Source organism: Myotis nattereri (assembly GCF_964212035.1).
Source record: "Myotis nattereri genome assembly, chromosome: 5".
Taxonomy (NCBI): Eukaryota; Metazoa; Chordata; class Mammalia; order Chiroptera; family Vespertilionidae; genus Myotis; species Myotis nattereri.
The window spans coordinates 54,315,467-54,603,824 of NC_138080.1; the positions used below are offsets into that span (position 1 = coordinate 54,315,467).

The window sequence follows — 288,358 nt, forward strand, 5'->3', positions numbered from 1 at the left end:
TGCGGCTCTGTGTGTGACAGGGGGCGGGGCCACAACCTCCCTATCCGCCCTGCTCTGTTCCTGACAGGGGAAGGCATCCCAACCCCCTGATCAGCCCTGCTCTGTGCCTGATTGGGGGGAGCTCCCCAACCCCCTGATTGCCCTGCGGCTCTGTGTGTGATAGGCTGCAGTGCCCCAACCCCCTGATCGGCCCTGCTCTGTGTGTGACAGGGTGCAGCGCCTCACCCCCCCCACCACCACGGGCCCTGCTCTGTGTGTGATGGGGTAGAGCCATAACCTCCCCATCGGCCCTGCCCTGAGTGTGACAAGGTGCGGTGCCCCAACCCCCTGATCCGCCCTGCTCTGTGTGTGACAGGGGGTGGTGCCCCAACCCCCTGATCCGCCCTGCTCTGTGTGTGACAGGGGGCGGTGCCCCAACTCCCCTATCGGCCCTACTTTGTGTGTGACAGGGGGCGGTGCCCCAACTCCCCTATTGGCCCTACTCTGTGAGTGACAGGGGGGAGCTCCCCAACCCCCTGATGGGCCCTGCTCTGTGCATGACAGGGTATGGAGCCCCAACCCCCCTGATGGGCCCTGCTCTGTGAGTTACAGGGGGCAGCGCCCCAACCCCGATTGGCCCTGCTCTGTCCGTGACAGGGGGTGGTGCTGCAACCTGCCCATTGACCCTGCCTTGAGTGTGACAGGGGGCGGGGCCCCAACCTCCCAATTGGCCCTACCCTGAGCGTGACAGAGGATGGCATCACAACCTCCCGATCCGCCCTGCTCTGTGCATGACAGGGGCCGTGCCCCAACTCCCCAATCAGCCCTGCTCTGAGCCTGACCAGGGGCTGCACCTAGGGATTGGGCCTGCCCTCTGCCACCTGGGAGCAGGCCTAAGCCAGCAGGTCGTTATCTCCCGAGGGGTCCCAGACTGCGAGAGGGCCCAGGCCGGGCTAAGGGACCCCTCCCTACCCCCCGAGTGCACAAATTTTTGTGCACCGGGCCTCTAGTAGTATAATAAATATCCACATAGCTATTACTCACGATTAATAAAAATGATTGGGTTGCCACATGAGCTCCTGAATTTTTAAAATATTTAAATTATACAACACTACAGTCAAACATTACAGATAGAATACCCAGGCCCATTGCCTTTCTGTTCTCCTCATAGGCAATCATTTTCATAATTTTGCTGTGTGCTCTTCCATTCCATATTTTATATGCTTTAATAAATACATTTGTATCCATAAAAATATATTGTTTTGTGTGCTTCTAAATTACATTAATGGATGCATACTATCGTATGTCGTTTTTTGCAGCCTGCTTTTTCTTCTTTTTTTATATTATTAATTTTTATTATGCTATCCTTTTTTTGAAAATGCCTTTATTGTTGAAAGTATTACAGATGTCCCATCCCCACCCCCCCATAGACCTTCTCCACCCCGCTCCCGCTCCCACCCCCAGACTTTACCGCACTACTGTCTGTGTCCAGGGGTTATGCATATATGCATATAAGTTCTTTGGTTAATCTCTTCATGACACCCCACCTTGGAAATAACGTCCGTCTGTTGCATGCTTCAGTGTCTTTGGACTGTCAGTTTATTTTGTTCATCAGATTCCACATGCAAGTGAGATCATGTGATACTTGTCTTTCTCTGACTGGCTTATTTCACTTAGCATAATACTTTCCAGGTTCCTCCATGCTCTCTTAAAGGGTAAGAGATCCTTTTTCTAAAAGCTGCATAGTATACCATGGTGTAAGTGTGTCACAGCTTTTTATCCACTCATCTACTGATGAGCACTCAGGTGTTTCCAGATCTTAACTATTGTAAATAATGCTGCTATGAACATAGGGGTGTATATAATCTTTCTGATTGGTGTTTCAGGCTTCTTAGGATATATTCCTAGAAGTGGGATCACTGGGTCAAATGGCAGATCCATATTTAATTTTTTGAGGAAACTCCATACTGGTTTCCATAGTGGTTGTATGTCTTCATTCCCACTAGCAGTGTACTAGGGTTCCTTTTTCTCCACATCCTCGCCAGCACTTGTTATTTGTTGATTTATTGATAATAGCCATCCTGGGTGGTGTGAGGTGATACTTCACTGTTGTTTTAATTTGCATCTCTATGTTAAATTAGTGGCATTGAGCATTTTTTCATGTGTCTGTTGGCCATTTGTATGTGCTCTTTGGAGAAGTGTCTATTCAGGTCCTCTGCCCAATTTTTAAAAATGTATTTTTATTGATTTCAGTGAGGAAAGGAGAGGGAGAGAGAAATAAAAACATCAATGATGAGACAAAACCATTGATCAGCTGCCTCCTTCACACCCTCTATTGGGGATCAATCCCAAACCCAGGCATATGTATGCCCTGACTGGGAATTGAACCATTACCTCCTGGTTCATGGGTCGATGCTCAACTACTGAGCCACAATGGCCAGGCTATAAACTATATTTTTAACATTGGTTCATGTTACTAGCTCATTCTCCCTAACCAGTGATTCTCAACAGGAGGCAATTTTGCCTCCCTAGGGACGCTTGCCAGTATCTAGAGATATTTTTACTTGTCATAATGGGAAAAGAAGAATATGTACTGCTGGCATCAAGTGGGCAGAGGCCAGGCATGCCCCACCATGCACAGGACAACCCTCCAAAAAAAAAATTACCTAGTCTAAAAGCCCCGTGCCATGGTTAGGAAACCCTGATTTAAACTAATGATTCTCAAAGTGTGGTCCCTAACCAGCAGCATCAGTGTCAGCATCACCTGAGAATCTATTGGAATGCAAATTCTAGGGCTATGCATCTCGCCCAATGAATCAGAAACTTGGGGTGTGGAGCTCAGCAATATGTGGTTTAACAAACCCTCCAGATAATTCTGATGCACACTAAAGTGAGAACTACTGATCTACCAACTATTGAATAGTATTCAATTAAATGCAAACATCCCAATTAATTTATCCTAGAAACCACTTCACATTTATTATGAAAACAATGTTCTTTGTATAGGATGCCTCTTTGTCTTCCTATATTATACCATTAAACATACCCTGTAACAAACTCAAACTGATAGTTTCATAGTAATAAACATCTATCTAATGCTTACCATGTGCTTAGCATTATTCTAAATAATGTTTTTCATCTCTTAATTACTTATAACAACCCCAGGAAGTAGGTGCCAATATTATCCAATTTCACAGCTGAGAAGCCAAGTAGTTCAGTAATTTGCTCAAAGTCACACAACTAAGTGTCTAGCTGAGCCAGGCTTTGAACCTAGGCCGTCTAGGACTAGAAATTGTTTCCTTAACATTGCATATACTCCCAGAAACATAGGTCATGTCATTTTGGCTTAATGTTCAGAACTTAGCACATCCAAACATCTAACAAAAGAGGGTGTGAAAGTCAGAAATAAAAAAAAAAAGGTGCAGTGAATATGGAGCCAATCTGCATATGGCATGCTTCCACCAAGCACAGAACCCACATTTTATCTAAAATACTTCAAAGCACTGCTCCAGCCATATATACCAGCATTTATATTTGTAACACTAAAATGTGAGCCTCCATAATGAATTTGGAGGAATAATCTGGCTTCCCAACACTTTTTTTCGGTTAAAAACAGGATTTTTTAGGTTAAACAGGACTAAAAAATACTGTAGATGCTACAATCTTAATGGTATTTTTTAAACCCCAAAAGAAAATACCTTAATGGTGATCTTTAAACATTTACGGTGGTTTTAATTCTTCTTGAGAGTCACATTCTATTTTGATGTGGTATGAAAAGTTTGCTGACTTCCATCCTAAAATATTTAGGATGCCACTAGCTGCAGACACATCAGAAGGGGAAGCTATTGGCCTTTTGGGTGGGACAATTCTTCATTAGGTAGAATTTGCCTGCACATTGAAAGAAGTATAAACATCCCTGCTCCCCACCAATTACCAGGAGTGCTATCACTCATGGGACAACCAAAAATGCTCTTTCACATTTCTGAACATCCCCTAATGCCTTGATACTCAAATGTGGCCCTTGGGCCAGCAGCATCGCTGTCACCTGTTAGAAATGAGAAAGATAAGGCCTAGCCCAAACCCGGAGAATCAGAAACTGCCTTTTAACAAGCTCTTAGGTGATTTGTAAACACACTAAAGTCTGAGAAGCAGGGTGTGACCATCCGTGGAGAACCATTTCCCTAGAGAAACTCTGCCTATGCCCATCAGGAGGCATGCACAAAAATGCTCAGACTAAAGATGCTAACCATTTCACAAGGCAGTTCTACTTCTGATGGAAAATCAGTAACTTAGAGCATTTCTGAAAAATGAAGCCGGCACTCCATGGGATGCAGAGTCAAATGTTCGGTGAGCACAAGTCCACCAAAATTGTTTGCACCATTCAAAGCAACCTTGCCTATAGTCAGTAACCTGGGTATATATAAAGCAATGCCCTGCTTTTTTGTTTAAACACGTTTGTGTTGGATTTCAGTTACATGCAATGAAAGAGCCCTAGGAAGACACAGTCAGGCCAGACTGTGAAGAGTCTTAGAGGCCAGGCTGAAGATCATGACCAGGTATTCGCAACTAGGGGTCTCTGACTCGGTGGCTGAAGTGCCAAGAGGTTGGTCCTTCCCCTTTTGGGCCAACATGGAACCTGAGATGGCCAGAGACCCCAGCTGGTCAACAGTGGCTCAGAACAATGTGGCTCATTTATCCTGGTGCGCTAGTGATCATTTATAAGTGTGCCTTGATGAAAAAAACCCGGAAATGATTATTGTTGGCAATGGGAAACCACTGGCAGTCAGTTTGTTTTATTTTAAATTGTGGTAAAATACACATAACCTAAAATTTACCATCTTAACCATTTTTAAGTGCACAGCTCAGTAATATCAAGTACATTCACATCATTGTGCAACTAATCACCAGAACTTTTTTCACCTTGCAAAATTAAACTCTGTTAGTTAAATGACACCCCCCCTCCCCACTCCTTTTTCTCCCCTCCCACCACCCCTGGCAATTTCTATTCTACTTTTTGTCTCTATGAATTTAACTACTCTGGAACCTTACAAAAGTAGAATCATAGAATATTTGTCTTTTTGTGACAGGTTTATTTCACTTAGCACAATTTCTTCCAGGTTCACCCATGTTGTAGCATGTGTCAGAGCTTTTAGGAGTGTTTTTTTTAAAGGACAGGATTAAGGTTTCCCTCCTATAAAATAATTTCACCAGGCAGCATCCTCATGGTTACAGCAGGACGTGTTTGTGTAGAAGTAGATTGGGATGAACTCTGTGCCCGATGTGATACATTTCCCGTCGCAGAAATATACCTGGTTTATTTCCATTGAACCCAGGAGTCTCCAAATTGATACAATAGTAAGCAATCATTTTTTCTTAGAAGAAACTTCAGTCTTGCAGTTCTATTCAAGTCAAGTAGAAATTTCCTGATGGTTTTCATGAAAGAGCATGAAAAAAAAACTGCTTAACCAGAAAGCTGTCAGGTGTCCAATTTATCCTGCTCACTGGTTTCTGTATTTGATAGGACATGGTAACTGTCGGAATCAAAACTGGATGACTCAAAACACAGAACAAAGTTTGATTCAGAATCTATTTGGTTGATTTTTGTTTATTACTATTTGTAACCTTACCCTTTAAAAATATGCATTGCATTATTTTCCACCCATTAAAGGGCTAGTTTTATTCTCTTTTCATCATTAAGAGAATAGAATTTTCTCAATTAAGGATTCACAGTTAATTCACTTATCTCTAGAGCCATAGATACAGTTACCTGGGAGTGCTAATGAGGTGGTCTTAAAAGAGATTGTTGCTCATTTTTTTCTTTATTTTTAATTTATTAATTTTTAGAGAGTGAGAAAGAGAGAAACATTGCTTTGTTGTTCCACTTATTTATGCATTCATTCTTGTCACATGTGCCCTGTGTGGGGATCAAACCCACAACCTCAGTGTATCTGGACAACACTCTAACCAGGGTATTGTTTTTTGTTTTGTTTTGGTTTGTTTTTTGGCTGATTGGCTGGTTGGTTATTGCTCTGTCAAAAAGTGATAAAGTGGCAAGATAAGGGAAGGCATTTCTCTGTCTGGAGAGGGAATTCTTCCCATAGACTTCATCTTTATCTACAAGCTCTCCTATGTTTATTTTTCTTCCCATTCATAAAATACATTTAAAAATATCTAGCCCAGCCAGTGTGGCTCAGTGGTTGAGTATTGACCTATGAACCAGGTCACAGTTCAATTCCTGGTCAGGGCACATGCTGGGTTGAAGGTTCAATCCCCAGTGGGGGGTGTGCAGGAGGCAGCCAATTGATGATCCTCTCTCATCATTGATGTTTCTATCTCTCTGTCCCTCTGCCTTCCTCTCTGAAATCAATAAAAAAAATTTTTAAAAATATATCTACCATGGATTTAAAAAAAGTATTAAGAAAGAGTTTGCTAAACTCTTTACTAAGCAATTACCATTTATTTTTATAAAAAAAAGAATAGAGTTCAGAGCTCCAAAAGCACTTACTATAATTCCTGCCATCATTTTTGGAAACATAATTATTTTATCGTTTATAAAATAATTGAACTTGATAGATTTCAGTGTGCATTAGAGCATAGTCAATTCAAACCATGCTATGAGCTACAGTTTTACATTTGCAACTTTGAATAGGTATTTTAAATTCGGTCCTTAATATTTATTATTATAATTTTTGCTACCCTTCCTTTTATTTAAATATTTCCTAAAGTTCTGGAACTTGTAAAAGCAATATATTAAGAAAAAGCCATCCTCAATATAAACTTTTAAAATACTCCTGTCCAGGATCAGTATGTGTAATGGCTCATCATTAAGCTAGAAATTTTAATTTATTAAATTTAATTGGTAAAGTAACAAAATTAAGCATTTTATGACAATATTTTCCAAAGTTTCATTATTCAGTTGCTTCTAAACCTTTTGTGGAAAGAAAAAAAAAAGAGTGCAATGTAAGCATATATCTATACTAATAAAAGGGTAATATGCTAATTAGGGAGGACATCTTCCAGATATCCTTCTGGACATCCTTCCAGACAAAGCCACAGTAGCTGCAAAGGTCAAGGGCCGGCAGCTGTGGCAGCTGTGAGGGCCGGTCCAGCGCCGTGGTCCCTTTTGCAAAGGCCACGGGAGAAGGCACCACAAGAGAAGGCAGAAGGGAGAAGGCAGAATGTGGCAGTTGGGCAATTAGAGGGATCAGGCCAGGAGGGAGAGCAGTTAGGGAAATCAGGCTGGCAGGGGAGAGCAGTTAGGGTAATCAGGCTGGCAGGGGAGAGCAGTTAGGGAAATCAGGCTGGCAGGGGAGAGCAGTTAGGGGCATCAGGCAGGCAGGCAAGTGAGCAGATAGGAGCCAGTGGTCCCAGATTGCGAGAGGGATCCCATATTGGAGAGGGTACAAGCTGGGCTGAGGGGACCCCCCCCATGCATGAATTTCATGCACCGGGACTCTAGTATATATATCTGTGTGTGTGTAATATACACACACACACACACATAAATATATAAAGATTTTATACAGCATGGAAAACATAACAATAATACCTAAAACTATATAAAGCTTTAAGTTTATGGTGTTTTCACAGAGTAAATAATGAGGACTTATTGGGGTTTCTCAAAATAATTTCAAAACATTTCTTGCTGAATTCATTGCTTTTCAAAGATATGTAGCATCTGCCAAATTTAGATTACGAATGTTTGGACTATCAAAAGAAAAAACTTTGCTATGAAGATATAAAAACTCTAGAGGGCCTTCTGTTTCCACAAAAGATGGAGTAACAGTGGCCAGATTTATTCTGCCTGAAACACACTCCACATCTCCTAAAAAAGACAAAGACAAAATTTAACACAGTTTTCAAGGCAATAGACATCAGGCAATAAAGGAGAATGATCCCTAGAAGATGGGAAACAAGCAAGGGGAGCCCTATGATTGCTGCTTGGCAGAGGTTCCAGGCTGCAGTGCAGGGAGGGGGACCAGGCATCGCCCAGTGGACTCTCTGAGTTGGGATGGAGCTGACAGTCCAAGGAGACCAAGGCGGTTGGTGTTCACAGGACAGAGGACCAGAGAAGAAAGAGCTGCACAGAGAGACAACCCTGAAGATGCACAGCAGAGTGTTGATTAGTGCATGTGTGCGAGGAAACCACCTGAGTCAGAGAAAAGTATTATTTGAAAGGCACAAACTACCAAAGCTCACTCAAGAAGAATTGGATAACTTAAGTAGTCCTATATATCTACTAACAAAATTGACTATGTAGTTAAGAACCTTCCCCAAAAGAAAACTCCAGGCCCAGATAGCTTTACTGATAAGTGCTACCAAACATTTAAGAAAGAAATAACGTCAATTATAAACAAGAAGAAAAATCAATAGTAATTCTACCATCAAGAAACTATCACTGATAACTGCCAAGGTTTTATTCCGTGCAAATATATATTATATAAACACCTTAATAAAATTAGGATCTCACTATATATTATTTGGATTTTTTCTTACATTTTCTAATTATCATTTTTCCTACCTTTTAATAGTTGCATTCTATTTCTTTGTATGAACATACCACAAGTCGTTTAGGCAACTCCCCATCATTGGACATTTTGGTTATTCCCAATTTTTTTTTTTTTTTTTTTACAAGGTAAACCCAGTTTACTGGGATATGGGGACAAGTAAGCAAGTCCCATAGGGACCTTCTATTTGCAAACATTTTTGTGCTCCACACACTATTTATGATAGTGTTCTCTTGTTGTTTTGTTTTGTTTTCAGCGGTGGGGAGGGCGACGGATGGAGGAGGGAGGAAGCATGGAGGGGTAGAAGTAGAAACCGTGTGCTCCACCTAGTTCAAGGAGAACCCAAGTAGGGAGGCATTCCCTGTAACCCCGCCCTTGTCCATTCATCTCCCACTGTCCGCTGAGCTGCACTGCACCCCTGTGGCCAAACAGCGGCACTGCAGCACAGGAGCACCAGATCGCTTTGGGGAAAGCCATTTGTATTCATTTCTGGACTAAATTTTGCAATCCAATTTAAAACTGTACCCCCCCCCGACCCCCCCCCCCAACACCAACTCACAAATAGAACATGCGCAAGCTCAATTTGATATAATGTGTGGGACTTAGGTCTGTAATAGCCCTGAGCACTTGAATCAAAATAAACTTAGCACTTACATCTCCTGTTCTTTTCTCTAGTTTCACCTGGTCACTGCCCTTAGGCACTGTCCTCTAGCCATAATGAACTACTTGCAAGTCCCCAGATGGGCCAGGCTTCTTTTTGCTTGCCGGATTTCACACAGGCCAAGCAAACTCCACACCGCCTCTCTCTGTCTGACTTCTAAATCTCAGTTCAGAGTTGGACTCATTTTAATTTCCTAAGACGGGAAGATTGTGGATCTGTGCTAGGAGCTCCCCCAGCTCCAAACAGTAATTCCTGTAAACTCACCTCTCTCCCTTACTGGACCGCAGGGTCCTGGTTATACACATGACTCCTCGTTTTGTCCACCACTTTTCTTGACTTGGAGAGAGCAAGTCTCAAACAGAATGTAGGAATCTAGTATGTTCAAAAAAGGAAAGCACGTGGACATGGATAGGATAGTATATTCTCTCAATTAAGTTCCTCTGTACTCGATTCTGCCAATATTTATGGGATGACTACTCGGTCCTCTAGTCTTCACTAATAGCATGGGAGGGAGGAAGGGAGGGGAGAAAAGCTCTGAGATGAGGAACTGGTATCTCCAGCTATTAACTATGCACAATTTACTATTCCTGCATAGACAAAGCTTGAGGTGTTGAGGTCCAATATCTGGACCTCACTTGGGAAGTTCGGCTCAGGCACGCATATTTTTTTTTAAGTATTTTTGGCCACATCCATGATTCCAATGTATAACTAAGGTTGTGAAAAATTGCCCCAAAGTAACTGTATAATTTGGGAAACTCCTGAGTCCAAAGTCTTAAACAGTGAGGCATATGGTGGGAATTTCAGGGTTGGTGGTGGGACACTATTTGAGGACAGTAGTAATTTAAGAGGTCTGCTGCTCTTGCCTGCCCAGGAGCCATTCTTCTTTTTTCTTCTAGAAGCACCTTGTTTTCCTTTGGAAAATCACCCCTTCCTTACTCTAAGTCCTTGCATTCGAGGTAGGGCTGGTTTGCTCCCCCACTGCACTCACACACTCCCAACACACACACACACACACACATGCAGGCATACACACACATGCAGGCATACACACAAGTGCAAGTGGTACATGCACACACACGGGAGGTACATGCACACACAGCCCATCCATGCTCTGAATCTGCTCTTTTCTGGCATAAATTGCACTTGGATCCAGTCACATCTGAACCTTTAGACTGAACTTCTACCCGTAGACTTTCATTATTGAACCAGTAAATACCCTGCCACATTATTTTTCCCTAAATGAGATTGAGGTGGGTTTTGTCATTTGCAACCACAAACTTTCTAACACAGAAGCTTATGAGACTTTTAAATAAGTAGCAATATACTCATGTCTACTTATAGAAAGGGGATACATTAATTGATAGGTCCTGATATGTTGAGATTTTTTTTTCCTGTTCTATGATAAGATATACTTTATTGTTCTTAGCAGAGATTAAGTTTATTAAACATGAAAAGCCCATTTATTTGGTCTAGGTTTTTAAAAGCTGCCCACACATGTAAAATGGAAATAATGAGACTTATTTCACAGAACTGTTGAAGGTAAAATGCAATAACAGGTGTGAAATCATCTTATGCTGTACAAAATGCTGGGTGTTATTACCATGGGTATCATCATCATGACCATCTTTCATTTTCTGTCAGCAGAGTTCCTGGATAGTTATTTACTGTTAGTAGTATTGATGGCTGTACAAATGCAAATGGTGATTGAACAGGTAAATGATGTAAACAGGAAATGTGACTCCTTTGAGGCAACAATCATCCCAGGATGTTGTGAAGGATCAGTTGAAATAATGTATTCAAAGGTGCTTTGAAAACAAAAGTGCTGTGTGGTTATAGGTACTGTTACCTCAGCCCTGCAGGTCACTGAATCTTTGATGTTGTTCATTTGCATATATATTTTATTTCAGACCTTATTAATATCTGATACTTTTCATTTAATTTTAAAACAGAAAGCCCACAGGCTGTTTCATAGAGTGCAATCTTATACAATGAAGGGCTTTATCTTGGGGTTTTTTTCTCTCCCGCCTCTGTGGCATTTAACCACCGTGACAACCCACTCCTTCAAATTCTTTCCTCCCTTAGATTCAGTGACATTACATTTTTCAACTTCTTTTTGACCTTTTCAACTAATTTTGGTCTCCTCTCTCTTTCCCTCCCAGCTCCTAACTCTGTGGGGATGCCCCTAAGGCTCTGATATCTCTATATCATTCATGTTCGTTCTCTCTCTCCTCTCTCTCTCTCTCTCTCTCTCTCTCCCTCTTCCTCCCTTCCTCTCGCACCCCTTCCCCCCTTAGTTCCTGCCCTGGAGAATTCACCCATTCTCAATTGTGTTGCATCAGCCCATAATTCCATCCTTCTACTATTTATTTCAACATGTACGTCCTGCCACTATCTCACTTTCAATATCTTTAAAAATTTCGTAATCTCCGCAATTCCAATTGGCTGCCTTTCAAGTGCACCAATTCAGTTGCTGACATAGCCATTGTTCCCACGTGTCTGCCCTCATTACCGCTTCCCTCTCTTTGAAGGCCTTTTTCCAGGCTCCAAGTACCTCAGTGCCTTTCAGACTCACACTTCCTCCGCTCTCCCAAGCCCACCACACCAGCCCAGCCCTCATCATCCCCCTGCTCATCCTCATAGCTAGTCTCTTCAGCTCTAGACTCTCCCTGTACTGTCTGTCCTGTGGGCTGCAGCTAAATCCATTTCCTAAAATGTCCCTTTGTGAGCTCATCTGGGTGCCCCCAGTACTTGGCACAGTTATGACTCTTGATTGACTGTCATTCCCTTGCTCAGGGGAATTGTTTCAGTGCATGCGTGTGTGTGTGTGTGTGTGTGTGTGTGTGAGAGAGAGAGAGAGAGAGAGAGAGAGAGGTATTTCAGACTTCTTGCTTGACTAATGCTTTATAGTATGAATTATTCATCCCATCTTAATTCCAACTACTTCACATTTACTCAAGCCAATCTGGTTTTTCCTTTTATAAACTTACATCGCACTGATAATTAAGACCAAGCTATTTAACAATCATTAACTCTCCACTATCAATATAATTTGTCTCCCTAACTAGATTATGATATCCTGAGAGCCCGAAACTCTATTAACTGGCCGCTAAAGAACAGTCACTTGATCCATTCCCTACCAACACATCCTTTACCACAAATATTGCCTCCAAATCCACTAACATTTTTAAAGCCTGAGAGTTCCCTTTATACATTCATATTTGCCTTTTTGTGTATGGATCCATAACATATATTTACATATCTCATAGCACCTAACACTATGCTGAGTACCAGTGGTCCCTCATCAAATCTTCGTGGGTTAATTCACACAGGACTGAGCAGCATTACTTGTTTCACCCCTTGACCTGGAAGCCCAACACAAAATGGCATCTTGCTGGCCTGACATCAAATTTCTTTCTATGGAGATGTAAGAACTTAATATGTCACAGAGCGAATCTTTTGATACTCAAATAATAGGGCCCTGAATATTTATTTCAGCTTTTAAAAAAAAATGAGAAGGGAAAGCAATAATAATAGCAGTTGCTAACATGGCTGAATAATACTAGTAAAATAAAAAAATTTTAAAAACCCATGGGACTTAATGAAAGGCTGCTCTGAACGGCTGCAATACCAAAAGAGAAAAAGAAAAAAAGAAGTGATGATACAGACCAAGGGACTTTTACCATTCGAGTCTTCTGACAGCTCCGATTTTTTTTTCTTTCTTATTTCGCCCCCACAACAGGAGCGACTAAGCGATCACCTGGTAGCCCGACAGCATTAATAGACCCCTTTTCAATCCCTAACTCAAAGCAAGGGAGTCATTCTGAGTACTTGGTAGAATCTAACACATTGTGTCGATGCAGGAAGGAGCCTCAGAAATTGAGTCTTTAAGGCTGAATAATTCTGCATGCATTTGAATAATTAAAACTTATGTACCCCCTCCCCCAGCCATCCTTTTATTCCTAGCACACTGCAGACATTAATGACATGAAGCAATAGTGCACTCGCACACTCTTTGAAACAATTGCGCTAATTGTGAACGTGCCAACTCCTAACAAAAATGCTAGTGTGCGTTACTGTGCAGTTGTGCCCAGTTCTACGAAGAGATAGCAACACTTTTGTCTCCAGTAGCCAAGACTCACAGATGGGTCACTCGGCTGAGGCAGAACTGGGCTATGCCCTTGGCAGATAGATTGGAAAGTTGGCTGACTTGTTAGGGACCTGACATCCTGAGCATCTCCAGCCTCCACAGACAGACTCTTCCCACACACGGCTCCCCATTCCCTCTCCCCACCAGGCCACCAGCATTTTCCTAGAAAAAGTTCTTTTTCACTGTAAACCTCACCTTTGTTCTGGTTCTTTGATGAATGTACATTTGCATGCCATATATATAAAGATCTCTGTAAATTATTATATACTATACATCAATAGTTTTATTAGATATAATGAGAATATATTTTCCCTACCAGAAGTTTGTACTGTATACCCAGAAGTTATATATATATATATATATATATATATATATATATATAGAGAGAGAGAGAGAGAGAGAGAGAGAGAGAGAGAGAGAGAGAAGGGATTCTCAAACTCAGTGCTCTTAACATCATTTTGGATTGGATAATTCTTTGCTGTGAGGGACTGTACTGTCATGACAGCCAAAACCATCTCCAAACATTGCCAAATGTTCCCTGGAGGAGAAAATTGTCCCTGGTAGAGAAGCACTGGCATAGAGTAATGTTGAGTGAATTATTTGAATTCACTTGATGGGCTGTACATACACAGGCACAATCTATTACAAAGTACAACCTCATAAAAATCCATTAGAATTGAAATATTTCCAACCGTGAGTCATTTTTATTATAAAAAATATAAAATACACCATAATTAAAGTATTCAAAAATGGAATGGACCCTTGAAATTTGTTGCAATTTGTCTTTCTTAATCAAGTATATTTGACATACTAGGCTTTTGTTCAAAACATCTGAATAAGGAAGGGAAATATTTCCATAGGTTGCCCACCTCTCCTACTTTGCCCTACCAGAAGTTTGTACGGTATACCCTGATCCTGCTCTAAGTGCTTAAAAACATTTTAAGTGGCTCATGCAGCATAGTATCTTGTACATAATTATTAGTTTTTAATAACTTTTAATAGTTACTCTTCTTATTTAATTCTCACCAAAGCCAGGAGAGAAATTATCTAAAATCCCAGAGTGATTGCTTTATCTAATAGATCCATCATCAGGTATTCTTCAGTGACAATTTCTGTTTATTTTTTCCCTTTAAATAGGCCATACTTTCCTGTTTCTTTATATGCCTTGTGATTTTTTGTTGTTGAAAACTGGACATTTGAATCTAACAATGTGCTAACGGTGGAAATCAGATTCTCCTCCTTCCCCAGGGTTTACTGGCGGGGGGGGGGGGGGTGTTGTTGTTTTCTGTTTGTTTGTTTTTATTGTTGTAGGCTATCTCTGTGCTGAGGATCAGTCTGGAGTGTAAACTTAAAGTCTTCTCAGGTATTTACTGAGCCTATACCTTTCCCTGGGCATGTGTACTGGCTTTCCAATTTCCCTCATATAAGCAGTTGCTTTTGAATGTCTTAGCCTTTTTTTTTCTTTCCAATTTTTAAAAATATATTTTTATTGACTTCAGAGAAGAAGGGAGAGGGAGAGAGAGATAGAAATGCCAATGATGAGAGAGAATCGTTGATCCGCCTCTTCCTGCACGCCCCCCACTGGGGACCAAGCCTGCAACCCGGGCATGTGCCCTTGACCGGCATCGAACCTTGGACTCTTCTGTCCTTAGGCTGATGCTGTATCCACTGAGCCAAACCAGCTAGGGCTGTCTTAGGCTTTAATGTCTGGCTCCTAAAAGGGGAAAAGAGAAAAGTTAAGGAGGAAGGGCGGCAGTCTTTTCCCTAGCAGTCACTTCGGCTGGAAGGAGAGGGACTTGCCTGTTGTCTGCCCCTCTGAGGTCAGAAGCAGCACCAGTGATCAGAGCCCAGGTCCCTGGTATTTGGAGGAGGGGTTCCTCTTCTCCCACCCAAGCTGTGTAAAAGCTGCTCCAAGAGCACATGCCAGCTGCCTGTCAGGGTACTGAGGTGGGGGAGTGGATGCTGAGAGCTGAAATTGACCGCAATGTACCATGCAGGCCACCCCCTGAAAGTTGCAAGCCTTCAATAGACTTCTGAGTTCCAAAATAGCTCCATCAGACAGATTCCACCAGCCAATAGTCTAGGTGGGAGGACAGGTTCCTGGTGCTTCCTACTCTGCCATCTTCCCAGAATCCTCTGTTGGTGCTGGCTTGTTTTGTTTTGTTTTCTACCCCAGGATCCAGCCCATAGCACAGCCTGTGTGTTTCTGTGTCAGCGGAGGTCTGTGTTAGAACGCTAAGCAATGATAATGATAGTACCTGGTGCAATGAAAGGGCAGCGCGTGAAGAACAAGTTACCACGTAAAACCCTCAGAAACGATCTCAGCATCTGACACTTAATTATAGAGTAAAAAAAAATCAAAACCTCAGGGAGGCCTGTCAAAAAGATTTACCTCGCCTTTTATCCAGGGCTGGGCTGACAGTTCTCTGTGCTCGGGTAATTAGCCCTACCCTAGCATACAGCAAGTCCCCACACGCTCCCCGGCTCCTCAGGGAATAAGGCGCAATGCCTTCGCCTGATGAATACCCTGCACAGTCTCACCCAACCTCTGCTCACGCCTTCGTCTTTGGCCTCACGCCTCTGTTAGCTGATGTGCTTCAGCTATAAGGAGTGATTCTCAGCTTCCCCTGTAGGCTTTGTATGGTCCAATCTCTGCTTCCTTGCTGATGTCATGCCAGCGGGCAGGGCCGCTTACCCTCGGAGGCCAAATCAGAAGCATCTCTGTCAGCACAGCCTGAAGGGACTTACTGATACTTGAACTAGGGCTCTCTGGTGGTGCCACCCTCTGCCTTGTGCGGGCCTCCTCTCCTCCGCACTGTGTCCTCCCCTAGACCAGGGACTGCAGCTTTATATTATCCACACTACCTGGAAGGGTACAGGAAACTTTTTGTTGAACAAAATGAATACCAGTAAACAAAGGAATGTTCCTTGGTCCTCAAGGCTCTCCATTGCGTAGTCTAACTCTATTAACACATTTTCTTTCCTTTTAAAACTATTTTTATTGATATTTAGAGAGAGAGGAAGGGAGAGGAATAGAGAGAAACATTGATGAGAGAGAAACGTCACAGATCAGCTGCCTCCTGCAAGCCACCTACTGGGGATCGAGCCCACAACCTAGGCATGTGCCCGGACTGGGAATGGAACAGGTGACCTCTTTGTTCCTGGGTCGATGCTCAACCACTGAGCCAAATCGGTTGGGCATCTATTAACCCATTTTCTCCTGGCTCTTTCCAAACATGCTTCATGCAGCTCATTCTTTACCCCACCCCCCACCCCCAATTACAGTTTACATTCAATATTGGTTTGTATTAGTTTCAGGTGTACAGTACAGTGGTTAGACAACCATATACTTCACACAGGATCCCTCCTCCCCACGTTTCCAGTATCCACCTGGCACCTTACGTAGTTATCACAGTATTACTGACTATATCCCCTATGCAGCATGCAGGTCATTCTGGCCATTGTCCCTTAGGTACATGGTTGACTTGATGACTTTGCTCATATTAACTCTCCAATATACCCTTTCATGTATCCTTTCAATCATTTATTCACTCAGTCACTCACTCGCTCACTCATTTACTGACAGAGCACCTGTGCAGTGCCAGCCACTGTGCAGAGGCACTGAGAGCACAGGAATGTCCAGGCCTGCCTCCTAGTCTTCCAGATGGTAGGGGAGACAGATGTGTAACTAAGCATTACAAATGCTGCGTGGTACAGTTGGTCCGTAAGAGAGGTATGCACACAATAAATATGGGGACCAAGGGGGGAGTAGCTAACTTTACCTGGAAGGTGGAGACTGTGTTCAGGGAAACTTCACCGAGGAGATGTGCCTTCAAAACCAAGTACCATGAAGAAGGTTGTTGCTAAGGGTGGTGGGCAGCCCTGTGGATGACCCTTCCAGGCCTCTGTGAGGTCCTCTCCCATCTGGGAACTCCTCTGCAGCCTGATTTGGGGTCCTCCTCAGAATGGATTAGAAATCCGAGGCCCACTCACACTTACTTTTTGGGTCCTAACTTGCAACCCAGCCCAACAAACTCTTTACTTAGATAAGGGAAATCTTCCATTCTGCTCTAAATAAATCACACACGTGGCCTGCGAGGTGTTTGGTCTCTTTCAAGTACCTCTGTCCAGTGTTGTCTGAGTTGCCTTCATTTTATTAGTCTAATGCTCAGAGTTCAAGGGGTGACTCCCTGGCACACCTTCATTAACTGCTTCCTGTGAAAGGCCCTTCCTTCTGCACCAGCCTCTAACGCCCGAGGGAGGGGTCTGTTCTTTCCCTCTGTGCTTCCCCCACAGCATCAGCTGTGCTAGGCCCTGGGTGAGGGGCCCATGTCTGCTGGAAAATGACTCTCTTCTCTCCTTAAGGCAGATCCCACTTCCTTCTCCAGCTCCTTATCCACTGCTCCCCATCCTCCCACTCTCCCAGTGAGCTGCCCTCTGGCCCCAAGGAGCACAAACTCCACTACCTAGGAAATGCAAATGCTGTCTGGAGCATGTAGAGCCTTCCCCTGGGGGAGGATATTTGAATGAATGTAGAGCAGGATTAGATAGAGATTAGAACTAGTTGACCTTCAGCCTTTCTTCCCTCACTAAGATTTTATGATTCTGTTCTAAGGTACTGCTTAGAAGGTTCAAAATGCTTGTTTGCCACAGTTACTTGTTCCCTGCTTTTTTTCCAGGTGCTTTTATTATAGGGGGTAGGGGAAGATTTTCAACATAAGCCATACCTTTACACTGAGATTAGGAAATTATTGGTTGATAAAGCATGTGTATTGTGTTAGTCATTAGTAAAGTCACAAAGTAATCTCTGAAATAGCACAGTAATAAGTCACAGAAAACCAAGTTCAAGGCTATTTAGAGGAAGTAGTGTGTGTCACAATGAGTAACCTCTGAGTACTTGCAAAAATAAGATGTTATTGTGACTATCATTATTACTTACTAGAGGCCTGATGCATGAAATTCATGCATGGGGGATGGGGGTTCCCTCAGTTCAGCCTGCATCCTCTCCAATGGGGGGACCCCTTGGGGGATGTCAGACTGCCTTGTCCCACAGGGATCAGGCCTAAACCGGCAGTAGGACATCCCTCTCACTATCTGGGACCACTGACTCCTAACTGCTCACCTGCCTGTTCACCCCTAACCCCTCTGCCTGCCTGCCAGATTGCCCCTAACCACCTCTGCCTGCCTGCCTGATCACCCCTAACTGCTCCCCTGCTGGCCTAACTGCCCCCAACTGCACCCCTGCCAGCCTGGTCACCCCCAACTGCCCTCTCCTGCCAGTCTGATAGCCCTTAACTGCCTCTGCCTCGGCCCCCACTACCATGGCTTTGTCGGGAAGGAAGTCAGACGTCTGGAAGATGGCCGTCGACCCGGTCTAATTAGCACATTACCCTTTTATTAGTATAGCTAGTTGACCTAAATGTGAGATTTTTCCAGAGTCAGTGTATAAGATACAGAATTCCAGAGGTCTTTCAGTGGGAGCCTGCCAGGTCTCTCCCTATTCCACTAGTGCCCAACCCTGCCATGGAAGCAGGTGCTTTGTGCTGCTACGTGTGCAGTTCATCTCCTAGAAATATAAAAACAAGGTGGATGGACTAGGGGTATCAACATATCCCGGGAACACACCCCCACATGCATGTGATTTGTGTAAATGTGTCTGTTTGGCTTCAAGAGATTTTGTAAAATAGAATACAGAGATGTGGAACAGGAGTATGAAGTCTGAGTAGGAGGAGGATTGAAAAGAGAATGACAGATGCTCGAATTATTTTCTTTGTTCTGGGAGAATTTTTGCCATGCTTATAAATTTGTTCTGTTAAGACAACTGCACACGGGATAACAGTAGATTGAGTTACTAAATGTGAAGTACCAAGGCCACTGCGGTACATAGTAGGCACTCAATAAATGTCATACCTCCTTCCTCGCCTCCTTCTCTCATCACAATCATTGAAGCTTATTGCCAAACTTTAAAGACAAGATCTCAAATAAATTGCTTCCAGGAACAGAGACATAACCAGGGGCACATAAGGTTCTGTTAAGACAACTGCACATCCATCCTTCAGTCAGTGCCTGCGGCACCTGATCTTTGCTATGCACTATTCAGAATGAATGGTTTTCAAGGCAAATTGGCCCTGACACCACATATAGTCTTGGAATTAGGTATTAGGCCAATTAACCTACAGAAACTCAGAAACGCAGCCAGGGTGGGAGAATGGATGACATCAGATATGATCCAAGGCTTCTAGATGTAGTTTCAAATCAGGATCAGTTATAAAGCTGCCCAAGTAACCCCAGCATAGAGCAACCCCCATAAAATAAAATTCTGACTTCAGGACAAAGAAAGGGGCCTTTTCTTTTTAAAGCATCACCTTAGAGCATCGGTCATCACAATGGGAACATAAATCATAGTTCACCTTCAGCACTTACCAAAGTAAGCACTCAATATTTATGAGACAAATGAACCTCAGCGTTTTAGAATGTTTGACAGTTGGTTCCAGGTAGAAATGATGGATTGAACAAATGCATCTATTTGACTTCCTCCAGAACCACTAAAAATCATGAAAATGGGAGAGAGGGACAAGAAGCAATAGCCACAGAAGTTTAGACAGCAGTGATAAAAGACTTGGCGGAGCTGAGACAACCACGTGTTAAGGGAGCGGCATTGCAAAATCCCCTGGATAAGGAGTGAAGATGTAATAGGGCTCTGAAAAAAGGAACTGGTTGGAGGTTGGAGCTACCTGAGAAGTCATACTACTTCTATACTTATCCCCAAATCTTTTCCACTGGGTGATTCCCCCACCTCCCCTAACAGAAGTGGAAGTTTATCCACTTCTTATCCATAGCTGAAGAGAGAAAACGGGGATTAATTAATGTGGGCATACTAAATGCTCAGATCCTCTCCCAATTCTGAGTATGCTGGGAACCAATGTTTATCCTCTAGACAGAAGATTTGGCTTCAAGTGGAAAGAGTCTGTGTTGCAGAAAAGCAATCTCAAATGTGTGAGCAGTCTGAGAAAGCATTCATCTTTTCTGCTTCCATTTCATGTTCCATGTCATCTTCACTTGCCTGACAAAATCCCCAATTCCAAATCTTCACCCGCTGCCAGCATCTAGACCCTATTCAGAAAAACAAACCATCTGAGTTACAGCAGCAATGCTGCACAGAGTGAAGGGCATGATGAGAGAGAGAGCTGAGTCCAAAATACTGGTCTACTCAATCTTTCTCCTGGCCATCCTGCTGCTTAAAATCCTTCCATGGGTCCCTCTCCCCCCATCAATGGATCCCTTAGCCTGACATACAAAGGCTCTTTATTAATTCACCTCTCCCTACCTTGCCATCTTCACCTACGGCCCAACAGCCTTTTTCCTCTTGTCTGTAGCAATATTTAACTACTTGTAATTTCCTGAATACCGTGTCTACAACTATTGTGATCATGCCCGGAAGACTTTTCTTACGTACTCTCTCTTCTTTGCCTGGTTAATGCTTGCTTATTTTTAGACTCAGTTCAGGCATCATTTCCTCCAGTTCGACTTCCGTGCCCTAGCTACCTCTTCTCCCCAAACCAGCTTAGAGGTGCCTGTGCATGTCCCATTGTATTGGAAATCCCCTCCTGATCTCTCTGAGTCTTTCATTCGATTTAAAACCCTTAAAGACAGGGGCAAGGCCTTCCATCTATGCAACTCCAGTACTTAGCACTGTGCTTTGTACGGAGTAGGCATTCAATAGATATTTGCTAAATGTACTTCATATAAAGTCTATTATATATAGAAAAATACTATGTTCACATGATTATTTTTATTTTAAAAATAATTAATAAACTTAGTTTTTTTTAAGAGCAGTTTTAGGTTTATAGGAAAATGGAGCAGAAAGTACAGAGTTCCCATATACCCCCTCACTCGCCACCATCCAGTTTTTCCTATAATTAACAGCTTGCATTAACGTGGCATGTTTGATACAATTGATAAGCTAATATTGATACTTTTTTTTAAGCTAAAGTTCATAGTTTACATTAGGGTTTTGACAAATGTATAACATTGTACATTCTCTAGGCTTTGACAAATAGTTACAATTATATCATACACAATAATTTCAGTACCCTAAAAATCCATTGTATTTCATCTATTCGTCCTCTCGCCCTCCCTCAAACTTCTTGAAACCAGCGATGTTTCTACTGTCTCCAAAATTTTGCCTTTTCCCGAATATCATAGAGCTAGAATCCTATGGCATGCAGCCTTTTCAGACTGGCGTCTTTCACTCAGCAATATGCATTTAAGTTTCTTTCCTGCTTTTGTGACAGCTGGTTATTTTTAATCTTCAAAATAACTCTCCAAGGTGTTATTTTTAGTAGGTGAACACCTGAGACATTGAATGGGAAGGTCACAGTGCAAAGACAGCTGAAATAGCAACAATGCCATACTACCAAGCCATTAAATAAACAATCATTGGTCCCCTACTCTGTGTCAGGCATGGTGCTTGCTTGATTCCAGGAGCAATAAAAAAATAATTGCTTAGTCCTTGAAGACTAACAATTTAGTGTATGCAACAGGTATGTTAAAAAACAACAACAACACATCATGCCATGGCCAATGTAGCTCAGTTGGTTGGGTGTTGTCCCGTGCAGTGAAAGGTTGCTAGTTCAGTTCCTGGTCAGGGTACATGCGCGGGTTGTGGGCTCAATCTCTGTAGGGTGAGTGCAGGAGGCAGCTGATCAATGTTTCTCTCTCACATTGACATTTCTCTCTCTTCCTTCTCCCTTCCTCTCTCTCTCTCTCTAAAATAAATAAATAAATAAATAAATAAATAAATAAATAAATAAGATCTCAAAAAAGAAAATTAAATAGCCAAAACCGGTTTGGCTCAGTGGATAGAGCATCGGCCTGCGGACTAAAAGGTCCCAGGTTTGATTCCGGTCAAGGGCATGTACCTCGGTTGTGGGCACATCCCCAGTAGGAGGTGTGCAGGAGGCATCTGATCGATGTTTCTCTCTCATCGATGTTTCTAACTCTCTTTCTCTCTCCTTTCCTTTCTGTAAAAAATCAATAAAATATATTTAAAAAAAGAAAATTAAATAATAAATAAATAGAACACATCATTTCACAAAATGGAAAGGGCTAACAGGGTAAGTATCCTGTTGATATAAGAATTAATTCAGACAGTGGAAGCACTTGGCACAATAATGCCACATATCGACTTCTCATTAAATGCTAACTTATTATTTTCACTTAGTCCTTACAACAGCCCTAATCTGTTAGATATTGCTATCTCTTACTTTTCTGATCAATAAACAGTTCAGAACAGTTCATTATTTGCTCAAAAATCACAGAATAGAGAAGTGAACGTGGGTTTGCCTAAAGCCCATGTTATCTCTACATTTTGCTGTCTCATTGGTCCTGGCAGAGGTAATATCATGTCCAAGGTAGAGACATTAAAGAGAAGAGTGTTTTGGGGACAGTGACAAGTTGAGTGTGACTGGAGCACAGAGGGTTGGGGAGGGGAGTAGTGAGCAATGGAGGCTGGTCACAGCCAGGCTCGAAGGGCCTCCAATTACTGATGTTTATAAAATGTTAGTCCACTAATTTTCTCGTGATATTTAGCCCTAAGAACTGCTGAAGCTGAGCATTCCCTTTGGAGTGCACAAAATAAGCTCTGTGTAAGACATTTTTGGTCTTGCTAAGGTCAATGTGGTGGGTTTGTTGCTGAGGAAGAGTTCTGACAATTGCTATGGAGATGCTAGACAAGCAAAGATAAGCAAGAATGTTTGTCTTCCGAAAGTAAAATTAGAGGGAAACACAGTAAATCAAGATTTCATAATAGCAAGTTATGCAAATAAACACCAACTTGAAGAGAAACTTCAGGGAATGAAATTCAAACTGACTAAGTCCAAGTCTTTATAGAAAACCCATTGCTTTCTCCCCTAGATCAGTGGTCGGCAAACTGCGGCTCGCGAGCCACCTGCGGCTCTTTGGCCCCTTGAGTGTGGCTCTTCCACAAAATACCACGTGCGGGCGCGCACGTACAGTGCGATTGAAACTTCGTGGCCCATGTGCAGAAGTCGGTATTTTGTGGAAGAGCCGGTATTTTGTATCAAAGGGTTAAAGTTAGGCATCTTTATTACCATATTTCAAGAGGGTTAGGCTTGTCAGAGCATAGAGCAGTGCTTTTCAAAGTTTATGCATGTGAATTACCTGAGGATCTTATTAAAATGCAGATTCTGATTCAGTGGGTCAGGATGAAGCTGATATTCTGTATTTAATCAAGTGCGAGTAATGCTGATGCCATTAGTCCATGGACCACACTCAGTAGCCAGGGCATAGATTACTAGGATGAAAGATTGTAAATGGCATGCATAATGGGGAAGGGAGGGGGACCAGGCAATTCTTCCTAAGGAAAGTGGAGTGTCTAATTGAGCCAGGAAGGTGTCGCGACTGCCTGCTGGTGGAGCAAGGCCGATGGTGCTCCCGAGTAAGCACTGGTACTGGTATTTCAGAGGGTCAGCTCAGGGCCCATTCCAAGGGTCAGGGTTCAGTGGCCAGCTGGTGGTCCTGTAAAGCAGCTCTTCCATGCAGGGAACAGGAATGATAAGGCTGGGAAGGAGGTCCAAAGGAAAGCCTTGCCTGGTGAAAGATCACTCCCAGCAAAGTCAGTCCCAGCATTCCTAGGATTATATATATATATGGTGCCACAAACCAAAGCACTGTCTGAAGTTAGGAGAGAGGTCTGGAGCAGACCCTTCCAGAGCCTTCAGGACTGCGATCCTCCTAACACAGCGATCTTGGGCTTCTCGCTTCCGGAGCTATGAGACAACAAATTGCTGTTGTTTAAGCCACAATAGCAATTGTTGTGATCGCTCCAACAAACTGATATATTAACTCATTTTAACCTTCACAACTCCTTTGTGAGATAGTTATTATTATTACCCCTGTTTTACAGATGCAGATACTCAGGCACACTGCAGTTAAGAAAACCAGAGAGAAAGGTGAAAAGGATATAGAAAAACTGGAAGAAAAGAAGGACAGAGGGAAAGGAGAAATTTTTGTAAAGATGTGGACAGGAAAAAAAGAGAAAGAAATAGTGGCAAAGGAAAGGGATTAAAACTTGACCTGGCCAGCCTTGGCCAGTTTTTCTCAGTGGTTAGAGCATCAGACCGAAGGGTCTCAAGTTTGAGTCCCGCTTGGTTGCAGGTTTGATCCCTGGCCTGGTTAGAGCTTAAACGGGTAGCAACCAATTGATGTGTTTCTCTCACATCAATGTTTCTCTCTCTCTTCCTCTCTCTCCCTTCCTCCCCCCCTCCCTCCCACTTTCTCTAAAAAGATCAATGGCTAAAATATCCTCAGGTGAGGATTAAAAAAAAATTTTTTTTGACCTGCCCAAAGAACAATAGAGGCTTTAGGTCCCAGTATATAAACCACTAAAATTTTTCTTTTTCAGATGTGTCAAGAGTTAAAATAAAAATGTTCTTCTGTCAGAAAATGAACTCTCGTTTTTGACACTTTCCTATATTTTATTATATTGTGAACCTGAAGCTACAGCTCCTGAGAGCCCTGGTCTTGGTTTTGCAATATAGGTTCCATTTTTATTTGAACAGAGGGACTAATAATAATCACTTGTTCCATGAATGTGACATTGAGAGATTTGGATTTGTTTTTGATGGATGAAATAGTGCTTATTTTTAAAAAGCTTTTATATACTATTCTTCTTACTCCTAGTTTTTTTTCTTTTCTTTTCTTTTCTTTTCTTTTTTCCTGCTGAAGGAAGACAGCTGAGGTGCAAAGTTGGAGGCAATACTCTGTGAAAATGGGGCTCAATCCTCCAGAATGCAGTATATACTAGTACATTATATTTGAGAACTTCCTTTTTATGGTGCTAGGTCTCCATTCAGGAGAATAGGTGGATCTGGAAACAAGGGGGTGGAAGCAGGAGTGGCCCACCAACCATCGCTCCCAGTGACCTACTGAGTTAGGCTTCCTGGGCTCCACAGGGTTAGAGGTTCTGGTTGTCAGCAGGAGCATGCTCTCACCAGACACAGCAACGGCCCAACTGAGTTACAAACGATGGCCGCCACCTGCACACTTTGAGTTCTTTGTGGCCAGGGACCTGCAGGTGAGAAGGCATGGATAATTAACTCTGATCAGCAACGGCCGGTAAGGCTGATTTTATAGAATGGGAATGGGGGAGGCATATGTGTGGAAGTCAGATGACCCATTCAGGTGCTTTTTGGTTCTTGGTTCTCCTTTGAGCAATTGTATCTGTGAACAGACAAGTGAAGAAGCCCAGCCTGAGAAGGAGATGATTACTAGGCACCTCAATAATGAAAGTTTGGGCCATATGACCAGGTAAGCCACCAAGACCAGCAGAGGTGGTAGCTGAAGGCAAGAGGGATTTAGATTGGGTAGTGGAGAAGGGAGGCTAGGCGTCCTAGTGGAGGCTCTGAGACCAACTGCAGTGGTGGAGGTTAACCTGAGCTACCCCCTTGAAATGTATGGAGAAGTGGTTTTGCATAGTGCAAGGATTGGACTATGGTTAACACAGAGATGTGCCACACCCTTCAAGAAAGCTCTTGGTGCTCAGGTACAAAGAATACAGTAAGCAGATAGCCTATAGTCGGTATCTCCCTAGGTGTCTGCCGCAGCTTTCAAGCAGCCTGGAAACAATACAGTAAGAAAATTAATATTCTCATGCCTTAAACTTATGACTAAGGAAAATAATGATTCAGGGTGATGCCAAAATCCTCACTGTTAATGTGAGACGAATTTTTAAGCGGGTAAAGGTTGCCCCTAGGGTGATCCACCTACTTTGCAGGAAAAAAAGAAAATTAATATTCTTGGATAGAATTTAAGAGCCAAAACAAAAATTCATCAGGTTGGATTTTAATGGCATTATAGTTTATTGCTATTTCAGGAATTTCTCTTTTAATACAAAGAAAATAAATTCCTTTGTTTAATACAAAGCAAAAAAAAAAAAAAAAAAAAAAAAAAAAAAAAAAAGCCTAGCCATTTAGACCAGCCGGCATAGCTCATTGGTTGAGCATTGACCATTGAACCTGGAGGTCATGGTTTGCCCCGTCAGGGCATATGCCCAGGTTTCGGGCTCTATCCCCATGATTCTCTCTCATCATTCATGTTTCTATCTCTCTCTCCCTCTCCCTTCCTCTCTGAAATCAATAAAAATATATATTTTTTAAAAAGCCTAGCCATTCATATTACTGGACTGGCACAGGCTTTGTCAGGTCTGCATAGTGGTATGAACAATTTCTTTTGACCAATACTTCTATCTCTCCTGTTCCTTTCACAGCTGTTCCTCTCTAATAAATGTTTCAGTGACATAACCAGAGATCTCAAGCCAGCACATGCTGTGTAACAAACAACCACAGAACTTCAGTGACATAAAACTGCTTATGAGTTTTCAGGCCAGTTGGACAGCAGTTTGGTTCTTAGGTCACTTATGTGTCTGTGGTCAGCTCTTCGTCAGATAAGCAGCTCTACTGATCTCTACTGGGTTCTTCACCTGTTTGAGGGTTGACTGGCCTCGACTTGGACAACTGGTCTTTCCTTCACATACTGTCTCGTTCTCTCACCTTGGTTCATTCACATGGTAGTAGAAGGCTTCCAAGAGAACAAGCAGGGCCTCTTGTGGTCTAGCCTTGGAATTCACACGCTGTCAGTTCTGCCATACTCTATTTATTGGTCAAAGCAAATCTCTAAGCCAGTCCAAGTTCATGGTGTAGGAAACAACCTCTTGTTAGAGGAGATGCAAAGTCACATTATAAAGCGTATAGGCAGATGAAGAGATAATGGGGACATTTTTGCAAGCCATCTACCACAGGGAGACCTCCCTAGAGGGAAGTGCAAGAAGCAAACAGAAACTGTGCTATAAAGTCTACAACAGTTTTTTGCTTAATGAAATTAATGAAAATTTAAAAGCATACAGAAAATATGGAGAATAAGATAATAATCACTAAGAATGAAATATCCTACTTTAATAGATCTTAAAATTCTGTCATATTTGGTTCATTTAGTATAAGAAAGAAAACTCTGAAGATACTGTACTTTTTTTTTAATCCTTACCTGAGGATATTTTTCCACTGATTTTTCGAGAGAGAGGATGGGAGAAGGGGGAGGGGAGAGAGAGAGAGAGAGAGAAAGAGAGAGGGAGAGAGAGAGTAACATCAATGTGAGAGACACACATCAATTGGTTGCCTCCTGCATGTGCTCTGACCAGGGCTAGGGATTGAGTCTGCCACCAAGGTACATGCCCTTGACCAGAAATTGAACCGGAGACCCTTCGGTCCATGGGCTGATGCTCTAACCACTGAGCAACTGGCTAGGGTGAAGATACTGTACTTTTAAAATCCACTGTATATTCTTGTCCATCCTTACTATTTCTTGTTTAAGGTCTTCAGTTGTAAATTTTAAATTCCAGATAGTAATTTTTATTTAAGTTAACTAACTTGAGGCTCAGGCCTTCTGGTGATTCAGCAGAAAAAACATGAAAGTATATTCATTCAGTCATTAAACAAATTGTGGCTTCTATTTGCCAAGCCCTGTACTAAATATGTATTTGAATAGTATATTCTTATTTTTCATGTGTTCTATTTGCACCTATTTTGTTTCAAGTTATACATCCAAAGTGAGAAGTATTCCTTTGTCATTGGGTTGTTTTTCAGTATTTCTTAGAATTTTTTTTTTTCTTAATACCTTCAACCTTTGAAGGAGAGTCTTGTTCTACTCTTAGTCTGTAAGTTTGCATTCCAAGTTTAACACTTTCCTTCTGTGGGTTTGGCTCCTGTTGTGTCACCAGGATGGGTAAGATGCTTGGCATGTTTATTTGGTTGCTAGTCGGCCACACCTTTGATTTTCTTTCATATGATTAAATTGTCATTGCTTGTAATCCCTATCTGGTTTCTCTACTTAAATATGATGACTTCAGAGTGCAGTCCTCTCCTTAATCTTTGTTTTCTTGCTTCATAGTGAGTAGGTTATACTTCTCTCCCCACTAAATAACAGCTCTATTGACATATAATTTACATACCATAAAATTCATCCTTCAGTACATTCAGAGTTGTACAACTCTGATTTTATAGTGTTTATCACCTCAAAAAGAAATCCTGGAAAAAAAAAAAGAAATCCTGTACCTATTAGCTATAGCTCCCCATTATCCTCTGCACCAAGCAACCCCTAAACTACTTTCTGTCTTTATGGATTAACCTATTCTGGACGTTTCATAGAAATAGAATCACACTTCAGCATAGTCTTTTGTCTCTGGCTTCTTTAACTTAGCCAGATAATGTTCTCAAGGTTCACCTATGTTGTAGCACATGTCAGTGCTTCATTCCTTTTTATGGCTAAATAATATTCCACTGTATGGATATGCCACTATTTGTTTATCCATTCAACAATTGATTGTGTCCACTTTTTGGCTATGATGAATGTCACTGTGAGCATTCACATACAAGTTTTTGTGTGGACATATTTTCATTTCTCTTGGGTATATACCTCTGAGTAGAATTGCTACATTATATGGTAAACTTATATTTAACTTTTTGAGAACTGCCAACTATTTTCCAAAGTGGCTGCACTGTTTTACCTTCCCACCAGTCATGTATGAAGACTGAAATTTCTCCATTTTATTTTATCCATCTATTTAGTGTGAAGTGGTATCTCACTGGGGTTTAGATTTACATTTCCCTAATGATATTGAAGATCTTTTCATGTTCTATTGGCCTTTGTATATCTTCTTTAGAGAATGTCCATTTTTAAATTGGGCTAATTAAAAAATTGTTTAGTTGTACATATAACTCTTTATATATTCTATATACCTTATCAAATATATGATTTCAAGTATTTTTTCATATTCTGAGGGCTGTCTTTTTACTTTCTTAATGATGTCCTTTGAGGCATACATTTATAATTTTTGGCGAGTTCCAATTTATTTCTTCTTTTGTCACTTACACATTTTGATGTCACCCTAGGAAACTATTGCCTAACCCAAGGTCACAGAGATTTAATGTTTTCTTTGAAGAGCTTTATAGTTCTAGCCCTTACATTTAAATCTATGATCCTTTTTTTTAGTGTTTCTTTATTTTCTTTTTAAAAATGTTTCATGTGGTATAAAGTAGAGGTTCTAATTCATTATTTTGCTTGTGAATATCCATTTGTAAAGATAGTTCCTTCTCCACTGCATTATCTTGGCACCCTTATCTAAGGTTATATCTTTATTATAGAATTTACCAAATTTTGTAGTAAACTGGATAGATCTTCCTCCATCACTGGAGGATTGGAAACATATTTGTTCACTTAAAATGAGAAAACCTATGTGAAAAGCACCGACCATAGGACCCCAGGGGAAATAATTCATTTCTTCTTTTGAGCCCTCCCCTTGTTACAGGATTCCAGGAGTAGGGAAACTGAGACAGGAAAGTTAAAACAAGGCCAAACAGTGAGGGCAATCGACAGCCAGCTTGAAACTAATATTATCTTCCCCAGCCAAGGACACTTAAGAGCAAATAGTTAAAAACCTCCCTAATGAGAATGCAGTGAGGGAGAGGGAAAGGGGAAAGGGGAAAAGGGCCGCTTTCTCCCTAAAGCAGAGAAGCCAGCAGTCTCGAGGTCTGGCAAGATAAAGTTGCCAAGCGCTTCTCATGAATTCTGAGGAGGCCAAAACAAAGAAAAAATGGGCACCCTGAGAATGGATCTGTAGTAAAATATTCAGCAAAGGAATTTTGAAACTTATAGACCCCCACCCAACTAGCTCTTCAGATTAGCTGAGAACCTGTCTGCACTTCATAAGCCAGATGTACAGTATAGTTGTTTGCTTGCTTTGCTTTTTCAATAAAGGTACATGCTTTAATTGCTTTAATAAATTGGCTTTTCACAACACAGTCAAGGTCTCTCTTAAAAATTCATTTATTTAAGAAGAAAAGGATTAAGGTTGGGAACAGTTCCTCTCCCACTGACTCAGGACTGTTGGGTAATGGTAACACTTCTCTGGTGTTGGTGAGAGATGCCTCTAGCACCCCCACAGCACTTAGTGTGGCATTTGTCACACAGTGGTGACCATAAGTGTTTGCTGAATGTACAGTGGGCTTGAGCATGCACCCCAAAATAACGGTGTGGGTCCCTAAAGCTCTGATTGTGTGGGAGAATCAGAACACTGGAACCCTTTTCAAGCTAAGAATCTGAAAAATAGTAGACTGACCCCAACCGCTTTGTGACGCGCTACTGCTGTAGGGACCTCAGAATGATTCATTTTCCTTGAAGGTTAAGTAACAAATATGCTTTCACTTAATAGTGAACCCACACACTTAAAATAACCCTAAAGGTCTAGAACCTTCCCCCCCCCCCTATTTTAATTTCACGTTCTCCAGATGTCTACTCATTTAACTGCTTATCAGTTAATAAAGTTTTCACTTGTGGATTTGACCTCAATTCCACAAAATCGATTGTGGCTCTTATCTGCCTAAAAGCAGAAAGATTTTTCTTAGGCCGCAACCACCACTAATGAAAAGGCAAAGAAACACCACTCAGGTATGGCAGGCAATTCTATTTTCAGTGACCCCCTTTCCCTCTCTTTTCCTCTCTTACATGTTGAACAATTGGAAGCTCTCACAGTCTCTCAGAAATAGAGCAAGAGGCTGAAAATAAAGGCCTGTTCTGCCCCCCGGCCACTTTCATACGGGTTCATGTCTGGGCAGTGTTCCTGTCTGCTACTTGGGTATCTTCCCAGAATCTGCCTCTCTGTGTGTGCAAGTGCTGAGCCTAAGATGTGTGCTATTGAGAATAGGTACACAACAACTTTCTTGCAATGTCCTTAAGCATGAAAAAGCTTTCACAGGGGTAGATCTCACCGCTAAGTGCTTCAAATTCCAGTTTCTGACTCCAGAGCCAGTGCTCCTGCCACTTCTCCAAATGGCCTCTCTACACATAATCAGGTTCAGGGCTCTGAAGTACATTTTCTTGTAGGGATTGTAACCATTTTTTTAGAATACATTTTTTAATTTAAAATATTTGAAATATAGACTTCATAGTTTAGAACAGTTTTAGGTTCACAGCAAAACTGAGCTGAAAAGTCCGAGATTTCCCATAAAACCCCTGCCCCACACATGCACAGTCTCACCCATTATCCACATTCCCCACAGAGTGGTCCATTCTACAATCGAGGAACCTATATCAACACCCAAAGTTTTCAGTTAACATTGGGGTTTATTTACTCTTGGCCTTGTACATTCTATGGGTTTGGACAAATGTATAATAATGTGCACCCACCATTATACTATCATACAGGGTAGACTCACTGCCCTAAAAGTCCTCTGTGCTCTGGCGAGGCTCGATTTTTAAGGGCGAAAAGAGAGGGAAAGAAAAAAAAAATTACGCAGTCTCAGCCAATCTCTCAGCTAGTTTGTTCCCAAGTTCTGCGGCTCCCAGCTGTCCCATCTCTCCTAGTCCCGCTAGGGGCAGGTTCCTCCTCCTCCTTTTGTTTAAGTGTCAAGCAAATGGGTTTCCTGTTGACACCGGAATACTGTGAAAGGTCAGGAAGAGGCCAGGCCACCTCCCCCCACCCCTGTTTACTGATTCTGTACGCGTTTGTTTGGGTCCAGCAAGCAGGTGGTTCCAGCGTGTGTGGCTGTGGGGCGTCCTCAGTGGCGGGTGACCCCTCCCCGAGGAGGCGAGGCCCAGCCCGAACCCGCCCCGGTCCCTGGCTCCAAGTCCGAGGGGCGGAGAAGGGAAAGAGGAAGGGGGAAGAGAGTGGGAGAGCGAGCGCTGGGAGAAAGAGGCCGGGTGCGCTGCTGGAAGGAGGCGGGGAACCGGGATCGCGCGGCTGCCCCGCCGCTGCCCCGCCAGCTGCAGGTGGAGTCCGCGGAGGCAGCCGATTCCGCAGCCCCGGGCGCTGCCACTTCTTCCCCGGGGCCTTCCTCCAGGCCCCGAGGGAGCGGGCGCGGGGGCCCTCGGGGCTCGTCCATCGTCCCGCAGCTGCGCCGGGCGCCTCGCCTCGCCCATGGCTGAGGGCCGGCGGTGGGAGGACGAGGAGGAAGAGCTGGGGCGCCGCGCCCGCGGCCGGGCGCTCTCGGGCCACTCGGCTGCAGGTGAGGGGCGAGGGGAGCACGAGGCGGGGGTGGGGGGTGGGGAAGGGACCCAAGGGGCTGGCGAGGGGGGCGGGAGGGAGCAGGACCGAGGGCTGGACACCCTGGGGCCGCTCAGGTCCTGCCCTAGAAGGCGGCGGCTCCCTCACCGGCTCACCCGCCAGGAGGGGACCCGCACCTCTTGGAGATGAGCGAGGGAGAATGGCTTTTCCATCCTCATCCTCACTTTCGGGGCGGAGCCCGAGGAAAACCACACGGGTCTCTCTCTACCTGCTAGGGCCCAGGAGCCCAAACTACAAATTTTCCATGCGCACACTAAACCCAGGAGCTGGTGCCTGGGACCTGGTGGCCCAGGTGATGACTTAACCCCGGATGAGTCAGAGACCCGTGGGGGACGCCCCCTCCGGACAGTTTTGCCTGGGCTGCCGCCACCGGGTCGACCCGCGCGCTAGTTGTCTAGTCTGGTTTCAGTGTCTCTGAACTTCGGACCAGCGACTCTCCTCCCTGCCCCCAGCTCCTTCGGAGCGCACCGGTTTTGTGCAGGGCTGGCCTTAGAGTTATTTTGTGAGTGCTGCAGAATATAGCATTCCAAAAGGCGACCCATTTGGACTGAGAATCATTTCTGGGCCTAAAATTACTTCTTTTGGGTGCACAAGGGCGGCACGGGTCAATAGTTTGCCGCAGAAGTGTAAGAGTGACTAAGTACAGATCCACACCCCTTCTCTCTTCCCCGGAAGCTCTTCCATCAGACATAATAGAGAGGGAATTCTTTGGCCTTTGGTTCCAACTGGATAAGCCAGTTATCTAAAAAGAGAGAACATACCTAGGGAATTGACTACAAAAGGGAGCTAAACAAGTGAGAAAGGTGGAGATGAAAACATTCACTAAAGCCTCTTTCGCAAGTCGTGGAGAAATTAAGAGAAGTTATGGGTCTGTGAGGGAACAAACAGGCAGGTAGAAAATAGAATGAAAAGAAAGAATTTGAGTGTAGTATGAGGAAATGGTCAACTTCAAACCCTTGGAAACTTAAAAATAATTCCGTATGCCCCTTACTAGGACTTTTTAAAAATCAAAATAACCAATTGACACCCTCCGTTTGGAAAATGGTAGTTTTGTTCAGTATAAATCCAGACCTCATGAAATAATGGAAAATAAGTAAATATTTCTTGCAGGCATACAATTAAAACATTTACAAAGGTGTACTTCCATTGAACAGTGCGGGCTCCCTTGGAGTCCTATTCAGCAAAAAGCTTCACGCTAAGGAGGGACTGTCCTGTGAAGAGCTGTTGATACTGGAGGTCAGACTATAATCCAGGTGTAGGCTTATCATTCAGTCGCCATATGTGTACTTATCCCAAGGCTAGTGGAAGTGGCGTTTTTGTAACTTGTTTTTACCAGTTCCTTAATTTCCCAAGGCTGACAGAGGCCTTTCTGAGTTCTGTGATAGTATTTTGCTGAGACATGACACGGTATACTTTTTCACTCAAATTGTTGTTTGTAGTTTTTCACCATTTAAGGGTGAAGGGAGGAGATATTAAGGAGTGGGGAGAAGGTTCAGCTTACTGGTCTTCTTTCGTTGGGGAGACATAATTTAATAGATTACGTTTCTTTACAAGCTGTGCTGCTCCATCCCCGCACTAGTTGCTATGTTTTTCAGACACCATCGCATTCCTTACCAAGCTTGGGCATTTGTTCCTCACGTCTGGGCTGCAAGTTCTCTCTCCACGTGAGAGTATGAACTGACCCAGAGGCTTAAAGATCCCTTTCCAGTCTTGGACTTTCCCTATTCTCATCACTCCCTTCTCCTCCCACCACTTTACATTCTAAAGATTTTCTTTTTTCTTTGATCTCATGTAGCTTTACACCATAAATTTGGTGTTTAGGGGCTTGAAGGAGTCTGAACTCCTTCTCTCCCTGCTAGCTTTAGGTGTGGTGGTGGAAGTGTATTTGTTTATTTTTGCAGTGTACATTCAGAATAACATATAAAACTTACAAATTATAAAAGATAGGGATACCTCAGAGATATTGCAGGTTTGGTTCCACCACCGCAATAAAGCGAGTCTTATCTTTTTGCTGGTGGAGGGTCTTCCCTTCCCTTCAATGCAACATCTGTGAAGCACAATAAAGTAAATGAAACTCAATAAAACAGTGTGCCTGTAAAACCCTTGTAACCTGTGTTCAAGTCAAGAAAGAATATTGCGAGCAATCTAGAAGTAGACTCTGATCCCTGTCACTCAACTTTTTTGACTTTTGTGATAATTATTCCCTTGTTCTTCTGTACTGTTTTACCTTATATGCATATGCATAACATATGTATCCCTATATAATATTATTTCATTTTATCCATTTTCCAAGTTCGTGAGTGGAATCATCCTGTACCTATTCTTTAGTGTCATGCTTTTTTCACTCAATATTAAGTTTGTAATATTTACCCATTTTATTACATGCAGCTGTAGTTTATTTTCATTATATAAACATGTTTTAATATTGTTGAAGTTCTTTACACAGGAATCTCACCTTTTTTTTTTTTTTAATTGTATGTATTGTACTAGTAAATATTTCCCACTCTGTGGCTTATTCCTGAAATTTTCTTTATGGTCTCTTTGATGTAGAAATTCTTAATTTTAATGTAGGTGTATTTATGAATCTTTCTCTTTAGAGTGTTCCTCCTCTCTGCACTCTCCCTTTATAATGCTTTCCCTACCCCTGGGTCATGAAGATATTCTCCTATATCTCTTGTATTGTCTCCTACAAGTTTTGTAACTTTCTTTGGAGAGAGGCAATGGGGCTTTCATCAGACTGTCAACTGGATCTGAGAACCTCTGACTGATCTACAGGGCAGGGAATATAAAGTTCTAGATCCTCTCCTAATCACCTGGAAGAGTGGTAGGCATTTAATAGAGTTTAATAAAAACTAAATAAATGTAGTCTTTCTATATGTTGATGTCTTAATGTATAAACTCTGGAAGGACTGATGTAACTTCTCTGATGTGTCTTGAGTAAAATAACTAATATTGTCAGTATAAGGGCACAGAATAAAATTTGTTGTGTTTACCATGAACCAGGTGCTTCTTACATGTTCTACCCTGTTAGGTAGGTATTATTTTTTCCCCATTTTATAATTGAAAAGACTGAGGCTCAGAAATATGTTTAAGCAACATCCCCAAGGTCCCTCAGCTAGTAAATGGCAGGATGAGAACTTGAATCCAGGTCTTTCCAACCTAAAAGTTCATGTTTTTCCAAACTATCCCGCTGGCTGTTAATAATAGTCCATTGATAGTAATGCTTCACACATTTATACATGCATGTTCCTTGTTATATATTTAGAAATACTTAGCATCTGTGTGTTTTTTCCTGCTTGGGAAGGACTTTCGTAGCCTCATTTAACTTGATTCTTAAAGACACTGAGAGGAAAGAGGATAGATTTTATTATTTATTCCCGTGTTAGAGGTGAGTAAATTGAGACTCAGAAATGTTGAATACTTAATCTAAAATATCACAGTTAGGTATAACTGCACCTAAGTTACCTCTATTGTGAGTTTCAAGTCATAAACTATAGTTTCTTGGAGTTGCTTTATATAACCTATGGCTCAGAGAATTTGTGGCTCTAATAAGTTAGTTTTGAAAACTATATTAATCCTTCTGGGTTATCATCTTACCATTTTTACTATTAGAATTTCAAAGTTGTCCAATTTATTTTGACAAAATTATTATAAGTCCCATGGAAATTATAGATATACTAGAGGCCTGGTGCACGAATTTGTGTATGGGTGGGGTCCGGCTGCCTGCCCTGATGGGGATTGATTGGGGCCAGGCCAGTGGGGGCATGGGGGACGTGGGAGGTTGGCTGCCGGCCCCGCCCCTGATCAGGGTGGGGGGGCCGATCGGGGACATGGCCAGCTGGGGGAAGGGGCTATGGGAGGTGGGGGGAGCTGATTGGGGCCCCGATAGGCTGGTTGGCCACCGCAGTGTGCATCATAGCGACCAGTCGTTTTGGTCGTTCTGGTCACTTGGCTTTTATATATATATATATAGATTTACACATTGTTTTACACATTAAAAATCCTGAATTCACTGAGTTCTTTTATCCCCATCAATATAATATATGCAAAATGTATTTTCTACATACAAGGAATACAAAGAGATATATAAAACAGGGAATTAGGGAAGGTAAGACTAATACACTTTAAAGAAGGTAAATAAGTATAAAAAGTAGTCCATGGTGACTATCAACTGGAGTTTAGCATAAGAGAACCAGATTGTCTTGGTTCTTTTCTTGGATCACCTCTTACTATCTTCTCTGCTTCCATTCATTATTTGTAAAACAATCCTATATAATAAAGAGGTAATGTGCAAATTGACCATCACAGCCTCGCACAAAATAGCCACCACAAGATGGCCAGCAGGGGAGGGCAGTTGTGGGCAATCAGGCCAGCAGGGGAGGGCAGTTAGGGGCGACCATGCTGACAGGGGAGGGCAGTTGGGGGGGACTGGGCCAGCAGGGGAGGGCAGTTAGTAGTGATCGAGCCGGCAGGGGAGGGCAGTTGGGGCAATCAGGCCAGCAGGGAAGCAGTTAGGCATCGATCAGGCAGGCAGGTGAGCGGTTGGGAGCCAGCAGTCCTGTATTGTGAGAGGGCCTAAACCGGCAGTCAGACATCCCCTGAGGGGTCCCAGATTGGAGAGGGTGCAGGCTGGGCTGAGGGACACCCCCCCCCCCCCAGTGCACGAATTTTGTGCAGCGGGCCTCTAGGTTTTATATTAATAAAACCTGTTATGAAGGGTTTATAGATTAAATGAGTTAGTATATGTATTACCCTTAGGACACGATTAAGCACACAGTAAATACCTATAAAGTTACTAGAGGCCTGATGCACGAAATTTGTGCAAGAGTAGACCTTCGCAGCCGCTGGGGCTGCCTGGATCTGTCCCTCACAGCCATGGGCCAAGCGGCTGCCTTCATCCTGTGGCTGCAGCCCTGGCTTCATCCGGAAGGAAGTCCAGAAGGATGTCCAGTCTAATTAGCATATTACGCTTAATTATTATTATAGATTAGCACTTATTTATGTTGTTAGCTTAAGGATAAAAGGCCAAAGTTGAGAGGCAATAGTATTTATTTGAGGTCTCCCCAAAGTAGCTATTTGTGAAGCACTGATTCAGGCAAAAACCCAAATAGTGTTTTGATTATGAAGTGAAGGCAAGGGATTTTATGAGAAAGGGAAGGGGGGATAATTACATGACTAGAAGGAAGGAATTTCTATAGATGTAAATAAATGAAGTTATTCTTTAGCTATACATGGTGTTAATTCTAAAGAATGTCTTTAATTTTTAGTTTGGTAGTCAGAATGTCTGCTTTCCTGTTAGCTTTGCAAGCACTTTTTTGGGACACAATATTGCTTTGGCCCAGTCTAAAGGTTCTTTTGCCCAGATTAAACATTCCAAAGGTTTGAGGAGTAAGACGTGCAAGGCAGTTCCTCTGGAAAGGCAGCTCCAACTCCGTTTTGAAGTGGCTCCGTTTACATAATTTTTCACATGTATATCATCTATGACTAAAACTCATTCACACTAAAGTTTCAGCAGGTACAAAAAGGACTGATATAAATTATTTTCCAAATTTGGAACTAGAAAGGAAGTTGGAACAGGAGAAGAATCTGGAAAAGCTCTAGACTAGGATAATCAAATAATCATGAGTTAATATGAATTATGTACTGGGTGCCAGGTAGTATTCTAATTTTTACATGTATTTTTTCTCATTTAGTCTCCACACTAAATGTGATCATTTCCTTCATTTTACAGATGAGGAACATGAGACCTGGAGGGGGTAAATAATCTGGGGTCACACAGCTAACAAGTGACACAATAGGATTCTGTGGCAGAGACTCCTAGCTGCCTACCTAGTATTCATTCCCTTCGTCTTCCTGAGTCAATGGAATCCTGTATTGCTGACTATAGCAGTTTGCCAACCTACAAAACTACTTCTGCCAGCCTGCTAAGGAGATACAAGTAAAAATTATTGGGTGGGATTTCTAGGAAAGCTCTTTAAAGAGGACTCAACTGCACAGAATATCCTTTTACCTTTATCATATTCCTTCCCCCTTCTACCAGAGACAAGGATGTGTAACTCACAGCAGCCATTATGGGCCGTGAGCTTATCTTGAGGATGGAATCCATGCACGGAGAATAATGGAGCAGAAAAGTAGATGGAATCTCAGTTCCCAACAATACAGTCATCATCTGAGATTCTGATCGCATGCCTCCTCCTTTATCTGAGAAAAACAAACAAAAAAACCCTCTTGTCTTGTTTAAACCACTGTTACCGTAGGTCTCTAGAACTAGTCCCTGAATACATGACAAAATTATCTTAACTGATACAAATTCTAACTTGATCATCTTGTTTCTCTCTCCTTACCACAAGGCTGTAATTCATTTTGTTAACATGAGGTTCCCTTAGGATACCTAGATTCTTATTGTTCTTTTGTATTTTATTATAATACTAGAGGCCTGATGCACGAAAATTCAAAAATTTGTGAAAGAGTAGGCCTTCCTTCCCCTGGCTGCCTGCACCAGCTTCCCTCAGGCACCCAGGACCCGGGCTTTGCCCAGAAGGACGTCTGGTCTAATTAGCATACTACCCTTTAATTATTATAGATGACCTTGGACAAACCACTCAGAGCCCCCTCCCTTTATTTGCATCTTTTGAATAGGAATTATTCTCTAACTACTCCTACAGTTTCATTATGGGGAACATGCTTGTAAACCTCAAGGTATCATAGGTGATGTACTGAAAAGGAACCCTATAGAATCTGAAAACAGTTTCTGTTTTTGTGATTTTGCCTAGTGCCAGGTTTGGATACTTCTCAGGGAATGAATAAATAGAAGCTGTGAAGGAAGGTGATTTTGTCCCTGCTCTGATGCATAAGAGCAGAGTAACAACTGCAGTTGCTGATGAGCCCTATAATGCATGCCAGGGCTGCTGCTTAGGATTCAGAGTTCTTTTTTTTTTTTTGCAATATGGCTGCCTCCATTGTACCGGAGCACTGTTTCCTGAAGATACATTAATCAAGGAATCGCTTTACTGGAGGATAGCTAAATGCTTTTTCTCTGAGAGGTGGCCAAGAACAAGGGGCACAGAAAAAAGTGTTGGCACAGCATATCGATAATTAGTTTTTCTGGCGATAAATATCGCCATTTCCAATAGTCATGTGTTCACACAAAAAAGGGCAGCCCCCCACCCCCCTAGCATGAGGCCACTCACGTAAATGATCCCTTCTTGTCTTATCCCAACACCCCGTGTTTATTTCCTCACAAGAACTCCCCCTCAACATACTAGTACATACTGCTAAAGCTATCTGGAGATTAAAAGGTAGATTTGTGTTAGCTCAGGTATAACTCAGTGGAGGGTGTGGTTTGTACGTGGAATTCAGTTGGAATAAGGAGTGGTATTGCAAGTTTTATACTGCGACTTGCATTTGAATATTACTCTTAATTAGATGAGGGTAAAATTGGCAGACTCCATGCATATGTGAAATGCCTAATATCACAAACATTTGATCTCCTGTGCTGTTCTAGTTCTGTTTCTTTTTCATAGAACATTTCAACTTTATAAGATGGTTTGGAATTGCTCACGTTTCTGTAGCAACGGAACCTCTAAACAGTACTTTTTAAACTGTAATAGGCCTACAAGTCACGTGGAGCTCCTAGAAATGCAGGTCCCGATTGAGTAGGTTTGGAGTGGAGCCTGAGGTTCTGCATTTCTAACAAGCTGCAGGTGATGCCGCTACGGCTGGTTCCCGGACCACACTTTCAGTAATAAGACCCTCAGTGCCAGGGTTCTGAATGCTGGCTTGGCGCTGAATCAACTAGGGAGCTTTGAAAAAGACATGCTCATAACCACCCCCACCCCTCAGATTTCCCAATTAGTTACCTCTGGAATAGTTGCTGGGAGCTAGATTTTTGAAGTTCTATGTGAGGTGACACTCAGCTTAGGCTCCCATTAAAAAAATGTGATGTTAAGTGGTTTCGGTGTGATTTCTTGTAATTTAAACTGTTATGTTCTTCCATCCTAAGCTGTGATGATTTTTAGTCAAACAATAAATAAACGAATCCACCATGCATTTTACAATGAATTTCATTCAATCCCTCCATTATTTTGTGTGGAAGAGAAGGCTCCACGTAAAGAATGGTTTAAGGCGCTCTCCTGGAAGTCCCTGGAAAGCAAATGTCTGAGGTCATAGAGGCCTATCCTGCTAACTTCAGCTGATGGGGGCTGATCGTAAGGATGCGTACGTAAGCCTGCACACACAGAAAGTGACTTCAGAAGACAGCTGGAAATAGAGTAGCCCGAGGAAAGTGGCCGCAAATAGTCCAGAGAACATCCCTTGGACTCAGTGTGCCTCTGTCTGCTCCCGTGGCTTGTGAGTTACTGAGTAATTGGCTCTGTTTTGTTTTCCTCACAGTGAGTCTCCCCAAGAACGAGCTCTAAGTAGGATGGCCAGGCACCATCTGGCACAGAGTGGCCCTTAAGGGCAGGGTTCTCATGCCAGTTTACCTCGGAGGCCAATGACAAATAGAGGCACTGGTGGTCCGCGAGGTCCGAAGGGTTGGCGACCGCTGAAATAGACATTGTTACCTTTCCATAGCCACCCAGGCTGGCTCCTTCTCCTGGGCACCCGCCTGGCCGCCGCATTCCAGCATGGAGACTCGCCAGGCGCTGAGGGACCCGGCCTGGGGGCTGTTGGAGATTTCCTAGAATGGAGAGGGAAACATTGGCAGATGCCATGCATGACCCAGCACTGACTTTCACTGAGTTCTGCGAGGGGAGGCACTTACTTTGTTCATTGTTATAGCCCAGCGACTTTTAAACTTTTTCATCTCGAGGGACACGTAAACTAATTACTAAAATTACGCAGCACACCAAAAAATACAATTTTTGCCGATCTGACAAAAGAAAAGGTATCATTTTGATTCCTTCACCCCGGGCGGCTATTGTTGTGTTGGCTCTTGTCATTTTTTTTTTATTTGACAAATAGTTAGGTATTGAATGTTTTAAAAAATCTTTCAGCACACTGGTTGGAAAATCTTTGTTATAGCCCCATGACTCAGAACAGTGGTACTTATGTTCAATATATATTTATCAAATAGAATAGAACTAAAAAAATATATTAAAAAAACTATTTACTGTAACTTTTTTTTAAAGTTTTAGTACATTTTATTCTAACCCAAGTCCTTGGTACACAATGATGGAGAGCGAATTCCTGTTGTGCCCATAGCTTACCCTGTTGAGAAGAGACAATACTCCTTGACGTGCAAGAACTGCACATATTCCTGCTTCCCTTTTAGTTGTAAGAGCTGGATGCGTTTGCCCCTTGGTGCCCTCAGTACGGCTGGCGCCAGGCTTTGGGTGGAGGGGCAGCAAGTGGATGCCAAGTGCAGTGCTCGCAGCCCTTCCCGACACCGCCCTGCAGGGTCTGCTCGGCCGCCCCGGTGAAGCAGCGCCGCAGGGCCTCGAACCCCTGGGCGTAGGCTCTCACCCTGGCGGCCCGGCGCCCACACCGCGCCTGCGCACAAGCGTCCCACCGCTGTCTGTTGTTCTCTGCGTGAGCTCCCTTCGGCCCGGGCGTCGCCATCTTGGGTCCCAGTGGCATCTGATGATCAAGTTCAAACGCCGCCTTGGTGATTGGGCCCAGAAAGGGAGGCTGATGTTCAGATGAGCAGAGGGACCCTGGGAAGGAAGGCGTTGCCATTCAGTTGCCCCCCTCTGAGGGATGGGGGATGGATGGTAAAGGATCTTTCTGAGGAAGGATTGCCCGTCTGGTAAGCCCGGCTCGGTTCCCCGACGGGAAGAGAAGGAAGGCTGTCATTGGACAGTCTCTCGGGGAGGGGCGGTGACGCCCCACACGTGGCTGGAGCCTCGGAGCACGTTTGTGGTTGGTGTTAAATAGAATGCCGAGCACGTGTGCAGCACTGACGCCTGTCGACCCCCCTCGAGCGCAAGGGTTTTCGCAGACCTAGTGCCGCGCGGGTTCCCAGTGACTATTTAACGAAGGTAATGAAGAATTAGGGGTTTGACTTAAAGGTTCTTTCATTTTTTAATCTTTTTTTAGTTGACGTTTTTTAGAGGGAGGAAGGGAGAGAGAGAAACATTGATGTGAGAGAGAGACATCTATTGGTTGCCTCTTACACACACATACACACACACACACACACACACAGCGAACCTGTAACCTAGGTGTGTGCCTCGACCTGGATGTATAGGATGCTCCAGCCAATTGAGCTACTGGACCCGGGGCTGCTGTTGTAGGGTTTTTTATTTAAAGTACCAACTATTTAGCATGCCTAAAAAACACTTGATTTATCCCTTCGCTGGTGTGGTTCAGTGGCTGAGCCTTGACCGATGAACCAGGAGGTCCCAGTGGGTTGGATCCCCAGTGAGGGGCATGCAGGAGGCAGCCCATCCATGATTCCCTCTCCCTTCCTTCCTCTGAAATCAATAAAAATTTTTGTTTTATTTTATCAACTACTTATATTTATTAACCACTTATTTAGTGCTTAAGATATGCCAGGAACTTAGTAATTCTTCTAACAAAGAAAGGCCGTTTCTGTTAAGATGAGGAAAATGGGACAAAGGGAAGTGCTGGGGTTCGGACCCCTGCAGGGGTTTTTTTCCCCCCTCCTTTCATTTTTACGTTTACATATGTAAGTTTACATAAAGTAAAACTGACTTCTGTTTGGTATATAGTTCTATGAGGTTTTTTTTTTTTTAATGATGAGTAATTGCCAATGTAACATTATATTAGTTTCAGGTGTGTGTAAAACAATGATTCAATGTTTATATATTGTGAAAGGATCACCACAAAAATAAATCTACTTAACACCTATCACCATACATAGTCGCAAAAATATTTTTTCTTGTGATGAGAACTTTTAAGATGTAGTCTCTTAGTAACTTTCAAATATGCAATACGGTATTAACTATAGTTTTATGAGCTTTAATACCTTCTTAGATTCATGTGACCTCCACCATAGTCTGGGTGAAGAACAGGAAATTTCCTTGTAGTTAAACCTTCCTCAAACTCTTAACCCCTGGCAATCACTAATCTGTCCTCTGTCTCATAGTTTTGCATTTTCCAGAACTTGATGTAAAACCTGCAGTGTATGAGAGTTGCAGTTGATCCCCGTCCTCACCAGCACTTGGTACACCAGGTTTTTCTTATTTGTTTTGTTTTAGCCATTCTGATAAATGCGTGGTGATTTTTTCATTGTGCCTTTCCTTAATGGATAATGATGAGGAGCATCTTTTCATGTGGTTAATCTTTGGCAAAAAATGTTCAAATCTTAGCATATTTTCATATTGTGCAATTTTTAAGAGTTGTTTATATATTCTGCATTCAAATTCTTTATTGGATATGACATTTGAAAATATTTCTTTTGGGTTACACCCCCCACCCCCTTCTATTAACAGTTTCTTTGAACATATTTTAAATAGTAGATATAAAGTCTTTGTCTAGTAAGTGCAATGTCTGGGCTTCCACAGGAACCTTTTGTATTACTTTTTTTTTCTTTGTGGGGCCAGACTTCCTTGTTTGTTGTATACCTTGTAGTTTTATGTTGAAAATTGGACATTTTGAATATTATAGTATAGCCAATCAGATTCATCTTCCTCTCCAAGATTTGTTATTGCTGCTTATTATGGTTGTTGTATGTTTAGTGACTTTTCTGAACTAATTTTGTAAAGTATGTAATCTTTGTGATGTATAGCACTGAAGTCTCAGTTTCATTAGCTTAGTGGTCTTCTAGGGATTGGACAGTTTTCCTTAAGTGCCTAGAACAACAACCAAAAATATCTTAGTATTTACAGATGGGCTCTGTGTATTGCTGCACAACTTCCCTTAGCCTTCTCTTCCTCCTTGAGCAGAACCTGAAGGTGAGCCAGAGATGGGAGCTCAGGGCCTTCTCAGATCTTTTCTAAGCAGGTACCCATCCTTGGAATGCACGTGGTCTTTTAGATTCCCAGGAATACATGGGAGCTTTTCAAAGCCCTCATTCTCCAAAGCCTCTCATTCTCTCCCAACTTCTTTGGTGTCTTCATGCAGCACCAAACTATTTTTCGCTTGTAAATGTTTTCAACAAACTCCTTCCAGCTAGCCACTTTTTAGCACTTGGAGAGTTCTGAATGAGGCAAGGTAAAGTCATTTTTTGTGCCAGTCTTCCAGGGCACCACCAGACAGGTAAGCACAAATTATTACAATTCTTTGCCTTGTGAATGAGGTCCTTCTGCCCCCTTTGGTACTGTCACTGGGACCAGAAAGGCAGACTGAGCTGGAGAATAGGGAAATGCCACAAAGCTCACTGCTCTAACCAAAATCCAGCTAGTTTTTCTTAAGTGTTTCACTGTTATGAAGTGCATCAAGTAGTTTCTGCAAGCTTTTGGTTAGTTTCCAGATTTCCAAAAAAGTTGATTCTGCCAGTTTTTTATTGCTTTTATGGAGGAAAAACTTTTGAAGTTCCTTACTTTGCTATTTTCACTCACTCAAAACTGAGAGAACAGGCCCAAGTTTTCCTAGTAAAATACCAAGAGAAGAAATAGATATTCATTTTTGAAGTGTTTGTACATTCTACAATAGTATTATCAAGGTATTTCAGGAGCCCCACTCATACGGTTATAGTGCATGGGCAGCTTGCTTTTCTCATTTGCAGGCCACAGACAACCCCTAACCTCTCTGTTGCTTTTAAAAACATGATTTCGCAGGGATATCTGGCCAGGGGAACTCCTCTCCCTCTTTGTTCTTAAGAGTGGCTCAGATAAATATCACATGCTCTCACTCATTTGTGGATTATAATGAACAACATAAACCGATGAACAAAAACAGATGTAGAGACAGAGAAGCATCGATCAGATGCTCAAAACTCAGAGGGAAAGCAGGGGAGGGTGGGAGTGAGAGGGAAAGATCAACCAAAGGACTTGTATGCATGCATATAGGCATAAGTGATGGATGTGGACATCAGGGGGTGAGGGTGAGGGCAGGATTGGGGGGAATGAGGGGACATTGGGGGGATAAGGACACATTTGTAGTATCTTATTCAATAAAGGGGGAAAAAAGAGTGGCTCAGAGAAAGGATTTTTATTAACTGCTCTGATGTAAATCAGTCATGTGTTAACACTCTGGGCAATGGAATTGAGCAGAGCATGGAATGTGTCACTTTATATACTTCTGTATTGTTTAAGTGTCCTCCAAATGAGTATTACTTTGGAAATTAGAAATAAAAAAATAAATTTAAAGTACTATGAGAAACAATTGCCTGCTGCTGGTCTAGTGTATTTGTTGCTCATGTTATGGTGTTTTTTAAAAACCTGTTTTGCCATAAGACAGTGGTTCTCAACCTTGGCTGCACATTAGAATCACCTGGGAATCTTTTTAAAATCCTGAATTCTGGGCCTCATCCTCCGGAAATTCTGTTTCTTTGTTATGGGGTGGGTCCACAACATTAGTAACAAAGAAACAGAAATTCCGGGGGATGAGGCCCAGAAATCAGGATTTTAAAAAGATTTCCAGGTGATTCTAATGTGCAGCCAAGGTTGAGAACCACTGCCTTAAGATAAGTTATTGCAGTGATCATAGCAAATGCTGTCCTATTGATAAAACAAATGATTGATTGTGTTCCAGGAAATGATAATAGGAAGAAAGTATAGAATAGTTTCCTCTGAAGATCATTTTCAAACACTGTCTAACTTATCATTTGTTTACCTGTTTGGTTTTATGATACTCACTTGTTTTTATAAGAGCCATAATCTTTTGAAAAGCAAATCCTCATTTATAATCAAACTGTGAAAAGCTGTTTAGCATAATCAAAAGCCACCTTACCATTCTCTGATCCTCTTTATTTTTTTCTTATGTATTTCATCTCTATACTGTGACCCAACAGAACCTATTCTAGAGGACTACCCTCATTAGAATACCTGTATTCTAATGCTCAACCTGCCACTAGCCAGCTGTGTGAGCTGGATTTAATCTCTCTGGGTCTCAGAATCCTCAATGACAATATGAAGGATTTAGACCAAGGGTTTAGAAACTATACACCTGTGCGCCGAATCTGGCTCACTGCCTGTTTTTGTAAATAAAGTTTTATTAGAACACAGACATGCTAATTCATTTACATGTTTCCTATGGCTGCTTTTATGCTATATCTGTGTGGTTGGCAAGCCTAACATATTTACCATGTAGCCCTTAACAGAAAGTTTCCTTTCAGGTTCAGAATTCTTTGTTTTAGTTTTGGTGTACTTGGGCCAACTTTTTAATTTTTCCATCAGATTGCTTCTTAGCAGATAGCCAGAAATTTTGATTAGAAAAGGAGAAACACACACAAAAAAATTGTTATTTGTTAGGCACCAGTATACCTCCTATTTTGTTATTAATGCTGTGTTAACAAACAACCTCTGGAGCTCAATATCTTATAACAGTTATACTCAACTGGTGAGTCCACAGCTCAGCCTCACTTATCTTCTCCATTTTGGGATCCTGGCTGAAGGAGCCTATTGTCAGCCTACGATGATCACTGGCACCAAAGCAACATCAACAGGAATTCCCAGTTTGGGGTTTCGTGAAGAGGAAACTTTATTCGGTACAAAACAGTTCAATTATGATATAGCATGGCTCTGGAAACAGCTCAGCTGTGAGACAACCCTGGGCCTGGCCTCTTAGCCTCTCTGGCTAGACAGCTCTGCTGTGCTGTTGGATGGATGCCTTTGCTCTTCTTGCTGGTCTGCTTTGCACTGCACTGGTCTGCTCTGCTCTGGGAATCACAGTCTTCAGCCATTTAGTGGAAAGGGAAAGTGCACTCTCAGAGCCAGAGAGGAGTTGAGGGGAGCTGGCTTATATGAACACAAGTACCCACTCCTGGTCCCTGATTGGTGTGTCCTTATGCAGATGAGGGCACTGTCATGATTGGTTGGAATAGAGCCACACTGGTTGGTCAGATCAGATGGGGAAAGGCTCAGTCCTATTGGTTGAAATAGGATTCCAGGAACTTCTTTATAAGGGCTGGTTCAGGTGGCAGAAACAGCGCGTGCATGCAGTTCCTTATCTGCAAGTAGTTAGGTGCAGGCTTCTCCCCGAACTGCCTTTTGTGTAAAGGGCCTCTGTATAGAAATGGCTACTAGGTCTTGTTTTTGTTTTTGTTTAATTTGAGCCAAGTTAGCCACCAGGAGTCCTTCTTAGTTACTTAGGTGTCTTCTTAGGGTTCATACTATCTGGGAATAAGAGCAATGAACAAATCGTGTGCCAGCTTTTAAGACTAATGCTTTTACTCATATGTGTTTGGTCACCTTTATGTTAGTGATGCAGGGAACTGTAATCCTTTTGCAGGATGTCCTGCAAGTCACCTGGCACCTCAAGTGGGTGGATAGTCCTTCCATGGGGAGGGCAATGAATCATTGGTACAACAACATCTAATACAACATCCTTAAAAGGTTCACTAGTGTGAGAAGACTGAAACTAATTGTGTGTGTGTGTGTTTTAAATTTATTTATTTATTTTAGAGAGAGAGAGGGAAACATTGATTTGCTGTCCTACTTATTTAAGCATTCATTGGTTAGTTTTTTATTGTAACCCAACCGGGGATCAAACCTGCAACCTTGATATATTGTGATGTCACTCTAACCAACTGAGCTACCTGACCAGGGCCTGATGTGTATTATTTTTCACAAACTCTATGCAACTAATAACTAACTAGAATTTGGTCCATTGAGCTTTTGGAATATATTCTAATTCTCTCAATTTGCTTATTTAATAAATGTACAATGTAAGATTGAAATGTGTCTGTTTGGATTTCTTTTTCATAGACTCTTGATGTCTTTAATTTACATGTCTTATCCCTCAGCTATCTTCTCCAAGGTTCCATACCTCACTGAATGACACACCTTAAGTTGCCTAAGCCAGAAACCTGGGTGAAATTCTCAACTTTCTCCCTCACCATGAATACTTACATCTAATTAGTCAGTTACCATATTCTATTGAATCTGTCTCTTTTGTGGCTCTTGAATTGATTCTCTTCTCTCCATCCTCATTGCTACCTGGTCCAGGTGTCTCTCACCATTTGCAATAGCCTTGTAACTAGCCTTTCTAACTCCTGAATTGTTTCTCTGTAATTTATTCTCTGCACAACCACCAAAGTGATTTTTCTAAAATGCAAATTGACAAAATGATTTTTCTAAAATGCAAACTGATTGTGTTATTCCCCTGCATTCAAACTTAAGCTCAAATTCAACATGGCCTTTCACCTTTTTTTCTTCTGGGAATAGCCAAGTCTGTCCTGTTATGCTTAATTTACTTTCATAGTTGTAAAAACAATATCTTCTAGAAAGATTTTTTTCTAGAGCATATTTTTTGAACTCACACAGTATTTGATAGATGTTTTTCACTTGTAGAGACTCCATCACCTGATGAAAAAAATTATGCACAGCTGACTGTACAGTGTTGACCATGGTCCAACAATAGGATGCTTCCATCTTGCTGTTCAGTGGATTGTTCCTTCTTAGAAAGGCTTGGCTGTGCTCATTTTGGAACTAGTTTATTGGGCCTCTAAGTGAGCTAACTTATTTTTCATTATATATCAACTCAATAGCATCTGGACAAAAAGAATATGAAACAAATGTATTTTTTAAAAAAACTATCTCCTTTAATGTTAGCTCTGTGTATCAGAAATAAAAATAGCTTTATTGAACTGAGCCCGGGAGGGGGTGGGGGGTTGAGGTTACTTCAAAAACCCAAATTCTTGCCTTTGAAAATGCTCTAGTAATTTTAAAGGCCAAATGTTTTCATTATTTAAAATTCATTGACACAAACTTTCTTTGATCAACCAACTGCTGTCTTTCTTTTTTGTGTAGGCTAGTTACATGGAATTTTTAATAAAATGAATCAAAGGTCTCTCAGCTCTAAAGCTTTGCAGTTGTAACGACAGCTTTGTGTTATTACAAGCTAATTTTAAAAAGCAAGCTCCATTTAAAATGGCAAGTATAAAAAAACTGTACATCTGTATAAACATTTAAAAAGGAATCGGAGGCATATTGACACATTCTTAAGCATGAGGGTGTATAGGTATGTGTGATGAGCATGCAGTTACATGGGCATTTGAACTTTCTGTGTTAGATATTTCTGTAACATTTTGATTTTTTTAATAAGCAGAATTGGGGAAAAATTTAAAGATTTTTTTAAAATGGAAAATTACTTGGTTTCCTCCTCCTTAGGGAGGGAGAAATCTTCTTATCAGGGTTAGAACAGACTGCTTTGTGATTACGTATAATATTCTGGAGGTTCTATGAATATAGAGATTCATGAACATCTTGAAATTACATAACAAATGTGTATGTGCATGAGTGCTTTTTTGGGATGTTGGGTTTGTGGGGATGAGGATTTATACTTCAAACAGATTCTTCTGCTTTTATTTCTCTACTAGAGGCCCGGTGCACGAAATTTGTGCATGGGTAGGATCCCTAGGCCTGGCTGGTGATCAGGGCTGATCTGTGGGGTGACTGGCTGGGCGATCGGGGGACCCCTGGTCACACCCGCCTTGGCTGGCTTGGAGCTGCCCGCTCACCGGCCCCGCCCCCTGCTGCTACCGCTGGTCAAGGTCTGCAGGCTGGGGGCAGCTCCTGCATTGAGCATCTGCCCCTGGTGGTCAGTGCGCGTCATAGCGACTGGTTGTTCCACCAGTCGTTCTGCCATTCGTTTTAGATAGATAGATAGATAGATAGATAGATAGATAGATATAGATAAGCTCTAGACTGTCTATTCAGCACCTCTACTTGGATATCTAATAGGCATCTCAAATTTAACATGTATGTATTAGTTTCCTGTTGCTGCTGTAACAAATTACTCTAAATCTAGTGGCTTTAAACAACAAGAATTTATTTTCCTACAGTTCTGGAGGTCAAAAGTCTGAAATCAGTTTCACTGGACTAAAATCAAGATGTTTGTAGGGCTGCATTCCATCCCTAGGCTCTCGGAGAGAATCACATCTTGGCCGTTTTTTTAACTTCTAGAGGCCAGCTATACTTGGCTTATGGCTCCTTGCTTCATCCTCAAAGCCAGCAGCATAGTGTCTTTCCTCCTCTCTTATTTCTGCTCCCATCCTTATGTCTTCTGCGTAGTCTCATAAGCATCTCAGTTTCCTGCATTCCTCTTACAAGAATATTTGGAATTATACTAAACATATCCAGATTATTCAGTATAATCTCCCCATCTCAAGATATTAACTTAATCATATGTGCAAAGATTCTTTTACTAGGTAAAGTAACATATTCACAGGTTCTGGGGATTATGACATGGATATCTTTGGGGCCAGTATTCAGCCTACCACTGGATTTGATAGCCCAACAGCTGTTTCTCCTCCAGCCTTCCTCATTTCACTTAGTAATATGACCAATCTCAGACCAGTAACCTGGGAGTCATTCTTGATTTCTCTTTTTAAATTCTTATCTTAACCATCCTTCTAATCCCAATTACCACCCTCACTTCCACTATCCACATCCAATCCATCAAGTCAGTACAAATCCAATCAAACTGTAATTTCAGTTCTGCTGTTTCTAGAATCTACCACTGTATCTGAACCCTATCAACTGTACCTAGAATCTGTCCTCAGTAATTTCCACTAAAATCAGAGTGACTTTAGCATTTTGGATCCTTAGGCCCTCATCCTATCCTAGTCTTTCACTCTTGGGTATTCATAGCTAATTTATGGTACAGGCAATGTGGTCTAGGTATCATAGAGTGGCACCAAGTGCCTCACAATTACACCCCAATCACTTTATTCTAACTGCATGGGAATGGGAAGTGAAGATTTACATGGTAGAAGATGCTATGAAGAGAATTTGGGTTGACTGAGAATAATTATCCTGAAAAGCAATTAGAATTTCCCATTAAAGATTTCAGTTGTCTTTATTCTTATGACAGTGAACATTTTCTCTCAATTATTAAAAGTGGGGAATAAAATTGATGTAATCCCTGGTTGTACTGAATGACTCACTCTTCTTCCCCTTCCTGAAGAAGGAATATGTTTAACAAAATTCTCAGGCAGTTGATTTCTAGAATGCAAATGAACAATACATAGTCAGATTTGGTGGGGAGAATACTATCATTTCAGAATGAAGTCAAACATATGAAAAGACAAAATACCCACTGTTGAAATAATATCAAAATATAACTTTCCACATTTTATTCTACATCCTTTTTTAGTAATGTTCTGTCATTTGGGGGGTGTCTTTACAATTTAGTGAAATAAAGGGGGAAATGGGTGATCACTTGAAATAATTTATTTTATATATGACTAGAAGATCTAGAAATAACTATATAACTTCCCTCCACCTTTAGGGGGGGAAATTGATGATTGGTTTTCAGCAGCCTTAGTATATACAGCTTTTATGTTAAATGTGACCTTAGCAAATCCCACCTTAATTAAAATTCCTCAAGGTGTGAAAATGAAAATTGGAGCATGTTAAATCAGATATTCCAAGGAAAAAAAAATATTCTGCAAATTAAAATTAACTTTTAAGGCAGAAATGCTGTTGAGCCCCCTTCCAAATAGAGTGTAAAGATACTTCTATTTATTTCCTCCTCATTTAGTCAGTTTGTAGTGTCATTGACTAAATTCATTACCAGTAATATGCTACCAGGTGCTGTAGCACTGGAAAGCTTATTGGGTTAAGCTTTACATTTTGTGTTGTAGCAATTGAAACAGAAAAATGTATGTACTTAGTTTGAGCTTTCTAACAAAGATAATCACATGAATTATTTAGAAGCTCTTTAGAGAGCCCTAAATCCATCATTTGTTTTTTAAGCTGGAAAAACACTTACCTGTTCATTTTTTTAAAAAACAGCTTTATTGAGATATAATTTACATACTATAGTTCACCCATTCCCTGTTAATTTTAAAAACCATTTCCTAGGGTTCTTTTCGATGTGTTTTTCAGATATTTACTACCTCCTTTTCCAATCAATGGAAAGAAATAAATGGATTGAGGTATATAAGAGAAGGGTATTCCAGGTACAGGGAACAGATAAAATAAGGCCTTAAGGTGGAAATACTCGGTAAGATGAAGGAATGGGAAGAATATTGGTCTGGGTATGAGGAAAAAACAAATAGGAAGTAAGGTAGGTGTCTTAATGATGAATTATAAAGTAGATGGAAGGAAGAGTGGGCTTCTGTCTTTCTTCACATCCATTAATGGGGCCTTATTCTAAGGGATCAGGAAGAGAAGACAAGAAATAGCAAACAGTTCCATAGAATCAAACCTTCCTTACTGATGTTCAGGGTACCATAGCCCTCTAGTGTCTTCCTCATTAGCACATTGGTATGAGAATATTTTCCCCTGATTCTCATTCTCAGCCTGTCTAACTCTGTTATCATCAACTACCCTCACCACCATTCTAGCCCCGTTCCAACCCTCCCCCCGCCCCCCCATGGCCTCTGCATAATCCCAAGAGCATGGTATGGATTTTCTATTCTATTCTTTCATCATTCCTCTGCTCTCATCCCTCCAGTGCCTTCTCATAAGAATGAAATTCAGAGTTCTTACTGAGGCCTAGCAGGCTCTGCATCACCTGCTAGTTCCTTCTTTGAGGGGCTTGGCTCCCTGTCTGGTCTCAGTTCCTATCCCTCTCCCGCTGTGCTCACAATGTTCCAACATTGACTTCTCTGTTCTTCCTTATACACACTAAGCAAACTTCCACCTCAGAACCTTTGTACTTGCTGTTCTCCCTATCTGGAGTGTTCTTCCCGAGGGTGTGTGTTTGTTTTTGCTTCCCTCTTTCATGCAGGCCTCTTTGAAATGTCACCTCCTTGGAGAAACTTCTTTGACCACTTAATCTAAAGTGGGATCTCCCACCCTGATACTCTGTATTTGCTTCCTCTGTTTTATTTTTCTTTATAAGATTTTCCTGTATGTGACATTATAATAAACACTTTGCATTTGGTTATATTGTTCCTCCCTCACTGGAATGTAAACTCCTTGAAGGCAAGCTTGATGTTTTTTGTGTACTTGCAGTATCCTTAGTGCCTGGAATGGTGCCTGGATCATTGTGGGCAGTTAATACTGTTGAAGGCATGCTGATCTTCAGACTTCCCGAGAGAAGGGATCTGTTGGGCTGTCAAGTATTGAGTACATCTGTTGTTGGCTAACTGCCTCACCACCCTCTGAGCAGCTGTTAAGTCAGATGCTCATTCTGATACATCCAACCAGTAGTAGCCAGGACAGTGATGTCACATGGTCCTCTTCTTTCAATATCCCCTTCTCCCCACTTAAATGGGCTCGTCCCTTGAAAATTTTTGAATTTCAACTCTAGGTTCATGAGAAAAATTTTGCTACCTGCCATGCTGTGGAACATTTGCTTCCTACGGTCTAAGGGAATGATAGGCAGAAATATTTGGCTTTCTTGACCTTCTTTATGTCCTGTTGTTGTGTCCTCCTGACTCAAACATTTGTTGGTCTCTGGATCTTCATTTTAGTCTGTCCTCTCTCCTCAGCCCTCATTTCTTTCTCTTGTTCTTTTCTCTCTTTGCCATTTTGCTTTGCCCCCTATGTCATTCTAGAGCAGTGATGTCAGAGGTGACACGCGAACTCATTTTTTTGGTTGATTTTTCTTTGTTAAATGGCATTTAAGTATATAAAATAAATATCAAAAATATAAATCTTTGTTTTACTATGGTTGCAAATATCAAAAGATTTCTGTATGTGACACGGCACCAGAGTTAAGTTAGGGTTTTTCAAAATGCTGACATGCCGAGCTCAAAAGGTTCGCCATCACTGTTCTAGAGCTTGCTTAGCATCAATTCTTGCTTCTGAGAAACCTTTCCATTTACTTGCTTTGTGTACTCCTTTCTCATATTTGTTATGGTTGGAGAGAACAGGCTGAAACACTCATTTTTTTCATTTAACTAATATTTGAAAACCTACTGTGTAAGACACTGTGCCAGGTTCTGGGCCACCTCCAGTAAATAAAACCCCCAGGTTCTCAGTTGGGGAGACAAAGAGGTTTGAGTGTTATTCATTAATTCACTCATTCATTTAGCAAATATTTATTAAGACTGGGATATAGTGATTGGCAAAAACAAATTTCTTTCTCTCACGGACCATGCACAGATTTTGGTAAGACAGACATACATTAAGTAAAAGATTATACAAACAAATGTTAAATTAAAGCTATGTTGAGTCCTGTGAAGGAGGACTCTATAATGCCATGAGAATATATATTAGGGGGATTTGTTCTGGTCAAGAGAGCTGGGACAGCCTCCTTGAGGAAGTGAAGGGTGAACTGAGATCTGAAGGTACAATAAGAACTAAGTAGGCAAAGGCAGCAGGAAAGAGAGAATAGCAGATGCAAAAGTCCAGCGCTGCCCTGGCTGCTTTGACTCAGTGGACAGAGCATCGGCCTGCAGACTGAAGGGTCCCAGGTTTGATTCTGATCAAGGGCACATGCCCAGGTTGTGGGCTGGATCCCCAGTAGGGGGCATGCAGGAGGCAGCCTGTCAATGATTCTCTCTCATCATTGATGTTTCTAGCTCTTTCCCTCTCCTTCCTCTCTGAAATCAATAAAAATATTTTTTTTTTAAAAAAAAGTCCAGTGCTGAGAAGGATCTTGGAGTATTTGAGAAAGTGAAAGCATATAGAACAGGATGGAATGATGCTGAATGAGGCTGAAGAGGCAGTCTGGGATCAAATGCTACATGGTCTGGTGGGTCTTGTTAAGGAGCAGTGCCATGGATGCAATTCAAGTGCTGTAAGCAGGGGAAAGGGGGAGAAAAGTATAAAAACATACCTTTATTTTAAAAACATTAGTCTGAATACTGTGAAGAATAAGTGGAGTTAAGCATAGGTATAAGTGAGGGAAAGGAGGTGTGACTTCCAGTTAGGAGGCTATTGCAGCAGACCACATGAGAGGTGAGGGTAGGCGTTAGAAAGGATTTTATGTTTCCAAACCTACCCTCACTTCTTATTAAATGTATTTATTTATCCCAAAAATTATTTTTGAAAATTAACTTATACAGATGTGATAAAACTTAAGTTCATTCAAATGAGAAATGGATGATTTAAATAAAAAGGGGTACACATGGAATTATACCAGATAATCTAGGATAAAAATGATGACTGAGCTTAAGTTTAAAACTTAGCTCTGAGCTCCTGGAAGCCTAGGCAGAGAAGGACATAGTATAAGTCATGTGATTGTTTAACAAAAGAAGCATGCTGGTTAAGTAAGGAATGTAATACTTTTCTTATAAACATTTAAACTACTTTACTATACAATTGATATTAACCTGGATCAGTCCAGATTATTGAAACCCAAGACTTGAGCTCTTATAATCATGGCGTTAATCCATTTTTGGCAGTATGTTACATTGGTATTTCAAAGAGTAAAAATTTCTAAAAATTCCAGAGCTGAACCACATAAATGTATTTCTTACTAGACCCCTTGCTACAGAGGGGAAACATAAGACAGTAGAGGAGATAAGAAATGTTAGACCTACTAAGAAGCCCATAATGCAGCCCATGGGCAGGAAGTACAGTGGGGCCTTGACTTACGAGTGTCCCGACTAACGAGTTTTTCGAGATACGAGCTGTCTCTCGGCCGATTTTTTGCTTTGAGTTGCGAGCTAAAATTCGGGTTATGAGCCAGCTTCAGATACCCCACCGCTAGTTGGCACAGCGAACGTCACAGTGAACGCCACAGTGAACGCCATAACATCAGCCCAGCATCACGTGTCTCACTCGTTCACTTCAATGATTTGACATACAAGTAATTTGAGTTACGAGCTCCATCATGGAACGAATTAAACTCATAAGTTAAGGCTCCACTGTAAAACCGTAATTTACTTCCTTGAGGACCTTCCTTTTTGCCTTCACAGATACTTTTTTTTCTTGCCTGCTTCTCCAGTAGCCATTTAATTTGTTTCCATAAATACTTATTCATAGAAGGCATCCTTCTTACCTTGCAAGATGCATAGCCAGGGACAAAGAATGCCATGCACAGAAGTGGCAACCTTATTTCTCAGCTGTTCACATTTGAACCACTAAACCATACTTCAGAATCAAGAACTTCAAAAACAGAATTATTTCTAATCATTTTAATGAAGTTACCCAGAGTTCCCAGTGAGTGTTCTGTGCATTCTCTGTGCTGGGACTTACTCTCCATGCTTTCTCTTCCTAGCCCTGTACTTGGTCAGTGGCTTTAGCTTTACTGTGTACTCTCCTGGTAAGATGTTAGGCCCAAAGGCACAGTAGGGTACCAGGAGAGCCAAAGAGAACAGCAAAATAGGGAACAATAAGTCAGATAAATCCAGATTGTTGGCCCCCAAACCTCAGCTCTTGAGATAGTGGCTTTAATCCATTTTTGATAGTAGATCACATTGGTGTAGACTCCAGGAAGAGATTTAGCACATCCTAATCCCCAGCTTACCAGCCCTATCAGGGTCCATACACCATCAATATGGCATGACAGAGGCCCTCCAGAATCACCCTAAGGAAGAGATAAAGGTCATGAGCATAATGAAAAAGACCTGAATAGGAATGTGGTCACAAGAGGTAGAGAGTTCCTTAGAATGGGGCAGTGGAGGCTGTGGAGTTACAGAACTCTAGAGGGCGCTGGACGTCCCACAGCATTAGGTGGGAGATCACAGAAATTCTAGAATTATAGAATTTGAAATTGGCAGAGATCTTAGCTAAATATATCAGTAGTTTCAAAATATTCATTTGTGGTAAGAAAGAGAAATTCATGTGATGAGTTTTTTCACTAAAGTTATTTAATTTACTGTACTTTCCTTATTATGTCCTTAGTTTCTTAGGTTCTTATTGCCTTTTTTAGTGTCAGTCCTTTCTTTTACAAAACGATAGTGATAAATAAATAGTTGGTAATATGTCTTTAATCTTGCTTTTCCTTTTGGTAACAGCCTTATTGTTATAATTCACAACCATACAATTCACCCATTTAAAGTATACAAGTCAGTGGTTTTTAGTATATTTACAGTGTTGCTCAACCATCACCATGGCACATTTTAGAATATTTTCATCATCTCCAGAAGAAACCCCATACCCATCAGCAGTCATCCTCTTTTCCTCCCACTCCTCCCAGCCTTAGACCAACACCAGTAATCTACTTTTTGCCTTATGAATTTGCACATTCTGGACATTTTGTATAAATGGAGTAATATAATATGTGACCTTTTGTGTCTGGTTTCTTTCATTAGGCATATTCTTTTTAAGGTTCATCTATGTTGTAGCATGTATTGGTACTTCATTCCTTTTAATGGCTGAATAATATCCCATTATATGGATATACCACATTTTGTTTATCTAGTCATCAGTTGGTAGACATTTGAGTTGTTTCATTTTTTGGCTATTATGAATAATGCTATTATGAACATTTATTTATAATTTTTTATATAGACATGTTTTTATTTCTCTTGTGTGTATACCTAGGAGTGGAATTCCTAGGTCATGTGGTAACTCTATATTTAACCTTTTGAGGAACTACTAGACAACTTTCCAAAACAGTTGAACCATTTTACATTCCCACTAGGTGTATGAAGGTCCAATTTTTCCAGATTCTTAATCAACTCCTGTCATTATCTATCTTTTTTAAAAATATATATTTTTATTGATTTCAGAGAGGAAGGATGAGGGAGAGAGAGATAGAAACATCCATGATGAGAGAGAATCATGGATCGGCTGCCTCCTGCAAGTCCCCCACTGGGGGTCGAGCCCACAACCCGGGCATGTGCCCTTGACTGGAATCAAACCTGGGACCTTTCAGTTCGCAGGCCTACGCTCTATCCACTGAGCCAAACCGGCGAGGGCATCATAATCTATCTGGATTGTAGCCATCCGAGTGAATGTGAAGCCATGTCTCATTGTTTGATTTGCATAATGAATATACAGATAGAAAATCTTGGTAGAGATATAGAAAAGTGTAGTGTGTGTATGTGTGTGTGCTCACCTGTGCATATAAGGGGGGAGGGGAGGTTAAATGGTCATTTCAGAACTGAAAAATAAAATATCTGAAAAATTTCACTAGATGAACTTAACAGGAAAATATAGGTGACAGGGGAAAAAGACAAAGATCTTGAATACGGATTAATTTAAAAGTATCTAAAGAACTGAAAAAGAGAAAAATAAAATGAACAGGTTCAGGGACCTGTGTGAAAATATAAAAAGGTGAAATTTATAAATTTGTGGTTTTAATCAGAAGAGGAAAAAAGAGAAATGAAGTAAAATAATGTTGGAAGAAATCATCAATGATTTCAAGTTTTGATAAAAAAATAAAAACAAGATTAAAAGAAAAACAAAACTCAACAAATGCCAAACAGGATAAATACAACAAAAACTACATAGCACATCACAATCAAACTTCTGACAATCAAATATGAGGGAAAATTGAAAGCAACCAGAGCAAAACGTGTCACACTCAGTAGAGGAAGACACAACTGATGGCTAATTTTTCATCAGACAATTATGATTAGGAGACAAAGGAATAACATCTTTTAAATGTAGAATGAAATAGTATTACTTGAAAAAATAAAAAAGTTGGCAATTCTGTATCAACCTCTTAATATATTTAGAAAAATTGACAAGTTTGTAAAAACCCAGTGACCAGTGGTTAGAGATGCTCTAAATGAACAGTTGAAAAGATTAAATTCCTAGATAAAGGTTAAGTGATTTGTCCAGACTAACACAAGAATTATTGTCAGAACTCTTATCTCCTGAGTCCTAATCCACTGTTGTTTACAGATAGAAATACCTAGATCCACATTAAGACCTGGGAAGTATTATGGTAAGCAAAATAAGCCTGTAAGAGAAAGACAAGTATCACATGATCTCACTCATATGTGGAATCTGGTGAACAGAATAAACTGGTGAACAAAATAGATCCAGAGACATATAAATAAGGAACAGACTGAATTTCAGAAGGAAGGTAGGGGTGTGTGGGAAGAAATTAACCAAAGAACTTATATGCATAACCCATGGACACAGACAATAGTGTGGTGAAGGCTGGGGCAGGGGATGAGAGTGGGCTAGATTGGGACAATAAAGGACAGGGGATATCTGTAATACTTTCAACAATAAAGATAAATTAAGAAAAAAAAAAGACTTTATACAAAAAATTTCAGGAGTAAACCCTAACCTTGCAGCTGTCCTTTTTATGAATATCACCAGCACAAATCATGTCTTCCTTGATGATTGCCTCTAATTCTGGTACTATGACGATGAGTGCGTTGTAGAGATAGTCACAAGTTTGGCGGTCAATGACGGGTATTTCTGCTTCCTGGAGGGTGGAAGTGTAATTACCTGTAGAGAGATAGACAGGAATTAAAGGAAAAGCAATTTGAAAAGGTGCAGGGGCACTATTCAGTCATGATGTACAAAATTTCTGAATGGGAATCCAAAAGCAGAATATAATCACTTTCCAATCATATTTGCTAGTGGAAGAATTTTTTGGAACACTTAATCTAAAACAACAGATAATTCAAAATTATTTCTGTTTGTTTGAGGTTTATCTAATGTGCCAATGTGAGGTATTCTTGACATTCCAAATAAAGAGAAATTCAGATACATTTTAATTAAGGAAGGATGTGAATATTCTAAAACTTTTACCTTTCCCACTTTTCTGCTCCCAGATCATTTCCTGTCTTGTCATTACCCCATTCTGGGAGATAGTTGACACTACACTTTAAAAACAAATTAAAAAAACACTACACTCTGTCCGAACTTTAAATCAAGTTTTTTAAACCTGTTTCAGAGAGGTAATTTTGTGTTTTAGTATCTGCTCTTGCATACTCTAGGCAGGATATGAGTAATTAGAGATAAAAATGTCAAAAATTACATTTTATTTGAAGACTTATAAATAATATGAATTGGTTGATCTGGTTTTGTTGAAAAATATTTACCTTGGTAAAAATGCATCTAGAATCTGAGTGTTCTGGAATGGGTATAAGAGGGTGACATATAAAACAACCCCTTTCTCTACTCATGCTCACCTTCATTTTCCTTAACTTGTCCCCATCCAGTCACCCAGCAAGAGCCAGGAATTGTCAACTGCTTTGTGGTATTGGGCAGGCAGATGGGCAGGATAAAAGAAGTGAAGGTGACTCTAGAGGCCAGTTTCAATAAAGCAATGTCTGCAGTTGTATTTTGGGATTGGGGATGGAAAATTATTTTGAACACATGATGTTTCACACCGTTATTTGAATAGTCTATTTTAATCGATCCCAGCCACACAGAATATATGAAAGGAATCCAGGTCCTAAGGGGAAGAGAAAGAGGAAAATAAAAGTGAGGCATGCATATGTGTTACAGCTGGGTCAGAACAAGCTGCCTAGGTGTAGCAAGCAGTAACACTCCTTAAGAAAGAAGGGTAACAGACTCAGAATTAACCAGGCTGCTTCCAACTTGACTAAAGTTGGTTTGTCTGCTTTTCTTCCTCCCTCCCTCCCTGATTGCTCTTTTTTGTTGTTGTCTAATGTTTCTGTGGTCTCCTCTTATATGCTTATGGCCAGCATTTTGTCCTGCATTTTCTCTCTGGTTCTCTTGTTCACCTCTCCCATTCTCCATGGTTTCAGCCATCACCATTGGTTTCAGCCAATGCTTAATAGTCATTGGCCTTTTTTATTGCCAGTTTTTATTTCTGAGTACTAGACCTTTATTTCTAATAACAATGAAAGCAAAGTATTATCACCTGTTATATATATTTATATATATGTGTATATATATATATATAATTTGAAATGTCAAATAATTTGATAACATGTACTAAATAAATACAAAAGTTCTCTGCCCTACTGCCCACAATTAACCCTTACCCAAAGACAATCACTTTCAACTCTTAGATATTTTCCTTAGTATTTTTAAGAAGCCCTATTTATTGCTATTAATTTTTTTAATAGAATACTGTATTTCTATTATGAAAGGTGAGAATTGAGCCAACAATCACTGCCAACCTCCCACTTTCTTTTCACCAGCTTCCTAACCAAGTATTATGATTTTGTGTTAGATCCATATTTAATGTGTATATTTTTGTGACTTTGTAAACATTATTCACTACTGGACCATATTGGATCCTGTGAATACATTTCTTATAAATTTTTTGCACTTGTCCTAGAGTTAATAATGTAGTCTTACTTCTGTGTCTTCTTAGTTTTCTAATTACCTATCATTACTTCATCATTCATTCCCCAAACTCTCTGCCTGAAATGTATATTTCTCAGTATATTAATATCAATACTTTCTTCTCCTCCTCCTCCTCCTTCTCCTTCTCCTTTTTTTTTTTTTTTTTTTAAGCCCTTTGCCCTCTTGCTCCAGTCTTGGTACTTTTCCTTATCATTTTCCTGGGATTTTCTTCTATGTTGTATCATCTTTTCTCTGGATCCCATGTTTTCCTGTCTCCCCTCTACCCCCTTTATTTTGGTGAAGCACTTTTTTTCTTTGGCTTCCTGATAAAATGTGCATGAAAGGTAATATTTTTGCTGTTTTGTATATTTGAAAATGTATTGTTTCTGTCCCACACTTGATTGATGGTTTGCATATGAGTAGAATTCTAGATTGGAAATCATTTTCTCCCAGTATTTTTAAGTTATTTCTTTATTTTCTTTGACCCTGCAGTGTTGTTGAAAAGTCATGTTGTTTTAATTTCTGTATATATTAGTTATCTATTGTCAAATACAAGTTACTACAAAGCTTAGAGCAGTGGTTCTCAACCTTCCTAATGCCGCGACCCTTTAATACAGTTCCTCATGTTGTGGTGACCCCCAATTTCATTGTTACAAATTGAACATAATTAAAGCATAGTGATTAATCACAAAAACAATATGTAATGATATATGTGTTTTCCAATGGTCTTAGGCAACCCCTGTGAAAGGGTCGTTTGACCCCAAAAGGGGTCGCGACCCACAGGTTGAGAACCGCTGGCCAAGAGGCTTAAAACATACATTTATCTCATAGTTTCTGTAGGCCAAGAATCAGGTGTGACTTAGCTGGGTGCCTCTGACTCAGAGTCTTTCATGAGACTGTGATTAGGTGGGCTGTAGTCAACCTCAAAGTTTAACTCAAGGAGGATGTTTCCAAACTCACTTATGTTGGCAGGCTTGGAGTCTTCACTAGCTATTGGGTAGTAATGCTAGTTTTACATGGAACACTCCCTAGGGGCTACTTTCCATATGGCACCTTACTTCGCTCAAAGCTCAGATAGTGTTTATGACCCCCAAGCTTAAGACAAAATCCCCTGACTGGTGGTTAGCAAGTAATTTGGCAAAAAGTAAGAAACGTTTCTCTCCCTAGTCGGTTTGGCTCAGCAGAAAGAGCATCGGCCTGTAGACCAAAGGGTCGCAGGTTTGATTCTGCTCAAGGGCACATGCCCTATGCCTCAGTTGCTGGCTCTCTTCCCGGCCCGACTGGGGTACAACCAATCAATGTATCTCTCTCACATCGATGTTTTTCTCTCTGTGTCTATCCCCCTTCCTTCTGTTCACTCTAAAAATCAATGGAAAAATATCGTCAGGTGAGGATTAACAACCAAAAAGAAGCTTCTAATACAGTGTCTATTTTCATTATTTCTTTTACTACCTCTTTGTCCTGTCCCTAGTCCAAGGTACCTAGGGTTTCCTTCTTCTTACTCATCTTGCCACTTTCATTTGTCTATTGGTTCATTCAAGAAATAATTCAAATATTTACTGAGACTCTATCTGTGCTAGCCATTAGCCTAGAACTCACTTTTGTAGGCAGTGTGCAGCTGTCAGTATCCATCTGTCACTGATGAGGGAACCTCCACAGATGTGAGTCTGGCCGTAGTGCAGGCTGACCTGCCAAGGCCAGTGCCCCTCAACAGTATCCTGGCCACCCACAATACGGCCTGAGTATACAGGTCGTCCACACACTAGAGAAAGGGGAGAGAGGAAATGTGGTCTGGGTGTCCCATTGTCCCCATTTTCTCATCATCTTCCAAATCCACCCCTAGACCCTGTATTCTCGTAGGCTCCATATGCCATCCTAATCCAGTTCCAAACCCAGCAATTTTGGGCCCAAACGGAGACCACTCACCTGACTGCAGATCGTTCTTTTTGGAAGAAGAGCATGGCCAAGACCCTAAGACAGGCACACACCGTATCATTAATATATGATAACACAGTGTCTAAAATTCACTGAACAGAGGCTTTCCACATACTAAAGTCCTCAGGTTGGTGTTAAAGGCAAAAATTTTATGTATGTACCCATTAGTGGGAAATCCTGATAATTTTTACACACCTACCTTCCTTCATACATGGGACGTAATTTAATTTTTACTTGGTGATTCAAGGCTGTCATCAGGAATATTAAGATGTTAGGTTGTACATACAGTGATGCTTTCAGATGTTTTTGAGGTTTATAAGCTGTTTTCTTTTGTCCTGTTTAACTAAATTGGCATTTTTCAGTATTTGTATATCTTTCTTTTTTTTTTACCTGTTATCTTTTGGCTACTCTCAGCCTACCCTGCTTTTAAATCACTGTGGGCCAAAAAAATAAACGAACAGGCTTATGCTGAAATCACTGAACAGCATTTACACTTCCAGTTCCCTAGTCTTGAAATGTTCTTTTCCTAGATCCTCTTAGCTAAATCACTCATCTCCTTCAAATCTTTGTTCAAGTGAGTCCCTCTTAATGAAACCTACCTTGACTCCCCTATTTAAAATTACATCATGCCTCCAGTCCCTGTACTCCTGATGCCCCTTCCTCTCATAGCATTTATTACTTTCTAAAGTGCTATGTAATTTACATATTCCATATGTGCATTGTTTATAAGCCCCATGAGGGCAGGGATCTCTGTTTTGTTTACTAGTATATCTAAGATACTTAGAAAGATGCCTGGCATATAGTATCCTCTCAGGACTTTCTCAGGGCACACTATTATAAGTAAGATCCCATTGGGTGACATGTCATCTTATTCTACACCATAACTTCTTGAGCCAAAAAAAACCTCTCCTTCTCTCCTTCCCAGCCCACCTGAAGCTCACCCAGCACAAGGAACAGCAGGAAGACACTGCCAGCAGGGCCCATGTCTCTGTCCTCAGAATCAGCACTCCCTGCTTCCTGGACTCAGGCTTCCAGGCAGAGCCCAGCTGGGGAGCAGCCAGAGGAAGGGGCAGGATCAGCTTCTCCTAGATGGGTTCCTCTGCTTCACCCCTTCGGTCTTCACCCAGAGCCAGGCACTGAAGGGACCAGATTTTAGAAGTGCAGCAGCAGGAAGGACCCAGGGTGGGGAGCTGGGGCTTGAGGTGTTCCTTGCTGTGTAGGGAGAGCACGGTACCTGCTGGGTGGGGGAGAGTGGTTGCAGTAGCTACCTGCCCCTGTAAGTTGGAAGCCACTGGAAAGAACAGGACCCCTTTCTCTAGCAACAAAATGGAAGATGGACAGAATTCTTCAAAAGAAAGACGTGGTAAAAAGGAAATTAACCCTGTACCTGGCTAATTTTTCCTAATTTTTTTTCCACTCTGATACCGTATTAGCCTTAAAATATACTACAAGTCAAATTTTATGGAAAATAAACTTTAAGTAGAGATTTATGTGCAAAAAGTTTATTTGGGAGTGATCTCAGAATCACCACCTCAAGGGGAGATGGAGGCAGGATTGGACAGAGGGAGAGTTTAACTCTAGGCATTTTCAAAAAAGGCCTCAGCTCATCCCACAAGTTTCTTTGAGGTGGCCCTTCAAAGATGTCCTGAACTGAAACAAGAAGTCTGGGCTCTGGGACTTCTGCATGATTGAATGCAGGCTGCCTCCAAGGAGGGGGCATTACCTTGGGTGAAGTGGCTCTGTTGGCATTTCTTAGAATCTTTGCTGTGAACTGTCAGCAGCCAACACTCCTGGTTGCTAGGAGAATGAATGCTTCAGTTCTGAAAGAGGATGTAGGTGGTGCAGCACAGGGTGGATTATAGAATTCATCTTTGTGCCTTTTCTGTACCAATTGTTTGTAGGGTACTAGGTCTGTGGAGGCAAATTCATTGAAGTCTTAAAGCATCTTATTGTTCTCTTGTAGCTTAAAATACTGGGAGGTTTGAAAGATACACATGAATAATTAAAAAATAATAGAATCACGAAAAATGTAGTCGTTTTGGTAAGGTTTGTTCAGTTACAAGCAATTGGGGATCGAACCCGAAACCTTTTGATGTATGGGATGACACTCTATCAACTAAGCAAACCAGCCAGGGCTTCTCCATACATTTTTTAATGGTTCTTCTTTTATGCAACCTATTTGTGTGTGTGTGGCTTATATATTCATTCTGGTTATGTTTCTATCACTCACTGTGCTTTTTATTGTATACTAGAGACCCAGAGGAGGTGCCCCGAGGGCCGCCATGGGAGTCAGGCCAGACCGGCACCATGGGCAGCCGGGACCTGTGCCTGACTTCTGCCCCAGGACCCCCCCCGACCCCCTTGCCTGTGTCCACTCCAGGCCACCGGAGCTGCAGCACCGGCTTGGGCAGGCCCCCATCTCTGTCTCTGTCTCCGCTCCAGGCCTCACCTGTCCAGTCGGTTACAGTGTCCTGGCCTAATTTGCATATTACCTCTTTATATATTAAGATAACAATTCTCTTAGTACTTTTCACCTACTTTTTTTTCTGAAATTAATATTGCAACCTGTGATTTTTGACCTGTTCATTTAATTGAAGGAAAAGGTTTATTCCTATTACAATCTATGTGGGTATTCCAATTAACTTACAGCATTCAGGTCATTTTAACTATTTAGTCACATTTGCAAAGACATCAAAGCTCTGTTGATTTATCAAAGGAACAAAAATTTGACCAGGTACTCTTTTCACTCTGAGAGTCTGTGGTTGTCCTATATCTTTGGACTTTTATATTTCTAGACAAGTCTGAAGTCACTGATCAATATTCTTTACATATTAGTTGGATTGTTCATATAATCTCTTGTTTAACATTTTATAAAATATATTTTTGGTTTTGGTTCCAATTTAGTTAGAAATAAACTTTATTGGAAGTAACTAAGACACCAGTTTCTTGCTCAGAAGTGGTAAGAAGTGGCAGACTCTGGTTGCATTTTGAAGATAGAGCCAATAGGACTTGCTGAAGGGTTGGTTGAAGGTATGAAAGAGTGACTTTAAAGACTTTTTTTAAATTACTAATATAGTTTTGTTGACTTCAGAAAGGGAAGGGAGAGGTAGATAGATAGAAACATTAATGATGAGAGAGAATCATTGATCAACTGCCTCCTGTATGCCCCACACTGGGGATCAAGCCTGCAACCCAGGCATGTGCCCTCACCGAGAATTGAACTGTAACATCCTGGTTCATAGGTTGACGATCAACCACTGAGCCCTGGAAGTGTGGAATTATCATTTACTGAGATGGAGCACACTGTAGGAGGAGCAGGTTTGGGGCGGGGGATAGATTAGAAATTCATTTATAGCCATATTAAGCTTAAGATGCTTGATAGATGTCCTATTGGAGATGTCCAGTAGGCAGTTGAATATATGAATCTGGAATCAGGAGATTGCCATAAACCGAAGGGCTAGGTTAGGGTGTCACCAGCATGTCATAGTATTTAAAGCCATGAGATCAGGTCACCTAGGGCATGAATATAAACAAAGCCCACTGTGAGTTTTAAGGATTGACCACACCAAAGCTGAAATGAGATTAATAGGAATCAGTAAGAGACTAAGAGGACAGCAGTGAGGTAAGCAGAGAACTGATAGGAATATTCTGGAAGCCAAGTAGAGGAAGTGTCTCGAGGAGGAAGTGCTCGGCTGCCAAATGCTGGAGAAAATGAACTGACCGTCAGATTTACAGTAGCATCACGGAATGGATTCAAGAGTAAGAAGGGAGTAATTGGAGACAGCAAATATAGGCAGTTTTTAAAAGTAGTTTTGCTGTTAAGGGAAGTTGAGAAATAGCTGGCAGAAAAGCCTGGGTGGTGCAGGGTGTTTTGGTTTTTTTCTAGTTTTGTTTTAAGATGGGAGAAATTACATCCTGTTTGCGTGCTAATGGATTACCCAGTGAAGAGGGAGAAGCTGATGATGCAGAAGAGAAAGCTGGAGAATTGCTGCAGTGGTGTCCTTGAATAGACAGGAGGGAACTGAACCTAACTCATTGGTTGAGGGGTGAGGATGCTTAGAATGGAGCACAGACAGGTCTTTCATACAACAGGAGCAAAAGCAAGTATGTGGACTTAGTTGCCATTTGGTAGGAGGTGTGGTGGTAGAAGTTCTCTGCTGGTTGTTTCCATTTCCTCACAGGAATAGGAATCATCTGCCGAAAGTAGGAATGGGAAGGGAAGTGTTGAGGACTTGAGAGTGAACTAGTGATGTATGAGTGTGGGAGATGAATGGACCAGCGACATGACAGTGTGACTGCTGTGCCGCAGAAAGTATCCACTAGCATTTAAAGTGAAATTGGCACTGAAGTGTGTTCACAGGCAGTGTTCCCAAGCAGCACAGGTGGAGGCGTAGAGAGGGCAGAGGGTTGGCTATAACCAGGCTGAGGTGTTCTGAAGTGGGTATGATGAAGTGGGTGGGGGCAGGGCTGGACAGTAACGGAAGTCATCGAAATAAAGGGACAGACCTGATTTTCTGTTGCCGGAAATGTTTCTAAATTTTTTTTTAGTAATAGGTTTTCAGATCTTTAAATTGTGACCTTTTTTGGAAGGAGAGACCTGTAATAGTACATATTTAAAATGTAATAGTACAGATTTAGTACTACTTTTTAATTTTCTCATACTTATTCTATATAGGATATTTCGATTTCCCTCCAGTTAAAAGTCACATTTATTATTGATGGCTTGATAACTTTCTAATACTTTTTAAGAGAAATACTTGGGGAAACAAGTCTCAGGTATGAAAATAGAAGAGCTAAATAAAATTCCTTTTCTTTTATTTAATTAAGAAAATAGGTCTCGCCCGGCCATGGTGGCTCAGTGGTTGAGTGTCGACCTATGAACCAGGAGGTCACCGTTTGATTCCTGGTCAGGGCACATGCCCAGGTTGTGGACTCGATCCCTGATCCTGCAGGAGGCAGCCAATCAGTTATTCTCTCTCATCATTGACGTTTCTGTCTCTTTCACCCTCTCCCTTCCTCTCTAAATCAATAAAATTATATTTTTTAAAAAGAAAATTGTTCTAAATTTTGTGGACATAATGAGTATGTACACTGAGTGGCTAGATTATTATGACCAGCCAGATTATTATGGCCCATCAGTACTTCGTTGGGCTACATTTTGCCTTCAATACTGCGGCAGTTCTTCTTGGCATTGACTCCACGAGATGTTGAAAGGTGATGCAAGGAATCTGACACCATGCCTGATGAATAGCACTGTCCAGTTCTGTGAGATTTGATGGTTGTGGAACCAGCTGCCTGATGGCTCTTTTACCTTTGTCCTACAAATGCTCAATTGAATTGAGATCTGGTGATTGTGGGGGCCACCTAAGCAAGGTAAAGTCTCCCTCATGTTCTTGAAACCGCTCCTGCACAATACAAGCACCGTGGCATGGCGCATTGTCTTGTTGGAAGAAGCCATCTCCATTGGGATACGCCATCAACATGATAAGATGAACTTGATCAACAACGATACTGAGATATGTTGTGCTATTCAGATGTTTATAATGTTCTGGCCCTCTAGCAACTTCAGCGAGAAATTATAGCTAATTTACCTACAAACGTCAGGTGGTCATAATAATCTGGTCGCTCAGTGTATCTAGGACAAAGGATATGTACAGACTCTGAATATATGTGTGAATATATATGTGTTTTGGATTCCTTTATTGTGCATTCATACTTGTCAGACCAAGATTTACATACCCTTTAGTGCTTTATAGTCAGACTTTCATGTAACTATGCATCTGTTTAAAACTCAAAACAATCTTGTAATATGCACTTAGATGTTTCTGAGACTCACTTTATGTCTTAGAGAAGATGATAGAAAAGTAACAGATGGCCAACAAGGATATTAAGCTGACAAGGAAGCAACTTAATTTTGTAGCTTTTAGTTCCTGAATGAAAAATTTATGTCAGTATAAATTCACTTTAAGAATATCTTGGGAGTATGTTTCCACTTAAGTCTTTTGTTTGCATTTTGTCTTGCTTTGTTTTTACAAGGGGACTGCCAGGCAGGGAGGAGGGAGGAAAGGAAGAAAGAGGAATTTGGATCCATGTTTATAGTTCCAAAACCAATGCTCTTTCCATTTTTCCAAGCCTGTTTTCTGTTGACCTTTATCATTGGAAGAAATTTTCAGTGCTCAAAGTCATTTTTCCTAATCTTAGATCTAATTATGCTACTGACTGGATTATGCATGTTTGAACATGTAAAACTATTTTCTTGTTAAATTAGATTTAATCTTATACTTAATGTTCCCTATTGTATGGGGAGAACTTTGAAGCAAGGATAAGAAATGAAATGACACTAATACTTCCTAATTAGAGAAATTTCTATTCAATGCTAACTAAATATACATTGGCTGAACTTCTAGTCAGCTGGTCTTAATTTTCAGCATTAAATTCCTGAATATTATGAGTAAAACAACTTTGTGCAATTCAGAAAAAGCTAGACTTTTTCCAAACTTGAATTGGAAAAGTTTCAAAACAGGAATTAAGAAAAAGGAAGTCAATAAAAAATAAAAATAAAAAAAATAAAAAAAAAGAAAAGAAAGAAAGAAAAAGGAAGTATTTTAAAATTATTTCATAGTAAGAGAATATGGTTAACATGAAGTAAAGAAAAATCGCTATTTCTGTTATGTCTGGAGGCAGGGTGGTTATTGGGATCATATTTTAGCATTTGCTTCTTATTGCTTGCTTCCAATGGGGCTATTAAGAGTACAGGCTTATGGAAGTCTCAGTACTAAACATAGGGAAATGAGAACAATCATATTGTTTGTTTTTTCCATAAATACCAGGTAGTGTTAATGAATTATAAGAAAATTATACCACTTGTGCATAACATAACATTAATTTCTGAAAAGTAAATCCTTTTAATATAATATAATTTCTCTTCATATGCATGTTATAGGGTGGTGATAGTGTTCTAAAATCATGGTGATGGTGACTGCAGAACTCTGTAAATTTACTAAAAATCGTTGAATTGTATACTTCAAACAGGTAAATTTTATGGCATGTAAATTATCTCAATCAAACTGCTTAATTTTAAAAAAAATGAAATGGAAAATATGTGACTATAGGTGATCTCAGAAGACAGAAAATTTTAAAGAACATTTATTATTGATGAAATAGACAATGTTGTTAAAGAGCTACCCTCCCTTTAGTTTATAAAGATATTCTACCACCACTTTGAGAAACAAATTATTCCAATGTTATCTTAAACTATTTCAGAGCATAGAAAATGAAGAAAAGTTTCCAAATTCATTTTTTAAAAAAATATATTTTTATTGATTTGAGAGAGAGAGATAGAAACATCACTGATGAGAGAGAATCATTGATTGTCGAGCCCACAACCCAGGCATGTGCCCTTGACCGGAATCGAACTGGGACCATTCAGTCTGCAGGCTGACGCTTTATCCACTGAGCCAAACCAGCTAGGGCCCAAATTCATTTTTGTGAAGGAAAAATAACATTGATATTGAAACAAGGAAAATATATTTCTCCTAAAAGAAAACCAGAGGTTAATTTGGCTTGTGAATATTGAAACAACAATCCTTGAAAGAAAAATTATAAAATAGAATCCATTATCACATTTGAAAAGTGACATACAAAACAGCAACTTAGTATAGTGCTGAATAGTTTGGTCTCTGGAGCTGGACTGGTTTAAAATCCTAGTACCATCACCTCCTAGCTCCGTGACCTTAGCGAAGTAATTGAATTTGTTCCTTTTCTCCCCAGTAAAATGGAACCAGTAAATAAGAGAACTTAGCGCATTGGGTTCTTGTGAAGGCCCAGTGAGTAAAGCAATAAATGTTGAATATGATAACTACACAATTCATTAAAAAGTATTATGTCATTCCAGCTGGTGTGGCTCAGTGGTTGAGCATCTACCTGTGAAACAGTAGGTCATGGTTTGATTCCTGGTCAGGGCACATACCCAGGTTTTGCGGGCTCAGTCCCCAGTGTGGGGCATGCAGGAGACAGCTGATCAATGATTCTCTCTCATCATTGATGTTTCTATCTCTCTATCCTTCTCCTTTCCTCTCTGAAATCAATAAAAATATATATATTTTGAAGTTGTGTCAAAATTTGTCATTCCTCTATTGTTGACCATTTGCATTTGTTATTATAAAAGAGTGCAATAAATATCTTTATATGACTTAATTTTTGCCAATAGATCACATAATATGAACGCCTAAAATAGTTAAGAACTTCATGTTGTTTATACATCCTTACCAGGGACAGGAATTGCCTTACTTACCCCCATATTTGTTTTGAGGATCTATGACATCAGCTTATACAGTTTGACTGCTACATCTTAATGATATTTATGGAGGGAAATAGGAAGTAAGAGACGTTTATTTTTCTCTTTTATAATATAAAGCCTTTTAGTTTTATTTCCTAAACTTTTTACTTGAACATCCCAGAGTACTCTTCACTTAGATATTAAATGATTTTTCTTTGTATTTTCTTAATTTATTTTTAAATTGATTTTAGAGAGAGAAGAAGGGAGAGAGAGAAACATCAGTTTGAGAGAGAAATATTCATTAGCTGCCTCCAGTACACACCCTGGCTGAGAATAATACTGAGGACCTTGGGTGCACAGGATGACACTCAACCAATTGACCCACACCAGCCAGGGCTTAAATGATTTTTCTCATAAATATCTGGACACAGATTAATCAGGAAGTGTACAATTTTTTAATATGTTCTGTTGATTTTTATTTTTATTTTTTTATAGAGAGGAAGGGACAGGGAGAAAGAGAGAGACATCATGTGAGAGAGAAACAATAATTGGTTGCCTCCCATACCCACCCTACTGGTGCCTGAATCTGCAACCTAGGTATTTGACCTGATTAGGGATTCGAACCTGCAAACTTTTGGTGTATGGGTGATGCTCCAACCAACTGAGCCACCTAGCAAGGACAGGAAGTATACAAATTCTTGATTACAGCTTTATTTCCTCTTACTTTGATAGCATCATAAAAATTAAGAAGAGATAACCAGGGCGAGGTCTTTCCTCTTTACTATGCTGTTTGTTTCTGGGGAAGTGGAAGTTTGGAGATATTCTATCATCTCTAACTCTTTTTATAGTTTGTGTACTAGTCAGAATTACTCCCCTGGAATTGTCAATGTGTCTGTCACCTGGAATTATTATTGGGAAATTCCTCTGCTTTGTTTTCCCTCTTGATTCCTACAGCTTAGTTAGCTGTACTATCAATGCCAAATCTGTGTTCAGCTTCTTATCTATACCTGGGAGACTTTCTTAACAGCTTTTTTCAAAATATAATTTTATCTTTTTTATTTCCCACGTATCATATTTAGAGATTGAGAATCTAATAACCTCCTTTGATATTGAAGCCCTCATACCAGAGGTTTTATGTCTTAGAATATTGTCATTAATTTCCCAATCAACTGTCACCCAAGGGTATAAAGAACCATATAAAGTCATATAAAACCTATCCTTCTAAATACTCCTTTCCTCTTTACAAGCAAAACTCTGACTTGTTAATAGAAGTGTGATGTCTTTACTATCTTTTACTGTTTATTTTAAAAGATACATCAGGAATGTACTGTTGTGAAAAGCCATCTGGAAGATGGAATCGCAGTCAGACCAAGCTGCTTCCAGTCCCAGATCAGCTCCCGTCCCTGATCAACCCTTTGCAGGTCTTGTGACCCTGGACAAGACCCGTCTGAGAACTTTAATTTCCACCTTTTAGAATGGGCATAATTGAGTTCTCCCTCCCGGGAGGGCATCCACACCTTTCTTCCCTCTCAGGCATGCAGCTCTTAAACTATAAGGGCCCCCACGAGACTTGCAACCAGGGTAGCAAGGGGCTGAGACAGCTCTTCCCAGGCTAGCCCTCTGAACCTGTCTCTAAGGCCCCCTTTCTGACTTTTCAGTGGACCAAAAGCAGCCCCACCTGGGCTGTTTTCCTGTTGCTTCTTCTAAGCCAGTGATAGCGAACCTTTTGAGCTCGGCATGCCAGCATTTTGAAAAACCCTAACTTAACTCTGGTGCTGTGTCACATATAGAAATTTTTTGATATTTGCTTCAAAAATGAGTTCGCGTGTCATAGGTTCGCCATCACTGTAACTAAGCCCTTTATTGTTTCACTATCCATAGCTTTAATAAACATATGCTCAAAATTGTTATGCCCAGATTTCAAGATCCCCAATAGACCACCAGGGAGCCAGCGAGTCCGATGCAAAAGCAGAGAGTCTTTTATTTGAACTGGTTCGGCTCCCCGACCACACTCACCAAACCAACAGTAAGCCAAGTGGCAGAGAGAGGGCTAGCCCGGTGGGAAGGAGTTTTATAGGGGGGTGGAGTAAGGGGAGGAAAGGTGACCGTGGGCCCTGCCGATTGGCCAGGCGCAAGTCAGGTCCCGCCACACAGGATGTGGTCATATCCATGGCGCGCACCTCCCTTGACCGTCACTGGCTAGTTCAAAGAAATCCTGGGCGTGGCTAGCAGAGGCCTGGGCTTCCGGGAAGAAGCCCTGCCGAGCACATGGCTGCTAGGGTAAGATGGAGGGCGTAGCCCTCGCCCTTTCAAAAATAAAAATAAAATGGGAGTAATTGCAGGGCTATGAGGATTGGAGTTGATGCACTTGGCACATAGAATGGAAAGCAGCAATCACAGCTCTGATTATTATCATTACTTTTCACTTCGGCCAGGTTGACCAGGCCAGTATGTGAAATTTATAAATATTTTGCTTAAGGAACCAGAGGTCATGCTGGCTAGTGTTTCCAAGTGGTTAGAACACCAGCCCAGGCACTGAATGGTCATGAGTTTAATTCCCCATCAAGGGCATCTACATGGGTTTCAGGTTCCACCTCTGGCCCTGATCAGGGCATGTGCAGGAAGCAACCAACCAATGTGTCTCTCTCACACAGATGTTTCTTTCTCTCTCTTCCTCTCCTTCCCTCCCTTTTATTCTCTAAAAATCAATGGAAAAAAATGTCCTTGGATGAGGAATAACAACAAAAAAGAACCGGAGGTTCATTTCTAGAATGTTATTAATTGTAAATCTGAACTTTTAAAATTGAGTGTCATACCAAATTATATCAATTGAAAGTATATTTATCTCGGTTTCAATTCATGTAGTCTTATACTTACATAAATATTAAAATGAAAACCTCAGCCATTCACTTGTTTAGTCAGGACTATTATTATTCACAATTTTTTAAGTAAAATCTTTATTAGATATAATTCGTATATCATACAGTTCTCCCATTTAAAGCATAAAATTCAATGGTTTTTTTGTATATTCAGAGTTGTGCAAATGAAGCAGGAATTTTGGGGGAACGTAGGCAGGCTTAGGGATTTTTTAGAATTGGGGTCTATGGAAAAGCAAGGGGCTGCAGACTGGGAGAAGTTATATTTCCATAACACATGGAAGCCAGATGCAGTTACATTTCCTTAAGGAAGCAGCAACAGTTATATTTACTAAGACAAGGGAACTGGAAGTAGCCAAGAAAGGTCTGTATTTACAAAATAAAGAGAAGGAAGCCCTTCATTCAGAAGGAGAAGAAGAAAGCCCAAAGGGAATAGGAAAACAATATTGAAGTGCGGGGTGGGGGGGCGGGGGGACCTCACATGCATGTGAGGTTCAACCTTGGAGCCCAGGAGTTTTGTAGTAACCAGTCTAAGGGCATAGTGACCCATCAGAGGGGATATCAAGGCACCAGGATCTGCAGCCTATATAAGTCTTATGGAAAGGGAACCCAGTGGGGCCTTTTCCCCCTCCCTATTCTGTGGGACTCTTCCCTCTCCCCACATGGGAGTCTGTACTTGTTCTTCAATAAATCTCCACCTTTGCTCTACCACTTTATGTCCGTGGATTCATTCTTTGATTCCGACGGACAAAGAATCCGGGTTCCAGTCCAAAAATTCGGTATGACAAACCATTGCCACAATTTCGGAACATTCTTATCACCCCAAGAAGAAACCCTTAACCTTTTACCTTCACCCCTCAACCACCTCCAGCCCCAGGCAATCACAAGTCTACTTTCTCTCTTTCTATAGATTTACATATTCTGGACATTCTACGTAAGATGAGATCATTCAATATGTGGTCTCCTTGTAACTGCCTTCTTTTACTTACATAATATTGTCAAAGTTCATCCATTTAAAGCATGTATCAGTACTTCACTTTTTTTTATTGCTGAGTAACATTCCATTGTATGACTATACCACATTTTGTCATCCATTAATCAGTTGATGATTTGGGGGTTGTTTCTACTTTTGGGCTGTTATGAACATTTGTGTACAGTTTTTGTGTGGATATATGTTTTTATTTCTCTTGGGTATACACCTGGGAGAAGAATTTCCAGGTTATATGGTGGCTTTTTATATTTAACCTTTTGAGGAACTGTTTTTTGAAGTGGTTGCCTCTTTTATATGGACAGTCATATATTTTACATGCCCACCAGCAGTGTATGAGTGTTCCATTTTCTCTACTTCCCTTCCCACACTTGTTGTTTTCTGCCTTTTTTATTATGGCCTTACTAGTAAGTGTCAAATGATATTTCATTGTGGATTTTAGCAGCTTCTTAAAGTTGAATATATAAAAATCATATCCCTTATGCTTTGGTAATAGCTGGTCAGTGGTAAGAGTGTTTGAGAAGTTAAGCCTCCTATTGCAGAATCTTCTACTTATTGAATGCCTAGTGATGAACAGAGCTTTCATAGACTTTTCCCCTATTTCCACGATCTCTATTTCATTGTCCCCTGATTTTTCAGTTTTCTGTTCCAGCAGTTCACTTGGGCTTATCGTGTGGCTGTCAGCAACCCGTCTCTACAGATATTATAACACAGTGGGAAGATCCATAATACCTTTTCTTTTTGTCTTTCCTTTGCCCTTCCTTCTCCTGGAGAGAGATTTTCCTAACAGATTTTTAGAGTTTGTTTTCAAAAATAAATCTCCTTCTGGACATTTATGTACTAAGTTCTCAGGGTAGATTATTTCCCATTCATATTTTTTCACCTGCCATTTCTTTGAGTATCTTGTTCCCTTTATTATCTCTATTTCTTCTCTTGAAATGCTAATTTTATGAAGGATGTGGGCCTCCTGTGTCTGATCTCCCCTACTCTTTTAATTTTTATATTTTCCATCTCTTTGTGTCCTCTAAAATTCTGTCAACTTATCTTTCACATTACAAGTTCAATTTTCATCTGTGTTTATATCTGCTTAATCTTTTATATGGACAATCATATATTTAATTTCCAAGAACTGTTTCTGTTCTCAAGTTTCTCCTTTTTCATAGCAGACTCTTCTTTTATGGGTATAACATGCTTTTTCATCTGTGAGGATACCAATTAGAATAAAATATTCTTTTCTATTTCCTAAATTCTCTTTTTCTATGATCCAGAATTGATCATACATTTTGGTCTTTCTCTTTTACACTATCATTTTTCTTAAATCTTTGTTTATCATTGGTTGTAGGTACATGTTTATGATTAAAAGACTGATATAAGTTGTGGTTTTTTTCCTCCAAAAAATGCTTTTCTCTGAATGAAATAATGAACTGTGTCAGTGGGTATATTAATGGGACATACCAACAGGTGGGCTTTCCTGTAAGGGAGGAGAAGGCAAGCTCACACTCACAAAATTACCAAAATAAGAAAGTTGTCATCCTAGGGGTTAGATGTACCTGAAAAGGGAGTGTTTTGCTGTACCTGTCATTCCTCTCTGTCTCCCAACAATTTCTGGGTCTGAAGTTACCTTAAATTTTAAACTACCCTAAACTCAGCTTTTTGTCCCCTGAAGACCAAAGTACCACGCTGGGAGTTTTCTCAACTTTATATTGATAGTAATGTTCTGCCTTTAGCTCATAAAGGAAGCCTTGACTGGTTCTGAGGTGTAATTAGTTGTGGAGTGGGCTGGGCAGTGCTGAGTAGCTGAACCTGGTCATCTGAATGCAGCTTTTTAATTGCCTGCCTTCTGTGGTTGCCCAAAGGCACACTTTTTATTTTTTAACTAACAAGGAGCTTTCTGGGGAGTGTAATGTTTAACTTCTAATATCTTGGACCCTGATCTCTAATTTTCAGGATGTCTGATCTATTGATGACTTTCATTCTTGAGTTTATTATTTTTTGCGAAGGTGGTGGTGGTGGTGTTTTTATTTTTATTTTTAATGTTGTTATGGTGCCATGCAGATTTTTATTGTCATTTCACTTTTAGAGGAAGGCAAATTTGATGTAACTTCTTATTGGACCATCTTGAATGAGTCTGTGATTTTTCACTTGCCTCAAACTTAATATGTCCTCATCATAATATATTCCTACCCATTCTTTCATCCTGCTTCCTCATCTTGCTTTGTACTTGACCCCAGTTAATGATAGCCTGTATCACCATGTACCATATCATCATTCCTGCTTCCTCCCTCAACACATATTGTGTTGTAATGTACCCCGTGAATCACAGAAGGATGCCTCAAGAAGTCGAATTAAAGAGTCGCATTTATTGCAATCCGGGACTATGAGGAGCCATTCCCAAATCTCATAGCAGCCATTTGGTCACAGTTCCAGAATTATATAGGCAAAAAATCACACAGGTATTGATTACATCTCAGGGTTTGGAATGAGGCACCTGGCTCGCAAAAAAAGCAGATTACAGAAGCAGAATTAAGCATGTTAATTACAGTTTCAGGTCTCGGGGTCACTGAATTGACAGAAATACATTATCTAGAGCCCTTGGGTAACCTGGGTTAAACTTAGACATGTTATCTAAAATAAAGTTTTGGGTCTCCGGATCATGCATTATCTAGAGGCCTCGGGTCTACCCACCACTGAGTTGTCAGGGCAATTTAGAGTAATTGTGCTGTTCTGGTCTCGGAACCACTAAGTCAGCTGGAACGCACCACCTGTGGCCACTAAAACAATTTAGGGTAAATGTGCTGTCCTGTTTCCAGGTTCAGAAGAATGTGCTCTCTAAGACCAGTATGATAACAATCAATGGGATAGTCATTCAATCGAATGGGATGATTTATACAATTCAGAAAATCAAAAATCCTGTCCATTGTTAAACAAAGCAAATAGGTACCATACTTGAATTGTCCATGCCTAATCTTGTCTATTTCCATTCGACCCTCTCCATTTCCTGTTACTCTTTTTTGGGGAGCCAGGCTTTTTGTCCTGGTATATATTGCTGTTAGTGCTCTCTGCATTCATTCGGCATCCCTCCACCCCAGTCCTTCCCACAGGTTACCCTTTCTCCATTATCTACAGAATAGTACAGATGCTAAGGTCTCATATAACGTTCATGAACTGCCCCAAGTAATCCTGAGTTAACTTCGTAATAAATCAATATATTTTCCTTATACCCTGAGTTCTACCTACAGCTGAGTTATTCAATACTTTTCCTCAATTTCATGCACCTTCACTCTTTTGTATATTATATGGTTCTCCTAAACTTAGATGCCCTTCATCCCATATCTACTTCTCAAATTAGTCAACCTAAAAATATGCTCAAATCAAATGTTCTGTATTCTGGGAAGCCTTTGAAAATTTCTTATTTTATTGTTTATTGAATGTAGATTTTGTTGTATTCCAACTGTATTCTTCAACCTCATATCCCCCAGGACAATCAACATTATCATTTCCCTTTTTACTCTGGGCCAGAGTTGGGTAAGGTCTAAGAGATCCAAGCCTGAGCAAACTCTGAGGGTGACCAATATTGGTGTCACTCACCTGTATCTGCAGGTGTTTCATCTATAGCTGGGTGGAAAGAAAGCACACAACACCTTACTTTGGTTTCTGATAAAGTAGAATAGGTCCTATATTTCATCTCTGTATTGCTGAAAGTATCCCCTGACCAAAGGTTGCTCAGACATGTTTTTTAATTGCCTGTGGTACATCTCTTAATCCTTGAATGATATAAACATATATTTCTACATGTGTTCATGAGTCTGGGTGTGGAGTAGTATGAAAATCTTAGATAATAATGACAGGCAGACCCAAGATAGTAGAAAGTCTGGTTTACATAAATAACACATAAGTTACCCCAGAGCCAATTTCTAGTATGTAGCAAATGTATCTTATAGTTCTTCCTTTTCATCACCCAGTGTTTGTGTATTTTAACTATCATCATTAAGAGTGGACTTTGTATTGCAATAAAAGATGGATCATTATATTTGAAAAGAAAATCTGCAACACCCATATTGGTGTCCTATCCTATATAATAAAAGGGTAATATGCAAATTGACCCTAACAGCAGAAGGACTGGGAATGACTGGTCACTATGACACACACTGACCACCAGGGGGCAGACGCTCAATGCAGGAGCTGCCCCCTGGTGGTCAGTGAGCTCCCACAGGGGGAGCTCTGCTCAGCCACAAGCCAGGCTGATGCCTGCCAGCACAGTGGTGGTGGCGGGAGCTTCTCCCGCCTCCTCAGCAGCGCTAAGGATGTCCAACTGCAGCTTAGGCCTGCTCCCTGCTGGCAAGTGGATATCCCCCAAGGGCTCCCTGGCTGCCAGAGGGATGTCTGACTGCCAGCATAGGCCTGATCCCCCGGGGAGTGGACCTAAGCCAGCAGGTGGACATCCCCCAAGGCGTCCCAGACTGCAAGAGGGCACAGGCCGGGCTGAGGGACCCCCCTGAGTGCACAAATTTTTGTGTACCGGGCCTCTAGTCCTAATATATAAAAACCCAGGGTCCATAATGTCCAAAACGACTGAAGGCTTCACCAACCAGAAGTCAATCCTGCAGTTAGTGCTGGGTTGCTGTGGCGACCCAGCACTGACTGCCACCGTTGCGGGCACGGTGACCCAGCACTGACTGCCAAGGGGGCTGTGGATCGGGCCCGGAGAGAGAAGCAGGGTCTGATCCATAGCCTCCACGGCAGCTGTTGATCAGACCTTGCCCCTCTCTTTCTCTCTGGTCCTCCACAGGGGCTGCTGATCAGCCCCACCTCCCTGATCAGGCCCAGAGATAGGCCCGGAGATGCTGACTGGTATAGAAACCGACCAATCAGAACCAAATCTAGGTGAAGTGAGAGGAGCCAGTGGCTGCCTAGGAGGCAGAGCTTTTGACGCTGACTGGCATAGAAACCGACCAATCAGAACCTAATCTGGGTGAACTGTGAAGGCAGAACCTAAGGTGGGGGCTGAGGAGGGGTTTTAAGGGCAACAGCTGTTTGGTGTAAGGTGTAAGAAAGTGGTTCAATTTTTTTATATATATATATATTTTTTTAATAATTTTTTATTGATTAAGATATTACATATGTGTACCCTCTACCCCCCCTCTCCCCGCTCACCCCCTCACCCCCCCGTTGTCCGTGTCCATTGGTTAGGCCTATTTGCTTGCATATAAGTCCTTTGGTTGATCTTTCCCCCTTGCCCCCACCCTCCCCTACCTTCCCTACAAGGCCCGACAGTCCAATCAATGCCTCTCCGTCTCTGGATCAGTCCTTGTTCATCAGTTTATGTTGTTCATTATATTCCACAAATAAGTGAGATCTTGTGGTATTTATCGGCTCTCCAGTTCCATCCATGCTGTGGCAAATGGTAAGAGCTCCTTTTTCTTCTTCCTCTTCTTAAAGAATACCTTGCAGCATTTCATATAATGCTGGTTTGGTGGTGATGAACTCCTTTAGCTTTTTCTTATCCGTGAAGCTCTTTATCTGACCTTCCATTCTGAATGATAGCTTTGCTGGATAAAGTAATCTTGGTTGCAGGTTCTTGCTATTCATCTCTTTGAATATTTCTTGCCACTCTCTTCTGGCCTGCATGGTTTCTGTTGAGAAATCAGCTGACAGTCGGATGGGTACTCCCTTGTAGGTAACTGACTGTCTTTCTCTTGCTGCTTTTAAGATTCTCTCTTTATCTTTTGCTCTTGGCATTTTAATTATGATGTGTCTTGGTGTGGTCCTCTTTGGATTCCTTTTGTTTGGGGTTCTCTGCGCTTCCTGGACTTGTAAGTCCATTTCTTTCACCAGGTGGGGGAAGTTTTCTGTCATTATTTCTTCAAAAAGGTTTTCAATATCTTGCCCTCTCTCTCCTTCTGGTACCCCTATAATTCTGATGTTGGTACGCTTGAAGTTGTCCCAGAGGTTCCTTACACTATCTTCATATTTTTTGAATCTCTTTTCTTTTTTCTTTTTCGGTTGGGTATTTTTTGTTTCTTTGCATTTCAAATCTTTGACTTGATTCTTGGGATCCTCTTGTCTGCTGTTGGATCTCTGTAAAGTATTCTTTATTTCAGTCAGTGTATGCATAATTTCTAATTGGTCCTTTTTCATGACCTCCATGGTGTCACCATACTCCTGGAGGGATTCATTAAATTTATCGGCGGTTTCCATAAAATTCTTGACAAACCTTATAAACGTGGCCTTGAACTCTATATCCAGTCGTCTGGCCTCCTCCGTTTCTGACAATTGTGACCTGTTTCTCTGTCTCCGCATTTTGGCTGCTTCCCTGTGTTGATAGAGTGTCCCTGCGCGCCAGGTGTCCTGTAGGGCCCAGTGGCTCAGCCTCCCCAGTTACCTGGGGTGGACACTCTTGGTGCCTCGGTTGTTGTAGGATCACTGGGAGGAATTGACCTCCAGGCCAATTGGCTGTGGGAAGCAGCTGTGTCTGAAGTGGGAGAATGGACCCCCTCTGACCACTGGGTACAGTGGCTCCTGGATCTAAGGAGGTGCTAATTCAGCCCCTGCCTGAGGCCACACAGCAGGAACTACGAAGAGGCTCAGCTGTGAAGCAATGCAAGCCGCTGCGGGGCCTTGGGCCTTCTCTTGGAAGTTCCGGGTCTGGCTGGCCCGGCTGCAGTTAGGTAATTATCAGGTTGCAAAGTTCTGGGGCATTCACATGCAAAAGCCTCTGCCGCAGCCCGGGTGGGGCGTGGTCTCAGGGAGTCAAAGGGCGTAGAAAGAAGCAATGGCTGATTCTCCGCGCCCGGAGTCGCGCGTCTCAGTGTCCCGGTAATGGCTGCAAGCACCTCTGAGGGAAAGCGGCCCTCAAGTTCGCCCGCTGCCGCCTGAGAGAGCCGCCTCTCCCCGTATGAGTCCTAAGTCCCCAGAGACTTCCCAGAACCGGAGATCAGAGCAGTCGGGAGCTTGTGATTCAAAAAGACAGCCGCGTCCTCAGGTGCCACCCCCTTTCCGCGCGCGCGAGCCGCTGCCATACCTCTGCACTCAGCCTCCGCAGCTCCTCTGGCTCTCAGCGTGCTTTTCTTTTCTTCTAGTTGTAGAAATTACACTCAGCCAGCCTTCCTGTTGTTTTGGACGATGTTTGCTCCGTCCTTTGGGCTAATTTTCAATTGTTGTGTGGGGCGACTGTTTCCCGGTGTTTATCTATGCCGCCATCTTAGTTTCTCCAATTTTTTAATGACTGGTTTGGCAGTATAGTGAATATGACTGGCTATCAATCTAGATATAGGAATTATGTATTTTTGTCTGCCAAGAGCATCTCCTCCTGCTGAAAAAGGCTTTTCCTCCCCATTTAAGCAAGCCTATCCTATATAATCTATCTATACTAATAAAAGGATAATATGCTAATTAGATGGGGTCAACTGGCCATCTTCCAGACATCTGACTTCCTTCCGAACAAAGCCATGGGTGGTGGGGGCAAGGCAGAGGCAGTTAGGGGTGATCAGGCCGGCAGGAGAGGGCAGTTGGGGGCAACCAGGCTGGCAGGGGGAGGGCAGTTGGGGGCAAGATCAGGCCAGCAGGGGAGGGCAGTTAGCAATCTGGCAGGCAGAGGCAGTTAGGAGCATGATCAGGTCGGCAGGGGAGGGAAGTTGGGGGCAAGATCAGTTCAGCAGGGGAAGGCAGTTAGGGGTGATTAGGCAGGTAAGCAGAGGCAGGTAGGGGCGATCAGGCAGGCAGGTGAGCAGTTAGGAGCCAGCAGTCCCAGATTGCGAGAGGGATATCTGGCTGCTGGTTTAGGCCTGATCCCTGTGAGATCGGGCCTAAACCAGCAGTCAGACATCCCCCATGGGGTCCCTGATTAGAGAGGGTGCAGGCTGGGCTGAGGAACCCCCCCCCCCCCACCCCCAGCATGAATTTCGTGCACCAGGCCACTAGTCTATTTATATAAAAGCCTAAGGGACCAAAAAACTGGTTGACTGGTCACTATGACGCGCACTGACCACCAGGGGGCAGAGGCTTAATGCAGGAGCTGCCCCCTGGTGGTCAGTGCACTCCCACAGCCAACCTCCCACGGTCCCTCCACTCGGCTGGCCAGCCCCGATGGCTCCAATAGCCGGCCAGGCCAAGGGACCCCACCCATGCATGAAATTGTGTACCAGGCCTCTAGTAAAAATATAATAATTCTTTCAGTTCACTTTATTCTTTTTTAAAAAAATTCACTCTGGCTCTGGCCAGTGTGGCTCAGTTGTTTGGAGCATCATCCCATACACCAAAAGGTCATGGGTTCAAGTCCCAGTCAGGGTACATACCCAGTTGCAGGTTTAATCCCTAGTCTGGTGAGTGTGCAGGAGGCAACCAACCAATGTTTCTCCTTACATCAGTGTTTCTCTCTCATCAATAAAATAACCAAATAATCCAATTAAAAATGGGCAGAAGATCTGAATATATATTTCTCCAAAGAAGACATACAGATGTCCAACAGACATATAAAAAAGATGCTCAACATCACTGATCATCAGAGAAATGCAAATTAAAACCACAATGAGATAATACCTCATACCTGGAAGAATGGCTATCATCAATAAATCAATAAACAACAAGTGTTGGTGAGGCTGTGAAGAAAAGGAAACCCTCATGTACTATTGGTGGGAATGCAACTTTTTGCAGCCACTATGGAAAACAGTATGGAGGTTCCTCAAAAAATTAAAAATGGAACTACTTTATGACCTAGCAATTCCACTTTCAGGAATATATCTGAAGAAATCCAAAACACTAATTTGAAAAGATATATGCACCCCTGTGGTCATTGTAACAATATTCAAGCTATGAAAGCAGCCTAAGTGCCATCAATAGATAAAGAAAGTGTGATACATAAATATGATGGAGTATTACTCAGCTATGAAATCTTATCATTTGCAACAGCATGGATGGACCTAGAGGATATTATGCTAAGTGGGATAAGTCAGACAAAGACAAATACCATATAATTTCACTTATATGTGGAATCTAAAGAACAAAATGAACAAACAACAAACAGAGACTCCTAGATATAGTGAACAAACTGAGGGTTACCAGATAGGGGAGTGAGGTTGGTGAAAAGGGTAAAAGAAGAAAGGAGTTACAAAATAATCACGGGGATATAAAGCACAGTATAGGAAATATGGTCAATAATACTGTAATAATTATGTATGGTGCTAGGTGGGTTAGAAGTATCAAGGGGATCACTTCATAAATTATATAATTGTCTAACCACTATGCTGTACACCTGAAAAAAAAATTATTAAATTTTATTCTGAGGGTACAGAAATTAATAACAAACAATATTGCAATAAAATTTAAACTTGCCTCACAATCTGTTAATTTTATATGAATTGGTTCTATCATCATATACCTGTATTCACACTCTGTCAAGCTTAGAAATTTAGTGTTAGCAGCCTAAGATTATCGATAGTACTAGGTAGTGAATTGGAGCTGTTCTCCCAGCTCAGCTATTTTGTCATGAGACACCCAAGTCAAAATCATCTATATTCTTAGGAATTTATAAGAGGGTGTTTAATATGCTTTTGTGGAGCTAAAGAAAACCACAGAGACATTCGGAAAGAATGTGAGGCCCTGAATTCATTCTCTAAACAACATACCATCTAATACTGAAATATAAGTGTGTCTTGTGATGAGTAGAATTCCTATACACTTACCCTGTAGTTCATCAAACGAGAGAGACCTCCAGACTTCTGATGTAGTGGAAAGAACAGGGACTTTGGGATTCCTCACATCCAGGATTGAAAATATATGCTCCCTTTTTATTTAACTAACTTCTCTGAGGCTTTGCTTTCTTATAATAAAATGGAAAAGACTTGCATCATGGGACTTCTGTGAAGATTAAATGGGAATGTATTAAGAATGCCTCTAATGTAGTAAACACTCATGAATAATAGCTGTCATGATTGTTCTGCTGATAGCCAAGTCTTGAATTCATCTCGGCTGTTTTCTGTCACCTGGGAACCACATAAGTGACTTCTTTGTGTAACTTCCTCTACTTCTTTGTGATAACTGTCTCTCCATCCCCCAAACCGTACATTTTATATTACATGAATATAAAGTTTTTACTAATTCTTCAACTCTGAAGTAGGACTTCAAAATGCTTTCACTCCAAGTTGAAATTATTTGAGGCCTTACATGGTAATGCCCAGTCTCTTTCTCTATGAATTATTGATAACTGCTCCCCATCCTGCCGTCCCAAAAGAAACACAAACAATACAAGGGCTTTTTAGCTCAGCTGATTTCTAATTTGCAGAGGTGTTGGAGAGGATCCACACCGGTATATTACTCAGTGATAGATACTTACATTATACCTGCTGTGTGTAAGGTACTCTGCCAGGCATTACAAGATATATAAAGGCCCTGTCTTGAAAAACCTGTAATAGTCGAAGCAACAAGACATACATAAAAAGAATTACAGTGTGAGGCAAAATGTGATGTGTGCCAACAGGTACTAGGCACTGTGTGTGTGAGGCATGGAGGGGGGCGGGGAGTGACCATTATTTCTCCCTGTGAAAAATCAAGTAAGGCTTCAGTGCAGAAATGGCAATGGCTCTCATGTCCCTTCTCACTCAAAGATCCTGTGTATCTTTATAACTGTGAAAATCAGAACGGAGCATTTACTTTATAGAGATTCTACACAGTTGAAAAATAGAATGAGACAGTTGGCATTCTTGTGTTCAGTAGTGCATGTGTTTTTTAAAAATATATGTTTTTTATTGATTTCAGAGAGGAAGAAAGAGAGAGAGAGAAACATCAATGATGAGAGAGAATCATTGATTGGTTGCCTTCTGCACGCCCCCTACTGGGGATCGAGCCTGCAACCCGGGCATGTGCCCTTGACTGGAATCGAACTTGGGATCCTTGTTTGTAGTCCGACCCTCTACCCACTGAGCCAAACCAGCTAGGACTTCAGTAGTGTTTTTAAGGTAGTTGTGTGGATGGAAGTTTGTAAATAAAGTGAAGAGGAAGAAGATGGGCGGACTTGAATTTGCCAGAAGCACTGTGTTGTTGTCCAGAGAATATGTTCTCTATCCCTAGGTAAGGTGATGCAGCAAGGGCTGGAGGTGGCTTTACCTTTTCTTAATTAAAAGAAAAAATTTTTTATCACTCTAGATTAGAGATCAAGACTGTCCCAGTGTGGATAAAAATCTCAGTTTGGAGACTCAGATTAGAAAAATCCTCATCCATATAAAAATGGTTTGCAGAGCCTTATATCAGATTGACATGCCTGGTATTAGAATAATGTGGCTTTCCCTTTGTTTCCTGCTTCTCCGCAGATGACAGAGTCTTGGTTACAGTGGTTTCTGATATTTGCTCATTTTGCAGAGCCAGATGTACAAAGTAAAACTTTATTTATATCTGTGAATTAATCAGAAATAAAGAGGAGACAATAAGAATGGGCATTTTGCTCTTTAAGGAAAAAAAAAATTTCTTTACCCTAACAGCTGAAAACGCAACCAGTGGTTAAATGTTATCTATCCTTTGGCACCAGAAATAACTATTTAAATCTTTGTTTTCTGGATTCTTATGAAAGAAATTCATAAGAATATGAATTTCTAAAATATGGAGGCTGATTTCAGTATTTTCATTCATCCTACTCGGAAAAGTCATTTTATTTAGACTTCTTGAATCTCAAAAAATGACTCCCAGGGCTTAGTATGCACAGGATGAATAGGGATGAGGAAAGAATTCAAGGAATGGGCTTCAAGGAGTGGGAGAGACCCACTCCTTGGCACAGTTTTTCATCCTGAAGGAACTGCCTCTGTCTGCCTTTTAGTTCTCTTTCTCCCGTCTGCTGCTTATTTTTAGTGCTTATTTATCACTTTTGTCAGAAGCTGCATTGGGAAAAGTTTTCTTTGTAACTTTTGGTATAAAAAGGCTGGAAAGGGAAAGAGGCTGGAGCCATTGGATAAGGGAAGTTTGGGAAGTTATTTATGAGTACATTCCTGTCTTGACCAGTGATAAACAAGAAAAAAAATCTTACAGAAGTAAAAACTCCATATTGGACAAAGGACAATTAATCTTTTAGATAATTCTACTCACAGTATTATGAACTCTACATATATTCTGTATCACTGATATTATCCTAATAATAGAAAACATTTGTTGAATACTTATCATAGTCAGCAACCTTACTACCCCTTCAGGTGCATTTCTTCTCTTAATCATCACCTTCATTCAACTTGAGATGGGTACTATTATCCCTTTTTACAGATATAAATACTGGGGCTTACAGAGGTTAAATGTCTTACTAAGGTCATTCAGGTAATAAATAGTGAAGCAAGAACTCAAAAGAAGCCTGTCTGACTTAGAGTTCTTGCTCTTAACATCCATCTAAGTTGTCATACTGAAATACTTACGAATTTCCCATTATGGGTCTGACCCAGTAGTAGATACCTGGAGACACTAAGTGCTTGCCTTCTTTGTGAAACCTTGTAATTCTGAAATACACAAATTAACTCAAACAACCCAAATTCAAAGATAAGTAATAGGATTAAAGAAAGGACACGTTTAATATAATCTTAAAAGATCAGGGTTTGACCTGATTGGATTGGAAGGGAGATTCTTTTGACCTTAATTCCTACTTCTGATTGTGTTTGGATCTTGTGCCTGGCCCTGCACCAGGAGGACTTCAGTTCATTAGAGAAGTGTCACCAATGCAACAGGCATGGTGCGGGAGATGGAGATGACAAACACCAAGCTCTGTATAAAGAACCTTGGTTTCCCAGGGGAGTGGATGGAGGTAATGCAATATAACATTGTTCATGCTGAGGTACAAGATGTCCAGTCTGATTTTGTAAGACATGGTTCATCCTACAAAGCTAAATTTTGTTAATTACAAAATTTCTCAGAGCCTTTAAGATACTAATATGCTTTCTGACCATCCAAGCGGTTATTATAATTTGGGAAACACTGAAAGCAATCCCTGTTATTGGGTCACTCTTGTCAATGTAAGAAACGCCCAAACCTATAAGAATTTTTATGAATTTATATGAGCCAAACTGATGACAATTGCCAGGAAGCAAAATCTCAACAGATTGAGAGAATGCTCCAGCCCTAGCCAGTTTGGCTCAATGGATAGAGCAATGGATAGAGCATTGGCCCTCGGACTGAAGGGTCCCGGGTTCAATTCCAGTAAAGGGCATGTACCTTGGTTGCGGGCTTGATTCCTAGTACGGAGCATACAGGAGGCAGCTAATTGATGATTCTCTCTCATCAATGTTTCTATCTCTCTATCTCTCTTTTCCTCTCTCTAAAATAAAATCAATAAAAAATATTTTTTAAAAATCTTATGGGCCGAAACCGGTTTGGCTCAGTGGATGGAGCATCGGCCTGCGGACTGAAGGGTCCGGGTTCGATTCTGGTCGGGGGCGTGTGCCTTGGTTGCGGGCATATCCCTGGTGGGAGATGTGCGGGAGGCAGCTGATCGATGTTTCTCTCTCATCAATGTTTCTGGCTCTCTGTCTCTCTCCCTTCCTCTCTGTAAAAAATCAATAAAATATATATTAAAAAAAAAATCTTATGGGAGAGAGAGAGAGAGTGTGTGTGTGTGTGTGTGTGTGTGTATGTTCCAGAGAAGGTAGTTTTGCACCTTAATTTATACATGAGAATCAAAAGAGGAGGCATATAGAGGGTTATATAAAAGTCATTTATGATAGATTAGGGAGGTGGAAGAAAGCAAAGTGGGGAAATCCCTGGGATTGGATAAGAAGTAAAATGAAAAGAAAAATATTTCTGCCTTGGCTGGCTGCTCGGTGATTAGAGTGTTGGCCCAAGCATGGAAGGGTCTCGGGTTCGATCCCAGGTCGGGCATATGTCTCTCTCACATTGATGTTTCTCTCTCTCCCCTCCCTTCCCTTCCACTCTCTCTAAAAATCAATGGAAAAAGGAACAAAACAAAAAAAGGAGACAAATACTTCTTTTATATTGGTGGGTATAGGATAGTTAACAATGGACATTTACAGCACAAAAAGATGGTATTCAGGAACAAGACAACAATGAGAGGTTCTGTGTGGTCTGGCTCTGGTGGGAGACTGTCCCTGAGGGGTCTGGAAACAGGGATTATGCAAGTATTCCAAAAGTATGTTATCTTAGATGCAAAAAAGACAATAGGTTCAGGTAAGGTAAAGATTGACCTTTGTCAAGAAAGATTATGGCCTAGGACTTGACTAACCGCCATGATTTCTTTAGTTAAGAAGTTTTATGTTCAGACCGTCCAATGTGATTGCTTTCAGTCTGCTAGTAAGTTTGTAAGGCCACCAGGCAGGCCTCCCCTGAGCTTGTCAGGTTTAGTATATGGCCTCCTTTTCATCCACACTTTCTTAGGTTACCTTTCTTATAGCATATCTTATTCCAGGTAAAATGTATGACTCCTTTAGAAAAAGCTGTGGGAATGGCCTATATTTTGAATATAGACCTAATATTTTTAATTTGGCAGGAATTGGGTTTATATTTAACTAAAAGATCTTTTTATCCTTCCTTAAATCGTAAGTTTCATGTGATGAAAAAGTAAGATTTTGTAACAAAAAGAGGTATGAAAGCAATTATTAAGAGAATCATTAGGTAGCTTGAGGTAAGAAGGGTTAATGGCGACCTGTCCTAATCCTGCTTCTGCTCCCCTCACTGCCTTGCTTCCCACAACTTGAGTGGCCTGATGAAATGTCCATCTTCCTAAGCCTCTACCAAGTTCATCTTGGAGTGAAAAGGGGCAATACAGATGGTGGCTCGGATTTTGCATTTCTGAAACTACTAACATAAAAAAACCCAAGTCATAAAAAGCCTGATTCAATAGTTAGTTGAACTCAGCAATCAAAACGATTCACCTGAACTATCTGAAAGAATTATTAAAAAGAACTAGCAGCCCATTATTAAATAGCTGATTCTTCTTTCAATTCAAATGTGCTGGTTTTTTCCCTCCAAAGTGTGGTGTGATTTGATGAGAGCTACTTAGAGATAAAAGACTAGACCAAATGTGGATTGTTTTACAACAAAGGTGACTCTTAAATTACTACTGTGTTTATAAAAAGTAAATTATGTATGGGAATTCTTAGGAAGACATATTGTCCAGCAATATCAGATATAACAATGAACCTACTACAGCCCAAAGGATGCAGGGCAGTAAAGGGATTGGCAGGGCATTGGAATAACCATTATCAACAAACATTTACAGAGGGCTGATTGTGAGTAGAGTCTAAGACAGGTTGCCTTCCTCAGACACACTGATTAGATATAAGTGGACAGACACATGCCTAAAATCTTGAATAATAATACACACTATTGTGTGCTGTCAAGTGAGTGGTAAAGTAGTATGAGATTTCAGATAGGATGTGGTAGGCAGAACAAAGCCTCCCCCTCAAAGATGCCTGAGTCCTAATCCCTAGAATCTGTGACTGTGTTATATTGCATGGAAAGGAGGAACTAAGGTTGCTAATCAACTGACCTTGACATAAACATTATTTTGGATTATCCTGGGGACCCAATGTAATCATAAGTGTCCTTTAAAGTAGAAGAGGAGGCCCTAGCTGGTTTGACTCAATAGATAGAGCGTAGGCCTGTGGACTGAAGGCTCCCAGGTTTGATTCCAGTCAAGGGCAGATGCCCAGGTTGTGGGTTTGATCCCCACCCAGTAGGGGGTACACAGGAGGCAGCCGATCAATGATTCTCTCTAATCATTGATGTTTCTATCTCTCTCTTCCCCCTTCCTTCCTCTCTGAAATAAATAAAAATATATTTAAAAAAATAAAGTAGAAGAGGAGGTCAGCCAGATTTAAAGATGTTCCATTGTTGGAAGAAGGAGCTACAGGCAAGGAATGCAGGTGACCTTGAGAAGTTGGAAAAGGCAGGAAACGTATTCTCTCCTAGAGCCTCCAGAAAGAATGTTGCTCTGTAGACACCTTGATTTTAGCCCAGTTGAGACCTGTTTTGACCCTGGCCTCTAGAATTGCAAGATAATAAATTTTTGTTGTTTTAAGCCGTAGTTTGTGGTAAGCAATAGGAAATTAGTATAAGGATGCTGAAGAGAAAGAGGAGTCAGGGACAGTTTCAGGAAGAAGGTGGTTCTTGAACTAGACATTAGTGATAGTAAGAGTAATAGTAACAATTAAAATAAAAAGCTCTTTATATCCTTTAATCCATTATCCTCACAAAAACTCTATAAAGATAATATTCTTCCCCATTTTGCAGATGAGAAAACTGAGGTTAAAAGAGATTAAGTAAATTGTATAATCATTTCAGTGTAGTACTAGTCACAACAACTAGTTAATAGCTAGCCTTTTAATGACATAATGGAAGCTGACATTTTTGAGCACTCACTGTGCACAGGCAAGTTGCTAAGGATGTCCCTGTCAGTATCTCATGTAATCCTCTCAGAATCTCTGGCATGTAGTGATTTGTAAGTTTTCTGAGGCATGGGTTTATCTGGCTGAATTGGAGGGAAAGGGTCTGGAACCAGAAAATCCAGTCAAGACACAACAGCACAGACAAGTGCTGATCAGAACCTAAAGTGCAGGTAAAGATAGTGGGTATGAGGAGGAGAAAATGGGTTCCACAAACTGTTTCTTTATTGAAACATAACTCCTGTATTGAAGAAACTTTGCTTCTATCTCTAGTATCTCCTCCCTGTGTGATGAGGGTGCTGCATTTTAATGAGTTTAGGCACTTTATAATTGGAATTAATGAAAGGTATCAGTATTGACAGTGCTATAGACCAAGCTTTCCACTTACCCTCAAGTGTGGGCAGAGGGAATGTACACTTCTCTGTATTATGCCTCATTTCTCTCCTGTGGTGGTAACTCACAGAAATTGTCTTTAATTTCTTGGTGTTTTAAATCAAAAGGGATAGCGCTAACAACAATAAATATATTTATTGAAAACCTGCCATATAAAAGAGCAATGTACTAGTCACTGTGAGAGTCTCAAAAGTGACTGAAAATCAGTTTGGAAACCCATCTGAGCAAGGATGATGAAATGGAATTAGAAAGGGGAGGTGATTAGGTATTGCTCGGTGTCGGTAATATTAGCTTCTTTTCAAGTAGACATAGGTTTGCAATTTTTTCTGCCTAAATATAAGAACCAATTAAATATTTTAGAAAAGCTTCTGAAATTTTGGCCTCAGTTAAAATTCCATCTACATTCTATTTGATCCAGTTTTGTTATCTTTTAAAGAGTCATCAAAATAAGAGTCTGGAAACCTGGATATCTTTTGTCTTGTAATGGACGAATTCATTGGTTTATTTATTCTGCTTATTATAGGTAAAGAGGTAATGTCAGGGCCAGCCTGACAGGGTTGAGCCGGGCTGAGGCAGGGAGGTGGGAATTGAGAAAAGAAAGAAAGACAGGAAAGCGGGGTCGGGAGGACCCCAGTTCTCTTGATGAACTGAAGCGAGTTTATTAGCTATACAATCCTATTTATACACAACACACTGAATCGGAGGTCTGTCAAGAGGAATGTATTCTTTGTTCCTCTTAATCTCTAAGGGAGAGATACAGCAGAAGGACAAGTTCTCAGTACAGCATATCTCAGTAAATAATTACAGACTTCTGGGCAAGCTATGAAAGGCTGTTCTCATTCTACAAATGTTACTCCCATTCTACTGATAATCGCCATCCACACAAGTCTGGGAAAACTGTGTGGGTAAGGGTCCCAGCCTTGCTAGCCCCTGCAGGTGCAAGGACCTTGCCAGCTTACATCTGGCCCCCAACAGATCCCCCTTCTTTGTTTTTTAGGCGAAGATCGTGTTTCAGTGTCCGACAGTTTTTTACGAGTACAGGTCAGCAGTAATATTTCAGTTCTGGATGGTGCACAAATGGTGGCAATGCAGGTCCGACCCTCTCTGGTTTGGTCCTGGGCAACCTGCAGCGACGCACAGCTGCTGACTGCTAGCATGATAAGGCGTCTTCACCATCTTTATTTCTGGACTGCTTCTCTTCTCGTTGTCTCACGGGGCCACTGCTATTCTGTGGCTGGAGCAGTCCTGATAATTCCTCTCTGTTGCAGGAATCCACATGGTCTTGGAGTTGTTTTCTGAAAATATACAAATGTATTCTCGACCAAAGGTTAATAAAGGAATCATATCTATAATTTAGACTTGGGATTCTTTTAATTTTTGTCCGAACGATTATCCTTTGGCTATTTTGACACCACGTATGTTTTTCATGGGTGTCTTGCTATTAGCATTATAAATGAAAAAATTAATTTTCAAGTAAAAATATTAAAGCAATTAAGGCATTTACTTAACAGGTTTTCATTTACTTAACAGGTTATTATTCCACTATCCCTCCTTTTTTATTTTTTAATATTAGGAGGTTTTTGGAAATTATATAATGTAGTCTAGATAACTTTAAATTTTAATTTTTGTATAAAAATATGACTGCTTTAGGTTTATAGTATGTTAAGCAATTTGTCCATGAAATGAAAATTTTGGTTAATACTTTTTGAATAATTACTTATATTAATTAGTAAAATTTAATTAATCTGAAAACTTGACTACTATTTTACTGTTAAATTTAATAATCTAATAACAATCTTAGTTTACACTGTAAATATTAATGGAAAGGATTATTTTGCATCCTTGAAAAGGCTCTGAGCATTCCTGGTGTTAAGCTAGATTTATATATAGGGTAGCTGCTGTTAGCTAAGTCTCTGTTATCTGGGTATTGATCTCGGCTGGGCTAAGTCTCTTTCTGTTACCTGGGTCCCGATCTGAGCTGGGCATGGGAAGCGCAGCAGCCATGGGGGCAGGAGACCTCCCTCAGAAGGGGCAAGTGTTCAAGCCCCTGCATAGTTGGGGTGGTGAGGATCTCTGCCCCACCTCTGTTGACCCCCAAGTTCTCCCCTGAGGCCCCCTGCGACTGTGCCTGTCTTAGGTTGCCCCTCCCAGAGGGGTCTTACCCGTCGTTGACTAACCAGCCATCCTCCGGGGCCAAGCAGGGTGATGTGAGGTTTAGTTTTGTCTCCTTGGTAGCGTATGCCCCTGTGGCCTCCATGCCCAGTAACTGCCTTTGGATCCCCTCGCCTGCTGGCAGGGCCCTGGCATTGATCATGGGGAACCCAGGTTTCTTCTCTAGAGAGGGCCCAGCTTACGCCATTGGGCAAGAGACAGATCCATGGTACCAGCCACCATGAGGCTTCAACCTCAGTATGAACAGAGAGCTTAGGTAACAGCTGTGGACAATTGGAAGAGGGACCCCCTTGGCAAAAAGGGCAAGAGAGGTCAATATAGAATGCTTAAGTGCCTTCCCAGGCGGCCTTCCACACAGTGGAAGGGATAAAATCCTTTTATGTTTTCATTAAATTCCTGCCAAACAATTAGTTTGTAAGCTTGTTTGGAATAAATGTTAATATGCTATTGTAAAATATTAAAAATTATTAATGAGCTTTTGTTATTTTAAATTATATCTTAAAATTCTACTGCTGTATTTTAAGAAATATTAAATAAGATAACGTGTTTTGCCCTTTCTTAGAGGCAAAAACTTAAAATATATATTTATTAATATTTATCTGATAAAGCTTTTTATGTGATTTCAAGAATATTAGATTGGCTTTATTAAAAAATCTTTTAAGAAAAGAGAATAAACTTTTGAAAACATTTCAGGGCCCATGAAATGTCCCAAAGTCATTCCTTGATTATATTTTTGAAATCTAACTTAAAAAACTATTAAATATATATGTGTATTTATAATTTAAAGATTATATACCTTTTATAATTATTAAGAGATATCAATTAAATTAAAACTGATCTTTGTATTTAAAAATTTTGGTTGGGATTATAGAATTTATTCTCTTTTTTCAATTAGATAAATGTTGAAATTTTATTATAATTATATGATTTCTCCCAATTTATGTAACCAGAACTTTAGACTCTTAGCTGGCAAGTTAAATATTTAGTATTTCTTAATCAGTAACATTTTTAAGAATAAACTTCAAAAATACATGACATAATCAAATAGATTTAATTCTGTCCTCTAGATTTTTTGTGAGGGACATTTAGATTAATATTTTAGCATTTTGTTATTTCATAATATTTAATTTAATTTAGTAAACTCCTAAGCCTTGGGGTGCCAGTCACTGAAAACAGGTAACCATTAAAATGCAAATTAGTTACATTCTTTCTACCAAGGATGGGAAACTGGGAAGCAAGCCTCTTTTTTAAAGTTGTCACTGGCAGGAAATTTTTGGCCTACCTGCTCTGTTGGGGGAAGGGAGGCTAGCCCTTCCTCTATTAGAAACTGCTTTGGGAAGCCAGCCTTAATTAAAGGGCGTAGCCGTCTTTTACCTGGGCTACTTAGATTTTTATAATTAATATATTTTAATAATTCTTGAGATTTAAATTCAATTTATTATTTTAAGGCATATTCTTTAGTAAATTCTTTTAATAGAGACAATTTTACTAACTTTCCTTTTTGGCCTTGAAATTAACCTTTTAATATTCTTTATTAGTATTTAAAAACTGTTCTTTATCATGGAAATGCCAATCCTGCTGCTAGAATCTAGCCAGCATCCTTTTTTTCTTTGGGTTAAATTTTGCTATTTTTATTAGGAAATAATCAGTCTTGGGTTTTATTTTGTATATTTGTAAAGAGATTTCAGCTCAAAACTCTATCTAAATGTCCAAAATCGGACGATGCGCGCCTTAGTTCTAAGCCAGTTTTCTCTTTACACGTGTACAGAAATCCCAGACGTATTTTTAAATTTCAGATCTGGTGGCATTTGCTGTAGCTGTATCGGAAATGCAAGGAAATCATCATTTCTTCTCTATGTGGGAGGTTTTAAATCTAATGATATTTTGTTTATTTCAGTAGGCAAGGGCAGCACCCAGGGCAGACAGCATGTCTTATCCTATGGATCCAAGGCCCAGCCCGGCACTCCCGGGGGCTGCTCGGAATAGCTCTTGTATCTATTTTGCTCTCTGGAGCGGGCTGGGTGCTGTGCAGCCTGCTGGCCTTGAGACGGCACAGGGACAGGAGGGTAAATAGACAATGTCCCTGTTATTTGCCGTGGCTGGGCTGGCCCCTTTTGGTAGTTTCCCGACTGGTGTTGAGGCAAAGAATTTCCCTGGATATCTGTTTTAGATTTACACTCATTTGCCCAATGTTTTCCTTTTTTACATTTAGGGCATAGTCCAGGTTGCTTGGGATCTCTGCCATTTCCTTTATTAACCCCTTTATTAGAAGGACACTGTTTTGCTATGTGTCCTGTTCCTCCACAAGTGTAACACTTGTATGTTTGACTTTTCCCTGTGCTAAATTGTTGCTGAAGAATTCCTTCAATGGTGGTTCCCTTTAATGCAGCTGCAATGGCAACTCCTTGTATATATGAGGGACCAATATCTGCGCAGATGCGGGTATAATCTGAGAGAGTCCCCTGTCTTTGATAGGGCCGCAGTGCAGCTTGGCAGGCAGTGTTGGCGTTTTCATATGCCAACTGTTTAACTATCAACATGCCAGCCTCTCCATCCACCACTACTCGGCCAACAGCCTGTAATAGCCGAGAGACAAAATCCTGGTACTTTTCATCTGGCCCTTGAATAATTTTTGAGAGCTCCTCTGTTTTCTGACCAGAGGTGGGTAACTTTTTCCAGGCTCTAATTCCAGCTCCATTAATCTGTCCATAAGCTTCCTGGGGGTATTGAATTTGATTGTGGGTATCAGCATAGACTCCTTCCCCTACCAGCATTTCATAAGAAATATTAATCTGGGCAGCTCGATTACGAGAAGCTTGTTCCTTAGCCTTTTCATCATATTCTGATTTCCACAAGAGATAATCCCCTCCTGATAAACAAGCCTTGGCAATAGCTCTCCAATCATTAGGTGGGAGAGCCTCTGAGGCCATAGTTTCCAAGATGGTTAAAGTATAAGGGGAAGTAGGCCCATATTGAGCACAGGCTGTTTTTAACTCTTTTAAAGTTTTAAAAGGAAGCGGGTCATAAGCACGCTCACGCTGGCCCATGTGAGGATTCACCCGTTCCATAACAGGGAAGGCGTGAATGCCCAATTCCTCACCACACTTTCGTGCCTCCTGCAAGGCCATCTGAAGAGGGGAAAGTGGAACTGGTGCTGCATAAGGCAGCAGAGAGAGGCGGGAACGGCCCCCGCGGCTTCTCTTTTTCTTGCCAAGAAGCTTTAATGTTTCTAAAAAGGATTCCAACACATCCTCTATATCACTACCCTCTTCAGTTCCAGCAGAAAAACATTCTTCCTCCTCTTTTGCCTGAACAATACCTGTATTATCATTATGACAAAGAGCAGCATCTTCCTCAAAATCCTCCTCATCTTGAGGAGTTAAATTGTCTTTAAAAGTTACATTATTTCTTTTTAATATACTGTCTTTTTTAGACCCCTGTTTTGTGCTATCACGCTGCTTCTCCTTTTTTTCTGGCTTAAGAGACGGTTGATTATGGTCATGCCTGGGATCTAAATAATCCCGTATTAAATTGGATAAGGAAATGCAGACCTCCTGAATGAATTTTAAAAATTTTTCTACTTGCTTGTCATTAACCTTAGTTCCTCTACTATTGAACATAAACTTTAACATTTGCCCATAAAAGGCATTTTCTCTAGATTCTAATTGCCCCATGCTTTACTCCCGATTATCAAAAAATTGCTCCTCCGTTACCTTAATGAGTGCACTCTTTATCCGGAGGAGATCCTCACGTCGTCTCTCCAAGCCCGACGGAGTTCCTCACCTTCTTTTTCCCAGTTCCTCAGTCCCTTAGCTCGGGCGCCAGAACTGTCAGGGCCAGCCTGACAGGGTTGAGCCGGGCTGAGGCAGGGAGGTGGGAATTGAGAAAAGAAAGAAAGACAGGAAAGCGGGGTCGGGAGGACCCCAGTTCTCTTGATGAACTGAAGCGAGTTTATTAGCTATACAATCCTATTTATACACAACACACTGAATCGGAGGTCTGTCAAGAGGAATGTGTTCTTTGTTCCTCTTAATCTCTAAGGGAGAGATACAGCAGAAGGACAAGTTCTCAGTACAGCATATCTCAGTAAATAGTTATAGACGTCTTGGCAAGCTATGAAAGGCTGTTCTCATTCTACAAATGTTACTCCCATTCTACTGATAATCGCCATCCACACAAGTCTGGGAAAACTGTGTGGGTAAGGGTCCCAGCCTTGCTAGCCCCTGCAGGTGCAAGGACCTTGCCAGCTTACATCTGGCCCCCAACAAGGTAATGATATTATAGCTGCAAATAATTCCTTTTCAGATTATGTGGATCCTTTAGCTAATACTGAATGGTGTAAAACATTACTGTAGGATTGATCCATTTTTAAAAAATTAATATACTGTATTTACAGACGGTCCTCAGGTTACGTCGGACTCGACGTACGTCGTTTCATGGTTATGTCGCCGTCTCCCATTTATTTATTAAAAAAAAAAAGTTCCGTCATTTCGACGTATGTACATATGTGCTTTATGTTTTTTTGTTATTTATTTACCACAAGTAAAGGTCAGGAGTTGTTATCTTTCTTTTACATTTTTTTTACTGTTTCACTTCATTACTGCTGTGTATGTGCTCCATGTGAGTGACGTAGGTGCATATGTAGGTGGGTTCCGACTTATGGCGAAAATCACGTTACATCACGCCGTAGGAACGGATCTCCGACGTAACCTGAGGACCTACTGTACACCCAAGCTGGAATTTGAGAGTGATGCTTGAGGATGTGATGCAGAATCCCCTCATAGATAATTCTTATTCTAAAGAGAGATTTCAGTACTCCAATTTGTACATGACAGATTCCGTTATACCACTTTGTACTCTATTGCAAGTGTGTCTGGGTGTATTCATTCATGTAGACTGAGTCTTCCCACTAATTTCAAAGAACAATTTGGGACCTTTCACTGCCAACTTAAATTATCAGTGTAAGTTCTTACCCAATGGAGTTTGATTTTCTCTTCAGTTAAGACTTAACTGTTAAGTGATCAAAGCCAAATCATTAAAGCCTATGTGTCGTACAATAGATTCTCAGAAGTTCTGAGTTGGCCATTCTTCTTAGTTTTAATCAAAGCAAAAAATAGCATTTGCATTTTTGTCATCTTCATTTCCAAGTGTTTGTCATATTATTCAATTCAGAGTCACCCTGAGTGGTTACACATCAGTAGAATCTGTCTAACCATTCTCAAAAAGCTGTCTCTGCCAGAACAGGGGCCCATTTCTATATTAAGTGGCATACCACCTAAATGCATAAACATTAGAATCATGTATGACCAGACTACTTAGAACCAGAAGTCATCATGGCAGGAAAATTTGGGTAATGTGGCATTCTCGCACATAATCACTGACTCAGTGCAGCTTCCTGCCACTCTCCTGATTCTCAGTCCCTTTGGTGTACTGTGGGTTTCCTCACTGCCTCCTTTACCTCTCCTCACATATGCACACATACAATCACCACCAACACCTTTATACCTGTTCTGCCTTATTTTCTGCCTTTGTTCTACTTGCAGGGTATTCTTCCATTTCCTCAATTAGCTTTATTAACCAGGAGACATGGATGAGTAGGGATAGGGAATGCAAGTACTCTCATGCCCTGTTTGTATGTGTCTGTGACATACATATAGCTGCAAAAACCAACAGACTTTTACATGGCCATCCAGCCATGCTGACCTTCACATTGAGATTGTACTGCTGATCTTTGACCTAAATCATTATGCTCAGCTTGGTGGGCCTATGGAGTTAGTGCATTGTCCACAGTAAATGTGCAGGATTTGGCAACTAAATATTAGAATTAGAGCAGGAGCAGGGGGAGCTGGAGGTAGATGAGGGCATAGAGGGGATAAATGGTGATGAGGAAAGAAGTTTCTTGCAAAAAAAAATTAAATATAGAGCTAAAATATTTTGTGTAGAAATGGTGAGACTTTGGGCTAGTGTGTTTATTTATATAATTTCCAAGTATGTAGAAGTTCAGGAAGCCTTTGGAAGTATATTTTCTTCTAATTATTTAAAAATTAGAAACACTGAATTAAAAACGGGAAGGGGAATGTGCCAAAAAGTATTTGATTTGAAATAAATAAGATCCATATGCTTACAACACTGCACAGAGCAAGATGAAATTTCCATGTTTGCTATAGGTCAGTTATCATTTTACTTCGGGGATTTTATCCAAATGTTTTGTTGTGTTTTTGTTTTGTTTTTTACCATCGGCAAGACCCAGATCTTGAATCTGTCCTCAGTGCTTTGTTTTGTTCAGTCTTGTCTTTTGGACCAAAATAACAACCACATATTATTTTGCCAGAAATTCAGCATTACCACTAGTGTGTTTCTTGACAATTACACAATATTCTTGGCTGTCATAAAAATTACTTTGCTTAAAATTAGTATATAAAAATATGTGTAGACACAGGCACACAACATACACACACTACATATTTATATGTATTCAAGCTAAAAGATGGCTTATGGCAAAATTTGAAGTCTAATTATTTGTATACTTTGAGAAAAAAGATCACATCAAAAACATGTATTTTAATTTGTTTTCCATTGTTAAGAGGTGGAGGATGGGAGTATTGTAAGATAATTTATATGAGATTTAGGAGTAATAGGTTACAAACACTGTGTATGCATATTTACATATAAATGTAACACATATAACACTGAGTGAATTTGAGAGGAAATGTTTAAAATGTCCTTCAACAGATTATCAACTTATTTTCTTGGACTTTAATTACTAGCTCCATAGAGAAGTACTGTGGGGAGGCATTTGTAGTTTCTTAATTCAGGAAGTATAAAATGTCATAAACTTTCCTGTTTTTAACCAAGAATGAAGGAGAGCTACGAGCCATTTGCTTCCTGAGTGGCCGCATTCCAGCTGTGCAGACTGGTCATAGCACATCTGCCAATCAGAACAGGCCCTTCAGGGAAGCCCTCAGATGCTGAGTCTTGTTTACACGCACTGTGACTCTGTTTCTCCCCTCCTCTTGTGTGCTGTACCACTAGGAAGATTTGGGGGGCGGGGGGAGTTTGGGATTGAATGCCTGAGTAAACTGTAGGAAACTAGGATCACAGCCACAACAAATGGTATTACGGGCAGACTTTGAGCTCATCGTTAGCCACAGGTAAGAGCTGTTGCTTTGTTATCTGATCTGCACCCAGTTTCTAGCTTTACTTTGAGACATTATACTTTACTTTCGTTAGCAAAACTAGCAAGCTAACAGCTGAAGAGGAATGATTAAAAATATGGTTAAAATGTGTGCTGTATTTCTGTGACTAAATTTTTAATATTCAACAGTGAAAAACCCTGGTATTTTTATTTAAGGGCAGGTTAAATTAAAACAAAAGTTTTAAAAGTGGCAGTGACACTAAGTCAAGAGAAATTGGAGCCAGAAGCATATTAACAGTGTGCATTTGGGAGAGCATTATATCTAAACAAACATGTTTTATTACGAGTCTTCCTCCTTATTAGTCTTTCAGACAACAGTATTTTCCTGTGTACTGACTTTTTGGTTTAGAAAACATTTCTTAATTATCATGAGCCATTCAGAAAGAATCGATATATACATTTAACTATGTAAATCTGATTCCTTTTCTTACATAATTCTCTCCAGAAGTTTTATAGTATATTCTCATTATCTTTATGCTGCTCCACCAGCAATAAAATTAAAGGGAACAAAAGAATTCCTGTCTACTCTTTCTTTTAGGGTTAAATTTTATTATGTTAGTAATACTTTAGAAGATACTTTAGAAAACTATATTTTGACAACATTGCATAGGATTTTATTGTGGCTTACACTTTACTTTCTGTTGTTAGTTTTCCCTTAACACTGATCTTATTTATTTTTGAGCATGTATTGAAAAAAAAAGTTATTCAGTGTAGAAAAAGACAACCTGTGGGTTTTGTGGTTCTTTATCTTATGTATAATAGTCTTAAAGATGATTGATAACAGTTTACAGCATCCCAAAGAGGCAGTTTTTGAAAACTTTAAGCAGTCAGCTTTTGTCTCTTACTCTCAAGCAGGGTTTCTCAACCTTAGCACAGTTGACATTTTGATGAGATGATTCTTTGTTGTAGGGTGCATTATAGAAAGTTTAGCAGCATCCCTGATCTGTACCCACTAGATGCTAGCTGTGACAATAAAAAAAAATGTCTCCAGACATTGCCAAATGTTCTCTGGAGGATGGACTGTGAAATTGCCCCTGGTTAAAAACCACTGCCCTAAAGCACATTAGACTTAATTATCTTTCAAACATTGAAATCCAACTTGCTCTGGGTGATAGAGAGTTAAGGATGAGGTTGTACTGGTCTTAGTGTATTTGCAGATGTTGCTGTAGCTGACTGCTGGTTTTTTCCCCTCCTCATCCTGTTAGAAGTTTTTGCCAACCATGATTCATGGAATGATTTTTTGGAGCTGAGTAATTTGTGGTTTTTCAATTTCCTTACTTTCTTTTAGCTAAATTTGTTTTGGTTTTTTGCAAAGTGTTTAAAACAGCAAAGATCTTTGAAATGAAATAATACACGTAATGATATATTTTCCAAGTAGACAGTTTTAAACAACCATGAAAACTGTATATGCTTGTCTTTCTCTGTGTCCTTTCTACCTCTTCTGTCAGACAAACCCTCTTAACTCTGATGAACAGCCTTACACCGAAGAAGACACAGCAACCTTTGAGCAGTTCTTATGAAATATAATGGTATGGGAGCTGGTATTTAAGAACTTTTCCAGGGCTTCTAAAGAGCATTTTGACATGTAACTATCTTCTTACTTTACAGATCGCAACGAACGAAATAAACCAGAGCATCGTTCTTCAAGGTATGAACTTAAAATATTTAATAATTCTGCATAAAGCTCTCATTTGAAAAATATTGTTTGGAAACAATGCATGTATTCCTTTTAGAGTTACTGTATATTTGAATTTTCTACGCCATTAAAGATGCTTTACAGGGAAATTTCTCTGAACAAAATCTATAATAATAAAAGTGTAATTTGCTAATTAGACCAGATATCCTTCCGGATGAAGCCAGGGCTGCGAGGGAAACCCAGGTCCCGGGTGCCTGCTGTAGGCCGGAGGGAAGCCTAGGTCCCAGGTGCCAGCAGCCAGGGGAAGAAAGGCCAACTCTTGCACAAATTTCGTGCATCGGGCCTCTACTATTTTAATAATTTTTTTTTCTCTATTGATTAAGGTATTACATATGTGTCCCTACCCACCCACCCCCATTATACCCCCCCCCACTCATGCCCTCACCCCCCTGGTGTCTTTGTCCATTGGTTATGCTTATATGCATGCATACAAGTCCTTTGGTTGATCTCTCCCCCTTGCCCCTCCCCTCCCCTGCCTTTCCTCTGAGGTTTCATGGTCTGATTGATGCTTCTCTGTCTCTGGATCTGTGTTTATTCATCAATTTATGTTGTTCGTTATATTCCACAAATGAGTGAGATCATGGGATATTTATCTTTCTCTGACTGACTTATTTCGCTTAGCATAATGCTCTCCAGGTCCATCCATGCTGTTGCAAATAGTTGGAGTTCCTTCCTTTTTATAGAAGCATAGTATTCCATTGTGTAGATGTACCACAGTTTTTTAATCCGCTCATCTGCTGATGGGCACTTAGGCTGTTTCCAAATCTTAGCTATTATAAATTGTGCTGCTATGAACATAGGGGTACATATATCGTTTCTGATTGGTGTTTCTAGTTTCTTTGGATAGAGTCCTAGAAGTGGGATCACTGGGTCAAATGGGAGTTCCATTTTTAGTTTTTTGAGGAAACTCCATACTGTTCTTCACAGTGGCTGCACCAGTCTACATTTTCACTAGCAGTGCACAAGGGTTCTTTTTTCTCCACATCCTCTCCAGCACTTATCATTTATTGATTTGTTGATGATAGCCATTCTGATAGGTGTGAAATGGTACCGTATTATCATTTTGATTTGCATCTCTCAGATGATTAGTGGCTTTGAGCATGTTTTCATGTGTCCCTTGGCCTTCCTTATGTCCTCCTTTGAAAAGTGTCTATTTAGGTCTGTTGCCCATTTTTTGATTAGGTTGTTTATCTTCCTTTTGTTAAGTTGTATGAGTTCCCTGTAAATATTGGAGATTAAACCCTTATTGGAGATAACATTGGTAGATATCTTTTCCCATGCAGTGTACTTTCTTGTTATTTTGTTGATGGTTTCTTTTGCTGTGCAGAATCTTTTTATTTTGATGTAGTCCCATTTGTTTATTTTCTCTTTAGTTTCCATTACCCTAGGAGCTGTATCAGTGAAGATAATGCTTCGGCATATGTCTTGAGATTTCGCTGTCTGTGGATTCCTCTAAGATTTTTATGGTTTCCTGTCTTACATTTAAGTCCTTTGTCCATTTTGAGTTTACTTTTGTGTGTTGTAAGTTGGTGGTCTAGTTTCATTATTTTTGCATGTATCTGACCAATTTTCCCAACACCATTTATTGAAGAGACTATCTTGACTCCATTGTAAAGCCCTTGTCCCCTTTGTCAAATATTAATTGAGCATGTTGGTTCGGGTCGATTTCTGGGCTCTCTATTCTATTCCACTGGTCTATATGTCTGTTCTTATGCCAGTACCAGGCAGTTTTGAGAACACTGGCTTTGTAATACAGCTTGATATCTGGTATTGAGATCCCACCTACTTTGTTCTTCTTTATCAGGATTGCTGCAGCTATTCAGGGTCTTTTTTTATTCCAGATGAATTTTCGGAGAGTTCACTCTAGGTCTGAGAAATATGCTGTTGATATTTTAATGGGGAGTGCATTGAATTTATATATTGCTTTGGGTGGGTAATATGGACATTTTAATGATGTTGATTCTACCAATCCATGAACACGGTATGTTCTTCCATCTGTTTATGTTGTCCTCTATCCTTTTTTTCAGTGTCCTATAGTTTTCTGAGTCCAGGTTTAATAAAATTATTAACTACTTATAAGATACTAGAGGCCCGGTGCATGAAATTTGTGCATTCGGGGGAGGGGGTCCTTCAGCCCGGCCTGCGCCCTCTCACAGTCCAGGAGCCCTCAGGGGATGTCCGAATGCCGGCTTAGGCCGTGGGGAGTGGGCCTGAGCCAGCATTCAGACATCCTTAGCGCTGCCATGGAGATGGGAGAGGCTCCCACCACCGCCACTGTGCTCACCAGCTGTGAGCCCAGCTTCTGGCTGAGTGGCACTCCTCCTATGGGAGCGCACTGACCTCTGGTGGTCAATGCATGTCATAGTGACCAGTTGTTCTGCCATGGGGCCAGAATCGGCTCTCCAACATCCCCTGAGGTGTCCCGGATTGCGAGAGGGCCAGGCCAACGGACCCCACCAGTGCATGATCGGGGCTGAGGAGGGACGTGGAAGGTTGGCCAGCCAAGGAGGGCTCCAGGGCATCTCCAGCCCGTCTCAGTCCTGATCGGCCAGACCCTAGCAGCAAGCTAACCTACTGGTCAGAGTGTCTGCCCCCTGGTTGTCAGTGCATGTCATAGCAATTGGTCAACTGGTTGACTGTCTGGCTCATGGTGGTCAGTGCACATCATAGTGAGCAGTTGAGCAGCCTTAGCATATCATTTGCTTATTACGCTTTGATTGGTTGAACGGATCACCAGACAGTATATTAGGCTTTTATTATATAGGATTTTATTTTGAGAATTCCTATCAGTGACTGTTAAATCCTTACAAAATATTATTATATCCCTATTTCCTCCCTTTTGTGGTTTATTTTCCTCCCCTTTCTTTAACTGGTGTTTTTCTAAGCATGTATTGCTTTTTTTCTTTCTAATTATAAACTAACATGGAATCATTGTAGAAATTTTAAAACATATTTTTAAAAACTTTGAAAAACAAAACAGTCTGCCTTTTATCAGCTAGAGATAGCTGGCTACTGCTAAAAATTTGGTGTAATTTCTTCTAGATTTTATTTATTAGTATATATGTATTCTAATTGAATTATTTAAATTCTTATTAGTTTCAAATGGCTTATATTACTTAAGTCTCTTAATCACTCTGTGACAGTGTGTTTTACAAGATCTTCATCAGCCTTAAAAAGTATTTTTTAAAATCTTTGCCAAACTTACCAGTAGAAAATTGTTTAACTTCCACTCCTAGGCAAGAATTTGATTTTTTAAAAACCCGTTCTGTGAAGGATTATAATTTTTCTAATATTATTTTCTCCTTATTCCACATTCTATAACTTTTTCTTTGCATTTTCTGTTGTGGGAACTGATAAAATGATGATCATTCATTCATTCATTGGGTTGACTGGCTTGGTAAACCGAACTCTGATGCTTTTGCAAGGTATCAAACCCTAGAATGCATTTATCTTAATGAATAAAAATACAAAATTCATGAAACTGCCATTAGTTAGAATAGCAATACATTTTGCAGGAATTGTCAATAAAAAATAAGTTAGTGAGACCTAATCTGTGGGGGAAATATAGCTAAATATTTGAAGTATAAGGCTAATATTTTTCAGGTATAATTCACATACATTAAAATTCACTCTTTTTGGTGTATGATTCTATGAGTTTTCGCAAACATACAGTTATGTGACCACCACTACAATCAGAAAAGTTTGTGAAATTGGTATTTTTTTAAAAAAATATATTTTATTGATTTTTTACAGAGAGGAAGGGAGAGAGATAGAGAGTTAGAAACATCGATGAGAGAGAAACATCGATCAGCTGCCTCCTGCACATCTCCTACCGGGGATATGCCCGCAACCCAGGTACATGCCCTTGACCGGAATCGAACCTGGGACCTTTCAGTCCGCAGGCCAACGCTCTATCCACTGAGCCAAACTGGTTTCGGCGAAATTGATATTTTTAATACTTAAAAAAAATAGTAATGGGGGGGGGGGGGGAAGACAATGTAAGAGAGAGAACTTTGACAGCATACTTAACTGTGAGTAACATAAAGTTGGAAGGATGAAAAAATACTTAAGATTATACAATCAGGATCCATAAGACCTTTGACATACTGAAGGTTTGACTGAATAAAGGAATATGAGTTTTAATTGGAACAAATGTAAATCCTTATGTACACTTAGGTCTGAAAGAAAAATTGAACATGAAGTGGGGAGATGTGACAACAATATATTTGAAAAGTCTTAAGGTTTTAATTCTTCACAAATTCTCCATGAGTCAAAATTTTTATGTTATTGCCTCCATTTCCCCCAAAATGTCAGCATTGATTTAATTACATTGAAAGAATTGTAGTGTCCAATATTTCAAAAATGTCATAGCTCTAGACTGTACTTTTGATGTTGTATTCAACTCTGGGTCCACAAGCCCTCGAAAAATCTAAGTGTTCAGTAGTTGATATCACTTGGGGAGCTTAAAACCATACACACAGAGTCCAATGCTCCCAGATATTCTCATTCAGTAAGCACTGAGTGAGTAGATCCTGGGAATCTATACATGAAAGAAGTTCCCTAGTGATTCTGATGTATAGTCAGGTTCGGAACCCCTGGAATAGAAAATAGCAGCTGAGTTGGGACAGGCAATATGAAAGAGAAGAGTAGGATAAAGATCAAAGCTAAGTTATAGGAGACAATATAAGAAATCAGGTGAATTTAGCCTAAATGTAGAAGTTTTGGGAGGTATATGAGATAGAAATAACTGGCCTCAAACATTTAGAGGGCTGGCATGTAGAAGAGACCAGGAAAATGATTCCTCATAAATGCAATATCCCCCACTAAAAGGGAATGGGGATTCTTGGGGGAATGTTTGATTCCAGGTCTGGGGAAAGGGAAAGTATAAGTGAGCCTAGACTTCTGATGTGACAGAAAGATAGGAAATGCTCAACTAATGGAGTCATGTCAAGAAGGCCTAGGAGGCAGCTTCAGGAGGCTCCCACTGGCCAATTCTGGGATAATTTGAGTATCAAAAATGTCTCAGTGAAAATGGATTCTAACACATTGGCTTTTTTCAACATTCATGTAGAAAAAAATCATAGAATCGGCAAGTCATAATTTTATAATTTTCAATGTAATAGTTGATTCAGACAAGAATCATCAGAGGCTCCTAAAACTCGGGCAAAAAGTTGTTGGAGGAATAGATATTCACACTGTCTTAAAATATGTTATTCCATTTTTAATTATTAAAGGAGAAATTACTTTTCCAATAAAAATATCTGATGATCACATTTTTTATCAAGTGGTCAACTTATATATCATCATTAGTATGTGCTTCCAGATAATGCATCAGTAGTACATGTAGCTAGCACTTATATAGCTGTAGTCCTGGCAAAAAAGAAAAATAATGTCATGAAATATACAAAAAGGCTGGGAAAATATGCAAGATTAAAAACAGACTGAATTTCTTTTTAAACTGGAATTTTAAAATCCATATTTAAAACAAAACACTTTGGGGATAATTGAGAAAATATTCATGTGAATTTCATTTTAGATAATGGTTTGGGTTTTTTTTGAGAGTCCTTTGATTAAAGCTGGGACAGTGAAACAAGGAAGGGCTTAGGACAGAAAAAGCAACAGGAGAGAGACTAGACAGGGCTGCTTTGGCTTACTAGAAATGTTATGGGAAAGAAGTGAGCCTAGGCGAGACTGATGTCAGCTCACTGGAGAATCAGAGAAAAGGAGGCCTTGGAGACAGGTTCAGAGGGTAGCCCAGAGGAGCCTCCTCTGCCCATTGCTTCCCTGGTTGCAAGTCTCCTGGGGACCCTTAGAGTTTACAGCGGTTCTCAACCTGTGGGTCGCAACCCCTTTGGCGGTCGAATGACCCTTTCACAGGGGTCGCCTAAGACCATCCTGCATATCAGATGGTTACATTACGAATCATAACAGTAGCAACATTACAGTTATGAAGTAGCAACGAAAATAATTTTATGGTTGGGTCACAACATGCGGAACTGTATTTAAAGAGCCAGAATGTTGAGAACCACTGGTTTAGGATTGCATGCTTGTGGGAGAAGAGGAGGAAGGGAAAGGTGTGGGCGTGTGTCTGGGTGGGAGAGCACCCAAATAATAGTTTATTAATATTACCTTTTTAGATGTACAATAAGAATGCTGTTATGTCGTAGAATGTTCTTATTTTTAGGAGATATATGCTGAAGTGTTAGGTATGATGTAGTCTTATGTTTGCAACATATTCTCAGATGATTCATGACAACAAAAACACACAGCAAGAAGTAAAACAGAGCAAATATGGGAAAATATCAATAATCGGTGATTAGATGAAAAGTGTATGTGTGTTAACTGTACTGTTCCTTCAACTTTTCTGTAGACTTAAAATTTTCAAAATAAAAAGTAGCAGTGGAGGGAACTGTTCTGTGTGTTCCATGAAGTCCCAGAGGGCAGGATGTGAATCTGTGGGGGGAACATTGGGGGTGTGGATGGCTTTTGTGACAGCGGGTCACAGATGGAATGGACCACATGTGAGGAAATACTGCAAGGAAAAGGTAGACTAGAAAAGGTTCACACATGGCTGCAGCCCTGTGTACAATCGATAACCAATACATATTTATTGAGAGGCCCTAATCCAGGCTCAGGATACAAGAGAAAACAAAGAAAAGTCTCCAACTTTATGAGCATGGAGCACCCATTGTTTTGGACTTACACTCCCAATCTCTGAGAGCGTGTTTACTCTAAAGTCAGGATTCAAGTCTTCATAGTTCTACTTCAGGCAGTATTTTGGTACTCTTGAGGGTATTCAGGAGATATTTTATTCATTAATCTCTGATTTATACTGTTAGGTTCTCAAGGACTGTGCTATCAGTCTTAGTAACCCTAGCTTAATATAGTGCCTGGTCTACAATAAGCCCCTATTAAATAAATGTTTATTGAATAAATGCCCTATGTAGTTCCAAGAGAGAAAGGGAAATGCCAATATTTTCCTCTTGCAAATTAGGAAGAACTTGATCCTCAAAAGCTTGCCCATGACTATTATTGAATGTTTGTTACAGCAACATTAAGAAGTAATGTCCTGACCAGCTGGTGTGGCTCAATGATTGAGTGTCGACCTATGAACCAGAAGGTCACAGTTCGATTCCCAGTCAGGACACATGCCTGGGGTTGCGGGCTCCATACCCAGTAGGAGGTGTGCAGGAGGCAACTAATCAATGACTCTCTCTCATCAATGATGTTTCTATCTTCCTCTCCCTCTCCCTTCTTCTCTGAAATCAAAAAAATTTTTTTTTAAAAAAAAAAAAAAAAAAAGGAGAAATGGGCCCTGGCCAGTGTGCCTCAGATGGGTGGGCATCGTGCACACATGCCCAGGTTTGGGGCTCTGTCCCTGGTAGGAGGTAAGCAGGAGGCAGCCAATCGAAACAGAAAGGCCATTGTTTTCTGTTTGGGTGTCTACCGAGATTGGCAGTGATCTGTTCTTCTCTTGCCATCCTCAGCTGAGCAGAGCTACCCGCCAGGCCAGCAATGCATCAAGCAGATTAATACCTGCTGCATCAATAGAGCAGAAAGAAGATATAAACAAAAAGTCATTTAATTTTGGTATGTTTGTTGGTTATCTTCAGGCCACTTGGCAGCAAGAATGATAGGCTCAAGGCCCAGCAAGGATAAGAGAAATGCATTTCTTTTTTCTTTTTTTTCATAAGACCAAACACTCCTATAGCTTTGACAGCGAGAGATCAGTAAATCTGGGATGTCTGCCTATTCTTTCATTTTGGTGCTGAAATAAGAAGGAAAGCATAACTCTTATCAAGTTAAAGAAAAAGTTTTATTAGGTATTGCCCGATGCTAATACCCCAAGTTGAAAAAACAATGCCTAGCATTTTTTATAAGTCTTACAGGGTGCTTTTTCTTCTGATGCTGGCATTTTTAAATTTTGCTTCTTGCTCATTGACCAGTGTGCAAGTCAGAAATATCTGAATTCTTCTTGTCTTTTTCTTATTTGTTTAAATACATCATTTCCAAAATGTATGTTCTATGGAATATTTTTCTGTAGGATATTAATCAATATGCAAGAAATAAAAATTCATGCATAAAAAAGTCTGTGAAATGGTGAATTAAAACAAAATTGGAGATATTTCTTCACTCTGATTCTACTAAGAGTCTTTGATATACTAAAGTACATTATAAAACTCCAAGTGAGAGATTTACTATACAGGATTTAAAATTTTTTGTTTGAATTTGTTAACTTCTTTTCCTAGAGACAGCCATTAACAACATCTTGAAAAATGTACTATGGAATGGCAGTTTGGTAAACTAATCCAGTGGGAAGTAAGAGCTAAAGGTAATAGAGAAAGTTAAGCCCTGTGGCAATTGGTGCCAGAAATGGAAAATTAGGAGCTTTTTTTTTTTTTTTTTTTACCCCTTCACTAACTGAGTAATAGAGCCCAGTGACTTGTGCGGGCTGCAAAACCAGCTATTTTGTCTTAAGTGTCTTACCTATTACAAAGAAATAATTTACAACAGCAAAACAGAGAATTCCAAATCTGTTTCTCAAAAAATTATCATATGAATCTTAGTCTTCTAAGCCTTCTTAAAACCACCTGTTATAAAATCCCCTTTCATACCTATTCATAAAATTCAATGAAATTTTAATGAAAATCACAAAAAAGATTTTTGAACTCATTATAGTAATTCTAAAATTCATAAGGAAGACCAAGAATAACCAAGGTATTTTTGAAGATCAGGAGAAGGAGGACTTACAAGTAATTAAGACAGTGTTTTGTCAGCAAACAGAGAAACAAGTCAATGTAACAAAACAGAGTCCACAACAGACACAGATGGACACATGTAATTATGTATTATATACTAGATAGAGATGGCATTACAGATCATTGGGGAAAGTGGACATGTCAATAGATGGTGCAGAAACAATTGATTACCCATATTTATAAAAATTCAGATGCAGTTTATTTTATTGTATCATGTCAGGTAGAATCTAAAGACTTGAAATTTTAAAAGTAAAGCTGAAACATTTTGAATAAATATTTTTATGACTTTGAAGTTGGGAAAGAGTTCTTCAGGCTCAACAAGTACAAACCACAAAGAAAAATATTTGCCTATGTGAAAAAAATCTAAAACCTGTATACATGAAGACATCAAAAGCATGAGAGAAGACAAGTCATGACTGTACAATCAATGCTCAGAGGTGCAAAATTAGTGTCCAGCCTTAAAAAATATACATCAGAAAGAAAAAAACAAGTAACTCAGTAAGATAGGAGCAGGGAACTCACAAAGTAGGAAACCCAAGTAGCCAGCTAATTATTTGAAAAGATTCTGTACCTTGCTACTATTCAGAAGATGTGTAGTAACATGATAACGAGATACCATTTCATTTCCATCCAGTTGGCACAGAAATTTCAATGACTGACAAGTCTGCATGAGAATAATTTGATATATCATTTTTAGAGAGCAATTGAGCAATATCTGGTAAAGCTGAAAATGCCGGTACCATACAACCCAGGAGGTATTATATACCCTAGAGAAATTCTTTCACATGTGCCACAGGAACCTTGTATAAGAATGCTGAGAATAGCACTTTTTGGATTAAGCTAACTACAGATAAACATGACAACATGGATAAATCTCAGAAGCATAATTGTGTATGATAAAAAGCAAGTTGCAGAAGGGTAGGTAAGTATGATATCATTTATATTAAGCAAAGGTCAGCCAATGGGCCAAATCTGGCCTGCCACCTGACTTTGTAAATAAAGTCTTATTATTAAAATTTGAAGGAGTCATGGTACCCTGCATGGGTTACCCTCATGTTGATCTTATATTGATATTGAGGATTTTATCTTGACACTTTATCATCATCACATTATGGTTTAAATAGATTAGCTAAAAGCAAAAGATTTAACTTGTTTTTGCTTTTCTTCTTTCTAAATATGTCTATTAAAATGTCATGCTCTTCTGGGCTTAGTTTAACTACTATAATTCTGTAGCATTTCTCTGCCCATATGTTTTGATTCCTATTCCTCTATAAACTATAGCTTGTGTGTAATTACTTTCTGGCAGTATGTTTTCTAAGCTATAAGAGAAACATTACTTTAGCTATAGCATCTGTAATGCTATAAATGAGGTGAAAAATTAAAGTGTATACAGGTTTTGTGAGGGAAAAACATCCTTTTGCAGTGGGCGATGTGAAAGGATTGTTAGCATTTTATGTCATTCTACAGAGAAATATATATATAATGTTGTTTTATTGTGGTTTTAAGAAATGTCACTTTAGCATTTCCCCCTGGAGTGATGGGAATGAAATTGAAGCATCTATATGGTATATCAGTTGGTAACTGAAAAGTTTTATCAGCTGGCCTACCACTGCCAGCTTAGTGTGGCGCTTAATACTTAGTGTGGGGGCTTCTCTGGAGTTGTTTTAAATTAAACTATCAGCAGGAGTTAACTCTACAACAGCAGCTGCTCCTGTTTTATTACTTTTTCTCAAGATGGGTATTGTAGCCAACCATTTCTCAGCAGTCTAGGGAGCACATAGAACTCCTAGCCCTTAAATTTTTCATCCTAATTCTTTCCTCTCTTTCCCTTGGGTTAGTTATATTTTATATTAGTTCTTTACTTTTCTTCAGTGTAATTTAGAAGCAGTTATTTACACAGTTCTACAAAGTCTATATTAAATAGCCTTCAGTTGAGTAAACTTTGTATACATCTTTGTGGATCTCAATCTGTCCCTAGGTTATGGTTTTACCCCAGCTAATAAATATCCTTGTACATATGGACTATAATTTTTTTAATGTTTTTGTCTTACTGGCATAGCATATATCACATTCTTTAAATGTATTGATTAGGGCTTTTAACTACAGAAGTATACTAGCTAATTCCTGGAAGAATCTTAGTATGGGACAGAATTGCTAAATAGTCATTTAGTAGCCCAGTCAACTCCTGTCTCAGTGACAGTAAACGGCTGTTGATTAAAATTTAGTCTTGTCTTTATACATAAAACCCTTCTCAAAACGAGAAATCAGGCCTGGTCCCAAAAATACAATGTCAGGGTTGGGGCTTCTTTTTTGATCAGATGCTCTTGATCAGTGATTTTCAACTGGTGTACCACAAGAATTTTTAAAAGATGCAATATCTGACTATTTAGTCCGGGGCACTGACCTCTTTTCCCTAGATTGTAAAAAAAAAGAAAAAGATAATAACTTGTGCACAGCCACGGTTTGGTGAGCCTGAGGCGGGCGGCGAAGGTTGTAGAAAAGGCAGACAAAGAGAATAAGCTGGGTCTAGGTGGATCTTCCTGTGCCTAGCTGAGGCCACAGAGAGAGATCCAGACAGCAAGCTGAGCCTTTATTTTATAGCCATAGGTAAACAGGGTAGTGGTCACCATAGTTACAGTGTTTTTGTGAGTTTCACTTGTTTTGGCAGCACTTGTTGCACCTCCCACAGCCCATTAGCTACACAGATACATCTAGGGAGTATCATAAGGTCAAGCCTAATTATGCTAAGAGGGCTGTGCCCTCTAAACTGGGACTTGTTTGTGGCTTTGCCAACAGATCAGTCCGAGGCTTAACCCTATAGCCACTCCCTACAATAGCTAACAAAATAATAGTTATTCAGTGTAAGTGAATCAAAATTATACCTATTTTTGTGTAAAATTTTATATATATGTATATATGCATGCCACGGAATTTTAGTAATTAGTTGATGTGTGCCATGAGATGAAAAAGGTTGAAAATCGCTGCTCAAAATCAGAGCATTCTGCCCTAGTGAAAAGCTTTTGTCACTTCCAATGTTGTTCCAGTTGTAGAGTGGCTTTCCAGAGATGTAGAGTGAGCCTGCCCATCCTGTACAACACTTAAATGCAGCAAAAAAGGGCAGGCATGCCAGAGAAGGACTTTTGTGTGACTCTCTCCTTTTGGAAAGGAGGATTGAGAATCAGTATGCTTTGGTGATTAGGAAAATATAAGAATAGGAGGAAAGTATCACTTGTCTGATTGCCTAGTTAGAGTAACATATCTAGAATGCAGGGTGGGGCAAAAGAAGGTTTACAGTTGTTCATGTGGGAAATAATATAATAATAAATAATAATACAGGAATAAACTGTGTTTCACATACAACTGTAAACCTACTTTTCCCCACCCAGTACAAATATCCCCTCACTTGTAAACCTGTTTCCTGGAGATAATATTGCTCCTGGCACAATGTGTTGTCCAGGCAGTCCAGGGATGCTATCAAGGGATGACAAATAGGACCTAAATAGGACATCTATTGCCCAATACTTTCTCTTTTGGTTACAGATTCTAAAGATGCTCCAAGTAAAAAGCCCTAATAAGCTGAACTACACTGTTAAGAATTTTTCTATATGGCAAATTCCTATCTTTAACACCATTATTCTTTTTGTCTTAAATGAAATTATATTCACTTGTTCTGATTATAAGGCAAATTATGTTCATGATAGAAAATTTGGAAAAAATAAGCATATATAAGAAAAAATCATCTATAAGTCGACCTTCTCATAGTTAATCACTATTATATTTTGATATATTTCTTTCTAGTTTTTATCTTTTTATACAATGCTATTATTTTAACATAGAGGCTCATGAATATATTGCTTTTAAATTGTTTTCATCTAATGTTATATCGTAAACATTTTCCCATTTTAGTAGTCTTATAAATTATGATTATATTTTCTACTACAAAGTAATACATTTTTATTATAGGAAGTTTATTTTAAAAAAAGAAAAAAAATAAAGTTATTCATGGTCCAACCACTGAATAATAACTACTGTTGGTATATTGGTGGGTCAGCCTTTCTGCTGTGCATATTTAGTGTATTTTTATAAAATAAATTGGGATTATATTGTACATAGTATTGTATATTACCTTGTTTTGTTTTGTTAGTCCTCACCCAAGGATATTTTCCATTGATTTTTGAGAGAGAGTGGAGGGGGGAAACAGAGAGAAACATTGGTGTGAGGGAGACACATTGATTGGGTGCCTCCCACATGTGACCCAACCTGGGCCAGGGGATTGAGGTATGTGCCCTTGCCTGGAATCGAACCCGGGACCGTTCAGTTTGAGGGCTGATGCTTTATCCACTGAGCCAAACCAGCTAAGGCTGCCTTTTTTTTTTTTTTTTTTTTTTTACACAAAACAAGAGTTTATAAACATTTTTCTAAGATGTGATTTTTAATGGTATTCCATCATGTCGATATCAAACTTTATTTTGCTGTTGTTAGACATTTAGGTTATTTTCAATTTTTTACTATTATAAACAGTGCGGTGGTAAGATTCTTATATCTGCATTTTAATAGGCCATCACTGATTACCTCCTTGTGATAAATTCCTAGCAGTGAAATTAATAGATCAAAGTTAATGGATCAAAGAAATGTTTTCAGACTTTGTACATGTACTATCAAATTGCCTCAATAAAAGGTTGCAGTCTCACCACTATAACTTTATTTAAAGATCACCTCTTGCCCCCATGTTGCTTATGAATGAACTAGAAAATAACCAATAAGGACTTTTTCTTTCAACTTGACTCATATTTTTATTTTAGAAAGCTCAGATTTGTTAACCATGGCCCATTTCTGTAATTTTTAGTTCAGACCCCCAAACAGTACTTTCCAAAAGAATCTTGTACTAATTCAGAGCCCCCATAAATCCTCTTGCCCAGAGCCTTTTAGAGGCCTTTCTCCAAGGGCCTTTAGGAGTCAGATCACCTGGATTAGAAGCATAGACACCAGTGCTTATCCCTTATGTTGTATTTGAAATCAGGAATGTTATGTTCAGGTTTGGGGAACTTCTAGAGTGACTCAAAATGAATACAAAAAATACTCCCAGATCATACCCAAGATTGGAGAACTTTTTAGGGCAATCCAAATGGATTTTGAAAAATACCTTTTCAGCTATTTAGGTTCTGCTCATATTGGTAAAATCATTCAGAAAGGCAGTGAAATATAAGATAAAGTGCTTGGGTTTGAACTTCAGGCTGCCTGAATTAGAATCCAGCTTTTCCCCTTAGGAACTATGTCCGTTGGGCAGTTTCTTAATTCTTGTGTACCTCAGTTTACTCATCTGTAAATGGGGCTAATAATAATACCTCTTAGGTTTATTTTGATGATTATTTAGTTGCTGTATCAGTTAGAGTTGAAACAGAGAAACAGAACCAGAAGTATATTAAGAGATTTATCGTAGTTCATTGGCCTATGTGATTGTGGGGGCTGGCGAGACAAGTCAGAAATCCATAGAGCAGATCGCTAGGAAGGGCAGGCTGGAACTTCCGAACATGGACTGAAGCTGCCATCCACCAGCAGGAGTTTTTTCTTCATCAAAGAAGCCTCAGCTTTGCTCTTAAGTCCTTTCAGTTGATTGAATGAGGCCTGCTCAGATTATCAAGGATTATCTCCCATACTGATTATGAACTTTAACCACATAAATTTGTGTTTAATTGGATGACTAGAGACTGTAGCCTAGCCAAGTTGACATAAAATTGATCATCACAGTTGCTTTGGACTTCAGTTAGGCAGACTAAACCCACTTGGGACTGAATTTTCAAGCTCGGGGCTCTTCAAGTGTCTATAACCAAGTTCTTTCTGACAGATATTTGATATCTGTTAGTTTTGTCATGAGTAACTGTACCGTTGCATTATTCATAATCCTAAAGGGTTCTCTCTGTTGGAACCTGGTCATGGCAGGATTCCATGCAGGAACATAAACTGGTGGTATCTGCTCCTACCATATTTGTGTTACCCTTCCATGCTTGTATGAGCACACTGCTACACAGGTCTGCTTTGTGTGGACTGGTAAAGTCTGGCATTGTCCGAACTGTTGAGGGTCCCATAGGTTTCTGACATAGTGACATGATACTAGCTTTGGCTACTTATAGAAAAGATACAGATTCGGTCCTATCTTTTTAATAGCCCTGGTTTTTCATAGCCAAGATTCTACATATCAAATGAACTTCCTTTTGGGAAGTTAATTGTAGTCCTTTGAGCATAAGAAACCCTAACCTCCTCGCAATCTGAATACAGGAGGCTGTCTTCTTTGTTCCCTCACTCAAAGTAGGAAAGACTGGCCACTCAGAAGTAAAATAGCGAGTGGAAAAAGCACAATAAACATTGTTAGGATACTTCCTTATGGTCTTGGGTTTCAAAGCTTTTAGCAGTAGCTCTGGACACAATGCCTACAGTAGATCCTCTTGTGGCTTCTAGGCCTACATTTCAATGACTGGTTTGTTTGAAGTCCTACTAAACCTTACCTCATGCAGGAGTGGTGGCTGCAGTGCAAGCAGTCCCTGCCTGCTTCTCAGAACTGCCTCCCAGACTCAGGGAACCAGGTTTTCACACAGCCTTACCACATTTGACCATAGGTGGTAGACTTCTGACCCAGATGCTTTGATAATCAAGTTCTTTCTCTTGAAAGTTTAAACTAAAGATAGAGCTGAGAGACATGGTTTCCAGAGCTTGAAAACTGTTTCAATTTGGGTTTGGTGGGACATGTATACTGATGAACACAGGACAGATACACTGATGAACAAGCAGAGCTAGTCCAACTTTAGCAGAAGATGGAAGAGGGAAGCAGAGAGAGTGTGGCCTCAGAGAATGTGAGGAAGAATAAGAGCTTGTACAAGAAGCCCCCTTGTTTCCCAGGGCTGCTTGAAGTTCATCTGCACTTGCTGTTTGTGGAAATACCCTTAAATGCTCATAAGTAAAACCTCATTTTAAAATTTTAGTTTAAAGGAGTTTCAGATGCTTTTACCCTCACAAGATAATATGATGCCATTAGAAGAAATAACCATAAATATATTATAACTTAGAAATGAAAATTACACATTTAACATACTTATATTGGCTTTAGGACTAACCCAAACTATTGCCTTGTTTCAGGATTTATTTCCATGAATTTATTTCTAGGTTAGGGTACAATGAATATATTGAAAAAAAACAGAGCAGAATAGTACCTTAAAGTATTTATGTACAAACCAAATCCCTGCCATATAATATAGTGTGTGAAGGAAGAAATGTATTGTTTGTCTTATGAACACTGACATCAGATCTATGCCTTACTGAGTAATAGAAGCCTTCATTGTTTTGTCTTTTTCCACCAACAAAAACAACACACACCTCTTTTAATGTGGGATCTCCTAAAACAACACAAAATACAGCCAGACCCATGAATTTCCAAACATTTGTTTGCATATATCCCTTGACATGTTATATGTTATAAATAAATCCAGAAGTGATGAAAGTCGTCAGTCATTTTCTAATACTCTTCAGAACACCTCCCCCTACCTCTACCATTGCCTTTGAGTTAAATCTTCCAAGCCATGGGATATTCAGTGGAAGAAGACAAGTTCTCGGGGTTCCTTGGTAATTAATTCACAATTGTCACTTATATAAGTGTTTTTTTGTGTTTTCCTCTCAACATTCAGGTGAACTTTTTGTGAGGCAGGAAAGCACAGTAACTAAGAACACTGTCTAAGTTCAAATCCTGACTTCATCATTTACAAGCTATGAGACCTTAGATCTATCTCATCTGTAAAATGGGGATAATGATAGTACCTCTTCTAAAGGTGGATGTGTGGATTCAGTGAGTCAAAAGACATGAGGCATTAGAGCAGTGCTCAGTTACGCTACCTGTTACTTTTGGAGTGGGTTCGTTATCAAGTCCAACTCTCTTTACTTCAGTTGGGTTAAGTAATTGATTTTTATTAAGTGGAATTTAAATCGGGATCTTGGAGTTTTTTAAGTTTCTTATTTTAAAACATTTAGAGGAGTAGGTAGAGATCATCCAAACATTCCCAATACTCTTATATTATACATGGGGAAACTGACATTAAGTTATACGATTATGCCCACAGAGCAAGTAGTGGCAGGGCTGAAACTGAACCTCAACCCCCCTCATACAGTTCACTCTCTGTGTTTGAAAACTATCAGAATGATCCTTGGTCCTGAGCCCTCTATGCCCTGTGTCTCCAAGAATTCATTTATACTAGTAGACTTAATGCAAGCAGATGCTTTATGCACAAGGGTAGGTCACCTCTGCTGTCTTTGGCCCTTTACTTGCCAAAAGAAGCAACTTAATCTGGGTATTTAAATAAAGTAGTACCCTTGACTTTTTTAAAAATAGTGCTTACTTGCCCTAGTTGGTTTGGCTCATTGCATAGAGCATAGGCCCACGGACTTAAGGGTACCAGGTTCGATTCCAGTCAAGGGCATGTACCTCGGTGGTGGGCTCAATCCCCGGCCCTGGTCGGGCAGATGCAGGAGGCAACTAATTGATGTGGCTCTCTCACATTGATGTTTCTCTCTCTGTCTCTCCCGCTCCTTTCCACTCTCTCTAAAGTCAATGGAAAAATACCCTCAGGTGAGGATTAACAAAAAATAATAAAATAAAATAGTGCTTACTGAGAATGTATCCTTCAAATCTCCCATAGATTTGTTCGGCTTAGGTCTGAGACAAAACCGCAACTTGCATTTATGATACGCCTGTTGTTGGAAGGATCACGACTTAAATAAAATCTCTATGAAACATTGATAAGTACATGTTTTATATCAAACAGATATATTGGAGTTCCTGTACAATGATATATTTGAAAGTGGGATTCACTTATATTCCACAAATAGTTATTGTGTGTGATAAGCACTTTGCTAGGCATTGTGCTAAACTTAGGGAGTTGAAACCCTAAAAAATTAAATTACAGAAATTTTGCCCTACCCTGATTCACTTTAAACTCTATTAAGGTTAGCAGTCATCCTGTCTTCTTTTACTAGTTAGCATTTTTATCCTTTTACTAGTACTTCTCTTCTTTTTATTTATTTATTTATTTTACTTTATTTTTACTTTATTTTATTTTTTGCATGTATTTTTTTTAAGTTATATTTGTGGTTGAAAGTATTTCAGATGTCTCTCCTCTCCCCCCCTCAATTGACCCCCTCCTCCCTGCTCTTGCACCCTCCCCAGGCCTTTACTGCACTATCGTTTGTGTCCATGGGTTATGCACATATGCATATAAGTTCTTTGGTTAATCTTTTCCTGCTCTCCCCCACCCCCTTTCCCTCTGAGATTTGTTGGTCTGTTGCATGCTTCTATGTCTCTGGATCTATTTTGTTCATCAGTTTATTTTGTTCTTTAGATTCCACCCTAACTTCTCTTCTTTATAAAACAGCACCCCAAATAGTCTGTCTTCATGTGGTAGGCCCTGAGAATGGGCCTGCTTGACCTCACTCCTCAGTTTAAATATGACTTCACCTTGAGAAAAAATAGGTGGGTTTTGACAGTTTTTATTGCTCTGGGGACTAATGCTATCATTCAGTGTTTACAGTTAAATGTTACACTTCTGCTCGTAGAGGATCTTTTCTAGCACCTTCTGTAACATCTTACAAATAAAACATGGAGAAGTAGAGTTTGCGTATCAGTTTTAAAAACACACATACATAATTGTGACAAATGTTTCATTAATGTATCATGCAAACAATAGGGGGAACTGGGGTATATGGAAACTCTTTACAGAAAGTTGTACTTTGAAAACAAACTCTTTTTTCTCTGATAAGCTGCGTCTTTATTTAGTGGGTTGGTGGGATCCAGGTCAGCACTAGCACAGTAACAAGAACTGGAAGTTCAGGATAGGGTCAGGGACAGGGATCTGGTCCAGCCCTGTCCTTGCAGAAGCTCCCCTCCCCTTCCTAAAGAGAAGAAGCGTGGGAGAGAAGGCCCCACAGAGGTGGGAAGGATTTGTCATAAGACCTATCATCTAGTCTGTCTTGGGCTGATGCTGACATGGGTGTTTTTTGAAGATGAGATCCCACTGAGAGAGACAGTGAGGGACAGGGGTACCATGGGCTACAGTGAGCTGGGAGGATCCAGACTGGTCAGCAGGGCTTAGAGTTTGCACAAGCAAATGCTCTCACTGTTCTACAAGTTATCTGCCTTTGTCACTTCATGCTACTAAGAAAAAAATCAACACCAACCCCCACCTTAATTATTAAGTCTTACTAAGGCTAACCTAAAACCCATGGGAGTTACATGCAGAGAGGAAATCCAAGGCCAGGGTTTTCAAACTGTTTCCACAGAGCACTTTGGTCCCTGCAGAGGCAAAGGTTGAGCCTGTCACTGGGGCTGGGGTCGGTGTAGAGGGAGGGGAGGGCCCAGAGGGACCCGCTGTGTAAGAGGCCATGTGTGCCGTGCAGGCTCCAGTTGCTGGGAGATTGCTCTTGTATTCTGAGACATGTACTTCACCTGTCTCCATGTGGCTTCTCTATATCTTTAGTTGTACGACTTCTGTTCAGCTGGATTTCAGGCAGTTCTCAATGATGATTATTCTGTAGTTTAGTTATAATTTTGATGTGGTTGTGGGAGGATATGAGGATGCATTTACCTACACTGCCGACCATGACTAAAAGCCAGCATTTCCACTGTTTCAGAGGGTCAGGAATCTGGGAGCAGCTTAGTTAGGTGGTTCCAGCTAAGTGTCTCTCATGAAGTCATAGTCCAAAACAAACATTTCTACTGAGATGTTAGCATTAAAAGCGAATACAAGTGCAGTCATGTGCTACATGATGGTATTTTGTTCAACAATAGACCGCATATATGATGACAATCCCATAATATTATAAGGGAGCTGAAAATTTTCTATCACCTACTGATGTCCTAGCCGTTGTAATGTTGTTACAATGTGTTTGTGTTTTAGCTAGGTGCTACACAAAAGTCAAAAAGTTAAATTAAAAGTTTTTAAAGTTAAAAGTTACAATAAGCTAAAGTTAACTAATTATTGAAGAAAAATATTTTTATAAATTTAGTGTAGCCTTAGAGTACAGTGTTTATAAAGTCTACAGCAGTGTACAGTAATGTTCTAGACCTTCACATTCACTCACCACCCACTCACCGACTCACCCAGAGCAACTCCTAGTCCTGCAAGCTCCATTTACGGTGCCCTATGCAGGTGGACCATTTTTATGTTTTATACCGTATTTTTATTGCGTCTTTTCTATGTTTAGATACACAAATACTATTGTGTTACAGTTACCTATAGTATTCAGTATAGTAACTTGCTGTACAGCTTGTAGCCTAGGAACAATAGGCCCTACCATATGGCGTAGGTGTGTAGTAGGCTATACCATCTAGGTTTGTGTGAGTGCACTCTGATGTTCACATGACAAAATCATCTAATAACGTCATGGTTAAGAAATGCATGACTGTACAGTCTTTATGTTAAAATTGTAAAAGGCTGTCTAAAGTTTGAAACATTTTTATATCACAGGAACAAAAATGAACTAAAGGCTGATTTTTAATTACTTTGGCACAATTGTATCTAGAGCACAAATCAACTTGTATTATAGTTTATAATTATACTAGAGGCCCAGTGCATGAAAATTCATGCACTGGAGGGGGGGCCCTCAGCCTGGCCTGCCCCCTCTCATAGTCCGGGACCCCTCAGGGGTGGGAGGTGACCCAGCGATCAGGGAAAGGCGATGCCTCATCACACCTCTGCTGCTGCCACTGCTGACAGTGCAAGCCTCGGCCGGCCCTGGTTGCCTCCGCCTTGGGCTGGCCCTGGGGGGCTGAGGGGACTGGGTGCTGCCATCTTGTGACAGTCAATCAGCATATTCCCTCCTTATTGGCTGTGGGCACTGCAACCTTTGGCAGTCAATTAGCATATTCCCTCCTTATTGGCTGTGGGTGCCGCCATCTTTGCAACAGCGTGAGGGTCAATTAGCATATTCCCTCTTTATTGGATAGGATTTATGAGTCTGGCTCCTCACCCAAAAGCAGTTGTTCATCTTTGTATCTCCATGTTTGGTATGTAACAGATGATCAGTGGTTAATGTTTCCTAATTTAAGAGGAGACACTTTCAAGTGAGCTAGAAACAACTAGAAATCTGAGTACTGCAAGAAATGTATTTCTTTTTGAGGCTATTTGCAAAAGTAAATAAATAGGGTGGAGAAAAGCTTTCTGATTTGTATTTTGTGTTGGTTTCCTTGTCATACTGACATTATCTCAGGCAGAAAAATCATCCAATAGCCCTGCTACCCCACTATGGGGACTGTTCAACATCAGATGACTTTCTAGGGAAACTGTTTCTGCTGTTGCTGATCATCCTGTCATGGGAATTCCACCCAGTCCTTCCTAGACCCTTGGTGTCGGGGTTGTCCAGATGCAGGTGGCTTGTGGAGATGAGGTGGAATCAGGAGTACAGCTTGCAAGCATGTCTTTGATTCTAACCCCACCAACAACAGTTACAGTTCTCTTTGCTCTCCATCTTCTTCTTGTTCTCTTTTTCTTGAAATTCCAGGAAGACTCGCAAATATCCTCTCAGGGGTTCACCTCAGCATGCAACAGCTATATATCTCTCTCTTAGAAAAAGTGTGTCCTCAGTTTTAGAGTCAGAGTATTTGTCTGGAAGCAACATATGTAACTTTATCACACCAGCCTTGGGTGTTTGGAAAGGCTTTCACCTCTTTGACACTCCACCAAACCAGGAATGATATTTGCTACCTAGGTAGGCAGACCTATATGTAGAGGGAATTACTAGATAATGTATCTTCTTTTTTTGACAGTAAGGCTGTTAAGAAAAAACAAGTCTATCTACCTGCCTATCTCTACCTACCTACCTGTTCATTCATCTATCCATTCACACATTGATTTCAATTGATAGCTATTTATTATGAATTCTTGAAGGGTCATGGCCCAAGAAACAATTAGTATATGTTATGGACATTTGTAAGGTGACATAACCACTGGTTAAAGGTGTGAGCAGGATGATCTTAAGTGCCACTTGAGGTTTGAATTAGGACTGGACTGCCCTGCCAATCCTGTTCTAAAAATGCAAACACTGGACTAGCTGGGAATTTACAGAGTGACTTTGGCTGCTGCAAGAAGGTAAATATTACTATTCATATCCGCAATCTTGCCAATGAGAATCTATTTCATTATTTTTTAAAATTTGGTTATACTTTAATCTCTCTTTCAGTTGTATTTAACTTGAGTTGACATCCATGATTAGTTCTATATTTGTGTTGTTTTTTTTTCATGTCAGACGGGTAATGTGCCAAAGTCATAGTAAGGTTTGTGGGAGGCACATCTCACACAAAAGTGTGAACACCCGATCATAATGCTTATGAACTACAAAAGAATCTGTGATATTTCTTTTCAGATTCTAGATATCCTTAGGTGGTTCCACATTTTCTAATCTGTATTACAATTGCCAGCTTAAAAATCAACCAAAAAACCCAAAACTAAAAGCTTGCCTATTTACTTTTCTTCTTCTTCACTTAACCATAAGTTCTTTTACTGTAGGGGCTCATCTTTTTACTCTTGTCTCAGTCCCTAGGAGAATCCCCGGAACATAGAAGACACTAAGGAAATAATAGTTACATTAATGATTTTTTAATTCTAAGTGTTTCTGTTCATTTAATTTGATTATTAACTTCTTATTTTATTTATGTTTAAGCAGTACAGGTTTGTTAAATATATAGCTCATTGTTGTTGTTTTTGCTTTTTTTGTAAGCAGTTTTGAAATCATATGCATGCTGCTGTGCATACTATAATTCTGGATGGTTTTTACCCCTGTAATGGCTTGTAAGATTTGACCTCAGTCTATTTCCAGAGAGTGATTGGTTATCTCATGGTTTGAATGTAATTTTGATTATTCAAAGTTCATGAATTTAACATGAACCAAATACTTTTCTTTTTTCTTTTATTTTTTGCCATAGCGAATATTTTTAAAAATAACTTAAAAGTATAAAATGAGTGATGTTAATCCTAGTGGGTTTGGCTCAGTGGATAGAGCGTGGCCTGGGGACTGAAGGGTCCCAGGTTTGATTCCAGTCAAGGGCACATGCCCTAGTTGTATGCTTGATCCCCCGTAGGGGGTGTGCAGGAGGCAGCCAATCAGTGATTCTGTCTCATCATTGATGTCTCTATCTCTCTCTCCCTCTCCCTTCCTCTCTAAAATCAATAAAAATATTTTAAAAATAAAACAAAATGAATAATGTTTATTATATAAAATTTGGAAAATAGAGAGACATAGGTAAGTAACAAATCATAATTCTGCACCTCTTAAAGCCAACTATTGTTAACATTTTGGGCACAGGCAGTGATGTGCTGATAAATGTTTAACAACCAGCTCCCTTAGTGCAATTCCAATATAAATGTTGGTTGATATTTTTATTAATATTAATGAGTAAGATGAAAGTGAAAACAACCAAAACATGTCAGAATTCCCACTCTTTTTGTCAATGATGGATAATAGTTTTCAAATACTGGAAGAATGTTTCCTCAAATTTGTGTGCTATTCATAACATAACAGCTAAGGTGAATCTGCATTATTAACGTTTTCTCTGCCACTTTTTTAATCAAGAAAATGATAAATTAGGCTCTGGTTTGCCAGTATTTGTGCTATAAATATACCTACTATGGCCAATTTCAAGCTACCGACAGGACACCACTGATGGTGAATGGGGAAGAGATTGACAGTAATACATCCTTATGTTGTATTTCCACTGTAAAGACATGAGAGGCATAAATAGTCTCAAGAGCCTGGATAATAGTAAGTTAAATAGTGGTAAAATGATTAGGAAATAATTAGTTTTAAGTATTTATTGCCTTTGTTTTTGTGTGATTTATTTAAATATAAGTTTATATAATCTGTATAAGTTTATGTAATTTTTAAATAATGGCAATATTTAATAACTGGCCTGCAGAATTTCTGAGAATTTGTTAGCTCTCTTGAGCCAGTGTGAGTGGACTCATGCACATCACTGAATACATAGATATGTTCTCACTTTTCTTGTATAAAAATAAAACATAAATATGTTTACTTGTATATTTGGGTGTTTATTTTTTAGACTAAGGTTTTAAAAACAAGGTTGGGATCATACTGAATATTCCGTTTGCGTACCTGTTTGTCTACCTCATAGAAGTAAATTCTGATATCAGTTGGTCATGCTCTGTTGCTTTGCCAGATTATACTTCAGGCCATTTCACAGCAGGTAGAGCTGGTCACATGGGAGATTAGGTGAGAATGGGTGTATAAATGCCTCTTCAGTGTAGAGGGAAGAGGAGAGATTGAATGGGAACAGGGGCAGCATAAATCTCCTGTGTAGCAGGCGGGTTATTTTAAAGTATGGTGGGCTTCATCATTCCTCAGGCAGTGTCCTCACCTTGAGAGTCTTTGGAAACCTTGCTCCTCTCGTCCACAATATAGTGCTCCATTCAATGTTCACCTGGACCCCGTATCTTCCATTTTCTTCCCCATTCTCTTTGGCATCTTCTTCCTTTCTTATTTTCTGCTTCTTTTCCATGTTTTTAGGAGGCAAATTTAAATTTACTCTCTATAAATCTTTCTAAATATCTTGAAAAAATAAAATGACTTGTTAGGGGGCAGTGGTACTCAGTGTCCACAGATTTAATGAACATTCATACACTTAAATGAAGGTATCCTGAAATGCATAATATGTGTTCTAAAACTTGTTTTTCTTTGGGCTCCTCAATCTAGAAATGTCATAGATTGGGTAATTTCATATAAGTATTGGTGGTCATCATTTTAAATGACTTTAAAGTCCTTTAACTACCAGATATGTTCTTGGTATCCAATGTAAAAGTTTTCTAGTGCCTTTGCAAAAAGTAGATATTATCTGGTGGACATGCTGCTTATGCTATTTATGTATGCAGCAATTGGAGAAGTTCTTAAATACTTGGAGTAAAAGTGTTCATGGTGATGGAAGAGGACTTGACTTTGGGTGGTGGGCACACAGTGCAATATACAGATCCTGTAACATAGAAACTCACACCTAAAACCGATATGAGCCTATTAACCAATGTCACCCTAATAAATTTAATTTTAAAAAAGTTTTCATGCTCTCCAGTGGTCGGCAAACTCATTTGTCAACAGAGCCAAATTATCAACAGTACTTCTTCAAAATGGACTCGCCCAGACCGAAAACCGACTTCTGCGCATGGGCCACGAAGTTTCAGTTGCACTGTACGTGTGCGCCTGCACGTGGTATTTTGTGGAAGAGCCACACTCGAGGGGCCAAAGAGCCGCATGTGGCTCGCGAGCCGCAGTTTGCCAACCAGGGCCCTAGCCAATTTTGCTCAGTGGATAGAGCGTCAGCCTACAGACCGAAGGGTTCCGGGTTTGATTCCAGTCAAGAACTCATATCTCAGAGGGGATAAGGACACATTTGTAATACCTTAATCAATTAAAAAAAAATAAATAAATAAAAATAAAAATGTATACTTTAAAAAAAAAGAAAAAGAGCTCATACCTCAGTTGGGTTGCAGGCTGCTGCCCAGCCGGGGCCCTGGCCAGGGCTCGTGCAGGAGGCAACCAATCAATGTGTTTCTCTCGCATCAGTATTTCTCTATCTTTCCCTCTCTCTTCCACTCTCTAAAAATCAATGGAAAAATATCCTCGGGTGAGGATTTTTAAAAAAAGTTTTTATGCCTACCCATTGTTGAAGTTTCTTTTCCAATTTCCAGAGAAGAACAAACAAATCCATGTGTTGTTAGAAGGAACTCAGCTGTTTCTGTGTTCCATTTTACATTCTGGGTCAAAGTCCTTGGCTTTATGACAGGAACTCTTTAAGAACTGCATGGTTTTGAAGGACTTGGTTAAATGACTTTTTAAAAATGGGGTTTAGTTTTTATTAATAAAGACCTTATATATAATTTACATTAATTAGATTTTGCAGTTTTGTTTGTTTATTTCTTCATTGTTACTCCCACTCGAATCCCCCATAGATTGAGCCTATTTTATTCTGGCTTAGACATCAGTGAGATTTGGTGAAAAGATAGAAATGTAATGCTGTAAGAAGTTCTAAAAGGGTAAAAAAGGAAAGGCTTAGCCAACTTTAAACCTTTGATCAAGTGATTACAACGCTAAGAAATGTGTGGCTATGGTATTGACCTTTAAAAGATTTTTTAAAAACTATTGGTGTAGGAAAATCTTAGTTTCTCATAACAACTTAATAATTTAGTCATTTTCAATAACATTTAAACCAAAATATCTGCCTCAGTATTTCAAATAAAAAATGGAGCTAATTAATATTTGAGAAGTTAAACTTTTTTTATATTTTAAACTCAGGGTTTCAAACTGACCTAATTTATTTCTAACTGTTGGAAATGTCAATTAATACTAATCAGTTACAGATGCTTAAAATATGTATTTGTTCTTGCAATGAAATACAACAAACTATCACCCCTCACCAGTTTTATTTTAATCCCACAAAGAACAGAAAAACACGCAAGCATGTTTCTCACCTTTTTTCTTCCCCTGCTGCCTTCTACTAAACCCACTGATTTTTCGTTGGTTTTTATTAGTAGTAAGGTTTTATTTTTTACAAGAGGATATTATACTGGTTAAGTGAGATGAATTTTGTCTCATTTGAAAACTGCCACATGCTCAGGTTAAGGCTTCTTCTCTAACCACTTTGTTTATAATATATTTTGTTGGTACCTACCTCCAAATATCAGCTGCTTCTGAAATTTTTGAATTTGGGTTCTGGTCTTGATTGCCACATCATCAGGAGATACCAGGCACCTATGCTATGTGATTCTCTTTTCTAAGTTTTAATACTAAGTGATTCAAAGTGAGTTAGGAACGATGTCAAAACAAAGACCAAAAATATTGGTCTGTGTTAATTATATCTCCGTTAAATAATTAATCCCCTCATTTTACTCTTATAGACTTATTAGGTTGTGTATGGAATCTAATTCCTCCTTTTCCTCCTTTCATTCTTCCTACCCACTCCTCCCATATCTTTAATATGACTTAAAACTCAAATAATAGATACTGCCAGTTACTTATCTATAAAGAAATAGAATTGATGTTAGGTTATTTTTAAAGGTAGGTTTGTTTATGCAGTAACAAAATAAAAAGAGGACTAAAAGGTATAGCCAGAAATGTTAGAATTAAGAGCTATTCACCATAACTTGGACATCAGAAAAGTATTACCAGGTAGGTCTCTGAGTTTACAGCAACAAGTATAAGACGTGGTATCATTACCACTCTCGACATCCCACGATCTTCTGTCCTTTTGTGTAATAGAACCAAGAGAAAAATATATTATGTGATCTGATAAAAAGATATTGGAATACTTGAAAATGTTTAGTAAAAATCGAACTAACATCATAAAGCAGATTTTTTTTCCAAGTAGGCGATAAACTACTGTGTTATTAGAGCTCTTTTCTCCCTGAATATTTTTTTCACCCTTGGACAGAGCAGAGGGCTTTTACTTGGTTTTTGCTGCTTATTATATAGGCGTTAGGACTCTGTATATCGACTGTGATGAAGGAAATATTTGCCTTTAAATTTTCCTTCTGCAATATGACCAAGTGACTCTTTGGATTTCCAGCAAGTTTTCTGTGTCCTAATTTTTCTTGCTAGGTGATGTCCCCTGATAGACAGTTTCATGTGTGTTGCAGGAATTTTCCCTGAACCAGGTTTTCCCTGAACGTGCATAAGGAAGTGACCAAAGGGATCTGTCAACCTTTTTTGGTAGGTGCTCTGCTGCATATAGTTTTTGAAATGACGGGTTTAGAGAAAGGTCTATGAGGCCTATTCCTTTTTTAAGTTTTTTAAGAACATCTTTTTACACCCTTTAAAAGTCATTGTTAAATAGGTGTAATGGATGAGTCAGTTGTTTTTAGGAGACTTGTTCTTTACCTATGATCTAAAATATTTTATGGTACATAATCTGAACATGATGAGAGGGCTTTAAAAATTGGCTTAATTTTTTTTAATTTGCCATATTATCAGTATTATATTACTAGAGGCCCAGTGCATGAAATTCATGCCCTTGGCGGAGGCAGCCCTCAGTCCAACCTATGCCCTCTCGTAGTCCGGAAGCCCTCGGGGGATGTCCATCAGTCAGAAATCCTTAGCACTGCCACAGAGGTGCCGTGGTGGGAGCCCACTGCCGCTGCACTGACCACCAGGGGACAACTTCTGCATTGAGCATCTGCCCCCTGGTGGTTAGTGCGCATCACAGCGACCAGTTCCACCGTTTGGTTGATTTGCATATTAGCCTTTTATTATATAGGATAGTTTAATGTAGTTTAATAGCAAACTTACAGGAACAGCACAGAAGACAGACAACATTAAAACCAAGTACTTGCATGTAGGACATCTGAGTTAGAAAAGTACAGTGAATGGATGGAGTCTACTGTATGATAAAAATGCTACAAACACCATTTAGTTGCCATCGATAAGAAAGTTACTTGTTTTGAACTCTGTATCTGGCAGATAGCTTATCTTTTTCTGGAGCTTTGTTCTCTGTTCTTTCATTTGGGACATGTTTCTTTGTCTCCTCATTTTGGCTGCCTCCCTGTGTTTGTATGTGTTAGATAGAGCTGCTATGTCTCTGGGGCTTGGTAGAATGGCCTTGTAGTAGGTGTCCTCTAGGGTCCAGTGGCACAGCCTCCCCATTCACTCGCACTGGGCACTCCAGGTGCATTCTCCTGTTGTAGTTGAGCTTTGATTGCATTTGGCACATCAATGGGTGGTATTTACCTCCAGGCTAATTGGCTCGGAGGACTGGCCATGACCACTGTGAAGGATCTGCTATGCAGGGCAGACCCCAGGAGCAGAACTCACTTCGGTGGGGTTCAGGTACCCAATAAGTACACCCTTGGAGTGTTGCTCATGGAGGTGGTTGGGTGGTACTTCTGCATGATCTGAAGTTGTCCACCAGGTACACTGGCTCTGGGACCTCCTCGATGTGGCTTCTCCTTTACATCCTTGGTTGTAGAGCTTCTGTTAGCTAAATTTTGGGCAGTTCTGAATAATGGTTGTTCTGTAGTTCGGTTATGGTTGTGGGAGGTTTTGAGCACCAGAGTACCGGGTTTACCCATACAGCCGCCTTGACCGGAAGCCTGCCTTCTGCCTTTTAAGGACTGCTGCTGCTGTTATGAGGTGTCCTTGTTCTCGGTGGGATAGAAAACTAATGCTGAGGTGTGAGGGTCAAAGACCCTTCCAAAAGGGAAATGAAGGGTGAGGGGAAATGGCTTTCAGAACCTGAGGAGAAGAACCAAAAGCTGGGATCAAAAGAGAATTGTCTCTGGTCTCATTGCCTAATGATTTATCTTTTTCCAAGATTTGGGGGGCTCTCTATCTGTTTAGAATCCCATTTTAGCCTTTCACCCTACCCTCTTTTGATAAGCCTTTCTCAGGCTGTGCTGTAGGACCATTCTCTAACTACCTTTGCACATAACTTTAGTTATTAAGAAGGTATTTTCAAGAATGAAAACTGCATTTTTAAAGTGTCTTTACCAAATGAAATTAATTTCTAATGATGAGTTTTCAACAATGAGGATGATGATAAGTTTATTATTATGTGTGCCCAACACACAATCCATTTTACCATGAAAAAAAATGAGGCTTAGAGTGTAGGTATCAGGGTAATCACTTCATAAGTTATGTAAATGTCTAATCACGGGACTGTACACCTGAAACTAACATAATATTGTATGTCAACTTCAATTTGAAAAATATATATATTTTGTTTGTTTGTTTGTTTATTTGTGTGGGGTTTTTTTTGTTGTTAATCTTCACCCAAGGATATTTTTCCATTGATCTTTTTTTTAGAGAGAGTGGAAGAGAGAAACATCAATGTGAGAGAGAAGCATTGATGTGAGAGAGACACATCAATTGGTTGCCTCCTGCACACACCCCTACCAGGGCCTGGGGAGGAGCCTGCAACTAAGGTACGTGTCCTTGAATGGAATCGAACCTGGGTCCCTTTCGTCCACAGGCCAATGCTCAGCCACTGAGCCAAACCGGCTAGGGCAAAATATATATATATACATCTATATATCTATATATCTATATGTCTATATATCTATATATCTATATCTATATATTTTAAGAACCAAAGGCAAAAGATTTGGATTAACTCTGCCAATGGCCAGGACATAGGCTTATAAATTTAGATGGAGTGAAGATGCAGTCTTGCAGTCCTTTGTTTTATCATGAAGGGACTTAGGCTCAGGTTCCATCTGAACAGCAGAAACCAGAGGATAGCAATCTCAAAGAAAACAAAATTATTTTTTTAATCCTCACCCAAGGATATGTTTTTATTGTTTTTAGAGAGATAGGAAGGGGAGAGGGGGAAGGAGGGAGAGAGAGAGAGAGAGAGAGAGAGAGAGAGAGAGAGAGAGAGAGAGAAACATTGATATGAGAGAAAAACTGTGTGGTTGCCTCCTGTATGCACCCTGATGGGATCAAACCCACAACCTTTTGGTGCATGGGATGATGTTCCAACTAGGTAAGCTACCCCACCAGGGCAAAGGAAAAAGAAAATCTTTAAAAAACATGCTGTATTTTTCTGTGTATAAGACTATTATTTTCTAAAATCATTAGACTGAAAATTGAGGGGCATCTTATACATGGAAGTCAAGGAGGGAGTCCCACGGATGCATAGCTGCCCATACCTTGTCAAAGAGGCTTCCTCCAATCACGAGCCTTATTGTTACTGATGTCAGCTGATGCCTTAATTGGAGGTGGAGGTGGAGAGTGTGCAGATGCAACAGGGACTGGAGTGTTCTGAGCCCATAACCATGTCAAAAAATAAAAAGATAAATACTGGTAAGCGATTGTCTTATTCTGCAAAATTCAAACTGAATGTAATCAGCTATTCAAAAGAGCATGGAAATAGAGCTGCAGAGACAATTTGGACCTCCTCCCACTGAGTGTATAATCAGACAGTAGAGAAAACAGGAAGAACAACTCCTTAAGGTGCCAAAAATGAAGAAGGCCTTAAGAGGGAAACCAGCAAAATGTTTAAAATATTGATTTCTTAATTTGGGGTTGGAAAAGTGTGGGGGGCGTCTTATATATAGAAAAATACAGTGAACTCTTAGGCCTACTATCTGCATGATATCAGACCCCTAAGGGGGAATCTGCCAAGGTTTATAAGTATTGTCAGATGTTTTGTGTTGCCCCTAAAGATTATGAACAAATGATAATTGTGTCTCACATTTATTGAACACACACTTTGTTCCAGGCACTGTGTAAAATGCCTTAATGGACTCTCCCTCTTACTCTTTATAACAACCTCATGCTTTTACACATGAGGAAACAAGATGCCTTAGAGAAATAAGTAATTTGCACAAAGTCACACTAGCCATCAAGTGGAGCACCAGAAGGGAATATGGATAGTTGGATTCCAGAACTAGCTCTCTGAACCAGCAGGCTCTGCTGTCCCTCCTTTGATCAGTGGTCATGGGGCCATGTCTACCTCCAGGGTGGCCCTCCTTGGAGGTTTTCAGCTAAGACATGAGCCTGAGTTTATGCTGAGGGAGGACTCCCATGAGGTTTTCTCAGACAATAGAGTGGTAACTTCACCTCTAGTTCTTGCTCTGCAGAACATCTTTAAACCTCAGTTTTTGCATTTGAGATACAGAAATGGTATGCACTGCACAGCCAGCATCTCCCAAAACTACTTCTCATGGAAATGTGCTTGACCACAGGCCTTCTTTTTCATTTGTTCCTCTCAGAAAACCCATTAACCTCTAAAGGAGAACTTTAAACTTTTAGAGCAGGGATCCTCAAACTACGGCCCGCGGGCCAAATGCAAATACAAATATTGTATTTGTTCCCATTTTGTTTTTTTACTTCAAAATAAGATATGTGCAGTGTGCATAGGAATTTGTTCATAGATTTTTTTTAAACTATAGTCCGGCCCTCCAACGGTCTGAGGGACAGTGAACTGGCCCCCTGTTTAAAAAGTTTGAGGACCCCTGTTTTAGAGTTTGGGAAATGCCATTTTAGACATAAAATATTGGTTGGTTGGGTGGTCAGTTGGTTCATTGGTTGGTTTATAGATCTAGTCTAAATATGACACTGCAAATCTTGAGGACTGTAGAACTTGGACTGAACTCAGTCAAAATTCTATTTGGGGCCAAGATTCCCTCCCCACCCCCAACTTTTTATTGAAGTATAACATACAGAAAATTGCACAAAGTGTGCAGCTCAATTGATTATCACATCTACTCAACACCTCAGAAGACCTGTCTCCCCCTGTGTTAGTTTCTTAGGGCTGCTGTAACAAAGTGCCACAAACTGAGTGACTTAAAATAACAGAAATTTATTGTCTCTCAGTTCTGGAACCTGGAAGTCTGAAATCAAGATGTTGGCAGGGCTATGATTCCTCTGAAATCCATAGTTGAATCCTTCCTCACCTCTTCCTACCTTCTGGTGATTTGTCAGCACTCTGGCACTCCTTGGCTTACAGCTGTGTCACTCAAGACTGCCTTTGTTGTCACACAGCACTTTCCCTTTGTGTCTCTGTCTTCACATGACCTTCTTATAAGGACACCAGTTATGTTAGATTAGGGGCCCACCTACTCCAGTATAACCTCATCTTAACTCATTACATTTGTAATGACCCCATTTCCAAATAAGTTCACATTCTGAGGTACTGGGAGTTAAGACTTCAACATATATTTGGGGGGAGGGGCAATTTGACCCAAATACGCCCCCCCCCCCCATGTTTTACTTCAGTCAATACACCTTTCTTCTTTACAAAGGCAACAAAGGTATTTTTAAGTAATAATAATATCACACCAAATAAGTGTTAATGAGCAAGGAGAGTATGATGTAGATATTCAATAACATCCCTATGTCTTGCCTGTGCACAGATGGTACTGTGGCTTTTTTTCCCCTTGCTTCTAAATACTGATTTTGATTCTTTTAATTACTGTGCCTAAGTCAATAGACACAATATTAACATACAAATTCACTCCAGTTTTATACCAAGAAGTTTTTCCTAAAGCCTTCAGTCGACCTATTTGGGTTTTAGTGCTATTACCTCTTACATATTACCTTATACTGTTTTTTTTTTTTTTCAAGTAATTGTTTACAGAAAGCTTTCAAGACATTTTTTAAAAATCAGTATTACTGAAAACACGTTTTATATTATTGTCCTAGCTTTGTGGTATTATAGAACTTTTCTTTTTTTCTTGTGTGGCAGAATAGTATATTTTTAAAGTATCTCTTCCATAAAATGGACTGGTATATTATTGTGTCTTCCTATTGTAGTTATCTAAGATACAGCAAGCGTATTTATACAGGTTACACAAGTGGAAATTTTAAAAGAGTATAAATTCAAAAATAAGTATAAATTTTAAAAGACTATTCTGAAAAAACTGAAGAATTTCATAAATAAGAACTTTTTTTTCTAAATCATAGCATTAAACTTTCATGTTTGCATATTTTTCTAAATGATTCAAAAACAGTTAGTCTACCTGGTATGAATACAGATAAACAACCTGGAAAACTAATAGCATAACCTTTGCAGTTCTAGAAGGTTTTGACAAATGAGTAAACAGAAGCTTGGAAGAGGTCTGTGACCTGCCCAAGGTTGCACAGTCAGAGGCAGTCATGACTAACCAGCTACTGAACAAAAATCAAAGCAGACTTTTATTTTTAGGTGGTGATGTTTTAATTCTAATCTTAGGGTGAAATACTATTGGTGCTTAGGTCAAATTGACTTTAAATAATCTGTTTTGACCTGAGAAGATAAGAATTCCAAGGTCAAACACAAGGAGATGGAGGGCAGGGTTAAAAAAAAATTTTGAGCACCAGGTAATTGCCACCTAACTTCAAGAAGTTCACTGGAAAAAATAAATAAAGTAAAATAAAATAAAATAAAATAAAATAAAATAAAATAAAGAAGTTCACTGGAAGAGACAGTATGTAGGTAGCTATAAAAGCAACTTCAAGGCAAAATTTTATTTATACTGCAGATGTACTTCATCAGCCTCCTCGCCTCCCATAAAACATTTTAAATATCAAAGGCAATTTTTAAATGTTTTTTAATTTGTGTTTTGTAAAAAGAATAAACCAGTAATTAATGTATCAAACTTGCTACTTGGCGCCATATTGAGTCCAGAAATGGCCTGGCACGATCAATGATTCTTCTTCAAAAGGATTAATGAATGTGTAATAAGTTTTCTTTCTTTTTCTAGCCAAGGACCCTTGTCATCCATTCGAGCGGTAATCAAGAGATGTAAGTTTGTTTTTTCCTGCTCTACATTTTCCTCTCTAATAATTTTAAATGATGGTTTAGATTTCTAGCAAGTGATTGTGTTTGATTAATCTTACAAAGAATCCAACAAGAAGAGCTTCTCCTAAGGCAGTGATGGCGAACCTATGACACGCGTGTCAGAGGTGACACGCGAACTCATTTTTTTGGTTGACTTTTCTTTGTTAAATGGCATTTAAATATATAAAATAAACATCAAAAATATAAGACTTTGTTTTACTATGGTTGAAAATATCAAAAAATTTCTATATGTGACATGGCACCAGAGTTAACTTAGGGTTTTTCAAAATGCTAACACGCCGAGCTCAAAAGGTTTGCCATCACTGTCCTAAGGAGTAATAAGCCATTTCAGACCTGCAGCTAGTTTTTCAACTTTCTTTTCAACTTTTATTCATTGATAAGCCAGTTCCTCAGAACATTTTTCCCTTATAGAACTAAGCTGAACTCCTAGGGCACTTGAAACTAAAGAGAAAATAAACAAATGGGACTTCATCAAAATAAAAAGCTTCTGCACAGCAAAAGAAACCATCAACAAAACAACAAGAAAACCCACTGTGTGGGAAAACATATTTGCCAATGTCATATCTGATAAGGGCCTAATCTCCAAAATTTATAGGGAACTCATACAACTCAACAAAAGGAAGATAAACAATCCAATCAAAAAGTGGGCAAAGGACCTAAATAGACACCTTTCAAAAGAGGACATTCAGAAAGCCAAGAGACATATGAAAACATGCTCAAAGTCACTAATCATCCGAGAGATGCAAATCAAAACAACAATGAGGTATCATCTCACACCTGTCAGACTGGCTATCATCAACAAATCAACAAACGACAAGTGCTGGAGAGGATGTGGAGAAAAAGGATCACTTGTGCACTGCTGGTGGGAATGCAGACTGGTGCAGCCACTATGGAAGACAGTATGGAGTTTCCTTAAAAAACTGAAAATGGAACTCCCATTTGACCCTGTGATCCCACTTCTAGGAATATATCCCAAGAAACCAGAAACACCAATCAGAAAGGATATATGCACCCCTATGTTCATAGCAGCACAATTCACCATAGCTAAGATCTGGAAACAGCCTAAGTGCCCATCAGTAGATGAATGGATTAGAAAACTGTGGTACATCTACACGATGGAATACTATGCTGCTGTAAAAAGGAAGGAACTCTTACCATTTGCAACGTCATGGATGGAACTGGAGAGCATTATGCTAAGTGAAATAAGCCAGTCAATGAAGGAAAAATACCACATGATCTCACTCATTCATGGATAATAGAGACCATTATAAACTTTTGAACAATAATAGATACAGAGGCAGAGCAGCCTCAAACAGATTGTCAAACTGCAGCAGGAAGGCCGGGGAGGGTTGGGGGGCAGGAGGTAGGGGGGTAAGAGATCAACTAAGGGACTTGTATGCATGCATATAAGCATAACCAATGGACATGAGACACTGGGGGATAGGGGAGGCTAGGGGACTGTCTAGGGCGGGGTGATAAAATGGACACATATGTAATACCCGTTGTAATACTTTAAGCAATAAAAAAAAAAAAACAAAAAAAAAAAACAAAAAAAAAAAAGAACTAAGCTGTTAAAAATAATCTGGATTATCTACCTAGTTTCTATGATCTAATATAAATTTTATGTAACCATTTTCTAAAGGTAGAGACATCTGATGGATTTGAAAAATACCAAACAAGCCCTGTCCTTTTTTATTTGCTTTCACAGTATTTTTATTTATCTGTAAAAATGCCTATGGAGATTGGCTCATACTTCCACATACAGGTAGAAGTGACTTAATGGAATTTCTCCAGAATGGTAGAGTCATACTTACTAACTTTACCTCTTGGTTAAAGCGTTGAAACATGCTCTTGGTATGTAGGATTTTAACATTATTTTTTAAGATAGATTTTTATTGATTTCAGAGAAGAAGGGAGAAGGAAAGAGAGATAGAAATATGAATGATGAAAGAGAATCATTGATCGGCTGCCTCCTGCACACCCCACACTGGGGATCCAGCCCACAACCCGGACATGTGCCCTAACCGGGAATTGAACCTGACCTCCTGGTTCATAGGTTGACGCTCAACCACTGAGCCAAGCCAGCCAGGCTTAACATTCTTTTTAATAAAGGCTGAGCAAAGATCCCTTTTCCAAATAGAACATGGCTTACTCATTATAAAAAGAGATAAGACAAGGATTTTAGATGTTCTTCACATTATTTGAGCTGAGATCAGCACTCTAAGGAAAATGTATACTATTTTTAGAAACATCATTTGTAGTATTCAGTATGAATTTAGGATATCCACAGGTTGTGAAGACTATGCATTTGAACTCATTGCAGTGAATAGTTTGTAAGGTGGCAATACAGAAAGAAATTCCACAGTTCTCCATGTTGCTCCACATTTCATTTTTATTGTTGGTGGTGAATTATAAAAACGTGGGGCTGCCACAGTTTATGTTGAAGGGAGTTCAAATATGAAAATAAAAAATTCATGACAGCTTTACATGCCTTAGAGCCCTTGGGGAGAGAATGGGTAGAGAAAAGGGGAGAAAGATCATTTAAATAGGTCTGGAATTTAGGCAAGAATTTCTTCCTGCAGGGGGTGGGGGTGGGAGTGGCTGAGGAGAGGTCAATGGTGGGGAAAGGAGACTTACGTAATACTTTAAACAAAAAAAAATTTAAATAAAAAAAATTTCTTCCTGGAGATACAATTTTGGGGTAATCAAGGTTATAGGCAAAATCCTGGCAATAGCTAACCATTTAGAGAGAACGTGTAAAGGATGCAGCAGATGACAGAGGACAGAATCTTAGGAAGCATGATATTTGGGACTAAGCTGTGCTTTAAAGGTGCTGTAGGGCAAAGATGCATGACCCAAAAACCCAGTCCTGCTGAGGAGAGGCCTCCTTTCACTGAGTCCTGTCCTCTGGCTCCTGCCTTTGTCCTCTGGCTTTTTACTTTTCTCTCTCTTGGGTTTCAGGACTTCTTTGTTGGGGATTGTAATCTGTACCTGACTTCCCATTGATCCTTCAGGATGGATCTTGCTTACCCTGAGGCTGTGTGCCATGCAGGGCTTGAGGAGAAGGTACTTAATAAAGAATGGGCAAAATGAGGCTGAAAAAGAGTGGTCAGGGTAATAGAAAAACTAGGAGAGCCTAGCCAGTTTGGCTCAGTGGATAGAGTGTTGGCCCACGGACTGAAGGTTTCGTTTCTGGTCAAAGGCACATACTTTGGTTCCAGGCTCAATCCCTGGCCTGGTCGCGTGCTGGAGGCATCCAATCAATGTCAGATGTGTCTGTCTAACATTAATGTTTCTCTCTCTGTGTCTCTTCCCCTCTTTTTCACTCTCTCTAAAAATCAATGGTAAAATATCCTAAGATGAAGATTAACAAAAAAAGAAAGGAAAGGAGGAAGGGAGGGAGGGGGACTAGGAGAAGGCTGTGTATTAGATAGAGGTCAAAGGAAGTGAGGTTCAAAAAGAATGAGTGGACCACAAATATCAATGCTGCAGGAAGGTCAGGCACAAGGTGGCTGAGAATAGGTCATTATATGTGGCACTCAGGAGGTCAGTGGTGACCTTTGAGAGAGCAGTTTAAATAGATGATTGAAGTTGGAAGCCACACTTTGATTTGAACAATGAATGGAATATGTAGAAGCTGGGACAGCTGGGGTAGGCTAGTCTTCTATGAAATATGGTGGTAAATAGGAGAAGAAAGGGTTGTAGCTTGAGAAGGCATGAAGGTCAAGCAGAGAGGAGATTTGAACATGTTCACAGACTATTTAGGAAGAGGAAGTTGGAGGCCTCTGTAGGCAGCAGGGAAGGAATCCGGGGAGAGATCAAACTGCAGCCAGAGTGAAGAGAAAATTGGTGAAGCAACCCCGGCAGAAAGGAAGGAGGAAGTGAAACAATGGGAAAACTCTTGCTTTGAAGAACCTTTTTAAAAAAATTAACACATTTGTCTTTAATTCTTATGTGTTAGTTAGTATATGCTAAAGAAATATTTGTTGGTTGTATGTATTGCTGATCTACACTAATAAAAGACAAACATGCAAATTGACTGTACCTTTGCTATGCCTTAAGCCACGCCCACTAACCAATCAGAGTGACTATATGCAAATTAACCCAACCAAGATAGCGACCAGCAGCCACAGAGCTGGAGCAAGCAGGAGGCTTGGGTTGCCCCTGGCGATAGAGGAAGCCAAGCTTCCCTCCCACCCTCCCTGGCCAGCTCTGAGCTCCTCTCAAGGCTACAAAGTTTCAATTATAGAAGGTAAATAAATCCCAGAATAAAAAAAGAAAGAAAGAAAGGAGACGCTGGGAGCTTCCATCACCGGGGGGGCTTGGCCAGCCTGAAAATGGCCCTCAGCCCCTCACCCAGACTGGCCAGGCACCCCAGTGGGGACACCCCCCACCCTAAAGGTGGTGTGGCCAGCTTGAAAACAGCCATCAGTCCCTCACCCAGGCTGGCCAAACCTTTAGGGGGTGAGGGTTCCCACTGCGGGGGGTGCTTAACCAGCCTGCATACAGCCATCAGCCCCTCACCCAGACTGGCAAGGCCACCCCAGTGGGGACCCCCACCCTGAAGGGGGTGTGACCAGCTGAAAACAGCCATCAGCTCCTCACCCAGGCTGGCCAGGCACCCCAGTGGGGTCCCCCACCCTGAAGGGGGTGTGACCAGCTGCAAACAGCCATCAGCCCCTCACCCAGGCTGGCCAGGCACCCAAGCGGGACCCCCACCCTGATCCAGGACACCCTTCAGGGCAAACCACCCGACCCCCACCCATGCACCAGGCCTCTATCCTATATAATAAAAGGGTAATATGCAAACTGACCCTAACAGCAGAATGACTGGGAATGACTGGTCACTATGACACACACTGACCACCAGGGGGAAGACGGTCAATGCAGGAGCTTCACCCTGGAGATCAGTGCACTCTCACAGGGGGAGCTCTGCTCAGCCACAAGCCAGGCTGACGGCTGCCAGTACAGCGGTGGTGGTGGGAGCCTCTCCCACCTCCTCAGCAGCGCTAAGGATGTCCGACTGTAGCTTAGGCCTGCTCCCCGCTGGCAAGTGGACATCCCCCGAGGGCTGCCGAGCTGCCAGAGGAATGTCTGACTGCCAGCTTGGGCCTGATCCCCCAGGGAACGGGCCTCAGCCAGCAGGTGGACATCCTCCAAGGGGTCTCAGACTGCAAGAGGGCATAGGCCGGGCTGAGGGACCACCCCCAGAATGCACAAATTTTTGTGTACTGGGCCTCTAGTGTTAAATAAAAAGACAAACAGATTCTCACATGATGCCATGTAAATACAGAATGAAGAATAATTATGGCACCCTTTTGCCCATTCTATAAGAAAAAATTGTAAGAAATTTTTTATTTACTCAATCCATTGAAATGTTTGCTTTATTATCCCAAACATAATCATCTAACCCTGCCAAGGAGAAAAACTATCACATTTTTAAGGCAATGTTCCTTAGCTGGTTGTATTTTAAATTCTTTCATGATGAGTATGGTTTCAATCAAGCCCTTAGGTCTTTCTTTTTTCATTTGTTTTTATGACTCCTAAATATTTTGGGTAAAGATCATAAAATATTCTAACTGGATATATCTAGGATTTCATGCTTTCCCTTTCATTAACTTTTTAAAAGAAAAATTATTCTCTGAAATTCAGAAATAGCTAATATTCATTGCCTACTGTAAGTCAGGAACTGTTCTTATACATTATAAAATAATGATCTACATTCTAGGTGTTAACCTCATTTTATACATGGTAGGGACACTGAGAGGTTAAATGGCTCCATAAGGTAGAGCTTAGATGTGAACCTAGATTTCCTGAGACTCTGAGGCCATGAGCTTTTCCATTGCATGGATGTTCTTGTTACCATGTCATAGGCATCTAGTTCATACCCTGTCTCAAGCAAATGTAGTTAGTTATATTTTATTATTGTGATTTTCATTGGTAAGGATTATAGCAAGGAAGCTTATAATATAACTAGAGGCCCAGTGCATGGGTCCATGCTCATTGAAAGGAAATTAATTAGAAGGTGGCCCATGGGGCGGGACTGGGAGAGATGAGCTAGACATGCCCTGGAGCCAACCTCCCATGGTCCTTCCCTGGCTGGATGTACCTGGAGTGGCGCCAGGGCTCGAAGGATGTCTGCTGAGTGAACGGGGTCCTTCCAGCAGATGGGGTCCCTCTGCCTGGTTTGTGGGGATCGGGCTGAAACCAGCAGTCCCACATCTCCCGAGCGGTCCCAGAGTGTGAGAGGGCACTCTGCAAAGTTTCTGTTGCTTGGCAGCTCCTGTGTTGAGCATCTGCCCCCTGGTGGTCATTGTGCATCATAGCTACTGGTCGGATGGTCGCTTAGGCTTTTATATATATAGATGATCCTTCTGTGTGTTTATTTCTTCTGACCATCATTTTATCGATATTTTTGAATTATTGAGAATCAGGAGAAGCATCCAGCTCTCCTGGCTCCACAAGGAGTTAAACAGCTTCAGGGAACAAACTGCCCCCAGCCCTTCCTGTAATGGGCTGTAGGCCCTGGGATAATCCATTTAACCTCTGCGTGTCTCAGTCTCCTCATCTGTAAGGTTGGAGTAGGATGATCACTGAGGGTCCTTTCATGCTTATGATCCTGATGGAGCATAGGCAGAGTCTTTATTAGTACTAATATTGCAAATCCAGGTCTCAGTATTTTATGAACAGCTGAATATTAACTTGTTTTGTACTTAGAATTTAACTATATGAGTTAGAAAAGTTTCAAAATGATACAACAGCTTTAATTGAACATATTGCCTTTATACTGTGGTTTAATCCAAACTGTACAAGAGACTAGCAGCAGTTTGTGGCAGGGGTTAAGAGCCCTGTCTGTATGGGCTTTGGTGGCAAATTCAGTTTTCTGGCAACAACTACATCAAATCTGTTTCATCTGGGAAAGTGAGAATGGATTAAGTAGGTGGTTAAGAAATTTGCCGGAAGAGTGTGAAATACTACACGAAAACCTGCCGTGAACATCTAAAGTGTTTCTAGCTGCTAAGCTTGTTCAATATTTACAAAAAGAGCCAGTCATTCTATGGGGATCAAGAGAGAAAAGAAATTTCACAAATGAGTGAATGTGAAAAAAATCGGAGCAGGAAAGGAGAAGGCAGTGCTTCTGAAAGGATGCAGAGATCTGTGAGTTATGTTTGGGAGACCTTCTCGCCCTCATTTCTACTTCCAGAGTGGGAATGCCACTCTGCTAACGGGGAGGGGGCGGGGGGGGGGGGGCTCTTACTAATGGCCTGTGGTGTGCAAGGGCTGAATCAAGTAACAAGCAACTGATTTAAAATGATGTAAATTGAATACTGAATTTCCTTTTAAGTATTATGTATACTTTAATATTGATTCCTATTGAAGTCGCAAATTGATTTTGCAGAATGGTTTTTAGGGATATTTTTTGCACTGTTGTTAAAAACTATAGGTAGATTTTTTATTTTATTTTTTACTGTGGTTATGAGTGTGGATGTCTGGTCTGTACAGACATGTCTTTGCCACAGCACACTTCTTTACTCCCTGAAACTATGGTTCATCAACTTTTCCTTTCTGTAGAAGTATGCAGAGTGGCATGGTGAGACAGTCTTGCTCTCAAATTCCTTTTAGAGCATAAGCAACTGGGTTCACTCTTTTTTCTCCCTTTCTTCTTCTATAACCCCTTCTTTTTTTCCCTTAGCACTCATGAATAGTGCACAGCAAAAATGCCCCGTGGAAGAGGTATGTTTGTGACGAATAATATGATGTCATGTACAAGTGCTGTGCCTGCTGATTCTGGCTTTAGTGGTGATGGTGATGTGATTGTAGCACACTTAATGAGCCACTTACTTAATGAAACCAGCCTTACCAATCAGACCCACCACTCAGAGCTCTAGCCTCTCTGTCCTTTCATTGCAATAGACAAAATGCACCTCAGCTTGCTTTAACTTTTGATAAAAATTGAAGTCAAACCAGTTGATGACATGAATACAAGACATCCTCCAACTTGATATCCGAGTTTTGGTTTCAAATGTTGGGTTTGCTTTGCCAGCCCAGAATAGATTCAGCTGTCACAGCCACCTCTACCCTGTCTTCCCAGCTTTGTCAGTCTCCTTGTTCAGAGAGAACCAGAAGTTAATAAGAGGAAAGAAGCTAAGATTCATACCTTCAACCTTTACAAATCAGAAGAATTGAAAAAATCAGAGTATTGGAGAGACAGGAGGGCAACTGGCAGGAATAGTTAATATCTGAGACAAATTCCTGTTTATGCACAAATCATTTTGATATACCTGGTAGTGTAGGAAGATTTTAAAAAAAAGATATCTTTAGAATGTGCTCTTTGAAAATAGGGATATAATTCTGGATTGCACATATGTGTACTATGTACATATTGTCCAGATCATCTGATTAAGACTTAATTTAATTTTAAAATAAAATTTGGAAAATTTTTAAATGATCTAGCTTCTTGAGATTGAGGCTTTGAGGGAAAAGTTAGTGCTGCATATATAATAATATATGCTATAATAAATATGTTTATAAAAGTGATTTGGACAGTTCTTGTATTCATTATTTTTTAATTTAGGTACTAAAACAAAGACTATAAAACTCCAGAAAAGTTAGAAAATTGATGAAAATTTAACCACCTTTATTCTCTTTACAATAGAGTTATAAAAAAACTTTATAAAAGTATAGTCATAGATCAGAATAGACATGTAACAAAGTTTTCTGCCCATTGTTACTTCATGTAATTATAATGCTCTAGTCATGCAATTTCTATTTATAGCTATCTTTTTTCCCTCTGTTCATTCATTAACTTACTTTCAGAAATTCAGAATGTGCTTTGGAGGGTTTTTGAAATCTATGCTATCTTATGAATTCAAATATATGCTATACTTAACTTGATACCATATGAAAAGATCATTTTGATTTGCTTTTCTACTGTGGTTGTTAAAATACATACATTCTGCTTTTTCTCCATGTTCCTCTTAGATATCTTTCCCTCTAAACCTAATTCAGGTATAAAATACCTTTATATTCTTTCTTTCTTTCTTTCTTTCTTTCTTTCTTTCTTTCTTTCTTTCTTCTATCCTTATCAAAACATTCTCTTTAAGGCACTATCCTATGTCTCTATATCTGTATCTATAATTCAGTATATAGAAATATATCATTAGCTACTGGTTTTTAATAACTATAATTTATTTCTAATTATAAAAGAAATATAAGATGTGATTAAAAGATTTGCAAAAAATAAATGAAAGTTATTTTTAATCCTTCAAAAAATCCATAATTCTATATGATATCAAGTATAAGCTATTTTTTCAATAATATACCCTATAAAAATTTAAACCTTTATTGAATATACTAATTTTGTACTACATCAATGTATTCTTTCTTTTATAGCTTCTCGGACTTCTATACAGAGTGAGCTTCATCGAGATAGGAGGTATGGTTATATTTATAATAGAGGGCATATATTCTGCTCATAATGAAATAAAAATTTTATCAGTTAGTAAGTTAAATATTTCTCTTTCATAAGCAGTGTATTACAACATTCTGCCTCATCAATACATTTCCTGAATTAATCTATAAGCTTGAATGATAGAGACTTTGCTTGAGAGGAAAAGCAATACAAGCCTAAAAGTGTTCTTTTGAGACTAATTATTTACTGACATCAATTTGAAAATGTTTATTAAGCAACTACTATATATAAAGCGTTATCAGAACTGCTTCAAAGGAGTGCTTTGTACCTAATAGCTACTTAGTACATGTTGCATAGATAAATGATGAATGACAGGATAGGAAATTGAGTGGAAGGATAAAGAAAAGAAAAGAGGCAGGCAGGCAGGCTGGATAGATAGCTGAATGCATAAGTGGCTAGAAGATGGTTGGCTGGAGAAAGGGAAGAAGGTCACTGAATACACAAAAAGAAGGACAAATAGACAGAGGGCTGAATGGATGGAAAGATTAGCAGGTGGATAAATGGATAGATTTTTATAAAACAGCTTCCATGTTTTCAGATTTCTTAGGGTATGGCACCTGGGAATAAAAAACAAGGACTTTAGAGTGAGACATTATGCAAGTTCAAATCATGACTTTACTTTCTCACCATGTGACCTTGGCAAGCTATGTAACCCTTCTTCGCTTCAATATCCCCATCATTAAAGCAGTACAAACCAGACCTCCCTCATAAGGTTGTTATACAGATTAATGCATGTAGAGTGGTTAAAATTTATTAATTAGTAACTCATTATTTAGTTAAACAAAAGCTATAAGCAGAGGTTCTTTGGTACTGCCATTCAAATGTAATTAATAAGCAGGTTCCGCCATTTCACAAGCTAGCATGAGAGTATGTCTATACATGGGGTCGGGGGGGGAGGGTGTTTATTTTATTAATATTTTTATTGATTTCAGAGAGGGAGAGAGAGAGAAACGCCAATGATGAGAGAGAGTCATTGATCGGCTGCCTCCTGCACATCCCACACTAGGCAATGAGCCCGCAATCCGGGCATGTGCCCTGACCAGGAATTGAACTCTTACCTCCCAGTTCATAGGTTGATGCTCAGCCACCAGCCAGGCTATACACAGTTTTGATAATGATAGTGTTTTTTGGTTTTGTTTTTATTTGGCATAGAGTGCTAGAAAAAGGAAGAGCAGGTATCCTCGTCATTATTTGTTAGAACAGAAACTTTTGAGGCTCAGAGAGGTGATTGATCAGCTCAGAGTTGGTATTTGTTAGGAAGTCAGGTTGAAGGTAAGATTTAAACATGAAACTGTATAATCAGGTTAAGAAAATTATGAAAGAAGCCATGCCTAAATTACTATGGCTCCTCAGTGTTAAAGAATAATCATCAAATTCGTGTACAAAACTGACAAGGAACACAGACACACACATCAGGGTCTAGAAATGAACATGTAAACTCTAAATATGTACTTGAAGATAACTTGGAATTGGGACAGATGTGGAGTGAGGAGGAAGAAGGTATTCTATTTATATGGTATCATTTTTGAGTTTATACTTTATAATAAGAGAAAACTAAACAATTCTGTTTGATCCATGCACTTTTCTACTTATGGTATATTTATGTTTGTCTATAGGCTAGATAGCAGAGATTTGGAATGAAGAGCTTGTATGGACCTTACCTAGTCCATATTCTTATCAACCAAGGCAGAGCTAAGTGTGCTTAGGGTACATCTCTAACTTTTTGTGCCCAAACTCATAGAGGATGGCTGCCATTTGATCCCTTGAAGCCTGCCTGGGTGTACTGTTAGAGACTGCACAGGTCATTTCTGTGACTGCGGTAGTTCTTATGTAACTTGTTTGGGTGGTAGTTGTTTTCATGAAGCTCTGAACATTTGCAAATAGACAATAGCCTGTTACCAACTTGCAAAATCTCACTGAGGCTTCTGTCTGCTAGGCGCCCGGAGATCACCATTGTGGCCGCTGAGCCACTGAGGCCAGCCTCGTGGTTTCCAGGAGCCCCAGCCCCAGGATTGGCATTTCCCCCACCCTCTGCAGCAGGCCCTTGGAGGCCCAGGGAGCTGGTTCCTGCTGAGGTGAATAAGTACCCTGTTATCTCTTCACATTTTATTTTTAAAATGAAATTCAAAGATTAGAACAGTGAGACTGTTAACATGTTGGCTGTCAACCATAGATGTCTAACATTTTCATTCTTTATTTTGTAGCTCCCACCATCTTATGAACAAGTCATAAAAGAAATCAACCAAGTTCAAGTTAATACTACAAATAACAATAATGCTGCTGCCTCTCCAAGGCACACTATTACTTCTGCAACTCAGACTGACTTTTCAGAAGAAATAGACAACCACCTGCCTCAAAGTAATGCAAGTAATTTGTCTCCCCTAATTCTGACCTGGTTCTAGGAAAGTAATCAGTAGGCTCTAGTCTTAAAAATAATTTTCAATTCATACATAATTTATTGAGCTCTGCCTCCCAGTGTGATCATGTGTGCTTTCTTTATTTGGATTTGCTATGATTATAATAGTTCATTCTCAGGACCCAAAGCCCCATTTCCTTGGGCTCACCCTAATTCATAACACAAAACATCCTTTAACTCATGTTGGTATTACTGCTGATGCCCTTTATTCCCACCGAGAAGGATGTTATATTTAGCAATGTAAACTTGATAGGATGCTAAAGGTGTTTGCCCTGTTAGGCTTTTTAAATGCATTGTATTAGGATAACAGACGGAAATAAGTTACTTTGGAAAAGTAAAGCAAGAATCATTAGAATTTTGACAGCGAGAGAGAAATGATTTGTGTGATAAGTCTACTGAGAATCAGAAATTTAACGGTGTTTTAAATTATTACAAAATGAATGTTTCTTATATAAATAAATATAATTTGAACACTGTGCAGAAAGCTGAGTATAAACATTTCCACATTGATTTGGGAATTACTTTTTACTAATTGAGAGAACCAAATTCTCTTGCTATTCTACATGTATATCTTTAAAAATCTGTTTATCTTCTATGATGTTTTTCTTTTAAATTATAATGTTGCAACTTATTTTTGTTCATTTTGATCTTATCAGCACTGCAGGCACCTCTCAAACCTCTTCAGCCTGCCCCAGAGGTCTCAGCCAGTGATCTTCCCACAAATGTGGCACCTTTAATAGTCTTTGACATTTCTGAGGAACACACTTGTCCAGAAAACTCCAATGCTACAAGATGTCCAGTGCCAAAACCAAGATCAAAAAGCAACCTCAGACCAGTAGCCAGAGATTCTCACATTAAAGGACAGAATCTCCAGAAAATCAGCTCAGCGGCCACCGAAGAGGAGTCAGCCCCAAGCCGACCCCAGTCTCTGTTGGACAATACCAACGACTTGGACAGTCAGGCAGGGATGAACATTATGAACACAGAACGAAGCCAAAATAGTATTGTTTCAAGGATCAAAGCATTGGATAGTCAGACAAATACTGAAACTTCTGAGCTGCCCAAGAAACCAGAGATTGCTCCCCGCTCACTCGCCCCCAGGCCTGCTGTTCCCTCAGGGAAACCCTCTGTGGCTCCCAAACCAGCTGCTAACAGAGCTTCTGGAGAACTGGACTCCTGGAGTGAAAACAGACGCAAGGTGGCCTCAGGGGAAGGGCCCACCCCACACTCTCCACCGCAAGAAGTAGGGGGCATCCCAGTAACCAAACCTGAATTGCCAAAGAAACCAAACCCCGGCCTTACACGAAGTGTTAATCATGAGACTCTGGGGGGAGGGCCTGTGGTTGAGAGCCCTGATGGCAGGAAGAGAGTCCCAACTCCTGCTCCTCGACCTTTGCTGCCGAAGAAATCAGTTTCCTCAGAAAACCCCAGCTGCCCTGCCGCTTTGCTGAAACCAGTCACTGTTCCTCCCCGACCCCCAGTGGCATCACAAGCCAAAGCATTCAGGTCATCGGGTGAAGGAGCCTCAGCCAACCCCGCAGCCCCAGGTCTGCAAAGCAAGCCTCTGGGGGACATCGACCTCATCAGCTTTGATGATGATGTTTTACCCATCCCACCTGGGAATGTGGTTGAAGACTCTCTTGGTTCAGAGATGGCACTGGGTGAGTAAAAGTCAGAAGTGGAGGGGAATCTAAATTCATAGGGTCTCTTGAATGGCACTTGCTGTTTTAGTTTCCAGTACATAGGTTATTGAGATGTGTATGTGTAGAGAGAGGGAGAAACACAGAGAAATTAAAAAACATGGAGCTGGGTGGGAGATGGAAATTAACACATTGCGTACCGCATAGAAATCTCTAAGACATACATACGCCAGGGACCGCACATTTTGGGCAAACTGCACTTTATTTAAATCATCATAATGCACTTTAGGTGTTGTTTTTCAATAATTATAACATTTTTATTTTCAAAAACAATTAAACAATTAAAGTTCCTAGTGCTTTTTTAACGTATGGTACTGCGTAAAACATTTTCCTCTATGAAGAGGGACCAAACAAAGTTTACATAAGTATCTAGATTCGCTCCTTTTTCCATGGGTGTGAAAAACGAGAATACTCGTGAGCGGTCCTTAAGAGATGGCGCACGAAACACGAGAAAACTCCTGAGCGGCACGAAATGTGTTAAGAGGGAGGAAAGGGAAAATACGGAATGGGAAGATGGAGACAGAGAACGAGGGAGACACGCACGTTGATTACTATTATCCAAGCCTGGGATGAGGGACCAAACCAGATGTGAGGCCGGCTCCCTTACTCTGGCAGATGGAGATTCAAACACGAGCAGGAAGCAGGGAAACTTCCCATACATGGGCAGTCATGCAGTGGGTCTGGAAGGGCTCCTGAGATTGAACCAGCCCTGCTGGGAGTGCCTGGAGAGGGGCCAGCCCTGGGTAGGACTCTGGCAAAACCAATGCAAGAAGTGAGAACCCAGCCATATGCTGCAATTTTCCCACCATAATCTTTATATAAACTCTTCCCTTGAGAATGCGGTTTTGTAAATAAATATAATAGTTATAAGTTTCCTGCCAGGATCAGGACAATTAAATTTCCCAAGAGGCAGAGGAGTGCTTTTTTTTCCCCTCACACTGTTCAGCAAGAGGGTGTGATGGTGAAGCTTATGTCTGATTTGTCAAACTAAGCTGCTCTGCCTGTCATTAATAAGATTTTTTTTACTGCTGTTTACTTATTTGGGTAGAATTTTTGATCATATAAGCTTAATAGTATTTTCAAAAGGTTAGTTGTCATCTGTAAAAACGTTTAACATGCATCAGTGGTATAAACTCTGATTCAAAACCAGCTTCTGCACAGCATAGGTGTATTTTAAATGATGATAAATACATATTTATTAAATATTTATCATACACACAACATGTACCATGCCTCTTTCCCATAAGGAGTCGAAGGGAAGCTGTTGGAATATATTGAGTTTCTGCAGTGTTCCAAACCCTGTACTAAATACCCTGACATCTATTATTTAATTGAATACTTACAGAAATCCTCTGTAAGCTATCATTAGCCTCAATTTTCAGATGAAGAAAATGAGGCTGAGAGAGATCCATGGGTGATTTGCCCAGTGTCATAAAACTACAGTTTTCCAAGGCAGAATTCATACTCAATCTATTTATTCTAGAAAAAAATATTTTTTTAGTTTATTGAGAGAGAGAGAGAGAGAGAGAGAGAGAGAGAGAGAAAAGAAAAGAGAAAGAAAGAAACATCGATTTGTTGTTCCACTTATTTATTCATTTATTGGTTGATTCTTGTATGTGCCCTGACTGGGGATTGAATCTGCAACCTTGGTACATTAGGCTGACGTTCTAACCAACTGACCTACCCAGCCAGGGCATTCAATCTTCTTATTCTAAGCCTAGTTTATTTTTCACTATATCATGTTGCTACCCAATTTTTTCATGAAGCCTTAAACTAGGCCAGTGGTCAGCAAACTGTGGCTCGTAAGCCACCTGCAGCTCTTTGGCCCTTTGAGTGTGGCTCTTCCACAAAATACCGACTTCTGCGCATGGGCCACGAAGTTTCAATCGCACTGTATGTGCGCGCCTGCACGTGGTATTTTGTGGAAGAGCCACACTCAAGGGGCCAAAGAGCCGCATGTGGCTCGCGAGCTGCAGTTTGCCGACCACTGATATTAGGCAATACATTAAAAACTTTTCAAGTCTTGGTTATACGATTTTCTTATTTAAGCCTTTTTGGTGTTACAAGGTTCAAGGTAGGACAGGGATGGGTAAATTAACAGCAGCAAGCTGTTTAAGGGGTAGAAACTGTGTAGGCCAAAGAAATGCCTCCTTTTATAGAACCTGCTAGATTCTGTGGGGATGGCACTTAGTTAATAATTGCTGAGACTATTTCTGTGTCATTAAACAGATAATTACAGTCATCTTCAAAAAACAAGGTCAAAAACATACATTCAACATTAATGCAGTCTCATGCTTCATCCTGAGCCTTTTCTGTTTCATAATTTCTACCACTTCATTGCATAACGTTTAATTATTGAGGCAGTCTTTTAGCAAAATGTGTAACTTGCTTGCCCTGCCTGACTTTAGCCATTGCTCTTGACTGTGGAGTTTTACTGAACTGAACACCTCTTTCTATATTCTGCTCCGCATTTAGTGATACTGTCAGACTCCCAGCCTCCCCTAGAGAATCCTAGAGATACCCTTGAGTCTTCCTGTCACACAGTGGCTAGTTGTTTGGACTTGAAGTCAGACTGGTCTGAGTCTACCACTTAATTGGCATATGACCTTGGACAATTTACTTAATCCCACAATGCTTTGGTTTCCTCATCTATAAAACATGATAATAATACTCCTCAAGGTATTTCAAGGATACATGTGATTATGAAGGAAAGCCCTACCTATGATCTGAAACATGTGAAGTGCTCATTAAGTGGTAGTTGTTGTTATTTCTTGCCCTTCACATCCAATTAGTTACCAACCTGCTGCGTTACCTTCTGAATAGTGATCGGATCTTCCTCTCATCTCCATCCCTCCTGCTACTGCCCTGTCCTAGGCCTTTATGCCCCAGTCACTGCAGTGGCCTCCTGAACTGAGTCTCTCCTCCTTCCACAAATGCAGCATCGTCCATCTTACGGCTACCCAAGCAATATTTCTAGAGTGTACATTGGACCTTGTGACTCCTTTGCTTATTGCCCTCCAGGATCATCTCTGAATTCCTCAACATGTAGAGGGTTTATTTATTTATTTTTATTTGGACTTTGTGACTTTTTTTCAGACTTTGTGACTTTTTGATGGCATATGAATAGCACTGTCTTTGGATTATGTCTCTGCGAAACCTTGCTTAATCATCCTAGCATCAGCCAGAAACTGGGAGAGGAACACAGGATAAAGGCGAGAAACTCACAGATATGTCTTTCCTTCTCTTTCTCTTTTCTGAAAAATAAAGAAAATCTAATAAAACAGTTTTCATATAATGAAGTTGCCATATTAATCTCAGGAAATAGAGATCAGAAAATACTGATACTATGAAAACATTGTAAAGATTAGAAAATTTATTAAAGAAAAACTCATAAAACAGGCAGTTTAATATTGGATTCATTTCATGGATAGAATGCCTTCCAGGTTAATATAATAGAGCTGAGAAGTATTAGCAGTTCCTCTTCACACCTTTACCAATCATATCCAGTTGTCAAAAAGGCAGAATACTTCTGCTGTCAGCCCCATTACACAGAACAGAATAATAGTATAGAAGTCAATTTCTGGTATTAACAGAACTCAAGGGAAAGAAATGACAGAAAAGCAAGCCAAGGATGGTGAAACTAATTATGATGACAAGCATGTTATTAGAGACAGGTAATGGGCAGAAAACTACATTATCATCAATGTTTTTCTTTATCCGGTAATGAAAAGCATGCGGATACAGGTGTAAAGCCGCTTGCTAGTTTGGCAGGTGGAGAATAATTGGTTATGTGTGTGAGGGGCTAGAACAGCCGTGGGCAAACTACAGCCCGCGGGCTGGATCCGGCCCGTTTGAAATGAATAAAACTAAAAAAAAAAAAGACCATACCCTTTTATGTAATGATGTTTACTTTGAATTTATCTTAGTTCACACAAACACTCCATCCATGCTTTTGTTCCGGCCCTCCAGGTCCAGTTTAAGAACCCATTGTGGCCCTTGAGTCAAAAAGTTTGCCCACCCCTGGGCTAGAAGGAGGGCAGAATAACACTGCAAGTAAAAGTAGAGAAAAATGCCATTGGCCTTCCTGAGATTTAGATGAAAGATTCTTTTGGAGATGCTTTGTGTTTTTTCTGGAGAAGCCAGAGCAAACAGTCTGTGATGGAGAGACTTGTGGCACTGCGGTTCTTAACCCTTTCTGGATCACAGAACTCTGAAAATATGATTAACTTGCAAATCTTCTTTTTCCTTTGAAAAAGAAGTTATATTTTTCAAGGTTAAAAATAAGAGCTAATTATTATGAACTAAGTCTGTCTAATTTAGACAAATTCAAAAATATATATCTGCATTATTTCCTATCAAATAGGATCACTGAGGAATAATATCAAAAAGAGAATTTTTATGCAGATATTCTCCATTTTTCATTCATAAAACCTGTATGTCACTTGAGCAAAATGATTTTAAATTTAAAAAGGGAGCCAGAGGTCTCAATGCCTGGAAAGCCTTATAAAATATCACCTAAATAATTCAGTTGCTCGTTCTTTCAATATTATCTATTGAACACTTACTTGAAGCAATATTTTGTGCTAGAAGCTACTTGAATTGAAAAAGAGATTCAAATTCTATTTTAATCTCTATTTTAATTAGGTGAGGAGCACTATTTTGTAATGGGGTAGCCCATTACTAAATTATCTTTAGTTTATTATAAATCTTGGACCCAACATGTAAAAGTATGAGCCCCATGATGTTTAGTTTTTGTGCATCAAAACTAAGCTATAGTACCCAGTTATTCAAACATTCATCTGTAAGTGTTGTTGTGAATGTATTTTGTAGATGTGGTGAACATCTACGATCAGTAGACTTCCTTGACAATGTGGATAGGCCTCATCCAACCAGTTGAAAGGCTTAAGAGAAAAACTGAGGTTTCCCTGGGGAAAAAGAAATTCTGTCTTAAGACCTCAGTATCACTTCCTGCCTGCCTGCCCTATACATATCAAACTTGCCAGCCCCCATAATCACATAAGCCAATCCTGATTGGTTCTGTTTCTCTGGAGAACCCCAACTGATACTAACTCTAAGCAGACTCCTGGGTTTGAAGCTTGGCTCTGCTACTTCTCCATTGGGTGATTTCTGTACCTCTGTTACTTCATCTGTAAAATGGGGATAATACTTGTACCTAACTCAAGGGAACCAGAATAACCTCGAGCACAGAGTAAGTACTTTAAAAGTGTTTGTAAATAAGTAATTCTGTGGTGCCAAGTTTACTTCTCAGCTGGAAAACTTGAGATGTTTTTATTCTCAAATATTTGCCATCAACCATACATGATCGCTTTTTTTCCACACCAAGAACAGAACAGCCTAGGAACAAACAGCACCTCATCAGCCACAGGTGCCTATACATTTAGATGGTGCAGGAGCAGGGTGAGACAACAGGCCTACTCTACTCATGGGGATAATTTGGCAAAGTTGCGGTAAGAGCACTTCTGGAACATTAAGGAAAAAAAAAATACAGAATTTTTATTTTTCTAGTTACTTTGTGGAAAATTTTATGGCCATTATTGCCTTGAAAAAGCAACAAAAGGGACAAGAGTTTTTGCTTTTTTCCCCTTATTTTTAAATGGTTTTTACTTAGTTTGTTTGAGAGGGGTGTTACAACTTTTTTCTTGATAGCGAATTTATTTTATTGGATTTTTTGAAGTTACAAAATAACATATATTTGCTGTAACAACTCAAGCAATAGAAACATTTAGTGAAATATACAAATTAGTCTCCCTCTAAGTCAATCCAAATCCCCAGACTAACCAGTGGGAGCAATGTTATATGTGCCTTTCGACATTCCAGACCAAAGCTTATGAACATATATATTTATATATGCATGTGCTTTTTCCAGCTTTTTATAAAAAATTTTAATGTATTATACCTATTACTCAGCAGCTTGCTTTTTTTCATTTAACAATGAGATTTATGGACTTCTCTTCAGACCAGTAGATGTAAGTCTAACTCCTTGTGTCCTTATACCTGCCTGAGTGCATCACAGTTGATTCAACATTTCCCCTATTGATGGACAAGCAGGTTGTTTTATTTGTTTTCAAATTTGGAGAATTTTTTTTTTTCTTTTTGCCACAACAAAAAATGCTGCAGTAAAGTCTCCTAAAAAAAATATTTTCATTTCTACTAGTGCTTTTGTTTCTGAGGTATAAATTTCCAAAAGTGAGACTACTGGCAAAAGGTTATGAACTTTAAACATTAAAATTTTTTTTTCAATTACAGTTTACATTCAATATTATATTAGTTTCATGTTTACAGCATAATGGTTAGATCTTTGCCTCCATTGTTACATTAATTCTCCATATAGGTGTGGATTTATTTCTGGACTTTCTGTTCTGTTCCATTGATCTTTGTATCTATTTCTATGCCATTACCATGCTGCTTTGATTACCATAATCTTGTCATATAATTCAATATCAGGTAGCGTGATACCTCCAAGTTTTGAACTTTCAACATTTTAATAGTCCCACTGATCCAGTTTCCTACCTGGCAGTGCTTGGAGTCCCCAAACATGAATGCTATCTTTGCTCAATATGTTGTCCACTAACATTTTGGGGGAGAGGGAGGTGCCCTCTCATGAAAAGAGATAAAGAGTAGAAGGACCCAAGATGGTGGCCAACGGGACAGGCTGCAAGATAGTGTGTGAGTGAGAGAGCGAAAGAAGAGTGTGTGGATATGCGGGAGTGTCTGTATTTATCAGCTATATTCCACAGCACTGTTGGGGACTGGCAGACCAGGCTCCCCTGGCCGGGCAGCCTTTACTACTGCTGAAATCTCTCCTGCAGCGGCTGGCTCTGCCCCAGAGACTACGCCATCTTGAAGGGTAGAGCAGCTGTGATCAGAAACACAGCCTCACCTTCAACTGGGGAGACTTCAGATACCTCCTGGGACCCAACAACCACATCTCCTAGGGACCAGCTGCCTTAGCTGTGAACCCGCAACCACTGAGACTCCAGCCTCCCTGGCCACGGGTGCCTAAAAAGTTTGTCCAGGGGAAGACAAAGCAGCCCCCAAAACATGGGCAAGCCCTGCGCCTTCTCACAGAGCAGATAGAAGGAACAGCTGAATTGAACAACACCCACCTGGAATTGATGAATTAAACACTGCTCGTGAGGCAATCCGTGGATGGAAAGGTCAGAGATTGCCTAGAGAGAGCTCTGCCTCAGATTCAGCTGGGTGTTAGTTGTTTTCATTTTTTGGATTAGTTGTTGTTTGTTGTTTGCATTCATCTCAGAGTGTTTGCTGTTTGCATTTTTTGGATTAGCCGTTGGGGTTTTTTTGAGTTTTCTCCCCATATACTTATATTTTCCCCCTTCTTTTTTCTTCTCTTTCTTTTCTCTCTTACATTTTTTACTTTTCTCAATATCATTTTTGCACTCTCTTCTCTTCCCTAGTTCTCTTTTCTCTGGTGGTCACCTTTATTTGGGGATATTGGTATCATGAATACATTTGTGTTTGGTGCCCTATGTGTTGTGTCTTGTCGTGTTGTATTTTGTGCCTTTAAGTCAATGCAGGAGAGACAGAGCTACATAACCAGACACCCTGAGAGGAGCAAACATGAGAAGACAAAGAAACAGCCTCCATATGAAAGAAAAGGAGAAATCATCGGAAAAGGAAGTAAACAAAATGGAGGCAAGCAATATGTCAGAGAAAAATTTCAGAGCATTGGTCATAAAGACACTGAAATGGATGGAAGACAAACAACAATATTTGTAAGAACCAAGAGGAAATGACAAAGTAGCAAGAAGAAATGAAAAATGACATCACTGCAGTAACACAATAGAAAGCATCAACAGTAGTCTAGAAGAAGTGGAGGACTGCATCAGTGAGCCAGAAGACAAGGTAGGAAAAAATACACAAGCAGAGCAGCAACTGGAAAAAGCTTAAAAAACAGGAGGAGAGCCTAAGGGAACTTTGGGACACCATGAAATGAAACAACATTCGAATAATAGGGGTCCCAGAAGGAGAGGAAACTGAGCAAGGAATAGAAAACCTGTTTGAAGAAATAATGACAGAAAACTTCCCTGATATTGGGAAGAAGAAAAAACTCACACAAGTCCAAGAAGCTCACAGAGTCCCATACTAGATGAACCCAAAAATACCAACATCAAGACACATTATAATTAAGTTGGCAAACACCAACGACAAAGTAAGAATCTTAAAGGCTGCCAGAGAGAGATAGAAAGTTACCTACCAGGAATCTCCCATCAGACTATCGACTGATTTCTCAACAGAAACACATACAGCCAGAAGGGAATGGAATGAAATATACAAAGTCATGCAAAGCAAGGATCTGAATCCCAGAATACTGTATCAATCAGAGTTGAGGGTGAAATCAGGAGCTTCACAGACAATAAAGGACTAAGGGAGTTTATTACCACCAAACCAGCAATGCAAGAAATGTTAAAGGGACTGCTGTAAAAAGAAGAAATAGGAAGGGAAGAAGGAACACAGGCATAAAGAATAAAAATGGTGACAGACAAATACGTATCAATAATAACTTTAAATGTAAGTGGATTAAATGCCCCAATCAAAAGACATAGGGTAGCTGAGTGGATAAGAAAACATGACCCATATATCAGCTGTCTACAGGAGACCCACCTTGGAACAAAGGACTCACATAAACTAATGGTGAAGGGATGGAAAAAGGTTTTTCAGGTGAATGGAAATTTTAAAAAAGCTGGGGTAGCAATATTTATATCTGACAAATTAGACCTCAAAGTGAAGGCCATAACAGGAGATAAGGAAGGCCACTTCATAATACTAAAGGGAGCAATTCAACAAGAAGATATAACTCTGGTAAAACATATATGCACCCAATACTGGAGCACCCAAATACATAAAAAAAAAACTTCTGGAAAATATCAAGGGAGAGATTGACAGCAATATAGTCACAGTAGGGGACTTTAATACCCCACTAACACCACTGGATAAATCCTTTTAAACAAAAAATCAGCAAAGAAACACCAATCCTAAATGACTCACTAGAGCAGTTGGAATTAATTGACATCTTCAGAACATTTCACACCAAAACCACAGAATATACATTCTTCTCAAGTGCACATGGGTCATTTACAAAGATAGACCACATATTGGAACACAGGCAAAGTCTCTTCAAATTCAAGAAGATAGAAATTATATCAAGCATCTTCTCAGATCACAATGGCATAAAATTAGAAATCAACTACAATAAAAACAGTGAAAAAAGTCAAATACCTGGAGGCTAAATAGCATGCTATTAAACAATGGGTTACCAAAGAGATCAAAGAAGAAATAAAAACCATCATAGCAATAAACGACAATGAAAACACAACAATCCAAAATCTATAGGACACAGTGAAAGTGGTCTTGAGAGGGAAGTTCATAGCTCTACAGGCCTACGTCAAAAAACAAGAAAAAATGGTAATAAATTACCTAACCCTACAATTCAAAGAGTTAGAGAGCAACAAGAAAAGCCCAGCGTAAGCAGAAGGAAGGAAATAATAAAGATCAGAGCAGAAATAAATGACATAGAGACAAAAAATAATAATTATAATAATAATAAAGATCAACAAAACCAAGAGCTTGTTCTTTGAAAAGATAAATAAGATTAATGAACCTCTAGCCAGGCTCACCAAGAAGCAAAGAGAGAGGACCCAAATAAACAAAATCAGAAATGAAAGAGACAAAATAACCGATCCCACAGAAATGCAAACGATTATGAAAAAATACTATGGGAGAAACTAAGATGGCGGCATAGATAAACACCGGGAAATAGTCGCCTCCCACAACAATTGAAAATTAGCCCAAAGGACGGAGCAAACATCGTCCAAAACAACAGGAAGGCTGGCTGAGTGTAATTTCTACAACTAGAAGAAAAGAAAAGCACGCTGAGAGCCAGAGGAGCTGCGGAGGCTGAGTGCAGAGGTACGGCGGCGGCTCGCGCGCGCGGAAAGGGGGTGGCACCTGAGGACGCGGCTGTCTTTTTGAATCACAAGCTCCCGACTGCTCTGAACCCCGGTTCCGGGAAGTCTCTGGGGACCCAGGTCTCATACGGGGAGAGGCGGCTCTCTCAGGCGGCAGCGGGCGAACTTGAGGGCCACTTTCCCTCAGAGGTGCTTGCAGCCGTTACCGGGACACTGAGACGCGCGACTCCAGGCGCGGAGAATCAGCCATTGCTTCTTTCTACGCCCTTTGACTACCTGAGACCACACCCCACCCGGGCTGCGGCAGAGGCTTTTGCATGTGAATGCCCCAGAACTTTGCAACCTGATAATTACCTAACTGCAGCCGGGCCAGCCAGACCCGGAACTTCCAAGAGAAGGCCCAAGGCCCCGCAGCGGCTTGCATTGCTTCACAGCTGAGCCTCTTCGTAGTTCCTGCTGTGTGGCCTCAGGCAGGGGCTGAATTAGCACCTCCTTAGATCCAGGAGCCACTGTACCGAGTGGTCAGAGGGGGACCATTCTCCCACTTCAGACACAGCTGCTTCCCACAGCCAATTGGCCTGGAGGTCAATTCCTCCCAGTGATCCTACAACTAGCGAGGCACCAAGAGTGCACCAAGAGTGTCCACCCCAGGTAACTGGGGAGGCTGAGCCACTGGGCCCTAAAGGACACCTGGCGCGCAGGCCACTCTATCAACACAGGGAAGCAGCCAAAATGCGGAGACAAAGAAACAGGTCACAATTGGCAGAAACGGAGGAGGCCAGACGACTGGATTTAGAGTTCAAGGCCACGTTTATAAGGTTTGTCAAGAATTTTATGGAAACCGCCGATAAATTTAATGAATCCCTCAAGGAATATGGTGAGACCATGGAGGTCATGAAAAAGGACCAATTAGAAATTATGCATACACTGACTGAAATAAAGAATACTTTACAGAGATCCAACAGCAGACAAGAGGATCCCAAGAATCAAGTCAAAGATTTGAAATGCAAAGAAACAAAAAATACCCAACCAAAAAAGAAAAAAGAAAAGAGATTCAAAAAATATGAAGATAGTGTAAGGAACCTCTGGGACAACTTCAAGCGTACCAACATCAGAATTATAGGGGTACCAGAAGGAGAGAGAGGGCAAGATATTGAAAACCTTTTTGAAGAAATAATGACAGAAAACTTCCCCCACCTGGTGAAAGAAATGGACTTACAAGTCCAGGAAGCGCAGAGAACCCCAAACAAAAGGAATCCAAAGAGGACCACACCAAGACACATCATAATTAAAATGCCAAGAGCAAAAGATAAAGAGAGAATCTTAAAAGCAGCAAGAGAAAGACAGTCAGTTACCTACAAGGGAGTACCCATCCAACTGTCAGCTGATTTCTCAACAGAAACCATGCAGGCCAGAAGAGAGTGGCAAGAAATATTCAAAGAGATGAATAGCAAGAACCTACAACCAAGATTACTTTATCCAGCAAAGCTATCATTCAGAATGGAAGGTCAGATAAAGAGCTTCACGGATAAGAAAAAGCTAAAGGAGTTCATCACCACCAAACCAGCATTATATGAAATGCTGAAAGGTATTCTTTAAGAAGAGGAAGAAGAAAAAGGAACTCTTACCATTTGCCACAGCATGGATGGAACTGGAGAGCGGATAAATACCACAAGATCTCACTTATTTGTGGAATATAATGAACAACATAAACTGATGAACAAGGACTGATCCAGAGACGGAGAGGCATTGATTGGACTGTCGGGCCTTGGAGGGAAGGTAGGGGAGGGTGGGGGCAAGGGGGAAAGATCAACCAAAGGACTTATATGCAAGCATATAGGCCTAACCAATGGACACGGACAACGGGGGGGTGAGGGGGTGAGCGGGGAGAGGGGGGGTAGAGGGTACACATATGTAATATCTTAATCAATAAAAAATATTAAAAAAAAAGAAAAAAAAAGAAAAAATACTATGAACAACTCTATTCCAACAAAATGGACAACCTAGATGAAATGGACATATTCTTAGAAAAATACAAGCTCCAAAAACTCAATCAGGAAGAATCAAAAAACCTGAATAGGCCGATAACTACCGAAGAAATTGAAACAGTGATAAAAAATATTCCAGCAAACAAAATCCCTGGTCCAGATGGCTTTACAGGGGAGTTCTACCAAGCATTCAAAGAACTAAAACCTATCCTCCTCAGACTATTCCAAAAAATTCAAGAGGAAGGCACCTTTCCAATGGAACTCTTTCTATGAAGGCAGCATTACCTTAATTGCAAAACCAGATAAAGACACCACAAAAAAAGAAAACTACAGGCCAATATCCTTGATGAACATAGATGCTAAAATCCTCAACAAAATTCTAGCAAATCAGATCAACATTACATTAGAAAGATCATATACCATGACCAAGTGGGATTTATTCCGGGGATGCAAGGATGGTACAGTATTTACAAATCAATAAGTGTGGACATCACATAAACAAACTGAGAGACAAAAAACACATAATCATCAATGGATGCAGAAAAAGCATTTGACAAAATCCAACATGCTTTCTTGGTAAAAACTCAGCAAACTGGGAATAGAGGGATCATATCTCAATATAATAAAAGCCTTATATGACAGACCTACAGCTAATATCATACTCAATGAGCAAAAATTAAACTCATTTCCCCTGATAATGGGAACAAGAGAGGGATGCCCCCTTTCACCGCTCCTGTTCAATATAGTACTGGAAGTGATAGCCATAGCCATCAGACAAGAAGAAGAAATAAAAGGCATCCAAATTGGGAAAGAAGTAAAACTGTCCTTATTTGCAGATGACATGACATTATACATAGAAAAACCCCAAAGACTCCATCAAAAAACTAGACCTAATAAATGAATTCAGCAATTTAGCAAGATACAAAATTAGCCCTGACCGGTTTGGCTCAGTGGATAGAGCGTCGGCCTGCGGACTGAAGGGTCCCAGGTTCGATTCCAGTCAAGGGCATGTACCTGGGTTGCGGGCACATCCCCAGTAGGAGGCGTGCGGGAAGCAGCTGATGGATGTTTCTCTCTCATCGATGTTTCTAACTCTCTAAGCCTCTCCCTTCCTCTCTGTAAAAAATCAATAAAATATATTAAAAAAAAAAAGATACAAAATTAACACCCAGAAGTCTATGGCTTTTCTATACATCAATAATGAATTCACAGGAAGAGACATGAAAAAAACAATCCCATTTACCATTGCGCAAAAAAAATTAAGATACCTAGGAATAAACTTAACTAAGGAGATAAAAGACCTGTATTCAAAAAACTACAGGACATTGAAAAAAGAGATAGAGGAAGACATGAACAAATGGAAGAATATACCATGTTCATGGACTGGTAGAACCAACATCATTAAAATGTCCATACTACCCAAAGCAATCTATAGATTCAATGCAAGCCCCATTAAAATACCAACAGCATATTTCAAAGATCTAGAACAAACTCTCCAAATATTCATCTGGAATAAAAAAAAGAAAAGAAAAGACCCTGAATAGTCACAGCAATCCTGAGAAGAATAATGTTGGAGGGATCACAATACCAGATATCAAGCTATATTACCAAGCCACAGTTCTGAAAACTGCCTGGTACTGGCACAAGAACAGACATATAGACCAATGGAACAGAACAGAGAACCCATAAATCAATCCAAACCATTATGCTCAATTAATATTTGACAAAGGTGGCAAGGGCATACAATGGAGTCAGGACAGGTTCTTCAATACAGGGTGTTGGGAAAATTAGTCAGATACATGCAAAAAAATGAAACTAGATCACCAACTTACACCATGTACAAAAACAAACTCAAAATGGGTAAAAGACTTAATGTAAGATGAGAAACTATAAAAATCCTACAAGACTCCATAAGCAGCAAAATGGCAGACATATGCCATAGCAATATCTTTACAGACACAGCTCCTAGGCCAGTGGAGACTAAGGAGAAAATAAACAAATGGGACTACATCAAAATAAAAAGGTTTTGAACAGCAAAAGAAACCAACTAAACAACAAGAAAGCCCACTGCATGGGAGAACATTTTTGCCAATGATATTTCAGATAAGGGTTTAATCTCCAACATTTACAGGGAACTCATACAACTTAACAAAAGGAAGATAAACAATCCAACTTAAAAAATGTACAAAGGATCTAAATAGGCACTTTTCAAAAGAGGACATACAGAAGGCCGAGAGACATGAATACATGCTTAAAGGCACTAATCATCCGAGAGATGCAAATCAAAACAACAATCTCATACATCAAATCTATACCATCTCATACCTATCAGAATGGCTATCATCAACAAACAACAAGTGCTGGCGGGATGTGGAGAAAAAGGAACCCTCCCACACTGGTTGGAATGCAGACTGGTGCAGCCACTGTAGAAGACAGTATGGAGTTTCCTTAAAAAGTTAAAAATGGAGGTCCCTTTTGACCCAGTAATCCAATATCTAGGACTGTATCCAAAGAAACTAGAAACACCAATTAGAAAGGATATATGCACCCCTATGTTCATAACAGCACAATTCACCATAGCTAAGATGTGGAAACAGCCTAAGTGCCCATCAGCAGATGAGTGGATTAAAAAACTGTGGTACATCTACACAATGGAATACTATGCTGCTATAAAAAAGAAGGAACTTTTACCATTTGCAACAGCATGGATAGAACTGGAGAGCATTATGCTAAGCAAAGCAAGCCAGTTGGAGAAAGATAAATATCACATCTCATATGTAGCATATAATGATCAACATCATTTGATGAACAAGAATAGATCCAGAGACAAATGGCAGGGGAGGGGTAGGGTAAGAGAGCAACCAAAGGACTTGTATGCATGCATATTAGCATAACCAGTGGACACAGACACTGGGGCGGTGGGGACTTTCCCGGGGTGGGAATGGCGGGGGGTTGGGGGGAAGTGTCAATTGGGGAAAAAGGAGACTTATGTAAAACTTTAGACAATAAATAAAAAGAAAGAAAAGAAAAGGAAGAGAGGAAAGAAGGAAAGAAAAGAAGAAAAGGGAAGGGAAGGGGAAAAGAAAAAAGAAAAGACGATAAAGAGTAAACTTCATACTGGGTAACTAGAGAGAGACTTGCACACCATCATCAAGATGAAAAACAGGCCTCTGGCTCCACCTTCTCATTGAAGTGACCCTGCTTGTCCTCTCCACGAATCTGCACACCTGGTCTGGATTACAGCCCAGGACAGTATGCAGACAAAGAGACAGATGCCGAGCTCACTGACTCAGTGAGCACAGCTGAAGTAGACCATTAAACAAGCCCACTCCTGCCAAACAGCCCGCAGGGCTGGAACACTAAGGCTTCCTTGCTCCACTTTATGAAAAAGGCATGTATAGTAGAATAATTACCAGTTATCTGAGTGCTAATTCTTAAAGAGCAGCTAATGATATTAAAAATAAAGACCAGCCTAGCCAGTGTGGCTCAGTGGTTTAGCATTGACTTATGAACCGAGAGGTCATGCTTCAATTCCCGGTCAGGGCACATGCCCAAGTTGCAGGATCGATCCCTAGTGGGGGCCATGCAGAGGGCAGTTGATTGATGATTCTCTCTCATTATTGATCTTTCTCTCTCTCTCTCTCACTCTCGCTCTCCCTCCCTCCCTCTCCCTTCTTCTTTGAAATAAAAATAAATACAAAAAAGAGACAGAGTTTGAATACTTTGTATTGAAGTTGCATCGTTGCTACTTAAATTTAAATCCTTTAGGTTTAAAAATGATGCCTGGACCCCTTTAATGCAATAGTGAGATCTGCTGCAGTGTGTGGGACTTGGGGTGGGGCATTAGTCCTCCAAAATCAAGCACATTTGGGTGCCCCCTGTGTCTCGTCCGGTAAGGGCAGTGATTGCCTCTTTTCTCCTTCCCCTGCCCCCTTGTTCAATGCCCTCGCTCCTGGAATTTGAGAGCCTGTGTGTAGGTGGTATACTGGCCCAGAATTTGGTATGAGTTGGGAAACAAATGAAGTTATTCCATGCTTTTCCCTCCACGCACCTCCCCCCAAATCATCAACTAAAAACCTATACAGTCAAACCTCTATTCTCAAACATCCCTTATCTCAAACAATTCAGTTCTCAACCAAGTTGTTCACAGAAAAACATCTTGGTTATTGAACAAAACTTCTTGACCCAACAGGCCTTTCATGCTGATACCTTACGATCAGTCATGCATCTCTCAGGTGACAAAAGAGATAATGAGCGAGTATGAGTCAGTTTACTGCTAAACCTCACATTGTTAACATATCAGGAAATTGTGCTGTGAATATTTTTGTGGTTTTTTGCTTTTGTTGCTGTTTATTATTAAATATATACAGTATTCACCATAGGTTCTGAGAAGGTTAATGATAGCAGCAAAGTGAACAATGATAAAGCTTTAAAAAGAAATAATTGCAAAGTATGATAGAGGTGTTTGTGTGCATGATCTAGCTACCAAGTATGGCATGGCAAAATCGATGATTAGCATGATTTTAAAAAAAATATATTTTTATTGATTTTCATAGAGGAAGGGAAAGGGAGAGATAGAAACATCAATGAGAGAAAACAACTGATCCACGGCCTCTTGCATGCCCCCTACTGGGGATTGAGCCCGCAACCTGCCTGACTGGGAATAGAACCTGGAGCCAATAGAACCTGGGACCTCTTGGTCCATGGGAAGACACTTAATCCACTGAGCCACCACAACTGGGCGATTAGCACAATTTTAAAACATAAAGGGGCCATCAAGAGTGCTGATGTTGCTAAGGATGTGAAAGTGCTCATGAAACAAGGGTCACAGGCAATTTGGAAAGATTAAAATGGAATCATTTGGGGGCCTAGAATGGATTAACTCAATTTACTTTGTTTCTAACTAGAGGCCCAGTGCACGGTTTCATGCACCGGTGGGGTTCCTCAGCCTAGCCTGCGCCCTCTCGCAATACAAGACGCCTCGTGGGATGTTGGATAGCTGGTTTTGGCCCAATCCTCGCAGGCCTAATCCAGACAGGAGGGAGCCCAATCCTGTGCATTGAGCATCTGTCCCCTGGTGGTCAGTGCGCGTCATAGCGACTAGTCAACCGCTCATTCGGTTGTTCGCTCGCTTAGGCTTTTATATATAGAGAAGTGAAAAAAAATGACTAGCTTTTCGAAAAAATCAGTTCTCACACAGACTTCTGGAACAAATTAAGTTCAAGAACCAAGATTCCACTGTGTTAATAACCAGCAGATTACAGGTACCAAAAGCAGCCTTTAGAGAAGAAATGCCACTTGAAAAGTAAAACACCATGAATAATTATCAGCCTTAACCCTTCTCTTGATTTTTTCGGTCCTTTTCCCTGGGGGCCTTTCTTAGGTGGTAGATAATAAACTTAAAATAGGATTGTAGGGAAACTAAGATGGCGGCATAGGTAAATACCGGGAAATTGCTGCCTCCCACAACAACTTCAAAAATACAACGAAAAGACAAAACAGACATCATCCAGAACTACAGGAAGGCTGGCTGAGTGGAAATTCTACAACTAGAAGGAAAGAAAAGCATACTGAGAGCCAGAGGAGCTGCGGAAGTAAAGTGCAGAGGTACGGAGGCTCGCACGCGCGGAAAGGGGCTGGCACCTGAGGACTCGGCTGTCTTTTTGAATCGGGAGGGAGGCACAAGCTCCCGACTGCTCTGAACTCTGGTTCCGGGAAGTCTCTGGGGACCCAGGACTCATACGGGGAGAAACTGGACTGTCTGGCAGCAGGCAGAACTCGGAACTTGAGGGCGGCTTTCCCTCAGAGGTGCTTGCAGCAATTACCGGGACACTGAGACGCGCGGCCCCGTAGGGCAGGGCTAAGGATCCACCATAGCTGCTTGCCCCGCCCCACCCAGGCTGCAGCAGAGGCTTTTGCATATGAATGCCCCGGCCCTTTGCAACCTGAAAATTACCTAACAAATTGCAGCTGGGCCAGACAGACCCAGAACTTCCAAGAGAAGGCCCAAGGCCCCACAGCAGCTTGCACTGGTTCACAGCTGGGCCTCATCAGGGCACCTCCAAACTCCAAAAAAAGAAGAGGAATCTGCAGTTCTCTTCATAGCTCCTGCCGGGTAACCTCAGGCCGAGGCTAAATTAGCACCTCCTTAGATCCAAGAGCCAGTGTACCCAGTTGTCAGAGGGGGACCAACCGGATTACAACTCCTCAGATCCATGAGGGACACACTCAGGGCAGACTCAGTGAGCACCAAAGCCCCACTGAAGCAAGTCTTGCCCCAGAAGGGTGTCTTGCCACAGAAGTTCTCCCACTGCAGACACAGCCGATTCTCACTGCCAATTGGCCTGGAGGTCAATTCCTCCCAGTGATCCTACAGCAATCAAGGCATAACTACAACAAGACTGTGCACAAAGCCCACAAGGGGGTGCACCAAGAGTGTCCACCTCAGGTAACTGGGGAGGCTGAGCCACTGGGCCCTACAGGACATCTAGCACGCAAAACCACTCTGCCAACACAGAGAAGCATAAAAAATGCGGAGACAAAGAAACAGGTCACAAATGACAGAAATGGAGGAAAGCAAACGACTGGATATAGAGTTCAAAACCATGTTTATAAGGTTTTTCAAGAATTTTATGGAAACCGCCGATAAATTTAGTGAGACCCTGGAAGATATGAAAAAAGACCAACTAGAAATTAAGCATACACTGACTGAAATAAAGAATAATATACAGAGATCCAACAGCAGACAAGAGGATCCCAAGAATCAAGTCAAAGATTTGAGATACAAAGAAACAAAAAATACCCAACCGAAAAAGAAAAAAGATTCCAAAAATATGAAGATAGTGTGAGGAGCCTCTGGGACAACTTCAAGCGTACCAACATCAGAATTATAGGGGTACCAGAAGGAGAGAGAGGGCAAGATATTGAAAACCTATTGGAAGAAATAATGACAGAAAACTTCCCCTACCTGGTGAAAGAAATAGACTTACAAGTCCAGGAAGTGCAGAGAACCCTAAACAAAAGGAACCCAAAGAGGACCACACCAAGACACATCATAATTAAAATGCCAAGAGCAAAAGACAAAGAGAGAATCTTAAGAGCAGCAAGAGAAAGACAGTCAGTTACCTACAAGGGAGTACCCATACGACTGTCAACTGATTTCTCAACAGAAACCATGCAGGCCAGAAGAGAGTGGCAAGAAATATTCAAAGTGATGAATAGCAAGAACCTACAACCAAGATTACTTTATCCAGCAAAGCTATCATTCAGAATAGAAGGTCAGATAAAGAGCTTCACAGATAAGAAAAAGCTAAAGGAGTTCATCACCACCAAACCAGCATTATATGAAATGCTGCAAGGTATTCTTTAAGAAGAGGAAGAAGAAAAAGGAACTCTTACCATTTGCCACAGCATGGATGGAACTGGAGAGCCGATAAATACCACATGATCTCACTCATTTGTGGAATATAATGAACAACATAAACTGATGAACAAGGACTGATCCAGAGACGGAGAGGCATTGATTGGACTGTCGGGCCTTGGAGGGAAGGTAGGGGAGGGTGGGGGGAAGGGGGAAAGATAACCAAAGGACTTATATGCAAGCATATAGGCCTACCCAATGGACACGGACAACGGGGGCGTAAGGGCATGAGCGGGGGGTGGGGGTAGGGGGTAACGTGGGGATAAGGACACATATGTAATATCTTAATCAATAAAAAATATATTTTTAAAAAAATAGGATTGTACTTTACTCTTATATCTCCCCACCCAGCACTGTTACTGGCACAGCAGACAACAGAGCCCTGAGGGAATGGGATATTACAACCAAGATTGGGAGAGGGAGGACAGACAAGTTCTTGGACAGTCAAGTCTGCAGCAGCTGGGGGAGGAAGGTGGCTCCTTAGAGCTCACTGGGTGCCAACAAGGGTCATGTTGGCAGAGCAGAGGCAAAGGCAGGGGAGAAAGAAGAACAGAAAGGAAAAATACACACAGAGGAAAGATACTGTGTTTTTGTATTTGAATAAAATGCCAAGATTACATGGGCTCTTCAAATTCTTTTGTTTTAGCTAGGGTTACTCAGAATAAATGAACTATTCAGAGAGTTCAGATTTAGGTAATATTTGCAATAGTGGGCATTAATACAGGGGTATCTACCTCTTTTTATCCAGTGGTACTGCTGTTTCTTAAAGACCTATGTATATTACTCAAGTTGGAAGAACTATTAGAATATGTAAAATCCAGTTGTTGGAAAGAAGGTCATGGCACCCTCCCCAACTTCACCCTCCTGTTTCATGCTACAATCTGTGTCCCTCTGCCCATACCTGAAGTGCCTCACCTTGCTCTACTTTTTCCTTTTTCATTAGTACCTCTTGCCTTCCAATATACCCCATGAACTACTTATCTATTATATTTATTGTTTACTGTTTCCATCTCCTTGCTGCAGTAAAAGTACCATGAGGGCAAAGTTCTTTGCTTTGTTCACTGAAGTATTCCCAGCATCTAGCTTGTTTGATGTGTAGCAGGCACCCAACCAATACTGAATAAGAAAAGTAGAAAAGCAAACTACAAAGAAATGGATATAAAATTATCCTGTTTTTGTTTTGCAAAATACCTAGATAATAATACATGTACTATAGAAAAAAATTATAGACAGATACACCACATCTTAGATAATAATTACTCCCAGAGGAATAGGATTACAGGAGATTTTCTGTCATATGTTTCCCATTTTTACAATAAATATTACTTTTGAAGTAGAAAATAATGCTATAACAAAGTAAGGATTAAAGAATTTGATTAGGCCTAAAAGAAGGACCTTTGTTTATTTTGTGGGGACATAGGTTACAGTGAAAGAAAGTTATATTGTTACAAGAGACTTTTTCAAAAGTTTGATGTTTTGATAATCTTGAGTTGGTTTTTTTGAACTTAGACAAGACTCGTCTCATTTGTGAACTGATAGGGTTTCACAGAGGGGTCATCTAATTTTTTTTCCTCAGTAATCTAATAATAATTTTACCTAGCATACCATTTGGAGGCCCTTCTTAGGTGGTAGATAATAAACTTAAAATAGGATTGTACTTTACTCTTGTATCTCCCCACCCAGCACTGTTACTGGCATATGGCAGACATACATAGGTGAGCAAGTGAGTGATATCCTTGGGAAGGTATAGGATGGTAGGATTGCCTGCGAACTGGGTGGAAGGCAAGGAGAAGTGTCAGGAAGCTGAAGGGCCTTCTTATTCTGAGCTCAGCTCTTCACATATCCTGCAAAGAGCTGGTCAGCAAAAGGTGCTTCTTGAACTGCAGCTCATAATGGGCAGAACATGAGTCCTGTTCATCACAGGAGCTCTGGGGTGCATTGTTTTACAGGGAGTGTCTCCCTAAGGCAAATACTCAGAGAGCAGGTGCAGAATTACAGCTTATACTAATTCTGCCTCTTGTTAAATAAAGGCAGAGGTGGCCTTGTGAGATCCTGTGTGCAGTGTAGAGTATCAGTTATACAGCATTTTATTTTATATTTGCTAATCTAATTATTTTGAGATTTCTCATCTTCAAAAAATTTTATTCATTTTTCCAAACTACTGAAAAGAACATTGACATTAAAGAAAAAAAGAATATTCCTTTCAGGAAAAAAGTTCAGTGGTTATGTTTTTTTAAAAAATACTTTTTCTAAGCATATACTGCCTATTTATTTATCTTTGGTAATCTTCACCCAAGGATATTTTTTCCATTGATTTTTAGAGATAGGAGGAGGGAGGGACAGAGAGAAAGAAAGTGAGAGAGAGAGAGAGAGAAAGAGAGAGAGAGATTGGATGCCTCCTACATGCACACCATCAGGTGCAGGGGATTGAACCTGTAACACAAGTACGTGCCCTTGACCAGGAATCGAACCCACAACCCTTAGGTGCTGGGCTGATACTCCATCCACTGAGCTACACCAGCCAGGGCATATACTATCTATTTTAAATGAATCAGTTAAGATAGAGAAATGCCAGGTATTGTATCCTTACCCCGAAATGATATATTTGAAAGGGGATGTCTTATTTTCAGGATAAAACGTTTTGTTTGTTTTTTCATTTTACTGAAGTGTCATTTTACTAAAGTATTAAAATCTAAGACTCTGCTGAGCACCCAGCATGTGCTAGGCATGTGGGTAAGTTTTCCATAGGCACAGGCGTGTGGGGAGCGGAGGTCTTTTCTTCCTGGGGGCCTGGGAGGCTTCACATTAAGGGAAAATTGGCTCTTCGGTTCACTTGCCCCTCATTTTCAGGCAGACACTTAGGAAATGATTGCACTCCCATGAAAGATAGCTTCTACATAATTCAAGATTGTCCTGGATCCCTCTCATCAGAGAGGAAGAAAAGCCATATGAATTATTTACAGAGCATCAAGTTATTTCCTTTCATGAGCTCCGACTTTGTTTTTGTCTCTGCAAACTGAGATTTTGTTTATCCATGAATAGTTTTCCCTGGGGCATGAAAAATATGACTCTTTAATTATGAATGAGATTTTTTGTTTGAGTCCATGTTAACTAAAACATGCAAAATAAACTGTGTTTTTCATTAGATCCCTTCCAGGTCCCCACAAAGACAGAACCAACAAAAGAACCAGCAGTTCAACCAGCACCCACCAGAAAGCCCACTGTGATTCGAATTCCAGCCAAACCAGGAAAATGTAAGCACTTCTATGCCTTCTTTATTTGCTCTCCAAGAGCCTGGGGATAATACATGCTCTTTTATCAATGTCTGCTTTGAAAGTATGTGTGATCAGCCATTTATTATCATTTGTAGTCTAGGACATTTAAAAGCAAGTTGTTGTGGTTTTTTTTACAATTCTTTAGACAATTAGTACAGTAAATTTGGATTTTATTTCTTTTTAACAATGTCTTTAAGTAGAGAGAATAGAGGGAGACTAAAACTCAGAATAATTATAATATCCTCTGGTACCTCTGGTAAAGATATGGTAGGAAAGGAATTAAAACTGATAGCAAATGAAGTTATATATGTCTATCATAGAGAGCATATTATCCCATTATATATAGGAAGTATATTACTTCAGTCAGCACCCTTATAAATTGGACTAATAGTTCTGAAATCCTGAAACGGGTATATTGAGGAAGCACCTTTACTTATTATCCTGACAAAGCTCCAGAAACTATATATGAGAGAACTGAATTGCCAGTTTCCAGAGAGTTATTTCCCAAGAATTTTATCATTACAATTATCAAGCAATGCATATATGCCGTGGAGGAAGAAAAGTAAGACTTTTGGTGTCTGAAGAACTTGGAATGGATAAGTGAAGGAAGGAACAGCTTTGTGGTGCAAAACCCCTGACTCTTGTTTGAACCTGTCAGCTCCTTCCCCTGGGGACCTGTTCCTTCTGACTAGGATGTTCTTTTCCCAGATATCTGCATGGCTCCCCTCTTTACCATTCCTTCGGGTCTTTGCTCAAATGCCACTTTTCTCTTTGAGACTTCTGCTGACCACATTATTTGAAATTGGAAATCTCCATCTCCCCACATACCCACTCCGGATAATTCCTATGTCCCTGCCTGCCAGTCAGCTGTCTCCTCTCTCCTTGCATATTGTTACTACTTTGTACCTGTAATTGTTTGTCACAACAATATCATCCTATACTAATAAAAGACAAACATACAAATTGACCATACTTTCACTACGCCTTGAGCCACGCCCACCAGCCAATCAGAGCGACTATATGCAAATTAACCCAACCAAGATGGCGGCCGGCAGCCATGAAGCGGGGGGGTGATCAGGAGGCTTGCTTGCTCCAGTGATGGAGGAAGTCAAGCTTCCCTGCCTGCTGTGGCCCAGCTCTGAGCTCCACTGAAAGCAACAAAGTTTCAATTATAAAAGGTAAATAAATCCCAGAATAAAAATAAATAAATTAATAAATAAAGGAGAGGCTGGGAGCTTACGTCGCCAGGGTGCTTGGCCAGCCTGAAAACGGCCCTCAGCCCCTTACCAGACTGGTCAGGCACCCCAATGGGGACCCCCCCACCCTAAAGGGGGTGTGGCCAGCCTGAAAACAGCCATCAGCTCCTCACCCAGGCTGGCCCAACCTCCATGGAGTGAGGGTCCCCAATGGGGTGGACATCCTCCGAGGGGTCCCACACTGCAAGAGGGCATAGGCCGGGCTGAGGAACCCCCCGAGTACACAAACTTTTGTGCATCGGGCCTCTAGTATCCTAAATAATTCATTACTTCCTTGTTAAGAATAAGGTAACTGCAGCACAGAGAAAGGCTTCCAGATGGTGACTGAGTTGGAATGTTCCTGTGTCTTAATTCCCAGAGCAGCGCTGTCTCTCACTGAGAACACTTATCTCTAAATCACTGTTTGTCTAGTAGTTGGCCTGGGTATTTTCCTCCTTTTGAGTGTTTTCCTGTCTCTGGATAAAATAGGAACCTGACAGATCATCCTCTTGCTACAGGTTTTTCCTGTGAAATGGAGGCAGAGTGTCTTTTGAAAGAATGGGAAAACCTCCCACCTCCTTTAAATGCCTACACCATGCGCAAAAGATGGTTTTAGCCTCCTTTGTGTGTTGCAATCATCCCCTCTCCATGTGTTTTTGCACACCGATTTTAATTAGTTGTCACTAATTAAATCTGGTCATCTTTGTTTTCTTCTTTTTAAAATAAGTTGGGAGTCCACGATGATGGAGGTAAGGATGTAGTTTGGCTGTAAGGATATTATTTGTTAAATTGAGGGGGCAGTTATGCCCATTAATCTGGAGCTAATGGATTACAAAACACATTTAATGATTTGGATGGGGTAAGGTTGACTACTCCACCTGTTAAGAAGCAGCATGCCTATTACAATGAGCATAGCCTTTTGAGTTCAAAACCCTGGTTCTGACAATTACTAGCATTAAAACCTTGGGTGACTCATATATTATCTTCTCAGTTTCAGTTTCTTCATCTGAAAAACGGGTAGAATTTTATTTAGTGTCCAATAGGTCTTTCTTCAAAGATGGAAATATTCCAGATCTGTGCTGTACAATATGGTAGCCACTAACCATATGCGGCTATTGAGTACTTAAAATGTGGCTAGTGTAACTGAGGAACTGAAATCTTAATTTTATTTAATTTTAAGTAAGTAAGAATTACATTTAAATCACCACATATAACTACTAGCTAGTGGGGTGCACAGATCTAGTGCATAGAAAGATGTTAGTTGGAGAAATATATGTGAGTAAAGTACCTTAACTTAATGCCTGGCACATAGAAAGTTCTCAAAAATGTTGGCTGCTGTCATAATGATTTAGCATTATTTTTACTCTCTATAAAATATTTCATAACTAATGTCTACTAACCCATCAGTTTTCTGAAGTTTGCTGGGAATTCTTTCTCACTTGCATGGCTAGCTATCCATCTTTGTGGATCTTTTACAGTAGCTATTTTCCTAAGGAACCAAGCTGCAGTCATTTCATTCTTTTGAATCCCCAAAGACCAGAAATTATTGATGAATTACTGCTATTTTTCCAGGTTTACATGAGGATCCACAAAGCCCACCTCCTCTCCCTATTGAAAAGCCTATTGGAAACACTTACAGTACAGTATCTGGAAAACCCAGTAATGTTGACAGAACTAGAGACTTGGTAAGTGGTCGTTATAGAGTATTGTAGGTTGAAGACCCATTGATGTGCTAATTTAAATATGTGCAAATTATTTTACTGGTCAGATTAAAAAAATATCTTATTACAAATCAGGTTCTAAGTCCCATGTACTTATTTTAATGTGATACTTTATATTTTACAAACCCCTATAGAACAAAAGAATTAGGCCAATTCATTGTACTCCATCATAAAATAATTTGTCCTATCCTATCTAATAAAAGATAAAGAGGGTAATTGTCCGTACCTTCACTATGCTTCCCATTGGCTAATCCAGACGATATGCAAATTAATTGCCAAGAAAGATGGCAGTTAATTTGCATACGTAGGTGAAATGATGGGAGGCAAAAGGGGAAGGACAGAAGAACGGTGATCAGAGACCCAGGCAGCAGGCAAGAGCTAGGGGGCAGGGCAAAGGCGGCCCTGGGGACCGCCTTTGCCCTGCCCCCCCGGCCCTGGATTGGAGAACCGGGGCCGCCTTTTCCCACCCCCAGCCGGTGATCACAATCAGAAAGCCGGGCGCAGGCAAGGTGGCACCCCCGGGACCCAGGAGCCGCTTTGCCTGCGGCCCATGATCCTGATCGCGAAAGTCGAGGCATGCCTAAGGATTTTTTGTACATGTCCCACAGTCTAGACCAGTGATGGCGAACCTTTTGAGCTCGGCGTGTCAGCATTTTGAAAAACCCTAACTTAACTCTGGTGCCATGTCATTTATAGAAATTTTTTGATATTTGTAACCATAGTAAAACAAAGACTTATATATTTTTTAAAAAATATATTTTATTTATTTTTTACAGAGAGGAAGGGAGAGAGATAGTTAGAAACATCGATGAGAGAGAAACATCGATAAGCCGCCTCCAGCACATCTACTGGGGATGTGCCCGCAACCCAGGCACATGCCCTTGACCGGAATCGAACCTGGGACCCCTCAGTCCACAGGCCGACGCTCTATCCACTGAGCCAAACCGGTTTTGGCAAGACTTATATTTTTAATATTTATTTTATATATTTAAATGCCATTTAACAAAGAAAAATCAACCAAAAAAATGAGTTCGTGTGTCACCTCTAACACGCGTGTCATAGGTTCGCCATCACTGGTCTAGAAGCAGAGTCAGAATCAAGAAGTGGAGTCTTACCTCAGCGCTGGGGTGTTTAAAAGTATCTAAAAATAGCAGTTCCATTGTGGAGTCCACCATCATGTTTGCCCCGACGGGAGGCATGCTGAGGACTTCCGGGGCAGCCCTATGACCTCCAGGCGGCAACAGCAGCTCTGGAGAGCGAAAAACTGCAGCACTTCCTGTGCCCGAAGTGCTAGCACCGCAAATCCTGGCCTATCTCCAGCACAGCAGAGAAAGGCTGAGAGAGGAGAGGTGGGTACGGTGGCTCCAGTGGTCCAAATCCTGTCATTGTCTGCATTACCTAGCCTCGGCGCCCTCCAGAGCAGCCTCAGTGCCTGTGCAGAGGCGGCTTTGGAAAGGGTGGTGGTGAGGAGAATGCTTCTGACTCTGGGTACCGAATGAAACTGCTATCAGGAGCCTTTCTAGGGCTGGCAGGAAAACGCGGCAATGAGTGAAGAATAATGTCTCAAAATGAAGCGGGTTTTTTTTTTCTCATCAGCAAAATGTGAATATTACCTAACCCACAGACTGCAAGAATTAATTGAAATAAAATTCCAGAAATCGTATAATGGCCGGGCTGAAGTAGATAGGTTGGTTGAGCATGAGTGTGGTCCTGTGCATGGAAAGGTTGCAGGTTCGATTCTAGGTCAGGGCACAGCCTGGCACATACTTGGGTTTCAAGTTGGATCCCTGGTCAGGGCTCCTAAGGAAGGCAACAGCAGGGATGTTTCTTACAGAGAGGAAGGGAGAGAGATAGAAAGTTAGAAACATCGATGAGAGAGAAACATCGATCAGCTACCTCCTGCACATCTCCTACTGGGGATGTGCCCGCAACCCAGGTACATGCCCTTGACCGGAATCGAACCCGGGACCTTTGAGTCCGCATGCCGACGCTCTATCCACTGAGCCAAACCGGTTCCGGCAGATGTTTCTTACTTGATGTTTCTCTCTCTCTATCCCTTTCCCTTGCACTCTCTCTAAAAATCAATGGAAAAATGAACTAATGCCATATCTACAAACGTGGATAATCTAAAAAAAAAAAAAAAAAAGTGTGGAGGCCCTACCTGGTTTGGCTCAGTGGATCGATCATCAGCCTACAGACTGAAGGGTTCCAGGATCGATTCCAGTCAAGGGCATGTACCTTGGTTGCAGGCACATCCCCAGTTGGGGGTGTGCAGGAGGCAGCTGATCAATGTTTCTCTCTCTTTGATGTTCCTAACTCTCTATCCCTCTCCCTTCCTTTCTATTAAAAAAAAAAAATCGATATATTTAGAAGAAGAAAAAAAAACGGGTAAAAGAGGTTGAATATGTACTGTATAATTTAATTTGAAGTATGTAAAAAAAATAACTTTTTAGGGGCATATATGTTATCTATACTAAAAAAAGGGTAATATGTTAATTAGACCAGACATCTTTTGGACATCCATCCAGACATCCTTCTGGACAAAGCCACTTAAGTGATCACTTACATTTTAATAAATTTTTATTAATACTGGGCCAAAAAATTCCAAAAGAGGATGATAGGGCCCCTACCATACTATTGTTGAATAGGAAAGTCCAAAATTTCCACAAAGGAGAAAGTATCTGAGAAGGTTACAGCATCTGCTCTAAAGGATTATAAAAGAGAGTGAGAGAATAATGAGTAGGCATACATATCATTCATTTAAGTCATGGGCTTTGTAAGCCATAAAGCTCTATTAAAGCACGAGGTATTACATTTGGTGTTAAGTAGTCCACAAAGCAACTCCTGCATTTTAGAAAAACAAGAAAAGGAAGTTAGAATAAACTAAGCCATCTGGAGAAGTACTATATTCACATTTTTTTGTACCTCACATGACCAACATGAGGAAAATCCTGTCTACACTATTTATAAGGTAGGGGTGGGGGGTCAAAGCATTCTGTGCTAAACTGTAATAAATACATCTCATAATAGACACACTGGGTCTGAAGGAAGAAGAGATGAGAAACAGACCACAAGTTAAATAATTTGGCTGAAATCACACAAATAGATAGCCAGAAAGTCAAATCTATGAGAAATTCCTTTCGTTTGAGAGTTACAGTTACTGAATGATTTTGGACCAGAGGCCATAAAGACTTCAGGTGTGGGTGAGGATCGGTGGGAAAACTTTCTCTAGCGTAACGACCCATGAGGACAGGCTTGGTCTTTGCCACTTTGTCTTCTTACGCGGCACAGCATAAAACCCTCTTCTATTTCTCCTGCCTTCTATGCTGAGGAACTTTCCATCTCAGGACAATGGCTATCGTTGCCAAATCTCACTTTCTTCACTTAAACAATGAAGGGCTCCATGGTGAGGAGCATCAAGAGCCACTGGAGCCATTCTGCCAGCAGAGGCAGATGTTCTGTGTGCCCTGTTGCCCACCATGGGAACCCAAGACTCCCAAAGCCTTCCCCAAGGAAGCTGCCAGCTGGGGCAGGAGGGAGTCACAGGTACAGCACAGAATGTGGCTCATGAATTCAGACGAAGAGGGTACCAGTTCCTGGAGAAAGAAGAGAAGAGGCATCTGCGAACAAAAAAGATGGCATCTATAGGGTCAGTACAGCAGAAAAACCAACTTCTCCAGGAACTAAAATGCCTATCCACACACATTACATCAAAAGCCAGAATGTTACTCATTATATTCCATAAATGAGTGAGATCGTGTGATATTTATCTTTCTCTGACTGGCTTATTTCACTTAGCATAATGCTCTCCAGTTCCATCCATGCTGTTGCAAATGGTAAGAACTCCTTTTTTACCGCAGCATAGTATTCCATTGTGTAGATGTACCACAGTTTTTTAATCCACTCATCTGCAGATGGGCACTTAGGCTGTTTCCACATCTTAGCTATGGTGAATTGTGCTGTTATGAACATAGGGGTGCATATATCCTTTCTAATTGGTGTTTCTAGTTCCTTGGGATATATTCCTAGAAGTGGGATCACTGGGTCAAATGGGAGTTCCATTTTTAGTTTTTTGAGGAAACTCCATACTGTTCTCCACAGTGGCTGCACCAGTCTGCATTCCCACCAGCAATGCACGAGGGTTCCTTTTTCTCCACATCCTCTCCAGCACTTGTTGTTTGTTGATTTGTTGATGATAACCATTCTGACAGGTGTGAGATGGTACCTTATTGTCATTTTGATTTGCAACTCTCGGATGATTAGTGACTTTGAGCATGTTTTCATATGTCTTTTGGCCTTTCTTCTGTCTTCTTTTGAAAAGTATCTATTTGGGTTCGTTGCCCATTTTTTGATTGGGTTGTTTATCTTCCTTTTGTTAAGTTGTATGAGTTCCTGTAAATGTTGGAGATTAAACCCTTATCGGTGGTATCATTGGCAAATATGTTCTCCCATGCAGTGGACTTTCTTGTTGTTTTGTTGATGGTTTCCTTTGCTGTGCAAAAACTTTTTATTTTGATGTAGTCCCATTTGTTTATTTTCTCTTTAGTTTCCATTGCCCTAGGAGCAGTATCAGTGAAGAAACTGCTTTGGCATATGCCAGAGATTTTGGTGCCTGTGGATTCCTCTAGTATATTTATGGTTTCCTGTCTTATGTTTAAGTCCTTTATCCATTTTGAGTTTATTTTTGTGTATGGTATAAGTTGGTGGCCTAGTTTCATTTTTTTTTTGCATGTATCTGTCCAATTTTCCCAACACCATTTATTGAAGAGGCTGTCTTGACTCCATTGTATGTTCATTGAAAGAGGTCAGAGCAACTTCAGTTAGGTGTGGAATATTATTGAAGAGGAGGAAAGCCCTAATCAGTAATCTCCCAAAGACTGTTGGCAGAACCTCTGCATAAACCTGAATTTAAGCAAATACTAAGGCAGTGGCTTCTGCAGGAACAGTTTCCCTATACTCAGTGTGTCAGATACAGCAGTGCCTTTCAAAAGGTGCCTAATGTTCATCGGGGATTTGAGGATACTGCCTTTTTTCTGAGTTAGAGTTTGCTCATTGTAGAAAATTGAGAAAAAGATATTTAAGATTTTTATAAAATGCCACCATCTGGAGAAAACTACATCTAGTATTTGGTACTAGATTAGGATTATATGGTATGTATTTATTACAGTACATCTATAACTTTCTATGTCAAATTTATACATCTATATTTTTTTAAAAGTTGCTTTTAATTATTAAGTTGTCTAAAAACTATAATGTTGAGAAGAAACAACTAAAGTTCCTGCCTATCTGCTAGAGTGTTTTTCTGCTTTTTTGTTTTAATTTTTAAAGTGGCCAAAGAAATAATTGAGTTTTTCGAGTATCATAGCAGTATTTGTCAGGGGAAAATATCAGCAGCAGCGTATTTATAAGGCATGGATTATAGTCCGGAATATTGCAGGGTTTATGAGCTGGTGACTCTCTTCACTACATTAACTGAACTCATTAGTGAAACCAAGTTTTAAGGGAAAGCTTAATTTGTTTTTAAAAATGGGGTTTTAAAACATTGAAACACATTTCAGTTATCACAGTTATTGGCAATTAATCATTTGGTACTTAAGAAAAAGTTATAAATATTCAGTCTGAATTAAAATCCGTTGAAGTGAGTTTTAACTCATTTATATAAGAGAAGGAGTGAAACAGTCTTAGTTCAAAGATCTCCCAAGGTATAGTTAAACCTCCTTTAAAAAAAAAAATGGCAGTGTAATTTTAAAGGGCTGGCATTTCCCTCCTTTTGAGGTCCTGGAGAAATCCTGGAAGTCAGTGTTAGGTGCTTAGAAAGTAGGCAAGGTTAAAAAGGAGATTCAATTAGAATTAGAAGAATTTGGTGAGGACTTTTCCCTCCAAAAACAGAAGTTTTAATTTCTCATTCAACAGAAGATATGGAAATATTTTCCATGTATTATATTCATTTCCCAATCCTTGGGCTACACCATCTCCATAAAAGTTACTTAAATGGCCCAGTTTGAAGCCCTTTTCCTAGAGAGATCTTTCTATAGATCTCCACACTTCCAATTTCTCTCATGTGCTGTTAAGCTAAAACATTCCAAGCTGTCTTTTGTTTTTCACATGACCCCCTATACTCTTTCCTACAAAACTCTTCTCAGAACTGGCATGGTGGAGAGTCATCCTGTATACCAAAAGGTTGTAGGTTTGATCCCCGGTTGCGGGACATATCTCTCTCTCTCTCTCTCTCTCTCTCTCTCTCTCTCTCTCTCTCTCTCTCTCTCTTTCCCCCACCCCCACCCCCTCTCTCTCCCTCCTCTCTCTAAACATATCCTTGGGTGAGGATTAAATTTTTTCTTAAAATCTCTTCTCAGCACATCCCACCCCTTTGCTCTAGTGGTCCCAGCTTTCTGTTTTCTTGGGCCTTTTCTGTTTCTCCTCACATGCCTTCCTTTCAGGCCGTCCCTTAAACTTCTCACGTTGTTCTGCCGCCTCCTAGTTGAGAACCCACAGTACAATGTATAAACCATCCAGTGATGAGAGATCTGCCTGTTCTAAGCAAAACAAACTAATCACCACTTCACTTATTATGTGTTAAATTTAGGAGCAACACATATCTTACATGTCATCATGGAATAAAAAAAAGGCCTTTGTTTTTAGTTTTCTACAGTTCCTGCTTAAATTGCTACTGTGTAGCCCATCATGATTGAAGCATCATCCTTGATACCTTTGAATCTGCTGGGTGTTCAGCAGTGCAGGGAAATTGGTTGGGTCCTGATCTACAATAGCAGATCGCCGGTCTCCTCCTCTATGTCTTCACTTGTATTAGGATGTGGACAATTTAGGTGGGAACGTGGGATGAGTTAATATTGCTCAAGACTAAAATCTTTCTCTACTTTCTCTCTAACTTATTTTATTTTCTCTAACTCAGCTACATTTCCACTTATAGATCCAGCCAAAAAGTTGTCCACAACTCCTCTTGACAAGGTCTTGTTTCAGATGAACCTTAACTAAAAATCATTCTCTGATACTTGCAGGAATCCGACCAGGCTGGTCAAATGGGAGGCTCTGTGCGAGGACCCCCCAGGCTTCCACCAAGGTCAGTGTGGGAAAGGTTTTAAAAAGTAAGAGAGCAGCTAATGCCTCAGAGCCTGGACTCCCCTTTCTGTCATCAAAACTGAGTGCTGTTGGCCTTAGATATTCTTTCAGAGATACATTTAAACTCGTGAATTCACCCAGGCCACTAGCCTGCAGTCTGCTCTAACAGCAGGTTGTAGGAATCTCTGCTGCTTCTTTGAACTCAATCCCCAAAACTCACAGAACACAAACAGATCTCTATTACTTTTCCTCCAACAAACAAGACTCCTTTCTGGACCTGGAACAACTCCACTTCTGGAATGAACACACACTCACGCACCTATACACTCACACTCTCACTCTCACACTGTCACCCACTCCCCGTTATGAGGAACCGTGGTGACCTGCCTGCCTGAGTTCCAGGGCTATTGGAACAAAAAGCTGTGATACTATCAGAAGCTATTCCTATGTTACAAATTATTTTTATCATTGGGATTAAGGAAAGGTTTTCAAAGTAATGGTTGTCCTAGCTCATTTTCAAAACAGCTTTCTTTATATTAATCTAACCCAGAGTTAGAATAGTAATTCCTATAACATGAATATTAGGGTAGTTTGATGTTCCTTTTCTAATCATGAACTAGATCACATCACATATACCTGACATCTTATTGTAAGCTTTTCATCTCAGACTTTGGTAGAATGTGCTTAGTTTCCTGAAACAGTCATGGTGTGTTTACGAGCAAATGGGGCATTAGAGAGCTCATGATAGTAAATGCTTGTTTGTCTTGAACTAATGAATCTCTAGTGCAGGATGAGAGGGAGCTGGAACATCGACATTTCCTCTAATAATATAATGTTTAATGCAGCAGCCATTTGCTCAGAAATAGCATACCCTGCGTGTTTAGGTAATTGTACTAGCAGAAAGCTGTGCACATGTGTGCGTGCCCTCGTGTGTGTGTGTGTGTGTGTGTGTGTGTGTGTGTGTGAGAGAGAGAGAGAGAGAGAGAGAGAGAGAGAGAGAGAGAGAGAGAGCAAACAGAACCTAATGTTGATCAAACACTGATTCACAGATCCCACCTTGCCTTTCAGACCTATAAATGGAAAAGTCACACCAGCTCGACAGCCTCCTCCCAAGGGGGCCCCTGAAAGACCACCTCCCCCGAGAGTTTCTGCAACCAGAACATCAAATAAAAAACTACCTTTTAATCGGTCTTCTTCTGACATGGATCTTCAGAAAAAACAAAATAATATGGCTTCCAGACTCACAAAAACCAAGAGTCAATTTTTTAAAAGTGAAGATCCGGTGCTACCCCCTCGCCCTAAACCAGGACACCCTCTCTACAGGAAATACATGGTAAATTTAGCTTTTAAAAATGTTAGTGGTCAAGAGGTTTGTCCTAAAGTAATATATAAGATCCATTATGCCTTAGAGCAGCGATTCTCAACCTGTGGGTCGCGGCCCCTTTCGGGGTCGAACAACCCTTCCACAGGGGTCGCCTAAGACCATCGGAAAACACATATATAAGTACATATTGTTTTTGTGATGAATCACTATGCTTTAATTATGTTCAATTTGTAATGATGAAAATACATCCTGCATATCAGATATTTGCATTACGATTCATAAGTAGCAAAATTACAGTTATGAAGTAGCAACGAAAATAATTTTATGGTTGGGGGTCACCACGACATGAGGAACTGTATTAAAGGATCGCGGCATTAGGAAGGTTGAGAACCACTGCCTTAGAGGAAGATGATAAGACAGATGTGGACTTGATCCTTGACCTTAAGAGTTCTTTAGATAAGTAGTCCATAATAAAACCTAGGTCTTTAAAGCAGGGTTTTATTAGGAGAAATAGAGGAATAGGAGCCAGTGCAGATAGGAATTGAACAAACAGCAACTCTAAGAAACCTGACCAGTAAGTTACACTAATGGGTTTTTATAAAATCTGACAGATTTTATGGTTTATATCCCTTGCCCACAGAGTAAAAATTTAAAATAAAATAGAAAGAAAGGTCTTATTAAGGTGAATGGTTATTCCCCTTTTGTAAACATAATTATCATGTTACCAGTTAGAAGCTTTCATTAATAATTGGAATAGCTGAGGTATTAATTTGGTTCTTTTATGAATATTTTTCTCATCATATGACCTTAAACCTTTGGCTGCATTTTCCATACTTAAAAACAGAGTTGATGTGCTCTTACCACTTTGGTTTGGTTAACCTGATAAAATCTAAGACAAATAAAAATAGGGAGCTGTGGGGGTAAAGGGGGGAGAATTGGGAGGTATCTGTAATAACTATCAACAATAAAAATATATATATTTAAAAAAATAGGGAGCCCTGGCCAGTGTGGCTCAGTTGGTTGTGAGTCCTCCCATGCACCAAAAAGTCACCTTCCCAGTAGGGGTTGTACAGGAGGCAGCTGATTGATACTTCCCTCTCCTTTCCTCTCTCTCTGAAATCAATGAAAACTTGTTTTAAAAAATAGGGAGATCAGGACTGTTGTACTTTTTTTTTACTGATTGATTTTTAAAGAGAGAGAAAAAACATACATTGACTTGTTGTTCCACTCATTTATGCATTCATTGGTTGTTTCTTGTATGTGCCCTGACCAGAGAGATCAAGCCTTGGCTTATCGGGACAACCCTCAACCCACTCAGCTATCCGGCCAGGGCCTGTTTGTACTTTTTAAACAATTGCATGACAGTAGCTTTTATCAAGAACAGCAGCTAATAATTTTATATTGTGCTACATTTCCATCATTGAGCCAGAAATTACTTTCACTTTAAGCCATATAGGGTTTTATAAAATTTTCCTTGGATAGATAAGAAAGACGAGTGAAGCCGAAACCGGTTTGGCTCAGTGGATAGAGCGTCGGCCTGCGGACTGAGAGGTCCCGGGTTCGATTCCGGTCAAGGGCATGTACCTGGGTTGCGGGCATATCCCCAGTGGGGGATGGGCAGGAGGCAGCTGACCGATGATTCTCTCTCATCGATGTTTCTAGCTCTCTATCTCTCTCCCTTCCTCTCTGTAAAAAATCAATAAAATATATTTAAAAAAAAAAAAAAAAAGAAAGACGAGTGAATTCATATATATATTCATATTCATTTAATTTGATGACATTTTTAATTGCTAAAACCCAGAAGTATTATTTGGGTTAGGTTATTTAAAAATAATGCCTGATGTATTGAGCACTTATTATGGACCAGGTATTGTTCGAAGCACATTATGTATGTTAAATAACTCATTTATTCCTTACACCAACCCTGTGAGGTAGATACTACTATTATCTCTATTATACAGATGAAGAAAATAGCACACAGAGCCATCAAGTAACTGTAGGGGTAAAGGGGTGGAAATGGGAGATATCTGTAATACTATCAACAATAAAAAATATATTTCATTTTATTTATTACTAGAGGTCCGGTGCACAGATTTGTGCACCAGTGGGGTCCCTCTGCCTGGCATGTGGGGATTAGGCCAAAACCGGCTCTCCAACATCCCCCGAGGGGTCCCGGATTGCGAGAGGATGGTTCTCAGGTGATGCACCCCAGAATCGAGCTCCCTCCTCTCTGGTTCCAGCTGCATCACTGGAGAACCATAGCTGCCAAGTCACCGCAGCTCGGCAGCTGCTGCATTGAGCGTCTGCCCCCTGGTGGTCATTGTGCATCATAGCTACCGGTTGGGCGGTTGTACGGTCAGGCAGTCCCTTAGGCTTTTATATATATAGGGGTTTTTTTTATTGATTTCATAGAGGAAGGGAAAGGGAGAGAGAGAAACATCAATGCTGAGAGAAAATCATTGACTGGAAGCCTCCTGTACAGCCCCCACTGTGGATCGAGCCTGCAACCTGGGCATGTGCCCTTAACTGGAATCAAACCCTTCACTCTGCAGGCCAATACTCTATCCACTGAGCCAAACCAGCTAGGGCTAAAAAATATATATTTAAAAAAATAGGGAGCAAAGCTAGTTAATGGTGGAGCCAGCTTTTGAACACAGATCAACTGACTCTGAGCCTATGCTCTTAACCATTATGCCATGCTATGGAAATAGTACTTATGGTTCTTAGCATAGCCATGTAATGTCAATAAAGCAGTCAAAGAATCAAATTAATAAATTTAAAATATGGTATATTAGAGGAGTATGTCTCATTATGAAATAATTTCTTAAATTCCTCATTTTTCCCAAGGCTACCTTGCCATTAAGTTGCTAACCAGGAACCTGGGTACATTGGGAGCCCTGGGACTCTGACAGAAATGCTAGGAAGCATCAGTACCTAACCCCTCGCACTCTGCATCTTTGCTCCTGAGTGATAGAGGGGCCCAAGCAGCCACTTTGCTTGTTAAAAGTGAGCTTGTGTGATCACATTCCCTGGGAATGCCTTTATATTGTAAAGGCCTCTGACCTGTACTCACCAGCCAAAACTGACCATGGCAGGGAACAGAGTCCCCCGGCCAGGGCTGGGTACAGATATAAAAACCATTCTAAAATAAGACAGAGCTGAGTGAACCAGGAAGTGACTAGTCAGGCAATGAACTGTGTTTAAGTAGATGCTTTGTGGCAGAGAAGCTTTGTAAGATGAGATTCAAGGCAAATGAAGGAGTCATTAGCCTGTAGAGGAGCTGCCCGCCCCCATCAGCCTTCAGAAGACAACAGCCATTGAAAACCCTTACTCAAAGGAGGTCTTTATAGGCTGTAAGCTCAGGTGCTGAGTATTTATCCTTCAAGCACCAGGTGATTTGGTGGACCTTGTCCTATAGAATAGAACTTCCTGGTTCTAGTTGTTAAAGAGAACTTTAGGCCACATTTAGCTATAGGCTCAACTCCACACTCCCAAGGACTCGGTCTCCATGAGAAATGGCAGGCCCCACTAGACCTGGAGCATGAGGAAGTCAGGTGAAGATTTTCCTGGAGAAGTTGTACTTTACACCTTCCAAATCCCCAAATGACCAGCAAGTTATGATGAGGGTTTTTTGATTGTGAATAATCCTTTTATTGGGTTATATTTAAGTTGTCTGTGCCTCATGGGATTGCCAATGAATACATTGTCTTGCAAACCCCGGAGAACTCTCTTGTAAGGTAAAATAGAGCTCTTTCTTTAGTGACAAATGTAAAAAAATCACCAGCCTCTGTTATTACTGCTTTACACATTATTAAATGCTTTAGGCTCCAAAGATTAAAATGTGGGAAAAGTAATAATGTTTTATTAAATAATAATTGCTTCAGAGAGTGGTATTGTACCTTACAGCGTGGGGATGGACTTGTGCTGCTGAAGGAGGCAAAAAATAATTACTTGGAATGCCAAAAGGGAAAAGGCACTGGTAGAGTTCACCTGCCTCAGATGAAGATTATCACCCCACTTGATGAACATCTTAGGAGCAGACCAAACGTAAAGGAATTAATATTGTACAGCCCTCATATCACCCATGGCAGCACATTTCAAAGAACTATTAATTATATCTCATCCTCAGGTTTTAGCATTTTCTTAACCAGAAAATTATAGTAGCATTTTATTCCATTTGAAGAATAAATTACTTCTAAGAGACTTGCCACTGCCTTACTAATCACCTTGATACACAGTGACTACCATGTGTTTTGCCTTCTTCATATCGTGCTGACTTACAGCAACCAGAGCACTCAGTCATTAATTTTCAACTGTGAGAGCCATTTATTTTTAAATAATGTAAAGATGTTTACTGAAGTGCCAGAGATTAGTTTCCCAGCAGAATGGATAATTATTTTAAAGGGGCCCCTATAAATGCTTAGTCTGCCATAAAAAAGCACTTCCCTTGTAAGATTTAAGCTTAGTGTAAACCTCATTTCTCTGATTATAGCTCATAAAATAATGAAATGAAATGTAATCCAACAACCTGAAGTTACAATTTAAGCCTAACAAATTTGTGGATCCTGAGAGAATACAGTGATCAGCGAAGTTCATTTGTTTAGCAAGAAAAATGCCACTGAACTATGTTTAGAGGTATATTTTTTAAAAGAGGTTTTTAAGTTACCCAGTTAAATTTTTGACTGTTATTTAATGTAGCAAACATGAAAAATAATATCCACCAATCATTTAATCTAAGTAAAGTATTTGGTTTCCCATTCATCCTAGTTTTCATAATCTAGTCCAATTCTTTCTTCTTAGAAGGCAGTTTATGTTTTGAAGTTTGCTGAGAAACTAAAAATTTGTATATTAGAGAGCAGAGAAGAAACATGTTAAGCTAGTTGTAGCTGGGATACTGAAAATTCTAAGTTTAATTCACGTGGAGAAAGTTCTTCTATCACTCATTTTCTCTTTGTTTTGATCCAGCATTATCCCTCTGTCGCAGCCTTCCTTCCTCTCTCAAACACACTGGGGGGTAACCATGGGAGTTGGGCTGCCAAAAAGCTTTTCTTTAAGAAAAATAGAAGCTACATATATAATGCTTTGAACAATAAAGATTTAAGTTTTTTTAAAGGAAGGGAAGGAGGGAGGGAAGGAGGGAGGGAGGGAGGGAGGAAGGAAGGAAGGAAGGAAGGAAGGAAGGAAGGAAGGAAGGAAGGAGCGAGCTAAAAAGATGAGAATTCTTTTTTAACAGTCCAAATTTTTTTCCACATTAAACATGACCTCACTCATCTTGTACCGTAGGCTTCCAGAGTTGGCCTCTGATGGCCAACTACATACAGTGATGCTCAAATAAAACCTCATTCAGGTTTCTGGGTTCATGGCTAGCATTACATTTTTTAGAAAATAAATCTTACCTATTTGAAAGCCTAGTTCTAAGGTAAAGATCTCTGAAAATGTGCTGTACTTTCCCCTATCTTAGTAAACAGAAAATATCTAATGCTGTTAGATGAGGTTGACTCTGCAGATCATGGGAAAAGTAGGAGATTGTTTATCTTGTTGCAAACACAGATTTGAGTGTCAGGGAGCTGGGTTTCAGTTCCCCTCCCACCACCTTAGGTAGTTATCTCTAAACTGCATTTTTTAAATGTGTGAAATAGGTATGATAATTCCTCACAGAGTTGTTTTTAGAATTCATATATGTTCCATTTATATAAAAGTCCAGCATAGGTAAATCCAGAAAGTAGATTAGTGCTTTGCCTAGGGCTGGGAGTTGGGGGGGGGGGGGGGGGGGGGATGGGAGGGGGGGAGTGGTGCTAAATGGGAGTGGCTGCTAATGGGTAGGTTTCTTTGGGGTGGGGGGATGATTTAAAAAGTTTTAAACTTCAGTTCTGGTGTTGGTTGCACAATTCTGTGAATATAGTAAAACTATGTACACTTTAAATGGGTGAATTTTATATGTGAATTATATCTCAAAAATGTTTTTAAAAATTAAATGAGCTAATTAACGCATATAAGGTGTTTAACTCAGTGAGTAGCACAGTGAGGGAACAATGAAGGCTTTTATTACGCATTTGCATTAGCAGTTAGAGTCATATTAAAAAGAGGTTTAAATTATATTAGATTTACCTAATGGTGTGGTCTGAGTTGTACTGACCTCTAGTGGCCAACCTTATTTAGCCTTTTCATCTTGCCCTTCACCTTCCAGACCAGGTTGATGAGCAGCATTCCTAGTGTTTCCTATGCACTGAAGTCAGAGAGGGAAGTTAATTGGGAGGCACAAGTTAAGATCTCTCCTCTTTTATTCTCCCAGGCCTGGTTATGTTTAGGTTGTTGGTTCATTTAGAGATTCATGTTTGTGTTGTGTGTGGGGTAGGCCTCTGATATCATTTATTTTCCAAATGGATAGCCATCTAGCCTAACACAATTTACTTACTTATTTTTTACTTTATATAATTGTTTATTTTTCAGTTAGAGTTGACATACAATATTATATTACTTTCAACCCAATAATTAGACCTTATTTAACTTAGTGATCATTATGACCAATATAATCTCATAACCATCTGACACCATACACAGTTATTAGAAGATTTTTTACTATATTCCCTACCCTATACGTTACATCCCCATGACTATTGTGTAACTATCAATTTGTACTTTTTTTTCTAAATGTTTTCTTTTTTTTTTTCCAGAGAGGAAGGAAGAGAGAGACACATCAATTTGTTGTTCCACTTATTTATGCATTTATTGGTGATTCTTTTTTTTTTTAATCCTCACCTGAGGATATGTTTTTATTGATTTTTAGAGAGAGAGAGAGAAACATGGATATGAGAGAGAAACATCAATTGGTTGCCTCCCATACAAGCCCTGACCAGGGATCAAACCCATAACCTAGATATATGCCCTGACAAGGAATCGAATGTACAACTTTCCAAAGCACAGATGACACTCAACCAACTGAGCCACCAGGCCAGGACTCATTGGTTGATTCTAATGTGTGCCTTGGCACTGGAACCCTGGGCTCAGGGGCCTGGTGTGGGGCTGGGACCCCACTCCCCAGAGAGGACCTCTGTAGTGGCAATATCCTCCCAATTCTTATCTGCTACATGTGGGTGTAGGTTCAGCCCCTTCCACATCTAGACCTCTCCTACCAAATTCATATTAAGTGGCTTCTTTGTATTATTAGTTATAGGATTTCTATAGGTTTCAGGTGGTTCTGAAGTTGGTTGTTCCATAGTTTAGTTGTAATTTTGATGTGGTTGTGGGAGGATGCGAGTACCGCATAGACCTACGCCATTTGACCGGATGTTAGCCTAATACAGTTTATTGAGTAGTCATTCCTTTTTCCACAGACATAAATCAGGGGGGTGGGTAATGAAAAACATACATATGCACACATAATAAGTTATGTAGATAATTACTTTTATTTTTTAAGATTTTTAAATTGATTTTTAGAATAAGAGGAAGGGAAAGGGAGAGAGAAAAACATTGATGCGAGAGCAAAACATGGACTGACTGCCTCCTGCACTTCCCCACAGGTGATTGAGCCCAAAACCTGGGCACATGTCCTGACCAGGAATCATACCAACAACCTTCCAGTGCACAGGATGATGCCCAACCAACTGAGCCACACTGGCCAGGGCATAAATAATTATTTTTTTAAAAGCCCCTCCAGACTTAAAATATGTCACAGTTTCTTTCTGTAATCCCTGAAATTCCCATGATGCTCATTTGTTTAGGGGAAAGTGCTGAGTGGCCCCTAAGAAAATGTCAGTGTTACTTTGTAAACTCATATAATAAACTGCCATTAGCCATTACTGTCTTGACCTAAATTGGTATTTCAGTTTACCTACCTTGAGAGAATGCAGCATGCCTCCACAGTTGCATTTTGGTTGAAAGAGCAGGTGAGATGTAGAAAAGATCTGAGCAGAGGTGCTGCGGGGCGGAAATGGAGAAGGTGGACCATTATCCACAGTGCAGTCTGATCAACTGGGTACATCATGGCCAGGGAGGGGCAGAGGAATAGAAGCGTGGGGATACCCCTGAGGGGACAAGAGTTGGGTTGAAGAGACAAAAAAGACACAAAAAATGTGCCTACATTTATTTCGCAGGTTTGCCAGTATTGAAGAGTTTTAAAATTGTAACTCCAAATAATATCCTTTAATCAGATTTGATGATGATGAAGGGATTATTAGCCTGTCAGTTTATATAAAGAAACTAAGAATAACAACTGCTTATTAATAAGAAAAGGTCACTCTTCAGCTTTCTCCTCTCCTCTAGCCGATCTATGGCAGTTGACTATATGGTTAGAGAATATTGAATTCTCTTTGTTAACTTACTTAGAATTGTATTAAATAAACCATTCAGATTAAATAGAAAATCTAGGCCAAGCACTGGAGGTAGTGTTAGCTTTTAAATTAGAGAAAGCATTCAGTTAAGTGGCACTAAATGACGTAGATTTTACTTCTGTGAATTATACTTTTGTGAAAGTCATTAGCTCTTTTCATTAAAGGGCAAGCATATCAACTGCAGAACTTTCTTCTTTTCCCATCTTAATGAAGATACAACTTTTAAGGCTCTGTTCTTAAGATTTAGTCCTGTTCACAGTTTTAGGAAAAAGCTACTCCAGATAGGAAAAGAGATTAAAAAAAAAAAAAAAAAACCACTACTTCAGGGTAGAATAGGTCCTAGTGAAAAAAATTTTTAAAGTTCAGTAATTCCATTTTATTTTACTCTCATTGTTAAAAAATGCTGGAGGATATTATAATTGAGAGTTATTTGCTGTTCTCCCTGGGCAAGGACACATGCCTTTGCAACTTGATATTGATTCTCTTATTTGGCTCAACTATGTTTTGCATCTTGTACTCATATGTCAAGAGGATGCTAGTGAGGGAGGAAAAATTGGTCTCATAGTGAATGTAAATCCAGCATCCATCCTGAATACTTCACTCACAGCCCTGTTTTCCCCCAAAGGATCCAAGCCACACTCAGAAGCCTGTTGACAGTAGTGCTCCTCATGCTGTCATTCTTCATGATTTTCCAGCAGGTAAGGACATAAATAATAAAGTGGTAGAGCCCTTAGAATCCAGGAGCAGGCATCCTCCTTAGGTTAATCTCTGAGGCCAGCCTTCTTCATTCTCTGCACAACAGAATCCTAGACTGGAGAGGTCATCTTGTCAATCACCCACCTTCAGGAATGGTCAATTGTACCCAACCATTCCAGAAAGCTTAGCTGGATACCCTTGCTTTTGAAACTCCCCATGAAGGAGAGAAAAAGAGAGTGTTTCCCTACACATGCACAAACAGCAAAATACTTACCAGTTGCAAACTTTTTACCTCTTTCAAAATAGTGGGTTCCAATTAATAATTATAGTGAAATTATTTCAAATTTAATAAAGTTCTTTTCTCCTAAGGATTGTAAAACGTACACATATATCTCAGCTATTACTAATGAGATGAAAATATAATTTTTAAATCAACTTTTAAATATCTTTTATATCCAAGACTACAGATAAACTCCTGATTTATTTATAAGTTTATATATTATTTACTTGATAGATTTTTATTTTAATGTGAGTAAATTTACTTTCTAAATAGTATTCCCTTAGTTTAGCTGTTCTCAACCTGTGGGTCGCGACCCCTTTGGCGGTCGAGCGACCCTTTCACAGGGGTTGCCTAAGAGCATCCTGCATATCAGATATTTACATTACAATTCATAACAGTAGCAACATTACAGTTATGAAGTAGCAACGAAAATAATTTTATGGTTGGGTCACAACATGAGGAACTGTAATTAAAGGGCCAGAAGGTTGAGAACCACTGCTTAGTTAATATTTTGAGATTGCAATGATTTTTAAGCATGATTGAGAATAAGAATATTTTACATCTATAAAACCCTTTCATAGTTCAATATGTATTCAGCAAAAGGTTTGTATTGACACAGTAGGAATCATTGGCCAGCACAGTGTTTGGGGTTTTTTGTTGTTGTTTTTTTAACCATTTCTCATCAGTCAATGCATAATAAATGTATTTAATTTGATCTTAAAAGAGGAAGCTCATAACAGCAATATTAAAAAAAAGATATTTTTAAGTCTATTCAATTAGTATAATCTGTTCTCAGAGTCAGTAGAACATACTGCCTCGGTAGACAGAAATAAATACTTTGTGCTCTGCTTTAATCAAATCTGCATGCAACCAGAATAATTTATCATACATAATTATAATTTTATTTTATAGAGCAAGTTGGTGATTTGAATCTCACTTCTGGAGAAATTGTTTATCTTCTGGAAAAAATAGATACAGATTGGTACAGAGGGAAATGTAGAAACCAGACTGGGGTATTTCCTGCCAACCATGTCAAAGTAATTGTAAGTGGGTCATGATTGTTTTAATTGGTCATATGTTCAGTGGGTTCTGTGTAACGTGCATTTTGGGAAAAGTAATCGGAAGCTTTGATTCTTGGGTTCTACTTCTCTCTCTTCCATTGATTCATTTGGTGTTTGGAAAATTCAGAAAATAAAAGTTTTTTCAACTAGATAATGCTTAATTGTTAATATATTATAGGGGTCTAGAACTTAATTTCTAAATGCTATCTGAAATCCTAAGGTGAAAAAACACTATAGGTCAACTGGTGATCAGCTATTCTTGGAGGATTGTTAAGCACTTAAGAATATATGTTAATTATTTGAAAAATTTAATAAACAAGACTCAAAAGGTACAAGATTATTCTGAAGGAATGTTCTCTGAACTTACGGTACCACTTTTCCTTTTCTTTCAAGTACATTTTGTTTTTGGTTCTTTCATTCTTTCATTCCATTTATTTCCATCATTTAGAAAAATAGACTTGGGAATACTAAAGCACTAAACCTGTGTTTTTCTAATATAAATGAGTTTGAGTCTCTTGGATTACAAAATGCGGGCTTTAAAAATTTTCCAATATAAATATGCCCTGATACGTTGGAAAAATCTATCCACATTCACTAAATTAATATTAAGAACAATGTTAGCTTTAGCACCCTTCCTCATTTTTCTCCTACCCAATGTAACAGTATTTTTTAAAGCACAGTTACGTCACTCAAATAAATTACACTGAATCTGCCACATTATTGGTATAAGTATTATTTCTAAGCCTGCAAGTTGAAAAAATTATTTTGAAATTTTGAGCTTTTAGAATTCATTAAGAAGGGCACTGACTTATTTAATATAGATCTCAAAGACTGAATATACTTTGGTCAAAAATTTTTATTACAACCTAGCTTCATTGAGCTTTGTAAGTGCGGTATTATATAATGTGCTTGCCACTTAGTAGATGCCCACTGAGTACTAATTCCTTTTCTATTCACATTGGTGGAAAAAATATTCCAGAGTTATGAAAATGGAGAGTATCCACAAGTTTGATTAAAAGGTTTTATTTTGGGGTCCAGAAAGTATTGCAGAATTTTACCAACACTTTGAATAGGCATGGCAGTGATGCCAAATGCCTAATGCCTAGTCTCTAATTTAAGTCCTCCTCATCTGAAGTTTCCAACTTAGGGGATATGGGATAGAGAAAATTCAGTCAGGGGTGGAATGATATTAATGTGCTTATTCCAGGAAATAAGAAATGGATTGGTTGGCTATTCAAGGAAGGCTGCCTCACAAGTTATGTGTGTGTGTGTTTTTAAAACCAAATTCTGGATTTCTTAACTTTGGCACGTATGGTACCACTTAACCAGTTAAACACCTGTCTAAACTTGTTAATTTCAATCATGTATTTTCTAATTACCTAGCCTTAAATTCATCTTATTAAAATCTGAAAAAAATACAATGGTTGCCTTGATTTGTCTTTACTAGATTGATGTTCCAGAAGGAGGAAATGGGAAAAGAGAATCAGTTTCATCTCATTGTGTTAATAAGTAAGTTTTATTTGTGTTCTTTTGCACAAAATGCAAAGGAGGTGACCAATCCTATATAATAAAAGCCTAATATGCAAATCAACTGAACGCTGGAACACTGGTTGCTATGACGTGCATTGATCACCAGGCGGCAGATGCTCAATGCAGGAGCTGCCCCCTGGTGGTCAGTGCGCTCCCACAGTGGGAGCACCAATCGGCTGACTGGGCTAAGTCGCTCATAGGGCAGGTCCACAGCTGCTCAGCTGACCAGGATGAGCAGCACTCCCACAGTGAGCCCATCCCCACAGGTTACACCCCCACCAGTGCACAAATCCCATGAACCAGGCCTGTTGTTATATCATAATTACCAAGCTTATACACTTCAGATGTGTGATTATTTATTCCCAGTGTGTCTTTTGATTTATGAGGAAAAGTGTACTTGTTTAAAAGCCATAGTGGATTAAAATGCTAATGAAAATTCAACGTGCTGGTACAAGCTGACCTAAGCAACTCCTCATATCAATACAGGACATGTAGACAGCACAAGGAGTCCACCTTGCTATTTCCCACCGCCTCGCCATGGCTTAAACAGAGACACTTTGTCATCCAGTGTAATGTATTTGGGCCAGCTGGTATTTATCTACTAACACATTTTTAGAAAGTTCAAAATTATTGTCATAGAAAATATTTAACCTTATAGAAATATGAACCCTACAAAAACAGCTAAACATTTTGTATTGTTTTGTTTTTAAGAGGAACTAGAAGAAACTAAAGAAGAGTTAAGTTGGAAGGGTCTTCCTTTATGTCTGAAGAATTAATGACCTTTCTATGCATCATTGTAACTTTTTTGTATGATTTAAAACACTGCCACAGTGTAACTTTATGTTCCAGTTAAATGAGCAAAATAATAGACTTCACTACTTGCTGAAGACTGTAAACCTGTCTTTGAATAGGTCAGACATATGTAGATGCTCCCTGAGGGCTTTAGAAAATAAATGCAAAGGTTACCACAAATAAGAAAACTGATGCGACAATAGTGGAATTCTATTTCAGGTTCAATTTTTCCTCCTATTTTTAAGCCGTGTTTAATGTGTCAGCAGGTTGGATCTGAAGTGGGCTCTCTCAGCCCCTCAGTCCATTGACCTGACTTAAATCAGAATCTGATTGGAGACAGTACCAACCTTTTCTTTTTAGGCATTTGCATCTCCTTAGCCTGTTGCTATTGAAACTTCCTTTCTAACACCTCAAATGGAAGGTTTGGTATTAAATCATGCCTTCCAGTAACACAGTTTTATCTCTTATTTTCAGTCAGAATTGCAGACCATTTAAGGATTGTTCTAATTATCAGAAATTAAGCCTTTTTTAAAGGAGATACAAAAATCATTTTTAAAACAACAGAGTCAGGTAAAAGATTAAGTATTATAAGATAATATGCCGAGTTTCTGTTTTATTCGAACCTTCTAATTTTGAAGATCATTCATCTATGTATACAACTCATGATTGAGTCAACATTGATTGTGCATTGAGTCTGCCCAGCTGATGCCCGTTGCATTCTGTCATGGAAGTTTGATGTCTTGCCCTGAGATTCTTAGGGTTAGCACTCCTAAACTCAGTGCATTTATAACTGAGGGAGTTCAGACTGAGCCATGGATTACTGTGGTCCAGGAATACAAAGATGTAGAGACTGCTCATGAGACATGGCAGTGCAAACTGACCACCAGCTTATGGAATTCTGTGTCTCTGACATTGACTAGCCTTTCTAGGAGAACAGGTTCATATCTGAAAAAGTTTTTTCATGGAAAAGTTTAAATTATGTCTAGTATACCATGTTCCATATTAAACACAGAATGTTTATTGAAAGACTGAATGAAAGGTTTTAAAGCATTTTGAAAAAGTAGTACTCTCTAGTTTAACCCACAAATGTAATCTTTGTTCAGAGGTCCAAGATGTGGCGCTCAGTTTGAATATATTGGAGACCAGAAGGATGTGCTAAGTTTCTTGGAGGGAGAAAGTATTGTTCCTAATGAGTATGTGAATGAAGAATGGGCTGGAGGAGAACCTCGAGGCAGAACTAGGATTTCCCCCCTTAACCTTGTGGAACTCGTTGAGGATCAACCCACCTCTGGTACAAATGTTTTCAGTGAGTATAGAGAGTATCGTTTTTTATAATATTCTGTCTTTTTTTTTTTTTTTTTTTTTTTACAGAGGAAGGGAGAGAGATAGAGAGTTAGAAACATCGATGAGAGAGAAACATCGATCAGCTGCCCCCTGCACATCTCCCACCGGGGATATGCCCGCAACTCAGGTACATGCCCTTGACCGGAATCGAACCTGGGACCTTTCAGTCCACAGGCCAACGCTCTATCCACTGAGCCAAACCGGCCTCGGCCATATTCTGTCTTAATTGAAATAAACTAAATAATAGGATAGTGCTTGAGCTGCATAATAATCCATATTGCCATATTTTTTAAGATAGGAGGAGAAATTATTTAAAAATGGTCATTTGTGTGGGATAGCTCTTATTGAAGTAATCTCTCAGAGAGCTGGTGTTGGTATTTTAGGTAAATAGCAATAGCCTCATATCAGAAATGGCATATGGATAATCATAGACCTTTAAACAGAAATGGGATAGAGAGTATAACTAATGGTATCTTCCTTCACTGTACAAAAAAGTGAAAAAGCCCAGAGAGGACAGTGCCTGGTCAGAATTATGAAGAGACTGGTCTGCAACCCCAGACTTTTCACTCTCCCCTAAGGTTTTTCTCCAATACTATATGGTCTTTACATCTAAAGTTTTGACTTTTTTTTAACATAGGCACAAAGGTACCACTGAAGACCAAAAAAGAAGATTCTGGAGCAAATTCTCAGGTAGGCTGCTTGGATAGATAACTGTAATAAAAGCCAGGTTTCAACTCCGGGAAGGATATTAAAATTGTAATTATCAGGCGAGAATGTTATAAAAGCATTTTTCAATTCATATAGTAAATGTTTGAAATAAATACAGGGATGAGCAAAAGTAGATTTATATTGTGAGTACACAAAACACAGATTTTATTCTTGTATCATTATGTATTAACTAGAGGCCCGGTGCACGAAATTTGTGCACTCAGTGTAGGGGGTGGGGAGCTCCCCCAGCCTGGCCTTTGCCCTCTCACAGTGCAGGAGCCCCGCGATCCATCGCCCCAAAGAGGTAGGCCCTGCTCACCCATCCAGGGCTCCTTGATGGATTGCCCCAAAGAGGTAGGCCAGAACCGCGGGACCCGCCTCTGCACCGCACAGACCCACAGGACCCCCAGGCCTTGCCACACGGAGCCACAGGACCCCCTTCCACACCGCACACACAGCGTCAAGCCCCCGCCCAACCACATGCGCACACAGCCCCGCCCACCCATATGTGCCCACTACACACTCAGTCTCCTGGTGATCGCTCACTATGGCATGAGGGCGTCACAGCATGAGGGCATGACGACCACATGGGCTTTTATTAATAGGATTATTATATTATTTGTATTACAGCTGTAAACCCACTTTTGCCCACCGCTGTGGGCAAATGGTTAACATCTTTATTGCATATAGAGCTCATACAAATGGATTAGAAAGAAATGTAAACCCTGATAGAAAACGGGGGAAAAGACATGATTGGAGAATAGAAGAGATAAAGAGATAGTATAAGTGGCTGATATTAAAAAATATTTAACCCTACTAATAATCAAAATGCCTTATAAAGCAATGATGAAATACCATTTAACTTATCTAGTTAACAAAGATTCAATACAACTCAACACTAAACAAGTAATTATTTGAGTATTAAAAACAAGAAAGTACAGCCCAGCTGGTGTGGCTCAGTGGTTGAGCATCGACCTATAAACCAGGAGGTCACCAGTTCAATTCCTAGTCAGGGCACGTGCCCCAGCTTGCGGGCTGTATCCCCAGTGGGGGGCATGCAAGAGTAAGCTGGTCAGTGATTCTCATCATTGATGTTTCTATCTCTCTCTCCCTCTCCGAAATCAATAAAAATATATTTTTTTAAAAACAAGAAAGTAAAAATGATTATTTTTCTTTTTTTACCCTCCAAATAGGGTAAAAAAGAGAAGGTTTTAGTCACAAAGATAGTCATAGTGGTTTTATTATCATAGGGAAAAAAATTGAAACCAACCTAAATATGATCATTAATGGTAGAATGTTCTGAGGCCGTGAAAAACTAGTTTTATAAAATAAACATAATGGGAAGAAAATGTTATAGGGAATTGAATATATAGCATACAAAGACTACAAGGAAATATATTTATTAACATTCATATTTCCCTAAGAGGTAAGATTATGGGTGGGAAGGTTTTTTTCCCTGCTTCTTCATACATTTCTGAACCTACCTAATATTTAGGAGCATTTGTATTATTTTTTTAATGGGAGAGAGAAAAAACGAGTAAAATTTTTACATACTAGCCCTGGATAGGTAGGGGTAGCTCAGTTGATTGTTTCTTGAACATAGGGCTCCCATCCTAACTTGGTAGAAATGAAAGCATTCTTGCTGGTACATTCCACCATACTGTCCCACCATATTTGGGTGGTTATTCTGCCAGCTTTAGTGCTAACTATGCCTTATAAAATTAATAGTGAATTAATGAAGTCTTGTGCCATGGAATCTGATAGCTTCTGAATCAAGTAAAGACCTAGGAACTAACAGACTGCCCATTATGAGCCTTCATAATTTTTTTTAAAGATTTAATTTTTTAAAATATATTTTTATTGATTTTTTACAGAGAGGAAGGGAGAGGGATAGAGAGTTAGAAACATCGATGAGAGAGAAACATCAACCAGCTGCCTCCTGTACACCTCCTATTGGGGATGTGCCCGCAACCAAGGTATATGCCCTTGACCGGAATCGAACCTGGGATCTTTCAGTACACAGGCTGACACTCTATCCACCGAGCCAAACCGGTTTTGGCATGATCCTTCATAATTTAAAGAGTTTCACTGGAAATTGTATGTTTTCCAGAATTCTTTCATAGTGTAATAAATACTATATATGAATACTGTATGCTTTTACCTAGTTTTTAAGATAGAACTAATATCATGGATCATAATTAGAAAAAAGTTTTTTCTTAAGTATTATATATCCTTTAAAAGCAGGAAAGCCACAAATTCTATCACATCTGTCATATAGAATTATATTTCAAAGATAAAATCTTATTGGAAATTTTTATTTCTGAAACTTGATAGCAACATAAAGTGTTGGGTGATTTAAAGAAAGCTTCAGGCTTTGAAATCTTATGACCCCTTAGCTTTTTCCCCACCATTTTTTAAGCTCTGCAGAAATAAGTCTAGATATATAAACGCCTAAGTGACCGTTAAGACCGAATGACTGGAACAACCAGAATGACCAATTGACCAGTCGCTATGATGTGCACTGACCAACAGGGGACAGACGCTCAATGCAGAAGCTGCCCCCTGGTGGTCAGCGCACTCCCACAGGGGGAGCACCACTCAGCCAGAAGCCAGGCTCACGGCTGGCAAGCGCAGCTGCGGTGGCGGAATGTCTCCTGACTCTGCGGCAGTACTACTGAGCAGCAACAGTAGGCGCAACGGGCCAGGATGAGCACGAGCTGCATGGCACCGGCTCGGGCTCCTCCCTGGCTGCCTGCCTCTTGGCACACTGCTACATCCCTCGAGGGATCAGGCATAAACTGGCAGTCAGACATCCCCCGAGGGGTCCCAGATTGCGAGAGGACGCAGGCCAGGCTGAGGGACGCCCCCTCCCCGATGCATGAATCTGTGCACCGGGCCTTTAGTTTCAAATAAAATCTTAAATTTCTTATCAAACCTCTGTTTTGTAACAGGATAACGGTCTTTCTGGAGAATGGTGTGAAGCTCTTCACAGTTTTACAGCGGAGACCAGTGATGACTTACCCTTCAGGAGGGGAGAACGGATCCTGATCCTGCAGCGGCTGGACTCTGACTGGTACAAGGGCAGACTGCGAGACAGGGAGGGGATCTTCCCAGCAGTCTTTGTGCGGCCCTGCCCAGGTACAACAACTCCGGGAAGTGGTTCTTCACTCTAAGGGGAGCCCAAGACCTTTAAAGCAATATATATTTCTTTTCCCTCTGGCCATGATCAGTTTAAGTTGTTTGCCTTCATTTTAAACAGTTGATTCATAAAGTTTTGTAAGCTCTTCTTCATACTTCATACTTTGTTTGAGTTATAGGGGGGAAAAAGATAAAAATGCCTTCATTTGATAATGGCCAATTTTCTATAGTTTTTTTAGAAACATACAAATATATTTCTATAATATATTTCTACTAGAGGCCTGGTGCACAGAATTTCATGCACAGGTGGTAAGGGAGGGTCCCCTCAGCCCAGCCTGCATCCTCTCCAATCCGGGACCCCTTGGGGATGTCCTACTGCTGGTTTAGGTCCGATCCTGGGGATCGGGCCTAAAACAGAAGTCGGACAGCCCTCTCACAATCCTGGACCGCTGGCTCCTAACTGCTCACCTGCCTGCTTGCCTGATCGCCTCTAACTGCCCCCCGCCCCCCCGCCAGCCTAATCACCCCTAACTGCCTCTGCCTGCTGGCCTGATCGTCCCCAACTACACCTCACACCCCCCCCCCCCACGCCGCCCGCCTGGTTGCCCCTAATTGCCCCCCCTGCCTGCCTGGTTGCCCCACGCAGCTTGCTGCTCGGTCGTTTGGTCGCCCCGCACTAATCCCCCTGCTGGCCTGGTTGTCCCACACAGCCTGTTCGGTCATCCGTTCGGTTGTAATGGTAGCTTAGGCTTTTATATAGATAGATAATTTTTTTCCTGCTAAGAGAACTTCCTTCATCTTTTTGCAAGTTAAATAAATTCAAAATTATTTTTGAATAAATTGAAAATATTTTGTCCTGGGGATAACAAGGAGGTTTCTTAAAATGTTGGATTTGTGTTTTAGTATGTTCTGTATTTTGGTGTTTCCACAGCTGACATGAAAAGTATGTCTCCTTTAGCACTGAAGGGAAGGAAGGCCAAAGCCTTGTATGATTTCCATGGGGACAATGAAGATGAGCTTTCCTTCAAGGTCAGAATGTACATTTTTAGTTCCTGTATTAAGCAGTTATAAATTTTGAAATATCTCCCATTGAAGGGTGGAACATCTGGGTGGTATATTGACTATTTGCCAAGTATGAACATATCTGATGTCCTATATCCAAAGAACAAGATTAGGCAAATATCAGCAAGGCATTTAGGTACTCAAATAAAACTGAATTCGCTTGATAACCCCACAATCCCCAAACGAATTCCTTATTTGTAGGCCTTGTAACATTCGATGTTAGTAATATTGGAGTTTTCATTGGTAGCCCTAATAAAGGATGATTCTCTACATGGCCATTGTTGCCTGCTATTGTCATGTCTATCAAATCAATGGAGAAGTCAGGTACCTGCTGCAATTGGCCACTGCACCAGGGCCTCATAAGACACTGAGTGAGTCTTGTCCAGAAAGACACTGGCCAGGAAATGATCCCAAAAAGTTAAGCTACTTTTCCAAGGGTCGTTTTGGGTTTTTTTTTTTTAGAAAATTACAATTTAATCTTACTTCATCAAAGAAGTGCCTCTTGATATCAGCTCAGCCTCTACAGATTCTGCCCCCACCCACTTTACTGGGTGTTTGGTGTTTGTATTTGTTTGGTTTACTATTGGTTCTGTGGTGTTTTCTCTCTCTCTCTCTCTCTCTCTCTCTATATATATATATATATATATATATATATATATATATATTCTCCTTTTTCTTTTCTCTCCTATCTTTTATTTCTTCTTTTTTTTCTCTCTCTCTTAGATATCATTTGTACTCTCTTTTCTCTCCCCTAATTCTCTTTTCTCAGGTGGTCACTTATATAGGGGTTATTGGTGTTGTGGGTACATTCATGCTGTGTTCCCCTTGAGTCATGTCTTGTTAAGGTGAATTTTATCCTGTCTGGCTAAAGTGCTAGAGTGCAAGCCACATAACCAGACACCTGGAGAGGAGGAGCAGCGACGCGTGCAGCTCACCCCCATCCAAAGAGCAGCAGCCGTGCAAGCAGCCCACCCCTATCCAAGGAGCAGCAGACTTGCAATCAACCTGTTCAAATCCAAGGAGCAGTAGCCGCACAAGCAGCCCACCACATCAGAGGAACAACAGCAGTGTGCAGCCAGCCCCCATTCAAGGAACAGCAGCCAAGTGAGCAGTCCGCCCCAGTTCAAGGAGTCGCAGCTGCATGTGTAGCCTTCCCCCATCCAAGGAACAGCAGCCTTGTGATCAGCACACCCTCTGTCTGAGGAACAGCAGCTGTGTGAGAAGCCTCCCCCCACTAGCCAGAGGAGCCACCATGGCTGTGAACAGCACCCACCAGAGGAGCTGCTGCCAACTGAGGAGCAACTGCTACCACAACCGCCCGAGGAACAACTGCAGCCCGAGGAGCCACAGCCACCCAAGGAACGGCCCCTGAACGACTCAACATCTAGATCTGTCGGTGACATCAAACATGGGTAGACAAAAAAATCCCCAAAGGAAAGAAGAGGACTCGCCAGAAAAGTAGCTAAGTGAAACAGAGGCATGCAACATGTCAGGAAAAGAATTCAGATTAAGGGTCCTAGAGTGCATAAACTGGATGGAGGAAAAAATCAACAACTTATGTAAGAATCAAAAAGAAATGGATGAAAAAATCAATAACTTATGTAAGAACCAAGAAGAAATTTATCCCAGGGATGCAAGGATGGTACAATAGCCACAAATCAATAAACGTGATACATCACATAAACAAATTGAAAGAAAAATACCACAGTCATATCAATTGATGCAGAAAAAGCATTTGACAAAATCTAACACCCATTTCTAAGAAAAACTCTCAGCAAGGTGGGAATAGAAGGATCATACCTCAACATAATAAAAGCCATATATAACAAACCCACAGCCAACATTATACTCAATGGACAAAAACTAAAACCATTTCCCCTAAGAACAGGAACAAGACAAGGATGCCCACTCTCACCACTCCTGTTCGACATAGTACTGGAAGTATTAGCCATTGCAATTAGACAAGAAGAAGAAATAAATGGCATCCAAATTGGAAAATAAGAAGTAAAACTGTCCTTATTCGCAGATGACGTATTATACATAAAAAACCCTAACGACTCCATCAGAAAACTATTAGACTTAATAAATGAATTTGGCAATGTAGCAGGATACAAAATTAATGCCAAGAAATCTATGGCATTTCTATACACCAGTAGTGAACTTTCAGAAAGAGAGACTAAAAAAGCAATCCCATTTACCATCGCACCAAAAAAAATTAAGCTACCTAGGATTAAACTTAACTAAAGAGGTAAAAGAACTCTACTCAGAAAACTACAGGATGTTGAAAAAAGAAATAGAGGAAGACATAAACAGATGGAAGAACATACCATGTTCTTGGACTGGTAGAATCAACATCATTAAAATGTCCATACTACCCAAAGCAATCTATAAATTCAATGCACTTCCCATTAAAATACCAACAGCATATTTCACAGACCTAGAGTGAACTCTCCAAAAATTCATCTAGAATAAAAAAAGACCCCGAATAGCTGTAGCAGTCCTGAGAAAGAAGAAAAAGTAGGTGGGATCTCAATACCAGATATCAAGCTGTATTACAAAGCCACAGTTCTCAAAACTGCCTGGTACTGGCACAAGAACAGACATATAGATCAATGGAGTAGAATAGAGAGCCCAGAAATCGACCCAAACCAATATGCTCAATTAATATTTGACAAAGGAGGCAAGAACATACAATGGAGTCAAGACAGTCTCTTCAATAAATGGTGTTGGGAAAATTGGACAGATACATGCAAAAAAATGAAACTAGACCACCAACTTACACCATACACAAAAATAAACTCAAAAATGGATAAAGGACTTAAATGTAAGATGGGAAACCATAAAAATACTAGAGGAATCCAAAGGCAACAAAATCTCAGACATATGCTGAAGCAATTTCTTCACCGATACATCTCCTAGGGCATTGGAAACTAAAGAGAAAATAAACAAATAGGACTACATCAAAATAAAAAGCTTCTGCACAGCAAAAGAAACCATCAACAAAACAAGAAAGCCCACTGCATGGGAGAACATATTTGCCAATGTTATCTCCGATAAGGGTTTAATCTCCAACATTTATAGGGAACTCATACAACTTAACAAAAGGAAGATAAACAACCCAATCAAAAAATGGGCAAAGGACCTAAATAGACACCTTTCAAAAGAGGACATTCAGAAAGCCAAGAGACATATGAAAACATGCTCAAAGTCACTAATCATCCAAGAAATGCAAATCAAATCAAAACATCAATGAGGTACCATCTCACACCTGTCAGAATGGCTATCATCAACTAATCAACAAACGACAAGTGCTGGAGAGAATGTGGAGAAAAAGGAACACTCGTGCACTGCTGGTGGGAATGCAGACCTGTGCAGCCACTATGGAAGACAGTATGGAGTTTCCTCAAAAAGTTAAAAATGGAACTCCCATTTGACCCAGTGATCCCACTTCTAGGAATATATCAAAAGAAATCAGAAACACCAATCAGAAAGGATATATACACCCCTATGTTAATAGCAGCACAATTCACCATAGCTAAGATCTGGGAACAGCCTAAGTGCCCATCAGCAGATGAATGGATTAGAAAACTGTGGTACAGCTACACAATGGAATACTATGCTGCTGTAAAAAAGAAGGAATTCTTACCATTTGCAACAGCATGGCTGGAACTGGAGAGCATTATGCTAAGTGAAATAAGCCAGTCAGTGAAAGAAAAATACCCCATGATCTCACTCATTTATGGGTAATTAAAACCATTATAAACTGATGAGCAAAAATAGATACAGAGGCAGAGCAACATCAAACAGACTGTCAAACTACAGCGGGAAGGCTGGGGAGAGTTGGGGGGGGGGGTAAGAGATCAACTGAAGGACTTGTATGCATGCATACGAGCATAACCAATGGACACAAGACACTGGGGAGCATGGGAAGCTAGGGGAGGGTCAAGGGGAGAAAAAAAAGGAGACATATATAATACTCTTTGTAATACTTTAAGCAATAAAACAATTTTTTTTAAAGTGCCTCTTTTTTAAGTAAAAACAAAATGTTTTCATGATCCTGTTTCCCCAGTCCATAGTTGGACCATAGTCAGAGGAAAGCCACCTTTGTAATACTTTGGGACTGTGCCAGAGGAAGAAGGGTAAGGTTAGTAGTCATTGCTCTCAGAAGAGCCTGTGTCAGATGGCAGCAAATTCTCCATCATTGGAGGTATTCAGAGCTAAGATGCCACAGAAAGAATGAAAGCATCAAGGAGTGATTGGACAAGATGAGTTTTAAAACAATGGGTGCCCAAACAACATTTTCACCTGTCTATAACAAAATGAGTAAAACTAGGTGATATTGGGTATGTGCAGACTTTTGGGGAGTCGGTAAAAGGGGTATGCTGAGATATGTCAATTATAAGGATGTTAACGTTCCTATTTTGTAGTGAGGTGTTCCTTCTGAGAATTTCTTTTATCTTTTTCATATTAAAATGTCATTTCTATGATAAAATACTGTTAGTAAATGATAGATATTTCTGATGCAAAATTATAATTTGGTAACCCTATATCTATTTATTTTTTTATTTATTCCTAAAGGTTCTTGGTTCTTAAAATCCAAATGTTTGGAAGCTAAGTTGTTGCCCCAGTAGCTCAAAATTCATTTCTTTTATCTGTACATGGATTGTTACTTAAAGTGAACAATATAGATTCAAAATTTTTGGATGTTATTTTGGCATTCATTTAAGTTATGGCATATCAATAACAATTCACAGTATCTTTCAGCAAATAGGTGGTCACTCTGGCCAGTATTTCCCAATGGTTAGAGTGTAAGCCCACATACCAAAGGGTCATGGGTTCGATTCTAGTCAAGGGCACATACCTGGGTTGCAAGGTCTTCCCCAGCCCTGGTCAAGGCGCCTGTGGGAGGCACCCAATCCATGTGTCTCTTTCACATCAATGTTTCTCTCTCTCTCTCTCTCTTCCCTCCCTTCCACTCTCTCTAAAAATTAATAGAAAAATATCATTGGATGAGGATTAACAAAAAAAAAAAAAGAAAGAAAATAGGTGGTCATTGTTTTACAAATGACTGACTCTGAGCAAGATAGTTCTAGAGGTTTGAGTTAAGGGATTCTGCACTGCCTTCAATATTGATCATTAACATTTTAATAAATATCCACAAAATATTTGTAGATAAAGCTTTTTTAAAAGTGTGTTAGCCCTCAGAAAAATTGACATACTATGTATATATGGAACAGAGCTAAGGAAAATAGTTTTAATCAGCCATTATGTTATAATTTAGGAACCAGAAGGAACTTTTTATAATAGAAACTTTGAGTAGCTGGAAGTTTTACAGATTTTAGCAGAGTAAATTAATGACATTTGATAGTCAGAAGTTTTCCTTTCCATTTTCCATAAAGAAAGGCCTTAAATCAAACCATTTTTCCAGAGGGCTATGTACTAGGGCTACAAATAAATCCATTTAGCCTGATAATCTTTCAAGTAGCCAGGATCATTTTGGACCATTATAGAATCTTAAACCCAGATTCTAAGAGATGGTTAGAAACAATAAAGAACAAAATAGTTTCAGGAGATAATTTCAAAAATGATGTCATCTGCTGAGGAATTATAATTTACACATGAATAAGATACACAGTCCCTTTGACTGTCCTGATGAGAATAAATCAGTGTTCTGGGTCAGTGAAGCTCTTTAAGACAGGAAAGAATGCAAATTTGCTATTGAGGCCAGGGAGGATGGAATAAACCAAATGGCAGAGAATACCATTATGTGGAAGAGTAAATGTACAGTACAAAATGCTCAGGATGTGGAAAAAAAGACAATTACAGTAAAAGCCTTTCTAAGTGAAGAGGTCCGCTGTAAAATGTGGTGGCCATGTTGCCTGATGGTTAGCAATAAGGGCCCTGAAATCACACTAGATTTGAGTCATGTCTCTACCACTAACTAACTGGACATGGGACACTGAGCAAATTATTTAATCTCTCTGAGCTTAAATTTCCTTTCCTTTAAAATAAGGAAATCTATACAAATATCTCTCTAGGACTGCTCTGTTGTGTATATGAATTAATTCCTATAAAGTACATAAAATAGGACAAGACATACAGTAAGCACATGGCTCACTCATCTCCAAGTCTTGGCTTAAATGTCACCTTCAGTGGGGCCTCCCCTGACTGCTCTAATGAGATAGCAACCAACCCCACACTTTCTCTGCCAGCTTATTTATTTGTCTCCCCACTCTAGAATGGCTTCTTTATTCATTGATGTATCCATAATGCCCAGAAAACAGTGTCTGAAACATAGTGGGTGCTCAATAAATAATTGTTAGATGGGGCATGAGGGGTGTGTGTGTGTGTGTGTGTGTGTGTGTACACACACACACATATATATATAATATTGTTAGTAAATTATATATATATATGTGTATATATACACACACATACACACAAATACATATATATGATAGCTAGTATTGTTATTTATTAAAGAAGAATTTAAATTAGGAGTGAATTTAGCGGGCACAAAATACAGCAGGAAAATAAAAGGGCAACAAGGGTGACAATGGCAAAGGAATGGCATCCATTAGGTATAGATTATCTTTGTGGTATATCATCTAATCCTGTCGGCAAGTCAGAGAATGCAGGCCTCTCCAGATACTGCCTAGCATGCTTGTACTCAACAGAAACTAAAAATTATTTCCAATTCCTGTCTTCTTACAGGCTGGAGATACAATAACAGAGCTGGAATCTGTAGACGATGACTGGATGAGTGGAGAACTAATGGGGAAATCTGGAATATTTCCCAAAAACTACATTCAGGTTTTACAAGTCGGCTAAAGGTGAAGCTTGACTGTGTCCCTTGGCACAAGAACTATTACTTTGACTATCAGATACGGTTTTTTTGCACTATTTTTTAAACTGAAAGAAATATCTATGCTGTAATGGTACACTAGAATTTTCTGAAAGTAGAAAATGTCTGGATTTCATCACAGTAGAAACATACACATGAAAACCCATGAGCAAGTATTCTACCAAGGAAAACATCAGCAGTATGAGCAAGACAATTAAACACTTCCCCCAGGGAAAGTGCCTGGTGACATGGCAGCACAAGGAGGCCTACGCACAAAAGCTGTGCTTTAACATCTATTTTCATCAGCAAAAGTCAATTAAACGTGCTTCTTCACTTTTTTCTTTTAGTTTAAAAAGAGGACATTCAATATTCTACATGCTGTAACCATCAAGACATGGTTGGTAATCTAAATTTTATTTGTGATATTCAAATTAATTCTAACAGCTTGAGCACATTTCCCTTATTATCAGGGCAAATCCTTGTTTCAGGAGGGGGTAGTTTATTAACTAGTTGGAGCCTGTGTAAGAACGTGGAGAATCAGCTCATGCTCACCAAATGCTTCTGGTGTTAATAAGTATTTCCCCTTTGTCCAAGAATTTGAAGGGGATTAAAATTTGAAGCATCTTAGTCAAAAGAACCAAAACCATCCTGAGATGCCTTGCTAATATGACTAACTCTTCCACATACTTGCTGTACTTACTTCTTTCCTCCATTTATAACTTTACACAGGGTTGTTATAAAGCACATTTTCTGAATCTGCAATCATTCTTTTGACAATTACTGGTACCCAAAGAAAAATTTATTTTCTTTGTGTTACCCCAGTAATATATAAAAGCTGTGTCTTGTTATAGTGATACATTATGAATTACATTATCCCAAATACAGAGTAACTGTTAAGATGGAAAACAATGCCAAGCCCCACAGCTCATTTCTTCCCAATATAATCAAATGAAAAATAATTTAAGAAGACTGAAGGCTGATACTTTTTGTTGTTTTTTCCCCAGCTCATCTGTTCACAATTATAGAATAAAAAATTAAAAATAAAAATAAAAAACCACACTTTCCTGCTATATCCACTGTTACGCATGCCAGGCTTAAGATAAAAGCAGTTCTTCATGCCACTGAATCAATTACAGTTTATGGCAGTGATGGCGAACCTATGACTCGCGTGTCAGAGGTGACACGTGAACTCATTTTTTGGTTGATTTTTCTTTGTTAAATGGCATTTAAATATATAAAATAAATATAAAAAATATACGACTTTGTTTTACTATCGTTGCAAATATCAAAAAATTTCTTTATGTGACACGGCACCAGAGTTAAGTTAGGGTTTTTCAAAATGCTGACACACCAAGCTCAAAAGGTTCACCATCACTGGTTTATGGGCTAAAGCCAAACAGGTTCAAGACAATCTTCCAAACAGATCAATGGAATAGAATTTCATTGGAAATGTGAAACACTTTCCCAACAATGTTCATGACTCTCTTCGATTTTTAAGAAGAATTTCATATACAGGGCCACTTTTTAGCTTTTATTATTGTTTCCCATTGTCCAAAAAGTTAGGCAGCTAATGGTCAAACACAAGATGGTGTTCTCTAAGGGAAGAGTTATTTACTTCGTCTTTGATTAAAGGTCATCTGCCAGTTATGTGGTTATAATTGATATGGGGGCTGTTTCTTCTACTTGTTTTGGGTAAAGAAGACAATATAAAGAAAACTCGTGTCAAATTTTACTCAAGTAATTTCAAGAGAAATGGGACTTAAAGCATTATCCCAATTAAATTCCCGTTTGCAGCAAGCTGTGTAATAAGTAGGGTGTGTGTCTGGAAAAGGACATGAGGTACACATATTTGCCTGTGTAATTTTAACATCTTACATTAAAAAAATCATGGAAACTTAGCTTTATTGGAGAAAAATATCCTCTTAAATTTTGGCAGTCAGCAGAATAAGTGCAATAGTTGTAAATCTACTTGACATTATAATAAACTGAACTTTTCAAAGTACTTTTCTCAAACTAGATTTTTTTTTTTTTGAGAATGGAAATGGTATCTTCTCTTTATGACTCCAGCCCTTTGCTCAATATAATATCAATAAAGGGTGATTGTTTAGATGGATGGGTAACTTATATAGCAATACCATCTTGGATACACTGAGATGTAATATCTTTCCTCCTTAATTTGTTGACAAAAATCTTTATTGAAACAAAAATTTGCAGTTTATATGTCATTTCACTTTGTCATGCTACAGTTTTTGCTTGTCATTTATTATTCACTCAAGTGACAAGACAAAATGTAGCTTGGTACAGGTTTTCATAGATACTTTCTTCTGTATATTGATTGAGCATAATTTTATAGTTTGTGAATGTCATAAGGAAAAATAGGAATGTATTATTTTTCCTTTTGGGAATTTTAAGTGAAAACTTGATATTGTTCATCTAAGCCTACTCCTTTTTTAAAAATTTTTATTAAAACTAGAGAACATTTAACATATTATTCTTATCCTTTGATTACCTGTTTAAACACCAAAAGACAGATTTCATTAAAAGATGCCCTTGCTTACATAGCTGGAGGGGTAATATAATCTTTCATTGTGTTCATGGAAATCACAGGTTTTGAATACAATCTGAAACATTCCAAGTATCAGTGCATTCATCAAAATTTATTATTAGAACTAGTATTTTTAAAAATATTTTTATATAGGGTTTTTATACATCAATATTCTTAACAATAATTACTTCATTTTTATTTAGTATCTTAGGCTTAGGTAAATATACCTAAAGAAATACTGATGGCTATATGGGCATAGTATACGGAGATATTTGGTATATTCCTTAATGATTTATTCCTTTTAATGTCAGAGGCATATGGGCCATGCATATGACTTACAATTCATTGTCATTTGAATGCCATTGAATGAGCTCTTAACACTGAATTTTTCCAGAATAGGAAATCATTTTCTAACCTATGCCTTTTTACTTCACTGTAATTATAAAGGGGGGAAAAATACAAAGCCTATCTCAGAACAGCAGCACCATCTAGGGGCTGCTCACCCAATGGCAAGTTCATCCTGTTATACCACAGAGGAGGAGAGCCTGCAGTCCAGAGCTGGACCTGTAGAGGTTAAATAATTTGCCTAAGGCCATACAGGTATGGCAGAACCTAAAGCAAAACCTAGCTCCACTGATTTACCAATTCAGTACTTTGTCCATTTGTTGTGCTGAAGTGGTGCATTTCTCTTTAGCAGTTAAACAAGTATAATTGATCTGTTTTATTGCCTGTACAACTTTTTTTTTTCTTATTACAGTATTTATTTGTCATCCTTCTGTCAAACCCTGAGCCAGCCACTTTCCCCAGGCTGCCTAGGGAGGTATAGGAAAAGGAACATACAGGGCAGACAAGACACGGGAAAAAGAACTATGGGAGGTGGAGACAGCTCCTTCACATTGGCCTGTGCAACTCTGACCTCTCAGATATAACAGAACTAGAACAAGTCACAGTGAATTAAAGCCTTGAATTTCATCGAAGAACATTCCTGCTCAGCTTCTCAGTTCTACGTAGACAGTTTATATTTACATTACCTGGAAAATCAAACATGCCCCTCTGGCATGGCTGTGTTTGAGGGTCAACCTGTGAACCAACAGGTCACGGTTTGATTCCCAGTCAGGGCACATGGCCACGTTGCGGGCTCGATCACCAATGGGGGGATGTGCAGGAGATAGCTGATCAGTGATTCTCTCTCATCATTGATGTTTCTTTCCTTTTTTTTTTTTTTTTTTTTTTTGGTTAATCCTCACCTGAGGATATTTTCCATTGATTTTAGAGAAAGTGGGAATGGGGGAAGGGACATGGAGAGAAACATCAATGTGAGACACACATCTATTGGTTGTCTCCTGCAGACGCCCCAACTGGGGCCAGACAGATTGAGACTGCAACCCAGGGATGTGCCCTTGACCGAAATTGAACCCACAACCCCAGAGGGCTGACACTCTAACTACTGAGCAACTAGCTAGGGCCATCATTGATGTTTCTATCTCTCTCCATTTCTAAAATCAATAAAAAATATATACTTTTTTAAAAAGAGCTGCCCATTGTTCAAAGTGGCTATACCATTTTATACCTTGCTATTAATGTTTCAGTTTCAGTTACTCCATATCCTTACCAACATTTTGTCAGTCTATTTGTATTGTCAGTTGCCACCATTGTGGTTATATTTTCATACAACACAATTACAGTACTGCAAATAAACTTCTAAGAGCTAATGACACCAGCAGTAATTCTGACTTTTGACTTCATGGTCTTAGTAAAAGGAAGCTACCCTTCATAGCTTTCACACTTACATTGCCTACCACATTATATCCAGTAAAGAATTACCCATTAAATTGGTGTGACTGGAATGATATTACGGAATTATATAAATTTAGAGTTAATGACTGGTTGTTTCCTCTTTAAGAAATTTTTTTTTTTTAATATTGATTTCAGAGAAGGAGAGGGAGAAGTAGAAACATCAGAGATGAGAATCATTGATCAGCTGCTTACTGTACACCCCCCACTAGGAACCAACCATGACCTCCTGATTCGTAAGTCAACACTCAACCACTGAGCAACACTGGCTGGGCAAGAAATCATGAATGCCCACCTCAGCAGCATGTATACTATTTTTAAAAGTCACTTTAGAGATATATGCTGAAATGTTTTTTCAAAATTAACTGGGCAGGGGGTGTCTGGAAATGGGCTGCTTTGACATTTTACCCAACTTAGCTTAAAAAGTCAGCCTGCCAGTTTCATGGATGCTGGCAAGACACGAGACTCAAAAAGGGCTTTATTACTCACTGCAAAAGCAGTAATCAGAGCTTCAAGCTCATTTGTTTCCCTTCCCCTCAAGTCCCAAAGAAGTGATGCAAAGTGATCACAGTGGGTTGCATTACAGAAGAGGTACACTAAGATTTACCACTATTAAGTGGAAGCAAGTCTGCTCTTTTTCCAGGGGGAGACATTACCTCATCCCTCAAGATTTCTCATGTGGATGCAAATACAACACTGAGAAATAGCCCAGATAAAGAGCAGTCAGAGAACTGTAGCCTTGACATACCCAACAAGAGCATGCAGGGACATGGGATCTATAGCTGATTGCCTCTCACAATTCACTCCTTTGCATGACATGTTCTTGGCCAAACTAAAATCCTATATAATAAAACCCTAATTAATATGCAAATTGTCCCCTCAGGCAGTTGTCCGACCAGGAATTTGACCGCTCGCTATGACAGGCACTGACCACCAGGGGGTGGCGCTGAACATGGCAGTCAGTGATGCGCTGTGATCTCTCACTGGCTACCCGGAGGCGGAGGTGACAGGGACAGAGGTGCGGTAAGAGTGCAGAGTGTCTGCCAAACTTGCTCTCTCTCCCTGCTACCTCCCCAGGGACATCAGGGCTCACATGCTGGAGAAGCCCTCCACTCCCTGCGCTCAGGTGTCAGGCACCCACAAGGAACCTGCCATGCACCCGCACAGCCTCTTCCGGGTGAGCCAGGCCACTGCCCCAGGGACCATGGGGGCCTGTCACGGTCCCCATGGGTTCATGCAGGAGCCAGTTTGCAAGGCTGGCCAGGAGAGCGCGCTGCCCGCTCAGCTTCCATGTGGTGCTGCTGGGTGGCCCAGAGGCCCACACTGCACCACTGCCCGCTGTGTCCAGCTGTGCTCTCCACATCACCGTGTGGGGACTCAGGCACTGTGACTCAGGCAGAGCAGTGCACGGGGGCCCAGAGGTCAGCTGGGACCTGCCCTTCCACACCAGATGCTTATGCTTCAATCACTGGCCAGGCCTAGGGTCCACACCCATGCACAAATTTTGTGCACTGGGCCTCTAATTTTTACATATGCTCCTCCATCAGCCACTGATTAATCTAAGGTTATAATCTCATATTTAATTAAAGCTATTATCTATTAAGATTCAAAGTAACAGATGTAGCCAACTTGTAGCATTGACCTCATTCTCTTCAGATTCCCAGACTGAATAAATCCATGGGGGTGGAGGAACAGATCTTAAGTCGCCCCTATGTATTCTAAGGCCAGACTATTTATTACTAGCGAGTTTAAACTGACCTAATTCTTGGAGTTGCTGTCAATAGAGAAAATACATGGGCTAAAAACTCTCCAGAAATAGAGGCATCTTGTGACCCATTTTCCCCACGTAAGGGCACAGGTCACTTTCAGTTAAGTACTGGTAAATGTCCAAGGACTAAGCCTAGGTTTGAGGATGAACTAGCAAAAGGAGTAACCAGTAATGTGAGAAAAACTTTAAGGTGAGATTAAACTGGAGGTTATCAACTACCAAATATCATCTTAAAAAGTAGATGCAAAAAACATGGTTAACTCTTAGTTTTGGTAGAAGGAATACTGACAAAGGTGAGAATTGCTGGAGCAATGAGCTTAATTAAGCAGGAGGGAGGGAAGTCCTACGTTCAAATGGGATAGTTGTCCGAAAAATTCAGTAAGGCAGAAAATGTACACACATCCATAAGTGGCAAGGTGGAAGTCATGGGAATCATCTGAGTGCAAAGAATAGGTTTAAAAAGGAAGGATACAGAACAGACTGAGTGGAGGAGTAATACTGAATAGTGGACATGAAATGGCCACTTATTAATATACCAGTAATCAATTTCTCTAGCCGAGTTCAGCTTCACAGTGCATGTGCACAGTGGGGCACTTTAAAGCTACAGGAGATAGCATTTGGGTTTAAAAGCAAAAAACTAAAAGCCAATTGATTCTTTCCTTTCCATTAGTCCAGCGGTTCTCAACCTGTGAGTCACAACCCCTTTGGGGGTCGAATGACACTTTCACAGGGGTCCCCTAAATACATCCTACATATCAGATGTTTACATTACGATTCATAACAGTAGCAAAATTATAGTTATGAAGTAGCAACAAAAATTTTATGGTTGGGTCACATGAGGAACTGTATTAAAGGGTCGCAGCATTAGGAAGGTTGAGAACCACTGTTAGTCGGTCTGTCACAGTGGTTCTCAAAGTGGTCCTGGGCATCAGCATTACATGAAAGTTTCATGACTCCAGGGGCAGGGCCCTGCAATATTTTAACTATCTTTCCAGATGGTTTAAAAACCATCAAAACTTAAAACTATGTTCAGAAATGGTTTTCGCCCTAACTGGTTTGGCTCAGTGGATAGAGCGTCGGCCTGCGGACTGAAAGGTCCCAGGTTCGATTCCGGTCAAGGGCATGTACCTTGGTTGCAGGCACATCCCCAGTAGGAGGTGTGCAGGAAGCAGCTGATCAATGTTTCTCTCTCATCGATGTTTCTAATTCTCTATCCCTCTCTCTTCCTCTCTGTAAAAAAACTTTAAAAAATGTTCTTTTATTAGCCATCTCTAACACCTCCAGATAATCACTATCCTTTCTCAGCTAATTAGGGAAATAGGTAAAATCCACACAACAGCACAGAAAAGTTCACATTACTATCAATTCAGAGCATAATTCACCAGATTATTTTTTTAAATGATCAGAAATAAAATATCACAAATAGGTTTTTTTAATTGTCATTAAATGTCTGAATTTTAAACAGATTCTTGGACTGGAGGCTCATATCCATCAGCTCGTTCAACTTTAGCACCTGTCTCATCCCCAGTAGCTTTTCCAGAACTGCTACCTTCACCATGAAGCTCCATGAGTTTTCCCACTAAAAGGAAGAAGAAAATTGTTATAGCATACCATATCTTGAAACCGGTCCTTCAATACTGTATAGGCATGATAGAAAAAAGCCATTATCTTGCCACCCCAAAAAAACAAACAACAAAAAATGCTATTTGGCCACATAAATTTTTTTCAGGGATCCAGTGTTTTACTTACATTCAAACTTGGGCTTCTTCAGCATTTTGACTTTTCTAACAAAGACATCATGGAGCGGATAAATAGATTGGCAAGCCTTTTCTATGTCTTTTCCAATGCTGTCTGGAATCCTGCAAACCAGTAACAATAGATTAGAATCAATCTACATGGAGCCCCTCTCCCCTTAGTTAATCCACATTTGAGCCTTCTGAGTCCAAGCCTTATGCCTTTTTCATTACACCCTCTTAGCCAACTGCATGGGAACATCAGAAAAATGTTTAAGTTTTATCACTGGACATCATTTGGGACCGAAACATTTTGTCATCACTTATTCCCATACATTTCTGGTTGTGGAGGGTTTTGTCTATTCAGTGTATTTTCTAAGACAAGCATTTCTGTGCTCCAAGGCTTACTAATTGCCATAAAATAGCTTCATCCAAAAAAGGATAAAGAAACCAAATCACATTTACAGAGCACTTAGCATGCTTTCATTTCAAGGGATGTAGCTAGATTGTTTTACAGACAGAAACACCGGTTTGATTCCACCTTGTCATATATGCTTTCCTTCATCTTTGGGTTAATCAGAGATTCAGGGTTGTGTTGTGTGATGAAAAAGAAACTTACAATTTATTGACCACTTCTTTCAAATCATTTGTCTGCACCTCTCGGGTCATGATTTCCATCATCTTCTTCCGGATTTGGCGAACCTGCTGATGCTGAGCATAAGAGGTCTTCCGAATCTGATTGTTGCGCTTTTTAGTAAAACCAACACAGAAGAGACGAAGCAAATAACCATCGGTAGTCTTGACATCGACATGAGCTTCAATCATGGTCTAGTGAAAAAAAGATATTGTCAGATATATAGGCTTTATTGTGATCAACTTTTATCCCTCAAATTTTTCTGTAAAAAAGCTGGAAGGTCAAGTGTTCATCACAATATAAACACACAAAATTTCCAGAATTAACTTCCTTGAAGTGAACTTACCCAATTTCTTACTATCCTTCATATCCAGTTAAATAAGTCCTCTCAACAGCCCTCCCTCCTCTTTCCTCTCTATCCGCACCATTACTGGCAACAGCACCCACCCCCACACTTTCTACAAATACATGACAGCCTTTAACATTCTTCCCCTCAACTCAGCTGTACAACTCTGCAACACAAGAGGAAAATAAGTTCTATGAGAGATTCTACAATATAGATATCTACACTTATTTGTAACATCTTTAAAGTGTTCCAAATAAGTAAAATATTATTAACACTAAATGCATATATATACTTTTAAATGTCCTGTTCCAAACTAAAACCATGCTGAGGATTAAATATTCAATTTCTCTGCTAAAACACAATGTAAAAATCCATTAGTAATATTACTGCCTAAATTTAAAAAACAAAAACAAAAACTGAATCCCCTCCTCTGCATTTTGTAAAGTTTACACCTTGGTTTTAAAAAAATAAATATTACCATGATAGCAAAAGGACCTTAAAACATTCCCAGAAATGCAGCCATATAACCTCAGAAAAATGTCAAAAATAAACGTTAATGGTATAATCAGTATGTATCATGAGACCAAAACATTTTGTCATCATTCATTCCCTTATACAAAATATCCCCAAACTGGTTAGCCAGAGGCATCTGAATCAATGCTTTTGTGTGTCAAGCTCTGTACTAAAAATGTGGAATTCATCCTAACTCCATGGGAAGACACTCTTACGTATATTTTAGAGATAAAGAAACTAAGGCTTAGAAGGCTTTAAGTTACTTGGCAAAAGAGAACACAACTGGGAAATGGAGCCAAGATTTCAACTCCACACCAGAGGCGATGCTACTCTTATGCTATAATGTATGGCCAGAGGTAATCAGGACTAGTCCAAACCACCCTCTACTTTAAAATCCACTAGGTTTTGAGGTCCAAAGACATTCCGAACACAGGCAAAACTAAAAACCTGAAATCTAGACGTTCCTCAATGAGCCACTAATTTGTGCAGCATAAAACCCCACACTAACCTAATGTTGTATGTTGAACTCAATTTAAATAAATAGGAGGGTCATGGCTTACTCACTGCTGTTGCTCAAATTCAAGTGCCAAATTCTTTCAAAATTGTTTAAGCAAGAAAATATCAAGGTTTTAAAGTGAAATTTAAACCTCAACTGTATGATACGCTCCTTGCTGTAATGACACCATGACTCTGAGGAACTTTTGTTCTCACCTGCCACTTCTTGACCATCGAGCACATTTTGTCCCGGGTAAGGTCCATGCCATGGAAATTAGTCAGGCAGTTTTTGCCCTGAACATCCTCAGTAATTAGCTTGAATTTTCTAAATGCAACTTCATCATTCTGCAGATCAGCTAGGCTCACTTCAAAAACACGACCCTTGAGACCATCAGATGCAATTTCTATAAAACAAGAATCAATTGTCTTATTAACGTTACAAACCACAGAAGCAGTCAAGCCAACAAAGGTAAGGTTCATGCAGAAAGTTGAGCTCACAAAGTTAATGGTAAACGATATAAAGACCTTAACTTTTGCTAACCAAATCCACAAGGACACCAATGACTTATTGACAGGGCCCATTAAAAGCTCAAAACTACCCATGCAAAATTCTAAAATTTGCTTCTACAAGTGGTGTCCCAAAAATAAGCACAACAGGGGCCAAAGCTGCAAACAAGGGTTGACATTTCTTTATAAAGCCTCCTCCCACCACAGGACCTACAGACCAATTTTAAAAAGTCCAAACCAAGAATAAGATACTCACTGGTTCCTTGAGTTCTCGTAACCAGTGTTTTTCCAATGTTTCTTATATTGAACATAGCTGGTGCTTTCACATCATACCAATCTTTCTTAGAAAATGGATCAACCCTGGATTTGGGGGGGGGGGGGGGAAAGTTTTATCGCAAATCATACATAATTCTTGACTTTTCTGCTTTCCTCATTCCAATGATTTTAAAAGGCTAACTAGCCTGTAAACACTGCAGTGGACGGTTCTATCCCTCCCACAGGGAGGTGAAGGGCGCATGTGTCAATCGAGCCCTGCGCAGTGTTGGTCTCTAAGCCACCAATGTACACTTCCCACCCTATCGGTCCCGCCACCACGCAGGCGGCACTGCCCCCAAAGCACAGGCACGTCTCCCAGATTGACTGGTGCAGGAAGACACCTACTGGTAACCCAGGCTCTTTTAAAAAGCCCCCCTGGAGGGCCCAGGTTCCACCCGGCCCAATCAGAGGAGCGGTGGGGATCCTGGGTGGACAAGAGTGCCTTCCTCAACTCCGGCTCTTGGAGTGGAATCCATTACCTGTGGAACCTAGGCGGCCCGTGTGCCCACAATACGGAACACGTCAGCCCGAGTCGCGGCGGCCACCGGGCTCAAAGGGGTGCGCACAGGCCCAGACGGCCGGGGGAAAAGCAGCCGGCCCGCCGCGACGCAGCACCCACATCTGCCAGGCCGCGGTTCGGAGTTTACCAACCCGGCACAGCCAGCTCAATCCGACCGGCATCCTCGCCATCCGGCCCACGCCGCGACCCAGATCCCTCCCGCCGACTCTAGCAGAACCCCAAAGAGTGGAGAGCCACGACAGTCGCCACTTACACTTTCTTCTTGGCTCCCTTTTTGCCGCCTTTCGTAAGGCGCTTGTTCTTGCCCACCGCCATGGTGCTGCTCAGAGAGCCAAAAGGGCGGAAGTGCAACTCGCGCGAGAACTTAGGCGTATGAAATGGGGCGGGGCGCGCCGTCGACGTGACCTTTGACCTCTGCGTTTCTCGGGCCCCGGAAACATCGCGACAACAGAAAGGCACTCCCGCGACTGCAGCGGCAACAGCGCCCTCTAATGTGGTGAAACGGCTCGCTGGGTGGCTGCGCTCCACCGGCGGGGGCGCGGAAGGCCGGGCTGCGGGCTTCGGGTTACCGTGGTTTCCGTGGCTCCGGTGCCCGGAATTAAGTTTCCGTGGAAGGAGGCGCCCACTCAACCGCGTTCAAAACTGAACTCTCCATCTCACCTGTAAACCTGTTTCTTCCCCAGAGCATTGGATTTGGAATGGGCAGATCCAGGTCCAAATGCTCGTCAACAGTATTTAAGCCTTGAGCCCTGTCTGTGCTTCAGTTTCCTCGTATTTTAAATGGAGACAGTAGCCCTGGCTGGGGGTTTCAGTTGGTTGGAGCATCGTGCCGTATACCCAAAGATTGAGGGTTCGATTCCAGGTCAGTTAAAAAAAAAAAGTGAAAAGTAAAAAAAGAAAAAGGAATAATAAAATGGATATAGTAATATAATCTACGTCACAAGATTGTTAGTAGGATTAAATAAGTGTAACTCCGGAGGTACTTATTGGTAATGTTCTACTTGTTGATATGGGTGCTGGTGCGTGGGGTATGTTCGCTTTGTGAACATCCATGTAGCCGTACACGTATTTGTATATTTTTCTATACGTTTCTCATACATTGATATATAGTTTTGTGGGGTGGTGGTGTTGTGTTTTAGTTTTTGGGGGGTTTTTTTGAGTGAATTTTGCTAAGTGGTTCCCAGAGGGACTATGGTTCCAGTGTGAAATCAAATTGTTCCATTTTTGCAACCAATCAAAGAAATTTTTTTCAACTGTAGGGGTTTAACAGATTCTATCCAGGCTGGAGGTGGCCGATTAGCTTCAAGTGTGCAGCCTCTGGAACGCTGGCCCATGCAGGCTTGGATGTATCGAGTTCCCTTCTCTAACTTCCCCTCCTGAAAAAAAACAAAAAAAAACCCCTCTGACCAAGCCACAAGCATCCCCACCCACAACACCCCACAAGCCTTGAAATCCTATATAATCCAGGGGTCCTCAAACTTTTTCAACAGGGGGCCAGTTCACTGTCCCTCAGACCAATTCCTATGCACACTGCACATATCTTATTTTGAAGTAAAAAAACAAAACGGGAACAAATACAATAATTGTATTTGCGTGTGGCCCGCGGGCGGTAGTTTGAGGAGCCCTGCAATCCCTCCCAGTAATTTTAGCCTCCATCCCCTACCTCCTACTACCTCCCCCACCTCATCTCCTAAATCTTCCGGAATCAATAATTCCATTAATCTCATTTGTTTATAGGATAGTGTCAGAATCCTTAGTTCACAACAATATGATTTATTTAAAAGTATTGACCTTTAGTGGTGTTCACAGAAAAAAAAATGAATACAAGAATATGAATGTTCTTAATCCTATTGAACTGTTCACTTAAATGGTCAAGATGGTAAATTTTATGTTAGGTATGTTTTTTTTTGTTTTTCTAACCACAGTTAAAACAAAAAATATTAAAGTCCTTGGCCAAGCTTAACAAGCACACCTTTATCAAGCTCTACTCACTATCCCTTTCATCCTCACCACATCTTAGCCTTTAACGGCGGTTCTCAACCTGTGGGTCGCGACCCCTTTGGGGGTCAAACGACCCTTTCACAGGGGTCGCCTAAGACCATCGGGAAACACATATATAATTACATATTGCTTTTGTGATTAATCACTATGCTTTAATTACGTTCAATTTGTAACAGTGAAATTGGGGGTCACCACAACATGAGGAACCGTATTAAAGGGTCGCGGCATTAGGAAGGTTGAGAACCACTGCTTTACCAGGTACCCCAACACCAGGCATCTAGAACTATTTAAAAATTCCCTGAACAAAATGGTTTTCTCTTGCCTTCATTCCTTTTCCCTCATCAGCAGGCAAATATCTGCGCATTTTCAAGACACCTCAGCTTCAGGTTGTTCAGTGAGAGATTGATCCCCCCAGACAGGCTCCCAGGAAACCTAGCCCTGCCTTCTTCCTGGTCAAATTCCTCTTTCTGCCCAAGAGTGAAAAAGCCACAGGGGAGACATTAATGAAATCAGCTGCATTTGGTTTATTCTAGCAACGCCAGCACCTAAGGCAGTGGTTCTCAACCTTGGCTGCACATTAGAATCACCTGGGAATCTTTTTAAAATCCTGATTTCTGGGCCTCATCCTCCGGAAATTCTGTTTTTTGTTATAGGGTGGAGCCACAACATTAGTAACAAAGAAACAGAATTTCCAGAGGATGAGGCCCAGAAATCAGGATTTTAAAAAGATTCCCAGGTGATTCTAATGTGCAGCCAAGGTTGAGAACCACTGACCTAAGGGATTTGTCAGATGTATATATCTGAATCCTCAACTTTGTTTTATAATAAAAGCTTTAAAATTTTTTTCCCTGCACTGTTACATTAAATGGAGCAATCATCAGTTTAAATTATATTGAAAAAAGACAGCATGGGCGGGTAAAATTAGTTTCTTGGTTCTCAACCATCTAAGAATTTCAAAATTAAGATAGAATACAGCCGAAACCGGTTTGGCTCAGTGGATGGAGCGTCGGCCTGCGGACTGAAGGGTCCCGGGTTCAATTCCGGTCGGGGGCATGTGCCTGGGTTGCGGGCGGGTCCCCAGTGGGGGATGTGCAGGGGGCGGCTGATCGATGTTTCTCTCTCATCGATGTTTCTGACTCTATCTCTCTTCCTTCCTCTCTGTAAAAAATCAATAAAATATATATTTTTTTAAAAAAGGATAGAATACAATGTAATAGAAAAATGTCAGAATCTATCAAACCTAGTAAGGTTTCAACATTTCTTTGTTTAAAAAATATATATTTGTTTTTATTTCAGAGAGGAAGGGAGAAGGAGAGAGAGAGAATCATGGATAAGCTGCCTCCTGCATGCCCCTCACTGGGGACTGATCCCAAAACCCGGGCTCCTGGTTCATAGGTCAATGCTCAACCATTGAGCCACACTGGCTGGGCAATATTTCATTAATTTCTTTTCATCTGTGACTAATCTATTAAATCCATCCAATGTTGTTGGAATTTTTATTAGTGTTTTTTTTTATTTCTAAAAGTTCCACTTAGTTCATTTTCATTGCTGTAGTTTATTATTCTTTGCAGGTATCTTCAATATAGATTTAAACCCAGTTAGCATAATTGTTTTACGGTCACTGTGTGAGAGTTCCAGTATCTGAAGTCTGCCAGACTGTTTCTAATCCCTATTTCTGTGCTGGTTCTCCCTCATGAAAGTCTAGCTTCCTTGAGTTCCTAGTTATATTTGTGTACTGGTTATTGCTTTTGAGGCCTAGGATGAAGATATCCTCTTCCAGAAAGAATATTGCATATCCTGCCAAACAGAGTCCTGCGGGCACTTAGCTTTTGGTGTGTTTTTTTGTTTAGTTTTATGGGAAGGAGGTTTGTCTTTTTTTTTTTTTAATTTAGTTTTTGGCTTTAGGCTTCCTGGGCAACCCAGGAGATTCCAAAAAGCTGTAATTGGGGATAGGTGAACACATGGATATATGGGGAGAGTGGTGCTCTCAGAAGGCTTAGAACAGTGGTTCTCAACCTGTGGGTCGCGACCCCTTTGGCGGTCGAACGATCCTTTCACAGGGGTCGCCTAAATACATCCTGCATATCAGATATTTACATTATGATTCATAACAGTAGCAACATTACAGTTATGAAGTAGCAACGAAAATAATTTTATGGTTGGGGGTCACCACAACATGAGGAACTGTATTAAATGGTCGCGGCATTAGGAAGGTTGAGAACCACTGGCTTAGAAGCTCCATACCCCTTCTCTATACCTTGACGTATGCATCTCTTCCATGAATTATATTTTTATTTTTAATTATGTATTTTTGTAATATTATATTTTTTTACAATAAGCCAGAAATCTGGTAAGTAAAATGTTTTTCTCAGCTCTGTGAATGCCAGGTGATAACCGGGACTTGAGATTGGCATCTGAAGGGAAGCACCAGTTGGTAGAACTGAGCTCTTAACCTGTGGGATCTGACACTATTGGTAGAGTGTGTCAGAATTGCTTGTTGATTTGGGAGCACCTCCCACACACGTTGAAAGGGGTTCCAGAATTAATTATCATTTTCTCCCATAAAGACTTCCTGATCTCATGTCCTGTCCTTCTCAGCTGCAGCCCATAGTTTTCTCACAAAACGCCGTACTTGCTGGCAGCCTTATCCTTCAATCCAACCCTGGCCTGGAAACTCTAAGCCTAGTTTAATATGCAGCCCACCTTCCATGGGCCTATTGCCCCAGTTTGTTTGTTTTTTTTCACTCCTCTTTGTATCTCTGACCTTGTGCAGTCCCCTCCCACACTGATTCTGGGCTGTTCATGACTTGCTTTGGTCAAGGGACATTAGCAACTATGATTCAAGCAATGGCTTAAAAAAAGGCTGCCAAATACGAGCTTGCTCTCTTTCTGCTCTTTAGAACACTTGAGCTCACTAATTTAAGAAACCCGAGGTAGCCTGCTGGAGAATGTATTTGAAAATTAGAAAATGCAGTTTTTCGCCCTCACCGGTTTGGCTCAGTGGATGGAGTATTAGCCTGCAGACTAAAGAGTCCCGGGTTTGATTCTGGCCAAGGACATATGCTCGGGTTGCGGGCACCATCCCCAGTAGGTGGCGTGCAGGGGGCAGCCAATCAATGATTCTCTCTCTCAGCATTGATGTTCCTATCTCCCTTTCACTTCCTCTCTGAAATCAATATAGATGAATATATATATACATATATATAAAGAAAATGCAGTTTTTGAAAGGACTTCAAAAAGTTTAAAGGCAGCCAAAGCCGGTTTGGCTCAGCGGATAGAGCGTCGGCCTGCGGACTGAAAGGTCCCAGGTTCGATTCCGGTCAAGGACATGTACCTGGGTTGCAGGCATTTCCCCAGTGGGGGATGTGCAGGAGGCAGCTGATCGATGTTTCTCTCTCATCGATGTTTCTAACTCTCTATCTCTCTCCCTTCCTCTCTGTAAAAAATCAATAAAATATATTTTAAAAAAAAGTTTAAAGGCAGCAAGGTGTAGTAGAAAGAACATGGATTTTATAGTCAGTCTTGGTTTCAAATCACTGCTCTGTCACCTGCTTTGTGACTTTAAATTGTCTTTTTTTTTTCCTCACCAGAAAGTGAGAATACTGTTGAATGACAAAAATTCAACCAAATAAATTTTAGAGATCTAATTGGCTCTACTGAAAGATTCGTGAATCAGGCAGCATCCCATCTAGCAAATAGAAAGGAGTTCTGTAGAGCTATAGAAAATGAAAAGTTTTTAAAGGTGCAAAAGGGGCAGGAAAAAGGGAAATTATTAGCAAAGAGTGCATTGTTTCAAGGAAGGCTATCCTCCTAAGAGGAACCAAAGGTATCTGTTGGGTAGATTATCTCAGTAGGGCTGACCAGGTCATTCCATGTTGAAAGTTGGAGTCTTGCCCCCCAGGTGTGGGTCAGTGGTTGAGCATGGACCTATGAACCAGGAGGTCATGGTTTGATTCCCAGTCAGGGCACATGTCTGAGTTGTGGGCTCAATTCCCAGTGTGGCGTGTGCAGGAGGCAGCCGGTCAATGATTCTCTATCATTGTTTGAAGTTTCTAGCTCTCTCTACCTCTCCCTTCTCTGAAATATATATATGTATATTTTAAAATGTTAGATTCCTGGGAAACTGAAACTGCAATTAGGTTAAGTATTAAATATTGGTTTACTGATGTAGGGTCTAGCATAACTTACTCCATTTTGGGCCTATTGTCTCCTTTTTAAACAATACCTACTTCCTGTGGCTATTTGAAGGCTTAAATTACACAATATACTTACTAGTCGATGCCTGGAACAGGGCTTTGCATATAGCAGGTACTCGGTAACTGTTTGCTCTCCTTTTCTCTCTCTCTCCAAAATAAATACCAGCTCACACTGATGTCAACAGCTCTCTATCCTTAACCTTGTTAAATGTCAAGTGTTGCTCTTATTGGAATAATTTCTCCTGCCTACCCCTTCCTGGGTGGTTTGTTGGGGATAGCAGATGGGAAGAAGAAACTTGTTCCAGGAGACAGAGCAAGAGAATTGAGAAGAAAAACCGAGATTAAATCTATGCACAGTGATATTGGTGTCATTACAAATGTACAATGGTACAATCAAATTAGATTCCATGTTACCATTACTATCACTAAGAACGGCACACAAACAGGAGACACCCATTTTTTTTTTTCCAATACCCACACAGCCATTATTGTTGTTGTTGTTTGAGGTGGGAATTGAAACCACCTTCCTCACACTGTAGGATCCAAGTGGCAGAACTTTTCTTTTGTTCAACAATCCACAAAGTGAAAACCCGAGGGCTCAAATCTAGTGTTGTCGCTGTTTGGTATCATGTAGATTTGGCTTATTCTCACCTTATCGTAGAGTAGTTTAAGAAGAGTTTAATCTTTCCGAATTTGTCTCTCCTTACTCTTTTCGTTGGAAGTTCAGTTCAAGGTTGCCATGTTGCACGTCTTCAGGGAGGCCACTCACACCGATTGCACGGGGAGTGAAACTTTCTTCAGAAACTGTAACAAAGGCCTAAATAATGGTGGCATAAACAAGATAGGAACTCTTTCTTTCTTACGTGACTCAGTGTATACGGTCCAGGGCTGATGTATAGACTCCACAGTGTTGGAGACTTAGATTTTAATGATTTCAGTCTTACTGCTCTTATTACCATCCATAATGTGTTGCTCTTGTCCATGTGGCCCAAGATGAAAAGTCAACATTTAATCCAGCAGAGAGAGGGAAAGCAAAGAGGAGGGCATGCTGCTTACCTTGAGCAGTACAAGCCACAAGTTCCACACCTCCGTTCTGCCCACGTCACCTCGCCGTCCCTCGCTGTGAGAGAGGCTGGGAAATGTAAACCTTAGTTATATAGCAGTGTGCCCACCAAAAGTTCTATTACTCAGCGGGCCTGGGCCCCGGGTCTGTACAGTATGGTTTGCTATAAAACTCAAAATCTTCCAAAAAAAAATTCTATTACTTTCCAAGAATGTATATTTAGAAACAACTACTCTCTCTCTGCCTTAATTGTAAGATTTTTGTGAATTTAGTAAGTTCATCACATAAAGTAGATGCTCAAAAAAGTTCTTCCTTTCTCTTTTTCCATAACCCTACTCTCACCCTTTTACCCAACAAGGAAACTTATTTCCAACAGCCACGTGTTAGCACAACATTGACAACATATAAATAAGAATTGTGGAGATTTCTTTCTTTTTTATTATTATTTTTTTATTGTTTATTAACTGGCTTTTCACAAAGTTCATCTCTTCTAATAGTATGGAACACTATAATAGATGCATGGGAGGTGCTGCAGAAGTAAAAAGCTTGGTAAAGGGAAGCACCAGAAAGAACCTTGGATGTACTGAGTTTGATCAGAAGCTTGGTTAATAAGAACTGAATAAGATAATGGAAATGGTTGTAAGCAAATTTATGTGAGCAGTTCAGAGGACCCCACCATAGTCAAGGGCCAAATGACTATGAGAGTCACTTTGACCTGTTGCTTAAGGGATAAATTGGTGGCCTGGCGAAGAAAGGATCTTGAGGGAATACAGTCTGGGCTTGGGTGGAAATATTTTTTATTGACAGGAGAGAAAAGTTGACCTTCAAGGGTCAGGTATAGAAAAAAGTGCTTTTGACGAAATGGGGAGTAAACAAAGGATAATCTTAAAGAACGTGCATTCATTTACTCATTTATGTGTTTATTCATTAATTAGTAGTAGACACTATAAAATGGGTGGAAGACACATAGGCTGTGGTCCTCGCTGCACAAAAAGGATGATGCACAAACTCATGAAGCATTCCATATTTCTTAGAAAATAAAGCATAGGCTGTGCCTTCAAGAATCTTAGTATGCTAAGGAGATTGAATAATGCAGACCTGTATACTTACTTACACATTGCCTGATCTATATATGGATTCTACTCAGTGACACCTTCAAATGGTACGGTAGAATAGCAATGTGTGTATTACCATAAAATCCATGCATAGTCAAGTCAGAATACAAAACCCTTGAAAACATTATGCATATTGTTTAAACTTTTGGTCAGAATCAATATCCACATACACTTCTATCCTCGTCTCCCAAAATCAGTATTGCAAATAGCATAGTCTCCTCTTAAATAGCATGGAGATCCTTTTAAATAGGATCTCTGCAGTGGTATTCATTGCAATAGATCTTTACTTGTAAATAAAATATTTATTTGTTCAATAGTATTACCTAACTATTTGAGACTTTCTCAAAAACTTAGATACTATGTAATTTGTCATTAACTGACATGGCTTCAAGCCCAGCTTCCTTAACAGCTAGTCCTGTAATCACTGGCAAGTCACTTAATCCCTCTGATCTATCGGTTCCTATAAAATGGAGATAGTAATGCTAGCTAGCCCTGTCCACTTCACAGGATTGTTGCCATGATCTCAGTAGAAATAAAAAAAAAAACTTACATAAACAGTGATTTTTTTTTTTTAATTGCTATGGTTTCAGGCCTTGAACATACACTAGCATCCAGGGTAATACTAAATTGTCACCAAACTTTTCGGAGCACCTTGAAAGATGAGCTCAGACTGAATTTCTCTGTTTCTCTGCTGAAATACCAAACAACCTTATGTTTACAATTCCTGTTTCTGTTTCTGCATGTTTCCTTCCTAATAATTGTTGAAATGAGAAGTGGTTTAAGTGTTTAAGCCACTGGAACTACTGAGGAAAAAGGTAATATATTATGGCAATAGGAAACAAAATTAATGTTATGGAAGCCCTAACCTAGGAGTAGAATTGCTTACGTTATCTCAGTCCCTTTTAGTCCTCACAACAATGCTGTAGGGTAGGATTATTTAATGAAGAAACAAGACTCAGTGGGTTAGTGATTTGCCCCAAATTCCACAGCTGTTAAGTGTAGAGCAGGAATTCAACCCCAAGTTTCATTACAGAGATTAACTTTTTTTTTCTACCTAAGTCACAAATGATGTTGATTCTGCTGGACTGGGATCCATGTTTTAAGAATCACTGGGAAAGCCCTGGCCGGTTTGCTCAGTGGATAGAATCTCAGCCTGTAGACTGAAAGGTTCCGGATTCAATTCCTGTCAAGGGCACATACCTTGGTTGCAGACTCCTACCCAGCCCAGGCCCTGGTCGGGGCTCGTGCAGGAGGCAACCAAATCATTGTGTTTCTCTCACATCGATGTTTCTCTCTCTTTCCCTCTCTCTTCCACTCTCCCTAAAAATCAATGGAAAAATATCCTCGGGTGAGGATTAGCATACACGCATGCATGCATACATACATAAATAGATTGTCCCTTAAGAACTTATTTTTTTTTAAAAAGACTCACTGGGCAAGACTCTGCTGTATTTATCGTCTAGTATCTGTAATACTGTGTTAAACATCGGGCTGCAAGACTAGAATGTACTGGCTAGGGAGCAACTCAGGTGACCACTTTTGAAGCACACACACTCCTTTTTTGTGCACTAAAATAAGAGGAACAAAAAACACATGAGACGTATAGAAAACAAGATTTAAAAAAATAGCAAGTGCAAATCCAATTCAACAGCATTACATCTGAATGAATTAACCAACCCAATCAAAAGGCAGACATGGTCAAAGTGGATTTAAAGAAAAAGATCCAACTTTATACTGTCTACACTTTAGATTTTAAGATAGTAAAAGAGTGGAAAAGGTATATCATGAAAACAACAAAAGAAAGCTAGAGTGGCTGTACTAATATCAGACAAAATACTCCAAGTTGGTTCACAAAAAATGCTTTTACAGATAAAAAGGGATAGAACAACTAGATAGAAGACCAGTAAGAAAATAGAAGACTTAAACAGTGCCATTAGGTCCAGTGGACATCTAAAAGCATTCCACCCAACAGCAGCAGAGTACACAGTCTTCTCAAGTGCACATGGGAGATTCTCCAGGATAGACCATGCACTAACCATACCACAAACCTAAATACACTTTAGAGGATAGAAATAATACAAAATGTGTCCCACAACAAGAATGGAATGAGATTAAAAATCAATAACAAAGAATTTGGGGAAACTCAAAAGTATGTTTTATTTATTTATTTTTGCAGAAGTCTGAGCCCAGTCCCTGATGCAAGCCCCACAGCTCAGGGAGGTGCACTGTGCGTGAGGACCCACTCAAGTATGTTTAATTTAAACAACACACTCCTAAACACCAAAAGGGACAAAGGAGGGGAAAAAATACGGAAATTTGAAAAAATTTTGAGATAAATGAGAATGAAAGTACAATGAAAAAACTTATGAGAGGAAAGTAAAGAAGTGCTTATAAATATTAAACATTGTGTTGGAAGCCCAGAATGTACTGGCTAGGGAACAACTCAGGCTACCACTCTTGAAACATACACACTCCTTTTTTTGTGCACTTATGTGTAAAAACAAATAAGAGGAACAAAAAAAATGTGTAGCTGAAAATATATTAAAAAAGAAGGAAGATCTTTAGTAATAACCTTCTACCTTAAGACACAAGAAAAAGAAGAGCAAACTAAATCTTAAGCAAGCAGAATAAAGGACAGAATAAAGATAAGAGAGGAAATGAATGAAATGAGAATAGAAAAACAATAGAGAAAATAAGTGAAAACAAAAGCTGGTCCTTTGACAAGATCAACAAAACTGACAAAGCTTTATCTAGATTGACCAAGAAAAAAGAAAAGACTCAAATTATTAGAATCAAATAAAATAGGGGACATTATTGCTGACTTTACAGAAATAAAAAGAATTATAAAGAATACTATGAACAATTATGTCAGTAAATTAGATAACTTAGACAAAATAAAGACACAAAACTGACTCAATATGCAATAGACCCATAAAATATATTGGTACTAAAAATCTATCTCCATACACAAAAAGGCAAGGCTCAGATAACTTCATTGGTAAAGTTTACCAAACATTTAAAAGAAGAATTCATACTAATTTGTCACAAACTCTTGCAATCTCATTCCCATCTCACTCTATGAGGCTAGTATTACCCTGATAACAAAACTAGATAAGCATCACAAAAAGGAAAACTAAAACCCAGTATCTCTTTTGATTATGATGCAACATCCTCACAAAATACTAACAAATAAAAGTTATACACAATGATCAAATGGGATATATTTCAGGAAAGTGACATAGCTTAATATCCAAAAATCAATAAATGTTATACATCATATCAACACAAAAGTAAAAACCACATGATCACCTCAATAGATGACAAACCTTTATCTAGATTGACCAAGAAAAAAATAAAAGGCATTGACAAAATGCAAAACACTTTCTTTTTTCTTTTTCTTTTTTTTTTTTAAAATATATTTTATTGATTTTTCACAGAGAGGAAGGGAGAGAGACAGAGAGTTAGAAACATCGATGAGAGAGAAACATCGATCAGCTGCCTCCTGCACATCTCCCACTGGGGATGTGCCCGCAACCCAGGTACATGCCCCTTACCGGAATCGAACCCGGGACCCTTGAGTCCGCAGGCCGACGCTCTATCCACTGAGCCAAACCGGTTTTGGCTTTTTCTTTCTTTTTTAGAAATATATTTTATTGATTTTTTACAGAGAGGAAGGGAGGGGGATAGAAAGTTAGAAACATCGATGAGAGAGAAACATCGATCAGCTGCCTCCTGCACACTCCCCACTGGGTATGTGCCCGCAACCAAGGTACATGCCCTTGACCGGAATCAAACCTGGGACCCTTGAGTCCGCAGGCTGATGCTCTATCCACTGAGCCAAACCGGTTAGGGCCAATACACTTCCATGATAAAAACACAACAAACTAGGAATAAAAGGGAGCTTCCTCAACCTGATAAAGAGCATCTGTGAAAATCCCACCATTAACTGTATACTTGAAAAACTAGGTTATTTCTTCCTAAGATCAGGACTAAGACAAGGATGTTTACTGTTGCTACTTCCATTCAACATTATACGGAGGTTCTAGCAGTGAAATTAGGCAAGAAAGAAAAAATAAAAGGCATCCAGATTGGAAAAGGAGAAATAAAATTGTATTCACAGAGAATATGATCTTATATATAGAGAATAAAAAGAAATGCAAAGGAAAGTATTAAAGCTATAAACTAGTACATTAAGGTTGTAGGATACAAGATCAATATACCAAAAGCTATTATATTTTTATACACTGGCAATAAACAGTTAGAAAATGAAATTAAGAAACAATTCTATTTACAATAGCATCAAAAAGAATAAAATATTTAGGGATAAATTTGATAAAGTACAAAGTAAATGCATAAATAGAAAAAAAAACTGTGTGTCTATGATTAATTTTCAACAAGAGTGCCAAGACCATCGAATGGGGAAAGAATAGTTCTTTCAACAAATGATGCTGGAACAACTAGATAGCCACATGCAAAAGAATGAAATTAGATTCTCACTTCATACCATATTCAAAAATTAACTCATGGGCCAAAGATATAAATTTATTTAATTATAAAACACTTAGCAAAAATAGAGGTAAATTTTGACCTCCAATTTGTTAATTGACTCTTAGATGTGACGCCAAAAGCACAAACAAAAAAAGGAAAACATATATGTAAGTTGTGCTTCACCAGAATTTAAAACTTTTTAACTTCAAATGACCCTATCAACAAAGTGGCAATCCACAGAATGGGAGAAAATATTTGCAAATCATATTTGTGAAGGGGTTTCAATATAGAAAATATAAAGAACTCTATCAACTCAATAATAAGACAGATTATCTCATTTAAATGGGCAAAAGATCCGAGGGGAGATTTCTCAAAAAAAAAAAAAAAAGAAAAGAAAAGAAAGAAAAAATATATAAATGGCCCAAGAAGCACATGTAAAACTGAATGTCATCAATAGTCCTTAGTCCTTAGGGGAATGCAAATCAAAATTACAATGGGATATTACTTCAACCCCTAAGATGGCTATAATTGAAAAGTCAGATAATTACAAATGTTGGTGAGGATATTAAGAAATCAGAACATTTATACACGTTGGTGGGTATATTAATTTGTGCGTGACTTTGCAAAAACACATTGGCAGTTTTTCAAAATGTTAGACATAGAGTTTTCATATAATCTGGCAATTCCATTCCTAGGTATATAACCCAAAGAGTTGAAAACAGATGGTCAAACAAAAACTTGCTCACAAATATTTATAGCAACACTATTCACAAAAGCAAAAAAAGAGAAATAACCCAATAGTTCATCAACAGATAAATGGATAAACAACAGGTCTTTGGAATATTATTCAGCCATAAAAAAGAATGGCACATATTACAACATAGATGAACCTTGTAAATGTTATGCTAAGTAAAAGAATCCAGACACAAATGACCAGAGTTATCAGATCCTTAAAGCCACAAACCAGATTAGTGATACTCTGGAGGGGCAGGAGGAGGGAGGGGAGGGAGAGGAAATAAGTGGTTACTGTTTAATGGCAGGATTTCCTTTCAGGGTGATGAAAATGTTCAGGAACTAGGTAGTGGTCACAGTGCCACAATATTGTGAATATACTAACCTAGAGGCCCAATGCACAAAAATTTATGCAAGAGTAGGCCTTCCTTCCCCTGGCTTCCGGCACCAACTTCCCTTCAGCCCTGCTTTTGTCAGGAAGGATGTCCAGAATGACGTCTGGAAGACGTCTGGTCTAATTAGCATATTACCCTTTTATTATTATAGATGACACTAATGGTAAATTTTATTTGTATTTTACCATAATAATGGTGAAATAAAAACCCAGAAAGTACAAAAAAGCAAACCGGCTTCAATAATAAAAGTGGATTTTAAAATTTGGGTAATGGGCCCAGCTGGTGTGGCTCAGTGGTTGAGCATCAACCCATGAACCAGGAGATCAATGTCCAATTCCTCATCAGGGCACATGCCTGGGTTGTGAGCTCAATTCCCAGTAGGGAGTGTGCAGGAGGCAGCTGATCAATGATTCTCTCTTTCTTTGTTTTTTTAAATTGGTAACACTTTTTTTTTTTTTTTACATATTTTTATTGATTTCAGAGAGGATGGGGAGGGAGAAAGAGATAGAAACATCAATGATGAGGGAGAATCATTGATTGGCTGCCTTCTGCATGCACCACACTTGGGATCGATGCTGTATCCACTGAGCAAAACTGGCTAGGGCAATGATTCTCTCTCATCATTGATGTTTCCATCTCTCTCCTCTCCCTTCCTCTCTCTGAAATCAATACAAAAAATATTTTTTAAAAATTGGGCTAATGGGGCCAAATATATGGTTACAGAAGATGATTCGACTTTGGGTGGTTGGCACACAATGCAATATACAGATCATGTATCATAGAAATGTACACTTGAAACCTATATGATTTTAATAACCAATGTCACCCCAATAAATTTAATTTAAAAAAACGGAAAAAATTGATTTTTAAAAAATTTCTTAAAGTAAGTTAGAGCCTTTTACTTCATATGGTATGCCTGCTGCCAAAATATACAGTTCAGAGTTACTCTGGTAGGTTGTGGGGAGCCATGACGATTTATTGAGCAGTGCAGTGACACGATAAGAGTTCTGCTTTAGCAAATCCATCTGGCATCACAAGTTTAATTGGAGGGAGATGAACTAGAGGCCAAGATCATTTATAACAGTCTAAGCCCCTTAAGCCCCTAAATTGGGTATGGTAGGAATGGCAAGAAATACATGATAAACTTTATTTGCCCTTTTGTCATCTTTTATTTATTTACTTACTAGTGGCCCAGTGCACGAAATCTGTGCACATTAAAAGGGAATTAATTAGAGGAAATATATATTTTTTTAAGTTTATAGTTTATTAATCCTCTCATGAAAAATCTGCACAACCATCACAGATAAAGTCACCGAAGAATCTTTACTCCTTCTGTAGTTCAATCTCCAGCTCACTTTTTGCCAGCACTAACGGTGGCCGTTGCAGTACCCCTGACTTTCTTCATTTTGTTCTTGCATTCCTTTCTCTGTTTTCTTGAGGTCTTCTTCTCATATAGGCCATGTCTTGCAAGTCTATGTTTGGGTTCGTTTTTCTTTGCATAATCCAAGGAATCATAAATCATGCCAAAGCCAGTGGTCTTGCCACCACCAAAGTGGGTTCTGAATCCAAACACAAAGATGATATCAGGTGTGGTCTTATACATTTTGGCTAGTTTTTCCCAGATTTCTGTCTTGGGTACTGTTACCTTCCCAGGGTGAAGGACATCAATGACCATTTGCTTCCGCTGAAGTAGTCTGTTGGTCACGAACTTCCTGGTCCGGATGGTTACTGTGTCATTCGTGATGAAGGTTGGTCTTCAGAAATATTTTAATATTACTATTTGCTCTTTCTCTATAATAGAAGTGTCAGAAATGAAAGAAAATTAGTAAAATGTATATGAAAATCTCCCTCCTGTCAGAATGAGTCAAGTCCCCGCCCACCGGCGCGTGCTTCGGAATTGCAGGAGACCCAGACCCAGCAGGCCCCACCCCCATTGGGTGAGACCCAGACCCCAGCAGCCCCATCCCTGTCAAGCCCCGCTGGGCAGGGGGCACAGCCTCAGGTCCCCCCCCATCAAGCCCTGCGGCAGGGGCGGGGGGGGGGAGAGGGCACAGCTTCAGGTCCCCCAGCCTAGCACTGGGCAGGGGGCGTGGCCTGAAGTCCCCTGTCAGGCTCCGCTAGGTGGGGGTTCAGCCTGAGGTCCCCCACCCTGGCCAGGTGTCACGCATCCTCAGGTCCCTGCTGATCGGTCGTTACACATCACAGGGTGATGACCATTTGCATATTAGCCTTTTATTATGATTTATTTAAATATATTTTTATTCATTTTAGAGAGGAAGGGAGAGGGAGAGAGATAGATATATCAATGATGAGAGAGAATCATTGAGGGATCGAACCTGCAACCTGGAAATGTGCCCTTGGTGGGAATCAAACCCTGGACCCTTCAGCCCGCAGGCCAACGCTCCATCCTTTGAGCCAAATCAGCTCGGGCTTGTCTTCTTTTATATGCACTGTGCCTACAGTCAGTATTCTGTTACAGCAGAAGTTACCAGACTAGAAGACAAATAGCAGTATCCTTCTAGATACGGGCCTATCTAGAGCTTCCCCGGGGAAAACATCAGACCAGGAAATATTGGGCAGCATAAAACGCTTTTTGCTAAGCAAGGAGTTGATAATATTTGCTTTCTTAGTCTATCTCCAACTGGCCTAAAATAAGTAGCAGGTGTCATTTATTGATCATTTGCTAAGTAAATTCTACATATTTTTTTTTTATTATTAGCTACTTCTTTTTTACAACCCTGTGAAGTGAGTAGTACTTAGGTCCATCTATGGATTGGTAAACCGGGCTTCAGAGAGAACAAGAAGCTTGCCTTTTAAGTTGAGGAGAGTTGGACTTCGTATCTGACTCCTAAGCCTGTGCTCTTAAGGAAAAAAAAGTTAAAACTGAGAAGCATGGTGTCTTTGCTGCTCTGATCATGTCTCTATTCCATTCGAGCTTATCACAGTTTGCTTTCAGAAGGGCCAGCATCAATTTACTGCTTTCTGGAAGTTTGAACATTTTATTTTAATCAGTTCTTTGGGGACTCACAAAAAGACTTCCTTATGTACATCCCTTCTAAGGATGATGAACTGTTACATCATAGTCTGAGAAGGATGAAGCCACAGAGCAAGGTGACTGACACTCCTGAGGTAGGGGGTGAGGGCCTCCACCGAAGAGTTGGACTGTTCCGGTGCTAAGGATCAGAGAAGAGGTGGGAATTGAAACAAGAAACCAGAATCTTAGAGGGCTGAGAGGCGGAACTGGAGGTATTTGACTGGGAGTCACTCTTGTTTACTTGAGAAGTCGTTTTAAGGCCGTCCTGGAAGAAAAAGAAAAGTTGATCTCTGCAGAAAGCCTCTGCACCAAAGCTTTTGTTATCTTAACAAAAGATTATCTAGGTTCATGTTACTCTTTTTGTTCATTTCCCTCTTGTTATCCCTAGGCCTTTGGTAAAATCTTATTCAAATGTTTCAGCCTGATTTAACTAGGCTACAGGGAGTTTAAAAAAGAGAGAGAGAGAGCTCTGTCCAACTTAGACCGCAGGCTAAACGTTGGAAGTAGGTCCTGTTGAGGCCAGCCTGGAGGTGGCAGCACTGATTGTGAGCTTCCAGAAAGGAAGGTAAAACTCCGGGACATCAAAGTTGGGGTTAAGCAGCCCAGCCACTTCTCACCATTGTCCCCGTTGAGGTATCCTTTCTTCCACTGCCTGTTAAGGAGGAACAGAGAGGTGATTTATATTGGGGGGGGGGGGGCAGGGTTTCCCTATCCATTTACCTCAGAACAATGTTTTTCAATCTGTAGGTCATTAGTAGGTCATGAAATCAATTTAGTGGGTGTCAATCAGCACTTGTTTTTAAGTGAAATGAAATAGAAAGTTCATGGTTTTATGAGCATTTGTTTCAATTTTTAGGAAGTGTGTGTGTGTGTGTGTGTGTGTGTGTGTGTGTGTGTTGGGGTCACCATGTGAAACGTATTTGGTACTGTGGGTTATGATCAGAAAAGTTTAAAAACCATTGTTACTGGTATATATCTAATGAAATCAGACTTATCAAGGGAGGGAAATCCTTACATTTCCTTGTGTGTGTGTTGTTGTTTTTTTCCACTTTATAATTTGTGCCCTCGGAGATTTTTCCCTTTAACACATGTAAAAAATAACCCCCCTTTTTTAAAAAAATTCTTTTGGCTGCTTTCATTCAGGAATTTTGCATTGCTTAATAGTTCACAGCTCTGTCAACACTTTTATTTGGCCTGCCAGGAATGAAGACACATCTGCTGCTGGTGAGGTTAGGTGCCTGGAAAGAGTGATCTTTGGTGGGATTTGAACTTACTTAATCTCTTCTGAAAGAAGAGAAAGGTTTAGGCTTTTCCCTGTCACACCTGTGTCAGGACTCACCCTTGCCTGCTGATGGACAGGGACAGTGTGACTCTTCACCTGAAAGACTACCAGTTGTAATCTAGAGAAAATGAACTACTTACTACTCATCACCCCTCAATTTCTTGGTCTTTGTGGTCTTTATTATGATGCTGATAAGCTCAAGTGTCATTGTATAAGGTAAATGTCTTTCTGGGATCAAGACAGGGCACAATGCTCCCTCTCACACCCCGTATTCCCTGGAGTTCAATCGTAAGTATTTATACCATTAATTCTGAACCTTAATCTTACTGAATTACACGTGATTAAACTGTTTTCATATATGTATGCCATAGTTAATGTGAATTAATTTATCTCTGAGACCTTTTTCATCACTTTATCAGTTTAGTTTACTAGCCAGGTACTCAGATATATCCATTTAGTACAAAAGGACAGTACCACCTCAGTTATGGCTTCATTGCTTTGGGGTAAGGGGTGGGGAAGTTCTTTACCAAAATGGATGAGCAAAAAGATTAACTGATATCAATCAATGATTATCACTTATAACAATTTATAGGCACTTTAAGGGAAAACTAAGGAAATCCCAACCAAAGCAAAGTTGTATTGAGTATAAATAATTAACTGACATTTAATGCATCCCTGATGGCTGGTCTAAAGCAATCATGATTATTCTATTATCCTTGCCAGTAATTAGTTCCAAATTAGTCATATAATCAATTGTGCTAGAGTTCTTAAAAATACTTCTTCACACCCAGCCAATGTGGCTAAGTGGTTGAGCATCAACCTATGAACCAGGAGATCACGGTCCGATTCCCAGTCAGGGCACATGCCCAGGTTGCAGACTGGATCCCCAGTGGGGGTGTGCAGGAGGCAGCCGATAGCTGATTCTCATCATTGGTATTTTTATCTCTCTCTCCATCTCGCTTCCTCTCTGAAATCATTAAAAATATATTTAAAAAATACTTTCTCACTCCTAAGAGTGGTCGTCTTTCTCTGGATGTTGACATGCCTGAGCTGTGATGCCAAGAATTTCTGCTATCATCTTTCTATTGCCTGAGGATGAAATTGTTACCAGAAGGATGAAGGATGACAGAGTAAAGGGATGGTAGAACCCTCGATGCTTCACGACATCATTATGCACCTGCATCTATCAACACTGCCCTACCTCTGAACTTCCTTGTTATATGACAATCAATTTCTTTTTGTTTGAGTATTATTGGTTTTATTAATTATTTACAGCCAAAGCCTTCTAACTGATCTACTGACTATTAGTGCCACGTGGTAACACTGATTTCCCCCAGGGGCTACTAAACTGCTTCCTATGACTCCTGTATTTTCAGTGTCATTAGAGACCCCTCTGGAGAATATACATGGCTCCAAAATTTTAGAAACTCTCCCAGGTACCCGGCCTTTAATATATTGTAAGGGTTAGTTTATGTCAAAAGCTGCTGTTCTCTTTCTTGTAGCCACTGACCTCCATTGCAGATTCAGGCCAGGTTTGAGAATTTCTTTTCTTAGCAGAAAGCATTAAAAATTCGCAGGTATAAAGATCCAGCTTATCTGTCATCTAAACTCTGCTTGAGTGCTGACCTCTTTTCACTGCTAGAATATGCTTCTGACTCCATATTGCCCATCTTGTTGCCTGTGTTACTGGCAAAGTGAAGGGACTACTTACAATCTTACCTTCAAGAGCTCCCCCTCACCTGCCTACCTGAATTCTTGTACCATTCCTTCTCTGGCTTTCTGTGCCTTCATGTTTATTTACAGCACGATAAAAAGTATTTACAAGAAGGAAATGAGTAGCCTAAAGTGCACTGGAGAAGTATTTTAACAGGAGTGACCACAACAGTGTTTCATATTTCCCATGCCTGTTTTCTTTCCTGAGGTAAGGAGAATTTATAAGCTGTTAACTTTGTATCCTCTGCGTGAACTGTTGTAAAAGTTTCAGATGCATATTGAATTTAGTTTTTTGTTTAACTACCAAAGATTCCAAAGAGGGGGGATAAATTAACCAGAAATATTTATTTCAAGAGCAACTTTTATTTAATTAAAATATCATTAGCAATAGTTCAGTATATAAAGGTAATAACTTATTTAATATAGCCATTTGTCATTTATAGACACCACCCCATTAACCTGAGTAATCAACTCTGTTTCCCTTCAGTTTCATTTAGTCAGGTTTAGGGGTAACCACATATTTTTCTGTGGCTTGTGTTCGTAAAATAGTTTCTTGCAATCTGCTTTATGTGCATTTACACATATGAAAAAAGTCAAAATATATTAGAGAGCCTTTATTCTTATATGTTAACTATATGAAATTAAATTTTCTACCCATCAAAATATTTTTTCTTTTAATTATCAATTAGTTTCTCTTGTTCTCCTTGTAATATACTCCTGAATTACTTTCCTATCTGCTCTAAAGTTCTATGAAACTATTATGTGTTACAAAACATTCTTAATCTAGATCTGCAATGGCTTGTTTAAAAAGCAATTTATCATCAAAATTTTAAAACTTTTCTGCTTCAGAGTACACTACTAAGAAAGTTAAAAGACAACCCAAAGAATGGGAGAAAATAGGTGTTAATCATATATCTGATGGATTTGTATCCAGAATGTATGTATGTATGTATGTTTATTTATTTATTTTAATTGATTTTTTTTTGAGAGGGAGGAAGAGGGAGACAGAGAAAAAGAAACATCTGTGTGAGAGCAAAACATCAGTCAGCTGCCTCATGCACACTGGCATGTGCCCTGACTGGTGCATGGGACCACACCCAGCCACCTGAGCCGCACTGGCCAAGGTGCCAGAATGTATAGAGAGCTCTTACATTCAATAATAAAAAGACAAATCACTTTGCCCTGGCTGATGTTGCTCACTGATTAGAGCAGCAGTCTGAGCACCAAAGGGTTTTGGGTTTGATTCCCAGTCAGAGACATGTACCAGGGTTGCAGGCTTGATCCCTGGCCCCAGTCAGGGTGTGCGAGGGAGGCAACCAATCAATGTCTCTCTCTCACATGGGTGTTCCTCTCTCTCTCTCTCTCTCTCTCTCTCTCTCTCTCTCTCTCTCTCTCTCTCCCCCTCCCTCCCTCCCTCCCTCCCTCCCTGTACTCCCTATATCAGTGGAAAAAAATCTCCTGGGATAAGGATTAACAAAAATAACTCTATATATGTAAAAGGCTAATATGCAAAGTGCCCCCTCGGGAGTGCGACAGGGAGACTGGGAATTCGATCACTCACTATGATGTGCGATGACCACCAGGAGGAGGTGTGGAATGAAGGAAGGTGAGGATTTTAAAAAAAGATTAATGATTTTAGGGCAGTGAAAATACTCTATATGACATTATGGTGATGGATATACGTCATTATTATTCTGTCTAAATCTATAAAATGTACAATACCAAGACTAAGGCAATCTATGGATTTTGTGTTATTTTGATGTGTAAATGTAGGTTCATCCTTGTAAAAAAAGAAAAGAGAAAAGTATCATTCTGGTGAGTGATGTTAATAATGGGAGAGGCTATGCATGTGTGAGGGCAGGGGGTATGTAGAGATCTCTGAACCTTCCTCTCAATTTTATTATAAACCTAAAACTGTCCTTAAAAAAATAAAGTTTTTAAAAGAAAACAGAGGAGTGAAAATTCCCAGCTATAGCAATGGACCAGAGCCCAGATGCACGCTTAATTTTGCCTATGCTTCCCTTCTCTACAACTCCTTACAATTTTAGATTGAAATTATCAAGGAAAAGAGTGAGAACAGTAGAAAATTCACAGAATCAGAAACGTTGATATCTAAAAGGAACTATAATATCATACAGAGTATTTTCACTGCCCTAAAATCATTCATCCTTTTTTTTTTATCCAACCATTTTCTTTTATAGACCAGTAACTAAGATATAGAAGTCTTGATGACTTGTCTAAGGTCACACCATAGAGGCAGTGCCATGTCCAGAGCCCAGGTCTTTAGACTCTTAATAAAATGGTTCTTCCTATTGAAAGGGGGGGAAAAAAAAGAAGAAGAAGAAAAGTGAACCCTCTTTTTCTCGCACTTATCAAAAACCTATACAATGTTATTTTTATTAGATTTCTGAGTCAGATCACTGATTCTTAACTTGAATACACTTTCATTTGTAGTACATATCTATACTACTAAAAATAGCCACTCAAAAGATGGTTGTTTCATATTTTGCAAAACCAGTACAGCACAGCTTCAACATTTAAAGATGTCATTTTATTCATATTTATTTTTTAGGTTTTCTTTTCTCCATTAAAGGACAAGGAATTATTTAAAAACTGATGTGAACAAGCCTGGCCAGTGTGGCTCAATGGTTGAGTGTTGACTCATGCACCAACAAGTCACAGGTTCAATTCCTGTTCAGGGCACATGCCTACATTGGGGGTTTGAGGGGCTGGAACTCCAGTAGGGGATGTGCAGGAGGGAGCCAATTGATGTTGATGTTTCTGTCTCATTGATGTTTCTATCTCTCTTCCTTCCCTTCCTCTCTCTAAAATCACTAAAAGCATATTTTTAAAAAAAATTTAAAAAACTGAAGTAGACAATATTTATAGCACTAAATACATTTTTATATTGTTGATTTTTTAAAAAAATATTTTTTATTGATTTCAGAGAGGGAGAGAGAGATAGAAACATCACTGATGAGAGAGAAACATTGATTGGCTGCTTCCCACATGCCCCACACTGGGGATTGAGCCCGCAACCCATGCATGTGCCTTTGACCAGAATTGAACCCGGGACCTTCCAGTCTGTAGGCCAACGCTCTACCCAGTAAACCAAACCGGCTAGGGCTATATTGTTGATTTTTTAAATGTAATGAGCCCTGGCTGGGTAGCTCAGTTGGTTAGAGCATCCTCCTGATACACCAAGGTTGTGGGTTTGACTCTCAGGTCGCGTACAAGAATCAACCAATGAATGCATAAATAACTGGGACAACAAATCGACATTCCTCTCTCATCTCTCTCTTCCTCTTTCTCTGAAATCCGAAAAAATTTAAAGTAAAAATTTAAAATTTTTAAATGTAATGAACTGTGCTGTAGTCTAAACATTATTAATTGTGTCATTTAAACATTTTTTATTGGTTGATTGCTTTGAGAGAGAGAATGTTATAGAGAGAGAAAGGGAGAGAGAGAGAGAGAGAAACATTATTGTGATAGAGAAACATCATAGAGAAACATTGATTGGCTGCCTCTGAACCTACAACCTAGGTGTGTGCCCTGACGAAGACCAAACCTGAAACCTAGGCGACTGTCCTTTTTTAGGGGTGTATATGCTCATTTTATACTATGACTTTAATTGGAAAGCAAATGAACAGGATAAACCTCCAAGTGGATACTATATCTAATATTAACGTTATTTCAGCTGGGTTAGAAAGATAAGATTTTGGGGGAGTCACAAACAACAGGAGGTGATTTTTTAAAAATGTATTAGAGATACATGGAATAAAATGTCAGAGATCATTTCTGCCCCACAGTTCAAACGATTAAGTGTAAAATCAATGGACTTGTAAAACAAAGAAACTTTTTGTTTTAATTGACCAGAATCTCAACATGAGCCATTGGCATAAAACCATCATACAGTCTTAGACTGCATTTATAGAAAGATGGTATTCACAACTGAAGTAGGCAGCTTCCTGCCTTGTGATGTTCCATGTCTATGTGTAATCCTGTGGGCTGGACCTAGTGACTCAATTCTAACAAATAGAATATGGGATTGTATTATAAAAAAATCACACACACACAACTATGGCTTCTCTCTCTTCTTCTCTCTTCCTTATCCACCCTTCTATCTCTCTCCCTGCCTCCCTCCCTCCCCCCACCTTCCTCCCTCCCTTCTTCCCTGGCGAGTAAACTGTCATGATGTATCATGATGGGAGCAATCCTATGGAGAGGCCCACATGGTGTGATGAGGAATTGAGGCCCTATTCAATATCCCATGAGAAAGTTCAGCCTGCCAGCAACCACATGGAATGAGTTTAAAAGAGATCCGTCAGCTCCAGTTCAGTCTTGGTTGATGACTTTATTGCAATTTCACCAGAGATGCTGAGCCAGAATCATTCAGCTAAGCCTTTTCTGAATTCCTGGCCCATGGAATTGTAAGTTAATAAATATTTATTGTTGTTTTAAACTGTCAAAGTTTGAGGTAATTTGTTATTCATGAATAGATAACTAATACAAGGACAATGGAGTACTAGTAAAATGGAATTTAGTACCCAGACCACATCTAGAACATTTTCTTCAGTTCTGGGTGCTATCTTTATGCATATTGACAATCTGGAGTGTCTCTGGGGAAGAGTGATAAGGATTGTGAAGGAGCTAGAAACTATATCACACAAAGAATCCTTGAGTGAACTCAGGACATTAGAGTAGAAAAAGGTAAATTTAGGAAGAAATTTTATTTTTACTCTTGGGTATCATAAAATCCTATAGAAGATCTACAAGAAACCTTAAGAGGTATTTAGTGGTCCAACACCCTCTTTTTATAGATCAGAAGTGAGGCTCAGAGTGGTTATGAGTCTGACCTAAGGTCACAGGACTAGTTACAGGCTGACCTGAGAATAGAACTCCGGATGACTGAATCAATGGCAGTTGTACTTTTTGTAGCTCCAGGGATTTATTGAGAGAAGCTATAGGAAGGCCAACTTTAATAATTTGTGAGAAAGAACTTAAGCAATTAGAGCTCTTTAAAAATGCAATGGACAGTTAAGTGGTGTAGTGGGCTCCTGGATATTGGAAATGGCTAAAATAAATGACCTGGGTACCTACTTATTTAGACATTAAGTAAACTCAGATTACTTCTAAGCTTTCAATAAACTCTAGCATCTGCTCCCATATTAATTTTAAGGGTAAAAGAATACAAAACAGCCTTGGCCAGTATTTCTAAGTGATTAGACATCAGTCCACACACCGAAGGGTCCATGGTTCAATTCCCTATCAAGAACACGTACCCAGATTGCAGGTTCCATCCCAGCTCTGGTTGGGGCACATGCAGGAGGCAACCAATCAATGTGTCTTTCTCACATCAATGCTTCTCTCTCCATTCTTTCTCCCCCTCTCTCTCCTTCCTTCCCTTCTGTCTAGAAAATCAATGGAAAAATATCCTCTGGTGAGGATTAACAACAACAACAGAAAAGACTATAAAAACAGACCAATATTTACCGTGGCGGTAACAACAGAATTCTAGAATCTTAGAAACAAAACCCACTTTACAGAAATAATCAGTACATTCCCATTAAAGAATACCAGAATGAAATGCAGTCATAGTAACCATGGTTGAAATAAAAGCTAAGCTCTAAAAACAAAGAATTTTACCTTTCAAGAAACAAAGAAGGAAGAGAAGAGCATATATTTTTAGATTTGGATTATTTGTGTATTAGAAAGGGACCCTGTAGTGGGCCCGTATTCTGGTCCTATTTACATCATGATGAACAGATTCAGGAGTCACCAGTGTAGGGCGGTGATAATCATTGTGGAAATTCTATGTATAATTATCTCTAAATACAATGAAAAATCAGAGGACAGATAGGCTAAGAGGTAATTCCTATAATTAAAGTGCAATAGAGACAGTACCAGCATGTATCACCAGCACTTTAACACCTACAATGAGACAACAAGACTTAATCAGCTCAACACTTAACCATTATGTAAGAAGTGCTTTTTTAAAAGAATAATTGTGAATGTTTTTTCACTTATCAGATCCTCCAGAATAAAAAAATCATACTCTAATTCAAGTTGCTTTTCAGTTATAAATAATTGTCTTTCAGCATATGTGATAATAAAACATTACTTAGAAATAAATTCACAACATTTATAAGCCCAGAGGCTCATATTCACGATAGAGTGGGTCCTTCCTCATCTCAGTAATAGCAACTGAATCTTCCAGTAGATCACTTTAGAAATATCCTCAACTCCTCTCTTTTTTTTAATATCAGTTCTGTCTTCACAATCTACTATATTCAGAATCTGACCACTTCTCAGCACTTCTACTGCTACTGTCCTGGTCAAAGCCAACATCGTCTGTTGCCTGGATTCTGCTAACTGGCCTTTGTACTTTGGCTTTTGCCCTGCCTGCAGCCTATTCTCAATCCAGCAGCCAGAGCGACTTGTAAAAAATTTATGCCAACCATGTCCGTCCTCTCTGCTCCAGACCAATGGCTTTCCATCGGACTCCTCCAATCCATGATCTGGCCCCTTAATTTTCTGATCTCATGTACAACAATCTTCACTCATTCCCTAGTCATACTGGCCTTCTTCACAAACATACTGGGCACACACCTCAGGATCTTTGTACTTGCTGTTCCTTCTGCTTAAAATGCTCTTCGCCCAGATAGTCGCAGGTCTCAGGCCCTTATTACCTAACTCCTTTGTTCAAATAGCACTTTCTCAGTGAGGCCTTCCTCATCAATTCTATTGAAAAATTTTAACTTTCACGACATACACATTCCTTACCTGCTATATTTTCCTTCACATTTCTTCTTACTGTCTTACTTGCTATATACTGTACCTATATTTTTTATCACCTGTTCCCCTTCCCCATTAGAATATAAGCTCTGTGTCACAGAGGTCAGGAATTTTATTTCCTTTTTGTTTTGTTTTTGTTATTCCTCACTCAAAGATATTTTTCCATTGATTTTTAGAGAGAGTAGAAGAGAGAGGGAAAGAAAGAGAGAAACATCCATGTGAGAGAAACACATCAATTGGTTGACTCCTGCACAAGCCCCTGACCAGGGCCTGGTCCGGGGAGGAGCCTGCAACCAAGGTACACACCCTTGATGGGAATCAAATCCAGGACCCTTTGGTCCGCAGGCCAATGTTCTATACACTGAGCCAAACCGGCTAGGGCAGCGGTTCTCAACCTGTGGGTCGTGACCCCTTTGGGGGGTCAAACGACCCTTTCACAGGGGTCGCCTAAGACCATCGGAAAACGCATATATTATTACATGTTGTTTTGTGATTAATCACTATGCTTTAATTATGTTCAATTTGTAACAATGAAAATACATCCTGCATATCAGATATTTACATTATGATTCATAACAGTAGCAAAATTGCAGTTATGAAGTAGCAACGAAAATAATTTTATGGTTGGGGGTCACCACAACATGAGGAACTGCATTAAAGGGTCACGGCATTAGGAAGGTTGAGAACCACTGGGCTAGGGTGATTTTGCCTGTTTTATACACTGATATATCAAAAGTTCCTAGTACAGTGCTTTGCACATAGTGGGTACTCAATAAAATTTTGTCTAGTTAATTAGCAAAACCTCACTTTTTACAGTAGGGATTTTTATATGGAAACTACTTAGGCTATTGATAACTAGAGCAATTGACTTATTTTTAGTCTTAGATTGACATTGGCTTTGCAATTGCAGTGCATATTAGAAAAGGTACCTATAATTAGCATTTTTTAGATATATGGAGAATTGCAGTTTTCATGAGTGATGAGTCAGAACATTCCTGGGCATAGGTAAAAGTAGATATTTGCCGGAAGCAGTGTGTTCAGAGGAAAATTAAGAATTTCTCAACTATAGCTTATATTTAGTCAAACTAAATAAATATTTGCATGTTTTATGAACCTTTGTAAAATTCCTTTACCTGACCACAGCAATGTTTGGGGATTAAAAAATAAATCAAAATACAAAACAGGGTCATCAAAATATCAGTGTATTGCATCAACTAGTCTCAAAATCAAAGGCAAGCCCTGGCCAGTATGGCTCAGTTGGTTGGAACATTGTCCCATGCACCGAAAGGTCAAGGGTTCAATTACTGGTCAGGGCACATACCCAGGTTTCGGGTTAGATTCCAGATCGGGGTGCATACAGACAGCAACAGGTCAGTGTTTCTCTCTCACAATGTTTCTCTCTCTCTCTTTCTCTTGCTCTATCTCTTTCTCTGAAATCAGTAAGAACATATCCTCGGGTGAGGATTGAAAAAAGCCACACACACACAAAACAAAGATAAGCAGATTCACTTAAGCAGATCGCCACAATTGATTTAATAAGTAAATCTGAATATATACTTCAGTATTTTAGAAAGGGTAAAAAGTCTTGAGATTGGTAAATCAGTGGCAACATTAGATCTTCTGATTTTAATATACATTTATTAAATTACCTAATTAAATAATGTTGTTATTTAGTTGATATTTATTTGAAGGGCTTAAAGAGCTGCTTATAAAACTATTACAAATATTGAGCAAATATTCCTACATTTTTATATTTATAGTATAACCAAGTATATTGCCAGTCAAGGCAAAAGAAAACTTACTCAGTACAAAACATGTTCCATTATGCTTGTTTGGAAGAAAATTGCTTTCTGTCTTCTACATAGCAGCAATATTATATCATTCGATCTCCTTTTGGCTGAAATGTTCCATGAATATAGGAGAAATGAGGTTTTTCTTTTTCTTTTTGTCTAAATGCTCTTATTTGAAACAAATAGTTGCACCAGGAGAGATGAAGTTTTATAAACACTTCAGATTTTATTAAGATCTGAAATCAAAGTTGGTTATAAAATAGAGGTATTTTTAATAAAATGCAGTTAAATAATGTTAATAAAATGTCTATTTTGGGAACAGCGTATAAGCCACAAATAATCATGATAAATTTGTGTACCCACCACCTGGGTCACTAGTACTGGTGCTCTGTGTGCCCCTCTCCATCGCCTCTTTCTCCAGAGAGGCAACTGTTATTTTGTGTCTTCCATTCATTTGATTTCCCCAAAGCCCCACCATTTGCGTACATATCTCCAAATGATACATTATTTCATTTTGAAAACAAGAGTAGCATTCACACACTTACTTGTCTGAGGAAAAAACAATACCGTCATCACTTTTGAAGGCTATCAGGAAAAAATATGTTGAATAGAGTCTCAGGGTCATAGTCTGGCTTCAGCTCCTCTGAGAGTTTATAAGAGATTTTCTCTGTCTGTAGTAATTCCTGGGAAACAGAGTTTATTAGAATTCATCCATCTGACATGGATGTAGTACTGTGGATCAGGTACTGTTACACACCCGAAGTTTGGTCAGACAGGGAAGGCTGCTCTTTAGTTTCTACTTTTAACTCCCATGGCCTATCTCTAGGTTTTAGGAATAAACCAAACCAGAATCTTTTGGGGTGAAATGACTGTCCACAGATGAAGAGGAGAATAAAACTTCATCAGTATGTGGTCAAGACAAGCCAAACTGTACAGAAAAGTACCCAGGTACTCTATCCTCAGATGATGACAGTGCTGCCCATGTCTGATTCTTGAGTCATACTGCCCCAGCTGGATTGGTTACCCTCATGTGTGGGACACAGCTGTCATCTGGGATTTCCTTTCCCCTCTATTGGAGTTTTAACTTCCTGTATTGCATATCTATCTTCCTCTTTCTTGGTTTAGTCTCCCTTATTGGTGAAGCACATCCTCTAGTCACTTCTTAAGAAACGATACGTGGGAAATAAATTCTTTGATACCTTGAATGTATGAAAATACCTTTGTCCAATCTTTATTCATATATCCTATATAATAAAAGCCTAATATGCAAATTGACCGAACAGCAGAAAGACCAGCAGAACAACTGGCAGACCATTGGTCGCTATGACGTGCACTGACCACCAGGGAGAAGATGCTCAACGCAGGAGCTGCCCCCTGCCCACAGGCCCCAGGTCAGCCAAGCAGGGGGCCCCCCGATCACCCCACAGATTGGTCCTGATTAACTGCCAGGCCTAGGGACCCCACCCATGCACGAATTTTGTGCACTGGGCCTCTAGTCTATAATAATAAAAGGGTAATATGCTAATTAGACTGGGCGTCATTCTGGACATCCTTCTTGACAAAGCTGGGGCTGGAGGGAAGCCAGTCCAGGTCCCGGGTGCCTGCCAGGGCCAGAGGAGGGAAGCAGCCCAGGTCCCAGGTGCTGGAGGGAAGACGCCAGAGGAAGGAAAGCCTACTCTTGTACAAATTTTTGTGCATTGGGCCTCTAGTACCCTATATAATAAAAGCCCAGTGACCATAATGGCAGAACGACCAGAATGACTCCTTGACCAGTCACTATGAGGTGCACTGACCACCTCTGAGTCCCTTTCCCCGGCTGGCAAGCTCCGATTGCCAATGGTGAATGGGGACCCGGGGTGGATGGCAGGGGATGCGGGAGGTGCCAGGCCAAGGCCCCCACCCTGCCGGTCACCCCACACACAGAGGGCGACCTGTGGCGAGGGTGGGGCCGGCAAGTGGGCAGGAATGGCTAACCTCTTGGTCCCTCCCCGGCCGTCAGGCTCTCATCGCGAGCTGGGGAACGGGGAACTGGGGTGGGTGGTGGCAGGGGGCGGGACTGGTGAGTGGGTGGAATGGGCCAACCTCTTGGTCCCTCCCCCTGGCCCCTAGGCTTCGATTGCCACCAATGGCGAACAGGGAACTGGGGTGGGTGGCAGGGGATGTGGGCAACACCAGAACAAGGCCCCTGCCCCACCAGTCGCCCCACACACAGAGGGCGACTGGCAGCAGGGGTGGGGCTGGCGAGCAGGTGGAAACAGCCGACCTCTTGGTCCCTCCCCCAGTTGTCAGGCTCCTATCGCTGGATGACGAACGGGGAACTGGGGTTGGGGGGGGGGGGCAGGGCCAGCTGCTGACAACTGGGGAAGATGGCCCTGATCGCAGGCTAGGCCTAGGGACTGTACCCACGCACAATTTCGTGCACCAGGCCTCTAGTATATATATATTTAGAGAGAGAGAAACATCAATGTGAGAGAGAAACACAGATTGGTTGACTGCGGTGTGCACCCCAACCATGGATGAAACCTGCAACCTGGGTATATGCCCTGACCAGGAATCAAACTAGCGACCTTTCCTTGCATGGGACGACACTCAACCAACTGAGCCACACTGGCCAGGGCAATCTTCATTCTTGATTGATAATCTCTAAGGACAGGATTCTACATTAGAGAGCATTTTGTCCAGAATTTTTATTGCATTTCTCTTGCTTTTTTTTTTTTTAAATATATTTTATTGATTTTTTACAGAGAGGAAGGGAGAGAGATAGAGAGTTAGAAACATCGATGAGAGAGAAACATCGATCAGCTGCCTCCTGCACATCTCCTACTGGGGATATGCCCGCAACCCAGGCACATGCCCTTGACCGGAATCGAACCTGGGACCTTTCAGTCCGCAGGCCCACGCTCTATCCACTGAACCAAACCGGTTTCGGCTTCTCTTGCTTTTTGAAAGCCTATCTTCTTGCTTCCAGAGCTGTAGTTGAGAAATCTCAAACTATTGTGTTTCTTTATCTTTTGTGTGTAACCAGCCTGTTTACATTTTTCCCTCTGAAAACTAGTAGAGTCATTTCATTGTCCAGGTGTTCTGAAATTTCACAATGGGTGACTTGTTATAAATTCATCTTCATCAGTTTTCCTCAGCTCTCAATATTTTAAAATTGATTTTCAGATGTTAGAGTGAAGCATCAGTTGGCTATCTCCTGCATGCCCCACTACCAGGGATGGAGCCCAGGACCTGGGCATGTACCCTGAATGGGAATTGAACCAGCAACCTTTTGGTGCAGAGGATGATGCCCGACCAACTGAGCCACACCAGCGGGGGTTCTTTTAATCTGAAAAGTCAAGTCCTTAAACTCTGGTAATTTTTCTTGAATGATTTTGCTGATTTTCATTTGTTCTTTTTCTGTTCCTTTGGTTTTCTAATCTTTTTTTCTGTTCTACTTTCAGGGATGCTTCCTTCAACAACAACTTCTTCTTCTTCTTCTTCTTCTTCTTCTTCTTCTTCTTCTTCTTCTTCTTCTTCTTCTTCTTCTTCTTCTTCTCCTTCTTCTCCTTCTTCTCCTTCTTCTTCCTTTTCCTCTTCCCCTCCTCCTCCTCCTCCTCCTCCTCCTCCTCCTCCTCCTCCTTCTCTTCCTCCTCCTCCTCCTTCATCTTCTTCTTCTTCATCATCTTCTTCTTCTTCTTCTCCTAACGAGGACTTTTTTTGTTCTCTGAGAATAACTGTTCTATGACATCCTATTCTTATTTCATGGATGCTGGTATTTTTAAAATTAACTCTAAAGATATTCATGATATTTTTTTAAAGTTTTTTCTCTCTGAATAGTCTTTGATTCTTTCAAGTTGCTTTTTCCCCCTGTTTGTATTTGTCTGTATCTTTTACATTAGAAGATTCCCTCAATAACTGGTAATCCTTGATTATGTAATTCTACAATTAAGCAAGAATATTTAACCCCATGTTTAAATATGAGGGACTAAATAAACTTATTGAATGTGATGAATATGGGGCTCATTGATTTATACCTCACTGTAGGGTAACTTGGGCAGGCAAGTTTAACTATTGAGTTAGATTCACCAGGCGAGAAACACCTAATCTCCTGCCAGGTGGATACGTGCCCGGCTGCCAGCATTCTGGGCACTAAGTGAGGGAAGGGATGGGGTCCTCTGTAATGAGTATTCAATATGCATAAAGTTGATAAATCCACTGTTTGGGGCACAAAACCTATCCCCCTCAACTGTACCAGGCACTTTCATAGTCAGAGAATAAATGATCTATCACCAACCTTGTAGAAAGAGTAATCACTCCCCATTGGAAAAGGGGAGGTCAAACTGCCTTTACCCTGAGAATAAATTGAGTTGGTTATTAGTTTTCCTACTGATGTCTTGGGATTCAGGTTTTTTTGGATATAAGTCAGTTACTATTGGTCTATTTTGGGTTCAGCTTCCAAAATTTTGATGCTGCTGTCTGTTTTCCCTGTACTTCTAAAGTTTTGGTGGTGTTGGAAGGAAAATGAATGCCTCTGTTTGATCTGCTATCCTAACTAATAAATTTAGGAAATGTTTTTTTTTAATTTACTTAATTTTGTGTAGTTATAAGATTATAATATTCTTTAGATTTGAACTAAAACTTTGTCTCTTTTGTGCTATAGGTGGGAACTTTTGGGATTTGACTTTTAGAATCATCACTTAGCAAGACGTATGTGTGAGGCTTGAATAACCGCTGAATTTCTTTACCTCTTTCCCAAGTCAAAGTCACTATTCCTTGAGACTGGAACTCGCTGTAGAGAAAGATGAAGCATTCCTTCTGGCTATGCTGGGTCCCTACTTTGGAATATCAAGAAGTGGGCCTTTTTCTCTAGAAGAACTTTTTTCTCCAAAACTTACCTGTTGCCTGGCCAGTGTGGCTCAGTGTTGAGCATATACCCATGAACCAAGAGGTCACGGTTTGATTCCTGGTGAAGGCACATGCCCAGGTTGTGGTCTTGATCCCCAGGAGAGGGTATGCAGGAGGCAGAAGATCAATGATTCTCTCTCACTGATGTTTCTATCTCTTTCTTCCTCTCCCTGAAATCAATAAAAACGTGTTGAAAAACAAACAAACTTTACCTGTTATGTTCAGAGCTATGGTTTCCTCTAGATGACATGAGTAGTAATGAATTCATAGACAAAATCAATAGAGTGACTTAACACATTGGATGTTTGTGTGCTAAGAAAACCTTTAATGACCAATCCTATTGTTGACATTTCAGGTGTGGAAGAACACTGATGGGAGATTATTTTGATCCCATTATGTCACCCCACTTATATGTAGGTTCAGGATATATAGGGATTCAATAAAATGTTCCTATTTGTCAATGTATCCCCAATTTTACAAAGAAGAACCGAAGCTGTTTTTCCTTTATTACATTTTATCCATATATTTATATACATTTTTCTTTTTATTTATGTATTTATATTTATTTTTATTCTATTTATAGATATTGTTTTAAAAATCATTATTAAATTTACTTTCATTGAATGCCATATAAAGAAACAGTACCAAATGTTTTTGTCATCCCTTATGACATGAAAAATTCATTGTTTTTAAAAAGTGAAAGTGATTTGTTTTACAAAGTTGGGCTTTTGTGACATGCCAGAAATGGTCACGGAAATGCTATTGAAAGTCCTTACTTAGTGGCAAAAACAAATGCCCCTGCAAGGTGGCTTCTAAATATACATGAGGCACATAGTTATTAGTGACTATCGGAACAACAGCAGCTCAGCTGAAGGTAATGAGGGGAAAGGGCAAGAACTTTAAAGTAGAAATTTGTGCATTTCACATTTGGATCTCAAGTGTCTATTTCTGGATTGGTCAGGAAGGGAAGCGTTTTGAGATAGGACACTTTTTTTATTCAACACATTCTAGACATGGAAAAAGATGTACTCTTTTATTATTTTTGTCTAATTTTTTCCATTCTGTAAGATAAAGTACTAGTTTAAAAAAACTAATAAATATTATTTTAATTATATAGTACCTAAGGAAAAATATGATTATATGAAAGTACACTTATCTGTATGTACCAGTTGTATGTTTACAGATGATTAATAGCCAAATCAAAATATAGTTTTCTCTCCCCATATTTTATAAGTAAAAACTCCCTGTAATAATCAAGAAGATTGATATTCAAGTTATTACAAAGAATATAAAAATTGAAAACTGAAAATAATTATTAATTATCTATCCACTGAGCCAAACCAGTCAGGGCTTAATTATTAATTATCTATAAATTGGTCTTATTGACCTGTACATTATTTTACTGTTCAAAGACATTTATAGACAACCTCCGATAAAAGAAAATGTGTGTCAGGTGGCAAACACAAATTTAAGTTGAGTTAGACAAACAATGAATTAATAAATACTTCCACTTTTTATGAGCCAGGTACTTTTCTAGGAGCTGGGAATTCAGTGGGATCAAGACAGAAACCATGACCTCCAGGAAATCCCCTTTCAGGGAGGGAAGGCAGAATTCTTAGGACCCCTCCCTCCCCTCATTAGTTAGATCACTCTTCACTGAGCACATGCTTATTGTCAGGCCCATTGTGTGCCCTATGGGTGCCAAGATTAAAGACATAGTCTTTACCTTCAGAGAGTTCACTTCCTTATGGTTGAGCCAGAAACAATATAGTAGTTTAAAGGGCTGTGACTGAAGACCTTTAACAATCTCCAGATCCTCTAATTGTACTCTAATTTATGATTTCATCAAATTCTTCATCTGTAAAATGGGAATAATGTAACTTTATTTATAGCATTGTTGCGAGCAGTAAATAACAGCATGTAGCAATGTGGACCCTGGGTGGTCAGTCTCCTGACTGGCTCAGTGACTCTGTCTCAGCAGTAACAATCCTATTTCATGCCTCAGCAGACTGACAAATTACTACATGTCCTGGAGTTTCAGGGCCACTGGTGATATTTAAAACTTCAAATGTTAAATTGTGGGATGTGGGATCCATGTGGTAAATACTATGTTTGGGGTAAAAGCAGGTTGTCATGATGGTACACAGAAAGGACACTTGAGTGAGGATGAGGGTGGGTGCAGGGAATCCTTAGGTGAGATCTGAGGCTGTTAGTCTGAGGGTAGAGAAAAGAGCTGGCATTTGAAGCAGAAGGCATTGAACAAGTAGGTGGAGGTCAGAGAGGGGAGCCTGGTGCTTTAGAGGAGTCATAGGTATTTCCGTACAACTTGAGCCTGAGCCGGGATTTGAAGCCATTTTTGTGCTATAGCCCTCTTTGTCCACTGATAAATCCAATGAATCCTTCCAGGGAGGAATGTTTTTATATGTATAAAGTAGGAAACAATAATTGCAGTACAGTGATGAGAATATTTAAAATACAAGTGGAAGGTGTGTGTTTATTTTTATTAAAAACTAGAGGCCCAGTACATGAAATTTGTGCATGGGGTGTGGTCCCTAGGCCTGAGTGGTGATCGAAGTGTGAGCATCTGGCATGGAAAGGCAGGTCCCAACTGACCTCTGGGCCCTGGGTAGCACCTGGGCCCCCAGGCCCCCGCGCACCTCCCACTGCCTGAGTCACAGTGCCCAAGTCCCCACGTGAAGATGTGGTGAGCACAGCCGGATGCTGTGGGCCAGGGCACAGTGTGGGCCTCTGGGCCGCCCAGCGGTGCTTTATGGAAGTTGGGTGGGCAGTGCGCTCTCTCGTGACCAGCCTCGCAGACCGGCTCCTGCGCAAACCCATGGGGAGCCCAACCAGCCCCTGCAGTCCCCGTGGCTGTGGCCCAGCTCACCCGGAAGAGGCCACATGGGTGCGGGGTGGGCTCGCATGGGCAACCAGCACCTGAGCACGGGGGCTTCCCCAGAGCGCGAGCCCAGGTGTCCTGGGGGAGGGAAGCAGGGGGAGTGAGAGCAAGCTCAGCGGACACCCCACATTCTCACCGCACCTCCGTCCCCATTACCCCTGCCCCCAGGTTGCTGGCAAGAGGTCACAGCCCCCTGCCTGGGTGCCGTGGGAGGTTGGTTGCCACCACTCACCCCCAGTTTGTCGTCTCAGCTGGGGGCCCAGTCCTGGTTGGGCGATCAGGGCCTGCTGGTTGCTGGTTGCCATCTGCGGGGTGATCGGTTGGGGCCGGGCCCCCTGCCTGGCTCCCTCAGTGCCTGGGCGTGGGGTGATGGCCCTCCCCCCTGCCGCCGCCACTGGTCACCATCTGCGGATCTATCGGTGGGCCCATCAATCAGGCCCCAGCTTACACCTGCCTTGGCCTGGTACCACCCGCTCACTTGCTCCACCATCCCACTGCGGTCCTGCTCTCATTGGGGCCCATTGGGGCCGGCAGCACCTCTACTGCCACTTGCTTCCAGCGCCATGTCACCGACACCTGCCATGTTCCACGCCACCCCCTGGTGGTCAGCACACATCATAGCGAGTGGTCGAACTCCCAGTCAAACAATTTGCATATTAGGCTTTTATTATATAGGACTAGAGGCCTGGTGCACAAAAATTTGTGCACTCGGGGGGAAGGGAGGGTCCCTCAGCCCGGCCTGTGCCCTCTCGCAGTCTGGGACCCCTCAGAAGATAATGCCCTGCTGGCTTAGGCCTGCTTCCGAGTGGCAGAGGGCAGGCCCAATCCCTAGATGCAGCCCCTGGTCGGGCTCAGAGCAGGGCTGATTGGGGAGTTGGGGCACCGCCCCCTGTCACACTCAGGGCAGGGCGGATCAGGGGGTTGGGGCGCCGCCCTCTATCACCCACAGAGCAGGGCCGATCAGGTGGTTGGGTGCCTCCACTGTCACACACAGAGCAGGGCCGATCAGGGGTTTGGGGCACTGCACCCTATCACACACAGAGCCGCAGGGCGGTCAGGGGGTTGGGGAGCTCCCCCCTATCAGGCACAGAGCAGGGCTGATCAGGGGGTTGGGGCGCCTTCCCCTGTCAGGAACAGAGCAGGATGGATAGGGAGGTTGTGGCCCCTCCCCCTGTCACACACAGATCCGCAGGGCGATCAGGGGGTTTGGGCACTGCCCCCTGTCATGCTGATCCCGGTGCTGGGAGGCCTCTCGGCTCCGCTGATCCCGGTGCTGGGAGGCCTCTCGGCTCCGCTGATCCCAGTGCTGGGAGGCATATTACCCTTTTACTATATAGGATAGAGCCTTGTGCACAGGTGGGGCTGGCTGGTTTGCCCTGAAGGGTGTCCTGGATCAGGGTGGGGGTCCCCACTGGGGTGCCTGGCCAGCATGGGTGAGGGGATGATGGCTGTTTGCAGCTGGTCACTCACCCTTCAGGGTGGGGGTCCCCACTGGGGTGCCTGGCCAGTCTGGGTGAGGGGCTGAGGGCTGTTTTCAGGCTGACTGAAGCTCCCAACTGCTCCTTTTTTTCTTTTCTTTTTTTATTCTTGGCCAGCTTTAGCTCTGGCTCCAGCTCTGAGGCCTCTGCTGCTGAAAGAAAAGGTATCTGGTTTGTTTGCGTTCTATAATCGAAACTCTGTATCAACTCCAGCTCTGAGATCCCGGGCTCACTGAAAGCAGGTTTCTGGGGTTTTGTTTAGCTTCTATATTTGTTACAATGTTTCTTAAACTGCAAGCTCAGAGGCCGGCAAGGCAGGTGGGGAACGTTGGAGTCCTCCGTCACTGAAGCAAGCAAGCCTCATGTTAGTTTCAAGCTGCCTGGCTGCTGGCCGCCATCTTGGCTGGCAGTTAATTTGCATATCTCGCTGATTAGCCAATGAGAAGGGTAGCGGTCGTACGCTAATTACCATGTTTCTCTTTTATTAGATAGGATGTTTTTATTGATTTCAGAGAGAAGGAGGGAGAGGGAGAGAGAGAAGAAACATCAATGATGAGAATAATCAATAGGTAGCTTCCTGCACACCCCTCACTGGGGATCAAGTCCACAGTTGGGGCATGTGCCCTGGTTAGGAATGAACCATGACCTCCTGCATCATGGATTGATGCTCAACCACTGAGCAACACTGGCTGGGCTGTATGTATTTCTTTAGTAATCTATTTATATAAGGTCTAGCAGTAGGTATAATAGCTACTATGATTTCACTAGTGATGAAGATAAACAATATTTGAGATGTCTATAATAACTGGAAGGCATTATGAAAATATCTGATTTCCATTGGTTATACTAGTAAAATCACTGATATCGTTAATAGTACTGTGGTTGATTGCCTACTTTTATAACTAGAGGAATTCCTAAATTTCAATGAGAGATCAGTAAAAATTAAGATTCTCCCCCGCCTCCCCAAATCCAAGGTCAGTCTATTATAGACCCAAGTTATATGCCCTTGGTTTTAGGCTGTAGCTTCTAAACAAGGTGCCCCATCTTCAGTCAGATCCTGGTTTGGGAATGCTCAAATCTGATCAAGCCATTCCCCTCCTTAAAACTCTTCATTGGTTCACCTGGGTCTTTAGGATTAAGTCTAAGTTATTGCAATTTACAAATCCCTTCCATATGGGTCTCTCTTCATTCCCTTACTCCTGTTCTCTTTCCCAGCCAAACAGAACTTTTCAAACACAGTCCTCTCTTGCTTCTAATTATGAGGGCATTTGCTACTAATGCCTCATTGGTTAAGAAAAACACTAAGTTATAAAGTTTGTGTGATTCTTAAAGAAAAATTGTTTTCCTCTTGTATTATAGGTTTATTATACTATAAATATTAAAATTTTCTTTATAAAGTGATTACCAAATCCTTTACTCATTTGATCCTCAAAACAGTCCTATTTGGTAGGTATCATTAGCCCTGTTTTACAGATGAAATTGAAACTCAGAGGCATTAAATAAGAATGTAGGAAACTGTCCTCAAATAGATTTAAACTCTCTCTCTTTTTTTTCATTGTTTGAAATGAAGTCTTTAGGGAACTGCAGGAAGAATGTTTATTTAAGTATACTCTTTCTTTTGGTTTTCACTAAAGGGGGAAGCAAAATACCAGCACTTAAATTGTATGGACTCACAGGAAGACTCGTTTTCTTTCTTGTCAAAGTGACCCAGCAGTTGGTTTAGGTGCTTGGGGACATAATAACTCTTTTAACCCAAGAGGGTGCAATAGTCTGTAATGGTGGTAAGAACAATGCAGTTCTCTAAAGCTCTGTCTACATGGCAGTCCTAAAGTGGTTAAAAAGTGGAAAATGTATTTGTGGTTGTTCACAGTCCTCAAATTCCATTTCAGTGTTGGGAAATCCAAAGACTGATGTTATTTTGTATGTTCCTTTTTTTTCTTTTCTTCTAAAACTGGGTAATCAGTCATCTTCAGGCAGTCAAACCAGTTTGATGGGTACCCCTCCCACTTCCCCCATCAGAAACTCGCTTCAGACTTTAGTGCTCTTTGGCTGATGGTTAAAGTTGGACCAACAGGTGTAGCAGTGAAAAAAAACAACACAAAAAAACTTTGCAAACTACACAGAGAGAGTTTGTAAATAGAAAGAAAGGCTGTGTAAACATAGCACCTGCACTTTCTCCACTTTCCATTGCACAGTAGACAACCCACAATCCACAAAATAGAGGTTATTTAGAAAGCGGAGGGGGAATGGTGAGGGTGTCTGGCTGCTCCGGCTTTGTTCAAAACATCTTCTGGTCAAAACTTTTTATTCAAATAGCTTACATGTGGGGACTCCAAAGAATTTTCAGTGATAAAAAGGTCACCAAGACAATAGGTGAGAACTCATTTTATTACAAAGGAAGTCAGCATAATTCTTTGTCAGCACAGGAGGAAAAGGATCTGGTAAGGTTGGAAACTAGTGCAGTTTATGAACAGTGGGGTGTGCTAGAAGAGGGTTTAAGATGATGGGGCTGTTGTATTAGGCAAGATGGAATTCAGTAACTCTAGTCATCTTCCTAGATGCCACATGAACTTTGCCTAGCCTTCTCTCCATTTATTACCTACAAAAAAGGTGGCAGAGAGGAAGTAGGCAACAGTAGGAGCTGAGCAGGCATAGCAGGAGTCTGTACCAGTTTGTTGTGTTTAGTATTAGATTCTTTTTGATATATTTAAACAGATTAGTACTTTTGATGTGATTTGGAAGAATTTTATCTGAGATTCTGATTCTGAAAAACTCATTTGAATTTGTTTTGCCTCATGGATTCCTAATGGTTTGAGTGAGCAAAGAAGAATCTGTTGCCAAGAATTACTTCTTTTGGCTCTGGCCGGTTTGGCTCAGTGGATAGAACGTTGGTCTGCAGACCAAAGGGTCCTGGGTTCGATTCCGGTCAAGGGCATGTACCTCCGTTGCAGTTCCTCCCTGGCCAGGGCCCTGGTCGGGGCATGTGCAGGAGACAACAGATCAATGTGTTTCTCTCACATTGATGTTACTTTCTGTCTTTCCCTCTCTCTTCTGCTCTCTCTAAAAATTAATGGAAAAATATCCTCGGGTGAGGATTAAAAAAAAATTACCTCTTTTGGTCCAAGAAACTAATGGAATTTGTGACTGAGTCAAGGATTATATGGGTGTCCCAAATGTTAACCAGACTAGCTGGTAAATAGAATAGTAAATAGCTAACTTGGTCAGAAAAACTTTTATATAATTTTTCCAAAATTAAAAATATAGTCATTTAACAACATACACTTTAATTATTGTAATAATGGCTTACATTTATTAAGCAATAATTACTTTTGGTTGCCATGCTAAGTACTTCATCTGTAACCCTTACAAAGGGAACTATTATCATAATAATTTTATAGATAAAGAAACTGAAACTTTAATAATTTGTTCAATAATTTCTCAAGAGCACACAGCCAGTAAGTCATGAACATAGAATTTAAGCCAGATGTGTTATATGTCAAAATCTATGCTCTTACCTACAACACAATTTTATGATGTTTATAATAGCAAAACATTGGAAACAACTTGAATTTAAACAAATTCAAGGAGGGCAGTTGGAGGGGAGTAGGCCTGCAGGGGAGGGCAGTAGGCCTGCAGAGGAGGGCAGTTGGGCGAGACTAGGCCTGCAGGGCAGTTAGGGGCAACCAGGCCGGCAGGGGAGGGCTGTTGGGGGTGACCAGGCCTGCAGGGGAGGGGAGTTGGGGGGAACCAGGCCTGCAGGGGAGGGCAGTTGGGGGGGGGGGACCAGGCCTTCCAGGGAAGGGCAGTTGTGGTGATCATGCCAGCAGGGGAGGGCTGTTGGGGGCAACTAGGCTGGCAGCGGAGGGCAGTTGGGGGTGACCAGGCCAGCATGAAAGGGCAGTTTGAGGGGACCAGGCCTGCAGGGGAGTGGTAAGGGGGTGATAGGCTGGCAGGCAGAAGCGGTTAGGGGCAATCAGGCAGGCAGGCAGGTAACATCCCTCTCACAATCCAGAGGGATTGGGCCTTAACTGGCAGTCAGACATCTCCCCCGAGAGGTTCCAGATTAGAGAGGTTGCAGGCTGGGCTGAGGGACACCCCCCCCCCCCCATGCATGAATTTTGTGCCCCGAGCCTCTAATATTTAGAGAGAGAGAGAGAGAGAGAGAGAGAGAGAGAGAGAGAGAGAGAGAGAGAGAATCACTGGGTGTTGCAATTATGAGTGTATATATTTATTTTTTACTTTTGAACTTTTCTACATTTTCCAAACTTTCTACAATTCACATGCATTACTTTTCTAATTATGTAAGACCTTTCAATGTTATTTAAAGTAGAAGAGAGAAATACAGTACAGAGTAACAAATATACCATCATTAATTTTGTGACAGATAACTGGAATTGTATGGGGAAAGAAGGGTGAGGAGAACTTAACGTATGAATGTAGCTGCGATACAAATGCAGCAATTTCTTTCACAGGTGCAGCCACCAGTGCAGATATGTCTCATAATTTTCCATTAGCCAATATCTTATTAACCAGGGCCATGAGTAAGCGCAGTCATATCCTGATCATTTTCCTCCTTCTTGAGTCGCTTTCCTCCCTTGGCTTCTGTGCCTCCCCCCTCCTACTTTCCATCTACAAGTCATTGGCCTCACTTTCTCAACCCCCTTTGATGGTTCCTTTTCTTCTCCTCACCTCCCTTTACATTTCAAAGAGCCCCAGACTTGGCCTTGATTTTCCTCTTCAACATCTACTCCAGATGAAAAAAAAGAAAATTAAATTCCTTCAGGAGCCAGGCTAGTAACAAGTCAGTGAAGCAACTCCTTGATTTCACAATCCCCCTGGCCCAATGTTAGCCATCTCCACCCCAGTAAATAGCATATCTACCAACTGCTCAAGTCAAAAATTTAGAAGCCATCTTTTATTGTTCCTTTTTCCTCATCTTCACCTCTTCACATCCCATACATCAGCAAGTCCGGTTGGTTCTAACCAACAATATATATGTAAAATCTTAAATCCTTTTCTTTCCCCCTTTAGCCTCCATATTGCATAGGCTATTTATAGGCTATTTCAGGTTGACCCTAAATGGTCTTTTTGCTTTTATTCTTGCCTGACCATCATCCATTCTTCACACACAGCCAGTTGTACTAATCTTTGGATTTGGAATTGAAAACTCAGATGTGGCTCTAGTATTCTTCCATTCTTCCTATTGAAAAAATAAAATATGCCTAGCTTGTCTAAATGATCAGAATTCAGAATTAATTTATTAGCACTAAAAAAAGTGAATTCACTTTGGTTTCCTAGCAGCCAAATATTTGGGAACCTAAAACACACACACACACACACACACACACACACACAATTTGTTTGCTCACTTGTTCTCTAACTTTGTACATTACCACCTTTAATGGTTTAAAACAACACATATTTATTACCACCTTGGTTAATAATGGTTGATGGAGAATTGATTAAAAGGAAAATTCTATTCTATTCTTAATTCTCATCCACCTGTAAAGAACCAACCAGAAAGACTGAAGTAAATGTGCATTATAGTCTGAGGGTGGCTTAGCAAATTTGTTTCCACTTAAGTTAGTTTTACCTCATTTTCCCAGGACTTCAGTAGTTTCTTTCTTTTTTTTCCTTCTAAGCTTCTACAATTATGACTCATAGAACTAGAACTAGATCAGTTCTGCCATGTGTTACTTTCTATATTAGTTTTTTCTCAACTGGTTAAAATGACATAAGCAAAATACATTTTGGTTTTTTTTTAAGCTTAAACACAAAGTTAAACTGTCTAACAATTTCCCATTAAGAGAGATTGCATTTAGCAGAGGAGTAAAGCCATTCTAATTTTTACTATATAATATAATTTTCCCAGAGTTGCTGATTACAGAATTTCCAGTAATCTCATTTAGATCTTGGAAATTAGGGTAGATTTTCCTAAATGGTAATTTCTTGTTTACTAACCACATTTTACTTTAGAAATAAACCATTTTGAAGTTGACACTGTTTCTGTGGTGCCCTTAACATGAGATCTAGCATTTTTCTTTTTCTTCTTTACAGAGAACTCTCAATTCTTCTTCCTTCTGATTTAGAAGACTGTTGCTTTTGGAATAGAAATATATAGTCCAGATTGTCAAAGTTTAGGGATTCTCTAGTTTGTTCCCAATAATCTAAATGAGTGGCACTAAAATCTTTATGCAAGTTATTTTTATTAACATTAACCTTATTGGTATATATGTGTCATCGAAGGAGTATTATGAAATCAAACAAAAGTAAGTTAGTTCATTGGTTATAAACCTTGCCCTTGCATTTTAATTACCTAGGAAGCTGTAAAGAAATATTAATGCCTGAGTCCTACTCAAGGTTCTGATTTAATTGGCCTGGGCACTGGGATTTATAAAAGGTTCCAGGTTATTCTAAAGTAAGGCCAAGGTTAAAATCCATAGAATTAGGCATTACAGCTCCAAGATATCATTTTCTACACCTGAGACTAGCTGCATGTATGAAAAAAGGTGGCAATATATTCTTTTTTTTTAGTGCTTTAAAACAACACATTTATTATTTTACAGTTCTAGAGGTCAGAAGTTCAAAATGGGATGGACTAGGCTGAAATAAGGTACTGACAGGACTGCATTCCTTCTGGAGACTATAGATGAGACTGGTTACCTATTCCACCTTCTCCACTAGAGGCTGCATGAACTCCTTGGCCTGTGGCCACTTTCTCTTCAAAGCCATCAGTGTAGCACCTTCAAATCTCTCACTGACTCTAACCTGTCTGCCTCTGTTTTTCACTTATAAGGACCCTGGGATTACTTCCATTGGACCTATATAATCCAGGGTAATCTCCCACCTCAAGATGCTCAATTTATCATCTGCAAAGTCCTTTTTCCATGTGAGATAACATAGTCACAGGTTCCGGGGATTAGGATGTGGGTATCTTTGGGGCTGATGAGTGGGTATGCTGCTGCCTACTACAAGACCCGTAGTCTGTAGTTGTTTTCCTCTCCTAACTTGACACTGTCCCTGATGCACTTTCTCATTCTGGTGGATGATACCACATTTGTATCTCCAATTCCAGCTGTAATTATTCATTGGACATTTCCCCTTTGATGTTCCACAGACTTTGGAACCTGTGCTTCTCACCTTTAGGTCTTTGTACACTCGCTGTCTTGGTTTAAACACCCTTTTCTCCTGTCACACTGTCTTCTTTTTCCTTTAAGAGTCAAGGCATTCCCATCTCCAGGAAGCTTTCTTACTTTTTTAAAATATTGAGATATAATTGACGTTTAACATTGTGTAAGTTTAGGTGTGCAACCTGTTGATTTGATATTTATATACTACAATATGATTACCATTTCTATCATGTCACATAATAATAATAATAATAATAATTATTATTACTAGAGGCCCAGTGCATGAAATTTGTGCACGGGGGGGGGGTGTGACCCTCAGCCCAGCCCACACCCTCTCCAATCTGGGACCCCTCGGGGGATGTCCAACTGCTGGGGATTGGGCCTAAACTGGCAGTTGGACATATCCTCTCACAATCCGAGGCTGCTGGCTCCCAACTGCTTGCCTGCCTTCCAGCCCGATCACCTCCTAACCACTCCCCTGCCATCCTGATTGACACCTACCTGCTCCCCTGCCATCCTGATGGCCCCCAACTGCCCTCCCCTGCTGGCCATCTTGTGCCCACATGGGGGCGGCCATCTGTGCGAGGGCATGATGGTCAATTTGCATATCACCTCTTTATTATATAGGATTATTTTGTGGTGGAAATTTTAAAGTTTATAATTCAGTATTGTTGATTATAATCACTATGCTGTGCATAAAAGCTCCAGGACTTACTTATCTGCTAGTTGCAAGTTTGTACCCTTAGATGATGTCTCCCCAATTCTTCCACCCTGTCCCCCACCCTCTACATCACAGTAGTCATCTTTCTCTCTCTACTTGGAGTAATAGCAAGCACTTCAGAGTTCAAACCCCATAAGGTGAGGGCTCAAAAAAGTAATTTATTTTCCTGTCTGCTTGAAGTCAGTCTCCCGGTGTCTCATTTCTTATGTGAAATACCCTGTCAATGACTGAAATGATAATCTACCAGTTTTAGGGGACACACTGACCTTGCAAGAGACATCACCTGGACAAGTAATTCAGAATTTAGCTGATAATGTTGTTAGTTGGTATGCACTTATTATATAGACTAGAGGCCTAGTGCAGAGATTTGTGCACTGGTGGGGTCCCTTGGCCTGGCCTGCTGGGATCAGTGGACCTTCGTGCACCACAGCCCAGCCTTACCCGCCAGCTCCTAGGGCTCCAGCCCGCTGTCGGCATTGCTCCCACACAGCATGAAGTAGGGCGTGAAGTGGCAGGCAGCCAGGGAGGAGCCCAAGCCCGGGCTGGGTGCCGTGCTGCTCCTGCTCATCTGGGTCCGGCTGTGCCTGCCCCCCGGGCCCCCCGCCGTGCCTGCCCCCCAGGCCCCCCGCCATTGCTCAGGCTTGCAGCGGGAGTGTCCGTGGGAGAGGCTCGTGCCACAGCAGCTGAGCTTGACAGCTGTGAGCTCAGTGTCTGGCACCCGTCTGTCAGCTGAGCGGCACTCCCACTGTGGGAGCGCACTGACCACCAGGGGGCAGCTCCCGTGTTGAGTGTCTACCCCCTGGTGGTCAGTACATGTCATAGCTACCAGCCAGTCATCCAGTTGCTTAGGCTTTTATAATATAGACTAGAGGCCCAGTGCACAAAAATTTGTGCACTCGGGGGCGAGGGGGGTCCCTCAGCCCGGCCTGTGCCCTCTCGCAGTCTGGGACCTCTTGGGAGATAACGACCTGCTGGCTTAGGCCTGCTCCCGGGTGGCAGAGGGTAGGCCCAATCCCTAGGTGCAGCCCCTGGTCGGGCTCAGAGCAGGGCCGATTGGGGAGTTGGGGCGCCGCCCCCTGTCATGCACAGAGCAGGGCGGATTGGGAGGTTGCGATGCCACCCTCAGTCATGCTCAGGGTAGGGCCGATTGGGGGGTTGGGGCACCGCCCCCTGTCACACTCAAGGCAGGGTTGATGGGGAGGTTGCGGCACCACCCCATCACGCTCAGAGCAGGGCCAATCAGGGGGTTGGGGCGCTGCCCCCTGTCACGCACAGAGCAGGGCCGATCAGGGGGTTGGGGAGCTCCCCCCTGTCACGCACAGAGCAGGGTCAATCAGGGGGTTGGGGAGCTCCCCCCTGTCACGCACAGAGCAGGGCCGATCAGGGGGTTGGGGCGCCGCCACTCTCACACTCAGGGCAGGGCCGATGGGGAGGTTATGGCTCTACCCCATCACACACAGAGCAGGGCCCGTGGGGTGGGGGGGTTGGGGCACCGCCCTCTATCACCCACAGAGCAGGGCCGATCAGGGAGTTGGGGTGCCGCCACTCTCACACTCAGGGCAGGGCTGATGGGGAGGTTATGGCTCTACCCTGTCACACACAGAGCAGGGCCAGTGGGGTGGGGGGGTTGGGGTGCCGCACCCTGTCACACAGAGAGCCGCAGGGCGATCAGGAGGTTGGGGAGCTCCCCCCTATCAGGCACAGAGCAGGGCGGATAGGGAGGTTGTGGCCCCGCCCCCTGTCACACACAGAGCCACAGGGCGATCAGGAGGTTTGGGCGCTGCCCCCTGTCATGCTGAGCCCGGTGCCGGAGACCTCGCAGCTCCGCTGATCCCGGTGTTTGGGAGGCATATTACCCTTTTACTATATAGAATAGAGAGAGGCCTGGTGCATGGGTGGGGGCTGGCTGGTTTGCCCTGAAGGGTGTCCCGGATCAGGGTGGGGGTCCCCACTGGGGTGCCTGGACAGCCTGGGTGAGGGGATGATGGCTGTTTGCAGCTGGTCACACACCCTTCAGGGTGGGGGTCCCCACTGGGGTGCCTGGCCAGTCTGGGTGAGGGGCTGAGGGCTGTTTTCAGGCTGGTGGGTGACTGAAGCTCCCAACTGCTCCTTTTTTAATTTTTTTTATTTTTTATTCTGGGCCAGCTTTAGCTCTGAGGCTCCAGCTCTCAGGCCTCCACTCCTGAAAGCAGGTATCTGGTTTGTTTAGGTTCTACAATCGAAACTCTGTATCAACTCCAGGTCTGAGATCCCGGCTAGCTGAAAGCTGGTTTCTGGGGTTTTGTTTAGCTCCTATTTTTGTAACTATGTTTCAAACTGCCAGCTCAGAGGCCTGCAGCGGCAGGGGGGGAACGTTGGAGTCCTCCGTCACTGAGGCAAGCAAGCCTCATGTTAGTTTCAAGCTGCCTGGCTGCCAGCCGCCATCTTGGCTGGCAGTTAATTTGCATATCACCCTGATTAGCCAATGGGAAGGGTAGCGGTCGTACGCCAATTACCATGTTTCTCTTTTATTAGATAGGATAGATTGCAATTTGGGATAGGGTGGTGATACATTTCATTTAAGTCTCATGACAATTACTCTTTTACCATCATAAGAGAACACTGCAAGTGAACTACCTATTTACATACTACTTAACAACAAAACAGAGATGGGAAAACAGAAAAGGCAAATCAACAAACTTAGTCTATGTTCATGTCAACTGAAATAGTTCATTAATATTTTTATGTGTTAAAAGTATGCTTTGGCTAGCATACTTGCTGAAAGTGAAGAGACGTTGCCCTTTTCAGAGTCTCTACCCCTATTGTGACATATCAAAAGAAAGAAAAAGAATTTAAGTGCCTAACATGTAAAAAATGGGTAAAGATCATTTTGAACTTCTAGATTTTGAACAACCATATGAAATTTTATCTTAAACTTTTGAGCTTCCAACTACAAGAGTAGACAATGTCTTTTCCTCTTAAATTTTAAAAATTCCCAGAGTCTAATGCCCAATAAGTTATTTTATTATTTTTTAATATTTTTATTGATTTCAGAGAGGAAGGGAGAGGGAGATAGAAACATCAATGAGGAGAGAATATCATTGATTGGCTGCCTTCTGCACGCCCCCTTCTGGGGATTGAGCCTGCAACCCAGGCATGTGCCCTTGACCAGAATCAAACCTGGGACTCTTCAGTCTGCAGGTCAATGCTCTATCCACTGAGCAAAACCAGCCAGGGCCAATAAGTTACTGATAAAGGTAACTAACATTTAAAATTTTATTTATCATTAGTAAAATTTAATGACTAGTAAAAGCAATGTTTGACTTTCTCACAAGGAGAGTGCCGCAAGCCAGGACTATGAGTTTCCAGCCTGTGATATCATAAGCCGTGCTAAATAACAATTTGAACAAAACTCCCCATTCATAGATATACATCTAGGTGCATAGCAAATCATGTAATCTATATCCTAATAAAATGTCAAAAAGTTACAATTCAGCGGGTTGCTTGTTCTTTTTAGTAGAAAATCCCATCTACTTTTGTTATAAAAAATTTCTTTTCTTTGTATTATAGGTAAGGGTTTTTAGATTCATAATCTTGATTTCTCCATAAAATCACATTCTCTTTGCTTGACTTCCTCTGAGTTATGCACAAGTCTTCCTGCTCTGAATCCACTGTTTTGTTTTTCTGTTATGGTTTCAGTGTATGCTGAAGACAAGTAAAATTATGAAAGCCCTTTAGTCCTTAATTTTGTCAAGATGGTGATGTCAGAGAGAGATACAAATTAGATAGTGATAGAAAACTTAAGCCTGGATTTACAGGAGGCTTATTTTTCCTTCCTCTCTTTTAAAATATATTTTTATTGATTCCAGAGAGAGGAAGGGAGAGGGATAGATAGAAAGGTGGATGAAGCAGAATCATCCACTGGCTGTTCCCCTACACATCCCCTCCCCAAGGACCCAGCCCGCAAACCCCCAGCACGTACTGGGAACGGAACCTCGACCTCCTGGTTCACGGGCTGAAACTCAACCATTGAGCCACACTGACTGGCTTTTCTTCTTTCTTTTCCTGTTTGTGTAGTAGCTGAGTGTATGATAGAGGGATACAGGGAAGGCAGTCTGATAAACACATCTGCTGATAGTTCATGTGAAGGCTTTTTTCCTAGGAATCTAGTCAAAATTTTAACAAATGGTAAAACTGCTTTTCATTTTAAGATCACCATATAGACAAAGATCTTCCTTCTTAACGGATAGTAGTTGTATAGACTCAAGCTAGGGCTTTCAGCCAGAAAAATTAAAGCAAGTTATAGAGTTTTAACTCAATCCAAATCATATGTATCGAGTACCTACAGTGTTCAGAGTATTGTGCCAGGAAGGAGCTTAACAGTTGATAGACCATTACACCTTGAAGCACTTTCATGGTTCTATTCTTTTTTTTTTTTTAAATATATTTTATTGATTTTTTACAGAGAGGAAGGGAGAGGGATAGAGAGTTAAAAACATCGATGAGAGTGAAACATCAATCAGCTGCCTCCTGCACACCCCCTACTGGGGTTATGCCCGCAACCAAGGTACATGCCTTTGACCGGAATCGAACCTGGGACCCTTGAGCCTGCAGGCCGAAGCTCTATCCACTGAGCCAAACCGGTTCGGGCGGTTCTATTCTTTACACTTCATGGTTGACAATATGTGTGATTGCCTTCAGTCCCCTTTTGTTTCACCAGAAGTGCTAATAGTGAGTTGGCAAATCCAGGACAGACACAAACCTTAGCCCTAGATCATTTAGATTGAATAATTGTGACCACACTGTATTTAGGGCATTCTCACTGTCATCTGTCCCTTCTTAATGGAAAACATTTATTTATTTAACAAATACTTTACAGTCCTGATAAACCCAACATATTAACATTAGAGGCCCGGTGCACGAAATTCATGCACGAGTAGGGTCCTAGGCCTGGCTGGTGATCAGGGCCGATCTGTGGGGCAACTGGCAGGGTGACGGGGGGCCACCCACTGGCACCCACTTTGGCCAGCCTGGCCCTGTCCCCCCATGTCTCCAACACCCCCCCCCCCCCATGGTCCTGCCACTGCCACCAGTTGCCTCCCTCTCGGGGGCCAGATGCTCAATGCAAAAGCTGCCCCTGGTTGGCTTGCTGCCCGTCACCTCCCTCTGGGGGGCAACCAGTGGGTTGATCAGGGGGAGGGGAGGGCCCGCTGGCACCTGCCTTGCCTGGTCATAGCGACTGGTCATTCCGAGGTTCAGTCGATTTGCACATTAGGCTTTTATTATTTAGGAGGATACTCAAGGTTAGACTATTTGCTCAAATCTGAGAAAGCAAAATGCTATTAGAAGCCTTCCATTGTTTAGTGCCTCTCTCCCTCCCACCCTACAGAAGTGTTAAAGGTCACACCCCACTCCCTAGTCCAGACTTAGTCATTTCACTACCGGAACTATAAACCTGGGGTGTTTAAAATAGTTTTTTCAGCAATTTAAGAATGGCAAGCCACTGATGTTGCCTCTTACCCTGGCGATGCACGAGTCGCTAATTCAGATCAGGAGGAAAATGTTTACCTCACCTTCGGAGTATTTAAACCCACTATGGAAGACAAATCTTCAACACACATTTGCAATCACATGAGATTTGGTGCAGCTGAACTCATTTTAGTATTTTAAAAAGGTAACACTTCTCTCAACATTTTTGGGCTTATCTTTTCTTACTTGCCTCCCTCCTCCCAAATTTCCATGTGATAGTTAAAATTCAGTTTGCTTTTCAAGCCCATCTCAACTATCCCTCTCTAGGAAACTATTTCATCTCCCAGATCAACATACACTATTTTTTTTTTCTTCTGACTCCTCCACAGTACTTTCTTTTGTTTGACCCTCACTTTTTGCTTCTCTTTCATATTAGGGAATTGCCAGTATTGTAAACATTACTATTATTTTTTAAAGGCCTTTATGACTTTAAAGAATCATAAGGGTGAAAAGCCACTTTCCTGTTTGGTTTTCACTGATACACGAGGAAGAATGCTTTGCCGTGAATTGTGGGAGTGCAGGGGAAAGACACAGGTGATGATGACCTGGGCTGGTTTCAATCCTAATATAATCTGTCTTTTAAAGTAATCCGAGGAGGAGCACCTAACTTTCAGACTGGAAAATCACTAGAGAGAAAAAACAACAACAACAAACCCCTTGAGAGACGTGCAGGCAAAGTTCACCCCGCCTGCACGATGCCTGAAGCAGCTGCCCCGGGAATCCTCGCTGCCTTAGAATGTGGGAGAGGTCTGGCGCGGCGGCAGCTGCACAGCAAGGCATCTTCCCCACTCCTCGTGGGCACGACCCCCCGCCCACCCCCTCCCAAATGGTGGCAGCTGCCGGGGCTCCCAGTGGGAACCTCCTTCCAAGAAAGCGGCGGGCGGGCAACAGCTGAACGCAGTCAGCGGCGGGGGCTCCGCTCCCCTAAGGCGAGGACCGCAGCCTCGCTGGCTCCAGCGTCGCCACCTCCCGGGGCCGCCGCGGTCCCCCAGGTGTCCTTCTCCAAGCCCAGCCCGGCACCTGGGCAACGTGGGGCGGGCTCCCCGCGCGCCCGGAGCACCTCCGGCCACAGCAGCAGGAGCGTCAGGACCTCGGGCTCGGCACCTCTCCAGGTCAGGGGCTGGGAGGGAGGCGCGGGAAGAGCCGGCTCCGGGAGGGAAAGGGCTTCCGCGCCCGGCCCGGGGCACACCTGGTGCTGCGTGAGCAGCGCGCCCACTCGGGCGTGTGCCTGACGCGGCCCCGCGAGCAAGTCCACGCCCAGCGCCCCCGCCCTCCCCGGACCCCCTCGGCCGCCGGCGCGTCCCCACCCGCCTCCGCCCGCGCCCGCGCACGCGCACGCCGCGCCCGGCAGCCTCGGCGCTGTCATGGCGGCGGGGAGCGGCGCCAGCGCGCACGGGGACAGCCGCGCGAGCCGAGGCGGGGCTGGCTGTGCTAGTAGCATCCTCACCGGCGCTAGCAGCCTGGGTCCCCGCGGCCGGAGCGCCAGCGGCGGCTCGTTTTGCAAAGGCTGACCGTAGGGGTGGGGCGGACCAGGAAGCCACGGAGTTCTGTGCAGCCGCGGACTCCTGGGAAGCGGACTAGAGGGAAACTTGGGGGCTGCGACCAGGTGCACTGACCTCCTCCCCCCCCCGCCCCCCCGCGTCTCCCTCCTCGCGGTCTCCGCCAGGCCTCCCCTCCCTTCTGGCCGCCACACACCTGCCCTCCTCTCCTCCATGGACCTCAGGTGCCCGAGAGGTGCTCCACTCCTCCCCCTGGGCTGAGCGTGGAGAGGAATCACCGCCCCCTTCCCCCGCCTTTTCCTGCCCGGATCTCCGCCGCCACCTCGTCTCGCGGCGCCCCGGCGGGGGCGAGGACGGGTCCGGAGGATCTGGGTGAGGAGTAACTTTCCGCCTCGGTGGGAGCTCGGGGGCCCTGTCTTTCCCCCCGCCCCCCCCCCCCCCCGTCCCCCTCGCCCAGCGACAGTTTCCCTTTCGGTGCACCTGTGAGGAGAGGTTGCCCGGCGCCGGGAACCTGCGAGTGGGGGAGGCGGAACCTGTGCGGGAGCCGCCCGCGCCGCCTCCCCTCCGCAGCCCGCTCGCTCCTCGAGTCCGGGAGCAGCGGGCGGCTGCTGGTGGGGCCCCTTTCCTAACTTACGGGACGCGCAATAAGGATCCCCCTTCTCCCCCCTAAAACACCCTAAAACAAAACCTAGCCTATTTAACGCTTATCTCATCTTCCAATAGGGTTTGGCGTTGTTGTCAGCCTCGGGGCGAGAGATTGGACAACTATTCTCCAAGAGGAGGAGGGCGACGCCAAGGACTTTCCACTGCTTTTGGGGGTTCTCCGCAACTTGGGGGAGCGGCCCCCCCTCTCGGTTTTTGCGTGGCGTGTGCTCCTTACACCAGGGCAGCGATCGCCGTCCTGTAAGTGACTCGAGCCTCTCGGGAACCGGCCATGGCCAGTGAAGACGCCAAGGTCCCTTCCCCGCCACCAACAGGTGATGACGGGGGCGGCGGAGGGAGAGGAGAAGGAACCTCTGCCGGAGAGGAGGGTGCCCTGCCCCTGGCCCCCGGGCTCCCCATCAGGGGCATCCGCATGAAATTTGCCGTGTTGACCGGGCTGGTTGAAGTTGGAGAAGTCTCCAATAGGGATCTCGTCGAGACGGTCTTTAACCTGGTAAGTAGAGACCCTGTTTTAAAAGCTTAGACACTTTTCATCGGGTGGAGGAACCAGGAGTTCAGAAGGGAGAGCCATGTGCTTCACTGGGGCCGAGGATGGCTTTTTCCATGGGTAGCGGCACAAAAGTCTGCTGACCTCAATGGGGCAGTGTCTTGTCCCTTTCGATGTAAGAGAGGTGATGCAAAATGAAGATGCTCCCGCGCACTTTTGTGCCAAGAAAGTAAATGTTGCTAATGGAAATGTTTGGGGGGCTTTCCAGAGGAGTTTTATTCTATACATTTTTTTGGGTGGGGGGGGGGAGAGATATATAAGTACGTTTGCATTTCTCTTGGACATTTCGAATAAGTTCTTGTGACCTCTTTTTGGACTCGAGAAGTCATGTAAGTGATAGGGCTGCCTTTTGAGTCTGCCGAAGTTATAGTTTGCTGTAAGTTTTGAACACAAAATTTTGTTCATAGGGTTGATGAAAGACACATTTGCCGCAAAGTTAGCATTTATTTTCAATTTTGACCAGGCCTATTTTTAGGCATAACTAACAAATACTAAATTTTGGAATGAATGTAAGGTTATATTGTGAAAATTGAATGGCAGTTTACTTTTATTTTTTCAAATCGATTATTGATTTCAGAGAGGAAGGGAGAGGTAGAGAGATATCAGTGATAAGAGAGTCATTGATCGGCTTGCCTTCTGCACGCCCCCTACTGGGGATCCAGCAGGCAACCCAGGCATATGCCCTGACAGCGAATCCAACAGTGACCTCCTGGTTCACAGGTCGAAGCTTAACCTTTGAGACACACCGGCTAGGCTGAATGGTTATTTGAAAAGAGAATTTTAGCAGAAATAGGATAATCTTTGTGTTTTTTGTGTGTGTTTTTGAAATTCATGTCTAGCAATTAAGCATATTTGGTCACTGGAAGTTGCTGGTTATACCATTATGAACTATGAATGTTATTTTGTAAAGAAGGACATGCACTACTTTCCTTTTCTGTTCTTAGAAATGGTTCTTTCTTACTTTATTTTTAAATTTTTTAGTTTTTATGTGTTGATTTGAGCCAAACTGATGATATATGCTGATCTCAGTAAGATCTCAGATGCTCCAGAAATGGTTATTTTTATTTTTTAAATATATTTTTTTTGATTTTTTACAGAGAGGAAGGGAGAGAGATAGAGAGTTAGAAACATCGATGAGAGAGAAACATCAATCAGCTGCCTCCTGCACATCCCCCACTGGGGAAGTGCCTGCAACCCAGGTACATGCCCTTGACTGGAATCGAACCCGGGACCCTTCAGTCCGCAGGCCGACGCTCTATCCGCTGAGCCAAACCGGCTTTGGCAGAAATGGTTATTTTTAATGAGGGCTTTTCCGATTTCTTTATTCCAACTTCTGTTGCCCATCAACTTTTTAAAGAATAAAAAGTAAATTTAGCCTTAAAATACTTCCTCCTTTTCCACATAATCACCTGTGTTAGAACATAACAGATGGGAACAAATATGAATGTGCAGTAGTTGTAATAATTATTTAGCACCTTTCCTTGTTGCTTCTATGTTTTCAAGGTTAGGCTCCTTTTATTTCAGGGCAGTTAATTATTTCCTTCACTGCACCTTTGCTAATAGTCTGGTCACCTGCAGTACAATTTCTAGAATGAGAAAGTAGCTAGATGAAATTCACTTGTGGAATATGAAAACTTTGAATAATAGGGCATTTCTCTACCAGTTTGTTGTATTTGGAGCTTATGTATAAACACCTATAGACCCATGTTTTTATATATTATGGAAAATTTCAAATACACACTAAAATGGAATGGTATAAACAGTATAAAGAACGCTGTTATCTATCATCCAGCTTCAACAATTATCAGTGTTTTGATGGATCTTGCGTATGCTTGTGTGTGTGTATGTGTGTGTGAGTTGAGGGGGGAGGACTTTAAAAGTGTGTGAGCCTTACCCTGGTCGGGTAGCTCAGTTGGTTAGAGCGCTGTCCTCATACGCCAAGGTTTTGGGTTGGATTTCAGATCAGGGCACATATAAGAAGCAACCAATGAATGCATAAATGAGTGGATCAACAAATCAATGTTTTCTTTCTCCCTCTCCCTCTTTCTCTTCCTTTCTTTCAATAAAAATAACATTTAAAAATAAACTAAAAGGAGATAAATGGTAGATGGATATATTCCTTTACTTCAAAATAGAAACTCTTAAATTGAAAAGTTTTCTTTTTAGGTTTTTTGTTTTTTTCCCTTTATCTAAACCTCATGTACCTTGGATGATAAACACACATCTGTGATAGTGTTAGACGGTAATTAGTTGTTTGTGTGTGAAAGACAGCATTCCCCTGGCAGAAAGAAGATTTGAACTGCTTTGTTCTTTGAATCACTTCCATTTTATCATTAAGGAAGATTTAAAGCTGAAACCGGTTTGGCTCAGTGGATAGAGCGTCAGCCTGCGGACTGAAAGGTCCCAGGTTCAATTCCGGTCAAGGGCATGTACCTGGGTTGCCGGCACATCCCCAGTGGGAGATGTGCAGGAGGCAGCTGATTGATGTTTCTCTCTCATCGATGTTTCTAACTTTCTATCTCTCTCACTTCCTCTCTGTGAAAAATCAATAAAATATATTTAAAAAAAAAAAAAAAGGAAGATTTAAAAATGTCGTAATAGTTGCTTATATGCTGCCTAGAACTGTAGGCCTGGTAAGATTTTAAGGTTGTTGGTTAAGTCCCTCACAGTTGTATGTTTGCAGGATAATAGATGCTCCTGTAGAAGGAGAGGGAAAATCTGTTCAATTACACCCACTCATCACCATCATTCTCTTCTCATATAAAGCAGAGAAAGTTGCTCGGAGGACTGGATTAGTTCCTTTCTTTCCATTCTCTCTTATGATACTTTTTCATGCTCCTTCATGGATATCTAGGGTGTGGGCCAGTTTTCAGAAAATTTGGAGAGCTGAAATGTTGGGAATTTGGTAATCTAGTTCATCTCAATGTTGTTAATACAGGTGCACCTAAATATTTCTTAATTGTCAGCCTTAGCCTTCATTCTGTTCAAGGACAGGAATTGCACTGTTACAATAAATGATTGTTTTAATTAAAAATAAATTAAAAACCTTTTTATTGATTTTCAGAGAGGAAGGGAGAGGGAGTGGGAGATAGAAACATCAGTGATGAGAGACAATCCTTGATTGGCTGCCTCCTGCATGCCCCACACTGGGGATTGAGCCTGCAACTCGGGCATATGCCCTGACCAGGAATCCAATCATGACCTCCTGGTTCATAGGTCAAGGCTCACTGAGCCATGCTGGCCGGGCTAATATATGATTTTTATTTTTTTTTTGAATTTTTAAAAAAGGTTACTTGAGCCAAAATGAGGACAGATGCTTCCAGTAATAATGTGATTTTTAAAAAGTTATTACTACTTACCAGGCAATGGGCCAGGTGCTTTACATGTTTTTTAAATTCTTCATACTCCTGTTATTGTGCTTTGCTTTATTGTGCTTCACGGGTGTTGTATTTGTTTTTGTTTTTTTAAACTAATTGAAGGCAAGACCCTCCACCAGTAAAAAGATTACAACCTGCATTATTGTGATACTGGTTTTATGCGGTGGTCTGAATCCACAATATCTCCTAGTTATGCCTGTGTCTCATTTTATAGATGAGGATCCTGAGATACTGAAAGGTTAAATACATTGCCTCTGATTTGATTTTTCTGGGAATGGAAACCTTTCCAGGAATATATCTGTCTCTTGAGTTGATGTAGAATTGTTTGATTCCCTACGCAAGTGTTTATAATTTAGGTATAGCTTTCCCCAATGTAAAGGCACAAAAATCATCTTACTAAATATTAATGGTGAAATCTCCATCAGTACATTCAATTTCTTTCTTTTTTTTTTTAATATATTTAATTGATTTTTCACAGAGAGGGAGAGAGATAGAGAGAGTTAGAAACATCGATGAGAGAGAAACATCGATCAGCCGCCTCCTGCACATCCTGTGCCTGCAACCCAGGCACATGCCCCCGACCGGAATCGAACCCGGGACCTCTCAGTCCGCAGGCTGACGCTCCATCCACTGAGCCAAACCGGTTTTGGCTCAATTTCTTATTTAACAAATAGATTTGAAAAAACTGCTTTAAAAACACCTTAAAAGAGAACATTTAGTCATTCGTTTTTTTTCACTCAGACTGTGGATGTGTAGACAGTTGATCATTAGCTTTTTTTACAGTCAATACATTGGATTAAAATTTCTAAAACTGTAAAAGTCGGATACAGACTACAGAATATATGACATGACTAAGTAATGAAATACTATAACAATATAAGCCCTGTGAACCTTCCATCTAACTTAACCAAAGTATTACCAATATTGTTGATTCCTCCTGTGTGCTCCTCTTTTAACCTATCTTCACAGGATTTTTCATTAGTGAGTTCATACTATTATCCTATATAATAAAAGGCTAATATGCAAATTGACTGAACAGCAGAACGACCGATTGCTATGGCGTGCACTGACCACCAGGGGGCAGATGCTCAATGCAGGAGCTGCCCCCTGGTGGTCAGTGCACTCCCACATGGGGAGCGCCACTCAGCCAGAAGCTGGGCTCATGGCTGGCAAGTGCAGTGGCGGTGGCGAGAGTCTTCCTGCCTCCGCGGCAGTGCTAAGGATGTCCGACTGCCAGCTTAGGCCCGCTTCCAAATCCTAAGCCGTCAGTTGGACATCCCCTGAGGGCTCCCAGACTGCGAGAAACGCAGGCTGGGCTGAAGGACGCCCCCCCCCCCCCCCCAGTGCATGAATTTCATGTACTGGGCCTCTAGTAGCTATCATAACATTTTTCTGTTTTTCAGGCATTTATTTATTTATTGTTAATGCTCACCTGAGGATTTTTTTTTTTTTTTTTTTTTTGCATTTCAGAGATGGAGGGAGGGGGGAAGAGAGAGACAGAGAGAAGCATCCATGTGAGAGAGACACATCGACTGGTTGCTTCCTGCATGTGCCCGACTGGGGGTTGGCAGGGAATCCACAATCCAGGGATGTGCCCTTGACTGGGAATTGAACCTGCAACCCTTCAGGGGAGAGAGAAGATGATGCTCTAACCATTGAGCCATCAGGGCTCAGGTCTTTTATTAAAATAGGTTATCTTCCCAAAGGACTTGTATGCATGCATATTAGCATAACCAGTGGACACAGACACTGGGGCAGTGGGGGCTTGCCTGGGGTGGGAATGACTTGGGGGCAGGGGTCAATTGGGGAAAAAGGAGATATATGTAAAACTTTAGACAATAAAAAAAAAACCAACAAAAAAAGTTATTTAAAATAAAAAAATAGGTTATGTTCTATTGGTTCTTTTTGACATATTAACTAATAAAGTTTTACTGTTAAAATTAAATAAACTATGATCCCCCAGAATTGTCCAAATTAGTGGTAGAGTTATATAATAGAGCCATATAACTTGAGAAGTCTTTCTCTACAAAGTTCTGCCTCCCAACTTTGCTAATTTGACTTGCACTTACTCTGCTATAAAGTCCTTTGAAATTTACCACCCTTCTTGTAATTCCTTTTGCAAGTCTGTTTTACAGATAAGTTTTGATTAATGGTACACTTGTGTATTCAAGTGTTTCAAACTTTTGGTCAACTTTTACATTTTTCTGGTTGCACTTCAAAACCATTTTCTTTTTGTCTTCATCTGTATGCTAATGTTATTTGTCAAACTTTTGGAACCAGAATAATTAATGTATTGGCATGTTTTCAGGAACTTGATGCTGAGGTTAAGGCTTCTATCAGGTATTTAAAGGTATTTAATGTTATTTAATTCAAGAATAAGGTTTCTCATGATCTGGTGACAAATGCATATTTTCATGAAGTTTTTTTTTGTTTAAAGAGTATAAGAATTTAATTGAAGCATTGAAGCTTAAAAGGTGGAATATAATTTTTTATTATGGTAGTATCCCCTTATCTGCAGTTTTACTTTCTGCAGTTTTAATTACCTGCAGTGACTCGTGGTCCAAAAAGAATAAAGAGAAAATTCCAGAAATAAACAATTCATAAGCTTCCACCCTCTACCTGTTAGTCATTAGTAACTGTCTCATTTATTAGTGAATTATTGTAGTCCTTATGTTTAAGTAACCTTTATTTAATAATGGCCCCAAAGTGCAAAAGTGGTTTTTAAAAAAAAGTTGTATAGGAAAAGCATAGTCACCCACTGGGGGTCTTGGAACATATTGCCCCTGGATAAGAGGGGACTACATGGATATAGTCCTGCTAAATATTAGTGGTGCGACAACTTAATGCTTAGAGGAGGTTAGCACATCAAACAAAGCCTCTGCTAGTATTGACTATGCTGAGGGTGTACTTGTAGACTTAAAGGGGCAGCTACTATTCCATTCTAGCTGATTGTTGTTCTATGGTAACATGGGTCCAATGATGTGATACCTTTTGATTTTTCAGGAATTAGAAATCTAGGTCTTAAAAACATTAAAAAATTATTAAAATACAGGGTGGGGTAAAAGTAGGCTTACATTTGTTCATATGGAAAATAATACAATCTATATATATAAAAAACCAGCAACTGTAACACCATAACGACCAGAACGTTTGCTATGACGCCCACTGTGGCCAGCGGACCGCCCCAATGGGGGGGTGGGGCTGGCTGGCTAACCTCCTGTGGCCCTTCCCCCAGGCTGGCCCCGCCCCTGATTGGCCTCTCCCACCTGAATGACCCGCAGCCCCGCCCCCCCAGCCAGCTCCGTCCCTGATCGCCCCCCAACCCCAATCGTGGGTGGGGCTGTCTGGCCTACCTCCCATGGCCCTTCCCCTGGCTGCTGACTCCTGCCCCCTCAAACCATTCGGGGGCGGGGCCAGTTGGCCCACCGCCCATAGCCCCACCCCATGGCCAGCCCTGCCCCCAGTCAGTCCCCCCCACCCCAATCAGGGGCAGGGCCTGCTGGCCAATTGCCCACGGCCTCTTCCCCCAGTCGACCCAGCCCTGATCAGGCCCCTGTCGGGGTGGTATGGCTGGCTAACCTCCCGCTATCTCCTCCTCGCGACAGGCCCTGCCCTAATCTGCCCCAATTGGGGCTGGGCCGGCTGGACCCACCGTGCACAATTCGTGCACTGGGCCTCTAGTCCTATATAATAAAAGGGCTAATATGCAAATCAACCAAACGGCAGAACGACTGGTCGCTATGACTGGCACTGACCACCAGGGGGCAGACACTCAATGCAGGAGCTGCCCCCTGGTTGTCAGTGAGCTCCCACGGGGGGAGCACTGCTCAGCCAGAAGCTGGGCTCATGGCTGGCGAGCGCAGCAGCGGTGGCGGGAGCTTCTCCTTCCTCCGCAGCAGTTGGACATCCCCCGAGGGCTCCTGGACTGCGAGAGGGTGCAGGCCAGGCTGAGGGATCCCCCCCCCCCCCCCCCAGTGCATGCATTTTGGGAACCGGGCCTCTAGTAATTAATAATAATAATACAAGAATAAACTCTGTGTTTTGTGTACTATGTGGGACATAAAGTCACTTTTCAAGCTTTTATACAAACCTTAATGAAAAGATATTCATTGTTTTTATTCTGATGTGTGCCATCATGAGTTTAAGGGTTACCCATGAGTTTAAGGGTTACCCTTCTAGAAATATACTTGCCCCAAATCAATTTGTACTTCATGTTATAAGTAGTAGAAAACTTGAACTTGTTTGAAACATAGTAAAAAGGATTTATAGACTGATTTATCTGGAATTCCAAAGGTAGGGCAAGACTTAGAGTAACACAATAATATTCAAGACCAGTTTCTTTCCATTTCTGTTCTGCTTTCTATGATGTCAGCTTCAATCTGTTGGTGCTCCTCTCACAGTTGTAGAATGGTTGCCAGTGGCAGTTAGGGGAGAGAGCCTCTCATCCTAACATTCCAAACTAGAGTCCTGATTGGACCTCTGAACAAATGACTGTGGCCATTGAAATGTGTTGATTGGCTTAAGCAAAACTGGGCCAAATGCTATACCAAAGGATAGGATCAGTTTTTCATACCTGGGCTGTATGCGAGGGATGGATACAAAAATAAAAATCTGGCTAAGACAATGAAAGGGTCAGTGGATGCTGGATAAGCAGCCATGATGTCCACTAGTCGTCTTTTCAAATGCATAATAATAAAATAGGTTTAAAGGTATTTAAAGAGGAAAATATTCGCTATCACAACACCCTTCTGTGATCTTGAACAAGTTTTTTTTAACTTTTTTGTGCCTTAGTTTCCCCATTTGTACAATAGGGAAACCACATTGTAGTGAGGATTAAAGGAGTAAATACTTGTAAACCACTTAAAATAATGTGTGTCACATTAAATACTATTACAGCTATTTGCTATCCTGTCCTATATAATAAAAGCCTAATATGCTAAGTGTCTGGTCATCCAGTCGGCTGTTCAATCAAAGTGTAATATGCTAATGATATGCTAAGGCCTCTCAGCCACTTGCTATGATGTGCGCTGACCACCAGGGGGCAGACGCTCCAACTGGTAGGTTACCTTGCTGCTGGGGTCTGGCCGATTGGGACTGAATGAGATGGGCTGGACACACCCTGGAGCCCTCCCGTGGTCCCTCCCCGGCTGGCCAACCTCCCATGTCCCTCCCCAGCCCCGATTATGCACCGATGGGGTCCCTTGGCCTGGCCTGCACCCTCTCGCAATCCGGGACCCCTCAGGGGATGTCGGAGAGCTGGTTTCAGTCTGATCCCACAGGCCAGGCTGAGGGACCTCACTGGTGCACAAATTCATGCACCGGGCCTCTAGTTTTATTTATATTTATTTATATTTGCATATATATATATATATATGGCTGAACAACTGTCCAACTGGTAGCTATGATGTGCAATGACCACCAGGGGGCAGATGCTCAGTGCAGGAGCTGCTGAGGTGTGGTGACTTGGCAGCAGCGGTTCTTGGGTTATGCACCCCAGAACCAGGCAGGAGGGAGCCCAGTTTTGGGGTGCGTCACCCAAGAACCGCCCTCTCACAATTCAGGACCCTTCAGGGGATGTTGGAGAGCTGTTTTCTGCCCGATTCCCGCAGGCCAGGCTGAGGGACCCTACCTGCCAGAGGGACCTGCTCACTCTGCAGATGCCCTTCAAGCTGCGGCTCCGCCCCAGGTGTGGCTGGCCAGGGAGGGACTGTAGGAGGTTGGCTCAGGGTGTGTCCGGCCCTTCTCACCTTGCCCAGTCCAGCCCCACCAGCCACCTTCTAATTAATTTCCTTTCAGTGTGCACGAATCTGTGCACCAGGGCACTAGTGATATTTATAAATTAGGTAGTTGCAATCATCATAGTCTAACCTTATAACTTTTTTGTTTCTATATAACTAGTATTAGCCTTATTGGTTCTATAATATACTATGTAGTTCTGGGAATTTATTTAGCAGCCAGTGTGATTTTTTTACAAATGACTTGTTTGTAAACATCTTTATTGAGGTAAAGTTCACATAGTATAACTTGTTTTAAGTGTACAATTCAGGGATTTTTAGTAAGTTTATAGAGTTGTGGAGACATTACCACAATCTAATTTTAGAACATTTACACCCTTTGTTCAAGATGTTTTATATTTTATAGTTTTAGCTCTTACATTTAGGCCTAGGATCCATTTTGAGTTCACTTTTGTATTCTGTGAAAGAATGCTTCGATAAGGGTCTACATTCATCATTCTGTATGTGGATATCCAATTGTCTCATTGCTATTTGTTGCAGAGGGTATTGTTTCCCATTGAATTATCCTGAGCACCTTTGTCTGAAATCGATTGACCATAAGTGTAAGGATTTATCTGGACTGTCAATTTTTTCCCATTGATTTATAAGTCTATTCTTATACCATTACCAAACCGTCTTGATTACTGTAGCTTTGTAGTAAGTTTTGAGATAGGGATGTATGTTCTCTGTGTTCTTTTTCAAAATTGTTTTTCTAGGTCCTTTGCATTTTCATGTGAATTGCAGGGTCATCTCATCAATTTTGTAAAAAAACATCAGGGTGGAATTTTAATGGGGAGATGTTGAATCTGTTGATCACTTTGGGAGAATATTGAGTTTTACACTCCATGAATATAGAATGTCTTTCCATTTATTTAGGTCTTCCTTAATTTCTTTCATCACTGTTTTGTAGTTTTCAACGTATGAGCAGATGAATTATTTCTGAGTAATTTTTTGCTCTTAAAATGGTTCTGTTGGCATTTTGTGCATTGAAATTTCCACAAGAGGAATAAATATTTCAAAGTATATGAGTAGATGTTGTTAGATTATTTGGTAATGTTGATGATTAAGAGAAATTTGGGTGAATTGGTGGATTTTTAAAACTAATTTATAGTTTCTTAGAAGTAATGGAATCCATCATTTAAGCCCTTGTGGGTATATAGTCTTCTTTCCATTAGAATTGGTTCATTTTAGACTGAGAAATCATTTGGGAGTTGAAAAATCGTAATTCAGCTGGTGCCAAACATCTGGGGACAAGGGTGCCCTAGGCCAGGGCTTCCTTCCCAGTCACTCTGTTGTATCCACTGCTGGCTTGATTCCAAACCTGTTGCTTGCCTGAGTTTAATAGAGGCCAGCTGTGGCCAGCCCTCTTGCTCCTCAGCAGAGCAGATACCTAACCTCCATTCCTTCCCTTGCAGTCTTCTCAATGCCCTGAAAGGCACCTAAACCTTCTTTGAACACCAGACTTAAAAACAAATAATTTAACCACATTTGAAAGAATTTACCTTAGTAGCTTGAATATTTGTTATACTATTTTGGTAACATACTGATGCTCTTGAGAACTATTGAATTAGGTAGTAAAATTTATCTATTTGCCGAATATCTGTAGATTGTTAGGTTTTGGGTTCTTTAGTCTAATTTCTGTAGGATTTCTTTTACCTCTTGTTGTTGGGTTATCAGTTATCATTTTCTTTTCCCCCTCATTTTTATTTTTTATTTTGGTAAAGTATATATAACATGAAGCTTACCACCTTAACCATTTTTAAGTATACCAGTGGTATTAAGTACACTCATATTTTTGTACAACTGTCATTACCAGAACGGTTTTCATCTTGTAAAATTGAATCTTCATGTCCATTAAATAATAACTACATTCTCCACTTACCCCCAGCCCCGGGCAACCCCCATTATACTTGTCTCTATGTATCATTTTCTTTTTACCAATGATAATTTTTATATAATAAAAATACAAAGTAGAGAGGAATATTTTTACATTATCGCAGATTTCAATTTTTGACATCTTAGAAATTTAGAGGAAACATGTGACAGTGTTGGACCAGCTTATGGTGAATGATTTGTGACTTACTTGAAGGTACTGTATGTGACAATATTAGTTCAGTTCTTTTTCTACATTTGATAGTTCAATATGAATGCATTAATAAAAGGATATTCACTGAATTCACATTTGGTAGCTGCTAGTTAGAATGGAAAATTTTAAAGAAAGTAGAAAAATCATCAGACTGGATAATTCCTAGGAAATTAGTACACAGTTTTTCCCCCCCTCCCATTTCCATTATGCACCTGTCATTTGCGTAAATACACAGGTCACAATGTGGGTTTTAAAATTGTTTTCCCAGTTCAGTGAATTGCCTAAGTTCCTTCCATTACATTCATAGTTTCCTGATTCACTTGGCTATACTGATAAGCATTGCCCTACATTCTGTGGCTTCTTTGTTCATTATCTATCCTCTGTAGTCGTTTATTTGACCCATCTTAGTGACGTTACCTTAGCTCCTTCCAGAGGTAGAAATGCAGTGGTAAAGATTATGGAAATTACTAAAGAAACCCGTGTTTTTAATTCTGTGGGCTTTTCTTTTTGTCAAAACATTGTAAGATGCAGTCTCTGGTAATCCTAGCATTTTTATGGGCATTTCCCTGACAGTTGAATTGTGTTTGTTCTACTTACTGTGTTTGAATCTCAGATTTAATATAATTTTGCATTTTTCTCCTTTTCTTTAGTTTGTCCTTTATCTGCATTTAATATTGGATGGTAACTTATTAATTAACCAATCTAAGAGTTTTCAGTTCTCTCTAAGCCTAGTTTTCAAGGGGGATTTTATTTTTTGAACATTTAAAGCCCATTTAAAATATATTAAATATTATAAATGGCTGTACATTGGTTTCCTTGCAGTAGGTAAGGAAACTTTTACAGTTGTAATTAAGCACACAAATTATAGAATGAGACTTAAGGAACAATGAATACTTATAGTTCCAATTGCGTGAAGACCAGATTGGTAATATCAATCTCCTGTACTTCTAAGTAGTCTTAATTTAGTGTACATGGTGGGTCTTCTGTGTTCTTCCCTAAAAGCTTGTTACTTGCATGAGGAAAACTGAGTTGTTTTTTTACCTATTCACTTACTATTTTTCACTGACACTAAGATGCTATTAGTTGTAAAATGCATCATTATTTTATGTACCACTGAGAAAGAGATAACATTTAATTCTAAGATAATGCTTTCTTATCACTTAGACTTTTTAAA

The 288,358-nt window shown here is 40.6% G+C and overlaps 5 protein-coding genes across 9 annotated transcripts in view; 2 read left to right on the plus strand and 3 right to left on the minus strand.

The window, feature by feature from the left end:
• Nucleotides 1–32,017: 32,017 nt before the first annotated feature.
• SH3D19 (SH3 domain containing 19) lies at nucleotides 32,018–211,866 on the plus strand. The gene is made up of 19 exons (XM_081090939.1): nucleotides 32,018–32,370; nucleotides 103,317–103,356; nucleotides 137,378–137,418; nucleotides 146,869–146,911; nucleotides 148,884–149,022; nucleotides 149,152–149,305; nucleotides 150,020–151,024; nucleotides 173,568–173,675; nucleotides 176,504–176,616; nucleotides 183,672–183,733; nucleotides 184,801–185,065; nucleotides 194,012–194,084; nucleotides 195,275–195,405; nucleotides 196,871–196,932; nucleotides 198,849–199,051; nucleotides 199,727–199,779; nucleotides 202,749–202,935; nucleotides 203,867–203,964; nucleotides 210,712–211,866. The coding sequence occupies exons 1-19, from the start codon at nucleotides 32,283–32,285 to the stop codon at nucleotides 210,826–210,828; spliced, it is 2,982 nt and encodes a 993-aa protein (XP_080947065.1). The 5' UTR covers nucleotides 32,018–32,282; the 3' UTR covers nucleotides 210,829–211,866.
• Nucleotides 56,533–64,429, minus strand: PRSS48 (serine protease 48; the record flags this gene model as incomplete). The annotated part of the gene is given in 6 exon segments (XM_081091232.1): nucleotides 56,533–56,700; nucleotides 56,703–56,867; nucleotides 59,529–59,692; nucleotides 60,382–60,647; nucleotides 63,110–63,272; nucleotides 64,387–64,429. Coding segments are annotated over 6 exon segments (969 nt in total).
• A 6,447-nt stretch (nucleotides 211,867–218,313) lies between the features above and the next one.
• Nucleotides 218,314–222,379, minus strand: RPS3A (ribosomal protein S3A). Its single transcript, XM_081090940.1, has 6 exons — nucleotides 222,265–222,379; nucleotides 221,433–221,536; nucleotides 220,886–221,073; nucleotides 219,301–219,509; nucleotides 218,698–218,807; nucleotides 218,314–218,527 (listed from the first exon to the last, which is right to left on the minus strand). The coding sequence occupies exons 1-6, from the start codon at nucleotides 222,324–222,326 to the stop codon at nucleotides 218,406–218,408; spliced, it is 795 nt and encodes a 264-aa protein (XP_080947066.1). The 5' UTR covers nucleotides 222,327–222,379; the 3' UTR covers nucleotides 218,314–218,405.
• Nucleotides 222,380–237,246: 14,867 nt separating this feature from the next.
• Nucleotides 237,247–237,748, minus strand: LOC308520673 (small ribosomal subunit protein eS24-like). Its single transcript, XM_081093288.1, has one exon. The coding sequence runs from the start codon at nucleotides 237,674–237,676 to the stop codon at nucleotides 237,353–237,355; it is 324 nt and encodes a 107-aa protein (XP_080949414.1). The 5' UTR covers nucleotides 237,677–237,748; the 3' UTR covers nucleotides 237,247–237,352.
• A 37,923-nt stretch (nucleotides 237,749–275,671) lies between these two features.
• The window catches only part of LRBA (LPS responsive beige-like anchor protein), a gene marked incomplete at its 5' end in the record, with an annotated part of 554,145 nt that continues 541,458 nt past the window's right edge, over nucleotides 275,672–288,358 (plus strand). For all 5 annotated transcript variants that reach the window (XM_081090942.1, XM_081090941.1, XM_081090943.1 and 2 more), the window contains one exon: nucleotides 275,672–275,893. In XM_081090942.1, the coding sequence (XP_080947068.1) occupies nucleotides 275,672–275,893 (222 nt within the window). The remainder of the gene's footprint in view (nucleotides 275,894–288,358) is intronic.

Bases quoted from the DNA above. Each gene is read 5' to 3' on its own strand.
- SH3D19 (XM_081090939.1), top strand. From the start codon at position 32,283: ATGGCTGAGGGCCGGCGGTGGGAGGACGAGGAGGAAGAGCTGGGGCGC. The intron at 32,371-103,316 runs GTGAGGGGCGAG...CTTACTTTACAG, and splicing joins CTCGGGCCACTCGGCTGCAG to ATCGCAACGAACGAAATAAA. The intron at 199,780-202,748 runs GTAGGCTGCTTG...GTTTTGTAACAG, and splicing joins ATTCTGGAGCAAATTCTCAG to GATAACGGTCTTTCTGGAGA.
- RPS3A (XM_081090940.1), bottom strand. From the start codon at position 222,326: ATGGCGGTGGGCAAGAACAAGCGCCTTACGAAAGGCGGCAAAAAGGGA. The intron at 221,537-222,264 runs GTAAGTGGCGAC...CCCCAAATCCAG, and splicing joins AAGGGAGCCAAGAAGAAAGT to GGTTGATCCATTTTCTAAGA. The intron at 218,528-218,697 runs GTAAGTAAAACA...TCTTCCTTTTAG, and splicing joins GAAGAAGCCCAAGTTTGAAT to TGGGAAAACTCATGGAGCTT.
- LOC308520673 (XM_081093288.1), bottom strand. From the start codon at position 237,676: ATGGTCATTGATGTCCTTCACCCTGGGAAGGTAACAGTACCCAAGACA.